Source organism: Suncus etruscus, chromosome 1 (genome assembly GCF_024139225.1).
Source record: "Suncus etruscus isolate mSunEtr1 chromosome 1, mSunEtr1.pri.cur, whole genome shotgun sequence".
NCBI classification, from domain to species: Eukaryota; Metazoa; Chordata; class Mammalia; order Eulipotyphla; family Soricidae; genus Suncus; species Suncus etruscus.
Genome location: NC_064848.1, coordinates 82,356,812 through 82,601,062, shown reverse-complemented (window position 1 = coordinate 82,601,062; position 244,251 = coordinate 82,356,812). Strand labels below are relative to the sequence as shown.

The 244,251-nt window shown below is 42.6% G+C and overlaps 4 protein-coding genes, 1 non-coding gene and 1 pseudogene across 7 annotated transcripts; 2 read left to right on the top strand and 4 right to left on the bottom strand.

Moving 5' to 3' along the window:
- The first annotated feature begins 3,265 nt into the window (after positions 1–3,265).
- Positions 3,266–19,520, top strand: TXN (thioredoxin). The gene is made up of 5 exons (XM_049785074.1): positions 3,266–3,353; positions 10,424–10,528; positions 10,978–11,037; positions 18,157–18,222; positions 19,322–19,520. The coding sequence occupies exons 1-5, from the start codon at positions 3,330–3,332 to the stop codon at positions 19,382–19,384; spliced, it is 318 nt and encodes a 105-aa protein (XP_049641031.1). The 5' UTR covers positions 3,266–3,329; the 3' UTR covers positions 19,385–19,520.
- Positions 19,521–48,463: 28,943 nt separating this feature from the next.
- Positions 48,464–52,160, top strand: C1H9orf152 (chromosome 1 C9orf152 homolog). Its single transcript, XM_049784939.1, has 2 exons — positions 48,464–48,656; positions 51,664–52,160. Exons 1-2 carry the CDS (start codon positions 48,464–48,466, stop codon positions 52,158–52,160), a joined length of 690 nt encoding a protein of 229 aa, XP_049640896.1.
- Positions 52,161–55,219: 3,059 nt separating this feature from the next.
- On the bottom strand, positions 55,220–55,344 carry LOC125995433 (uncharacterized; annotated as a pseudogene).
- Positions 55,345–67,464: 12,120 nt separating this feature from the next.
- Positions 67,465–221,638, bottom strand: LOC126024027 (A-kinase anchor protein 2-like). Of its 3 annotated transcripts, XM_049784471.1 has the most exons (5): positions 221,549–221,638; positions 96,689–99,098; positions 81,615–81,793; positions 76,776–76,814; positions 67,465–69,757 (listed from the first exon to the last, which is right to left on the bottom strand). In XM_049784471.1, the coding sequence occupies exons 1-5, from the start codon at positions 221,558–221,560 to the stop codon at positions 69,656–69,658; spliced, it is 2,742 nt and encodes a 913-aa protein (XP_049640428.1). In that variant the 5' UTR covers positions 221,561–221,638; the 3' UTR covers positions 67,465–69,655. The 3 variants fall into 3 exon arrangements, with proteins under 3 accessions (XP_049640428.1, XP_049640437.1, XP_049640444.1); XM_049784480.1 differs by lacking the exon at positions 76,776–76,814; XM_049784487.1 differs by lacking the exons at positions 76,776–76,814; positions 81,615–81,793.
- LOC126024713 (metallothionein-1A-like) lies at positions 120,001–120,186 on the bottom strand. Its single transcript, XM_049785159.1, has one exon. The coding sequence runs from the start codon at positions 120,184–120,186 to the stop codon at positions 120,001–120,003; it is 186 nt and encodes a 61-aa protein (XP_049641116.1).
- Positions 221,639–230,788: 9,150 nt separating the features above from the next.
- LOC126025798 (U6 spliceosomal RNA) lies at positions 230,789–230,895 on the bottom strand. Its single transcript, XR_007501525.1, has one exon. It is a non-coding gene; the product is annotated as a U6 spliceosomal RNA (small nuclear RNA).
- Between the last annotated feature and the right edge of the window lie 13,356 nt (positions 230,896–244,251).

Below are 244,251 nucleotides of genomic sequence, written 5' to 3'. Positions count from 1 at the left end.
TACAATCCTTTGTCAGTGTACCCAGTGGAAGTTGGGCTGAAGACTCAGGCAGCACAAAAGCAGTATATGTTCTGTTCCCAGCAGCTCCAAAGAATTCCTCTCTGTTCCAGTAACCATTACGCCTGATTGTATGGGAAATGAGCTGCATTTACAAGTATCTACCCTCTGTTCTTCAATATGTCCACTTGTCCCTGTGTTGTTGGGTTAAGTGCCAGAGTATCATAGATCAGTCTTACCTCCCAGCCGATAATCACACCAAAATATAACTAACTATACATTCCTCCAGAGCTGTGCTGCTCTGAGAATTCATTCATGCTTACGGTTCCCCTCACCCTCTTTACTCCCTCATTGTCCCCATTCTTTCCTTCTGACTCTCATCTAGTTTGAAGCTCGAAGCTTCTCTACTTCCAATGCCAGCTTGGTGCCGGGCTCTTCCATTTCACAGTGCCACCGAACATGCTTTCTTCGTGCCCCTGGCCTGCTGGAACTGACCTGCAACAAATGCATCCTTGTACACTTGAAATGTTCTGCATATCTGTTCTTTTATTATTATTACTAATTATTATTATTATATATTTAAGCACCATAATTACAAACATGTTTGTAGTTAGGTTTCAGTCTTAAAAAAGTACACCCCCCTTCACCAGTGCAACCTTCCCATGTCCCTCCTCCCCTACCCCCTGCCTATCTTGAGACAGGCATTCTATTTCTCTCACTCATTACCATTATCTTGATAGTTGTTGGTGTAGTTATTCTCTAACTGTGCTCACCAATCTTTGTAGTAAGCCTTCATATTGTGGGCTAGTCCTTCCAGTCTTCATCTCTATTGTCTTCGGATATTATTAACAGACTTTTATTTTTCTTAAATCCCACAGATGAGTGAGACTATTCTGTGTCTATCTCTCTCCCTTTGACTTATTTCACTCAGCATAATAGTTTCCATGTCCATTCATGTATAGGAAAATTTCATGACTTCATTTTTCCTGACAACTGCATAGTATTCCATTGTGTATATGTACCACAGTTTCTTTAGCCACTCATCTGTTATTGGGCATCTGGGTTGTTTCCAGATTTCGGCTATTGTAAATAGCACTGCAATGAATACACGTGTTCAGAAGGCATTTTTGTATTGTGTTTTTGTGTTCCTGGGTATATTTCTATGAGTGGTGTAGCTGGATCATATGGGAGCTTAATGTTCAGGGGTATTTGGGGGGGGTCACACCCGGTGGTGCTCCAGGGTTACTCCTGGCTTTGAGCTCAGAAGTCACTTCTGGCAGACTCAGGGGATCATATGGGATGGGGACCATATGGGGTCCATCCTGTATTGGCTGCTTGCAAGGCAAATGCCCTACCGCTGTGCTATCTCTCCAGCCCTCTCAGTTTTTTTGAGGAATCTTCTATTGTTTTCCATAAAGGCTGGACTAGATAGCATTTTCACCAGAAGTGGCACACATCACATGTCAGTTTGTGACTGGTGGAAAAGCAAGTAGATGTGTGTATCAATGTCATTATAAATATTAGGTGGACATGCTCAGCATGGGCAACGCCCCCAATGACACCAAGCCAGTCTAATAAGTACTCCCAACAACTATCATTAGAATTATTTATTGAGTGCTTACTACATGCCAAGCACAGCTCTTACCACCGAACTTGTACTCCTTTCATCGTGAGCCACCCCACCCACCCCTCAACCACCTTGAGAGATCATCATGACCCCCATTTTACTGTAAGGAAAATTGAGGCAGAAACAGCTCAGGACCTGCTACCATCAGTTCAGGGTCACAACCGTGTCGCTGGGTTGCAAAGCTGTGCAGTTCACGGTTGCTTCAAGACACACAGCTTCAGAGTCCAGTAACAGAGGCCCTGTTCCCTGGCTACCATCTGAGGAACTTAAAACTGCTGTGTCACAGGGCAGGGAGCCCAGGGTGAGGGAAGCAGGAAGGGAAATACCTGGGAAAACAAAGGAAAGAAGAACTATTTGCAGGGACCTGAATGATAGCACAGCGGGAGAGCCCGACCAGGGTTCAATCCTCAGCATCCCATATGGTTCCCAAAGCCTGCCAGGACTGATTTCTGAGTGCAGAGGCAGGAGTTACCCCTGAGCACCACTGGGTGTGGCCAAATAAAACAAAATAATACAAAAAAACAACAACAAAAAGAAGTCCTTGTCCTGGCTTCCATCACCCTGAGCATCATCACCAGAGTAATTCCTAAATATAGAGCCAGGAGTAACCCCTGTGCGCCACCAGATGTGGCCAAAACAAAACAAAACAAAACAAAATTTAAAAACATCTGCCCAGATATTCTTTCATTTTTTGTTTGTTTGGGTTTTTTTAATTAAAGACTTATTTTTTAATTAATATCTTTAAGCACCATGATTACAAGCATGTTTGTAGTTGGGTTTAACTATGAAAAAGAACAACCCCCCTTCACAAAACACAAAACAAAAATACCTTCTACACACCTATATTCACTGCAGCGCTATTTACAATAGCCATAATCTGGAAACAACCCAGATCTTCTTTCTACAAGGCCAACATTCGGGGGGAGGGGGCCTGGAGCGATAGCACAGTAGATAGGGCGTTTGCCTTGCACGCAGTCGACCAGGGTTTCATCCCCGACATCCCATAGGGTCCTCCAAGCCTGGCAGGAGCGATTTCCGAGCGCAGAGCCAGGAGGAATTCCAAACCAAACATTGGCAACCCTCAACTGCAAAGGAAAGGGAGGCAGCGGCGCGTGTGCGCGAAGACTTCCTGGTCACCGTTACTCAGCACTTCGTGGGTGAACCCAGGACCGGGGGGGGTGGGGGGGGCCTGGGTGTGGCCGGGCCTCTTCGAGGAATCCAGCCCCCGGCCCGTTCACACGCCCGGATCTCGGGCGCGCTGGATGGAAAAAGTGTGGCTGCCCCGTGCCCACTGGCAGGCGGCGGCGACAGACGCCCGAGGCTCTGGAGGGGACCTTTCCACGCCACCGAGCCCCCGATCCGGGCGCCCTTTCCGGAGCTCTCATGCACCTAGCGCGGCGCCCCCTTTTCCAGCCGGGTTTGCAGGAGACGGGGCGGGGCGCGAGGTGCGGGCCCGCCGCGCCCCCTAGCAGCGGTCCAGTTCGGCTAGGCCAGGCGAGGCGGAGCCAACCCCGGGGTTTGGCGGGCGCGGGAGGCCCGGCGCGGGCGCGTCCCCACTTTACGCAGCCGCGCGCGCCCGTGCGCCCCGCCCCGAGCTCGCAGCGTATAAAAAGCGACCGGTGCTCAGCTTGCGTCTGCAAAGCACCGGCCTCCTCCTGCTTTTGCGTCTCTCGGCAGTGCCTGTCACTCTCCAGCCAGCGCCAAAATGGTGAAGCAGATCGAAAACAAGGTACGCGCGCCCAGGCGCCCTCCGACCCGGGGAAGGGCGCATCCAGCTTGCGCGCGGGAGGAACCGATGTGGCTGCGGGGTGGAAAATGGGCCTTAGCGCTCCGCAGCGCCAACAAGCTTGGGCCTGGACGCGTACGATGGGCGCGCACGAGGAGCTCCCCGCCCTTGCAGGGCGCGATCGGGGTGTCCGGGCTTTCCCCTACGCGCGCGGTGCGCCTGCCTGGAGTTGCACCGCACCGTGCGCCACCGTCACTCTCGCCCGGGGATCCGGGAAGCCCCGATGGGATGCAGGGAGGTGGACGGGGAAGGTCTTCCCTTGCCCCCCTTGCCCTGTCCACATTTGCATTCGAGTCTGGCGAGCCTGGAGAGGGAAGGCCCCGAGCGGGACGCAGCGCGGGATCGCTGGCGGCATGGGGCTCTCCAAGGAGAGAAAAACCCGCGCGGGCGGCTGCTGCTGCCATTTGCCACCACCTCCGACTCCCCCGGGGAGACTAGACGGGACGACGTGCGCTGGATGGGCGCTGAGAGGGGCGGGGTGGAATGGGGTGGCACCCAGGGACTTCCCTTTGGGCTGTGCGTCCGGGACACCGGGTGCCCGGCGGCGCCCCAGGGCCCAGGTGGCCGTGAGGAAGTGAGGTCTGGGCCGCGCCTTCGGGACTGCCCTGCGTCCTGGGTGTTTCCGGCAGCGCCGGCTTTGATATGACTCAGCCCCAAGACAGACCTAAGACGGGAGGAGCTGCCTTGCTTGCCCTGTGCTCGGTGCCCTTGGGGTTAAAAAAAAAAAACCCCATAAGGGCCCGGAGAGATAGCACAGCAGCGTTTGCCTTGCAAGCAGCCGATCCAGGAGCAAAGGTGGTTGGTTCGAATCCCGGTGTCCCATATGGTCCCCCGTGCCTGCCAGGAGCTATTTCTGAGCAGACAGCCAGGAGCAACCCCTGAGCAACGCCGGGTGTGGCCCAAAAACAAAACCCATAAACCGCAGGCAGGACTTCTCTCTACCCTGGTAGGAAATGCCCAAACAAGCCAAGAATTGCACTGCTGGGTCGAGAGTGGGTGTTGCGTCCAGTCGCTCTCCTCCATGGGAAACTTGGTGCCACCCAGAAAATGTTTCATGTTTAAGGCCATCGCCAAAGGGGCACGCAGGGGAGAGAGATCAGGTTTAAGGTGAAGGAGCCAAAGCATCCATTCTGCCAGTCCTGCTCCCCACCCATCCTTCTACCCCATTCAAGTAGGACAAAGGCATTTCTGTCCTAGTGAACCCTCGTCCTCGGGTTCCTCTCCTCATCAGAAGACAGACATGCCCCTGGTTAGACATTTGCGAGTTGGGAATCTTATCAGCAACCACAAGTAACAATTAGAGGCGTTGTATCCTTGATTTTCTTCCTTAGGAGTTTATTTGGGGAAAGGGAGCAGAGTCTAATTTAGTCCAAGCACTGTTAGAACCTGTTTGGACTCATGGACTCATTTAGTATCTGACCCTAGTGCCCTACACATGAAGACGCTTTTCCTAGCTTTGGTGAATGTTTTTATTTATAACCAAGCGTTTAGTACCAAGCGTTCGTTCAGCTGATCCTGCAGGTCAGAGGGCAGTGACTGGAGTAAAGAATTTGGAAAAGGCCTGGGAGTGATCTATTTAGACACTGTCCACCCGGGCCTGCCCTTCCCTGTTCCTCACCACCTCTCCCCACCCCACATTTGAGCTAAATCATTTAGCAAAGAAAACTTGTCCCATTCTGATTGGAATAGTCTTTCATCATTTGTGATTCTGGGATTCTCCCTGCCCTCAGCCTGCGCACACATGTTGTTTGTCTAACCAATATCTGTTTCTACTTATTTTTAATCAGTTTTGTCCTACCTGGACTCATTTTTATTTGTCTGTTTTCCAACCTCATTTACATAAAATTAGCAACTCCCATTTGTTGCCAAGATAGGCTTTTTTGTTCATTTTGTTTTTGTTTTTGGGCCACACCCAGTGACACTCAGGGGTTACTCCTGGCTATGCACTCAGAAATTGCTCCTGGCTTGGGGGACCAAATGGCACAGACCCCGTCTGTCCTAGGTTAGCATGTACAAGGCAGACGTCCTACCTAGCCTGTGCCACTACTCGGTCCTCAAGATAGGTTTCTTAATACTGAGTTTTGTTTCACTTGCCACCCACTGCCTGCTGGTCGATCACTGTCTGTCAGTCAGGGAAATGAATTGTCCAGGATCTTAACTTCAACTTCATCCTTTTAATCCAACTGGTAAGACCCACTTCATCCCTTTAATCCAACTGGTGAGACCCGTTAGGCAAAGTCTTGTGTTCCAGGCCAGGATATTGATGATTCCCTGACTCACACCTCACCCATTTGCAACTTTAGTTCTGAGTCATGGCACCTCCATCACTCCTGCAGGAGGTGTGGGAAGAGGCATAGGAAATTGATAGGTAGTCAATAAAGGTCCAGCTTGGGCATCAAGGCAGCATCATGTTCTTGGCACACTTCCGAGGCCCTGAGTATGAGCTCAGCAACACCACCGGTGCTTGGTACCTTAAGCCTTACAATATGGCCCTATTCACCCTGCCAGAGTAACTGCAACCTGGCTTGTATTCTGGTAACACTTTGAACACAGTTTAGGGGACTCATATGTGGTTTGTCAAAGTTAACCATGCTACTTGTAAATGGTGGGTTCAGGGACCAGAGCAATAGCACAGTGGTAGGTCATTTGCCTTGCATGCAGCAGCCAACCCAGGACAGACCTGGGTTCAATCCCCAGCATCCCATATAGTCCCCCGAGCCTGCCAGGAGTGAATTTTGAGCGCAGAGCCAGGAGTAACCCCTGAGCACTGCCAGGTGTGGCCCCAAAAAAACAAACAAAAAAATGAAAGAAAAAAATGGTGGGTTCTACTTGAGTTTAAGCACCAGAGAGCTGAAGTTGGTGCCATTGGCTAAAGCAGTAAACTTATTCCTACTCATCACTCTTTCTACATCAGATGTAGATTCAAACTTCTGTCCTTCTGCATGCAAGGCAAACGCCTTACCCCACATCAGACACTTTTTACCGGAGCTCCCAGGTGTATAGGTAGATAAAAGAAAGATGTGTGACCCCCAGTTTAGGAAGCTATAGGGTTCAGTCTGGTTTTTTGACTGCTTGTGTGTGGTCTACAGGAATGTTCTGTGTGGCCCTGAAAGTTACTTCTGGGCCTGTCACACATTTGGTGTGCTTGGTCGTAAATGGTACCATTATATATACTGATACTGATACTGATATTTTTGTTAGAAGTAGCAGCTTTTTTATTCCTGCCATAGATACTATTTAGCAGTATAAAGAATGGCAATTACTTTTAATAAAAAAATTTTTTTTTTTTTTTTTGGTTTTTGGGCCACACCCGGCGATGCTCAGGGGTTACTCCTGGCTGTCTGCTCAGAAATAGCTCCTGGCAGGCATGGGGGACCATATGGGACACCGGGATTCGAACCAACCACCTTTGGTCCTGGATCAGCTGCTTGCAAGGCAAACACCGCTGTGCTATCCCTCCGGGCCCTTTTAATAAATTCTTGTTGGGGCCAGAGCAATAGCACAGCGGTAAGGTGCTTGTCTTGCACACAACCAACACAGGATGGACCCTGGTTCGAATCCTCGCATCCCATATTGTGCCCCAACCCTACCAGGAGCAACTTCTGAGTACAAGAGTAACATCTGAACACTGTCGGGTGTGACCCAAAAACAAAAAACAAAAAAATATTATTGTCTTTCACACTCTGGCACTTTGCTAACTGCTTTCTGGCCACTCATCTTTCTAGGAAAAAAGACTTAAGTTCTTGTCTTATTTACTTGAATGCATTTTTGTGGTTGTGGTTTTTTTGTTTTTGTTTTTGTTTTTTCAGAACACTTACGTTCATGATAAAAACCTTATTAATCTGTTGTTAGTTTCTGGGCACCAGAAATTGTGGATTGCTTCTTAGTAAGATAATCTTGACTTAATTCAAGCCCTGTATCTTTTAAGCAAACGAGCAGGAAGGAGAAAATAATTTGTCATGGTGTCTTCATATCTCTGTTGCTCATGTTTATAGTTAAGGCTTAAGGCCTGTTGCTTCCCCCCTTTTTATTAATAATTTTAAGTGGTGAGGTCAGAATGATAGTATAGTAGGTATGGCTCTTGCCGCGCATCTAACCTGGGTTTGATCCGTGGCATCCCATATGGTCCCTCGAGCACTACTGGGAGTAATTTCTGAGCATGGCCGGGGTAGTTCAAAACCAAATAAGCAAAAAGAAATTTTCAGGTAGTTTTTGCTTGATTGTCATTCTGGGTTGTTTCTGAGAACCCTTTTAAGTGTTTGAAACACATTCCATGTTGAAAGGAATTGAACCTATTTGAAAAGCATACCTGTCATTCCTTTTCTCCTTCTCCTGAGCTTTATCTGGATTATGCTTTGGTTAAAAAAAAAAAAAAAAAAAAAAAAAGCACTGGTCTAACCAAAAAGACCACCTTAGGGGGCCTAAGCCAATACCAGATTCTGCCTTTGGTCTCCCAAGCACCACCAAAAGTTAAGCCCTGAACACTATTGGGTGTGGTCCCAAACCCTAAAACAAAATAAGCAATCACGTTAGGGAAGGATTTGAGTGCAATTACTGAGGGAAATGAGTGATGATTTGGAAAAATGTATACTTTTTACACTTTGTTCTTCCTCTGATTCTCTATATGCACACACAGCTCACCAAATCTAAATGGAGGAAGACAGTTTATCTGCACCCCTGAAAGACTATGGCATGGGGGGTACTGTTCTCATATTGGTGTGTCCCCCCCCAAAAAAAAGCAATTTTTTTCTCTATATGGTAACTTCTAGACAAGTTACTATAGTCATAGGAACTCACTTTGGATTTTCCTCAACCCCCAAGTGTTATGTGGAACAGATCTGTTAGGAGACTTCACTTTCAAGGGAAGTTAGGGTTTGGGGTTTTTTGTTTGTTTGTTTTTGTTTTTATTAAACCAGTATGACTGACCTTTTTAACCTGAAGAAAATGTAGACTTCAAATAGAAATGTTTGTGTTTTGCTGCTAGAAAAAAAATGAGGTCATGAAATCTGTCTATACATGGATGGATATGGAGGCTATTGTGTTGAGGGAGAGAGATAGACATAGAATAGTCTTACTCATCTGTGGGATTTAAGAAAAATAAAAGACAGTATTATAATAATACCCATTATATACCAATGAGGGCTAGGACTAGCCCATGATATGAAGCTTACTACAAAGAATGGTGAGTACAGTTATAGAAATAACTACACTAATACCTACCATGACAATGATAGAGAAATACAGTGCCTGTGTTGAAGATAGGCAGGGGATGGGGGACATTGGTGGAGGGAAAGTTGCACTGGGAAAGGGCGTGTGAACAATTTATGGCTGAAACCCAATTATGAACATGTTTGTAGCCATGGTGCTTAAATAAAAAACTTATAAAAACAGTAATGACTTAAAAGTAACTCAGGGAATACCTTGATTGGAAATGTTGAATACCTGCAAATGAGCAGTTAGATGAGAAGCACATGATGGGAAGAAGGGATTCAGTAACATACAAAAAGATATATTTATAATCATTTCTTCCAAAAATTGAAGATAATAAAAATGTCCTATTATTATGGGAAATGTTCTCTTGAAAATTGTCCTACAGGGGCTGGAGAGATAGCACAGCGGTAAGGCCGTTTCCGTGCGGTTCAAATCCGGCATCCCATATGGTCGCCTGAGCCCGCCAGAGGCGATTTCTGAGCATAGAGCCAAGAGAAACCCCTGAGCACTGCCAGATGTGACCCAAAAACCAGAGAGAGAGAGAGAGAGAGAGAGAGAGAGAGAGAGAGAGAGAGAGAGAGAGAGAGAGAGAGAGAGAGAGAGAGAGAGAAAAGGAAATCGTCCTACAGATAATTGAATATCAAACCAGAAAGGAAGGAAGGAAGGAAGGAAGGAAGGAAGGAAGGAAGGAAGGAAGGAAGGAAGGAAGGAAGGAAATCGTCCTACAGATAATTGAATATCAAATCTGAAGATATTATCAATTAAAAAAAGAAAAAGAGGGCCCGGAGAGATAGCACAGCGGCGTTTGCCTTGCAAGCAGCCGATCCAGGACCTAAGGTGGTTGGTTCGAATCCCGGTGTCCCACATGGTCCCCCGTGCCTGCCAGGAGCTATTTCTGAGCAGACAGCCAGGAGTCATCCCTGAGCATCGCCGGGTGTGGCCCAAAATCAAAAAAAAAAGTAAAATAAAATAAAAGAAAGAAAAAGAAAAGAACTATGTTTTGATTTCTCTTGTTGCCCTGGTTTTGGTCATTACTGACTAATATAGTGCTTCAAAAGTTCTTTGGTAACTGGAAGGTTAGTTCCTAGGGTTTCAGTATCAAGGGCATTGGTGAATTATTCAGGCTTCAGAGTTTGGTGGCAGCGAATTTCTTGACCGTATTTGCTAATGGAATGTCTTAAATGTATATTCCTTATGCAAATAATATCTAAGGAAAATTAGCTTCTTGCTGAGAATGGTGTATTGAGACAAAGGGCAGAAATCAAAAAATAAACTGTGTATGCTTGTGGCTCTGGAAAATTCAAAGAAATAATACTGATGAGAGTAACGGTTTGGGGTGGTTGTTTCACATATTTTACCATATTTTAAAAGTTGGCTTTTTTTGTACATAAAGTAACCCTGTGATGTTTCAAATTGCTGAAGTCAGTGTCCCCTTTTGTCAATTCATAATCATTTAGTGACTATTTAGATAGTATCTGGATTTGAGGAGAAGACCATTAAAATGTCCCTTTCATTTGCTTCATTTGAATTTCAATAGATCACATAACAGAATACTTGCAGAAGATGTGAAGTGACAACACTATTCATTATACAGGTTTTATTTTATCAAGCAACACATTTATAAAAATCAGATTTCTTCAAAAACCTAGTTGCCTTGTTTTGGTTTTTCACTTTATAAAAAGGAATAAGAGGGTCCTAAAAGCAGGCATCTCTGTTATACTGTCACATTTCATCGAGAGTTAATGGGACTTTGAGAAATGCAGCCACTGACTGTGCTTTTCTGTTTTTTTTTTTTTTTCTAGAATGCTTTTCAGGATGCCTTGAACAGTGCAGGAGATAAACTTGTAGTAGTTGATTTCTCAGCCACGTGGTGTGGACCTTGCAAAATGATCAAGCCTTTCTTTCATGTAAGTGTTCAACAACTTTTACCTTGTAAGAGATTTTTATTTGGGGGCCATGGTCACAAAACTAGAAAAGAACCATTAAAGGGCTTAGGGAATCCCCTTCCTAGAGGAATCATTTGCTTAAAAGTAATATTACTACATGGAATTATTTATATTTATTTGACATTAAATTATTTATATATATTTTTAAAAATGTGGATGTCTTGATGGTTTTCTCCTTCCAGTTGAAATATGAATTCTGAAATTCAGACCTCAAAATTGACATGCCAGATTATTATATACTAAGAAGAATTTGACTCCCCCAGCAAATATATGTTCTTTATGTTTACCTGGACCCCTACCTGAATTTCTGGAACTGTAATTCAGCCTTGGATTTATTAAGAACCATGTATATGTTGTCTGCCATGACCCAGTTCTAAATATGTGTGGATTCTTCCTTTGACATTTTCCAGGCCCTCTCTGAAAAGTATACTAATGTGGTGTTCCTTGAAGTCGATGTGGATGATTGCCAGGTATGTGGCCAGAGCTGTGAGCATTGGCTTCTTTGAATTGCACCTGTTTTTATAAACATGTCAAGTAACACTAGAGCTATAGCATACCTCACTCAAAGTTCTGTTTCAGAAGAATGGGTACTTGTGCCAACTGTGAGTGTAATCTTAGGTGGCGGGAGTTAAGCATTTAAGTCTGAAAACCAACTGAGTGAGGTGTCTGCACCTTACAAATCATTGCTCTTTGCAGAAGCCTACCAATTTTTACTAACATTCTGAGGTGCTTAACAAATTCAGTTTGACTGTGACAACTCAATGCATAGACTTGATGGTATCACCAAATTGGAGGGGGTCAATTTTTTGGGGGTTGAGAGATGTTCCTAAACAGTCTTCATAGCATCTGGGGCCCATATCTCGGTTAGCTATGAGAGCCTGGTGGGGTTTCCTCTGGCCCTGAGGTGATGAAGCCCATCAGACCACACCCAGAAGACTAAGTGAATGCAAGACAAGTACTCAGTCCTTTTTTAAATTACATCTTCAGCCCCAATGGCTCTTTTGTTGTTGTGGTGGTGGTGGTGGTAGTGGTGGTTTTGGTTTGGTTTGGGGGCCACGCAGCACTTCGGGATTAATCCTGGCTCTGCTCAGAAATTATTCCTGGCAGGCTTAACGGACCATAGGGGATGCTGGGGATTGAACCCAGGTCGGCCACATGCAAGGCAAACAAATGTCCTACCCACTGTGCTATCACTCTGGCCCCCCAGTGGATCATTTTAAAAGTTCTTCATAAACAAAGATGGGTCTAGAGCATTTACAAGCCTATTCTAATCTTGGTTGATTGTATTACTGAGGTGACATCTGTTTAACAAAACTAAATGTGTTGTAAGGGTTTGACTTCATACTTTTTCTAAATGTGTATTTCTGAACTATGCCCAGACAATACCCCACACACACACACTTTTTCTTTTTTACTTTAAATACCATGGTTACATGGTTGGATTTGTTTCTCCCTACAGTTACAAATTTGTTCCCTGATTGAGTCTCAGTCATGCTAGATATAATCCCGTTCCCCAGTGCACATTACTCAAATATTGTATAGAATAAAACCAAGGTGCCTGACTAGTTCTGAGTAATTTGGGGGAAAGTCCCAAATGGCTTATTGTCCAATGAGTGAATGTTGGGCACCATTATGTGTGCACTAGATACTCATTGCTTTAATCCTTGGTACTACTGTCTGTTTTATCATTATTATTTTGGGCCCATCCCAATCATGCTCAGGGCTGACCTTCAGGAATCACTGGGGGTTAAGGAGCCCTCAGGAGATCCTAAGGGGTGATGGGAATCAAACCTGGGTCAGCTGCATGCAGGGCAAGCCTCCTACCCATCATACTATCTCTCCAGCCCACCATCCCCATCTTAAAGGTGAGGAAACACAGGAGGGTCAGTTGGGTTAGTTAAGTGGCTGGGCCTGGATTTAATTGGAGGTGGTGACTCCTTGGCCCTGGCTCTAAACTTTACAGCATGCACTCTTGCACAAGGAGAACCTGTTCTTGAAACAGTCTAAGGAAGATGCTTTCTGTGTGAAGGCACCTTCCCTTAACCTCACAGGCTGGGCATGGGCAGAGATGTAGCAATCAGGGCGTCCCTGCTTTCACTGCTGGCTTGGTGGCTTTGAGTTCAGGCTGGCACAAATCCTTTGAGCTTGAGTACACCTCTTTTTCCATGGACACCTCTGCTTATTTTCTGAGCAAATGCAGGTGCCTGTCCTCTGAACCCTGGAGGATTGGTTAGGTATTTGCAACTTTGTAAACCTCTGAGGATCTTCCAAAGCCAAATTGTTTGATGTTTTTGGTTGGTTTGGTTGGTTTTTAGCCCATACCCAGTGTTTAATTCCTGACTCTGCTTTTGGGGCAGGGTGTTGTGGGATCACTCTTGGAGATGCTCAGAAGACCCAGCGTCATTCTCATGATCAAACTAGGATGGGTTACTATTCAAGGCACAGAGCTTAGCTCCTTTCTGTCTTTGGCCCCTTTTCTCATATCCAGAGTTATGCCTTTGCTGTGACTTGTACTATCTTCTTTTGGGCAAGCCTCAAGCTTTCTGCACACACTTGTCTCCTAATCGCAAATAAGCCTTGCAATACCTCCTCCAATGACTAACTATAAACCCCATTTCCTGTCTTCTGTCTTCCCAGTTCTTTTTGCCCTACGCATTTTTAGCAGGGATTGGGTATAGATACTGTACTATATATTATTGCCTTGGTTTGTTTCCCATCTGTGTTTCTTAGATGCTAGGCATGTTAGGTTCATCAAACCATGCCTCAGTTTGATTCTCTGTTGAATGCACGTTAATGCAGCATTAGGGAGTTGTCAGAATTGGGTGAAATAATACCTATAAAATATCCAACATACCATGTCCATGTCCGGTACTCATTGAATCTTTCTTAGTTCTAATAACCCTGATATGATTTGGAGGTTGGGGGACGCTCCCTATCTTATCCGTGTTCTCTTGATCTAGCACTGCTATATAGTAGGTGTAGAAAGAATAAATGAATGTGGAAAGGTTGTTGGGCAAGGTTATTTTGGGTATTGAGTCCCAGAGTTGGGTTGTTTTGTTGGTTATTTGTGGGGATGGGGGGAGAGATGCAGTGGTGATCAGGGAACCATATGGATGCTGGGGATTAAACCCTGGTCAGCCATATATATGGCAAACACCCTCCCCACTGTACTATTCCTCCAGACCCTTGTTTGTTTGTTTAAGATAGAAACTGTTAGTGAAAAAATAATTGTAGTGGGTATATTTGGTAGGGGTGGGGAACTATATCCAGAAATGTCCAGTGGCTTATTCCTTGCAGTGCTCAGGAAACCATGTGGAGTGCTGGGCATTCATTGAACTGGGGTTGGTTACATGAAAAACAAGTTTATCCCTATGTTAACTTTCCAGCCCCCTTCCCACCCACACCTGCCTCCCATTTTAGTCTTGTTTTTTTTCTTTTCTCTCTGGGCATAGTAGCCAGAAAAGTGCCCTGGAAGGACAAGAGGGCCCAATGACTAAACTTTTATTGGAAAGTACTAATGTGTACTGAAACTGCAGTAAACTCCATGCATTATGTCATGTCATCCTCACTGTAACGATGAGAGCAGTTTTTACTAGTGTTTTCTGTCCCAACAGATCATGGGGTTGGGGATAGGGAGGAACCTGTGGGCTTGCCCCTGCTCTGCCCTGCCTCAAGAGAGTTCTTATCACTGAAACCTCCGGGAAATAGAAAATAAAGCTGCCAGGACTTCTGCATGATGGCGTCTAAGTCCACACACCCTGACCCAGTTACGAAACAGTACAGCAAGAGCCAGAGAGCTGGTACAGCAGTCAGGGCTTCTTGCCTTGCACACACTTAACTCAGGTTCAGTCCTGGCCAGTTATCCCAAATGGCCCCTTGCAAGGAATGTTCCTGAATGAAAAGCCAAGAGTAAGTCATGAGCACCTGGTTTTGGCCCCAGACAGCAAATAACAAAAGAGTCCAGCAGAGCCCATGGAAGAATCTGTCAGCTTTATTAAGTGATCCATAAGTGGAGCAGCATCATGTCCAGCAGAGGTGGTGAGATCAAGAGAACTATTGCAGGATAAATCACTTGCCTAAAGGACAGATGCTCCAGTGATCTTCTCTTAATGCTGATGCCAAAGTAAAAAAGTCACATTTCCAGAAGGGGCTAAAATTTCAGTTAGCTTGTAATTAGGACTTGACTTGTGGGGGCAAGCTATAGTGGTGAGTGGACTCTGGTGATGGAATTGGTGTTTGGACATTTAATGCCAAAAATGACTGTTATGAACAATTTAGTGTTATAATAAAAATTTAAGTAACAAAATATAGAGATTTTAAAAAAGACTTGGGGGCCAGAGTGGTAATATAGCAGGTAGGCTGTTTGCCTTGCATGTAGCCAACCTGGGATCGATCCCCAGCATCCCAGATGATCCCTTGAGCCTGCCAAGGAGTGATTTCTGAACTCAGAGCCAAGAGTAACCCCTGAGCACAAAAAAAAAAAAAAAAAAAAAAAAAAGACTGGCTTGTAGGACTGGAGAGATAATATGGGCCTTAAAGCTCAGCTCTACCAGGAATGATCTCTGAAGCACAGAGCCAGGAATAAATTCTGAGCACAGCCAAGTATAGGCCAAAAATATAAACCATTTGGCTTGGTTTGGTCATATTTGGACTTAGCAGAAATGATTTCATTTGGGGACCCATTTTGTTTTTTAACACCGTGGAGGTTCTAGTGACCTCACAAATTAGGAACGTTTGTCTTGCCTCTGTTCTGAAGATTTGGTGAACTACAATATTAAAGACTTTTTCTTTTTGTGTACATACCATTAGTAACTTTGTGCCGTGAAAGCATACATTAATTTAGCAACCTATTGCAGAGTTTCAAAACTGGACTAATTCCAGGCTACCTGGTCCCCCCAGAAAAATAGCAGCAATCTGTCCTGTTTTAGTCACCTGCCTATTCTGCAGATAGAGTAAGCCACAGGTAATTTCAAACAAAAAGCAGCTCGCTTATAACCGAGTGTTGTTCCTCAGGAAAGTTCCCAGTATATGCATGTGTTGGCTACTGGTTGCTTTGAAAGCATACAAGGTCAAATGTCCTTTCATTTGCTTTCTAAAAGAAGACAGGCGGGACAAAGATGATTATCAGTCATGCTTCTGAATATTAGCTCATATCATTAGACTTTCTGAGTAATGGCTAAAGCTCAGCCTACACTTATCCCCAAGTAGCATAGTTCCAGGGAAAGGGTCACTTGACATTTGATCAGGAAGAAATTTATTTTTTTAGGTGTAACAGGTATAGTATGGACAGAAAATACAGAACAAAGGTAAAGTGTTATACTCAGGACAGAGAATAAATAGACTAACCTTTTGATGACAGATTCTGCTTCCACAACTACCTACCCCTGTCAGTTTTTTTTTTTTTTTAAGGAAATGAATTAGGACACTAATTAAAATCTGTTGTCTCTGTAGCTTTTTAGAGTGCCACAGTTACTGTTTTGATGAGAACTGAATTGCCAGTGTCATTATTAACTCATGTTTGTTTCAAAGCTATTTTGGTATGTGGGGTGCTAAGCTTAGAAATAGATGAAACTGAATTGAACTAAGGTTAAGTGCATTGTTATAATGGGAAAATGGACGAAACAACAGTCCTGTGGTTGCCAGGGTGTAGAGGAGAGGAACCTTAGAGGATAAGACACAGTTGGTTCATGCACTGGAACTCACGGAACTGGGCCATCACCTGCCAACAGTGCATTTTACTCTGTAAATATTTAACTTCATCTGTTTACAGATTAATAGGGAGTAGACTAACTTTGTTTATTAAGTAAAGAAAGTAAAAAAAAAAAAATACTAAACAGGATCAATAGTACTCATGTTTTGATTTTGGTGGGGACAGGCCAGTGGCAAGGATCAAACCCAGGGCCTTGCACATGCCAGTTAGATATGTCCTGCCACTTAAGCCATATTCCCAGAATTAAGAATGGTTGGGATGGGGTGGGGAGTCAGAATGTGGCTCAAAAACTGGTTTGAGTTTTGGGCCACACCCAGCAATGCTCAGGAATTACTCCTGACTCTGCAGTCAGGAATCAGCTCCTGGCAGTGCTTGGGGACCCTATGGGATGCAGGTTAGAAGTGTGCAGAGAAGAGAAAATAATGTAAATGCCAAAGGCCTAGTATGATAGGTCATTATGGAATGCTGTGCCGCTGTTAAAAACTTTCACACCCGGTGAAAGGTAATTCATCCTTAATGCTTTCACTTAAAACTTGCAAGATTCTACCATTAACTCTAAGCCTAAGGACTTCTCTGACAGCATTATCTAGTTTCAGGGTATTCTAAATTCAAGATTATTAGAGGCATGCAAGAATGCTGGTCACTAGTGAGGAATGAAGCCTTCCAGACCCTGCCTGACTATGGCTAAATTATCACTTCTCTTGATTAAGGCCCTGGTTTTCTTCCTTTTTTTTTTTTTTTTTTTTTTTTTTTTTGGCAGGGGGTGGTAGTCCACACACAGCAGTGCTCAGGGGACCCAATGGGATGTCAGGGTTCAAAGCTGGGTCAGCCCAGTGCAAGGACAAGTGGCCCTTCCCACTATCCTATCACTCGGCCCAGTCCCCATTTTTTTCTGCTGGAAAAGCTTTTTCTTAGGTTCTGTTTGAAACCCTGGAAAAAATGGGGAAATTTTTTTCTTTATATTTTTTCTTATATTACATTTTTGGGGAGGAGTGTCATACTTGGCAGCGCTCAGGGGTTACTCCTGGCTTTGCACTCAGAAATCGCTCCTGGCAGCCTCCGGGGTCCATATGGGATGCTGGGATTTGAACTGTCAGTTCTGGATCGGCTGTGTGCAAGGCAAATGCCCTACCGCTTTGCTTTCTCTCCAGCCCCTCCTTATATTACTTGACTTGGGGTTTGGGGTTGACTTAAGTGGTGTCAAAAGGCCCAAGGGTGGGGTTGGGACCCTCCTGTTAATTCTTACCTATGTTGGCTGCAGGCAGTTTAATGATTGAGTCCAGCAGTGATTGGGGGACCATGTAGTTCTGGCATATGTCTTACGTATGATACTTAATATTGTCAAGATATAAGCATTTTATTTGATACCTTCAAAAAGAGTGTGTTTTAAAAGACCTTCATTGGGTTTTAATAAAATTTAATTATAAGATTTTAGCAGATTTGAGTGAGAAAGAGAATACAGGAGATAAGGCACTTTGCATGCAGCTAACCCTGATTTGATCTCTAGAACCCCATACTGTCATCCCCTGAGCATGGTCAGGAGTCACCCTGAGCAGCACCTGATATTGTTCCCAACCCCTCCACTAAATAATATAGCATGGAGCTAGGGTGCTTGCCTTGTGGGTGAGATTGGTTTGATACCTCCTACATCCTTTCTGTTCCCCTGAGCTCTATCAAGAGTAATCCCAGAGTGCAGAGTGAGGTGTTAAGCCCTGAGTCACCCACTGGGTGTCCCCCTCAATCCCCCCAAAGAAAAAATATATAAAAAATTTGAGTTTTATGCTAGCTACTTCAAAAATATCAGGGAAGTAATCTCATTTGGGATCACATCTGTTACAGCACTCAGTGCCCATACTCTTTTGTTTTTATCCCATCTCAGGACGTTGCTTCAGAGTGTGAAGTCAAATGCATGCCAACATTCCAGTTTTTCAAAAAGGGACAAAAGGTACGTACCTATATGACCTTGGGGAAAAGAACTGATGAGGGCAGGAGATTAGTACAGCAGATACGATGCTTGACTTGCACACTGCCAACCCAGGATTTGTTCCCCATTGTCCTGAGCCACCATGAGTGATCCCTGAGCATAGTAATGAGCACCAAAGAATGTGGCTCCAAAAAAAAAAATTTACCAGGAAAAATGTGTCTCTGTTTTCTCCCAGAAAGAATATTTCAGTGTCATTCTTCATTGATTCAGTTACATGATATAATAGTTAATGGAAAACTGCTTTTTTCTTTTTAGACTTGCTCACCCTGTAATTTGTTGTTTCATCTTTCAAGTAGAAAACGCATGTCTTTAATACTTTTATGCCAGTGCTGTTTAAGCAATATGCAGTTGTGAGTCACTGGTGGTACACACTGCCGTCGAGGTATCAGTGACAAATTTATTAAGGCCAGATCATGCAGTGAATAAGGCACTTGAATTGCATCTTGATGAACTGGTTCAGTTCTAGCATTATGTTTGGTTTCCTGCACACAGCCAGGAACAAGTCCACAGTTAGACATGCACCAAGCTATACATATATTCTTATTGTGGTTCCTGATAAGAATCTAAAAGAAAAAAAAAGATGTATTTGTCCCCCCCAAGAAAGTTATATGTCGGGCCAGAGCAATAGTATAGCAAGTAGTTGTAAGTATTTGCCTTGTATATGGACAGGCAAGGTTCAGTCACCAGCATTCTCTATGCCTCTCTTGAGTCAGCCAGGACTAACTCCTAAGCACCATTAGGTGTGGCCCCAATTTAAAAAAAAAAAAGAAAAAGACTTATGTGTAAGTCTTGACTTTTTGAAAGTCAAAAACATTCAGTGGTATTTTTGGTTTGGGGACCACACTGATGGTGTGCTGAGCACCATGTATGGCATCATGGATAGAAAAAGGTTGGGCAGCATTGCATGGTAATTTAACCCCTGTACTCTCTCTAATCCCTAAGGATGTTAATTTTAAAATCCTTCCTTCTTTCCTTCTCATTCTTACCCCGTCCTGCTACCATATGCTCAAAATAGGAATGACTCCTCTTATCTAATATCAATTCAATATTCTCTTAACAGGTGGGTGAATTTTCTGGAGCAAATAAGGAAAAACTTGAAGCCACCATTAATGAATACGTCTAATCACATTTTCGAGAACATTATTCATCAGTTGTAATTTTTTTTTTTTTTTACAAAAAATGAGATCACATATGAAGACTATATGACCAACTACCATTGATTGTAACAATAAATATTAATTGTACCCTTTTTAAAACTGTCTAGTGTCTAACTGGCTATTGTTTATTGGGATGGCGGGACCCTCCCATGCAGTGCAAGGAACCCATGCAGAACAGTGGGACTTGAACTTTCCAATCAGATGCTTGATAGCAGGTGCTTTAAACCCAGAGCTATTCCTCTGGGGCCCTGAATATTGTATTCTGATCTACAAAGCAAGGACCATGATTCTGCCTGAAGGATCAGCATGACCCATAGCAACATTGTGAAAAGATTGTTTATCTCCAATAGAGGTTTCTGTGCCAAGGAGTGCAGGGAGCTAGGGATGTAGCTCAGTCTGATCTGGGTTTGATCCCAGCACTGCAAAAAATACATAAGCTAGAAAGAACTGGCTAACGTGCTTTGATTCTTGGCACTGCGTATAGTCCCCCAAACACTTCGGGGATGATCCTTGAGCACCACAAGGTGTGGTGCAAAAATCATTTTTAAAAAATGCTTTTTGATTTCTCACAAATTCCCTCAAACAAATTGATTTTCTAGGTCCAAGAGTATTCTCAGTCTAGCTTTCTCCAGAAATAATATTAGTGTTAAACACACAACAGAGCACAATGATGGAAATTGGAGTTAACATTATGCCATGCACTACCATGACCTTGAGAATTAGGATACCAGGCACCCCCTATGAAGTCAAAAGCCCTTGTAAGATTTTATATTACCCCAAGTTTTCCAATATTTGCTGTTGGCATGAAGCCTTAACCAAAAGTCAGTTTAACATATGTAGTATTTCTAGTCTTTAGGAGGTAAGTAAGGGTTCGGCCTTATCTGTTTGTTCTCATGGCTTTTTCAAGGACTACAGATAACAGTGAATGGGAGAGGGGCCGGAGAGATAGCATGGAGGTAAGCTGTTTGCCTTTCATGCAGAAGGTCACTGGTTCGAATCCCAGCATCCCATATGGTCCCCCAAGCCTGCCAGGAGTGATTTCTGAGCGTAGACCTGGAGTAACCCCTGAGCGCTGCCAGGTGTCATTCAAAAACCAAAAACAAAACAAAACAAGAAAACAACTGAAAAACAAGTGAATGGGAGAATATATGCAATGCAGGGGGTTGACCGGCTTTGTGCTTAACTTAGCCCCTGTTCTATCACTTTGGCCCTATATTCTTATAATAAAGATAAAGCAGAAAAGCCTGCTGTGTTCCTATGTTCATCACAGTACTATTTACAACAGCCAGAATCTGGAAACAATCCTACTGCCCAAGAACAGATGAGTGGCTAAAGGAACTGATATGTCTACACAATGGAATACTACACAGCAGTTAGGAAAAATGGAGTCATGAAATTTGCTTATACATGGATGGAGATGGATATGGAGAGGGAAATGAAAAGAATGATCTTACTCATTTGAGAGATATAAGGGGAAAAGATATATGGCAATAATATTAGCAGTAAGGCGTCTGCCTTGCAAATGCTAACCCAGGATGGATCCCCCAGCGTCCCCTATGGTCACTCAAGCCAGGAGCGATTTCTGAGCACATAGCCAAGAGTAACCCCTGAGCGTCACTGGGTGTGGCTCGAAAACAAAAAAAATAAAAATACATAAGGTAAAAAGTCTACATGTTGGGTGAAGCCTCCCCAGGCATCTATCTGTCTTCCTTGCTGCTTCTCCGCTAAGCTTTCTTGCAGAGCAGCTTCTAGTTGCTTTGCTTATGGCCCTCTGACTTTTGCTGCTCCTCCCACACCTCCTAGGCAGACTCTCTTATTCATTCAAAATAGCCAGCCCAACCCAGGTGTGGGTGGGTTTCTTTATATATATTTTTATATATATTTTATATATATATATATATATATATTTTTTTATTTAAACACCTTGATTACATACATGATTGTGTTTGGGTTTCAGTCATGTAAAGAACACCACCCATCACCAGGCAACATTCCCATTACCAATGTCCCAAATCTACCTCCTCCCCACCCAACCCCCGCCTGTACTCTAGACAAGCTTTCCATTTCCCTTATACATTCTCATTTTTAGGACAATTCAAAATGTAGTTATTTCTCTAATTAAACTCATCACTCTTTGTGGTGAGCTTCCTGAGGTGAGCTGGAACTTCCAGCTCTTTTCTCTTTTGTGTCTGAAAATTATTATTTCAAGAATGTCTTTCATTTTTCTTAAAACCCATAGATGAGTGAGACCATTCTGCGATTTTCTCTCTCTGACTTATTTCACTCAGCATAATAGGTTCCGTGTACATCCATGTATAGGAAAATTTCATGACTTCATCTCTCCTGACAGCTGCATAATATTCCATTGTGTATATGTACCACAGTTTCTTTAGCCATTCGTCTGTTGAAGGGCATCTTGGTTGTTTCCACACCTCCTAGGCAGACTCTCTTATTCATTCAAAATAGCCAGCCCAACCCAGGTGTGGGTGGGTTTCATCATCTAGGTGGGATTAACAACTCAAAAGAAGAGATTAGGGAAACAGGAAGTTGGAGAAATGGATACCTTACAGGGAGGATCAGTCATTGGTAGGAAGCTTGCCACAAATAGTGAAGCAGTGCAGTTAGGGTAGAGAAAGGGCGACTGTGACAATGATAGTGATAGTTGGAATTTGTCACTCTGGATAAGAACTGGGTAATGAAAGGAGATAAAGTGATATGCATGGCACCCCTTCATTAAACAGTACTGCAAACTAGTGTCTAAAAGGGAAAAAAGTGAAATGACCCAAAGACAGGCAGGGGGAAAAGCAGGAGAGAAACTGGGGACATAGGTGGTAGGAAATAGGCACTGGTGAAGGGGGTGTACATGACTAAAAATCATATATAACTTTGTAACTTTATAATATTTTTAATAAATAGAAACCAAATAAATAGAAAGTACCATAATAAAGGAAATTCTGGAAAAAATAAAAATGCTTGATTTCCACATTCTTTTAAGTAAAATGTTTAAAAATAAAGCTGAGGTGCCGAAGTGATAACACAATGGTAGGGTGTTTGCCTCACACATGGCCAATCTGGGAACAACCTGGATTTGATCCTTGACATCTCTATGGCTCCGCAAGCATGCCAGGAATGATTTCTGAGTGCAGAGCCAGGAGTAACCCCTGAGCACCTTCGGGTATGGCCCCAAAAGCAAAAAAATAAAAATAAGGCTGGGACAGGGAAGTTGTATTTAATGGTATTTAAATAGGTGCTCTAAGTCACCATTGTTTACTTACCAGGAATAAGTGGACCCAGGCATTTTATTATTATTATTATTATTATTATTATTATTGCCAAAGTGTAATTTTATTTGCAAATTAGTTTATTCACATGAGTTCAGTTGGAAGATAGCAAAATCTTTTTCAAAGTTTTTTTCCTTGACCTTCATAGTTTTTTTTAATTAAATAATTTCTTTACTTAAACACCATGACTACAAACATAATTGTAGTTGGCCAGGCACTTTCAAACCCAGATTGTTCAAAAGGCAAATGCAGTCTTTGCCACTGTCCTATAATATAGGTAGATTCCGATTTGCCAGCACCTCAGGCTGGCAACCAAAGGTGGTGATTTCCCCCAGCAACACACTAGTTAATAGAGAAGCTGACATTTGATCCAGGAGTAGAACCTGATCTTGAGCATATGCTCTAGGTACTCCACTGCCTCCTTGGTGTAACAGCATTAATGCTTGTTCAAACAAATGCTTGTCCTTCGTTTTTCTCTCCTTTCCTTTTTAAAATGTTTACTATAACATTGTGGTTTACCAAGTCATTCATAATACAGTCATTTCAGGCATATTTAAACACCAGTCCTAGATCCAGTTGATCTTCCTTCCAGTGTTCCCATGTCCCACCCACCACTCTAGCCCATATCTTGGCAGGATATTGTCTATCCTTATCTAAAAGTACTGAACCAGAGCTGGAGAGAGCCTGATGAACTGAACAGATGCTTTATATGCAAAAGGCCCAGATTTGATCCCTACTCTAGACCAGAGTAGCTCCTGAGCACAGATAAGAGTGCCTCCCTAACATAAGGGAATAACCCCAACAAACAAACAAACAAGTAAAAGTCCTAAACTACAAACTCAAAATTAGCAAGCGGAAGTCTATTATTTGCCAGGCACTGTGCCAGACTAGGGATAAAGTTATGAATAAGAAGTCTTTCTCAAAGAGCTTGACCTGATAGGAATGTAAGCCAGTTTATGAGTAATCATAGCATGTCCTGTGAGGCCAAGACGAACGGCACAGACTTGGAATTGGGCTTCTGCTTTCAGTGGAGGAAGGGTTCCATGTAGAGGCAACACAGATTTCATGGGGAAAACAATTGCGTATAATTTTTTGCATATAATTTCTACGTCAAGAAAGACCTTACTCCAAGATAGAAGCATCAGGGAAACTAGGAGTCAAGTTGGGCAGAGGCAAGGCCTAGTCCTCAGGATTTCCTTGTAATTGGAGCAAAGGGGAACCGCTAGAAGTTGAGCTAGAAGACAACTCCTAGAAATTTAGAAATATAACCAGAAATTTAACCAGAAATATAACTAGCAATTTTAGAAATATAACCAAAACAAAACAACAACAACAAAAAGAATTTCTCATAGTCCAGCAGAGGAAAAATATCAAAACAACTGGACATATAACTTGACTGCATTGTTAAAGAAAGGTTAGCTAGAAGCCCTAATAAGACTTCTTGGGCAGCTATATGGAAAATGGGTTCAAGAAGAAAGCCTGAGAAACCAATTAGGCATTTTACATTAATCCGAAAGCCAGAGATGATGATAGCAATAACTGGGGGGAAGGGGGTAACAAAATGTATCACGTCAAAAATATTTAGTAAAGTACCCATCAACTTAAGTAGAGAATTTTTTTTTTGTTTTTTTGTTTTTTGTTTTTTGGGTCACACCCGGCGGTGCTCAGGGTTTACTCCTGGCTGTCTGCTCAGAAATAGCTCCTGGCAGGCACGGGGGACCATATGGGACACCGGGATTCGAACCAACCACCTTAGGTCCTGGATCGGCTGCTTGCAAGGCAAACACCGCTGTGCAATCTCTCCAGGCCCTTGAGTATAGAATTTTAAAATCAATCCCAGATTTGGGCTGGAGCATAGTGCAGTGTCAGGGCATGAGTAAAATGATCTGAGGAAATGGCTTGGGTGTTCTGGGTGTGTCAGGAGAGGGGCTTTGCAGCAGTACATTCAACTGTCTCATGCTTCCTTCTCCCAAGATTGTTTTAGCTTTTATGCATGGCTGCTTGGCAACCAAATGGTCTGATGTTCACCCAAGGTTAAAAACAGCAGTTTATGGAGCAAACAATGTGACAGGGGATAAGGAAAGATGAGTTAAAGTTTGGCCACAGACAGTGAGTATGGGTATGATGAAAATGTGAGTCATGCTAGAATTCGTTCTCATCATCTCAAGAGGGGTAAAAGTTCATGTCATTATAGAAGACAGGAAAGGGACTGGAGCAATAGCATAGCAGATAGGGCACTTGTCTTGCACTCAGCCAATCTGGGTTTGATTCTTGGCATCCCATATAGTCCCCTGAACTTGCCAGGTGTGATATCTGAGTGCATAGGAAGCAGTAACCCTGAGCACGACCACCTGTGACCCAAAATCAATCAATAAAAAAAAGACAGGAAAAAAATGCATGGTTTTCTACTTTGGGAGCATTTTAGGAGAGGAATATTAATACTATGAGGTTTTTCCCCATTCTGACAATTTTTTTTTCCAGAATCAAGACTTTTTTTATTTTAACATGTACATTTACTTTGTTCCTCGAGCCCCCAGATTGTAGTACATTATAATATTTCTTACACAAAGCAATTCAAAGCCACAAAATTTATGCAACTCATTTAACATTAAAAGCTGTAGTATTGTTGACACAATTGATCATAATACAATAATTAATTAAGAATGAGTCAAAGGAGCACAGCAAAGACTGTGTTAGTGTGGAAATTGTTTGCATAGGCCCAGCAAAATATAGGGGACATGGAAAGAAAAAGCCTTGGCCTAAATACAAGGATACCTTACCCCTGAAGTTTTCTGGCATAAGACCAACTCTAGGCTTCAGGCATATTAGGTTGTCCAATCCAAGTCATTGTCTGTAGTGCCAATACACTTATTTTTCACACAGTCACTGTTGTTGGTGTCAGGTTTCTGTAGCGAAGGATCTCAGAATATGTTCATATCCTATATAAGAGTTAGGATGATGCGGAGCACCCTTAGTTTCACTCACAATTAGAGGATGATGCAGAGAGCTCAGTCTTTAAAGCAGGTTGTTATTGTTAAATTCCCTGGATGTTAAAGGGAAGTCTCTGTTGAATAGGTCTATGCCAGAGCAGTGGTAGGGTCTTCCCTGGTAGAAGATTGCTTTCAGGTAAAGTAGTACACAACCATGGTTGTTTTGTAGATGGCATCCCTGATTCAGGAGTAAATGGACAATGCCCATTCTTTCAAGACAATTTTATATATTCTTTCCTACTGATCTATATCAAATAAATTTCCAACTGGTTATGTTTTGGGAACAGATGCTAAAAACTAGAGGAATGTATTATTTATATTAAAAACATTTAAGTTGCCATTTCATCATAGATTTAATATTGATATATTGAACAGTAAGTATAATTGAAAACATTCAATATGACAATAAGGGATTTTTCTCCAAAATGGATTACTATTATAGAAATAATAAGTCTTTTTTATTTCTTACTAAATTCATACAATGACAAAGATGAACAGAATTTATAACTCCACAATATATAAAATAACTGGGGCCATGCCATAAAAATAAGAAGAATATTTTATTATCTGATTATGGTGGATTGACCACATATGATCAAATAATATAATACAATCATAAATGCTTAACATATTTATAAGCTAACACATTGCTCAAGAATTGCTCAGAGGGGGCCAAAGTGATGGCTCAATGGTAGGGCGTTTGCCTTGCATTCAGCTGACCTAGGACGGACAAGGTTCCATCTCCCTGTGTTCCATATGGTCCCCCAAGCCAAGAGCAATTTCTGAGCACACAGCCAGGAGTAACCCCTGAGCGATACCAGGTGTGGCCACAAAACCAAAACCAAAACAAAACAGCAACAACAACAAAAAAAAGAATTTCACATAGTCCAGAAGAGGAAAAATATCAAAACAACTGGAAATATAGCTTGACTGGATTTTTAAGCGCTCTGTAAAGGAAAGAGCTTTCTAATTGTTTAGGAATTCAAGAAACCCTTTATAAAGGTGTTTCTGTTGAGAGTATCTAAGATCAAAAGGGTTGGAAAATACAAATGTAAAGGATAAGATGAGAAGAAACCCTAGTAGTATACTACTGATATACTAACAGTATGCCAAGTCTGAAGAGCATTTAAATAAATAAATAAGTAGAAATATTATATGGTCCCTAGGTAATTATCTGGAAGACTATTAAAAACAATAAAGCTCATGCTCCCATGTGTTTTCAGCAGTATGATTCATAATAGCTAAAACACAGGATCAATTTGATGCTCATCAAAAGATGCCTGGATAAAGCAGCTATGACATATATACCAAATGCAGTACTACTCTGCATAAAAGAGAATTATGTGGAGAAAATGGCACAGTGGCTGAAAATGCCTAGTAAGCAAGCATCAGTCCTAAATCCAAACCGCAGTATCACTATGGGGCCCAGAAGATGGCTTAGGGATTTGAGCTTCAAGGGCAAGTGAGAGGCTACAAACTCAACCCTTACATATACTCATGTAATTTTAATCCTGGCCACCTTGGCTTCTGGGATCCTCAGAAGAAATAGTACTGCAATTGGGATATCTGGGGCCGCAAGAAATTGTATGACAGTCTTTAGCACACTGTTCCTCAGAGTGGACAACTTCTGACCATTGCAACAACAATATCAGCAACTAAAGGGGAGGGAAAATGTTTTAAAAGATAAAATAAGGCAATTTGGATACAAACTTCAGGTGGTTATGATAAGTCAGGAGGTCAAACCAGAGAGTTTAAGTCTGAGGTGGAAAATAATGACTAAAGCAAACTGGCAAAGATAATTTCTGGACATTGAAATTCAGTGATCACTGAGAAAAGGAGTTAGAAGGCAAGGGTAGAAAGATGTTTGGAGGTTGATTTTGATGGTGAAGCCAGTGAGTCCTATACACATATAAGTTTGTGACATTTTAAAGTTTGATTTTTGATACTCAGATTTTATCAATTTTATAGTGTAAATATATTCTTAGCTAAAGCCTTTTCTTTATATCTACTTTGTAGGGTTGTGAGTAAACAGATATTCTTTTCATTTTTTAAACAGATATTCTTTTCTTTTTTAAAAACAGATATTCTTATCTTTAATGTAATTGAAACCTTGAAGGTAGAGTGGCTGTGATGATGTTGGGAATTTATTTCTAATAGCATATGGTACCTGCAACAAATCCTAACCAGTTGTGACATGTTTTCTTTTCATATAACTAACAACCATCAACAAAACCCAAAACTTTAATCACATAAACAGATGGATTCACTAGTGAATTCTTCCAAACCTTTTGGAGAAGACCTACTGCCAATTCTTTTCAGACTCTTCCAGGAAATTGAAGAAACAGAAACAATGACCCAAATAGTTTCTATGAAGCTAAATCACCATGATACTAAAAGCAGACAGAGATATTACAAAAAAAGAGAACTACAGGCAAGTATCCTTGATAAAAAACAGATACAAAGATTTTCAGCAATATATTAGCAAATAGAATCCAATGGCTCATCAAGGAGGTCATACACCATGACCAAGTAGGATTCATTCCAGAGATGCAAGGATGGTTTAACATACTCATGTCAATCAACATAATATGCCATATCAACAAAAGGAATAAACATCATATTATCACACAAATAGAGGCAGAAAAGCATTTGATAAGGTCCAACACCCATTCATGATAAAAATTCTCAACAAGATGGAAACGGAAAGAACTTTTCTCAATATACTCAAGGCCATTTCCCACAAGTCCTTGGAAAATATTATACTCAATGGGGGGGAAAACCTGAAAGCATTTCCTCTAAGATCTGTCATAGGACAAGTTTTTCCCCTCTTGCCACTTCTATTCAACATAGTACTGTAAGTACTTGCCAGTGCAATCAGTCAAGAAAAAGATATTGGGACCGGGCGGTAGCGCTAGAGGTAAGGTGTCTGTCTTGCCAGCGCTAGCCTAGGATGGACATTGGTTCAATTCCCCGGTGTCCCATATGGTCCCCCAAGCCAGGAGCTATTTCTGAGCAGACAGCCAGGAGTAATCCCTGAGCGTCACCGGGTGTGGCCCAAAAACCAAAAAAAGAAAAAAGAAAAAGAAAAAGATATTAAGGGCATCTAGATAGAAAAGGAAGAAGTCAGGATCTCACTATTTGCAAATGACATGATACTATATTTAGAAAAACCTATAGGCTCTACCAAAAAGCTTCTAGAAACAATAGATTTGTATAGTAAAGTGACAGGCTACAAAATTAACATCCGTAAATTCATGACTTTTTTATATACAAATAATGAAAGAGAAGAAAGGGACATTTTTAAAAAATCCCATTTGCAATTGTGCCTTAGAAAATCAAGTTCTTAGGCCGACCAGGAATAAGTTCACCAAGAAACAAGGACCTGGAATGAAAGAGAAGAAAGAGACACTTAAAAAAAATTCCATTTACAATTGTGCCTCAGAAAATCAAGTTCCTAGGCCAACCAGGAATAAATTCACCAAGGAACAGGGACCTGGAATGTGGCTTAAGCAAATGACTTTTTTATAAGAGATCTTGTATCAGCATTCCCTCCTTTCTTCAGCACCACAGTCATGGCCCTAGGACCCTGAGCATAAATGCTAGTTGTATTTCTCCTTAAAGCCCCAAGAAAATGTACTTGACTTTAATAAAAATAGTCAAACTTTAGATTCTTTAGCATTTCCTAATTTTATGTATTCGACTGTTGGTGGCATTTCAAAGGACAAAGAGATTTAAATTCCTAAACTAAACAAAGACTTGGATTGCTCCTAGACTGAGATGGTAATAGCAGCAACTCTGTAGGATGTGAACTGAAGTCAAATTAACGAATTTAAATCAAATAACAAACTCCAGTGCCTTCAAAGCTTTATGTAAAAATAAAAAAATAGCCTTGCCTGCGCTAGCCTTGGACGGACCGCGGTTCGATCCCCCGGTGTCCCATATGGTCCCCCAAGCCAGGAGCAACTTCTGAGCACATAGCCAGGAGTAACCCCTGAGCATTACTGGGTGTGGCCCAAAAACCAAAAAAAAAATAAATAAATAACAATAAAATAAAATAAAACTTCTTATAGTCAAATTAACTGTCAAATCACCCCACATGCTGTATCTCCAACCCCAGATGAAGGAATCTGATTCACGGTCACACATGAAATAATCCAAACCAGGCTGAGGATGAAAACATGTAGTCTGGCAATTTTCTACCTTATATGGAGAGCCAGCTGCCTGTCAGAACTGCTGTTTTTATTGAGCACAAAGACCACCCCTGCGTGGAGCAGGAAGGGCAGATATCTCAGGCTATCCTGAGCCAGTCCCACCCAGGTTTACAAGTAAGATGATCTTTGTTTTGGGATAAATCCAAGTTGCAAACTAACATACAAAGGAACCAGGAATGATCTTTGTTTTGGTAAAATAAGGTATAACCTAACACTTAACTAAAGAGGTGAAAGACATACAAAGAAAACTACAAAACACTGCTTCAAGAAATAGAAGAGGACTCAAGGATATGGAAACATTTATCCTGCTCATGAACTTAAAGGATTAACATCATTAAAATGGCAATATTTCCCAAAGCATTGTACAGATTTGATGCAATCCCTCTATGGATACCCATGACATATTTCAAAAAAGTGGATCAAACACTCCTAAAATGCAGCTAAATGTCTATGAATAGCTAAAATAATCCTTGGGGAAAAGAAGATGGAAGACATCACTTTCCCCAACTTTAAATTGTACTATAAATCAATAGTCATTAAATAGCATGGTGTTAAAACAGAGAGACCTTCAGATCAATGGAATAGACTTGATTTTTTTTTTTTTGAGACTGATCCCCAGGTATACAATCAATTAATCTTTGATAAAGGGACAAAAAATGCAAAATGGAGCAAGGAAAACCTCTTCAACAAGTGTTGGGAAAACTGGTCAACTACATGCAAAAAAGAGAACTCAGACCTCTTTTTAATGCCATGTACAAAACTCAAATCAAAATGAATTGAAGATCCCAATCAGACCTGAAATTATAACGTATATTGAAAAACATAAGCAAAACACTCCATTGAGATGAAAGACATTTTCAAGGAGGAAACACCACTGTCCAAACAAGTGGAAGTAGAAATAAACAAATGGGACTAAATTAAACTGAGAAGCTTCTGCACTTCAAAGGAAATAGAGACTAGGATATAAAGGGCACCCACAGAATGAGAGAAACTATTCACCTAATACCCATCTGATAAGGGACTAGTATCTAAGATATACAAAACACTCACAGAAGTTAACAGAAAAAAACCCACCTAACCCCATCAAAAAATGGGGAAAAGAAATAATCAGACATTTTCTCAAAGAAGAGACACAGATGACCAAAAGGCACATGGAAAAATGCTCCACATCACTAGCCATCAGGGAGAAGCAAATCAAAAAGCAAATCAAAACCATGAGTTATCATCTCAGAAAATGGAAAACATCAAAAAGAACAACCAGTGCTGGTGTGGATGTAGGGAGAAAGGGACTTTCATTTATTGCTGATGGGAATGCCACCTAGTCCAGCCTTTTTTGGAAAACAATATGGAGATATCCCCCCCCCAAAAAAAAGAAAGAAAAAGAAAATTGAGCTTTCTTATATTCCAGCAATACCAGTCCTAGGGATATACCCTAGGAACACAAAAACACAATACAAAAATGCCCTCTGTATGCCTATGTTCATCACAGCACTATTTACAATAGCCAGAATCTGGAAGCCACCCAGGTGCTTGATAACAGATGAGTGGCTAAAGAAACTGTGGTACATGTACACGATGGAATACTATATAGCCATTAGGAAAAATGAAGGCATGGAATTTGCTTATATATGGATGGATTTAGAGATTATTTTGATGAGTGAAATGAGTCAGAGGGAGAAGGATAAATGTATAATAATCTCACTCATCAGTGAGATATAAGGAAAATAAAAGGCAGTGTGGGGATAATATCCAGAGACAACAGAGATGAGGAATAAGAGGACCAGTCCATGGTAGGAGGCTTACCACAAAGAGTGGAGAGTACAGTTCGAGTAGAGAAGAGTCTACCATGAAAGTGACATGCATGGCAACCCTTGGTTAACAGGAGTGCAAACTACAGTGTCAAAATAAAAAAGAGCAAGAAAGAGAGAGAAAACAAAGAGAGAGAAAAATAAAGAAAGCGAGAATGAAGTAAAATGCTTGCCTCAGAAGCAGGTTGGGGAGGGTAGATGGGAGAAAAGAGCATCAGGGAAGGTGAGAGGAAAACTGTTGACAATTGGTGGCAGGAAATGTGCAGTGGTGAAGGCTGCTGTACATCGTGTGACTGTAATTCAGTCATGAACAACTTTATCTGTGAGGGGAAAAATCCTGTAGTATGAACAACCCTGTGGCCATGGTGTTTAAATTAAAATAAATAAATAAGCAAATAAATAAATAACACATGAGCTAAAGGGATAGTACAGCAGGTAGAGCATTTGCCGTGCCTATGGCTGACCCAGATTCTTGGTATCCCATATGGTTCCCTCAGCACCGCCAGGAGTATTTCCTGAATGCAGAGCCAGGAATAACTCAAGAGCATCACAGGATGTGCCTCCCCTAAAGAAAACAAAACAACAAAACAAAACGGGGTTCATCTGGGAGGAGTACAGAGAGCTCTCCGGATTCTGACTGAAGGTAGGGTGGATCAATCCACCGCTCTTTGATCCCTACCGGCTTTGGCTACAGCAGACTGTTTTTGAGGGCCACACCTGAAGCTGCTTTGTGATCCCTGGGTCCAAACAAAAAGAACACAGGGGAAAAAATAAAAAATAAAATCCGTGGCCGCATACTTTTTATGTAGTAAGAACCCCATAGCAATACACAGAATTACAGTTAAAGGGTGACAATGAGGAAACAATGAAGGACAACTGCATGCATGGAGTATGAGGATGGCAGCTCTGATGAGCCAAAAAGTGCCAACTACGTGGTTGACCTCTCAGAAAGGGAGTTTAGAGTGGAGATATGGAAGATGTTCATGGAACTCAAGGGGAGCATAGATCGATCTGAACAGACCACAAATATGGAAATTTGAAAACTCCTAACTGAAATAATGGGACTGAAAAATGCAGTAGAGTTAATGCAAAACCCTATGGAAAGTCTTTCTAGTAGAGTCACAGCAGCTGAAGACAGAATTAGTCAGCTAGAAGATGAGAGGCATAATAACTCTATACAACAAAAGAGATTTGAAAAGAATCTCAAAGCAAATGAACTAACAATGGGAAAAATACTCAAAGATTTTGAACAGATGAAAATAGAAATGTTCGATAAATTCAACAGAAACAACATAAGAATCATTGGAGTCCCGGAAACACAGGAGGAGAATCCCCAGGAAGAATCAACAATCAAAGACATCATTACAAAGAATCTCCCAGAGATAATGACTGTATGCAACCAAATCCTGCATGCCCAAAGAGTACCAGCTAAAAGAGATCCAAAGAAAAGCACCCGAAGACACATCCTAGTCACAATGACAAATCCCACAGGGTAGGATACTGAAAGCAGCAAGATCCAAAAGGGAAATTACATTCAAAGGAACATCCTTAAGATTTACAACAGACATGTCATAAGGAACTCTCAAGGCCAGAAGACAGTGGTGGGATATTGTGACAAGTCTGAATGAAATGGAGGCTTCACCTAGAATAATGTACCCAGCTTGACTCACGTTCAGGTTTGAAGGAAGGATCCATTGCTTCACAGATAAACAACAGCTCAGAAATTTTACAGATACAAAACCAGCCTTAAAGGAGAAACTGAAAGGCCAACTTTAAGACAAGATAGACCAACAGACACATCAATCTTATAAATAAATATGGCATTAACTCACATGACAATCATCTCTCTCAATGTTAATGGATTAAATGGAACAATTAAGAGGCAAGAATTGGCGAAATAGATCAAAAAGATGAACCCAACCTTCTGCTGCCTACAAAAAACACACCTGAATAGTCAGAACAAACATAGACTCAAAATCAAAGCTGGAGGAAAATCATCCAAGCAAACAACAAACACCCTTAAAAAAAGCTGGGGTGGCAATATTAATATCTGACATGCAAACTTTAGACTCAGAAAAGTTGTAAGGGATAAAGATAGACACTATGTACTAATCAAGGGATATGTACAGCAGGAAGAAATCACAATATTAAATCTATATGCACCTAATGAGAGACCAGCAAGATATCTAAAAAAACAAAACAAAACAAACAAACAAATAAAAAAACCGAGATAACACACCACTGTTTTCAGAAGCCTGACTTTGCACTTGTTGTGTGGAAGAGTCTGTAGCACACAGCTATTATGTATTTGGTTCACAGATGATGGAAGAGACCTTGCTACTTTAGAGTAAAGGGAAGATTGAGTGGAAGAAGCACTATAAAAGAATTATTAAGGGCCAGAGAGATGGTGTGGGGGTAGGGCATTCGCCTTGCATGCAGAAGGACAGTGGATCAAATTCCAGCATCCCAGATGGTCCCCTGAGTCTACCAGGAGCGATTTCTGAGTGTAGAGCCAGGAGTAACCCCTGAGCACTGCCGGGTGTAACCCCCCCCCAAAAAAAAACCAACAACAACAAAAAAAGACTTATTAACTAGTCAACAGTTCTCAGCCTGCTGGTGGTTTATTTTCGCATCTGCCAAGTATCATTTACATGTAATGCTAGTAAAGTTAGACTCTTTCTAGCTTCTTTTTGCTTCAATTCCAGTCCTTGAGTTACATATACACAGAACAGAATAGTGATCAGGGCAGCTGAAGAATATTTGCAATATTACAGAATGCAATATACAATTGCAATATACAGAACATGCATTCTGTATGTATGTATATACATATATGTGTGTATATGAATATACAGGCTTGGATGTAACATGTGTAATATGCTACATTGGCAAGTGGGTGAATAATAAAACTTCAATTGAGGTGATTTGTTCATTTTTTAAAAAATAAAAATACTTAGTAAGGGGCTAGAGAGAGAATGCAGGGGGTTAGGTTCTCACTTTGCATGCAGCTGACCTCAACTCAACCTCCAGTTTCACATATACCTTCTCACATACAGTTCTCAACACCACAGAGGCAAAGAGCACAGAGCCAGGAATAAAGTCTAAATATTACCAGGTGTGACCCCAAATGCTAGCAAAAAAAGTTAGTAAGATTTCGTTATTTTTTAAAAAGTCTTATTTAATATTTTATTCATTTGAATACATTAAGTAAAAAGTTCCGATTAATTAAAAATTCACTTTTGGGGCATTGTCCCAAGTGGTACTTAGGAAGCTCTGGGACCCTTCCAGGCTGCAGAACTACCAATTGGTAGTTACATGCAAGGATGTGAGGCCTCAGTACTGCTCAAGCCTGTGGTACCCAGATTATATGGGCCATCCAGCAATGCTTCAGGTACCATATGGTTTCAGGGATTGAACCAGAATCGCCACATGCAAGGTTTTCTTCTGAGCCCCTGTACTGTCTCTCCTCTTTAGCACTTGAATAATCACCTCCATTTTGTATTTTATCCTTTAATTTAAAGTAATTTAAAATACTTATTTTTGATTGTTTGGGGGCCATACTTTACAGTACTCAGGGCCTACTCCTGGTTATTTGTTTAGATATTTTAATCTATCCAAATTTGTGGAGAGGGCAGGGGGGCAGGGTTTGGAACCTGACTAGGTTTCTGGGTTGACAAAAATATATGATTTTGATATTTCGTGTAAGCATGGACAAAAAGATAATAAAGAGAGAGTGAGATAGTGAGAATTACCTAGCACAGAGAGTTCAACTAGTATAGAGGATTCAAATAGATCTTTTAGGGGCTGGAGTAATAGCAGAGGGTAGGGTGTTTGTCTTCCACAAAATTGACCTGGGTTTGATTCAAGCATCCCATATGATATCCTGAGCCTGACAGGAGTGGTTTCTGAGTGCAGAGCCAGTAGTGCCTGAGTGCTGCTGAGTGTGGCCAAAAATCAAATAGAGCTTGTAGACAGAAAACTTACTTTCAAATAAGTAATGATATTTTTGGTTCTGTTACATTATGACTGGATCAAATGTCATTTCAACATATGGCTGCATTTGTGTTGTGGAACTACCGAAAGAAAACAATACTGATGCCATTCATTTAATTTCATACCTACTGTGGAAAGAAAGTGCAGTTTTTGTGACATGGAAGTTGAGCATTATTCTAAGTGCTATTGGTCTTTCTTCCTGGAGTGGCTTTTTAAGACTTTTGTGTTGGGTCTGGAGAGATAGCACAGCAGCGTTTGCCTTGCAAGCAGTTGATCCAGGACCAAAGGTGGTTGGTTCGAATCCCGGTGTCCCATATGCTCCTCCGTGCCTGCCAGTAGCTATTTCTGAGCAAACAGCCAGGAGTAACCCCTGAGCAACGCTGGGTGTGGCCCAAACCCCCCCCCCAAAAAGAGTTTTGTGTTAATGTCGACCCTATTACAACTGATTTGTAAAAGCCCTTCCTATATTCTATACATGAACCTAGTTTATAACTCCATGCTTTGCATTTTCACCTTTTTGTTTGTTTGTTTGTTTGTTTTGCAACCACATCTGGTGATTTTTAAAAACAGCAACCTGTGTGCATTCTCAAGGATCATTCCCAATAGCACTGGGGACATCATGCAATGCCAAGGAGCAATTCCAGGACTTCCTCATGCAATGTCAGTCCTTGGAGTCATCCCCCAGCCCATATTTCTACTCTTAATAACTTCTTTAATAACAAATTGAACATTTTAATTTTTTTCAAGGGATGTAATCTAGTGGGAGAGAGCATACTTCATCTGTATGAAGCCCTGGGTATTTTTTAACCTGTTATAAAAACAAGAAACAAAAAGAATCTCTTAAAAAAAATTTAGGGGATGATGCTCAGGGCTTACTCTCGTCTACTCAAGGTTCTCTCCTGGTCATAACAGGAAATTGGGAATTGGACCATCAAGGGTTGGCTGCATGCAAGTCAAATGCCTTAATTGCTATACTATGGCTGGTCAATAGTACATTAAGAAACCCCAAAGTTTCTTAATTTATTATAGTCCATTTTAGCAATAATAGCCTTTCATTGGTAACAGCTTTTCTCTACTGTTTTTCTCTAGTTTTTCTTCCCACAAGTAAACTATCTTATTCTATTGATTCTTCTCAAAGAATTTTTTTTTTTCATCTAAACCAATGACTCACTTAGAATTGAGTTTGGTGTATGATGTGATGCAGGTGTCAGACCTGAATTTTCATATATGGGATATCCATTTGAATAAATACAGGTGTTTTGGAGGGATTATCTCTCCATCCTACTGGCCTGCATGGCCTTGTATATCAAAAATATATCATGCTGTTTTGTTTTCCAGGAGTTTCTAGTTTAAAATTTCTTTAATTTAGAGAGGCCAGAGAAATTAAGGCACAGAAATTAGGCACTTACTTGCCTTGCATGTGGCTAACCCTGGTTCAGTTTTTGGGCCATTTATGGTCACTGAGGCACTACCAGGAATGATCCCTAAGCACAGAATTTAGAGTAAGCCCTGAGAACACACAGGTGTAGTCCAATGCTCTTCTTTTCTCCTCCCCCCATACATAATTAGAACTGGAATCATCTAGCTGTACTAAAAAGAAAAAAAAATCACCAAAAATGTTTGCCCAGACTACAGGAGGGACACCTTTCAAACAAAAAACAAATTAGAATGAGTTGATTGGAAGAAAATTGACTATGCAGATACTCCAACAGTCTCTATTGTTCTCATTTTTAAAGATCAAACAAAACATTACTGAACAACTTAGTAAAAGTGGTTTAACCTAGTCTTTTTTGTTTTAACCAATCAAGAAATTTTTGTTTGTTTTTGGTTTCTGAGCCAGCCAGCTGCACTCAAAGGTTACTCCTGGCTCTGAAGTCAGAAATTGCTTCTGGCAGGCTTGGGGGACCATATGGGATGCCAGGAACTGAACCCATCTTGCCTTGGCTGCGTGCAAAGCAAACACCCTACTGCTGTGCTATCACTCCTGCCCAAGACAAGAAATTTTGATCAAATGAAATTTAGTTAGAAAGACATGAGGGAAGAGGAAGAGAGAAAAATATATGTTCAAGAGGGAAAATGGGCTTCTCCAGAGAGGAAAAAGTGAAAGCAAAGGTTTAGAAACAGGCAAGCCAGATCTGTGTGGAAGAAAGAACACAGAACTGAGAGCTTGTCAGCAAACAAGCAACAAAGGGATATAGAAAGATATGCGTACAAGACAGAACACAGGTTAGGAGTGAGACCTAACCTAGTCAGTCACTTTTAAAAGCAAGTTTTGAAATAGCCAAGCTGAACACCTAATCTCCTATTTCTGTTCAACTCAGGTTTCAGTGTCAGCATAATGGCTTATGAGGAAGTGAAGCAAATCTGAGAGTAGATAGCAGAAAGAACTGAGTATAAGTTCTGAGTGCAGGCTGTGAGTGACTGGGAGCTGGGGAGAGTTACTCAACCCCTCTGAGCTCCTAAGCTGGGGATAAAAATATGGTTTTTGTGTTTTTCTTCTTTATTTTTTTCTTTTCCTATATCTCCAACAGAGCCACATTGCTTAAATCATCTTGTTCAGCCTCATAAATTGAGGGGGGAAAGTGGATGGTACCAGGTTCAGACACTCGCATGAATATTTAGTGGAAATAAAAAATGATCTGACCTGAACATCAAACCCAAAGTCAATGACAACAGAATCTATACCTAAACCACAGCAAGCCGTACAAATGGGGACCAGTTACACAAGTATTCTGGGGGCGGGGGTAAAGTAGGGAGATATAGGATGCATGCAGGGAACAGGGGTTGAGGGAAGACATCACTGGTGGTGGGAATGCCCCTGATTCATCGTCACTATGTACCTTAAATATAACTGTGAAAGATTTGTAATTTACTTCGGCCACAATAAAAATTTGAAAAAAAAAACATTCAGGAGGCTTTAAAGTCTGTGATATATTTAAATCTTCTTTATGGTGTTAGCTCTTGACACTGGTATACCTGGGGTAACTAGGGGTTAAGGCAAAGAGGCTTGGGAGGTGGAGAGACAGTACAGTGGGTAGGGCATTGCCTTACACACAGCCAGTTCAGATTTCATTTCCCTCTAGAACCACCAAGAGGAATTCTTGAGTGCAGAACCACTATGAGAATAGCCCACAAATCAAAAGCAAGGAAAGATGGTCAGGCAAGTAAGATAAAAGGCAGCTTGGAGTCTCAGCTGGACTTCCCTGGGGCCTCAGAAATTTCTCTAGATTAGGAGGAAGCCCTGGCTGGTGGGCAAAAAATTCACTTTGATCTTCTGCCATTATTAATGTTGTTGTTATTGTTTTAGGTTTTGGATACACACCCCGGTGATGCTCAGGGGTTACTTCTTGCTCTGTACTCAGGAATTACTGCTAGTGGGCAGTGGGGGGGGGGACCATATGGGATGTCAGGGATCGAACTCCAGTTGGCTGTGTGCCAGGCAAGCACTCTAACCACTGCATTATCAGTGGTTAGACCTATCTGCCTTTATTTTTAGTTCACCTATTTCCCATCTCTTTTTTATCATCAATAGATTTAATGGAATGTGTTTTTCTCTATTCTGAAGACAGACTCACTGGATCTCTCACCCTCCTCTTTGGGGAAGGAAACTTACTAGTTAGGAACAAGTCAGCTCAGCCCACTTCTCACTGACCATAGGTAGCTGGCTTCCCATGGCAGGCTGTCAGTTCACATGGCACCATGCATGCTCAAGGAACCCCTCTAAAGGAATGTAAGAATGTGTGGGGTACGAGGAAAGGTTAATGTCTGCGTGGCCTAGCCAGTACCCAACTTTCAGTTGTTACAGAACAACTGAAGCAACAAAAATATTTCCACCTCTTTCTGTGTAGCTATGCCTCCAAATTCCCACCAGGGGGCAGTAATACTTCATTTCAAACGGTTTATTTTTTTAGAGGTGAGTAAACTGAATAGTTTATAATTACTGGAATCATAATTAGAGATAACATTTATCTACATTGCATAATTTCCAAGGGCCATGAACTTCTCTAAACACTCTTGATATTTATTCATTTGCTGTATTCTCATCACCTAGTTTTTATCCTAAGTTGTAATTATGTAATTGGTAGTTGACTTCTTTAAAAATTTCTGGCCCTATACTAAACTGTAAGCCCATTGAGGATAACCTCCGTCTAACTTACTATTTTATATTGATTAGTGAGTCTGGTACATTGTAGTGGCTAAGTATTTGTTGAATGTGTGAATGTTGAATGAGTGGAAATGACTTCAAAAATGAAAGGTATGTCTGCTATTCTTAGAACACTGCATTTTGTTGCCAGTAAAATAGTTTTATATATGTAGCATTTTAAAGTACTTTAAATTAGGGGCCAGACTGATAGGACAGTTGGTAGGGTGTTTACCTTGCATGCAGCTGATCTGGGTACAATCCCAGGCACACCATATAGTCCTAGAACCTGCCAAGAGTAAGTCCTAAGCATCATTAGATGTACAAAAAAAAAAAAAAAAAAAAAAAACCACTAAATTTTTTAAAATCAATTATTGAACAGCTACTCTGTAGTACATAATGTTTTGTTGGGAGTGGGCAGAGATATTGCTAAAAGGGCTGAAGAACATGCTTTACATGTGGGCGCCCCAGGACCCACAAATTTCAACAGTACTGCTAAGCATAATCCCTCAAAAAAATAGAAAGGGGGGGGCCGAAGAGATAGCATGGAGATAGGGCATTTGCCTTGCATGCAGAAGGATGGTGGTTCAAATCCTAGCATCCCAGGAGCGATTTCTGAGCAGAGTCTGAGCGCTGCCGGTGTAACCCAAAAACCAAAATAAATAAATAAATAAATAAATAAATAAATAAATAAATAAATAAATAAATAAATAAATAAATAAATAGAAAGGAAGTTTTATCTATCCTTGGCACTACCTAGCCTCCCAAGCAAGGAGATGGCACTATTGTCTCCAGACCTTCTCCCCCTCCAAAAACCTGTTTTGTTCGTTTTGTGCAGAGCAAATTGAACTGTCAATATTCAAATCAAGGGCTTAGAGATGTAACTCAGCAGACAAACACTTACCCTACATGTGTGATAACCTGGGTTTAAACAACCTCCAATACCAGAGAACACACAATAAGAAAATAAAATCATTAAAATCCCCTTTTAGAAGAATTTAGGTTACAAACCTATTATCTTAATTAAAGTATTGCACTATCTAGAACCATATTGTCACGTGGAAGCTCACTTATACTGGGTTAAAGAGTCAATGGGTTAAAGCATTATAGTGAAAGGCCCAGGAAGAGAGAGTATGAAGGGCAGGGCAGTTCAGCAGGTGAAGCATGGCATTTGCTTCTTGTTCCTGACCCAGATTCCACTCCCAACACAGTATATGGTCCCTAAAACACTGCCATGAGAGATCTCTGAGAAGTCAGGAATAAACCTGGGATACCAAAGGGTTTGTGGTCCAAGAAAAAGGGAGGTAGTAGAATTCAATGTTTAGGGCCAAGGCTGATTTTGATCTTGCTGTTGCGAGATCCTGAAGTCAGGACTTGCACAAGAGATAAATAAGGCTTTAATATGCCTGAACTTTCCATCCCCACCCTTTCCAATTTAATGTTTGAAATAGTCCCCCTATGTTACTAGTTTTCAGCAACAATACTCTGTCTTGCTTACCCTGAACAACTGCTTCTTTGTATTGCAAAACTCTAATCAATGAAAGCTAGGTGCAAGAGGAAGTTTAGGCTGCAATGCTCCTTAAGCAAGACCTGCCTTTACACAGACTTTCTGTGTCTAGAGTAATCTTTTCATTCTGGGTTTTGGTGAACTTGGTTTGGGCTGGGATCCTTCCCTGGTAGTGCTCTTCAGGACTTATTCCTGGCTCTGTGCTCGAGGATTACTCCTGGTAGGGTTCAGGGGACTGGGAATTGAACCCAAGGAGGCCACGTACAAGGCAAATACTGTTGTACTCTCTGTCCAGCACCATCTCAAGCTTTTTTCAGAACTGCGCCCTTTTATGATCTTGTTCACATCCTCTGCCATTCCTCCCAGTCCTACTGGTTGACCTCAAGGTCTCCTGCCAAGGTCAGTTTCCCCCTCCCTCATTTATGCTGTTTTCATCTGTGGTCTTTTTAGAATACCTTGGGGTTCCACGAGAGGCCATACAACCCCCAGTTGAGAAACACAGGGAACTCAGAAGTAGGCAGCTTTATTCTGTCTTCCTGTCACTTACCCTGAAAACTCTATCTTATTCTGAGAATTTTATTTCTTTACTAAGGTGCTATTATTAGTCCCATCTCACAGGTAGGGAAACAAGTATTGAGAGATTAAGAAAAATAATCTCACAATTAATAAATATCGAAACAAGATTCAAACCAGGTACTTTGCCTGTAGATACTATATACAAAACTCACTAGACTGCCTCTAAAATTGACTTGAGGAATTCATAGGTAATAATAATGCTAATAGACCATAGCAAATCAAATTTAGAACTTCTGTGCATTTTTCACAATGAATTTTGAATATATTCCATATAGTTGTGCTAAGAAAAAGACAAAGAAGTCAAAGGGTTCTAAAAATCTTGTTTTTCACTTTGTCAGAAAAAAAAAGATTAACTATATCTTCCCTCAAATACCAAACCACATGAAAGAACTAACATGCACAAGGGATCCAGTGGTAAGCTAGATTCTTAGCATTACCAAAAAAAAAGTTTAAACACATAACACAACATACTTTCAGCCAGAGAAGTTTGAAAAAGAAAGCAATATACAATAGCCATATGACTCAGCAATTCTATTCCTAGGTTGAGTACACAAAAGATTGAAAACAAGAACTCACACAAAAATCTGGATGTGGATAGTACCAGAAGCAAATTTCACAACAGTGCTATTCATCGTAGCCAAAACATCTATCAGCAGATGATTTGACAAACATAAGGTGATCGATTTATTTATTTATGTCAGGTTTGGGATGATATCCAGCATGTTCAAGACTTACTTCTGACTCTGTGCTCAGAGACTCAAGGGACCTGCCGCATGCAAAGCAAGTGCCCTACCCACAGTCCTATGATTCTGGCCACAGAAGTGATTGATTTAGATGGTGGGATATTCCCCAGTTAAGAAGGAAGGAAGCTCCAGTAGAGGTGAACCTTAGAGGGTGTGAAAGCTCAGATATAAAAAGTTACCTCTTGGGGCCGGCAAGATGGCGCTAGCCAAGGAAGAACCACCGTTCGATCCCCCGGCGTCCCCCCAAGCCAGGGGCAATTTCTGAGCGCTTAGCCAGGAGTAACCCCTGAGCATCAAACGGGTGTGAAAAAAAAAAAGTTACCTCTTGAAGGCCCAAACTATAACAATCTAAACTTAAAATGGGCCTGTTCCACTGGCACTTGGCAGGCCAGGGGGCTAAGGGTGGAGGTGTGGGATACACACTGGGAACTTTGGTGGAGAAAGGTCAACACTGGTGGTGGGAATGGCTCTAATTCACTGTCACTATGCTTGAAATCCAACTATAAAGGACTTTGTTATTTACAATGGTTTCAAAAATAATTTTTTTTAAAAAAAGTTACCTCTTGAATAGTTCCATTACCTCTTGAATAGTTCCATTTATATGAAATCACCAGAAGAGTCAGGGGTATATTTACTCTCCTAATAATGAGGAAACAGTCTATTTGGGGTGAAATGTTTTGAAATAAGATAGCAATGAAGCCTAACGCATTGTGAATACAAAATGCCTCTGAAGTGTTCTTTTTTTGTTTGTTTGTTTTTGTTTTGGGGTCATACCTGGCAGCACTTCTGGGTTCCTCCTGGCTCTATGCTCAGAAATCACTCCTGGCAGGCTTGGGGGACCTTATGGGATGCTGGGATTTGAACCACCAACATTCTGCATGCAAGGCAAACGCCTTACATCCATGCTATCTCTCTGGCCCCTGAAGTGTTCATTTTTAAACGATGAAAACGATAAATGATATTGGGGCCAGGAATGAAAGTACAGTGGGTAGAATGCTTGTTTTGCATGTCTCTGACCTGGGTTTGATCCTGGCAACAAATTTGGTACCCTGAGCCCCACCAGAAGTAATTCCTGAGTGCAGAGCCAAGAGCCCTGAATACCACTTGGTATGGTCCTAAAACCAAAAAAGAAAAAGAAAAAAAGATAGATTATATGTAAATCTTATCTCGATTTGAAAAAAAAAATGCAGTTAAAAATCTTTTTTAGGGGCCGGGCGGTGGTGCTGGAGGTAAGGTGCCTGCCTTGCCTGCGCTAGCCTAGGACGGATCGCGGTTCGATCCCCCGGCGTCCCATATGGTCCCCCAAGAAGCCAGGAGCAACTTCTGAGCGCATAGCCAGGAGTAACCCCTGAGTGTCACAGGGTGTGGCCCAAAAACCAAAAAAAAAAAAAAAAAACTTTTTTAACCTATATTTCAAAAAGGTTTCATGATATTTTTGTGCCAAAAGTTTAATCTTCAGAGATTTCTACATTCTTTGATTAAAAGGTGACTTACTACATGTCAATGTTCAATCACTTGTCTCATGTATTCTTTGTATTTGTTTTTAAAAAGAAAAGGTAAAGGTAAATAAATACTGCCAGGGACTGGAGAGATAAAACAGTGGGTAGGGCATCTCTATTTGATCCCTGGCATCCAATATGGTCCCATGAGCCTACCAGGAATGATCTCTGAGTGCAGAGCCAGGAGTAAGTCCTGAGCTGAGGGTAGCCCAAGAAAAACAACAACAACAAACCCACAAAAACTCTCAGATCATATATGCTATTCAATACAGATTAGATTTTGTTATAGCAGTTAAAAGCAGTTAAGCTACTTGAGTGTGACAAACTGTGGTAAATGTATTATAAAATACATTTGGGTTGAGACTGAATTAGGCAGCATCAATTTAAAACCCATTCTCTGTGCTTTCTTGAGTCTTGCAATGACTAAATTATTTAGCAATTAGGACATGTGACAATTTCACTCACATCTGCTTCAATCCTCTGTTCCTTAGGACATGCATAGGTCACTTAACTGGAGATATCAGGCTCTGTTACTGATTTGACCACCCTTTATCGTTCATGATATTTCTTTCTTTATAAAGAAGGAAAAAATACAAAGGTTGTTCCTCTTTATATTTTTCTGATTCTGATTTCCCTCTGCCCAGGTCTGTTAATCTTGAATTTGCCTCTAAAAGTAAAAATTTTGGGGGGGATTACACCTGGCAGCACTCAGGGGTTATTCCTGGCTCTATGCTCAGAAATCACTCCTGGCAGGGTCAGGGGACCATATAAAATACCAGGATTTGAACCACTGACCTTCTGCATGCAAGGCAAACACCTTACCTCCATACTATCTCTCCGACCCCCTAAAAGTAAAATTTATGGGGCCGGAGAGATAGCACAGCGGTGTTTGCCTTGCAAACAGCAGACCCAGGACCTAAGATGGTTGGTTCGAATCCCGGCCTCCCATATGGTCCCCTGTGCCTGCCAGGAGCTAATTCTGAACAGATAGTCAGGAATAAACCCTGAGCACCGCCGGGTGTGGCCCAAAAACAAACCAAAAAAAAAAAATGTAAAATTTATGTCCAATCCTAAAACTTCAGGTATCATGTGTTGGCTGGAGATTTTCATTCTTTTTTATTTTTAAGTTCTTGGGCTACATCTGAGCTATGATGCTCAGGTTATTCCTGGCTCTACACTGGAATATCATTCCTGGCAGTATTTAGGGAACTTTATGGGTTGCTGAGGCTCAAATTCAGGTTGATCGCAGGTAAAGCAAATGCCTTATTCACTATACTATTTATACTCTATATTCTCTATACTCATTGTACTATCTCTCTGGCCCCAAGACTTCCATTTTTAGAAGTTAGGGTGAGCATTTTCTCTTTCACACCTATCTTTCAGAAGAATGCACAGTCGGGCCCGGAGAGATAGCACAGCGGTGTTTGCCTTGCAAGCAGCAGATCCAGGACCAAAGGTGGTTGGTTCGAATCCTGGTGTCCCATATGGTTCCCCGTGCCTGCCAGGAGCTATTTCTGAGCAGACAACCAGTAGTAACCCCTGAGCACCGCTGGGTGTGGCCCAAAAACCAAAAAAAAAAAAAAAAAAAAAAAAGAATGCACAGTCTACCCAACTCAAGCCAAGAGAACTGAGGAAGCTTTAATGAAATGAGAGAAAACGACCTAAAAAATGTCCCCCAAATAGCAGAGTAGTTAACAAAGTCTTGGTGAAGCTCTATCACCCAGACCATTCAACCCTTATTATAACAGGTAGATTCTAGAAAATGATGATCAACTAGAACTTAGATCCTGAGGCAGAATAGGGTAGTGGGGGTGGGGAGTGAGGGTATAGAAAGTAGAAATACTGAGGCTGAAGAGATAGCATGGAAGTAAGGCGTTTGTCTTTCATGCAGAAGGTCATTGGTTTGAATCCCGGCATCCCATATGGTCCCCTGAGCCTACCAGGAGTGATTTCTGAGCATAGAGCCAGGAGTAACCCCTGAGCGTTGCCGAGTGTGACCCAAAACCCAACACCCCCCCCCAAAAAAAAAGAAAGTAGAAATACAGATGGGGTCAGAGAGATAGCACAGTGGTAAGGCATTTGCCTTGCAAGCAGCCGACCCAGGACAGACGGTGGTTTGAATCCAAGCATCCCATACAATCCCCCAAGCCTGCCAGGAACAATTTCTGAGAGCGGAGTCAGGAGTAACCCCTGAGCACTACTGAGTGTGACCAAACAAACAAACAAAAAGTAGAAAATGTTCTTTTTTTTTTTTTTTTTTTTTTCAAAACTCTCGAGCTCCAACAAACTAGTGGGAAAGCTAAAAAGTTACCAACTGGATTTGCCTGATTGTTGTAATGGCCATAAAAAAAAAACTAGCCTAAAAATGAGCTTGTACATGAATGACAAGTATGTTCCAACTTCGATCATGTGATGCTTTTACAAGCCAAGTATTGCCCAAGATTACCAGTCAGCGACATACTAGAAGCTAGGTCAGAGGCATGGAATGATTCTCTCATGGGTTCCAGAACACAGAAAACCTTGATGACACTTTGATCTTCGACTTAAAACTTCCACCAATCTAGGATGCAACACAAATTTGTTATATAAGACAGTCTATTTGTGATTCTCTGTGATAGCTTTAGCAACACATTGCTAAATGAAGATGTGCACATGCTCCTCCTGGCTCTCCTTTTCAGGACAAGATCCATTCAGTGAGCTTGAAAAATATCTCCTAAATCTAATCTTTCTATATCCAAAACCTTTGTAAGCACTTTGGGGAATTGGATAATTTATGGGCTCCAATATAGACAGAAAAAATAGATTATAGACAGATGAGAGCCAGGAGAAGCCACAGTTTCTGTGTGTGATGGGTGGACTATATAAGATTTCCAGAGGAACAGGGATGGTAAGGTGCTCCCTGAGGGTCTTTGAGCTGTAGGCAAGATGAAATCACACCATTGTGTATCAACTATCACAGAGAAATAAACTAGAGGCAAGAGATGATAGTACAGTAGAAAAGGTGCTTGCCTTGCACCATACAGCCTATCTGAGTTCAATTCCTGCTTCAGATGGTCGCCCCCAATACCTCCAAGAGGGATGATCCTCAAGCACAGGGCCAGGAGTAAGCTATAATTACTACCAAGAATGGCCCCAAACAAAATGGGCCAGTTATAAACAAACTAGGGCACTTGTCTCATTCAATTCCCACCACCTCATATTGACCCCCAAGTCCACCAGAAGTAATGCCTGAGTGAAGAGCCAATAGCCCTGAGCACAATTAGGTGTGGCCCTCAAAACAAAAACAAAACAGGTTTGCTAGAGCTCGTGGCTCCTTTGGCTTCTGACCCCAAGACTCACTTTAGAGGTGGGCTTCCTTCAAGGATGTTGGAGAGAGGTACCAAGCGGATGGCGATCTTGCTTTAAGGTCATAGCTGCAGCATTATATGGGGGCCCACACTGGGCTTTGTGCTCAAAGGTCACTTCTGGTGGTCCTTAGAGAACCACATGATACAGAGGTTCCAACCTGGGCCTCTGCAAACAAAGCCTGTGTCTGTTGCTCCCCTACCTACCCCCACCTTTACTAGGTTCCAGCTTCATGAGGCTGCACAAGGTGTTCCTGTGGGCAACTGCCAACCAAACAAAACAGGCAGGTTTGTGACAAGTGTCCTGGTCCCAGTCCCAGTGGTGTGTGCTGGGCAGGCATTCCAGGTTGGGCAGGCATTCCAGGCTGGGCAGGCAGCAGAAAGTTGGAGGTTCCGATGTTGCAGCCCTGGAAACTGGATTCTAAAAGCAGGTCCAGAAAACAGAGCTGGAGGGAGAAGACTTACCTGTGACTACCAGAAGGCCAGGCAGCCCTTCTGATTTTCTCTGCATCTCCCAAGCCTTTTTACTCTGTTCCTTCTACTTCTTCATCCCTTCACCCCTTTATCCCCTTTGTTGCTATTGTTTTCTCCCTCTTCATATCTTTCCTTCTGCCTAGCTTCCCTTCTGGGTTTTCCCAATTTTCTATCTCAGATCTTTCCTTTTCCTCCTCCCTTTCCTCCCTCTTCATTCTTTTTTCTCTACACCTCCTGCTCCAACACTGTTCCTTCCCAGTTTTGCACTGTACCTCTTTTCTACTTTCCCCTTAAAGGAGAAAGGTGCAGGGTGGCCACCCACTTTTGAAAGATCTGACACCCCCCCCCACTGTACCCCCCCACCCTCATCTTTGCCAGTGTCTGCTTTTTCTCTTTCTTTTCTCCCTTTCTTCTTCCCCTCCTCCCCTCCCTACTACCCCACCCTTGCATGTTTGCTTTGCTCCTGGATCCGGAACAGATGAAGGGCTTGCCTTGTCCTTGCCTTGCCCTGCCCCACTTCTGGCAGATGGGGCCTCATTTCATGGCAGAGGCTCCCGGAACCCCGACTCTGGGGAAAAGACCCCAGCTCAGCATCTCACTCCTGCAAGCCCAGTACGAAGGGCAGAGGAGGCAGCAGCAGACCCAGACACATCTGGTGGTTTACCCAACAGGTAGGGCTGGGCCTGGCAGGGAGGGATGAATGGTGTGCCTGTGGGGGGTGGGGTATGTACCTGATTGTGGGTGGAAGAGGAGCCTACATATGGGGCATGGTTTGAGCTCTGTGGACCCCGAGGGCTGAGCGTGGACCAGAAGGTGGGGAGTGGGTGCCCCTGCCAAAGAAGCCCAGAGTCACATTTTCCCAGCAGGTTCAGATCTCGCAGGGTGAATGTAACCCCCATCCGGAGCCATGGCCAGCTCAGCCCTCTGGCTGGTCACTCCTGCAAACCAGAGAAACTGGCTCTACAGTAGGGAGACGTGGCATTTCCCCATCGCCTGCTCAGCTGACCAGACTGCCCAATGCTAAGGGATAGGAACCCACGACCCTAGCCAGCCTGCAGTGCCTATCCCATGGAGCCCCACGGCTCCTAGGGGAACTTGGACATAGATGCCACTTGCACAGTCTCTTCCCGACCCTTCATTCTCTTGTCCCTACTTTTTGTGTTCTTGTTTAGGATTTGCTCAGAGATCACTTCTGGTGGTTCCACGGGAGATCACATATGTGGTGCCAGAGACTAAACCCAGATCAGGTGCTTGCCAGGCAAAATGCCTTGCCACCCTAATTTTTATCTTAAACTGTGGGTCAGCGTTTAAGACCTAGTATGCTCCCCTCCAGAATTCCATACAAGTACTTATTTCTCTGAGACTGAAGGAGGACAGGACTGAAAGGAGAGCCTGGGAACTGGCATGGGGTCCCAGCATGCCTCCAGGACAGGGCTCCTGGTAGGCAGCAAAGAGGAGCTTGTTGATCAGCCTAAAGATTTACATTTGGGCTTCAGCTACTGGGGATGATAGCAGGATGCCCCACTCAGGAGTATCTGAAGACCCTTGATGTATCAGGGCAGTCAGGATGTTACTCAGAACTGCGTTTTTAAAATCTAGATCCTCACGTTAAGACATGAAGTAAGCCAACTCCAGGTCTCTTCTTTGAGGAATCCCTGCCCCTCTTCCATGCCCTGCCAATAAATCTGCTCTTCCAAATGTAGCCCAGAGTCTTTTATTGATGCTTGGCTCTGTGCTGTGCACCGGGATCTCTTCCCTTCACTATACTCAATGGATGAACACTGGACTTTTGAGCTATCTCCCTTCCTGCACACAAAGCATGTCCCCCGACACACAGCCCAGTGTCTTGAGATACAGTGGCCTGTCTGGGAGCCATTTCTCAGAAGCCTTCCATCTCTTGGGGGTCTCTGCTGTACTGGATACTGAGGGTCACTATATCCTAATTGCCCTTCACTTCATGACATTAATATCTACTGGTTTTCTCCTACTGTGTTTACTTGTGGTCAAACACACGTAACACAAACTTACTATCTTCTAAAGCAGTTCAGTGCTATGACTCATGCAGTGGTGAAAGTATGTAAAACATGTATGGTGCATACCTTGCATGTGATCGTCCTGAGTTCAATTCCTGTGCCCCTCCAAAAGTGATCCTTGAGCACAGAGCCAGGAGTGAGCCCTGAGTATTGCCAAAAGTGTGCCCTCAAAAATGAACTATATATATATATATATATATATATATATATATATATATTGGTTTTTGGGCCACACCCGGCATTGCTCAGGGGTTACTCCTGGCTGTGTGCTCAGAAATAGCTCCTGGCAGGCTCAGGGGACCATATGGGACACCGGGATTCGAACCAACCACCTTTGGTCCTGGATTGGCTGCTTGCAAGGCAAACGCCACTGTGCTATCTCTCCGAGCCCAAAAATGAACAATATTTATTTATTTATTTATTTATTTATTTTGGTGGTTTTTGGGTCACACCCGGTGGTGCTCAGGGGTTATTCCTGGCTCCATGCTCAGAAATTGCTCCTGGCAGGCAAGGGGGACCATATGGGACGCCGGGATTCGAACCGATGACCTCCTGCATGAAAGGCAAACGCCTTACCTCCATACTATCTCTCCGGCCCCAACAATATTTATTTTTAAAAATAACAATATTATTGAGGAAGAAGAGAGATGCCAGTTTACATATCTCATGTCTGATGCCAATGGATCCCCAGAGCAGTGTTTGCAGAATCTGAGCAGTCTGAGTGGGTTCTCCAAAACAGCTCAGAAAATCTCTAACCTTCACCTGGGGGACACCCCTGATTGTAATCCTGGAATCCAGAACATGCCCCCCCTCCAATTATCCTCCAGATGAGGAAGCACAGCCTGTGTAGGTGGATGTGAGTCCTTAGTCCCTACCATTCTCTCAGCTAAAATACTGCCTCGCTGCATTCACCTTGGGCTGGTACTTACTATTTTCTTTTTTTTTTTTTTTTTTTTTTTTTTTTTGGGCCACACCCGGCGGTGCTCAGGGGTTACTCCTGGCTGTCTGCTCAGAAATAGCTCCTGGCAGGCACGGGGGACCATATGGGACACCAGGATTCGAACCAACCACCTTTGGTCCTGGATCGGCTGCTTGCAAGGCAAACACGCTGTGCTATCTCTCCGGGCCCTGGTACTTACTATTTTCAATTCTCACACATGGCACTGATCTCTTGTAGGCATTTATAAAATAGAGCCATAAATTTGCATTATTAAAATAGATTCATTTGCAGGTTATTTTTCTACCCCACCAGAAAACTTCTGTGGTGTGATTTTCACATTCGCTCCTTCCCAGGACTCTTATGATACATAATACCTGGCATGTATTGTATGTGCTTAAGAAGTATTTGTTAAATGAATGTGTGTGTGTTTGTGTGTATTAGAGAGAAACAGACAGAGACACAGAGAGAGGGGGAAGGAAAGAGGTGTTGGCAAGCAGGCAGGCAGCTATGCAGATTTGTGTCCATGGTCATGTTTCTGTAGCTGGGACTTTGCCTGTCCAGAAATATATACCTGCAGCATACTGAGGACCTGGCCTCTTGAGCTCAAGAGGCATAGCCCTCCTGCAGCTTGGAAGCTGTGGGACATCTCAATGATTGTGGCCAGTGGCCTTTCCATTAGTGACTTGCTGTGTCTTGTGTTCTCAGCAGGGAGGATGCCTGCTCCTGATGAATCCATGGTCAGTGCTATCTGGATCAACAAGGAGAGACAGCTCTCTCTGTCCCTAGAAAGGGATGCCAATGAAGACTGCCACCAGATACCTGGATCTCCCTGGCACACACACCTGGAGATGCATCGCTTTGTTCAAACCTTCCTCCAGGAACCCAGCCATGAAGCAAGACACCAGGATCTGCTCCTAGGGTCTGAGCCAAGGCTGCCATGGGACAGAGCCCTGGGCTTGTGTGAACACCCTCAGGTGACACTGGAGGGAACAAAGACCCAAGAGGCAGCCCAGCAGTCCTGTCAGGTGGACGGGACCCAGACTCAAGCTGAAGGAACCGGCCTCTATGCAGCCCTCTGGGGTTTGCCTTCTCTAAGGAGCACATCCCGTTCTGGCAAACCTGCTCACTACCCCTTTCCCCAGCGAAAAGCTCCCAGGATCTCCCAGGCTGCACGGAACCTGGGTTTATATGGCCCTGTGTGAGGCTTTTGAGCCACCAGCCAGCTATCCTGAGGTCTTCCAAGCCTCATCAAATATGGAGACTGAGTCCATTGGGATTCCAACTTGATCCAGAACTGGACCAGCCATGTGGTTGGAAATAAACTACACGATAGGCACAGGGGACTTGCCTCTCATATAGAGTGAGCTTGCCCAGGCCAGGCCCAGCATGTTCCCTAACCTTCTTATAAAAGAAGTGTGTCTCCCCTGAACCCCATTCCTTGGCTTAACCCAAGGAACATCTAGAGAACTGAGAGTATAAAGTAGGAGTCCTTGCCAATGGAAGGCATCTGTTCTGCTCTGTGGTTTCAGGTGGGGTAAGCCTACTGGCCACATTTTCCATGAGTTCTCTCACACACTCTAATTTTGGGGCCACATCCAGCAGCAGTACTCAGAGGTTACTCTAGACTTTGTGTTCAGAAATCACTCCTGGCAGGCTCAGGGACCAAAAGAGATGCCAGAAATCGAACCCAGATCAGCCATGTATGAGGCAAAAGCCCTACCCACTGTGCTATCAATCTGACCCCGAATTTTCTCTCACTTTGAGAGACAAATGGGAGAATGATCTTTTTTCTGTTCTCTGTGTTCACCTGAGCCAACACAACATTTCAGCCTAAGCCTCTGGAAGTAGAGTGTCCATGGCAAAGAGGCCCCATGCCATCTCCTGCCCTATTTGTGTCTTTAAAAGGGGAGGTCCATGGGGCCAGAGAGATAGTATGGAGGTAAGGCATTTGCCTTGCATGTAGAAGGATGATGGTTCAAATTCTGGCATCCCATATTGCCGGGTGTGACCCAAAAACCAAAAAAAAAAAAAAATGGGGAGGTCCAGCGCCAGAGCAGTGGTGCAAGAGGTAAGGCGTCTGCCTTGCTCACGCTAACCTAGGAAGGACCATGGTTCTAATCCTCCCACGTCCCATAAGGGCCCCAACCCAGGAGCAATTTCTGAGTGCATAGCCAGGAGTAAACCCTGAGTGTCACCGGGCCAAAAAACCAAAATAAATAAATAAATAAATAAATAAATAAATAAATAAATAAATAAATAAATAAATAAAAGGGGAAATCCCCTATCTCTGTTTAGTGGTCTTTTCTGTTCCAGCCTCCCCAAAGATTTTTCTCCATCTTCCCCCTCTCCTCTCAGATAAGATCCTGCTTGGGCGAAAATGTGCTTTTCCTCACAAACTGTTCTTTCGGCTAAATTTCTGCCACTCCCATCCTTCCCAAGAGCAAACATAAAGGCATTATCAGAGTTGAACAAAGTGGTTCCTGGGGGGTGGGAAAGAAAACAAGTCTTTCCTGGTTAACATTTAACTTTGGTAAGATCTTCGAGCACACCCAAGGCACCTGCTTCTCACCCCTTTCAACAGCTTCCCCCTCTCCCCCACCCCCTACATCCAGAGTCACTAAGCAGGTGTGTCATTACTACCTATCAGAGTCCCACATACACTTGTTCCTTAGACAACCCAGAGATTCACTCCAATCTGGAGGTTCATTGGAATACATTCTGTGTCTAATGAGCCAATTAATTTTTATAGCCTAATAAAAAGCAGACGTCAAAAAAGATATTGTCCTTTGCTGTTGTTTCAAATATCAATCCTGTAAATAACTCTTTTGACATCTTTTTTCATCTTCCCTATTTGGGGGGCCATTGGGCTACATCCTGTGGTGGTCACAGCTTATTCCTGGCTCTCTGTACAAGGGATCACTCCTGGTAGTACTTGGGGGAACCATAGACAGTGCTGAGAATTCAAACCAGTCGGTGCTTTGCTCCCTGTTCTGTCTCCCCAGCGCCAGGAAGTGTGTTTTGTGGTTTAATGCCAGTTTGCTTTAGAAATTCATTTCTGCCTATCAATGATGTCTCTACTTCTTACCTCACTTAGCATAATCACTTAAACTTTTGTTCTAAAGGGCACAATTTTATCTTTCTTTCTTTGAGGAAAGGAACACCTGACAGAGGTTACTCCCAACTCTGCACTGAGGAGTCACACTTGGTGCTCAGAGGACCTTACCGGTTGCCAGGTATCAAACCCAGATTGGCTACATGCAAGTGCTTACCCACTAGGCTATCTCTAAGGCACCACAATTTTATCTTTCTTAATGATTGAGTTGTGCTCCATTGAGTATACGGACCGCAACTACTATGTGCAGTTAGCTGTTGGGGGATTTAGGTTCAATGTTTTGGCTATTGTCAGTGACAGGTTTGGGTCTCAGCCAACCACTCTAGATGCCTTGATTGGGCAAATTACTTAGCTTTGGTTTCATCACATGTAAAATGAGGAACATAATCTTCAGTTTTGAAAGAACTTGAAATAATGCGTGTAAAAGTTCCTGGCACTCTTGGTTAAAGATAGCTGGGACTATTTTTGTTTGTTTGGGAGGGGGGGCCAGACCTGGCAATGCTCAGGATTTATTTCTGGCTCAGTGATCAGGAATCACTTTGGCAGTGCTCTAAAAGACTGTATATGATGTTGGAGATTCAAACCAGGGTAGGCCTCATGGAAGGCCTTAGCAACTGTACTATCTCTCAGGCCCATTTATGATTATTTTTAGAATTATCGAAAATGTTTTGATTTGAAGCCGAAGAGATAGCACAGCAGTAAGGCATTTGTCTTGCATGCAGCTGATTCAGAATGAACAGTGGTTCGAATCCCGGCACCCCATATGGTCCCCATTGCCTGCCAGAAGCAATTTCTGAGCTTAGAGCATGGAGTAACCCCTGAGCATCACTGGGTGTGGCCCAAAAGCCAAAAAAAAAAATTATATGCCTAAAACTCAACTATCAATAACTTTGTAAAATATAGTTCTTTAAATAATTTTATTTAAAAAAGATGTGAGTGGCAGGGGTGAGGAAGAGGCAACTGTGAAGACACAGACTTCAACAGTAGATGGGTGACAAAAAAATCTCACTCTTCTAACTTCCACTCTGCAGTATATTCTTAAAAATAAAGAAAAATAATTTTAATTAAATCATCATGATACACAGTTATAAAGTTATTCATGATTGAATTTTAGTCAATATTCCAGCATCCATCCCTTCACCGGTGCACATTAAAAAAAATAATAAATTCTATTTTTTTTTTGTCACGGCGGGGTATTGGGAAAAGTTTTCGATTAGCAATAATCGCGCCTCGGATAAACCTCATTGGCTACGATACTGCCACTGCGCAAAGCTAAAAAAAAATAAATTCTTTAGGACCAGAGAGATAGCATGGAGATAGTGCTCTTGCCTTACATATAGAAGGACAGTGGTTCGAATCCCGGTATCCCATATGGTCCCCAGAGCCTGCAAGGACCGATTTCTGGGTATGACCCAAAAACCAAAACCAAAAAAAATTTAAAAATAAAAATAATTAATTCTTTAATTGAATCACCATGAGAGACACAGCAGTACCTTTTTTTTAAGTCTGCAGTTGCTTTGCCTTGTGCAAGGGCTTAAGAGAGAGCCAGAGACCAAAGGAATAGCACAGCAGTAGAACGTTTGCTTCCTTACACACGGCTGACCCAGGGCGGACCTTGGTTCAATTCCCGGCGTCCCATATGGTCCCCCAAGCCAGGACCGACTTCTGAATACATAGGCAGGAGTGACCCCTAAACGAGAAAGAGAGAGAGAGAGAGAGAGAGAGAGAGAGAGAGAGGAGAGAGAGAGAGGCAGAGAGACAGAGACGAGAGAGAGGACAGAGAGACAGAGAGAGAGGACAGAGAGACAGAGACAGAGAGAGACAGAGAGAGACAGAGAAAGAGAGACAGACAGACAGAGAGAGACAGAGAGAGAGAGAGAGAGAGGAGAGAGAGAGGCAGAGAGACAGAGACGAGAGAGAGGACAGAGAGACAGAGAGAGAGGACAGAGAGACAGAGACAGAGACAGAGAGAGACAGAGAGAGACAGAGAAAGAGAGACAGACAGACAGACAGAGAGAGACAGAGAGAGAGAGAGAGAGAGAGAGAGAGAGAGAGAGAGAGAGAGAGAGAGAGAGAGAGAGAGAGAGCCTTGCTCCTGCCTGGAACTAGAGATGGGTCCCATCAATTTCCCAGGGCTGGCACCCAATAGGGCAAAGGGCTCACAGTCTCCTGAACAGCCACGCTGCGGGCTCGCATGTCCTCTGTGGACTGGTACTAACTGTTCTCTGCACGGCAGAGCCCGCATTCAGCCTGCCGGTGGCCAGCAGGGAAAACCCCACCCCTGCAGGGCTGCCTTGTGATCTGCTTGAAGCTTTCGGGTCTAGAGTCTAGTGCCTGGGGAAGCAGCCGTGACCTCCACTGAGCTCTCAAAATCACAGAGTTTCCTGCTGGAAAAGAAGAAACTTCTGCAAACTGCTATGAGAGTGGGGTAGGGTGGGGCTCAGTGTTCTTTTCTCGAGCGGTCAATACTCTCAGTCCCCACTAGGGGGCAGGCTCCGCTCGGGCCAGGACCATCCTATTTGGAGCCCCCAGCGTCGTCTTAGCAGAGCAGCGACTGCTTTCCGCTCGGGATACCTAAAACTGTTCAGATCCGCAAGGTGATAGATCTCACATCAACTCAATTCTCACCAGTCTCCCCTGACACCCCAGCACCTCTGGATTGATACCTTAAGGCCAGAGGGAGGGGGGAGGAGGACGAGATGTAGAAGTCGTGGAGTCCTCCTCTCCCTCCTCTTTCTCCTCTTCCTCCCACCTCTCATCATCCCTTCCTCCTATCCCCTCCAGCTCCGTTTTTGTTTGTTTTGTCATTTTTTTTTTTTAAGGAGTAGCACAGATGTTCTGGTTACACTGAGGTTTTGCTCTTTTCTCCCTGGCTTTTATATCAAATTAGGACAACGTCTGAGGCTTTGGTGGGGACAGGTGGTGCTCCCCACTTCCAAACCCCCAAACAATCCCCAGACTCCTGTAGAAGTCAGGGGCTCAACTTTGGCTGTGTCTATGCAAAAACAAACAAACAAACACAAAAAAATACAAATGTCATACACTTTTTCCCCTCTTTTACATTTTTTACATTTTTCTTTTTTATCTTTTTGTTTGTTTGTTTGTTTGTTTTTGTTTTGGGGTCACACCCGGCAGCCCTCAGGGGTTACTCCTGGCTCTATGCTCAGAAATCGCCCCCAGCAGGCTGGGGGGGCATATGGGATGCCGGGATTCTAACCGTTGTCCTTCTGCATGCAAGGCAAACATCTTGCCGCTGGTGCTATCTCTCTGGCCCCCCTTCTTTATCTTTTGAATAGGACCTCTTGCCTTTTTTATAGAACCTTGGAACAAGGATTACTTTGTTTTACCTTATATTTTTGCATTTTTTTCACATTGCATAAAATTAAGAGGAAAGGAAAAATGAAAGGATGGGGTGTGTATCTTGAATAAAGAATACTAGAGTTTAGGGCCGGGCGGTGGCGCTGGAGGTAAGGTGCCTGCCTTACCTGCGCTAGCCTAGGAGACGGACCGCGGTTCGATCCCCCGGCGTCCCATATGGTCCCCCAAGCCAGGAGCGACTTCTGAGCGCATAGCCAGGAGTAACCCCTGAGCGTTACCGGGTGTGGCCCAAAAACCAAAAAAAAAAAAAAAAAAAAAAGAGTCCTTCTTATGGGCCGGGCGGTGGCGCTGGAGGTAAGGTGCCTGCCTTGCCTGCGCTAGCCTAGGACGGACCGCGGTTCGATCCCCCGGTGTCCCATATGGTCCCCTAAGAAGCCAGGAGCAACTTCTGAGCGCATAGCCAGGAGTAACCCCTGAGCGTCACAGGGTGTGGCCCAAAAACCAAAAAAAAAAAAAAAAAAAAAAAAAAAAAAGAATACTAGAGTTTGGCTAGGGTAAGGGAGGGGAGACAGAGGCAGAATGAGAGGAGGAGCAGGACAGAGGAAGCTGCTAAGCATAAAAGCTATGTGAGAAAATGCACATGGCAGTTAGGGCCAAGAAATAAATCTGGCTGACTTCTGAAACTTTAACTGACTGCATATGATTATTTCTATGTCTTCAGACCCTCCAGCTGAAGGGGGCTACAGGTGCTATGCTGGACCAAACCAGGCCAGAGAGTCCTCACCCCACCACTCATATTCTTTAGACTTTATATTTTATATTAAAACAACAGCCCAGCAGCAGACTACCCACCATGCATGCATGAGGCCCTGGATTTGAACCTGTCCCTGAAAATGTTATAAATAGGCCTGTAAAGATAGTACAGCAAATAGTTTTTGCCTTGCATGTAGCCAACCCAGCTTTGATCCCTGATACCCCACATGGTGTCCTGAGCACTGCCAGGAGTGATCCCTGAGCATAAAGCCAGGAGCAAGCCCTGAGCACCCCCCAGGTGTGATCCCCAAACAAAACCAGCAAACAAAGTTATTATTAAAGTTTAATAATGAATATACCTGGGATAGAGACAAGGTGGTAAGACAGAGCAGTACTCTGTAACCTTTTATACCTTTGGGTCAGCCCCAACTTATTTGCAGGCAAATAAGTTTACAGACTGGCACTTAGAACCACAGTGGCTGATAAGTAACTATTGGTCAACCTATGTTCAACTATTGCCCCACCTATGGCAAAAGAGCTGGTCTAGGCTGGTTCTTTCCCAAGCCTCACATGCTCCTGCCCTTCTCAGCACTGCCAGGTGTGGCCCAGGTGATCCTTGGCCCACATCTTCAAACTCTCAGGCCCCTTGACAGACCCACCAGCCTACTTGACTGAGAATTGCTGGGAGTTAGAGATCAGGAGCCCTCTAAATCTCTTGGGAGCTTCCCTCCATCCTCCTCTTTAATAATTACTCTGGGACCCAGCAATACCACTGTTATGTTCATGTCCCCCAAATCCTGAAAGCGAGGACTCAACCAAGGACACATGTACAAGACTTTACAGCTGTACTCACAACACTCACCAAGGGGGTTAGGCTTGGGGCAAAACTCGCTGGGTATTGGAGCCCATTTGCAAAGTGAACCACATAACCTCTGAGTTCTGAGTGGCAACTGAAAAGAATCAGAATTTTAGGGTGTGTTGACTCTTAGTCACAGGGGATGGGATGACTTTTAGCAGAGACTGTCAGTGCCCCTCAGAGTCCAAGTTGCTTCATTGCACACACCCAACTTTCAGCTGTCTGAGGTTGGGGGACCACCTTCCTCTCCGCGTAGTCTGGGAGAAGGCAGAGCAGGTATCTTTATTTAAGCACCATGATTACAAACTTGTTTGTAGTTGCGTTTCAGTTATAGAAAAGAACACTTCCCCTTCACCAATGTAACATTCCTACCACCAATGCCACCAATCTCCCTACTCCCCATCCCTCCCTGTCTTCGAGACAGGCTTTCTGTTTCTCTTTCTCACTACCATTGTCATAGTAGCTGTTAGTGTAGTTATTTCTCTAACTACACTCACCACTCTTTCTGGTGAGCTTCATATCATGGTCCAGTTCTTCCAGCCCTCATCTCTATTGACTCTGGGTATTATTAGCATACTGTCTTCTATTTTTCTTAAATCCCACAGATGAGTGAGACTATTCTGTGTCTATCTCTCTCTCCCCCTGACTCATTTTACTCAGCATAATAGTTTCCATGTCCATTCATGTATCGGAAAATTTTGTAATTTCATTTTTCCCGAAAACTGCATAATATTCCATTGTGTATATGTATCAGTTTCTTTAGCCACTCATCTGTTGAGAGGCACTTGGCTTGTTTCCAGATTCTGGCTATGGTAAGCCTGGATACTCTGTTTTGGATCAATTCGTTTGGATCAAGTTCCCGAAGAGGAGAGTTGGGAAGAGCACATCCTTCCAGCACTGAAGACGTTGTTCTGAGAAGCATGCTGCTCCTTACTGTCTCCTACTGGTGGTACCTTCCCATTGACGTTGAGGTGCTCAGTTGACTCATTCCAGTGGAAAAAGTCCTCCAGACCCTCTGGGAAAACTATGGAAGGGGCCTTTGCTTTAAGGATTGTTGCCACCTAGTGACCATATTGTGTCATGCAGGTAAATGATAAACCTCTAAATCAAGGGAAACATTGAATAAGCACAAGACACTCTCCACTTTCCCTTACCTGTGGATGCCTCAGGTGCACCTTGGGAAATACCCCCTTGCATTTCTCCTTACAATCGAGAAATCCTTACCATAGAGACAGTTCAACAGACTTTCTACATGTTTTTCATGCATGACCCCCGGTTTTGATATAGGACTTACAGGTCCACCACCATCAGGAGTAACCCTGAAACCACTGGATGTAGATTCCCCCAAACAAAATATTTTTCCCTGTAAGTGGCTAGATCCTCTTGACTGACCCTCCACTGATGAGTTCTGGGATCTGGCAGTTACTAAATTTAAATTTCTTTCATTAGACTCATTTAAAAAGATACAGATTGGTGCACTTAAAATTTACGTCATTACCAGATATGTAAAATCAGTATCATACACCACAATAGAAGCTGTTCTTTTCACCCAGAACCATTACTAGGAATCACAACTCTATGTTACTATTTTTTTACATTTATTATTATTATTATTATTATTATTATTATTATTATTATTATTAAGCTTCATACAGCAGTGCTCAAGAACTCTTCCTCCTCTGTGCCCAGGAGTGAACTCTGGTAATACCCTGGGGCCATATATATGGTGCTGGGGATCAAATGGAAGTTGAGTATGTGCAAGGGAAGTGCCTCATTTCCCTGTAGTCTCCCTGACCCTTGAAAGCTATTTGTTTTAAGTTGTGATTTATACCTATTTTAGGATTGGTTTCCCTTTAAAAACACTTAGTGTGATAGCATAGTAGGTAGGACATTTGTCATGCATGTAGCAATCTGGATTTGATCCTTGGCATCTCATATGGTCCCAAAAGCCTGCCAGGAGTGATTTCTGAGTGCAGAGCTAGAAGTAACCCCTGAGCGCCACTGGGTGTGGCCCAACTCTTCCCTAAACAAACAAACAAAAAAACAGTGCACCAAATTGTACAAAACCTATCAAATTGTATCATCAAATAGTGTTTTGAATCACTTACATCTTAGATCACATAATCCTCATCTGACAGCTTGATCCCTGAGTTGAGGATACAAATATAAACATAATCACGTGGCAGAGGGCAGCACCTGCCACATGCTTTCATTAACTTCTCACTGAATACTTGCGCCTTTTTTGGTTAAATCCTGTGAGAACACACATTAATTTCCATCTTTCTTAAAAACTGTACTATACTTCATTTTTTAAAAAAATTTAAACAATTTGGGGCTGGAGAGATAGCATGAAGGTAGGGCTTTTGCTTTGCATGCAGAAGGACGATGGTTTGAATCCCGGCATCCCATATGGTTCCCTGACCCTTCCAGAAGGGATTTCTGAGCATAGAGCCAGGAGTAAACCCTGAGTGCTGGTGGGTATGACCCAAAAACCAACAAAAAAATATTTAAACAATTTTTTTCGGGGCCAGAGCGATAGCACAGCAGGTATGGTGTTTGCCTTGCATGTGGCCAACCTGGGTTCGACCATGGTATCTCATATGTTCCTCCAAGGCTGTCAGGAGTGATTTCTTAGTGTAAAGCCAAGATTAATGCATGCCGGGTGTGGTTCAAAAACCAAAATAAATAAATGAAATTTAAACAATTTTTAATATTTTTTTAAGTTTAGTAGCTATGAAATGACAAGTTTATTCATGATTAGGTTACAGGCATACAATAATGTTTCAATACCATATCTTCATTTGTTGGCTAAATCCTAACATTCCACATGGAACTATAACATGTAACTGTAACGTGTAACAGTCCACATGTAACTGTGCTGGGTTTTGAGGATGCTCAGGAAATATTTTTGAGGGGCCTCAGGAACCAATCCTCAGCCAGGTTGTAGGAACCTGAAGATTTAGGGTTCATCTTGGTAATAACCCCAAGGAGCTGGGGGCCCCAGTATACACACCAAGACAGTGCCCAGGACCACCAGAGCTACTATACCTGACAGTGTTGGGGCTGTGGTGTGGCCAAGCAGTGCTGAGGACCAAACTGCCATTAAAGCTCTCCAGCCCTTTCCACTCTCTCCCCTGAACTAAATGATTCAAAATATTATTCATTCGAACCCTTTATTTCCATAGGAAATAATCCTCACAGTGAAAATGCTCATTTTTTTAAAAATATGTTTTATTTAAACCACTGTGAAATTCAAAATTATTCATAGTTGCTTTTAGACATATAATGTTTCAATACCAATCTTACCGTTAGTGTTCAACCTTCCTCCCCTAATATTCCCAGAGTCTGTCCCATGCCGCCACCACCTGCCACAGCCTGCCAGCATAACAGATCCATTTTAAATTTGTTGTTAAAAGTTTGGGTCTCGGGCCCGGAGAGATAGCACAGCGGTGTTTGCCTTGCAAGCAGCTGATCCAGGACCTAAGTTGGTTGGTTCGAATCCCGGTGTCCCATATGGTCCCCCCCCGTGCCTGCCAGGAGCTATTTCTGAATAGACAGCCAGGAGTAACCCCTGAGCACCGCCGGGTGTGGCCCCCCCCCCCAAAAAAAAAGCTTGGGTCTCATGATTTCACTGTTGTTGATTGAGGCTTAGATATTTAGTTCTGTCATTTCGTAACACCATCAATGCACTTGAGAACCCTTAGACCCTGTCTCCTGTCACTTCATATGTATCTCTCCTCTCCCACTCAATTTCTTTCCTTCTCCTCACTATATTCTGGATCCTAAGATGTTCTCCACAAATGTTTAAACCATTGCATGTCTCATGCAGTTATTCTAAATACCACATATAGGTGATGTCATTTTGTATTTATCCCCTGGCTTACTTCATTTAACAAAAATACTTTCCAGTTCTATCCATGTTGCAATATTGCATGACTGCATCATTCCTTATAGCTATGTAGCAGCCCATTGTATATATGTACCACATGCTCATGATCCACTTGTCTGTTGTTGGACATCTAGGTTGATTCCAACTCTTAGGAAATGCTTATCTTTTTTGTTTGTTTGTTTTGTTTTATGAGGGGCCACACCCGGTGACTCACGGGTTACTCCTGGCTATGCACTCAGAAAACCGCACCTGGTTTGGGGGACTATATGGGATGCCCAGGGATCAAACTGCAGCCCATCCTAGGTTAGCACGTGCAAGACAGACGCCCTACCACTTGCACCACCACTCCAGCCCCAGGAAATGCTTATCTTGATCAATCATCTGCCAAAAGGGCTCTTGCTTCATGCCTGTTATTCCCAGCATCGTTTCCTCCCTGTTCACTGCCACACACCCTGCTGGCAGTGCAGGTACAGGTTCAAGGCTGGTTTGTTTGCAAACTAATGACACAGAAATGGTCGACTTCCTTGATCCCTGATTACCTTCAGTTAAGAATGGTTCCTAAGCACTGTCCCTGGCAAAAATTTTGTGATGGGCTTGAATGTCCCCCCACTACATCCCAAGTGCCTTCTAACCACACTCCCTTCCTCCTGTTATCCCTAATTAGCTCCAAAAGGGGGCCTGTCAACACCCCCTTAAACTGTGGAACTCTGTCTAGCACACAACCCACCTCATTTGATTTCCAGAACCACATTTGGTTCCCCAAATGCTGCCAGTAGTGATTCCTGAGCACAGCTGAGTTCGACCCACCCCACTCCACCTTCCAATTTAGAACTAAGGAGTCTGGGGATGTGGCTCAGTGGTAGAGGTGGTCTTGCAGGTGTGAGGTCATAGCAAGCACAATCCCACAGCCTGCCATTAGGGCTCTGCTATATGAGACACATGGACCACAACGAAGGGAAAGGGGACAGGAAGATTTTGAGAGGGAGATTTGAGACATTGGTGGTGGAAATGTTGCACTGATGAAGGGGGGTGCTCTTTACATGACTGAAACCTAATCACAATCATATTTGTAATCAAGATGCTTAAATAAAGATATTATAAATAAAAAAATAAGAGTATTGGGGCTAGCGCCATAGTATGGCATTTGCCTTGCATGTGACCACCCCGGGCTTAATCCCTTCATCCAAATGGTCCCCTGAACACCACCAGGAGAAATTCCTGAGTGCAAAGCCAGAAGTAATCTCTGAGCGATGTTAGATGTGGGCCAAAAACAAAACAAAAAATTTGGGGTCTAAGGGCTGAAGAGGTAGAACATCAGTTGGGTTAAGATGTCTACTTTGGGGGCCAGAGAGATAGCATGGAGGTAAAGCGTTTGCCTTGTTTGTTTTTTGGGTTTTGGATCACACCCGGCAACACTCAGGGGTTACTCCTGGCTCTATGCTCAGAAATTGCTCCTGGCAGGCTCAGGGAATGATATGGAATGCCAAGATTCAAACCACCGTCCTTCTGCATGCAAGGCAAATGCCCTTCGTCCATGCTATCTCTCTGGCCCCATAGCGTTTGCCTTGCATACAGAAGAATGATGGTTTGAATCCTGGCATCCCTTATGGTCCCCCGAGCCTGCCAAGAGAGATTTTTGAGCATAGAGCCAGGAGTAACCCGAGTGCTGCCGGGTGTGACCCCAAAACAAAACAAAACAAAAAAAGATATTTACTTTGCATGTGGCCAACTCAGGTACAATTCCCAGCACCTCATATTGTCCCCCCAAGCCTCATCAATAGTGATCCCTGAGTGCAGAGCCAGAAATGTGTCCTAAACACCATCAGGTGAGGTCCAGAAACAGAAACAAACAGGAGAGAAAAAAAAAGAATTTAGAATTTCTCCCCATGTAGGATGACATCCATGTTAGAGTTCATAGGCTCCAGATACTGACTAGAAAGCAGGGGTTGGAAATGTGTGTTTGTGTCTGTGTGAATCTGTGTGTATCTACCGTATTTTCCGGCGTATAAGACGACCCCCTAATTTTACAGTTAAAATATAGGTTTAGGCCTATATTTGCTGTATAAAACAGAATGTTCCTGTGCTGCTACTGTATCTTCCACAGTGAGCCAATCACAAGCAAAGGTTATACTGTAATAGACGTCCTCTCTGACTCTGGCCAATCTGAGCAGACTTTTTACAGTGTAGATTCGGGTCCAGAACATTGTCTAATTTGCATGAATAAAAAGCCTGCTTGGATTGGCTGAGTTAGAGAGGCGGTCCAAGCAGCCTGGCAGTGATTGGTGCAGGATTGAATTGAAAAATTTGTTTTATGGCAATATTCAGACAATTTTTGTTTAGCGGCATATTGAAACATTTTCCGGGATATACTCGGCGTATAAGACGACCCCTGATTTTTGATTGACTTTATTTCAAAAGTCATCTTATACGCCGGAAAATACGGTATGTCTGAGGCTGTGTGAGAGGAAATGGGAGAAGTTACTGAAGTGGCAAGACATGGAGGAGGAAGAGATCAAGGGAGAGGTTAAGTGTGAGGTGATCAGTGACATGCACAGGCCACATAGGGGCACTATTTCCCTTACCCACTTTTCACCCCACCATCCCTTGGACTTTGAAGGCTGTGTCCTTACTTCTTCCCGAGGCACTGGAATCATTTCAGTCAGTCCCATTGATTGTTGGGCAGCTAGAGTGCAGAGCCTGCCAGAGAGGAGTTCCTGGATCATGGTGGCTTTCCTGGTGGCCAATATACAAGCCCATTGCGACCACGGAGACCTCTCCTAATTCAGCTGTTCAGTTTTGACCACCCCTAAAGACACTCCCCTCCCAAGAAGTAAACATCCAAAAAGAAAAACACCACACACAGAATTTTAATGAGAAAATAACTGTATACTTGCATTGACTGCCTCACAACAACTAGAAAACAGAAGCAGAATAACATTGAAGTGGTTAACATACACAGGAGAGTCAGATACAGCGTATAATTGTCAAACACAGTTTTGCTGCTTTTCACCTCCCTCTTTGTCCTCCCTCCCACCCCCCCCCCAAAAAAGAAACATTTGGGTAATGAGCAACAATAAAATAAAAATTGGCAGCTCAGTCACTGAAGGCTTAAAATTCAAGGAAATGGTTGTCACTAAAACTGGATATAGTCACCATCTCTAAACACTGAGGCTATTTTTTTTAAATACATAGTTTAATTACATCCATATTCTTTAGTTAAAAAAAGATTATCTGTCTTCAGACACAAGCATCAACACAGCTCAAGTGTTGATCTGTATGTATGAGTGTGTGAGTGAGTGTATCTATGTGGACACGGATCAATATACGGCTTGAATCTCATTGTCGAGGGCAGGCGGCATGCACGGGTGTGAAGAGACATGGAGACTGCATGGCTCATCGGAGTCGGCTACAGCCCTGTCTCCTGCCACTGACAGACCCTGTTTCCATAATTTCTGGATGAGAAACCCAAGGCATGTCAGTTGTGAGACAGCTATGGAGGAAAGGGAACAGCTATTGACACTGCGGAATGAACTAAGCTCAGGAAAGCTTTTCAACCAATCGCAGAGGAACCCGCGTGGGTGCTCTTTAGGGGTGTGGTGGAGCCTCTTCCTCAGCTTGGATCTGGATTAGGAGGGGCCAGTGGCTTGCCTGCAGTGTCTGCTGTCTCTTCAGGAAGCGAAGGAGCTTTTTGTGGGATCCCAGAGCCTTCCACGGCACTATGTACAGAAACAGTGGCCCCAAGTTTCTCAGTGAATAAAAAACTCAAAATGTTCAGAGAAAACCTGATTCTTCCAAGGGAACCAAAAATGTACAACAGATGATGATGAGCTAAGTACGGCAATAGTCTTCTCCCGGAGAAGTCAGGAGAGAGGAGCCAGGCAGTGAGAGATGGAGGGGCCACAGCTGGGCCACACTCTGACTGTGGGAAGGTCCCAGAGTAGGCCCTGTGGTCTCAGCTACACATGGAGTCCCAGTGGGTGAAGGTTAGGGTGCTGCTGAGCTGCAGATTCTCTTCTCAAAGGCAGACTTAATACGGATCACCTGGTCTCTACCAAAACAGAAACCCAAACTTTTGGGGGGCAGTCCTGAAGACTGTTCTGCTGATGAAAGAGGGGATTGTCTTTGCCAGATCACAGTCAGGCTAGAAAAAAGTTTCCTTTCCTGTGCATTTTAATGCACAAAAATGCTGGGCATGCCACTATGCTCGGGACAACATGGAACCGTGCCCTCCCCATCTGTGCTAGATAACACAGACTCCTTCACTGGTGCTCCCTTTTCACCTGTCAAGGCAATTCACCTGAGACTATCTCATTTTCCATCTATTTCTAAGTTGGCAAATGTTTTCCTCCCTGGAAATGAATCCTGGGTACTGAGTCATCCTTGTCATGTGGCCCTGCTTCTAGCTCATTTTGTTGACTATTGGATTAAAGACAAAGAAAACAAAAAAAACAAAATAACAACAACAGCAACAACAACAAAAAACCCAAAAACCACCTGAATCACATATAGGTGGGCCCAACTGCCCATCTGTGGAATTTGGCTTCCAAAGCAGGTTCCCTTGATGGTTTGAAAGGATCGTTGTTTTTTTGTTTGTTTGTTTTTGGACCACACCCAGTGACATTCAGGGGTTACTCCTGGCTATGCACTCAGAAATCGCTCCTGGCTTGGGGGACCATATGGGATGCCAGGGGATCAAGCTGTGGTCCATCCTGGGTCAGCCGTGTGCAAGGCAAATGCCCTCCCACTTCACTACCAGTTGTCAGACTTCTGTGCTACTCTGTACCCACCACGTGCCTGAGAATCAACATTCCCTTCAAGTCCAAACTAGTCTAAAAACAAAGAAGCAAAGGTGATGTGCAGAAAACATCTACATATAAATCTTGTGCAATCGCTATTTGTCAATAACATAGTAAAGCTTATGATGTAACAAAATAAAAACAAAAATGAGTGTTAGTGAGGTTTGACTTAATTATTGCTTTTTCTTCATAAACAATTATAGTTTGAGAGAGATTTAAAAAAAAGGCTGATCAATTTATTATTATTATTATTTAATGGCCAGAATTGAAAATATTTTTCTCATCCAGAAATTGAGGGCATCCGATTATTGAATACCCTGATCCTGTTATATTGCTTTAAGGACAGTAAAAGTACAGCTGGCATATGCTATAGTATTCTAGGCATGAATATAAAGCGCGAGAATAAATATGATACTTTCTCAAATTACAAAACCGCTCAAAACTTTGCCAATGTGACTCATGCTAACACCATGTCAGGTCAGTTTCATATTCTAAATACTGCATCAGCTCCACATCTCTATCTCCCTTTTCATAAAAAGAAGTTCTCACTTACTCCCAATACTGGCAGGCAGCTCTGGAGGCAATAACTGTATTGTATTGTCCCATATGATCATTCTGGAATTGTCATCTTCACACACGTGTCCTGACACACTTTACACAAACATACAAAGCATATACACTTTACACACAAAGTTCTATACACACATGTGCGCACACACACACATCCCATCTTTAGGATTTGTAGCTGATTTCAAGCCTAAGCCTACATTTCTATTCTATACTTCTCTATGGCATCCTGAAAAATACTGCTTGTTCAGCAAAAATAGTCTTTCTCTTCCTCCTTTATTTCCCCACTCACTCTTTCTCCTTCCTTTCTTCTCTACCTTCACAACCCTTCCTAATGTTTCATTTCTGATTGACCTAAAATAATCTCTCATTCTTCCTGCTATCCCTAAGGTCCACTTGGTAATACAAAATATAGTTATAAACACCTCCCTTATTTCTTGTCATCTACCTCTCAAAGGCAGAGTTCGCCCTTTTTATTTTTTCAATTATTGCCACTCTAAAAATACCCCTACCATCTTAAACCAAGCTGTTCATTGTGTATAGATTTAAAACATGTAATAGGTTCCCCATCCCATCATAAAAATAGTTGTTGCACACTAAATATAGTTTTCTTATGAAGTTATAACATACATTGTGAAAATGTGTCCTCATAAACTGCAGATCAGTCAATATGGTAAGCAGCAGAGATACTAAAGCTAACATGATCCATTTGGTTTGGCTTTCTTCCCCTCCCAACCTCCTCATGTAGAATTGATTGTGTCTGCAACGTGAAGAAACATGGTCTAAAAATATGGATTCTGTGTAATGCAATCCTTAACAGCCCCCCATTAAAAACAATTTAATGTAAGAGAAATGGAATCATGATAGCCTTTTCTGGGCAAATACAGAGAGAAACACTGTTCATTTTATGGCTGCTAGAGTGCATGGAGTCAGCCCAACCTTTTTGCTGGGAGTTTTGGGTGGGAACTAGTGTAGGGAGGGGCCCAGTGCTGTGAAGTTCCCACCAGTTGTGGCTCTAATATTCTCTAAATGGCCCCATCACCACTGCTTTTCTTCTACTCCCAGTGAGGCTGGTCTCCAGTCTCTCCAATAGCAAGGATGCTGGTTTGCTTGTAACCATTTGTCCTATTTTGGATCGGTTGTGGCTTAATCCAAATCCAAGTGATTCTTTTAGGTTCCCAAAATTCCTTTCTCTTTTGACTCTTGGGAGCTGGAGTTTGATGGATGAACTTCTTTTTCAGTTTAAAATTATTTTTATCTTTGTATATTGCAGCTTCTGGTCTACATAAGGATTGCTGAGTTTGTTTGCACTTTAATAAATATTCCATTAAAATGCTTTGATGTGTTGATTTCTTGGTTTCTTGGTAACCCAAGCACCAAAGAAGCTTCCTTGGTAGAAGGAAGTTTTATTGTTCATCTTCCTCTTCCTCCTGGTTGGCATAGATTCCGGCTTCCCAGCGCAAAGCCAATGCGCTCTTTCTTCGATTAACTCGTGTGGCCTCAAGGACCTGGGGAGAGAGAGAAGAAAAATTACACAGGGCTCATGGATGTTCATCTCTCGTCCTTTCCTTCTCTCAATAGCTTCCAGATATTAGAGGGGAGAGTAGTCAAATGTCTGGTAAGGCTAGGAGAAAAGAGATATAAGGACATAAAGTGAGAGTGGAAATCCTGGGTTTGCATTGATCTCAGAGCCCCAAGTTTGTTCTCTGACCCACAGTTTTTAATACAGAGATTTGTTTCCTAAAATTCTGCAAATTCCTATAGGCCAGACTTGACTCTGATCAAGTTTTTAAATAACAAGGCAGAGCAGATCTCATATTCCTCCTTTAAATTAGCAGTATCTGATAAAAGAAAATTCAGTGTATCTATACTATCCAAAAATGTAGCCATGGGCCATATGTAGTTATGAAAACTGCATGATTCCAGCATGACTGCTAGATACTAAATATTTCATTTTAATTTAACATCCTTGTGGAATTTTAATTTTAATGGACTATTTTAATTTTATCTTAATGTCCTTGACTCAGGCTAAACAGCATGGCTAGATATTAAACTAATAGCTTTTTGGGCCCATAAAAAGGCAGAGTGTTCAAATGTCACATTTGGGAACATGTACAAATAAATAAAACATAAGGAAATAATAACTTTAGCATGGAGGTGCCTGTTTTCTTGGATAGGTCTCCCTACTTCAGCTCACACAACAATCAATCTGTGGAATCTTGAGATAAAAACCTCAGCCAATCTGCTCCATTTTTACTCAGATATGGATGAAACCCACATGAATAACGTTTAGTTTACCAACTTAGGAGAAATGGCTCAGTTCATGACATGGCACCAAAACCAACCAATCAGTGATTGTGGCATGCACTTACGAGGTGCAGCTTCTGATTTTTAAAGAAACTTCCAGTCAAGTCCATATTGGTTAATTGTCCAAACCGAACCGGAGGCTTTGATGATTGTAATAACAATCCTCTGGGCAAGGCACAAAGATTATGGTAAACCCAGAGTCATGAAAAGATATGAGCTAGAGGCAATGGTAGTGTTTAATTTGTATACCAGATACAGCAGATTTTGTATCGGTTAGGGGTTTCTCTTAACCTGCTTCTCTGTACCTGTGACTGTAGAACTTTCCAGACCTTTCTTGTACTCTCCTTTCTCTGGGAACCTTTCATTGTCTTCCCTGTAGGCAGAGCAAGGCCTGACATGCTGAATGCCATGATGTCAGCTTGATACATGGTTAATCTTAAGTTCACCCACCAGTCATAATGCATCCTGGGTGTAGGCACTATAGATACTCAGAGTCTAGAACAAGATATCAGTTTCAGGAAGTCGACTCCCATGCCTGGCTAGGTTTAATGGAGGTTTTTTGATTCTCTGTGTGATACTATGGTATGAGAAACTGTAATGGGTTGAATGCACCCTGGCAGCTCAGAGTTCCATTTCCTATTCTGGCATTGGAGCAGGTCATGTACTTGTTCATAGGTACCTGAGCCTCTATTGCAGCTGGTTAAAGCAACATCACTAGCTTTTTTATTGAGTACAACCTAAGCGATGCTCAAGGGTCATCCCTGATTCTGCACTCAGGAATTACTCCTGATGGTGCTTGGGGGACCATCTGGAATGCCAAGGATCAGACCCTGATCAGCCACATGTAGGGCAAATGCCCTACCTGCTGTACTATTGCTTGGGTCCAATGTCACTAGTGTAGACAGGAAGCAGTGGAAACTCTCAAATTCAGGCAAAAGAGAATCGAAATCTGTATGACCCTGGGACTCTGGGGGCTCTGGGGAAGTCACTGACCCTTGTGCCTTAGCACTTTGCTATGTAAAAGAGAAATAAACCTGGCAGTACAAAGTTGGGTAGAGGAAGAAATAAAGTGATACACCTAAAATTTAACACAGTTCCCACTACATAGTGAGTTTCCAAACAATAATTATTTCCATTATCATCATAGAAAGGACTTTGGGAAATGTGCAGAGAATGTTAAATATAAGAAATTTTAGATTAATTTTAGTTTAGATTGAGAACCACATCTGACTATCCTCAGGGATCACTCCTGGTGAAGTTTGTTCCAGGGAGTGAACCCAGGTTTAGTCAAGTTCAAGACAAGTGCCTCACCTGTACAGCCCCCAACACAATGCATTTTTTATAAGGAGCTCTTCAATGTGTAAAACGTCCATCTGTCTGCTTCGCAAATTGAAAGGTTTATATAAATCAAGGACTCTGGGGGGGGGAGGGGGTCCCCATCCTTTACAGATGTTCTTAACTCCTATGTCCAAGTCTTGTATTCATTCTCAATCATCTTGAGCAGAGGTATTTTTACCTTGTTACAACTTATCTTTCTGTCCATCTGACATGTTTATCATGTTTATTTGATGCTACATGCTGAGAAAGAAGAGTCTCTTTCCACATGGAACTTGTCACAAAAAGTGGAGTGGGAGAAAAACAATGTAGGTAACTATGGAAACATTTAGCACAGCTTAATGTGTGTTTGGATATCTATTTGCTCAGGCTCAAACCAGTCTGTCCTCTATGAGAAGAATGAGCCTTTTTCCTGTCATCTATAGGGTCACTTAACAGGACTCTGAAGTTGTATTGAAATATAAGGCCTCCAGTAATGGCATAAACAAAAAGAAGAAGAAAAAAAAAAGAATCAGTCATCAAATCAGCTCAGCTACCTTGAGAAGAAGTCATCATTGGGATCTAGGAGTGACTCAGGGATGAAAATATATAACTAACTATTCTTTCGAAGATTCTAAAGCCAAACCCCGAGGAAGAAGCTTTATTGACCACCTGTCTAAAAATTAATTTGGTGTGTGCGTATGTGTACACACAATCTCTAGAAAATTCAAAGCTCTCATCACTTTATTACTACACATTGGTTTTATTTTCTGAAATAAAAAATGAAAATAAAGTTCCATTATCTGGGGGCCAGAGTGATAGCACAGAAGTAGGATGTTTGCCTTGCACAAAGCCGACTAGGGACTGACCCAGGTTCTATCCCAGGCATCCCATATGATCCCCAAGCCTGCCAGGAGTGATTTCTGTGTGCAACCCTCAGGAGTAACCCCTGAGGGTTTCCAGGTTTGGACACCCCACAAAAAAAAAATTCCATTATCTGAGTCAGAAAAGTAATTGCCTTTGGGCCAAAGGGCCAGAGAGACTGTATAAGGGTAAAACACTTGCCTTGCACATGGCTGGCCCCAATTCAGTCTCTAGCACCACTCATGGCATGGCCAGGAGTGATCACTGCATGCAGTCAGGAGTAAGCCCTGACAATGGAGAATGTGGCCAAAAAGGAAAAACTAAAACAAATAATAGTTAGCCCATCATACATTCTGTTTTAGTCCTCACTGCTATTATGATTCCAACACATATGAAGGAACTAAAGGAGGAAGAGTTTTCTATAACCTCACAAATGCTGCCTAGAAGAGAAGGCCAAGTTTTACTCTAGACTTCTGGGTGCAGAAGTTTGGCTCTAGGCTGCCCTGCTACTGCATGGTTGGAAGGACAGAGGAGAGAGAATTGTCAGCAAGAGCAATACACTGTCTCTCTAGAAACAGAGAAAAGCATCCTTGTACACAGAATGGTAGGCCTGGTTTAATGTTTGAGTCTTTTCACAAATTCATTTTATGAGTAGTAGGGAGACATCAATTCTCTTGACTATCCTTATTATTTCTCTCTACTAAAGAAATTCAAGCAAATGGCTTAGCTCTGAGTAGACATTGACATATACAATTTTATTTGGAGGAGATACACATTAAATATATGTTAATATTTTATACCCATTTACTTTTCTATTTCCTATTTATATTAATTTTTTGTTTCATTTTTGGGCCATACTGGGTATTCCTGGCTTTATGCTCAAGGATCCTCAGGGAACATATGTGGTACTACGGACTGAGCCAATATCAGACATGTGTAAGGCAAATGCCCCACTTACTGAACTACTACTCCAGCCCTATATGAATGTTTTAATTACTATTTCTTCTTCAGCTGAAAATAGACTAGGCCCAGTTCTATCTTCTTTAGATATATTTAAAAAGATTTCTATTATTCTTAACTATGCTCACTTAAAAGCAATATGGATTTAGGACATAATACTCAAATTGCCACCCCCTAGATGAGAACCACAGTTAGATACTAAAAAGCAGCATGCAATGAATGACATTATCAATATTCATTTTAAGCTTTATGGGAAAAAATTACTATCTGCAGTATATATCATATAAATCATTAATTATAATTCTTTGGCAAAAGAATTTAAAATACTTTGGGCTACAGTAGTGCCACAGGAAATCTGATGGGAAAATTACATAGTCAACTAAGCCCAGTTAACCTAAAAAGTAACACAGAAGGCTCAACTAGTACCATCTACAGTCCAGTGAATCCTTAGACACCAACTTTAATAATATCATGGAACAATATAACAATGATTTCAAATTGACTCTTGTTGACCTAAGTTTCGAAAATTCCATTTGCATTTGTGTTGTAACAAACAATATGTGTCTGCAAAGAAACAGTCTATGGTGGTGGATAGAAAATTGGAGGCACTGGTGAAGGGAAAGTCACACTGGAGGTGGGATTTGTGTCTGAACATTTAATGCCTTAAATGACAGTATTATGAACAACTTGGCAAATCACTGTGTTATAATAAAAAATTAAATCCCAAATTCTATAGATAAATACCTGCACAACCCATTTGAGCAATAATTTGCATATATATTGTGCATTAAAGATATAGAAACTCTATAACCAATATAACATTCATTGAGGCACCATGCAAAGTGGAAACTACTGGGGAACTAGAGAGAGAGAGAGAGAGAGAGAGAGAGAGAGAGAGAGAGAGAGAGAGAGAGAGAGAGAGAGAGAGAGAGAGAGAGAGAGAGAGAGAGAGACAGCTTAAGGACAGGAGTGCATGTTTTGTAGATAGGTGGCCCAGGTTTGATTTCCAGCACTGTCTGGTCCCTTAAGCACTGCTGAGTGTGTTCCTCCACCCAAAAAAGTAAACTAAATTCTATCACTAGAAGGTTGGATACATGAAGAGATAATAATTCAGTAGAGTATTTATTATACAGCAGTCGAAATAAATACATTGGAGTCATAACTGTCAACATCACATACCGAAAAACAATTCAGCCAAACGCAGTACAAATATGACAGGGGTGGGGAAGGTTTTTTTCTGATAAGGACCATTTGGATATTTATAACAGTGTTCATAGTTACATACTATGGGCAGATGGGATATAGGCAGTCAATGAGAGGCACATGTATTTCATCATGCACCAGGCCAGACCACATATTCTGGTTCTGCATGTTCCCCACCCCTGGAGTAGAAAACACATCTCTGTGATACCATTCTAAAGCATGCAAAGCAAAAACATTATTTACATATACAGACATGAATCTCAGAAACATGCATGGAAATGATGAATACCAAACTCAAGACTTGCCTCAGGAAAGAGAAATATGGGAAGTAGGAGAGTGACTGAGTTACAAATATAACTTAAGAGAGCTTGCATTGCATTTATAATAGCAATTTCCTTTGTTGCTTTTTAAAGTTTTTTATTTTGTTTTGTTTTGAAGTTACATCTGGTGGTACTCAGTGCTGACTCCTGTCTCTGCACTCAGGAATCAGTCCAGGTGGGCCTGGGGAACCATCTCAGGTCCTAGAAATTGGTTGGCTACATGCAGAGCAAATGCCCTACCCACTATACTATGATTCTGGCCCCTAGAAAGGCTGTCTAGGAAGAGAGATGATCTTTATTGTGTATTATGCCACACTTTAGGACATTTAAATGTCAAGTTAACGGCACCAAGGATTTTGGTATTGTTGATGGCTTTTGGGTTTTATGAACCTAGAGAAATGCCAGACTTGAGGAAGGTTCTCAATTAGCCCCTGAAAAAAAAAATGAATGGATGATTCTGGCCACAATTTTGTATGTTTAAAATAAATCTTTAAAAATAAAAAATAATGCTATCACAATAAAAAATAAATGACATGTGCTTTCTCATAGCAAAAGAGAAAAATATGGGGAGAAATAAAGAAATCTGTTGCCTTTTTCATCAAAGGAAGTGGTTAGGGAGGAGACTGGTGTATTCCTTGCTTAAAGACACTCCCCAAACAAAAAAGATGGGGACTAGAGAGATAGCACTTGGCTTGCCTACAACCAACCTGGGTTTGATCTCTGCCTCCCTATGTAGTCCCTGGAGCCCTCCAAAAATGATCCCTGAGAGCAAAACCAGGAGTAAGCCCTGAGCACTGGGCCTGAATCAAAAACAAACAAAAAAGAGCTGAGCCAATAGATCTGGGACTGCTTATTTTGGGAACAGCTTTGTTTGAAGTGAGGAAAGGAAATGCTCTTGTGTTGTGTTGAGGTACACAAAGAACAGGTTCTGAGGCCAGAGTACAGCAAATAGGGACATTTTTATCCTGCACAAGGCCAACCTAGGTTTGATTCCTGGCATCTCATATAGTCTTCTGAGCACCACTAGGAGTAATTCTTGAGTGCATAGCCAGAAGCAACCTCTGAGCAACTCTGGGTGTGCCCCTCCAAACAAAACAAAATAAAACAAAAAAAAACAACATCAAAAATAAAACAAAACCCCTCAAAACTCCCCAAAGAACTGGTTTAATCATATAGCTCAATCCTCTTGAGTCCTGGGCCAGTCCAGAGTGTATTTGCTATTAGAGATATTAGAAAATAAAAAATCCACATTGCCAATACCTTGTGCCCTCTGCTCCAAATGGCTTTCAGTTCTGAGCTGGTAACCCCATCCCCCCGACACAGCCAAGCTGAATTATGTGCCCCATGAATGCCAACATTCCCAGGCCGTCTCCCAGTTCAGTCAAAAGGTAGGAAGAAGAGAATGGGGGAAGCGAATTGCTTTCCTGTCTTATTCAGGAATACCCTCCCCTCCCAACACACACACACACACACACCCAATGTCCGCAGGGACAAAGCACACCAGCATGCACCTGGGCCTCTCATGCAGGAAGACCAAGACAAATAAGCTGAAAAGTACCTCGGAAGTCACCTTGCAAGACAGTAACTTAGAGGTGTACTGGCAGAGAGAAAAGACCAGGGTTAGTACAAGGCAGAGACACGCTCACACCCCACTGTAAACACACACCTTGTGGTGGGCACAAGGGTAGTGAGGGAGTACCCAGACACCAGAGCATACCCATCCCAAGACTTGTAACCTCTGATGTTCACTTATTTAAAAGTCTGTATCTCTGGGAACATGAAGTCCTTGTGTTGGTTAATAAAAAACAGCAGACAGGTCACATTTGATTCAGTCAAGATTTGTAGTTTCCATTTTCTGAACTTGGATTTAACAAGACTTTGCTCTTTGTGGAAACTGGCTGCACCCTCTACTCTATATTCCCCCAACTCAGGTTCTTGAGTACCATTTGCATTTACTAGAATCTATTCCATCTGAGTTGGGCGATGGTTATTTTCATATAGAGAGGGATTACCGCCCCCCCCCCCCAAAGCAGCCTCAAGGCCCAGTATGATGTGCAGAGGATCCAGGCCATAGACTAGAGTTGGTTTGAATGGCAGGGATGTGAGGCAGGGTTAGGGGAAGCTGACCGAGGAGGGACACTGCCCAGGGAGACCCAACAAGCCTCCTTCATCACAATCTAGAAGGCCTGAGTAGATGGAGTTCCTGAGAAGGGATGATTGTGTAGAAACTGAAAATGACCCACCCTTTGAGAATCCTTCCTAGGAGAACCCTCCCACCATCTGGGAGCTTTCCTGCCTTCCTTTCCTTTTCCTTTACTAAGTTCTTTTCTAAATACAAATAAAAGAAAATGACCCTTCAGTTCCTGCAGGAGACTCAACATCTCTGCAAGAAAATCTTGGAAAGACAAAGGCCTATCTACGGGCTCTACAATGAAAGGTTAGTAACGACCTCACATTTACAGTGCAAAGAAGACGGGGGGGGGGGGGGGGGCATTTGTGAGATGGAGGTAACTGGTAACCACAAACTGGTTAGGTTTGGTGGAATCAAAGATCTGTCTGTGATCAGCGACTGTTGCTTCTGTGTAGCCCTCAAGTCTCCCCTTTCTAGCTTCCATGGGTATCAGTGAGAACCCAAGAGCATCCCTGATGCTGAGATTCAGGGGACTGATATTCTTAGTATGGCTTCATGCACTCAGAGAAATAACTGCCAAAAGGTGTCCTGGTTGGCGGGAGAAATGTGGGCTGTGACCTCTTAAGAGATGCAGTACCTGGAGCATTGAGCTTGACCTTGTCAGTCAAGAACTGATGAAACTCTCTCAGTCCTACACAGGCAGCTCTAAAGGCTGCTCAGACATTGTTTTGCTGTTAATTTTATTTTATTTAAACTTTGGGAGGGAGAAAAGAAGAGAAAGAGGAAGAGAGAGAAGGACATATAGAAAGAGAAGTTTTCATTTGGACACAGATTAAGAACTTCCACCAGAGAAAGGAAAGGCGATCTAACAAGTTCAAGAACATCACAAAATAAGAATCCATCTTCTTCTGAGGCCCTGGTCAGGTTGAGGGATACAAGTGATAAGAACCTCCCCCATTCCTAAATATCCCTCCCATAAGGACACCAAGAAACCCATTTAGGAACTAGGATTCCCAAAAAGAGTAGCAGCACACCCGGCCTGAGATGGCACCAGCTCAGCTATAGGGTCATTTCTATGCCAAACAACATTCCAAGTAAGAGAAACACAAAATCTGCTCTGGAGGTGCAGATTGTACACAAATACCCCCGTCTCCAAGTCAAGGGGTTTGATGCGGCTGCAGCTCAGTGTCCCCCATGGCACTCATGCCACTCACAGTCATGCTCCTGGAGGAACAAAATGCCTTTTCTGATCCTCACTAAGACCCTGTGTGTACTGGTAAACAGATGGGAGAAAGAACAACACTCCTGGGCCAGAAAGGATCTGAGATGCTGAGATGCCCAAGAGTAATAAATGGGGCCTGGCTGAAGCTTTGTGCTGGTGACATTAGAGGGAGACCAGGTCAGAGCACAAAGCAGCTAGCCCAGAAGGCAAAGGACCAGAGACACTGGGGATAACTTAAAGAGACTCCTCCCTACCCCAGGTTCTTAGGTCTTGGACTTTTTAAACTACAAAAGGAGCAGAAGAGCTATAGGGGATTTCAGATCAACAACAGAGAGTCTCTGGGTGGGCATGCCAAGATTTCAGGATGAGGGAGTTATCTCAGGAACGTGCTACAATGTCCCAATCGCCCCCAAAAGGGATTATTCCATGAGTCAGAGGCCTTCCTTCCTGATACAAATGAGATTTTCTACCCAGTGGGAACCTCGATGCAGAGGTGGGTTGGAGGGACCAGTGCTGCTCAGGGGCTGAGATCTAGAGCACTGTTTTGAGGGAAGGATCAGTTTTTCTTGCAGGAAAGTTACTCAAGAAAAAAAAATCAGTTTTCTGTGACTTCTCTCACTCCTTGGTCAGTCATTGTTAACACTGCATCTAATACAATTGTAGAGACACCTCCAGTTACCCACTTTTAAATTTGCACTTTCCTTGGGAAGCATAACTCATGGAATTCTGGCCAATTCAGAAAGAGATGGGTATTCCCACGGCAAACACAAGAGTTGGCCCCCATAAATTTGAAGGCTGCTAAGAGACTGAAGGAAGGAGTATTGACAGCTGGAAGAGCTGAGGTAGGAGGCCACATGAGGCTGTCTGAGACAGCATATTTGCCCTAAGAATGGAGGTGAGAAGGAAGCCAGAAGTTTAGCCCCTTCTCAGCACTCAGGTTTCAAGCAAATCAATCTGCTTTCCATAATTATCCTTCTGGTCAAAGAGACAATGAAAGAAAAATAATGAAGATGCCAGGTAACAGATTGGAGGAAAGAAGTGAAGGCCTGTTCATTCTAAGAAAACTTGATCTTCTCCATGCTGAAACGTAAATACAATCAAGAGAAAAAGAAATCCTGAATCAAAAGGAGTAAGTGGTAGGGTAACCAGTGATCAGAGAGTAGAGTTACTTTATCAGGGATATGTTTGTCTTTTCCAGCTTGGATCTCTGAAAAGATACTGTTGGTAAGATTGCTCTGAGTGTTCCTAAAAATTTGCTGCGACAACCAACTTGTTTCTCTTGAAACAGCACTAACAATGTGAAACCCTTGGCTTGGAATCCAAGATCTAGAGCTAGTGACAGTCCGAACATTTCTTCTTGATCTGAAATGTTGAGTTATTTGAGAAAAAACTGGAAATGCAGTCAACAATTGCTTAAGTGAAGGCCAGTCAGGAGATAAAAGTGCTAATTTTCCAAGGTGTCGGGGACGAGGTAATCAAAGCTGGTGAGTATTTGTGGGGAGGGGAGGCTCCTAAGTGCTGATGCTGACATGAAATTTCCAGCCTCTCCCTATGAAGTGGATCAAACAAGACTCTGTGCTTCTAAACTCTTGTCTTGTCTTTTGATATCTGCACTATAGTTCAAAAGGCCTGCACGTAAGCCATGGACAGTCCACTGAGAAACACTCCTGTGGATGAGTACAGAGTATTTCTAGTCACCAGAAGGCAAGGGGTCTGTCCAGCTAACTTCCACTGGAACTGTTGCTGTGTGCCACCATTGAAGAAAAGAAACAAGCTCAAGTTTCTCTCAATCACAGGCACCAGCAAGTACCTGAAGGCAAATTCTCTATTTGAGGTGGGACAGCCAAGAATGGCTGGTGAAGCAACTTTCATGGACAGAAAATGTCCTCTGGGCTCAGGAAAGGCTGCTGCAGCAAAAGCACAAGCAGCACCAGGATGATCCAATCCCTGTACTGATTTGGGGAAAAGCTCAAATATAACATCCTCCTAAAGGGTATCGGGCAATAATCCTCACAGTTCAGGTATGATTCGCCCCCCCCCCCACAAGGAAATGCCGAGAGAGTCTTCATGGAAAAGTTGGAAAAGTCATATTCAGTATATGCTTTCACTTCCAGAGTCCTTTAACTGAGTCAAGGGTTTAGGTGATACAAAATGAATGAAATTTCTATGGCCAACACAGTAACATTCAATTTTAAGGTTCAAATGATTGACCATCCAAACTGGGACATATCTCAAAGGGTCATGGGATGCCATTCACAATGACACCCCGATAGAACAGTCACAAACCAAGACTGTCCTTTGGTAATAACTGGGGAGCACCCTAGCCCTACTTAAGTTAGTGGTGATTTCAGAAGTCCTGAAAGAGCAGAGGTCACTTTAATGCGTGCTAAAAGTCTAAGGCTAGCAGTTGCCATGGAGGCTTGGGAATGCACCACAGCTCTGAAGTCTATTCCTGGAAAAAGCAGAGCAGAGTGTCCTGTCTGGGTCACATGAAGGTTGTGTGCAAAGTCCTTGTCATGGAAGAGAGCAAGGTCCTCAAAAGTCATTCCACATGGCTCTACATGACCCGAGGCCACACACACAGGCTTGGCAATAACTCATATTTAAGTCTTTTTAACACATACTTAACACATATTTAAATCTTTTGAGCACCATGCAACACTGATGATGAAGATAGCCAAGGAGGTATAGCCTGTATCTTCATCATTCTTTAGAAAAAAAATAAAATCTTTGCAGAGCAGGTGGAGGACATTTGACTTTCTCTATTTCTCATCCAGGAAGGAGGACTTCAGGATGTGTGCATATGATCTTCCCCACTATGTAGTCTGATGTCTTCACATTGGAAAGCTCCACAATTTGCTCCTAGTCTGATGAACGTTTTTAGAGAAGCAAGGCCAAGACCCTACCCAATTCCATACAGGTTACAGCCACACATTTGCAATCTGGATTTGGAAACCCCCACAGTAGACGCACAACCACAGACACATCCGGAGCACCAGACGCTCCCCTTACAGAGGAGAAAGAGGAAAGGAGGAAAAACTTACACTACTATCATCCATTCTCTCGCGCCTTTTAGATTTGTGTGTCTCATAGTCTTCCATGAGGGTCTGCATCAGATTCTTGGGCCGCTGGGATCCGGCAGCCTCTTCAGGCCCTAAGTCAGGCTGCAAGCTGGGGCCTTCAGGTGTGGGGGATGGAGGAGGTTTGACTTTCTCTATTTTCCCTGAAACAACACGAAGAGAACACCCTTTCTAAGCTGGTCTGCTTGTGGCTGCTTTCAGAAAGAAGAGAAAATTGGCAAAAGAAAAATATAAAATAAAATAAAAATGAAATGAAATAATAAATAAATAAACAATAAAATAAAATAATAAAAATAAATAAAGGAATATCTGGCAGAGCAGGTGGTACCAAAACAAATTACTCTCGGAGTTCAAGCATTTAAAGATACGTAGAGATGATGTCACAGAGTAGTCCAACAAAGAGCTCAGGGAAACCAGTACTAAAACACCAACTCAGAGAGGCCTCTCAGGCACACTGTGAATTATATAAGACAGACAGACACAAAGACAGACTGACAGAAATTGGTTTCAGAGGTTTGGGGGAAGTATTTTCTATCACAGAGTATAGACTTGTCAGTAGGGGGGATAGCTTGGTACCTCAGAGACTCATTGCCCAGCCCAGAGGGGAGCAGTGCAGAAGCTGAGGCACTTGGCCTGTTGATCTCATTAGGCAAAGCCACCAATTGTGCACTATCCTGCCTGGGCTCTTGGCCTGGACAGGAGATGAGGTCAAACTCCCAGTGAGAATCGAGCCCTCCCGGCTGCCATCGATCCTGCATTGTTCAGTTTGCCAAAGTCTTGGAAGTTTTTTGGGTTTGAGGCCTTCTAGTGCTTAAGAATTGAACATTCACAGAGACAACTTGAATGGTATAGGAATGTGGGCACCAAACAGACACCAGGAGGATGAAATACTGGATTTGAAAACGTTCTCTAGGAGATTTCCGGAAAAAGCTCAGGATACCTGTAATGTGACTTCAGGCCCTTTCATGAAGACCATCTGCATCCTTTCCTCTGGGGAAACATCTGGCCCCAATTCCTGGCCCATGCAAAAAATACAAACAACAAAATATACCCCTAGGATAACATTTTTGGTGCCCTGGTTATGAGTTCTCCAGTTGTGCCTTTTGTGAGAGATACATGATCTCTCACATGAGACATGAGAGAGTCTATGATCAAGAAATGTGAAGAAAATATGCAAAATAAAGGAAATCACAGACCCATGTGACCCCCTTTCAGATCTAAGCTAAAGGCAGTTACTCCCCATCTTATAACTTGGCAGTGACTTAATGCAGTAGGAGTAGAAAACCCCCAGAGAAAACTCTGGTTTCAATTCCAGTGTTTTCTATTAACTAGTTATGTGGTGATTACAGAGCATCATATAATGCTCCCACTATAATCATCAATTATTCAGTTAAGTTCTCCAGGCTTCAATTTCCTTAGCAATAAGGCAAGAATTTCGGAATAAGCTGTCTTGGAGATAGCTCCCTTCCAACTCAAACACTTTGCTAACCTACTTAAAACATTTGGCAAGAAGATCAGTTCTTACTGATAACCAAAAAAATCCTATGGCCTTCACATCCTATGACTGAAGACATTGTAATACACAAAGGATGCTCTGTTTATAAACCCATTACCTAAGAAACATGGTGAAACCCACTGCTTTGACTAAAATTACTCAGACCATGAAAAGGATGTATTCTGACATGAACTATAAGTAATGAACTATAGGCCCTTTGGAATCTCCATGTTCACTGGAAATGTTTTTTTATGGATATTTCTTTATGAATAGTAGACAGTGCTCTGAAGATGCCTATAGATTTATTAGCTATATAAAAATTTGTCAAGATTTTCCCACACTTGCTTCATCTGTTTTACCTTCCTTCCACACTGAAATATTTCAAAGCAATTTCAAATCTCAGGTAATATTCACTTAGTATATGCCTAAAGATTCTGATTGACTTTTAAACAAATCCTCAGGAAATAATATAGCACAATGATGAGACTAAAGCTCTAGGACCAGCTTACTTGGGCTTTAATCCACTATTTGGTTGCTTTTTTTTTTTTTGGGAGGGATGGTCACACCTGGCAGCGCTCAGTAGTTACACCTGGGTCTACACTCAGAAATCATTCCTGGCAGGCTCGGGGGACCACATGGGATGCTGAGACTCAAACCATCGTCCTTCTGAAAGCAAGGCAAACGCCCTACCTCCATGCTATCTCTCTGGCCCCTAATCTACTATTTGTAAGTCAGCTACCCCTGGGCAAATTATTTACTGGTATTCTATAGTGGTTTATGTTAAACAGATAAAATTAAAGAGATACCTTCCTTTTCAGGTAGTATAAAGACTGAGTTAATGTTTATAAAGTTAATGCCTGGAACAGCATGCATCCATTGAATCTAGCTACTATCTATTTGAACTCTCTAAAACTATATCTATGGAATGGAAACCAGCAGCTTCATAGTATTGATACTGGCATAAAACATTTACAACTATTCTAAAATTAGGTACTAGATTGCCAGGTTGACTATTTTTCCAACCAGCCTCCTAAGTATCTAAATCATTTCCTATCAGTTACACATCCAGTTTAAACATTTAAAAAGAAAATCCTATCATCACCGTTTTTACCTTTGTCCTCTCCTACACAACAATGCTGAATCCTTGTTTCAGAATCCTTTGACTATACTTCAGTAAAGCTTTTCCCTACTCATTGGTTATATTTATTTAAGTTTACCTCCTCAGTTAAGCTTTCAAGCCACCCAAGACCATCACAACTATTTATCAATATAATAAATACAATATTTATCAATATCAAATATCAACTATTTATCAATATCAATTATTTATCAATAATCATATGAGTATCAACTCCATTCTAGCAAGACCATCTCAGTCTGGTTACTGCTGTGTCCTAGCACCAACTGTAGTAACTAGTAGGAAAAAGTTCTTGGTTGTTGAGCAAACCAGTGAATAATCTCTGAACTACACACAGAAAATACTTTTAAAATGTGTGAAGACAGTGGCCAGATCACTGATGTAGAATCTGTGGAGAGTTTAAATGTCTTCATCAAAGCATGGAAGATGAACTATCCTGATGAAGAGAACCATATACTCAGTGACTCAATGGTAGAACTGAGCAATTTAATATGACATTTTATTGACAGGAATCGTGTCAACTGATTCTCACAACCACAGTAGGGTGCGGTCGGGGTGGGGACCATGGTGTCAAGGTATAGTTTAGATCACACAGGTTCAGGTGCTAGAGACAGTCTGAATGACATAAGCTGGTGACAATTACTGAAATCCAAAGCCAGTGTTGAATACAGCTAAATGACATGATAGGACATGTCCTGAGAAGAAAATTTAAAATAGGCAAAAAGTGATTACTGAATATTAAAGTCAGAATAGCCAAGCCTGAACTTGACTAAGAGCACATTTACCAGTTATAGCCACTTGAGGTCGCTTCAGTATTAGAAAAGAAAGTCTGGCTTAGTCACTGGGCACTTGCTTTCAGAAAAAGATGTCCAAGAGAAAAGTCTGAGAAAGAAATGGCACACTGAAGAGTCAGCACAAACTGGCAGTCCCCAGAGCAAGTGTAAATCCATCTCTGGACTTCTGTACATGAGTCTACTTGTTAACAGGGGAGGCCAGCTTGGTCAGTTTCTGTTAGATCCTGTAACCCACCTAAACATCCTGTTCCCCATAGAATGGTCCAAACTAACCTTGTGAATTCTGTAAGTCTTATTAGGAATCTCTTAGGAATAAAAAAAAAAAAGATCTACTCCATACCAAAAACCTTCCTTAGAAGGACCCAGCTCACAGCCAACAGCACTTTCAATTAGATGGCTAAAAAGAATAAATAAAAATTCTTTTTTTTCCCAATTCTTCCAATTAGCCTCACCAGTGGACACTGCAGACCTACTATTGCTTGGGTTCATTATGTGACCTTGATGCACATTGGTTCATGGTACTCTCCTGGGGGTGTTTTTCCCTCTCTTTGGTGGTCCACTGTGACTTCCCAGACAAGTGATGGTTTGTCTCTGGGATTCTTCATGTATCTCATCCAGGATCCCCAATTTTCAGTCCCACTTGCTCTATCAGTATTTGTTTTCATCTACACTGAGTCACCTGGAGAAGGACTGAAATAGTGAATAGATGTTGGCTGAGAAAGGCATTTCTTTTCAATACTGATAAAATCCAAAACAGCCCTCTCAGAGGATTTCAATTTCTGGGGCTCAGAATAACATGGAATTGTTGTGAAAACCTGTTCTGGCCTGGACCTAAGGCAGGTTTTTGATAGCTACAGAGCCAGGATGAGCTCAGCCAAGACAGTAAACTATGAATAATATTATGAGTGAAGGGTGGAAAACGTTTTTTGAGTTTACTTTATATACTAATTTTACAGGCAGTCCACAGCTAATGAGCTGGCTCTACCTGACTGAACACAAAACTGTGTTTCCAAGATTGTAGTCTAATACCTCAAACTTTGTAAGTGAGTTCTCAATGTTACAGACTGTCAAAAAAAATCTGTATTCAAAAACATTTGATAGGACTGGAACCATAACAATACTGGAGGAGGGGGCAGAGCGCTGGTACAGTGGGTAGGGAGATTGCCTTGGATGCAGTCGACCTGGGTTCATTCCTTGGTATCTTATATGGACCCAAGTACTGCCAGGAATGACCTCTGAGCACAGAGAGCCAGGAGTAACTCCTGAACACAGCCAGGTGGGGGCAGAGGGAGAGAAACAGAGACAGAGTCAGAGAAAAACAGTGAGTTAAAGAAGCTTTAAAAAACAGATAAATCTCTAGGGCTGATGAGATAGTACAGTGCCCTGTGACCCAAGGATCCCAGTGAGGTACCGGTGGGCTCCAGGGCCACATCTGACAGGCCCAGGGTTGAGGCCATGAGCCAAGGAACTTGGGCAGCTTCCAGAACTGGAGGACATTGGAAAGAGACTCTCCTCTACAGCACTTCCTACGAGTGCAGCCCTGCATGACTTGATTTTAACCAGAAAACTCTTCAACAATCTGTTTGAGATGCCAGAATATCATGGACTGAAAGCTAGAGAGATAGTACAGTGGCTAGGAAGCTTGCCTGGTTATGGCCAACTGGAGTTAAATCCCTGGTACCTCACATGGTCCCACAAACAATGTTAGGAGAGATCCCTGAACACTGAGCCAGGATTACGCCTGGGCACAAGCATCTCTAGCTGTGGCTGGCACCAAAGCTGAAACTAATCAAAACAAACACTGGAATAAACATTTCTCACAGTTCTGGAGATTGGAGGTCTGAGAAGAGGGTATAATCTTGGTGGGGGATCTGGTAAAGGGCCTCCTTTTTTACAGACCACCATTTGGCTGAGTCTACTTAGAGTAGAAAAGGAGCTTTCTCTGTCTGTCTCTGTCTCTCTCTCTCTGGGCCTCTTCTTATGAGGGCACTGATCCGTGAGGCCTCTTGATAACTTCATCTAATTTTAATCACCTTCCAAAGAACTCCCACTTTCACATATCACCACCCTGGAGGCACAGGAATTTCCTGGGTACGTACTTCAACCCATAGTTGCCATTCAATAGACTTGCAACCCGGAACTATAAAATATTAAGTTTGTATGTCTGAGGTCATGATGCTTGTAAGAATTTATCCTAATAGCAATAGGAAACCAGTATAGATATAAACCAAGCAGATCGTCTATATTTATGCGTATGAGACAGGTCATGATTGAGGATTATGAATCACTACTATTAAAATGTAATTATTTTTATATGGTTCTGGGGATCAAACCCAGGGCCTCCCTGCACATGCACGGCAGGCACTCAATTGCTGAGCATTGTTTTCACTTCTGTCTTTACTGCTCATTTGTTTACACAATAAAAATAATTAAAATTCCAGATGTGTTTTATTGTTTTGGCTTTTTTTTTAACACCTGGAGGTGCTTATTTCCTGGCTCTGTGCTCAGAGGGATCACTCTCGGGGATGTGGCTGCAGGGTGGAACTGGGTCAGTCTCATGCAAGGCAAAATGAATGTCTAAACCCTTGAATTACCTCTCCAGCCCCCCTAAAACCTTTATGATATACTAACTAGCCCTGGCAAGAAGAGCAGATAGGGAGTGAAGTGATAGTATAGCGAGTAGAGTGCTTACCTTACATGTACCCAGACTCAATACTGGGTATCCCATATGGTCCCCTAATCACTGCCAGGAGTAATCCTTAAGGGTCGAACCAGGAGTAAACCCTGAGTAGCACTGGGTGTGACCCCCCAAACAAACAAAAACAAAACAAAAAAGCAGGTCAGTCTGCTTGCTTTTGCTCCCAGGAACCAAGCAGAGAATAGGCCTTTTGATTTCATAGACACCTGCCCAGGCAGAGCAGTGACACTTCCCCCAGGTCTCAGAGAAACTTTGCTGTATCTCTACGTCTCTATGTCCTGTGTCTGTCACAGGAACACTTGGTCCCAAGCTATGGCACTACGAACAGTGTCAAGAACACAGACTGGCTGAGGTGGCAGAATTTTGCTCTGTCACATATCACAAAGGGAAGAGAAACTAAGGAAATTTGTTTCCTGTGTATTTCTTTAAAATAGTTAAAAATCTCCTTCTGAGCCAGAAAAAGAAAAAGTGATGCCTAAACTACACTTCCGGAGTTTCCAAGCCAGCCGGATTTCCCTGGGGCATCTGGCAGGTGGGAGGGGTAGGCAGTGGGAGGGGGAAAAGACCTGCCATTCCCTCACCCAGAGAGCCAGAAAGAAGCCAAAGACCTTTCTCTACCCAAACAAGAGCCCAGACTCTCTTCCTGCAGGCACTTGGTTGACTCTGATAAAACCCAAAATGTGGGTTCTAAAGTTTATTAAAGTATTTTGGTCAGGCTTAGTGATTTGAGATGCTTATTTTATCCCAAAGATAGAGGTCTTGAATTAAAGAACCTTTTCTCAAAAGAGAAGAAAAAGGCACTGCCCACTTGAGTGAAATCCCAGAGCCAAGCGCAGAAAAACACCCACTGGATGGCATGCCTGGGCGTGGGCTCCTTCAATGGCCTCCTTTCTTCCTGCAGTGGCATGGGCAGGGGGGTGAAGTTGCAATCAATGAAAGGGACTCCCTGGTTTCCAAGGAGAAATGAATTTAGATGTGCATCGTAAGCTTCATTTCTGCTCAGTCAAGAGCCTCCCCCGTAGGGCCTGGTGGGCATATGTAGATTCCTCCATGAGCCACATCCCCAGAGCTCATCCCTATCCCTTTATGTCCTCCTTTGAAGGCCCCAAGAGCAGGAGATGATGAAAAAATTTTCAGGGGCTGGAGAGGTAGTACAGTGGATAGGGTGCTTGCCTTGCATGTGGCCAACCCAGGTTCAACTCCCATCCCATATGGCCCCTCAGCATCCCATATGGCCCCTGAGCCTGCCAGGAGTGATTCCTGAGTGTAGATTCCCTGAGCACTGCTGGGTGTAGCCCCAAAACAAAACAGAAATACCAAACAAATTTTCAGATGATCAGTCAAGCCTAGAAATTAAGAACTACCCCTGCCTGGTAAAACAAGTGAAGAATCCTCCAAGTATTAATACTCTGTAAGGCAAAGTGTGAGATGACTTGCTGAATGGAAATGCAGATGAACTGCAAAAGGAAAGAGCTCTGCTTATCCTAAAAAATATTGTCTAAGACCACCTCCTAACCTTTCCAGCCTCCACCACCCAAATAAAAGAAAAACAATGAACAACCAATAAGAATGAAAATGAGGTGAACGTTTTTTAAAGGGAAACATTTTTATATAATAGTTGTACTATCAACCAATAACCCAAAACACCTTATATTCTGAATTCATAGCTCACTATTAAATGTTTTTTGGATTTTGGGTCACATCTGGTGGCACTCAGGGGTTACCCCTGGCTATGCACTCAGAAATCGCTCCTGGCAGGCTCGGGAGACCACACGGGATGCCGGAATTTGAACCACCATCTGTCCTGATCGGCTGTGTGCAAAGCAAATGCTATCTCTCTGGCTCCCTGAATTTGACCTCAGATATTGTAAACAGAACTTTCATTCTATTGGAACAAGTATGAAAAGAGCCCCAAATGAGAACAGAAAGCAATTTATCATGTCTGTTCTACCATTTCTTTCAGGATTACTATAAATTCTGAAAAGCAACTCAAATTTTCTGCTAGGGTTTTATAGGCCTTTTCTTAAACAGAGAGCCAGGGATATGAAATACAATGGTAGAATACATGAATTGAATGTGTGAGGGTCTGGGTTAGATCTTGGGCACTGTAAAAACAGCAACAACAAACCTAAAATTAATTGCAATTATAACAACAACCACTATATTATTGGGAATCTTTTCAAGGCACTATCCTGACTTGCTGATGGAGTTACTACTTAATATTTTATTCCCACTTTACTAGGAAGAAAAGTGAGGTGTGTAAAGAATTAAATTGGTCATACCGGTAGCAGGCTGCAGAGTAAGGATTTGAATTTTAGGTAGAAAACCAGCAAACATGTAAGCACAGAATTTCCCTTCACTGCCTTTTTTTTTTTAATGCCAGATATGAATTTATATTTGAGCAATGAGAAATAAAGGAGACTGGTTCTATCTGTGATGTCAAATGCATACAAATACTTCGGGCAAAGCTTTCAGATTTGCCTTCATAAGGTCATGAGGTCATAAGCAATAAAATATCTTTATATCCGGGCTGAGAGATAGTATGGGGGTAAGACACTGGCCTTATAGGTGGGCAAATACTGGTTTGAATCTGTGGCACCACAATCCAAAATTTCTTGAGCGCCACCAGGAGTGATTCCTGAGCCAGGAGTAAGTCCTGAGCATCACTCAGTGTGGCCCCTACCCAATACAAGAGGAAACAAAATACACAAAAATCTAACCCTCCCCCACAAAAAACAAACCTTTGCATGAAGATGTACTCAGTGGTGTTCTTTTTTTTTTTTTTTTTACACAGAAGAACTTTTATATAATCTTTTTTTTTTTTTTTTTTCCTCAGTGGTGTTCTAAAGGTCTTTCTTATATGGACATTCACTCCATTTGCTGCCCTAGTCTTCCACCTTGTAAGTAAAAGCTTATTCACAAAGATCAAATAGATCTGAAATGCCAATCTCTTGAGGGAAGTACAGCAAATCACTACAGCAAGTGAAAGATACAGTCATTTCCTGCCCTCAACGCCAGCAGTCAACGCAGACTTCCTGTTCCTAAGTCTGGCTTTGATTAACTTACATTTCTTCAGAGCTGGGAGGGTTCTTAAGAGAATTGGGTCCTTTGATCCATCTTTTCTTCTATAGCTCCATACAGCCTTTTTCTCTGCATGTGTTTTTTTGAAAACCATACTCCTAACTAGGGAGCATGGAGCAGCTGTGCAGTGGTCAAGGGTAAGATCCAGGTCACCCTAGGTATGTCCCTACAAGGCACGAGTAGCACAAGGAGCTGACTAAAACGCCTTACCTCCATGCTATCTCTCTGGCACAAATATATATGTGTATATATATGTCCTTCCTTAAATCAGGAAATTTCTGAATATATCCAGCTTCAAGATTTGGAAGGCTGTTGTGAAGACTGAATGAGGCCAAATGTGTAGGACTAGCAGAATAGTACTACATACTTTAAGGTTGTTACGTTGTGGCTGCCATGATTAGATTTGTGTCATAGGGAGATATCTGAAAAAAGTGGCAGGAGAAATAGTTGACATAGTATCATCAGACAGTCATCTGGGCTCCTGAAAAGTACATAGTTATGCATATCTTATAGAAAAGGAGTGAGGGGCATTGCATGGTCCAGGAGAAGCTCTCTTTTACCTGAGCTGGAACAAAATCCTTCCATCAGCTGATAGTTCAATGTCTCCAACTATGAGCATGTTGAGAGCTGGCTTCCTTTAGCTCTAATTTAGCTAGAATAAGCTACACTAAGCTCTGCTACTGAAACATTATGCTAACATAAATATTCTCCATCTAGAACTTTTCTTTGTGATATTTCCAAATAATGTTGGAGATTAAAAAATAAAGATCCAGTCAATAAGCATTAGAGTAATGTAATGACCATCTCCTTGTATCATCATAATCAAAACGAATAACAGAAGTCAAACAAATTTGTTTAAGACATATAACTATCAAACCTTTTCCTGTGTGTGTGGGGTGGGGGGGCTATACCTGGTGATACTCAGGGGTTACTACTCCCGGCTCTGCACTCAGAGCACTCTGCACTACTGGAGGTGCTCAGGAACCATTTGGGCTGCTGAAGATAGAACCCAGGTTGGCTGTGTGCAAGGCAATTGTCTTACCTGCTGTACTATCTTTCTGGCCCCCAAACTATCACACCTTTGTGCATATTCAAAGACATACACAGACAACTTCAAGTTAAGAGACTAAGTAGTTTCTTCTCCTTTACCACGGCCTATAAGGAACCATCTTTTTAGACAAATTATCTGACACAGAAGATTAAATCAATACCTGGCATTAATAAAAAAAAAAAAGAGCATTACTTTTTAAGAAAACTAAAGTCATCATCTAACTAGCTAGCTTCCTCTGTCACGCTCAGAAGTGATGTCTAACAATAGACACAGGCACTAAAATGAGAACTATCCATGGACGCTCGTGATAGGAAGACATTTGAAACGGTCTAAATTACAACATCAGTAAAATGTTTGAGCCTCCCTCCCACACATTTTATGACACTGTGTGGGTTACACCATCAGGTCAGGCTGGTGCATCTGCTGAAGTACTTTCTCTTTTTTTTTCTCAGGACAGTCAACAATATATGTCTGAGCTTGAGGGCTGGACCTAGAGCTCATGCAGAAAGCCATCAAGGTGGCAGCCTGCTTACACATGTGCTTCTACACTGGAAGAACAGACTCATCACAGCAGGAAAACTTCTAGTTCATCGATTCACGGGTGAAAGCAGAATAGTAAGCCCGGAAATGTGTGGAAACAATTAGCCCCTTGGAAAATTCTTACAGGCTTCCCATTGACCCGAGGATGTCAGTCCAAATTCCACGACCTTTAACATGATTTAGGGATCTCCATGCTGCCTGGCTCTAAATCAACTTGGTTTGGTTTGAAATCACTTTATTTAAATGGCCCTGGCTTTATTTAAACCCCAAGTGTGCCAACATCTTCTCCTGCTGGACCTCCAGAGGTACTCTCACTTCTCCCTAGGACAATCTCCTCCCACTCTGAGCAGAACTTCTATTCCTGGCTTTCTCAGTTCTCAGCTGAGATCATCGGTTCAACAGCAAAGACTTTCTTTATTCCCCTAGTGAGGAGGTTTTCCTTGTTGTGTGCTCCCACGGGCCTCCCAGCATCTGTAAGAAAATCATCCTCTTTGATATTTCTCTTCCAAGCTGTACAGTGAGTGGATTCTCCAGCCTTGCTCCCCTCGGTCTGAACAAATAACAAGGAAACCTTACTGATGTGGACCTCCATCTTAAAAAAAAAAAAAAAGGACCACCAAGAGGGCTGAAAGACAGTACAGTGGGTAAGGTACTTATCTTCGATCCCTGGCACCCCACACGGTCCCCTTAACACTGCCAGGAGTGATCCCTGAATGCAGAGCCATGAGTAAACCCTAAGCACCAGAAAATATAATCCACCCAAAAACAAGAAAAAGAATTTAAAAACTTTTTCTAATAATTGGTTTTTGAAAATGACTTAATTCCTTTCTAACAGAAACCCTCTCATCCTCCTCCATTTTCAAAAGGCAGTAAAACAAAGCAAAAACATGGACCTTTCCAATATCAAAGGGAGGACTGGGTCTGATTAACTTTCATAGGAAGAATGAATAGATTTCTCTTCTCTTATCACACTCTGACTCTGAGTGAATTTTATCTGCCTGAAAGTTTTAGGATTCCTACATGTCAACAGCATGACTTCCACCGGAGAAGAATCTGGATCATATATTTCATCACCTAATACCACATCACCCATGTGAGTCATGGAGTGAAGCAGCTGAGTCACCTGTCCTGAAATTATGAAATAGGAAGGGGCAGGAGGACTGCCATAACATCTCCATTCTCAAAACCACAGCTGACCCAGGCTGCTCTGACCCTGGCCATGAATTGTCCTGTCTGGCTGCCCAAAATGATGTGTCAGCCTTCTCCTCCCCACACTGGGAAGCTGATTTACTGAACAATATGCTGAACATTTCCAGGCTGGGAGATTAAAAAAAAAATTGCAGTTTGTATTCAGTTTCATTTCATTCATGTTGTAATTCTCGGAAACCCTGTCACCTACTTTGGAATGTGCAAGATATAAATGGGAAGGAATGAGGTGCCTGTATGTCATCACGAGTGTGTGCAGCATGACAACCAAAGACATCAATAGTGAAGTCTTAAAAGGGATGGAACTTGTTCCTGTGTGGATGGATGAGTTATGGGGGAGAGAATTGGTCTTCCTGCACAGGAAGTTCAAGGGAGATTAGAACTGGGCTATCAAGCTGCCTGGGAGTGGGGGGAAAAACATCAGAACCCTCACTTGTTTTCAGCCTTAATAAGACACCTAGTGAGTCACACAGCAGGACAGGGACTAGATGAAGGTTTAATAGAGAACAACTCATATGTGAGAAATGATGGTGGGGATAGAATATGGTTCAAATAAGAAGTGGTGCAAATTAAGGAAACCAAAAAATATCCATTGGGCTATATGCACCCCATGAGAACCAATTCTCTATGTCCTCATTAAATTGGGCTTCCACATCATTTTCTGAGTAGCCACTTTCACCAACACACTCCCTTGACTAATTTAGCCTTCTATGTCCTGTGCTAGAAAAATGAATCCCCCCCTTTCTCCCTTTCGCCCTTCTCTCAGGTCTAATAGACTCCTTGAAAGCTCCTCCAAGCTCATATCCTCTCCCACAGACATCATGGTGTTTAACCCTACCTACTGCTTTTGGAATCAATATGCTCAGGAGTCTGCCATCCCAATACTAATTGGGTGTCCTGGGGAAGATAGCTCAAAGGGTTGGAGTGCATGCTTTGCATGCAGGAAATCCAAGTACCAATGGGCACTGTCGCCTCCCCTGTGCATCAAGCTAGGAGGAAGCAGTCCCTGAACACTGCTAAGCAGGACCCAAAATCGAAAAAGCAAAAGCAAAACCTAACAGAAGTGGATTCTGACCCGTAAGACATCTATGAGACTATATTGATGGATGAGACCATAAATGATGGATGGACTTGAAGTTTTATAAGTACATAACATCAAAGTTCTTCCTCATAAAGTATTTGTTAACTACAAAAGACAAAGTGATGTTTCTGTGCAGAAGCCTGTCAGAAATCCCTTCAATGAAGTATGAAAATTTAGTATCATATGACATAAACATCTGTTCTTCTAATTGGACAAACTGACACCAACAGCTACGGTGAGAAAAGCACAGCATCTCTTCTGTGGTCCTAGACAACACATGTGCTAGTTGGGATCACATGGGCACTACAAATTGAGGGATATTCTATAGTACTGAGAAGAAGGAGATTAGGCATGGTGCAATAACTTTCCAATGGAGCAGGATTAAAATAAGATATTTGTACGTACTGAGGAACTTTTCTTTAGATTTGACATCATTTCCAAGTTGACAAAACTAGGGCCAGAGAAATAGAAAAGAGGTAAAGCATTTCCTTTCATGCAGTGGGCCCCTGGTTTAATCCCTGGCACTGTATGTGGCCACTGGAACACTGTCAGGTGTATTATCTGAGTGCATTGATAGGAGTAAGCCCTGAACATGGTCAGGTGTGTTGCCTTCCCACAACAAAAACAAAATGAAATTTAAAATTTCTAGTAAAATGAATTACTGTGCTTCACTGCTTTGATGGAAGCCAAAATTTAAGGAAAGGTTATAGGTCAAAGAAGAATTAAGACCTCCAGAGACCAAGTTAAATGCCAACAGTTATATGCTGGGTCAATAACTAAATGATCTGGGCCAGAGCAGCAATGTACAGTGGGTCCAGCACCTGCCTTGCATGTAGCTGACCTGGGTTGGGTCCTCAGCATGCCATATGGTCCACACAGCCTGCCAGGAGTAATCCCTGAGCACCACTGGGCGTAATCCAAGACAAAAGAAAATGATAACAACAACAAAACACACACATACACACACACACACACACACATACACACACACACACAAACTTGAAAACATTAATGATCTCTGATAAAGAACAGTTTTTCACAATGATCCACAACAGAACAATACTTCCATAATATACAAAATCTCAAACTTGGGATTTTAAAACACACTTTCAACTTGCTACCAGTATTTTTAATGGTTACTCTCAGTATCTGTACTTGTCTTAGCCAAAATAGTCGCAAATGGTCATAGGCAAAGTTGGACCACACTTTGAGCTGTCCTTCTCTAGGGTAGGATGTATAGTCTTCCAATGGCTCTTAAAGTCAAAAGGAAAATAAAAAAGAGTTGTCACCTAATGGCAGTCACAGTACTACTACAATCAGCATCAGCCATTTAGACAACAATGTATAAGAAAGGGACTGTCCAGGCAATGGGAGGGGTTAGAGACCTTTTATACAGGATACCTTTATACAAGGACACTTAATCACCACAGGGTGATAGGACAAGAATAGAAGAGAACACACCTAATTCCTAGGTAATTGTTCTTTGGTGACTTTCAAGGAAGACAATTCCAGTTACATACAAGATGAGCAAAAACATATTCTCTCCACCAATCTAACACCGAAGAAGGGATTCAGCACTCAGAACAGATTAGTGGAGCACAATTCCCTAGTTTGATTAGGTTGATTTGACAACAAACATATAGGGCCAAGTGACTGACTTTCACACAACCTACACATGGAACCCACAGGGAGCACCCTCTGAGTGCAAAAGGGATTCAAATAACAGATAACCATTATCTCTACTATGTCAAAACAAGCAGAGAAGGCAAGGAAAGAACTCTGGGCAAGGACAAACACCTCACAGGCTCAGATTCTTCCAGAAGACATGCTGATGGACGGTCCCCAAACATTGCAATCCTTGTGCCGATGCCCTCCAGCTCCAGAGAGAGCAGGACACATAGACACGTGTTCACTGGAACCAATTCACAGTCACAGCATCTCTCTCCTCACTTACCTGGGGCTGTTTTGTAGCACGAGGTCCGGGAAGGCAGAGAGAGGGCATTCTTGGCCCTGGTGCTACTCTGGGCAATTTGCAAGACTTGTCTCTGCTTCTTTAGCTCCTCTTCCCTTTCCTGTGCAGCTCGGATCTCTTCTTCGATCATGGACAAAGTCCGCTGCTTCCTTGATCTCAGCTTGAAGGGCCCAACCATCACATCGGACTCCTGAGTGGCCAGGAGTGAGGCTGTGCTTCTGAGCTCGGCGGCTTCTGAGTACTTGCTGAAATAGCTCCCCTCAGGCCTGGTCTCTTCCATATTGATGGGGCCACTGGGCTGGGTGGCCGGCAGTGGCTGGGAGAGCCGCCTTTCCCTGAGCACCCTGTCTTCAGCAGGCTTGATCTTTGGTAGAACATCCCTTTTCTCCTGAACAGGAGAGGACACCTGAGGGGGCTCAAACATGCTCTGAGGCTTCCCTGAGCTGACAGCCTCAGTTTCCACTTCCTCCTGGGCAGCTTCCTGTTGCTCGGCCCCAGCCCTGTTGGCCTGGGTACCAGCTCTGTCTGCTTGGGCAGCTATTGCCTGTTGAATGGCATTCTGCACCAGGAGCCCGGCCTGATATTCCAATGGGTCATCCATGGATGGAGAGTCTCCCAGCCTGGAAGAGGGGGAATAAAAGCCATGATCACTGAATGACTTAGAGACACCTTCCCCGCGACCCTCGGAAGGATTGTCGGTCTGGGGAGTTTGGGGCAGAGAAAAATCGGCCAGGGAGTTCTCCTGCAGGGCATTGGTGGTCTCATTGGAGGCTCCACTGTCACTGATGTTGTCCATGCTGAAATCATTGGATAGGGTCTCCAGGACTGTAGTATCTTGGGACCTCACTGACAACTCCTCCAAACCTGAGTCCAGCTCCTCTTGGGTCAAAGAGGCATTGACTGACTTAGAGTACTGATCCAGAATCCCTGGGTCCTCATCCTTGACCACGGTGAGAACCGCTCGGGCACTCGTAAACTCTCCATCCTCTGTCCAGAGTTTGGATAAGGGCCCTCGTTTGGAGGGCTCGGTGTAGGATGCCTCCTTTCCCAGAGGAGTAGGGCTGACCTGACCCCCTCCTGCAGGCTGGCTCTCTGGGGCACAACTAATTTTCTGCCCCTTGGCAGCTGATGTGCCACTGTCTTCTGGAGACGCCCCAAGAGAAGCTGGTCTTGAAATGGTCAGCGATTTGTCAGAGTTGATGGAGCCCAGAGGCCTGTAGAAGGGCTTGATGGAGAAGAGCCTGGGTGTACTCTGGCCTTTAGCCAAGGCTGGCCGAGAACTCTCCATCTGCTGAAACTGCTTGCGGGCAGCAGAGAAATCAATCTGCTCTGTGACAATGTCCTTCGCATTTTCAGTCATGCTTGGACGTGGCGGAGAGGATGCAGGGGCTATGGAGAGTTGGGGTGTGGGCTGCTGCTGCTGCTGCAACTGCTGTTGTAGCAGCATCTGTTCCTGCTGTGCCCTCTTCTCCTTGCGTTCCTTGTACTTCTTGTGAGACTCCAGGTGCTCCTCATCTAGCTGCTCCTCCAGGGTTTTTTCCTGGGGTGGGTTCCACCACTTAGCAGCGATGCCAGGGTTCTTCTTCATGGCCTGACTCCGGATAAGTTCCCGCCTCTCCTTCTCCAGCTCCATCATCTCTTCAGATGGCCTCACCTTCCGCACGCAATACTGGTCCCGGCTGTTCTCGTCATCCTCGAAGAGCTTCGAGGGTTTGGGTTTCTTGTCTTCGTGGAAGGCCCGCAGCTCAAACTTGGCCTCCTTCTTCAGCGTGGTGAGCGTGAACTCCCCATCTCGGGAGGAACATCTGGAGCTGGTGGAGGAGCTAGGACTGACAGGGGGCTGCAGGTTGTCTCCCAGCATATCTCGGGAGTGCATGGGCATGTGCCCATTTTCTTTTCCCCCCTCTGCCATGGTATCAAAGTTGCTTTGACAGAGCTCAATGTGAGGTGGGTTGGGACAACCGGTGGTTCTCTTAGCAAGGTCTTGGGGAGTGGTTGTGGGAGAGAGTGAACTAAAGCTGTCCCCCAGAATGGTTGCTCCAGGCTCAGGGGATGATGTGCCGTTGTAAGTTCCTTCCAAGGCAGAATCACAGCAGTTGGCCTCTAGTACCTCGTCTAAATAGCGAATCTCTCTGGCCACATCATTATCCAGAGATTCATGGTGATCAGCAAAGAGGCCATTGTGTGGGGATGAGTAGTAGGGGGTGGTGTGGTCCAAGTGTGGGTTAGAGGCGATTCCAGAAACACTCTTACATTCTGCCACAGAAACCTCAATTTCCATGTTTTTGTGATCTGGGGGAAGAGAGCTGGCAGCAGGCTCCAGGAAGTGAGTACTACACTTTTCTCTCTCGTTCTTTAGCCAGAGATCATCCTCGGAAAGTTGGGGAGGCTTCTAGAATAAAAAGAAGACAAAGTCAGGGCTAGATATCATACCTTTCATGCATACTAAAGTTGAGAAAGGGGGTCAGAGCAATAGCTTAGTAGTAGGGCTTTTTTGCTTTGCAAGCAGCTGGCCCAGGACAGACCCTGGATTGATCCTCAGCATCTTATATGGTCCCCTGAGCCTGCCAGGAGCGATTTCTGAGCATAGAGCCAGGAGTAACCCCTGAGTGCTGCCGGGTGTGACCCAAAAACAAAAGCAAAACAAAAAAATCATGGCACTGCTAGAGAGAGAGTTCAAAGACTATGGTGTTCGCCGTATACACTGCCTTGTACACTGTCAACCCAGGTTCAACTCCTGGAGCATCACAATTCAGTATTTCCAAGAGTGATCCCTAAGGGCAGAATCAGGGGTAAGCCCAAGTAAGTTTGTGATCTCCAAAATAAAAACAAATGTGCAAACAAAACAAGAAAACCGAAAAGGATCATGGCACTACTAAAATTCAAAACACTTTAGAATCATTGGCCTGAAAGCAAAGAGGGCAATGCAACATAAAAAGATGCTTAAAAGCAGATAATTAATTTTACAGTTCATTTAGTGACTAAATTTTAGTCATTAATCCACTCATTAGGCACATAGGAAGCTTATTCTCTAAAACCATAATAAGATTAGTAGCAGCAATAAGTTTTAGGAGATATCTTCTTTCTTGAACAAAAGTTGAATTACCCACACACGCTTTCTTTTTTTTGGGGGGGGGGCCCACACCCGTTTGATGCTCAGGGATTACTCCTGGCTAAGCGCTCAGAAATTGCCCCTGGCTTGGGGGGACCATATAGGACTCCGGGGGATCAAACCCAGATCCTTCCTTGGCTAGCGCTTGCAAGGCAGACCTTACCTCTAGCGCCACTTCACCAGCCCCAGAATTACCCACACTTTCTAAGAAGTCAGCCATAATCTTTTGAATTTCACTAAGTCAGGTAAGGCAATGTGAAAAACTTATCCTTGTTTATCTCCTGTTGCTAACCTGAGAGGGAGGACTGAGTACCTCCACAGTATGACCCTAGCATAACACACCTGTGCCTCCACATATTAGCATTGTATCTTTCTCCCGAATGGGATTCAGGATTTGAATTTGGATGAGCAGATGGATGCCTTACAGTTTGAAGTGTTTTTTTATTTTTTTGAACTTAAAAATTTTATAAATTATTTCCAAGTCATACTTTCTGTACTAGCAGCATGTACTCTCACTAAATTTTCTTTTTAAAAAAAAATCTGAAAATAGCATTTCATAACATTTGCAGCACCAAACTTTCCACAAAACAACAACAACAAAAACCCACCAAATACCAAACCAAATCAAATCAAAGCAAAAAACACCAATTACCTTAGCTTTTATTCAGAGATGGTGAGTTTTGGTTATGGCTTCTGTGTGGGTCAAACAGATTAAAATACTAATTACTGACTTTAAAAAATCAAAACTTTGGCTTCTGGTTACTATTGGAGATGATTCCTTTCCAACACTTTAAAAAAATCTAGACACTAGGATATAAACAGGAAAGAGACATTCTTTCCTGTTATTACATGAGGCCTCTCTATTCTGCTTTCCATAAATTTAACAACTTCTCCCTGACACTCAAGTCTATTTACTTCAGAAAGTAGCAGCTCTAAATCCTTAGTAGTACTTAGAGAGACAAGCAACTCTGCATCACTGATTTACAACCACGGATCGCAGATGCTGAGTTTCTGCAAAGGAAGGCAATGATGATCATACCAGGGCACATATCGAAACTCCAATCTCAGCAGGAAGAATTCACCTTCATGCAGAAGGGCCTGGCAGGATCAAAGTGCTCAGTGACTGTGCCAGGTACATGGAAATGGGCTGGATATCTCCCAGTCCCCGATTTGTCAGGAGTCTGTGTTTACTATCATTAAACAATGTCTTGTTTTGCTTAAACTCACAAATGTTTATTGCTCTTTGAAGATAAAACCAGTTTTCTCCAAGCTGCTGATAAAAGGAACTTGATTTCAGATTCAGATAAAATACACTTTTGTTAAATAGACTGGAAAGTTCTTTCTGTAATAAACTATATTCCACTGCATGAAAAAAAAATGACCCTAAACCAGGAAGAAGAAAGAACCACTAAGGTCAGAGAAAAACAACAATGCTGCCCCTTCCCCTCAGGAGTCTGGATTGTCCCAGCTAACCCTCCAGGTGGAGCTCTAATATCATGGCATACAATATGGATAGGCAAGCTGATCTACCAGAAGAGTTAACAGCTGGGTAGTCACAGTAATATACTTCAGTTGGGGGCTGGAGAGATAGATAGTACATTGGATAGGGTACTTGTCTTACATGTGGCCAACTAGATTTGATCCCTGACACTACCAATAGTCCCCTGAGCACTGCCAGTGGTGATTCCTGAGTGCAAAGCCAGGAGTAAGCCCTGAGCATGGCCAAGTATGAACCCCAAACCAATCTCAAATATACATATATATATATATATAATTTTAAGGGCCAGAGAGATACTACTGCAGTAAGGCTTTTGCCTAACACACATTTCAGTACTAAGGCACCACATATGGTACCCTTAGCACTGTCATGAATAACCCCAGAGCACTCCAAAAACCAAAATAAAATTAAAGTATTTCTTTTTTTTCTTTATTTAAACACCGTGATTACAAATATGATTGCAGTTGTATGATTTCAGTCATGTAAATAACACCCCCCTTCACCAGTGCAACATCCCCACAAATAAAATTATTTCAACAGAGACAATACAATACAGTTCTATGTGTCTAGAATCAGTTCAAATTGCATTCCAAGGAACAGGCAGTTGTCTAGATCTACAAACTCTTGACTGATCAACTAGGATCTAATTAGAAATCCCACAGTTCTGCAGGAACTCCCTCCCTCCCTCTCTCACTCTCCATCCCCCCTCTCTCTTTTTATTTTATTTTATTTTATTTTATTTTGGGTTTTGGGTTTTGGGTTACACCTGGGGCAGTACTCAGGGGTTACTCCTAGCTATGAGCTCAGAAATAGCTCCTGGCAGGTTCAGGGGACCATCTGGGATGCCAGGATTCGAACCATCATCCTTCTGCATGCAAGCCAAATGTCTTACCTCCATGCTATCTCTCTGGCCCCTTAGCTCTCTTTTAATTCCCACAACCGCCCTGAGATTTTGCTAATGGCTTCATTAAGGTAAGAAATGAGTTTTCATCAGTGAAATTCCTGGCTTGTCAAGTAGAATAATGAATGTGAGAAATCAGTGAAATTAGGGGTGTTCACATTTGTAGTGGAGAGCTTTTCTCCACTCATTCACCAGCAGGATGAAAAGGGTGGTCTACCTTTTTGGCTGGCCCACTCTTAGAGATGGTATGTGGAGAATGAGAATAAAGTAAGCTTGCTTTTGTCTTTGGTTCAGAGGACTCTGATGGCTAAATATCCACTGTAGGAAAATAGGATTTTGTTATTGCAAAACCTCTGCCTCAGTCCTCACCCAGGTTGGTGAGAGCTGAGACTACTTTTGAGTTTAGAAATAATGATTTACACCTAGTTTGACAAATCTTTAGTTAATCAATACCCATATGAATATCAGAATGTGGTCTTAGACTTGCTTTGTTTATAATCTGGTATAGCCAGGTTGCATTTTAAAGCAGACATTACTTATCTTAAGGTTCATAAAAGACCAGAGTTGTAAAGTAAATTCATTGGGCCTTTTTTTTGGGGGGGGGGGGCAGGACACACCTGGCAGTGCTCAGGGGTTACTCCTGGTTCTGCACTCAGAAATTGCTCCTGACAGGCTCTGGGGACTATATGAGATGCTGGGAATCGAACCCTGGTCCTTCCTGGGTCAGCTGTGTGCAAGGCAAATGTCCAACTGATGTGCTATGACTCTGGCCCTCACAGAGGGGCTAAATTTCCAACCGAGGGGCTCATGTTTCCTGAGGACGTCTACTACACCCTATTCAGGACAGTAATTAGAACTGTTATAGAACTGAGAGAAATAAAACAATTCCTGTGGCTGAAGTAATAGTACAACAGATAGAGAACTTGCCTTTCACATAGACCAGTGCTTCTCAATTATTTACTGTCATGCCCCCCTAGGAAGAAGAAAACATTTTTTGCGCCCCCCCATGCGACAGTAAATAGTATCTTTATTAAAAAGTAACTTTAACCTGAAAAAATATATATATAATAATTTGAGCTGATTTTTTAATCAGAGGTGATGTCTGGATTAATGGCTCCAACGAGCACGTTCTGCAATGCATAGCTTTTCGAAGCGGGGTTTGAAGCAGGATACAGCAATTCTCAGCTTCAGAGACATACAGAGACATAAACACAGGACTTAGCTTACTATGACAGTGTTTGCCAAGGTCAAACACACCCCCCCTTTATGGAGCTTTGAGCCCCCCTGGGGGGCATACCCCACTATTTGAGAAGCACTGACATAGACCAAGGTTTGATCTCTGGCATCCCATATGATCTCCCAGTACCACTAGGAGTAACTCCTCAGAGCAGGGATAGGGTAACCCCTTAGTATCGTTGGGTGTGGCTCTAAACCAAACCAAAATAAAACGAAAAGAAAAAGACACAAAGATCTGAAGGCTAGTTCTTCCTCTTTCCACCACAAGACTTTAGAATGTGATTACAATCACAGGAAAACCCACCCCAATGATGAAGAAAAAAAAATTTTTTTTAAAGAAAAGAATGCATTTATCTGGCTTTCTGATGGAGGGTTTGCACATTAGGTGGGATTCACACCTGGTGAAACTCAGGGGGGCCATATGAGGTATCAGGGATCAAACTGGGGTCACTGGCATGTAAAGCAAGTACCTTAATGTCTGCACTATCTCTCCTGCCCTAGTATGTACATTTGAATCTATTAAGTTGGATTAACACTTGTGATTTGGCCTCTAAAGCCAATGACCCCTGCCCTCCTCTCTGTTGAGAGTGGCTAGAGGTAGACTCCCTAGAAACTCATCTCAGCTTCTCACCTTCTGTTCTGCAGCACCCTCCAGCTCAAACCGGGTCTGATTTCCACTCAGTCTCAAGACTGAATGTTCTGTTCAGAGGCAAATACTGGTAATTCCACCTCCCAGTCACTGCCATAGACACTGTGGGAAAGGCTGTAACTCCCCTCAGTTTCCCCAGGCAAGAGCCTAAAGAAGGTTTACACTGGACCACACACAAGAGGACCCTGAAAACCTTCAGGTGGAAGGTGTCCTGAGTGTTTGTGGAGCCCTCTGAGCACGAAGCAGGGTTCTCCCCACACACAGAGAACCACTTTCTCCAGCTGTTCTGGCAGGCCCTAGAGGGAACCCAGAGAAATGCCCTCCACTCTAAGGACAAACAGGAAACCTAAGCTTCCACTCACTCTCCCTGCCCATGCAGCTCCCTCATTTCCTACCACTCTCACCCACGCTCTGACTTCTCAGCCACAACTGTCACCACCGCATTCACCATGTGACCCTCATTGCACCCACATCCAATACACAGCACTCTATCAGCCAACATACTTCCTACTAAAGCTGAGATATTTAAATTAGAAACCCTTTCCCCCTGGTAATAGGTGACCTGATCCTTTAATCCAGTTTTGTTGTTGTTTGGTTTTTGGGTCACACCCGGCAGCGCTCAGGGGTTACTCCTGGCTCTATGCTCAGAAATCGTTCCTGGCAGGCTCGGGGGACCATATAGGATGCCAGTTTTGAACCACTATCCTTCTGCATACAAGGCAAATGTCCTACCTCCATGCTATCTTTCCAGCCCCTACTCCAGTTATTTTTAAGTTCCACCTGGAGTACAAACTCCGGGGTTGAAGTATGATAGTTTTGCCTTACATCAAAGTGCCCAACCCAGGTTCAGTCCCCAGCATCCCATAAGAGGGTCCATGAGTATTTCCTGAAAACAGAACCAGAACCAACCACTGTATACCTCTAGGTGTAGCACCACCCCTCCCCCAACCAAAAGAAAACAAAAACAAAGTACAAACTCACTTTTGGTCAATGAGCAGGTGCCTGGCAGTGAACTTAAACTTCCTCATAGCTGGGAGAGCTGAAAGCGGCTCAATTTCCACCCTCACCTCCCTCTCTTTCCTGTGGTGCTGGGCAGGAGTAGGAATAGAGACAGCACCGTGACCCCTTTCCTGGCTAAGAATTGGCACCTCGAAGCTGCCCCAGGATAGATGAAGAGGTTCTGCCTCTGTACATCTGGGGTTGGATGGCGAACAGAACAGACGTTTGAGTTTAAATTAGGGAAACTCAGTGGGACCCGCCCTTTGGTCACACTTCTTCTGCCTGGGAAAGCTGGGAGGGAGCTGTGGTCAGGAGGTTTGGTGGAGTCAGAAAACCCAAGCTGAGGGAACCCGAGGAGTGTGAGGGAAACACAGTTGCTCAAGAGGTCACCATGTATTCCAGGAGGATAAATTGTCCCTGAGCTTCAAGGAGTCACCAGCCCTGCTCTCCAAGGCCATGAGAGGTAGAGAACCATGATAAAGGGAGCAAAAGAGGAGGGAGCCCTGATAACCTGTGCAAAGGCAAACCGGGCCCATGCATGTGGGCAGGAGCACAATGGGATAAAGACTGAGGGAGCCCCAGTTCCTGGGCAGCTAGCCTTTCCCTCTGCCCCCTTCTCGGTGATGGCAGGCCAGAGGGCAATCCCTAATGGGAGTGTCTTTCTACTCAGCCCTTGGAAGATAGAACAAGCAGGAGCAAATAAGGCTGGGCAAGGCTTGCTTCCTCGGGTCCTCATTCAGACTTCTGGACCAGGAAATGACAGGGAGGTGCCCCACCTGATAACCCAAGTTACTTTCCAGCCCTGGCAGCTTTTCTCTCCCACCTCTCCTCCCCTCTTACAGAACTGCTTCAGGCTGGCAGAGCCAGAGGGTTATGGTGTTCATGGTGTGAGCCATTCCCAGGAGACTCCTGGCTGATGGAGAACAAGAAGATCCTATAGACCAGGGTGTAGCCACAAGAAAGACTTAGACCAGAAGCCTGGGTAGAGACCCTCAGCTTGGAAGCAGATGCTAACAATCGCCAGTTTCTCTCCAAACCCTCCTGCCAGGAGGTTATTCCAGCCAACCGGTCTAAAAAGGTTTGGGAGAGACAACATAGTAGGTAGGGCATTTGCTTTGCTTGCAGTCCGATCCCAGATATTCCATATCCCCTGATATCCTCCAAGCACAGCCAAAAGTAATTCCTGAGTGCAGAATTAGGCATAAGCCCTGATCGTCACTAGGTGTGCCTCCCCCTACAGATACAGGGCCAGCCTTTCTTACTGAGCTGAGCCCTGCTGGTCCAGACCATTACAGCTAGAGCCTCAGGTACCGGCACAAAGACAGATGCCCCTTCCAGGGGAAACAAGGCTTGTCTATGTCTCAGCCCTTGCACCTGGGGAAGCAAAGTGGCCCTTCTGTAATGAAACAGAGTCTCTTCACACTCGAGCCTTGTGAACAGTGTCCCCTAGGCCCTGCTGAAAAGCTACTGGCTCACACGAAAGGCTGTACATCTGGAAAAGGACAAGGTGTTATTTGATGAATATGTCTGCAACTTGGGCTTTCTCAGGAAGTTCCAGAAGCCCAAGAGAGGGTAGCAGGGCAGCTGGCAAGGGTAAGGAGGAAGGCCGCACTGGTCTTTTCTGTGGTGCCTGGTGAAAGGCTGGTTTCTTTCTGCAGGCAGGACTGAGAATCAGAGGGGGGTGAGGTTTCAAGCAAATCCTCTAAATGCTGAGAGATGTTTCGTTCTTTCTCCAGCAAATGGAGTCTCATGTGTTCCCCAGAAGCTCCTAGAATGCCCACCTGCCTACACAGTGCCCATTCCCACCAGCTAAAGATCAGGCCACAGAGGGTGCTGGGATGCCTGTGGCACGAACCATTTCTAAGGCAACTGCTTCTGCTGAAAGAAAAGTGCAAGCTCGGCTTTCTGTCATTCTACCCTTGCTGTGTGTGTCCCTCTTGGCTTTCAAATAGTTCAGGATATTGGCTCATGCCTGGCCAACCAGAAGTGGCAGGGCTCTAGCAAAACCAGAGCACCACCATGGACCTGAAGGAAATCCACTGTTTGGGGCCGAGAGCCAGGGGAAGAGGAAATGGTGCCAGATGCTTTGGTGATTAACCCTCCGTGAACACACACAGAGCACTGAAGTTCTCCTTCCCTCTCCTGGGCCCTAGTTCCTCTAAGAATCACAACAATCACAATTGCTAATAAGCCCCCAAGTCACTCTGTAAAAACAGAGAGTTCTGTAGTCAAGTCCAGCAGTAGACTGTATCCCCCTTTTGCCCCCAAGGTGAGGTGGAAGAAACCATCATCGAACTGCTGTGTCACTGGGTACTCCTCTAATGAAGGACACCCTCTCTGTCTAAGACAAGCTCGCACACCAGTTCTCTCTGCCTGAGTAACTTGTATGACTGTGCACGCACTGCGTGTGAATTCCTCTCTGCCCTTTCCTGTGAAAGCTGCGAGTTTGGCAAGATCTCCCAGAAGCAAGGCAGGGCTCCAGTGGGAGTTCAGCTGCCCATGTTGGCCGCAGCACTGCACCCCCCCTCCCTCAGGCCTCCCAAAGGAACCCCTCGGCTCACAGAGCAAGTAAAGGGCAGCGAGGGAGGTCAGCAGACCGGCTTACCCTGCCCAGCGTGTGCGTCTCACCAAGGCCCATCAGAAGTGAGTGCCTGGGTCCAGACAGATTCCTGTGCAGTGGCTCAGGCGGGATAAATTCCTGCTGGGCCTCCTGACTGAAGGGTGTGATGTCACAGCCGGCCCTCCCTCTGCTCCCTAAAAGGCCATTCACACAAAGAAGGACTTTAACCCCCTTCAAAGAGGCCTGGCCCCTCCCTGGGTGGCTTGAGCTGGAGGGGCCCACAGGAAGGGGCGGCTCCAGAGGATCTCAGCACCCCACCCCACCCCCGTCCTGCTAAGAGAAGAAGGGAGAACTGAGGGTCCCATAGGAACTGGAAGACAGAGATGGGCCTTGGACAAGCCTGGAATGATTCCCTGGGGATGCTGGGGGCGTGAAAAAGCTCTGAAAGAGCCTTAAGTCTGCTCCAGTTAAAACTCTATAAGTGTGAGTGTGGGGTGTAGTGTGTGTGTGTGTGTGTGTGTACGTGTGTGTGTGTACGTGTGTGTGTGTACGTGCGCGTGTGCATGCATGTTTGTGCATGCCCAACATAAATAAAAGTAGTCAATGCTCAATGCAGGAAATCTGAAAAGTTTTGTAGAAAACTTGAAAAAGCAGAAGTTACTCATCCTCCACTCAGAGGAAGTGAATATTTATTGCATTCCCTTTTAAGTCTTTTCAAAATATGCATTTATTAATTCTTGCTGGGAGCAGATACTAGATGTGATTTTGTGGCTACATTTTTTTTATACCTTCCTAAAGTACTGAGGGGCTACTCCTGCCTCATTACTTGGAAATCACTGGAGTAGTGTCCCAGGTGCTGGAAGTAAACCATCTTTTTTTTTATATATATATTTAAATGACAGACATTTATTAGAATATATAATGGCAAATCTTACACAGTGATATTTAAAGTACACAATGGCAAATCTTACACAGTGATATTTAAGGTACACGGTGACAATAAATGAGGGCCTTTCCACCAGCAATGTTGTCCTCCCTTCATTCCTGTTCCCAAGCATATATTCCTTATCTCCTTCCTTTATGCCCCAGAATGCTAGTGCATCTAAAAGCATATATGTTAACACTAATATAAACTTTTTTTTTCAGTTCCAGATATTTTTACTAGTGGTTTCTTAAAGGTTTGGAGTCAAAGGAGCACTGTAAAAACAATGTTAGTGTGGCAATTATCGTTTGCATGGGCCCACCAAAGTATGGGGGTCATGGAAAGGAAAAACTTTGGCCTAAGTACAAGGAGACCCTACCCCTGAAGTTTCCTGACATAAGACATAAGACATAAGACATAAGACATAAGACATAAGACCATTTCTAGGCTCCAGGCAAATGTCCTGTCATTGTCTGTAGTACCCATACAGTTATATTTTTCACAGTCTCTGTTGTTGATCTCACGTTTCTGGACTGATGGTCCTGGAACCTGTATTTCCTACACTGAAGTCAGGATGGTGTGGAGCGGCGTCTAATTTCAACTCACAATTAACGGGCAATGCAGAAAGCCCTGTCCAGTATGCAGGTCGTTGTTGTTTAAATCTTCTCAGTGTTAAGGGAAGACACTTTTGAGTAAATCGATGTCAGAGCAGCAGTAGGGTATTCCTGGTAGAGGATTGCTTCCACGTGATGTCATAAACAATGTTGGATGTTTCATAGATGGCTTCCCTGGTTCAAGGGAGACTGGAAAATGCCCAAACTTCTGAGGCCTGTGCCAGGTCATCATGTCAATGTTCAGGGTTTCTAAGGTTCCATTGCACCACAAGATTTGTGTGTTCCTATCTCTATTAGATAAGAACTTATTTGTATGTATAGTATTTTCCCCTTTAATGTGCCCATGCAAACCAGGAATAATGCCACCTGGTGTTATCAGTGCATAAGGGGGATGCAAGAACAAGTCCAACAATCCCCGTGAGTTAGTTCAAACATAAGAATTAAACTGAGGGGCCGGCGAGGTGGTACTAGAGGTAAGGTGTCTGCCTTGCAAGCGCTAACCAAGGAAGGGCCAAGGTTTGATCCCCCGGCGTCCCATATGGTCCCCCCAAGCCAGGGGCAATTTCTGAGCGCATAGCCAAGAGTAACCCCTGAGCATCAAACGGGTGTGGCCCGTAAAAAAAAATTAAACTGAGGGACTCTATCACCAAAATTCATTATTGAACAGTTCACAGCAAGATTGGTGCCTATGGGGATGCTAGAACAAATCGAACAATCCAATTGACTTGGTTCTTATATAAACGTTAAATGGAGAGACACTTCTACAAACTCCCTTATTGAACAAATAACAAAGGGAAGGAAAGATAGAGTGGGACTCTTTCACCAAAATACCTTATTGAACAGTTCACAAAGAGGATAAAAATAATAAGTGGGGAAAATAAACAATCTAACTTAAGATAGTGGACTCAACTGTCATCGTTCATGGGAACTAATCAGAAACCTAGTATGGTAGCAACCACAGTTACACAATGAAAGAAGGAAGAGGCCAAGAGGCCGCTGAGAGTAAACAAGTAGGTAAAGAGTACTGGCCTGAGAGTCCATCCTCTCATTTTTATTTTGAAAATATATGGTACCCCCACCCAAACTGGTCTCTTCCTAAACTGACAGTCAGTCCTCTCATTTTTATTTTAAATAGCGCCCTCGCACGGTTTTTTAAATGGAGACCAATGAGAAAAAAAAATACCAGTGAATGTCACGACGTAATGTCCTGACATACACCAGTGCTGCATCGGCCCCCCATCCACCCCATATGTCCCTCCCTTAGTGTCAGGAGAGAAAGGGGGAAAGCCTGAAGACCACGATAGAGTCCACCTGGGCCAAGCCATCTTTTGCATCTGCACCAGCCTCTTCAACTACTCACACTCTAGTTCATTTCTTTTTAATTTGTATTATCCCACTATCACTTTTGTTTGGTCTTGTTTTGTTTGGGGGCCTACCTGGCTATGTTCAGGGCTTATTCCAGGAGGACAGCTGTTGGATTACTGGTTATTATCAATATTCTACTAACCAATATTAATACTCTACCCTAGGGTATGGTCTGTTGATGGGATTATTGAATTATTCCCTACTTGGTATTCCTTTCCCACCCTAGGGTGTGGCCTGTTTCTTGTCAATCAAAGAAGGTCAGAGAAAGGCAGGTGCTTGTCCTTTGGTCTTCCTACACTAAGCTGCTTTCCTTCTTAGAAGCAGAAGGCTTGTGTGGAGGGATTCCTGGCTTGAGTGCTGGATTTCCTGACCCGTTCTTGTACCTTTTCTCTGCATGGATTATTTCCTGCATCAATTTTGCTTCCAGACCTGCAACTCACCAGATCCTCATTTTTGGAACCTGGGCTCCACTAGCATACATCAATCAGGGATCCCTCCAGATATAGTTCAGTAGACCATTGGGTGCCAGGGATTGAGCCTGGGTTGACTAAGCTTTCAAGCAAGTGCCCTACCTGCTATACTATTTCTCCAGCCCCTCACTAACACCTTTTAAGTCCTCTACTGATCTCTCCAAGATGTATTTTACTTGGTTATATTCCATTATATCATACCCTCAAGTGGAACAAAAGGAGTTAGGGATGAGAGTTCTAATTTTAAGCAATTTGGGGGTTAAGGCTTCACCTTCTCAAAACTTACTCAAAATCTTCCAGCACACAGAACACAGCTAGTTCCATAGGAGCCTTGAGTGGACAAAGAATCACCTACAAGTCCCTTACCTTTTTGTCTTACCACTTACCTTACCACTTCTCTGGTACCACAAACAAAGCTAGTGGAAATCACTGATATAAGATCACACATGGCAGCTCCAACAGATCCAACATGGCAGCTACTATACTGCACCTAGCTCCACCCTCCTCATCCCCAGCTTTTGGTTGACTGAGAAAATGGGGAGGTGTAAGGGTTCAGGCAGGGCCATAATAATTTAATAGTGTAGCTGACCAGAAAGTCCATTCAGGACTTATTTTCTTCACAGAGAAAGATTCTGGGACAGAAGAAAAAAATGAAAGAGGAAGAGGAGAATAAATACCACAGAGGGTTCCCAGAGGATCTGCTGTTTGAGTCAGTGTGTGAAAAGTATGCCCCTGTGACTGAAGGAGCATTTTGCATGCCTAGGGCCTCAGAGTTGACCAGTGATGAAGACCTCTGAGAGGCCAGAGCAATAGAACAGTGGGTAGGGCGCTTGGATTCAGTCCCCTACATCCCATATGATCCCCCGTGTTGCCATGAGTGATGTATGAGTGCTGAGCCAGGGTAGCCCCTGAGCATGTCCAGGTGTGGCCTACAACTAAAACCAAACAAACAAAACTTATGGAGCCTCCCCAAACACAATTTGGAGAGAGATAACCAGAGTTATGGAACCCACATAGGCTCTTTTCAGAAGCTAAAATATTTTTGCAACTGTTTAAAACATCCAAAGAACTCTCTCTCTCTCTCTCTCTCTCTCTCTCTCTCTCTCTCTCTCTCTCTCTCTCTCTCTCTCTCTCTCTCTCTCGCTCTCTCTCTCTCTCTCTCTCTCTCTCTCTCTCTCTCTCTCTCACCACATCCCTGCCCTAAGTGTCAGCATAGTTAATAAGCAGAAATTTCCCTTAAAATAATCTGGGACTTTCTCAGCAACTGACTCCATGATACCAAGTCCCCAGGGAGCATTCTGGAAATTTTGCATTCATGCTGCCCTTTGGAATAATTGGAATGTTCTGTTGTACAGTCAGAGGCATCTCAAGATGCTACTTCAGGGTCTAAAGTAAAACGAGGTAAGGAAAAGCATGCCACATGGGTAGCAATACTTTGCTGAAGCATGACAAGCCAGGGCAGGGCTTCTGAGAAGAAACTCCTTCAAAGAGGCGAGGGTGGGAGCTGGGCCAGCTACCTCATCACACCGTCTGCTTGGTGCCCTTGAGGAGGTTGGCAAAACAACTACTTTATGTTCAGGGATGTAGCTCATCTCAAGTGGGAAAGCTTAGTCTTTCCAAGTCCAGGTGCCTGGATTCAATTCCTGGTACCACAGGGTTCCCTGAACACTGTGAGAACACCGAGAGGGCATTGCCCCTCAAAAAAAAAATGGAAACAAAAACCTATTCACTCTTTCCTGTTCATAAAAGAGAAAACTGTAAGTGTTCTTCAAATCCTATTGTCTGGGCCAAGGAGAGGACTCAAGAGGCTAGGATATAGGTTTTACATAGTGGAATCCCATAAAATCACACTGTAAACACCTGTTTATTCACACACTGTGTGCATATGTATAAGCACATGCAGTCATATCAAAGCCTGGACATGGCAGGCACTCCACTTCCTTCCCACCTAAATACAACATTTGGGGGGAGGGTGTTAAAACCTCTCTACAATGAAAACTTCCAGAAAAGTGGTTTTGACTAAGCCGTAGGGGTGAATCTCAGAATAGAAATATCACCCAACTTTGTGGTCTCTGGAGAGGAAATAGCAAAGTAGCATCGGTGGCATAGGACCCTCCCTCTTGGCACCATCTCAGCACTAGAACTTGGTCCTGGTTGGCTGGGAAGCAGAATGCAACTGGTGAGGGCTCAGCAGCTGGGGAATCTTCAAGTAATTAATTGGGGCTCCTGCTGCGATTAGAGCATCATCCAGAATTATCTGTAGTGTCCCCTGGAGGCAGGGCCTGTTTTAAACACACACACACACACACACACACACACACACACACACACACACACACCACGTGCGGCACTCATTCCTTCCTTGCTTCTTTCTGCCCTGGGAAGATGGGAATCTCCCACATTCAAGGCAAGCCACCTGTGCCCAGATCACCTAGTAGGTGTGAAGTGAGTTCTGGCAGCCAACCACGATCCCTCCCTCACCTAGGCAATGTGCTGTCTGCTCCCCAGCAGTGAGGGAGGGAAGCAGATTTAGCTGTGCTCATCCCAATAGGAAAAGTGGAAAAGTAAATGCAAGAGGGACACTGTCATTGAAACTATGAGCTTAAGACAGCTACAGGCTTCTCTTCTCAATCTGGCTTCCAGTAAGAATGAATGAACAGGGCTGGAGCTATAGTACAAGGATAGGGCATTTGCCTCACACATGATTCCATTCGGGGCCGGCGAGGTGGCGCTAGAGTTAAGGTGTCTGCCTTGCAAGCGCTAGCCAAGGAAAGATCGCAACCGAGGTTCGATACCCGGCGTCCCATATGGTCCCCCCAAGCCAGGGGCAATTTCTAAGCACTTAGCCAGGAGTAACCCCTGAGCATCAAACAGGTGTGGCCCGAAAAACCAAAAACAACAACAACAACAACAAAAAACACATAGTTCCATTCCCAGCATCCCATATGATCTCCTGAACACATCTAGGAGTAATCCCTGAGCATCACCACCAAGAGTGGTTAAAAAAAAACAACAACAAAAATTGAATGAAAAAAAAAAAAAAACAGGCACACCCCACACCTCCACTGTACTGATCTGCTCCTGATCTCAGCTATGCAGTTTTGTCATTTTGACCTGAATCTGAAGCAAAGATGAAGCACTCCAGAGAGCTCCAAGTCTGGTGATACAGTCAGAGCTGAGAAATCAAGACAACAAACACAGGTGGGACAGTGCACACCTCTACCAGGTGTGATGCCAGGCGTGATGCCAAGGGTCATGGGAAGAACCCAGCTCTATCTAAAATGGGCCCTTTGATGGAGCTCTTGCTCTTTAGAGCTCTTTATACCAGATGGCATCAGGGAAATCAGAACAACCTGAGAGCTAGTAGGCAATATACTGAAGCCAGATTCAAAATGGCGGGTACAAGGCTAGAGAGATAGTACAGGAAGCAAGATACCTGCCTTGTACAAGTCTGTAGTGGCTACAACCCTGGTTCAAATCATGGTACACCTACAATCCTCTTCCTATCCCTATTTCTCCTTGTACTGTCAGGAGTGACAACAGAGCCAGGACTTGCCCCTGAGAACTGCTGGGTATAGAAGTGCTTTCCCCAAATCCTCCCCTCAAGGGAAGTGGAGGTGGGGAACCTCTTTCCTGACATTGAAAACATAGTGCAGGGTTAAGATACCTGTTTTAAAGGCAACTGATTCAGCTTCTAGAACTGGGAGTAACACCCCTCCCTCCTCAGCACACATCAAGAGTTAGACACACACCCCAAACCACACACACACCCCCACACAAACCCTAAAACACTAAAATGATAAGACATGATTTGCAAAGTGGGGAGTCAGAGGTTGGGGATGGGGGAATAAATGCCTCTCTCTAATCTACCTGGAACACAGGGAAACTAGAAGCCTGACTAGAAGCCTAAACTGTTCCAAGGTCCCAACTCAAGTGAAGAAAGTTTGGGCCTTGTGCTGTGCAGAAGTTCTTTCTAAATGCTTGTGACCACCCTCTCTCCACCCAATCATCCTTCTTGCCTTCACAGCAAGATCCCTCCTCCAAGCCCTAGAGCCTGCCTTTCAGCATGGAGCTCCAGGTTGGTAAAGAAATTTACCCCTCAGAGGTGACCTACATGGGAATATTTACAATTTAAAGAACAAGTTTATTTACTCAAAGAAATTCCTATACTGAAGGGAAGTGTGGGAAACATGGTAGACCCAACCTTAATTTAGTGAGAGAAAAATAGCTGGGATGGGAACAACAAACTCTCCCAGCAGTACCTTCCTGCTCCTCAGGATTCCACTTCCCTAGCTACAGAGCAGCAGAATTAAGGATACTCACACATGCATGAACCTCCCCAACTGTGGCCAAGCCATGTTCTCATGGATTTCTGGTGGGGGAGGAGAAAAATAGAGGTACTGATGATGGGAATGTTGCTCTGATGAAGGGAGCTGTTCTTTATATGACTGAAACCCAACTACAATCATCTCTGTAATCAAGGTGCTTAAATAAAAATATTTAAAACAAAAACAATAAAAAATAAAATAAAAATAAAAGAGAAAAAAAAGAAACATTGGCTTCAACAACAAATCAACTTTCAAGTCTTTACTAGTGGTAATCTTGTAAGAAAGGGAACTGAAAATTATGAGACATAACAACTTTCACAAATTTTGTTTTACTTAAGTTTTTTTTTTGATAATTCCATTACTGTTTACTTGGAACAAGCAATATAAAGTGAATTATTTTGTGCTTGTGAAGGGAACAGACTTGGTGGAGTGGTGGGAAAGTTGGACACAATGGTGGAGGGAATGTTACACTGGTGATGGGATTGGTGTTGGAACATGAGATGCCAGAAACAACTAACTGTTTTATATGAGAAACTTTGTCAACCACAGTGTTTAAATAAAGTAATAAGATTTAAAAAATAAGAAAGAATAAAAGGGAAGGTGAAAAGTCTATCAGGCCAATGCAATACCTCCTGGAGGGCCTGACAAGCACCCCATTTCTGTACTGAGTTGGCTGTGCGTGCCCTCCCTCAGGATCTGAGATCTCTCTCTAATCCCCTACAGCTTCCTGTTGTTCATGGTGTACCATGAACACAGAGGCACATAGAGGTGTTGACATGAAGGGTCAAGGTCTGCAGACCATGAAAACATGCAGCAGTAAGCACACAGCATCTGGGACGTAAGTGAGAATTCAGTGGGCAAAGCGCTGTTTTTTCATACCAGTTTTGTGTTTGAGCCCTCACACGCTGGAACACTGCCAAGAAAATCCTGAGCACTGCTTAGGAAGGCCCCTCTCCCCAAATAACAACAACCAAGAAGAATCAGAATTGGAGATAAAGTGGTAGTACAGTGGGTAGGGAGTTACCTCGTACTCTGTCAACAGGGGTTTGGTCCTCGGCATTCATATTGTCCCCTAATCCTGCCAGGAATGATTCTTGAGTGCAGAGCCAGGAGTAAACCTTGAGCTTTGATGGTTGTGGCCCAAATTACAAAAAAAAGTAACAAAAACAACAACAAAAACAACCAAATAACGGTAGGGACTGGAGAAGTAGCAAAGCTGTAGGGCATTTGCCTTGCATGCAGCTGACACGGGAGGGACCTGGGTTCAATTTCTGGCATTCCATATGGTCCCCTGAGCCTGCCAGGAGCAATTTCTGAGCTCAGAGCCAGAGTAACCCTATGTGCCACTGGGTGTGCCCCCCCCCCAAATATCAGCATTGGGGCCAGAGATGTGGCTCAAGGGTTGAGCTCATGTCTTACAGATATAACCTTGAGGTCTCATTCCTAACACAGGGAAGAAAAAAAATTGCATCTGAAAAATAATTTGCTTAACTGATAATATTAAGCAACCTATAGAAGGGATGTTTAAAGCTGCTATTATGTCTGCTAATATGTGTACCCAACCCAGATTCCAAATACCAATACCAAATGGTACACCAAGCATCACCAGGTACTCCTAAGCACTGCTGGATGTGGCCTGTGTGATCTTGGTACTCTTCAGCCCTACAAAGTCCAAGTAGAACCAACTTCCCAACTTCAGTGGAATCACTGGCCTAATTGGCACAAATTGCCAGAGGGTCCTGGGATCTTCTGAGCACCATTTGGAGGCAAAACAAAAACAAACCAAACAAAAAAATAGAAAGGATGTTGATTGTAACTACATGAAAATTTGGAATGATGCCATATTAATAGAGATGTGCACAGAGAAATATAGAATTCTGAAGAACAATGGGCTTTGCTATTTAACACAACTGAGCTCCTCTATGAGATAAGAACAAGATGTTATGACCTTAGGGAGCTGAGAGGAAACACAGAGTTCAGGATGGAGCTTGTCTTGCGAAAGAAACTCAATAAAAAGTGGCTAAAATAGAAATAAACAATATATTTGCAACACCTAGGTTAACCAAAAATGAATGTGATGACATCATCTTACATATCTCTAATTTTTTGTGTATATACAAAGATTACACTAGGAAGATACATGAGCAACTTTATATACAAAGATTTCCCCCTAGGAAGTTACATGAGAAATTACTATAAGGTTTTCTCTGGAATAGGGAGGTGAGCTTAGACAACTAAGCTAGTTATCTTCACTATCCTTTTCCACATTTTTTAAATTAACTTTGGGGGATTTTATTTTTAATTTTGGGGCACACCTACTAATGTCCAGGGGTTACTCCTGGCTTTTTACTCAGGAAACATCACTCCTGACAGTGCTCCAGGAACCATAAGGAATGCTTAGGCCAAACCCAAATCTGCTGCATACAAGGTAAGTTCCCTACCTACTGTACTCTTGTTTCAGCAACAAACTTTTTAAATTTTTCAACCATGTGAATGTATTAATTTATGAAATAATAAAATACATAAAAATATTGATAGAGCTGACAAGAAACATGAATCCTGTCCTGGGAAGTTAGGTATCTAATTTAACTTATCTGAACACCAAGGATATCATTTGTATATACTGTTTGGAAGAATGGCATCAATATCTTAGCTGTGGTTAATTCTAAAGAATACAGAAAACTCAATATTAAAGGCAGGATGAAAAGATGAAATGGAACCTCTAATTTTTATCCCACAAAGATCTCTATTACAAGCAACTATTATTTTTGTAATTAGAAAGGTAATATTAAAAAAAAAGAAAGGTAATATTTAACGCTTCTCAGCCTTTTGGCTAAGATCAAGTGTAGAAAGGTAATATTTGAAAGTAATTGTACATCAATAAAGAAGTTGTAGAATCTTTTTTTTTTAAGTCATGGCTTGTAAACTATGTAAGTAAATCAAATGCCACTTAATTCCATTTTTTTGTCTATACAATAAGAAGTGGGGCCTTCAACTATGATGACCAAGTGTAGGGTGAAACTTTCTGGGTCCTAAGAAATAGTACAATAAGTAAGATATTTGCCTTGCAGGGCCAGAGAGATAGCATGGAGTTAAGGCATTTGCCTTGGATGCAAAAGGAAAGTGGTTCAAATACCGGCATCCCATATGGTCCCCCGAGCCTGTTGGGGGCGATTTCTGAGCATAGAGCCAGGAATAACCACCCCTTAGCACTGCTGGGTGTGACCCAAAAACCAAAAAAAAAAAAAAAGATATTTGCCTTGTATACAGTTGATCCCAATTTAATCTCTGATAGATAATTGTTGCTGTTGGGTCACTCCTGATTACATAGCCAGGATTCATCCCTGAACAATACTTGGGTCTGGCCCCAAAAAACAGTAAAGAAAAACAAAAGGCATAGCCTTCTCCTGAGGAATCTGTTTGCTTGCTGTAATAGATAAACATTTTAGGCTCAGATCATCACTCTACACATGACAGCATAATCTTCCTTTTCCGTCACTGTTTAGTAACTCATCAGCTGTTGTACAGGAAGATTTTCCTTCCATTAGGCTTCCTAGTCTTAGCAAAGTTGTGAAATATTCTGTGAGTAACCAAATTCCTCCTTGGGAGTTAAATGTCATAGAATTTCACCAACTATGTCACAAATTGGATATGCCATAGGAAAATTCCACTGAGAAGTGTCCTCAGGCTTGGTTAGATGAGAACAAAATTGGATGCTGTCTTCTTTCATCAGTAGTATTTTTCCCTCCTGACTCTTCACAACTTACATGTACAGATAAGTCTAACAACCTTCTCATCCGCCTAATAAAAGGCAGAAAGATGAACACAGAAATACAAACAAGGACTTCTGTAAATTTAAAATCACTTTTAGGGGGCTTGTTCTAGCAAAACATTCCCAAGTTTTGGGTAAAGCTTTATAAAACTATTTTGGCTTTGCTAATGTAATCTTGTTTATGTTAAGGCACTGCCTATCTTACTGATGTACAAAGTGAATGCTAAGGAGCTTGAAGATGAACAATAATTGCACTGCAGTAATATGATATTTCCACCGAGGACCCATCTCACAAGAGAATCCCTGCCCTTCCCTTCTGTTATCCCATTCCCAGACATCATGCCAGGCCTTGCTGACTTCAGGGGAATAAACCTGCACCTTTTCATCATCTCACCCACTGAGTTTTTTTTGTTTTGTTTTGTTTTGGTTTGGTTTGGTTTTTGGTTTTTGGGCCACCCCAGATGACACTCAGGGGTTACTCCTGGCTATGTGCTCAGAAATCACTCCTGGCTTGGGGGACCATATGGGACGCCGGGGATCGAATCAAGGTCCATCCTGGGTCAGCCATATGCAAGGCAAATGCCCTACCGCTAAGCCACTTTGGTCCCATCCACTGAGTTCTTTGCAGCTCAAGGCTGGAAGACACAGTAGCTTCTCCAAGACCTATTGACAATTCTGGAGAAAAAAACTTAACACTCATGAGGTGCATTTTCTTTTTTTTTTTTTTAAAGCCAACGACTTTTATTTCCATTGCCCAGAACAGAGATGAGAGCTAGCAGGTTATGCCCACAGAGTAGTCCTTGGTCTATCTACATTGCTCTATGTACACCTGGGGGGGGAGGGGATGCTGGACTCTGCCTCGCCAGGTTCATGCACAGCAGCTACACTTGTTCGATGCCCCTTTGAAGGTGCAGCCCTGGGCACACTTGGCACAGTCTGAAGAGCAGCAGGAGCAGCACCTTTTCTTGGAGGAGCTGCATTTGCAGTCTTTGCACTTGCAGGGGCCCACGCAGGAGCAGGATCCGCCAGTAGTGCAAGAACACGTGGGGTACATTTGGAAGGGCTGGAATCAGGGCACTCAGAAACTGAAAAGCTGAGAGCCTGAATCAAGAGGCTGGAAGCTGGAGGCTCCAAGGATACACTTGGCTTTGGAAGACTTAGCATGAGGTGCATTTTCAAATGAAAACCAATGGGCTGGAGATAAAGCTCAAAGAGCAGGCATGTATGAATTACATCAGGAGGCCTAGGCAACACAGGGTGTCCCAAGCATGGTCAGATATGACCCCAAGAATAACCATGATGAAATACATAAACCACACAATGAACTCGGACAACTCAACAAAAAGATCTATCTCATACAAAAAGGGAAAAGATTGGATCATCTTGGAAGTTAGTTAGCCTTCCACTCACACAATAGGCCTCATCCTCACGAATATCAGTGCTATTATACTCTGTAAATGGACCCATACCCTATTCCCTAGTAGAAGCTCGACTGGAAAGCAAATAGACCTCTGATCTAACTCTCTCTGACACATACTGTCAGGGAGAGAGAAACCCCAAGAAAGTCCCAAAGGTCAATTCCCATCAGGACCACAGGGCAATGGTGGATCAGGAAATGCCCTGGTCTGTTGTAGGGAGATGGGGAGGGTGGGCAATAGCAGAGAAGTAGTAGAGAAGACAGATTCTCTTATTGCCAAGTCGTGAAGTAAATGGATGCCATAGGCAATGCAGGACTCTAGTACCAGAGCATATTTGTGGTCAAAACCAAGAGTGGCTTGACACTGAGCCTGCTCCAGTTTGAGATTCTGCCCCGATGCCAGGCATGGCATTAGCCAGTCCCAGAAGGAGCGCACAGAACCACCCTTTCCTGCCTCCAGTTTTGCTGCTCCCAATCGTGCGTGGCCCAGGTCAGCAATGCTAGCGCACATTCTGGGAAAAGTTTGGGCAGTTCAGGCTCTGGGGCAGCTGAGGGCCAGTCACCTGCTTCCGTTCAATGCTTTTGTAGCTATGAATGCCAGGAAGGAACCTCTGCAGGAGGAGGAAAGCGTGGAATCTACCAAGGGGATACGTGATAAGCATAAGCCAGCTGTAAGATGGGGTACAGGAGGAATTGTGGGGGGTGCAAAGAAACGTGCTCCTTCCCGTTGCTAATGCCGAACGGAGCTGAACTCTACCTCAGGTCTCATGTTGAGGAATCTCTCTGCTGGCCCTGAGACTCCCAGGGCGGGGCACTTAGGCTAATCATGGAAACAGGATAAAGACTGAGAATCAGCAACAAAGATGGGGGATCGCCTTCACTGACAGAGCCTCTGCTCCATCCTGTTTATCCTCCAGAGGCCCCCTTTGATCTAGTGGTTGGCCATTTTGCTGCTCTGGGTTTTTAAACCTGTATTTTATTCTGTTTATTTATGTGTAGTGCAGTAGTGGGGGGGGGGGAACATGAGCCTTAAGAAAAGGTCAAGTGAGAATCCTCTGATGTCTACACAGGAGATATTCAACATGACTGAAACTCAGGGGCCTCATTCTTTGAAAAAGGTATGAGAACTATTTAATTTAATTCTCTTGGAAATATCCATCTGGGATTGTATTTGGATACTGTGTGTGTGGTGTGTGTGTGTGTGTGTGTGTGTGTGTGTGTGTAGACACTACAGGTAACAGCTGGTGTCCAGACACTACAGCTGGTGTCCAGATTGAAAAAAAACAACAAAGATGAGGACATTGGGGTATAACAAGTTAGGGTGCTTGCCTTGCACACAGCCAACTTGAGTTTTATTGCTGTATACCATCCTGAGTACTGCCAGGAATGATTCCTAAGTGCAGAACCAGGATTCCACCCTGATCATTGCCAGGAGTGAACACAATTTTAAAAGGACAAAAGAGATGAGGTCACTCAAACAGACACGAAGAAGGAGCCCTCAGTGCAAGGGCAGAGGGGAGCACAATAAGTGTTATTGCTCGAAGCCACTAATGTTGCAGTAATTTTTACAGCCACCACAGGAAACAAACACTTTCTGCCACCCACCATCTAAGCTCTGAGGAAGCTACCTGAGAGAGTACAACCTTCTTTACCTGATTCTGATGGCAGGGACAGTGATAGGTTTTTTTTTCCTAGCCAGCCTGGTCTTAGAAGCGGGTACCAAGTGGGTGGTTCATGGCAACTAGTGTTTTGTAAAACTTATGGACACCCTACTTCAGATGCCTAGAGTTCCCTCTAATGGCTCTAGGTGAGTGACCTTCTCCTTAACTGAGTAACTGGAATTCTCTAGATAATGCCTGACCACTCCCAAGAATGTCACTTTGTCTTGAGCTATTAGGCCCACAATAGCAAGGATCCACACAGCCAGTCTTTACCGGACATAGACCCCACCCCATCTCAAATAAGCAGGGCAGAGGTGGGAGATTCAATAATAGGAAATAACAAGAGTTGAAGGTGGGGGGGGGGGATGCTACAGAGCAACAGAAACCCACATGTGAGATGCCAGGAGGTGGCTAGAAGCAAAAGGTTGGCTCAAGCAGAGATATGTCAATGTTAAGTTCTAAAAGGCTTTCTCCCTAGTTTTCCCTTCATTCTTTCTAAGCACATACAATGCAAAATGAAAACATAAAACCTCAAGTCATGTTCTTCAAGATTGCTGAGTTCTTGAACCTAGAACTGGTTAAACCTCCATCTCAGAAGCCAGGTAGTATACTTGTCTTGCATGTGGCCAAGTTAGATGCAGCATCCCATATGGTCCCCTGAGCATTGTAATTCTCGAATGCAGAGCCAGAAGTAACCCCAGAGCATTGTGGGTATGCTCCCCTGCCCCCCTAAAAAAAAAAAAAACACAAAGAAAACAAAACTGAAAATATTCCAGTATCTCAGCACAGCAAGGTATCTATCTGGTCCTGAGGTAGTTGGAGAAGAAGGGGCAAGGTAAAGAGACCAAGCTCAACTCTCCAAAGTCACTGCAGTTCTGAAATGCCTAAGTTGGCTTATATTTTCCTTCTGGTAAGCTGGTCCAACTTCCTTGTGAAAAACACTCTTTAAAATCACTTCTTCACTTTCCAATTCATGTTTAACAAATTATGTACTCAGCCAATTAATTTTAGTGATAACAACAAAAAGTCAAGAGAATGGGAGATGTTTTTTCCGTTTTGTTTTGGGATTACATCCTGCGACACTCAAGGGCTACTCCCAGTTCTTGTGGTTAGGGGTCACTTCCAACAGTACTTGGGGGACCATGTAGTACCATGAGTCACATGAGTTCCAGTCTTTAGAGGTACATCCCTGGTCTGAGATTGTGAGATGTTTAAAACAAGCCCACGGTAAGCCCTATTTCTGGTCACTATGTTCATGGTACTTACAATTCAGGAAACTAAAAGTACAATAACCACTTCTGGGACCAAAGAAAAAAGTAAAACAGCAGCGAGATCCAAAACGTGATCTGAACCCCAGCACATGCTTAAGATTGATTGGTTTGCTTCCGGTCTTCTTTCTCCATACTTTCCCCCAGGGCATAACCAGAACTCCAAGAATCATAATTGTTTCTCCCTACATACATCCTTAATGAGCATTACTCTATTGATCATTGGAGGACCACATCCTGTACTACTCCTGGCTTGTGTTTGGAGATCTCCTGGTTGTGTCATGGGTCCAATTGTGGTGCCAGAGAACAAATCTGGGTCCCTTACATGCAAAGCATGTGCCTCTAACCCACTGGGCTGTGAGTGTGTGTGTGTGTGTGTGTGTGTGTGTGTGTGTGTGTGTACATGTGTCTCCACTAAAGAAATTTCAGTCTCTCCTCTCTTTTTCTCTCTGTCTCTGTCTCTGTCTTTCTCTGTCTCTGTCTCTCTCTGTCTCTGTCTCTCTCTCTGTCTCTGTCTCTCTCTCTCTCTCTGTCTCTCTCTCTCTCAACTATTTTAAAAATTAAAATATCTAGACCTACCATCCTTTTCAATCTTCTTCTGGGTTCCTAAGCCTATCCCCTGTCCTTCCACCATGGTACACCTTTTGTTCTCACCTGCATTCCATCAAAAGCTAGGTGAAACCTGCTCTCCTAGGAAGGTTCTGGACTTACAGAATCGAAGCTGGTTAACTGCTGAAAGTTACTGAAGTATCTCCCACACCTTCATCAGTTTGTGGAACAGGAGGTGGCTGGGAAGTATTTACTCCTCAATCCAGGCCCCAGGCTGGCTCTCCTCTGGGCCTTCCTCAGGCTTCTCTGAGCTTGGCTTCTGTGTTCCCAGAGGGTTTCATTACCTCAGCCTGAAATATGACCTCTCACCTCCAAAGTTTCTCAAGTTTTAACAACAGGCCACCCCACTGCTGAAATATTGACTGGCATAAGGCAAACCCTGAAGAATACTGAGAAACTTCCAGGTTTGAATTAAGGGAAAAGTATATGCTAGCTCAAATTTTCTCTGAGCATGACAAAGTCTGCCAATGCTAGAAAAGAAAAGAAAAGAAAAGAAAAGAAAAGAAAAGAAAAGAAAAGAAAGGAAAGGAAAGGAAAGGAAAGGAAAGGAAAAGAAAGAAAGAAATAAAGAAAGCAAGAAAGAAAGAAAGAAAGAAAGAAAGAAAGAAAGAAAGAAAGAAAGAGAGAAAGAAAGAAAGAAAGAAAGAGAGAGAAGAAAGAAAGAGAGAAAGAGAGAAAGAGAGAAAGAAAGAAAGAAAGAAAGAAAGAAAGAAAGAAAGAAAGAAAGAAAGAAAGAAAGAAAGAAAGAAAGAGAAAGAGAGAAAGAGAAAGAGAGAAAGAGAGAAAGAGAAAGAAAGAGAAAGAAAGAGAGAAAGAAAGAGAAAGAAAGAAAGAAAGAAAGAAAGAAAGAAAGAAAGAAAGAAAGAAAGAAAGAAAGAAAGAAAGAAAGAAAGAAAGAAAGAAAGAAAGAGAAAGACAAAACAGGTTGGGGGCCGGAGAGATAGCATGGAGGTAAGGCATGCAGAAGGTCATCGGTTCGAATCCCAGCGGCGTCCCATATGTTCCCCCGAGCCTGAGCCTGCCAGGAGCAATTTCTGAGTGTGAAGCCAGGAGTAACCCCTGAGCACTGCCGGGTGTGACCCAAAAACCACACACACACACACAAAAAAAAAAGCAGGTTGGTGGCATAAATTAGTCACCTTGTATAACGATCACCATCTCCAAAATATTTTCATCACTTCAAACTGTACCCACTAGCAATAAGGAATAAATATTTCAAAAGATTCTATGAGAAGAATTAAATAAGAAATACCTCATAGGGGGCCGGAGAGATAGCATGGAGGTAAGGCGTTTGCCTTTCATGCAGGAGGTCATCGGTTCGAATCCCGGCGCCCCATATGGTCCCCTGTGCCTGCCAGGAGCAATTTCTGAGCCTGGAGCCAGGAATAACCCCTGAGCACTGCCAGGTGTGACCCAAAAACCAAAAAAAAAAAAAAAAAAAAAAAAAAAAAAAAAAAAAAAAAGAAATACCTCATAGGTAGCTGAATAATATCTTTGTAGTAAATAAACACGGCTAAACAGGCTAGAAGAAATAAAATGAGTATCACTGTATTAGGGTTGCGGCATAATTGTCCTGCTTTACCCTCCACATTTTGGCAATTAGTTTTAGTAATTCCCCTTTGATCTCATTAACATACTAGAAAATTTAAGGCCACTAAAAAGTCAACAGTGAAATGATATTTTCCTGAAGTTGTATACACCTGTCAGTATGAGGGTACCCGAAAATTAAAGCGAAGTCCAAAATCCTTTAGTTATGAGTTACTTATTTCAAGCACACAATTACAGAGTTGCCTTATCTGCATTCTGCCAAAATTCACAATACTACTAACATTTAATAGTAAGTGATCATAAAAAAACAGAGCATTCTAGTATTGGAGAGATAGTAGAGTGGATGTATATTTACATGCGGCAAAGATTTGATCTTTGTCATCCCTATGGTCCCTTGAGCATTTCCAGGATTAACTCCTGAATATAGAGCCAGGAGTAACCCCTGAGCATCACAGGGTACAGCCTCCAAAGGAGCAAAAATAAAGCGTTCTGCCTCTTGGGGGGGGTGGGGGAGGGAGGTTGAGAGGACGTTTAACACACTCAAAGGGTTTACTCATGACTCTTCGTACAAGAATCACTCCTGGGGGCCGGAGAGATAGCACAGCGGTGTTTGTCTTGCATGCAAGCAGCCAACCCAGGACCTAAGGTGGTTGGTTCGAACCCTGGCATCCCATATGGTCCCCAGTGCCTGCTAAGAGCTATTTCTGAGCAGATAGCCAGGAGTAACCCCTGAGCACCGCCAGGTGTGGGCAAAATAAATAAATAAATAAATAAATAAATAAATAAATAAATAAATAATCACTCCTGGTAGGGCTGAGGAGATCATATGTGGTACTGAGCTTTAAACCCAGATTCCCTGTCGTACAAGCAAGAGCCTTACCTGCTGTAACTATTGCTCTGGCCTCACCTTCTGCTTCTTGTTTATTTTCTATTGGGGAAAGGCACTCCAGTGATGTTCGGGCACTACTTCCAGCTCAGTGCTCAGACACCATATGGTTCAAGGGATGGAACCTGGACATCCTGTATACAAAGCATGATCTCAACCCTTTGAGCCATCTCTCTGACTCCAGTTCTGCTTTTCTGTAAACACCACCAAAAAGGAAATTTAATAATATTTGAAACCAATTCCGAAGGAATTAAAATGGTTACTTGTTTGGAAAGGAAATAGTAACTCCACCCCACCCCTTCTCAAGTGAGCTAAGATTTCTATAGTGACTTCAAAAACAAACCAAATAATTAGAATACTTTTGCACCTTTGTCACCCACAGCCTAGGAAGAGATTAGGCCTTTGCATAAGAGTACAGTGCAAAGACAAAGTCAATCAGTGGTTAAGAACCCAGAGATAATCCCCTTCTTCCAGTCTCCTCTCACCTTCCGGTAGGGTTAACAGATGACTCCTCTTCCATTAAGAGTTCAAATAGCACTTCAATCAGTGTTTGGGAATAGGGCTAAGGAGACCGGAAGAGGGGAAGCACTTTAACCCTCAGAGCTAATTACTGAAATTGAGCATTTTTTTTAAATGGAGATAGCAGCTTTCAGTTTAATCAACAAGCCATTTGTTTGGAGAACTTGAATGGCAAGCCAATTTCTGGACTGCTGATAGATGTTTATGCGAGCACGTGTGTGCTAACACACACACACACACACACACACACACACACACACAGAGCAACACAAGCCTTTGATCTCACAGTCTCTTGAATCCACTCCTGACTGGCTTCTCCCCAGTTCCTACCCCTACCCTGCAACACCTGGGAACCTAGGCACCTGGAAATCAGAACAAGATCACATGTCACTTATCACTCCTCAGACACACTAGACATCAGTGCCTTTCCCTACCTAAAGCAAATTTGCCGCACTGACATGAACCCCTTCCTTCCCAGCAAGAATGCCCCAGAGAGCTTGAAATGGTGTTAGCACCTCACCTCATGCTTCAAAAGTTTCTTTCTCTTCTAGAATTAGTAAAGATCCATCCTATAGCAACATCATGACCCAGTTCTCTGGATTTTTGGTCTTCTCTGCAGTTAACTCTCTCAGATATTAATCATAAATTTGGATTATTTGGAGACTAAAGATATGATCCTACTGACATCCAGCATGGATCCAGCAAGTCTCTGTCACAGGAAAAAAAAAAAAAAAGAACTCTCTAGACCCAAGGTCTTGGACTTGAAAAAACAAAATAAAACAAACACCCTACTTGCCAAATAAGAGCTTTCAGCAATGTAAGAATGTGCAAATGTGACCACTTGATTGTTTCTAAAAACACTAAAGTTGTTGGTGAGAAATAATAATTTGTGTATTCATATTATGCAAAACAAAAAACCAGGAGTTTGACACTGAGAGAAAGAATGTGAAGAGGGGAGCAGGAGAGAGCTCAAAGGGCTGAGGGCAAGCTTTGCATGAGAGAGGCCCAGGTTCTATTCCTGGCATTATTTGGTCCCCTGAGCACCACCAAGCATCCCCTGAGCAGAGAGCCAGGAGTAGCTACCATCTTTCATCATGATACAAAAACCAAAAAAAAATTAATTAAGATATCAATTTGTAGTCAGCAATAGGATATGAGAAATTAATGCAATTCCTTTTTTTATGGCATAGCTAGAGTCACTAAAATAACATCACCAATATCCCAAAACTCTAGAAAAAGAAGCATCTTTCATCAGGTATACTCAAGTTTAATTTAATTCCCAAGAAGGATCTACCACACAACCAAACTTTTAAGCATCAAGGACCATAGTGATAGTATAGTGAATAGGTAACTTGCCTTGCATGTGGCCTACCCAGATTAGTACCCCAGCATCCCTATGTGGTCGCCAGCCAGGAGTGATTCCTGAGTGCAGAGCCAGGAGTAACCTCTGAGCACTCCCAAGAGTGGCCAAACAAAACAAAAAAAAACCAACCAACAAATGAAAATTCGGGCTATTGACTATTCCAGCTGCAAATGAGCTACCAGACAGATTTATCCTGTGTTTTTTTTTTCCTACTATAAATAATCCCTTAACCCAAGGGACTACAGCAAGCTAATCTCAAGAGAAACCACAGGAAACATGCATTTGGTTCCTTTTGTTTGTAAGTTTTGTAGCTACACCCAGTTGTGCTCAGGGCCTGCTTCAGGTCATTCTTGGTGTGATGGCAGATCAAGTAATGGCAAAAACCCAGACGGTACATTCCAACCCTTTGAGTTATCTCCCTGCTCCAAGAATACATGCATTTTAAACTTCTGACATAGTCATCTGTTTTTCTTTTTTCTTTTTTTTGGGGGGGAGTGCATCACCCGGCAGCACTAATGGGTTATTCCTGGCTCTGCACTCAGAAATCGTTCCTGGCAGGCTCGGGGACCATATGAGATGCCAGGAATTGAACTGGTGTCGTCCTGTGTTGGCCTCGTGCAAAGCAAACGCCTTACCTCTGTGCTGTCAGTCTAGCCCCTGACAGTGATCTTGAAGGTAAAACTCTTCAAGAAAAAAATCTACAGACCAGGTCTAAATTCACAGTCCAAGACAAAGTTCTAGCTCTGCTACTTCCGCTACCTTCATTATTCCACCTATAACATGGGGCTGTTGTGTAGGTTTATAATCTAAAAGATAACAGCATGAACCTGACCAGGTCTATCTGACAGCTTGCATCTCAATTTGGGGAGCTTAATTCTATAAAGGGGCAAACATATACCAGCTACCATCTTGTATTTTTTTGTAGCACTAGGAAGAAACAATACATAATTTCAATAATAACCTTATAAAATAAATTAGACCTATCATTATTATGCTTCCCAACTAAACCAAGAAGCATAATTGCATCCCATATGGTCCTCAGAGCCTGCCAGGAATAATTTCTGAGCACAGAGCCAGGATTAACCCCTGAGCACAGTAGGCTGTGGCCCCACCCCAAAAAAAAAGAATCAGCAGTAGAAACTGGATTTCATTCCACACCTGTGAGCTTTGGCAGCTCTTTATCTGATTCTGCAGTTTTTGGAATTCCTGAACCAGGTTCATTCTGCTCATCCCAGATATTCAGGCCTAAGGAGTTTCCAGGTCATTGGAGCCAATATTCTAAGGTCTTACAAGCTATAAAAACTATCCTTCAGAACTTGATAAGCAGAGGCCCCCCAAGGTACTGATGCTTATTTAGCAAGTCACTGGAACACAAGTAGATTACTCATTAACTGTTTTTACCCTGAGTGTTTACTAGAGAGACAGAGGTTCAAGATTTTTTTTCTTTTTTTGGGGGGGGGTCACACCTGGCAACACTCAGGGGTTACTCCTAGCTCTATGCTTAGAAATCGCTCCTGGCAGGCTGAGGGAACTATATGGGATGCCAGGATTCGAACCACTGACCTTCTACATGCAAGGCAAACGCATTACCGCCATGCTATCACTACAGCCCCGGTTCAAGATTTTATAAAGAAGCTTTAAAGCTATAAAGTAGCTTTAAGTAAGGGGGATTGTACAGATAGTACAGTGAGTAAAGCACTTGCCTTGCACACAGCTGACAGGTTCTATCCCTGGCAGCCCATAGGTACCTTCGAGCTCTATCAGGAGTTCTTCCTGAGCCTGAGTAAAAAGCCAGGAGTAATGCCTGAGCATTAACAGGTGTGATCCAGACAAACAAACAAACAAAGATACAAAAGTAAGGGATAATATGTGCTCTGGGAAAAATTTTTAAAACGTGATCAAAACTAAAATTTCAATTTGTTTAGGGCTAAATACATGAAACATAAACAAAAATCTGAACAGAATCCAATCTGAGACCAAATTAAATGAAGAGTAGGATACCTTGGGCTTTTTTATTAAAAAAAAAAAAAAAACTTAATTTAGGGGCCAGAAAGATAGCATGGAGGTAGGGTGTTTGTCTTGCATGCAGAAGGAAGGTGGTTCGAATCCCAGTATCCCATATGGTCCCCTGTGCCTGCCAGGGGCGATTTCTGAGCGAAGAACCAGGAGTGACCCCTGAGCACTGCTGGGTGTGACCCCAAAACAAAATAAAACAAAAAGTTAATTTATTTGTATTTATTTATTCTTAAATTAAATTAAATTTCCAAAGTCTTCTTCAAGGGAAAGGGAGAAGAGCAAACTTGTGTGTGTTCAAGTTACAAGTAGTCATCATAGAAGATGGTGAGAAGTGGTCAGTAGGTTCCACTGTCTCCAGATGCAGACTCTTGAGAAGGCAAACAAGGGACCCTTTTGATGACCAGGGATCATGACACAGGTCAGAAAGAAGGGGGGAGCAGAGAGATAGCATGGAGGTAAAGCGTTTGCCTTGCATGCAGAAGGACAGCGGTTTGAATCCCAGCATCCTACATGGTCCCCTGAGCCTGCCAGGAGCGATTTCTGAGTCTAGAGCCAGAAGTAACCCCTGAGCGCTGCCAGATGTGACCCAAAAGCCAAAAACCAAAAAAAAAAAAAAAAAAAGAGGGGCAAAAAGGAAAACAGAGCAAAGAAGTCATAAAAACAAAACTAAATCTGTCATAAAGGCTTACAGTTTCTCTCTAGCAAAGGGGTACAGAGCCGACGAAGCCATGGGTTCAATCCCTAGTATCTCTTATGGTCTCCTAAGCACTGTCAAGAGTAATTCCTGTGTGTAGACCAGGAACATGGGTCGGAGCATCAATGAGTGTGGTTCAAAATTAGAACAAAACAATAAAGTGGGGTGCAGGGCAAAAGAGGTCTAGAAACAGGGGTCCAAGACTCTGGAACCCCAGAAATCTTGGTTTTAGTGCCCAATAAAGAATCAAGTTCAGATACCAATAAACCTGTTCAGGCAACTTATGCATGCCACAAAGTTTCATAAAGACACTTTCCCCTGGGGATAAAAATGTAAGAAAATTCAGGAGGCAGAGCAATAGCATAGTGGGTAGGGCATTTGCCTTGCACGTGGCCCACCCAAGTTCGATTCCTGGCATCCTCCTCCCACCCTAGAACCACCAGTAATGACCCTGAGTGTGGAGCCAGGTGTGACCCCTGAGCACCACAGAATGTGCCCCCTGCCAAAAAAAAGAAAGAAAATGCAGAGGCTAGAGAAATAGTACAGCAGTTAGGGCTCTTATACACAGTTAACCTGAGTTTGGTTCCTGGCATCCCCTATGGTCCCCAGAGCACCTCCAGATGTGATTGCAAAGCCTGAGTGCAAAGCCAGGAATCAGCATTCCTGAGCACCTCCAAGTATACCTCCTCAGGGAAATAAAAAAAAGTAAGAAAATTCAGCCAGAGGAGAAGAAAACAAAAGATTCCAGCATCAGGAACACCCTGGGCTCTTTATTCCTAGTAGCATTGCTGAGAAGTGAAGGATTCAAGGCTAATCAAAAGCTGAACTTTTGGAATTCCTTTCCTTCTCTCCCTCTGTCCGTCCCGCCTACAAAACCTTTCTTCAACTATTTACACTAGAAGTGGTCTAAAAGCCTGGAATCTTGAAAGACATGTGAGCCGTTCTCTTTTAAATGTATCATCATCTCAAAGAAATGTGAGCTGATCACCTGCTTCGTGTTCCTTGTGGCAACTTATGCAGGAGGATGTAGTGTCTGAGAACCCAGATCTGTGCAAGACCCTTACCCTTTGCTCATTCATTCCCTTAGCCAACTGTCTTATAGGCAGAACAGGGGAAAGCCAGACCACTGGAAATTTATTGTAAAGGAAAAACAAGATAAATAAATGCTAAGTGGCATCAGACATTAAATACTCAGAAAGAACCAATTATTTGACAACCTCTCACAGGGGAATCCGATCTAGATGGAAGGTCAGCAGAGGCTTCGGTGAGGAAGTGACAACTGAGCTGTCTACTGAAAGATGAGGAGTTAACTAAGCCATACAGGGGCCAGCAGCCAGTCCAGGTTGGGGTGAAGGTCATTTTCAGGTGGGAGCCAGAAAAGCTTGCTCTTACAGTGGCTGGAGAAATACTACAGGTGTTAGTTAAGCTTGCCTTGCATGCAGTCAACTCCAGTTTGATCGTAGCTACTACATATGGTACCCAGAGGTGATCCTAAGGCATGAGTATGGCAACAGGAGTACCCCCACACTCATTTTCCCCCTAACCTCTTCAGACATGCAAAGAAATGCTCTTTCTTTGCATTTGCACTTGGCATTTTCTTTTCAATGCAGGTGCTTGCCTTGCATGTGGCCAGCCTGTCCAGGTTCAATCCCTGACACCCTATTTGATCCCCTATCCCCTGCTAGGAGTAATCTCTAAGCCAGGATAAACCCTGATTACTTCCCTAAAAAATACTTCAAAAAAAAAAAAAAAGTACTTACTGGAAATAAAGGTTAGCTTTGGTGACCTATTAAAGGTAATAGAATATGGGCCAGAGAGATAGCTCAATGGGCTGAGCATATGCTTTGTATGCAGGAATCTTTGCACAGCAGCATCCTCAGAGGACCACTGAGAGCAACCCTGAACACACAGCCAAGAGTAAATCCAAGCACTGCAGCTGTGGCTCTTAAACCCAACAACAACAACAACAAACAAACAAACAAACAAAAAGATCCTCCCATAGCTGCCCTTTGGCAGAAGGATTATTTTGAGCTGAAGGCATTGGAGGGGCAGACAGAAGTAACACTCTCTGCTATTCCCAATTTTCCTAAAAGTGATTTGTAGATACTCCCCACTCTCCCCTTCAACCAAAATGGAGGGAAATTAAACACTAGAGATAATGCTACATCTTCAGCATTCCAGAAAAGGTAGGTGGAAAAATCTATGTCACAGTTTTTAAGACTAGTTTAGGCAGTTATTTGCCTTTCCACAATTAGCCCTCCTGCATTAAAACTTTTCTGTCTTGTCCTGTCTCCCCAAATCCTTGTTCTGGTCAAGTTCTCCCCACTCAACACATCTTCTGTTTGCTTTTTTCTTATTACACTGCCCTGGTTCTCTGATTTGCAAGACCCCAGCCTAAGATAGAAGCTAAGATAGAGAAAGAGGGGAAAGGTCCTATTTGGAGGGGAGGGAGAAAGAGTCTCCCCTTTTATTGGGATGAAAAGAGAGCAAAACCTGACACCTTCTAAGTCTTTTTTTTGTTTTGTTTTGTTTTGTTTGTTTGTTTTTGGGGTCACACCCGGCAGTGCTCAGGGGTTACTCCTGGCTGTCTGCTCAGAAATAGCTTCTGGCAGGCACGGGGCACCATATGGGACACCGGGATTCGAACCAACCACCTTTGGTCCTGGATCGGCTGCTTGCAAGGCAAACGCCGCTGTGCTATCTCTCCGGGCCCCCTTCTAAGTCTTAGAATCTAACTCTAATCTAATTCTAACTCTTAGAATCTAAGAGTTGTTTTAGGCAGAAGGTTAATTTCTTGGGTGGGGCTGAAGGCAATACAAAGATCACCTTTAAATGGGGGTTGTTTACAGGTAAATATCTTCTATAAAGGCTTCGATCTCCCTGGGAAGAACTAATCAATGGAAAAGGCTGCATGCCTTTGTTTTACAGTACCTTTCTTTTCTTTTCTCTCTTTTTTTTTTTTTTTTTTGGTTTTTGGGCCACCTGTTTGACGTTCAGGGGTTACACCTGGCTATGTGCTCAGAAATTGCTCCTGGTTTGAGGGGACCATATGGGATGCCGGGGATCGAACCGCTATTCGTCCTATGCTAGCACTTGCAAGGCAGACACCTTACCTCTAGCGCCACCTTCCTGGCCCCTCTTTTCTCTTTTTTTTAAACCTAATTAACTGACCTTCCCTTTCTTCTTCCCAAAGCCCTGGAATTAGCTAAATTACTTACTACAGGTGTTGAAGCCCATAAAGTGAGTTTCTCAGCTTTGCTGGCCCTGCCATGTTAGAGGTGTTATGCACATTATTAACAATTTTTCCCTTTTTTTTTTTTTTTAGCAGTCTACTTTATCTGTCCAACCTCTGAAGAACCCAGAGGAATTGAGGATTTCTTCCATAATGGTGGTGGTGGTGGTGGTGGTGGTGGTGGTAGACTGATGTCTTTAGACTCATTTAAAGAGGTGGATAAGGACAGGATGTGATTCCGATGTGTGCCTCGATGTCTGGGGCCAATGAAAGGACTAATGCAGGGGATCTAACATCTGTGACCCTCTATTTGTCTTCCTACTAGATCCATAAATAACTATAAGAGACTAGATATCAACAAATGTAGATACAATGAAAAAGACTATTTCTGGATACATATCAGTCTTGATATGTCTTTTTCTGTCCTAATGGGGGATGGATGGTTCACTCAACCCCAACAAGGCCAGAAGACAGGTCAGAGAGAGGAGTCAGCATAGGCTTATGCAGCCTAGATTCCTAGGGTGGATATTGGGGATTTTAACCCTGTTCTCCCAATGCCCAAATGGTTCCATTGAGATCAGGCATGAAATAAATTTATTTATTTCTGAATGTCTGTTCTTTCTCTTACTAAACCCAGCTTTGGAGATAAAAACAAAAATACCATTCTAAGAATTCTGAATATCAAATTTATTCTGCTTTATAAAGATTATTCTCTAAGGTTTGGGTTTTTTGTTTTGTTTTTGAGCCATACCCAGTAGTGCTCAGGAGTTACTCCTGGTTCTGTGCTCAGAAGTCGCCCCTGGCAGGCTCGGGGAACCATATGGGATGCTGGGATTCTAACCAGGGTCTGCCCTATGTTGGTAGCAGGCAAGGCAAATGCCTTATTGCTGTGCTATAGCTCTGGCCCCCTCTAAGGTTTATTATTATTAATAATATTAATATTTTGTTTGGGAAAAATAAGGCCTAGCAATACTCAGATTTTACTGCAGGTCCTGGAATCCCATATGATCCCCAAGCCTGCCAGGACTAACTTGAGTGCAAAGCCAGGAGTAACCCCTGAATGCCACAGATATGGACCCCCCCAAACCAAAGACAAACAAAATATTTAAAATAATAAAATTTATTTTTGTGTATTATTTCTCCTGACCTCTGTAAGGCTTAACACATAATAATGTATCCGTATATTACTTCCAAACGTGCTTCATCTTTCCAAGAACTCAGTAAAAGTGTTCAAGACTAGAAGTAAGCCCTTTAGGACCAATGCTGCTACAAGGAAGTGTGGAACTTCAGAGTTGGATCAGTTATGAAGACAGGAAGAGTGTGGGAGTCAGTCTCAAAACTGGTCTGGATCCAGGATCTACCACATACTCTCTAGAGGACAAACTGCTAGTTCTTCAGCCTCCGTTTATTTACCTGAAGTGAGATAGAAGTATGATCCTTGGAGATACCCTATGTACCACCCTGAGGGGCCCACAGAGTACAAGGGGGATGTGGTGATCAGAGAAGTCTGACAAAACACCACAAATCGTATGGAATCACAGGCTGTCTAGTGAATAGGTCGAACATGGCATTCCTAAAGAAGGGTAACTGTGAAAGAAAATGTTCCATACAGGGGATCCATCTTCTGGATTAACTGCAACTTTTCTGTCCTCATTCAGAAGTATAGGAGCACCTGTGATCTCCCTCTGATGGGCCAGGGCAAGGGGGACACAAGAACTACCCTAGGGTTTCCTTTGGAAAGAGCCATGCCTGTAAGCCTAGTGTGGTCTGTCCCCAGAGAGGCACTGACACCATTGCCTATCCTGGATTCTTTCAGTAGAGTCAGACAATGACAAGGAGAGCAGAGGAACTCTCACCAGATGATGTGGATACAGGGAGAGTAGAAGACTCTTCATATGGATCTGTTTTTTTTTCTCCTCTTACCCTTGGAGCACTGGAAGATAGGAGTACAAGAGCCTAAACATGCAGGCAAAAATGCCCATGGGCAAGCCAGCCTCCATCCTTCCTTGATCTTTAATTTTTCTGTCTTAGGGCTGATTCCCGAATATGACCGAAAATGCTCATGAGCAGGGAAATCATTTAGAATGCCCAGAGTCCCATCAGCAGCCTATGAGAGGCCCCCAGTCTTCAAAAGCTTTATTTCCTTTGAGACATTTTACATTTTCATTTTTCTAGTCAGATGTGCTCTGTTCTAGATTTTGGAGAAAGTGTGATGAAACATTATGCTGTCATCAGGAGTGACTTGGCTTCTGGGAACAGCTGAGAGGTTTATGGGTATTATAATCTCCCCCTCAAACTTTCCTTGACTGAAGCACTCCAGGGTTGGAGCCTCAGGGTAAATCCTCCCACTATGCTCTGCAAGATGCTGGAAACAACTATTCCTTTCCTCAAGGAAGGACTGGGCCAGACTCACATGTCCTTGTCACATGAGGACACTGCACAGATCCTTAGACTTACTCAGAAGGTTCCTTGGCATAAATTCTAAAAGTCGACTCTCTTTTACCAGAAAGAGGCCAAGTAACTATCAAGAATCCAGAAATTTTTGGGAGTGTCTTCCCTATGACATGTTGACATTGTCTTCTGCCTTTCCTTGGCATAAGGGTATATTTGGGACAGAATGAAAGTAAAATTAAGCCATTCACTTCCAACAATCTTTCTTGGTTCTCTCTGCCCAGCCAGTACAAACTAAAGTCTTTTGAGGGAATAACCCGTTATCTGAACTAAAACCAGAGCCCAGATTTGGGGTTGTTAGACCATATCCAGTGGTGTTCAAGGCTTACTTCTGGCTCTGTGTTCAGGGATCACCCCTGGCAGGCTAGCTAAAGGGATTATACGTGGTGCCAGGGATTGAACTGTAGTTGGTAGCCTGCAAGGCAAAGTAAGACTATGCAGTGTACAATCTCTCTAGCCCTTGAGTCCATTTTTTTTTTTATTAAATGAGTCTACAGAATCATATAATTGATCATTTATCTCAGTTTCTGTGACTGATAACAGGTTCAGGGAGAAACACTGAAACAGACAGACAGTTTATCAGTTTCCTATGCATAGAGGAGAGGGAAAGAGATGGTGGAGAGGAAGTTAGTGGAGATGGTTAAGAGGGAAGGAGAGGGGAGAAGGTGGAAATGGGGAAACGGGAGTGTGACCACAACAAAGCCAGCTCCTCTCTGGGCTGTAAGTTCCAACTTCCATCCTTCCACAGAGGCTGAAGTGAAGGTTAAATGCGGGACCTTGGGTAAACAAGATATATGGAGGCCCGAGAGTGAAAGTGTGTGCTGACAAAGCTCTAGTATCTTGTTCTTAGTACTTTTCTTGATAAAGTGATGACAATAAGTAGAAAATAATCAGTGTGTGTGCTTGCATGCTTGTGTGTGTGAGAGTGGTGTGTGTGGTTTTGTGTACATGTGTGGTGGGGGAGGTACGGTAAGAGGGTTGGTGTGTGAGTGAGGTGGTAGTAAGGGGTGTGTGTGTGTGTGTGTGTGTGTGTGTACACATACTGAATGATTCTTTTATCATCCCCTTTCCCTACTGTTTCCCTCCAGTTCTCAACTCTCAGCTTTCAGGGCTAAATTATAAGCCCCAGATGCTACAGTCCTGTAAAAAAGGAAGGGGAGGTAAAAGGAGTGAACAACAGCCTTTGTTCCTACTCACAATCAAAGGAATTAAAAGGCATCTCCATCAGAAAGGGGCCAAATCACCGTGATTATTACCTGCCAAATTAGACTAATTTCGGGCAAATTTGACTTAACTGGGTAACTAACTGTACATTACAAGTTCTACTCTACCAGTTTTTCTTTCTCTTTCTTTTTTTTTTTTTTATTTTTGTTTTCTCAGGGCTCCTGAACTGATTTCAAGTAAAACAAACAGGATTTTATAAAAGGCTCGGCTAAAATTTCACCCCCTAGGGGAAAGCCTATTCATTAAAAGTCAATGAGGTAATGGCGCCCATCTGCTTGGAAAAGCAGAGACTGTCTGGACCAAGGAAAGGAAGAAGAGATTCAGATTCATCCTAGAGAAATGTTTGAACCCCACCATAGTAATGTTTCATAAGATTCCTTCCAAAAGATTCTTATGCTACTCAGGAAAAAATTCCCCCTACAGAGATTCCTGGAAACTCGTGCCATTTTTTTTTTTTCTAATAGTAATTTCACAAGTTCAGGGGAAGCCCTTTCCTCTACCCTGAACACCAGATGTCAGGAGATATAAGAAATCCCAGAACAAAGCATATGGCAGAAAAGGCAGGAGGCCAATGGGAGCCACAGGCTGCAGGCAATTCTGGGTCTAAAATGGTTTCTATCAATGTGGACACAGATTCAGAGGAGTAAAATGCCATCTTATTTCTAAAGCTTTGTTCTTTCACATCTTCTGTGAGATCTAAAGATCTTTAGACTTAGCTAAGCAATCTCAAAAATGACTAAAGTTTTTGCTACGGTGTCAACACTTTCAATCAGTTTTTAATAGTGACATTTTATGTGAATGGCTTTAAATATGGTCCCGGTCTTGCAAGAGAAAGATAATTATTATTTCTCTCTTCTTTCATTTTAAAAAATTATAATACTTAAATATCAAAAACTTAAATATTCTAAAGTAAAGGTCAACTGAAAAATCCAACCTACAAGCCACACCCCCAAACAATTATCCATTCTATATCCACAGTTGAGATGGAGAGAATGTTAATTTATATTTTTGTTTGTTAATTTGGGGGGGTTCACATCCAGAGATGCTCCTGGCTATGCATTAAGAAATTACTCCCGGGGCCGGGTAGGTGGCGCTGGAGGTAAGGTGTCTGCCTTGCAAGCGCTAGCCAAGGAAGGACCGCGGTTCGATCCCCCGGCGTCCCATATGGTCCCCCCCAAGCCAGGGGCGATTTCTGAGCACATAGCCAGGAGTAACCCCTGAGCGTCTAACGGGTGTGGCCCAAAAACCAAAAAAAAAAAAAAAAAAAAAAAAAAAAGAAATTACTCCCAATGGTGCTCAGGGAACCATAAGGATGCCTAGATGGAACTCAGGTCCTCATGCAAGGCAGCTGCTCCACAAGCTGTACTATTTCATTAGTCCCTTTAGATCTGTTGTTCATGTTAGATTTGTATAGATAGTTATAATGTGTTTATCTCAAGTGTGTTGTCAAGTGAGAAAAATTACTGGAAGTAGCTGGTGCAGATCATAAATAATATCACATTTCTTCCTTAACTTACTGTCTAGTTCTACAAAGAGCAGAAACTGACCTTAACTTCCAATTTTTAAAAAAAAAATTGATTTTTGGACTACACCTGGCTCTACTCAGGGCTTTATTCCTGGCTCTGTGCTTAAGGACCACTCCTGGAAATGCTTGGAGAACCAAGGTGCTGAGGATGGATCCTAAGTCAGTCACATGTAAGGCAAGTGTCCTAGCCACTGTACCATTGCTCTGACCCCTTAGCTTCCATTCTGAATGGAAACCTTCATCTTTCCCTGACAATTTCCATTCCATCATACCTCCCACCTCTGGTGAGGAGAGGGAGATTTTTTTTTCTTTGGTTTTTGGGTCACACTGGGTGATGCTCAGGGGTTACTCCTGGCTATGTGCTCAGAAATTGCTCCTGGCTTGGGGGACCATAGAGGACAACAAAAATCGAACAGAGGTCCGTCCTGGGTCAGCCACATGTAAAGCAAACCCTACTGCTGTGCTATCACTCTGGCCCAAGAGGGGAGATTTTTGGAGCCAAGATTGCATACATGTAAAGGCTCTATTGAAAAGGTACATCCCCTTGGGGCCGGGCGGTGGCACTGGAGGTAAGGTGCCTGCCTTGCCTGCGCTAGCCTAGGACGGACCGCGGTTCGATCCCCCCGGCGTCCCATATGGTCCCCCAAGAAGCCAGGAGCAACTTCTGAGCGCATAGCCAGGAGTAACCCCTGAGCCTCACAGGGTGTGGCCCAAAAACCAAAAAAAAAAAAAAAAAAAAAAAAAGAAAAGGTACATCCCTGGCCCTTTCCCTGACAATTTTGACAATGATCTCGTTTTGTGTGCTGGGGACTTGAGCTCTAGAACCTCTACAATCTACAATCTCTACAATCCACTCGTCTTCAGCAAGTCACTTACCTGCTGAATTTAAAAAGACAAACCCTGGGCTCAGGGAATAGCTGGACTTGGGACTTGGGACTTTATCCTGTGAGCACCATAGCTAAGAGCAACTCCACAGCACTGATGGGAGAGGCCTTCACCTCCTGCACAGCTGTGTGTAGTCACAAAACCAAAATAAAATTAAACTAAAGGGTGGCTTTAGTTGAGCACCTAATAGGTAATTAACTTTCTTTTCATAACAGCATTATCAAGATCTAATTCAGAGCAAGAGAGAGAGTTCACCAAGCCGAAACTAATTCTTTGCATGCTGGAGATTAGGGCTCAATCCCCAAATATGTAACTGTTACCACCAATTAACTCGTTTAGAGTGCACAACAACATGATTTATAGTATTTTCACTTCTGTAATATAGCCTTGTGCAACTATTGCCATTATTCAATTTTATTTATTTATTTTTTTTTTTTGGTTTTTGGGCCATACCCGGCGGTGCTCAGGGGTTTCTCCTGGCTGTCTGCTCAGAAATAGCTCCTGGCAGGCACGGGGGACCATATGGGACACCGGGATTCGAACCAACCACCTTTGGTCCTGGATTGGCTGCTTGCAAGGCAAACACTGCTGTGCTATCTCTCCGGGTCCCATTATTCTATTTTCAATAATGAACAATCAAAAGTTGAAAGGCAACATGACTTAAAGTGTCAGTTTAGATTCCAAGCACCTTCTGTTTCCATTCATATAAAATTACCACACACATCTACAAGATGGGCAATATTGTTATAGCCATTTTTTTGATTGTTTGTTTTTGGGCCACACCCAGTAGCGCTCAGGGTATGAGCTCTCTCCTCAGAAATCGCTCCTAGCAGGCACAGGGGAACATATGGGATGCTGGGATTTGAACCACCATTGGTCCTAGGTCGGCCACTTGCAAGGCAAATGCCTTACCGCTGTGCTATCTCTCCGGCCTATTATAGTCATTTAATAGAAAATTGAGCTAAGATTTGAATTCAAGTAGTTCATTTGCAGAACTAAGATTCTTAATCAGTTAGAAAATCTAGTGACTCTATTAAGAGATTCTGAACTAGAAAGTCTTCCATTTTACCTTCAATGTTTATAAATTTGCTATCTGGGACCAAAATGATGTCTCTTCTTTGGTAAGGAATAGGAAGGTTGCTACATTATATATTCCTCAATAAACTATTTTGCTTTTGACTTATTTGACAAGTATGCTTTTGACTTATTTTGGGCTCCAGACACCTGACTCAGAGCAGTGTCTCAATAAATGACTGGAGGTAGGTAAAAGACAAAGCCATCACAGTTCACATGACACCTAAAAGTCCCCATTGACGCTAAGCAGAAAAGAAACCCAGAGGCTTGCAGGGGCTTATTAACCAGATCCAAATCACATCAGCCTCAACCATGGTATCAGAGACCCTCAAGCCTGATGCTGGTAATTGTTTTCAGCATGCTACAAACCAACCAATGCAGACAAGTCAGGAGCCCAGCCCACTAGACTTAGAAATCAGGTAGCAGAAGGTATTTGCAGATGTTCCAGGCTCTGTGGTTTGAAGGCGTGACTGAAAATGCAGAGGTACTTCCACTGTGCCCTGGCTCTAGCAAAGGAACTAGAGACCTCTCTGCCCAGGGTCCTACAGGACAGCCAACTCAATTCTCCTCTCAAGACTCACTTTTCAAAAGCCCTCACGTTTCCATTGTGATAGCCAAAGGGGATTCCACAAAGAATAAAAGCAAAAGTCTGGATGCCAGGAAAGAGGACAGAATGGACAGGAGGTGAGAGAAGGGAAGAGTTACAATATTGCATTTTCATGCTAAAAAAGACCTTATTTCCCCTCTCACAATTGCTTTGTGCATCTCCCCAGGAACAAAAAGGCCATTCTCATGCTGGACAGCAAGCCACAAGTGATCTGCTTTCAGAGCTTCAGGGTCCTTGAGAAACCCCAGATTTAAAGGAAGCTCAGTAGGAAGCCTGGGCTGGCTCTCAGTTTCTAAGGCATTCCATCAACCCAAACACAAGCTGCTCAAGTTAAAAGCAGGCCACGCCCTCCGCCCCCCCTCCCCGCCCCCAAGTCGCCTCGGAAATCCTGGCTAGAAAGACACTGGCAGAGGCAGCCTACTGGTGTCCTACTGGCCTGCAGCTTTTTAATAATTAAATCGTTTTCCATTCTGTATCAGGGGTTTGGGATAACCCACTAAGGCAGTGTCCCCCACCCTCTTCATATGATATTCAGGGAGGTCTCCATGAGGATTTTCTGGCATTGCCTGTTAGCCCTTTGCTCCTGGGCAAAAGTCCCAGGGCAAAAACAAGCCACTAACTCCCTAATGGTTGGAATTAAAGGAAAAATTCAGCAGCCCCATAATAATTACGCTTCTAGTTCAGTAGTTCTAGAAAAGTTTCATATGGATGTCACTTCTCTTGCTTCAGAGACATTAACACTAACATCCAAATGGCATCCTAGATAAAGATGGTTCTTTATGAGTCTTCAAAGTCACTATTATTTTTATAGAAAATACACATAATTTGAAGAGGTATTCAGGATTATTCGTGTCTAAAGTTTCAACTATCGCATTAGAACTCATTATTAGATTTTTGCGGGGACCAACCTGGCTGTGCTCATGGCTTAGGTCCCGGCTCTATCTGCACTCAGAAACGTCCCCTCTGAAAAGGGGTTAAGTGGAAAAAAATGAAGAAAACGTCAGCTACCTGAATAACCACGTGAACTAAATCCAGTCAAACAGACACTCCACCTACCCCCAAATCTCTCACCCTGGAGTCATAAAGAGTCTTCATTCTGAGACTGCACGGAAATGTAATACATGGGGGGAAAAAGATGAATGTTTGGAATTGCAGTATTACTATCACAAGCAGAAGTGACCACGCATAAAGAAAACCACAGTTGGATGAGGAAAGAAGGTCCATGATGAGAACTCTGAAGGGCTGGATTCTCCAGTCTGACCAAAGGCCTCCATGTACCTTTCAATACACTGAGGCATCACCTGGGCTCTCTTAAGCTAGTCTATGTTATGTGCTCTTTGCTTTCAGCAGCATTTGGCTAAAAGGAACGGCCCAAGATATGAAGCTTACCACAAAGAGTGGTGAGTGCAGTTAGAGAAATAACTTCACTGACAACTATCAGAACAATGGTAGTGAGTAAGAAATAGAATGCCTGTCTCGAATACAGGCAGGGGTTGGGTGAGGAGAGAGAAGGAGGGCACTGGTGGTGGGAAGATTGCACTAATGAAGGGGGTGATATTTTTTTATGACTGAAACTCAACTACAAATATGTTTGAAATCATGGTGCTTAAATAAAGTTATTATAAAAATATTGCAAAGCAGCAATAATAAAATATAATTCATTACAGAAAAAAATGTTGTGAAGGGAAGAAAAAAATAAATCCACAAAAAGCTAAACTCGCATAACAAACCCAAACAGCAAAAATGCAAAGTTCACTTGTTCTAGTACTAATAAAAGAAGTTTATTAAGTTTATTGATTATGACATTTATTATACATCTGTTATTTTTCAATATTGTGCAATATATTATGCCATTCTAATCTAATTATGCCATGGAGAAGCAATGAATTGGTGCAACTTACCCATTGTAAAACTTTCCAAAAAACAGTTTAGCCAAACTGCCATACTAACATCTGACTCACCTCTCTGCAAAGGAAGTGTCAGACACTTCTTTGTTATTTGTTAGAAAACAGCCTGACACCCTCTTCATAAGAAACTCTAAGCATAGTACTCAAAAACGCCAATAAAAATTCCAGGGACCGGGAGAGATAGCATGGAGGTAAGGCATTTGCCTTTCATGTAGAAGAACGGTGGTTCAAATCCCGGCATCCCATATGGTTCTAGAGCCTGCCAGGAGCGATTTCTGAGCGTAGAGCCAGGAGTAACCTCTGAGCGCTGCCGGGTGTGACCCAAAAACCAAAAAAAATAAAAAATAAAAAATAAAAAAAAATTCCAGACAAAATGTATTTTTGGTATAGCTGAACTATTTTGTCTCTTGACTGTGGTAATGCCATCTCAACTGTCTGCATTTAACCAACTAGAACTATGTAGCAAGATCTTAAACACTGATTTTATATAAAAACCACACAAAACCTTCTGGGCTTAGAAAAGCAAAGCAATAAGGACCAACACATCACTTTATAAATAAGAACAGGCAAATCTCAAAGAGTTCTGAAAAATGCAATAACCTATCTTGAGTTAAAAGGGTATTTTTGAGCAGTCTGTAGTGATAGTGGACAATGCCAGATTTCTGTGAACTTGGGAAAGCTCAAGAGACTGAAGAAATAGTACAGCTGGTGAACCACTTGCTGCACACACATTCAGTGAGATCCTTGGAACCCCATATGGTTCCCTGAGTTGTGTTAGTAGTGATCCCTGCTTGAGTGCAGAGCCAGGAGTAAGCCCTGAACACAGTCGTGTATGGCCCATAAACCAAAAGATTAATAAAAAAAATAAATAAATAAAAAAAAAAGGAAGGGGTCAGAGCAATAGCATAGCAGATTGGGCATTTGCCTTGCATGTACCCGACCCCGGTTTGATCCCCAACATCCCATATGGACCCCCGAACTTGCCAGGAATAATTTCTGAGCATGGAGCCAGGAATAATCCCTAAGTGCCATGGAGTGTGCCTCCACCCCCACCCCCCAAAAAAAAAGAAAAAAAAAAACGCTCAGGTGTGCAATTCCATGTTTCTTTTCTCTATTTCCTCATCACATCAGGATACAGGCTCTGTATTTCCCTCTCCTAACTCTCCTCTTACTGAGAGGTACACAAAGACGAAACACAAACTTCCCCAAAGCCCAGACTGGCTGGCCAGAAGTGAATCTGCAAAGGAGGTCATCTAAGAGCTGAGAAACCCCTAAGAAGGCTTTTGTAGAGTGATAGCACAGTGGTAAGGCATTTGCCTTGCACGTGGCCACCAGTGTGACCCCAAAACAAAACAACAACAAAAAGAAGGCAGTTGTAGTTTACCCATGCCTACCTACCTTGCCAACACATTCAAGATCTGTGGCAAGAAATGACCAATTTTAAATGCCATGTATTTTGCATTTGTCTTTCACAGCTTGTAAACACTATGCCTAGTTTCCCAGCAATTCATTTGAAATCATTACTAACTGTTTTAGAAATATTTACAGCATTCAGTTGTCTGGTGAAAGTCCCATGGAACACTTCTACTTAGATTTTGCCTTTCTGAGAATGGCACTGTATAAACAGAAAGGTTTCTGGTGCTTGGTAATTACTAGGTAAAGAGGGAGAGTTTACAACAAAACTGAAACTCTAAGCAGAATAGCTTTTTGGCAGCCTGAGACCTATTATGCCTCTAGCTTTCTTAAAGCAAAGTTGGCCCCTCAAGCATGCCGGAGCTATTTAGAACAGCCAGAACGAAAAACATCAGGGATGTGCTTTTTTTTCTTTCTTTCTTTCTTTCTGGGCAATTCTAATGTTCAGCAAATTCATAAAGTTAATTTCCCAAAAGAATGATGGGAAAGGGGTCTTAAGGAGTTCGAAGTCCTGATGGTCGACCCTCCCTGAGTGCAATGAAGATAAGTAACCCTAGAGACGTACCGTGAAGAGAGAGAACAGCATCCAGGTGGCAATCATGACCTAAAGTTCTCTGTTTCCCCGTAATCTTGAGAACCAGATGCTCCAAATGCTCGCAGGTGTCCCCTTCCTCGGTTGGACATCCGAAGGAAGGACACAGCCACTGCCAGGTCACAGCATTGCAGGTAAAGTGGGGCTAAACCGGCATCCCGCGCGTACCTGGTGGCTGCTGTCCCGGGAAGCACACAGGCTGCAATGTGAACCGGCCCAACTTCTCCGATTCAAAGGTACAGTTTGGAACCATGTTAGAGCCTTCAAGGGCAAATGAAACAGGAGTCGAGTGTATTTATTTTTGTACAGCTACTAATGATCAGATTACAGTTTATCAGATCAATTATGATTCAACAAATGTAAGCTGGTAGTTGAATTTAATTGGAATGGGCACAACAAGTCCCAAGGGGGGCAGGGAGTGGTACATGGTGGGTCGTTGGTCATTTTTTCTAAAAAGTCACGATGACTTATTTCATAATCCAAACACCGGAAAGTGACCTTCAGAGACATTTTTGCTCTAGAGGCGCTGGCACTCACAATAAGGAGAGTCATTGGACACTGTGTTTACAGTACAGACAAGTAACTCTATTGGCTCAAACAAAGGCGCCTTTACAAAGAGAGGAAGAAAACCTGTTTAGCAAAGAGGCAGGCGCAAAAAAGGGAATGGCATTTCATAAAAAGTGAGGCGAAAAGAAATCAAGGTGCAGATGGTCCTGTTAGTAGAACAAGAATATAATTCTCATCTCCTAATTCTCCAAAATCCTAAAAATCCTACTTTCACTGAGAAAGGTATTAAGGAGTCCCCACCCCCAACCCATATTATCGTGATTGGGAGCCAGAGCAACAGTACAGTGGGAAGGATGATTGCCTTGCTTACAGCAGACCTGTGTTCAGTCCCCAGCATCCCATATGGTTCCCTGAGCATCACCGGATATGGCCCCCAAATAAAATAAAATAAAATAAAATTTAATTTTAAAAAATATTCTGATTGAAGAGATTTATGGGAAAGTGATGGGAAATTCTGTTCTTGGTGTCAGTAAGGCTGGCCTCCTCTAAAGTAGAGGGAGAGAGATGTGACCTCACAGTCATTAACAGTATTTTGCTCCATGCCAGGCTTTGTGGTATCTATGTCTAATTTTTTTGTTTTTGAGCCACCTTGTTGATGCTGGGGATAGGGAGGGGATTGGAGAGTGTTGCTCCTTTCAGTGCTTGGAGAACCATCAGGTAGTCAGAGATTGAATTTTGGTTCCTGCCTATAAAGCATGCACTCCAGTCTTTGGATCCTTCTCCCTAAACTGCTATTCTTTTTGTTTGTTTTTGTTTTAGGGGAGAGAAGCACACTCAGCAGTGGTTGGGGCTTACTCCTTACTGGCACATGGGACACTGTGGGGTGTTGATAGATAGGTCATGTGCAAAGAAAGCACCATAGCTGCTGTACTACTGTTCTGGGGTCCCAGTGATCTATTCTCATTAGATATCTTATATCAGATATAGCTGATTTGGATTTTATTCCCAATCATGACAAGTGAAGTGAAAGGAAACTGTTTTCTAAGACAATTTTGTGCTTTTGTGCAAGAAAACCACTTTCTCTTCCTCTCACCTCCTAACATTAGCTAAAACTTTCTTACTCCCAGAGACTCTCTATACTCTAGTGTAACTAACTTTGGAGTCCTCCAGCGCCCACTGCCTCAAGACTTTGACCTTGTGGCTCTTTTCCCATGATCCTAGCTCAATGCTATCCAACAAAACTTTCTGCAATGCTAGAAACGTTCTCTATGCTATTCAATATGTTAGACATTAGTCAACATTGGCTTCACATTGACATAGTCCCAGTCTTAGTGGAAATGCGCTGTGTCAGGTGTTGGGTTTAGGGAAGTGATCATACAGACAGGACCTTTCCCCATCACAACTTTAAGCATTAACCTCTTCCTGGAAGAAACAGACACACTAGAGACAATTTAGAGGACACATTAATTTTTTTCTTTTTTTTTTTTTTGGTTTTTGGGCCACACCCGGTGGTGCTCAGGGGTTACTCCTGGCTGTCTGCTCAGAAATAGTTCCTGGCAGACACGGGGGACCATACGGGACACCAGGATTCAAACCAACCACCTTTGGTCCTGGATCGGCTGCTTGCAAGGCAAACGCCAGTGTGCTCTCTCCAGGCCCCGACACATTACTTTTGAGATTCTCCAACAGAGACACTGAGAATAAAGAGAAGATACACCATTCACTTGAGACTATGTGGGAATCTTTTTAAAGGGAGGGCTGATGTCACAGAGCCTTGAAGGCTGAGTAGAGTTAGGATTGCCTTGATGATGAGGTAAAGGAGTGACAAAGAGCTAGGAAATGGTTATTCCAGGTGAAAAGAGCAAAGACAGATATAAATAGGAAATTGCCTATTCAGAAAGGATATCTGAGTGCAAAGCCAGGAGTACACCTTGATTGCATGCAAAAGCTCAAGTGTGCAGATCCACACTTCCTTTCTCTATTTCCCCATCACAAGGATACAGGGTCTGTACTCACCCCTACTTACTGTGTATCTGATAAAAGTACATAAAGATTGGGCCCGGAGAGATAGCACAGCGGCGTTTGCCTTGCAAGCAGCCGATCCAGGACCAAAGGTGGTTGGTTCAAATCCCGTTGTCCCATATGGTCCCCCATGCCTGCCAGGAGCTATTTCTGAGCAGACAGCCAAGAGTAATTCCTGAGCACCGCTGGGTGTGACCCAAAAAACAAAAAAAAAAAAAAAAAAAAAAAGTACATAAAGATTAAAAACAAAAACTGCCCAAATGCTGAAAAATCCTTTAGTCTAATTATAGTAAGGCTATTAGTCTAGAGAAATGAGTGCAGGCTAAAATCATGATGACAAAGGTTTTCAAGGCCAATGATTTAGGACTTTATTTAGGGCTTTATTTCAAGTAGTAAGGACCACATGGTGTATGCCACATGCTAGGTATACTCAAGTCTATTTTCATTAACACCACCTTAAGCTACATGGCCATACCAAGTAGCCTATCGGGAAAGCATACAAGGGAGCAGTAGAAAAGTACCCCAGACAACAGCCAATCATTTTAAAGATCATCAAAAAGCTAGAACCTCCTATATTCCTTCCCTATATAATCCTATTCATGATCTTGGGCAGGGTACATCTCCTTCTAGAGACAACCCTAGATGGTAGATGGATTAAAGTCTTGTTCAGCTTTACTCCAGTTGTGTTGTCTCATCCTTCAACTCCCGACCCTAACATTTATTTTAACATCTTTTTTCCCATCACAACAATCTCCCTTCATGAGATTTTCATGGTGGAGGCAAAAGAAGGTGCAAGTGTGTATAATCTACTATCCTTGATTTTTTTTTTTCCCCTTTAAATCTGTAGTAGTATAGCAAGTAGAGTGTTTGCCTTGCGAGTGATTGACACCCCCATATTCCCCCAAAAAGGAAGTTGTAACACACCAGAAGATGGTGCTGAGAAGCTATTCTTGGCTCTGTGCTCAGGGATCAAACTGATTGTAAGGAAAGCACCCTACCAGTTGTACTTTATCTCCAGTCCTTAAATCTATTCTTTGGACCAGACAGTGGATTATAAATTTAACAACAGAAAAGCATTATTGTAAAAGGTCACAAACTCAAAATCATGTGTTGTTTCTGTGTTGATCTTTACAGGGGATCTCAAGGGTACTTTTCACAACACCAATTTTTGCCACATCAATGGCAGTAGAGCCAGACCCTGATAGGAAGAATGTCACAAGCCTGGGCTACGTTGACAAAGGTGCAACAAAACACCTGTGCCTCTCTGGCTCCACAGAGAGGAGGCTGAAATTAGTAGTGAAGGACTATAAACATTAAATAATTTACAGATAAAGAAATGAGGCTATGTGTAGTCTTAACCTGGTAGAAAAGTAGTAGCTAGGCTGGAGACTATGCTGTGAGCATGCAGACATGACTTTGGACCTGTGAAATCAAAGAGCTGTCCTGGAAAGATGTCTGAACTTCTAGGGAAAGTACTCAAGGAAGGAAAGAAGCCCAAGGAAGATACTAGTTCAGTGCAAAGGCGAATTTTCTATTCCTTGGCACTCCCCAGACACAGAGGGGCTGTCCCACTAGAATAAAAACTGCTTGGGCAAAAGAAGTTGGGGTGTGGACTAGCTGGCCTTGACCAGCCCTTTAAATCCTGGAATTATCTGTGTAAAGTCTCATGTTCAAAGAACACCAGACCAAACAGTAGACAAAGCGTAATGGTCTGTCAAACCACAGAGTAAATGTGGGTTGCTCTATTTTTAGACTGTGATCCACTGAGAAAAAAATAGTTCTTTAAATAAGTAAGGCATAATAAAAGGCAACACAGCAGCCACAATTCCAGTCCCACCCTGATTTTCCAAAATGTCTCTTTTTAACAATATGAATTTCACAACTTACACAACAGTAACTGTCAATAAAATGTTCTAGTGTGTTGTGAATTTTTTCTAAGAAAATAATGGGGATGGGGATGAAGAAAAAAAAATAATCTTGGAATTTACCCTTTCAAGTCAGGGGAAAAAAAACTATTAAACTGACTCAATTTTCTAAAAAGTGCCAAGAATCATCTTCTTTTATTTACTAAAGTGTCCATTTTCTTTTCTATTTCAGGGGTATTTGGGGGGGCACACCCAGTGGTGCTCAGGAGTTAATCTTAGTTCTGTGCTCAGAAATCACTCTTGGCATTCTCAGAGGACCACATGGGATATCAGAAATCGAACCCAGGTCAGACATGTGCAAGGCAAATGTCCTACCGGTCATGCTATTGCTCCAGCCCTGCATTTTCTTTTCTTTTCTTTCTTTCTTTCTTTCTTTCTTTTTTTTTTTTTGTGATTGCATAATTGTATGTGTGTATTTTGCTGAAAATGTGCATTTTCTTTCTTTATATTACCAGACTGCAGTAGCACTTCTTTTTATTTACTTTCATTCCAGCAGATTAAATTAAGTGTTGTTGGGAGACTGTTTCTGTATCCAGAACCACCTCAGACAGACTAGCGGCTAAATATATGTTCACAAATCTGAATGATCAGAGAACATCTCCTTTTTTGTTTTGTTTTGACTTGGGACCACATCTGGCGTTGTTCAGGGCTTACTCCTGGCTCTGCACTCAGGGATAGAATCACTCCTAGCAGTGCTCAAGACCATATGGTGTACCAGGTTTGGCTATATGCAGGCAAAGACTCTACTCACTAAACTACCTCTGTGCCCACAGCTCCTTCTTTATTATTTAAACTTGAGACACCCATCCACATCTCCACACCCCCCTCTGATCAAACAAGATTGGAGAGCCAAGCGGGCAGAGAGTTCAGTAGGGGAAATAAAACCAACACGGCAATGCTGTGTTGCCTCAGGGAGGATAGTGCCACTCCTGATGGAGCCACAATCATTTTCCTCTTACCAAGTCTTTTCTATGCTATTCCCAGTGAAAAACTCATGGAGACTGAAGATTTCCTCCTATCACAGCTACAAGACAAAAATAACCCACATGTCCTCGCTCCTTCCTCTACTTCCAAAAAGGATACTGGCTTCCTCTCAGGAAATGTACACAGCCATGAGATTCCAAGGTACTGCATCATATAACAGTTGAGTAATAGTATTACTTCACTGATTAATACCAAGTGGGCATTAAAGACCATGAAGTACCAGCTTTAGAAAAAAATGATCTGTATTCACAAGATTGTGCTGCCCAAGGCCACTTTTCAAATTAACTATACAAGTTTCCTGAACCAATCTTGTTCTGGGCTAGTACTGGATATTCCCCTGGACAACTGACTTCATGTTGGAGATAGATTCTTGGAGCAAACTCCCAAGTTATCCATACACTTGGTTTTTCCCCTAAATTACAAAGGGCAGATGTTTACTTTTAGAAGAATAAATGTATCCTTGGTTACTAATTTTGAGTCAACAGTAATAAGAACGGGAGGTGAGATGTCATTTTCATTCAAATCAAAGTTGTCTCAATCCCTACAAAGGTTGTTTTTTGTTTTTTGTTTTTTACTGGAAATGACCCTAATGTAAGCAAATGAAAATAAAATAACAAACTGATATATAACAAACACAAAAAAATCTGAAAAAAAAATTAAAAATTTGTATTTGGGATAAAAGTTCTTTATCCCTGTCTGCTTTTAGAATCATTTCAGAATTGTGCAGAACTGGAAAAAAGAAAAATTTATAGGTATTAAAAGAAACAATCCATGGAAAAAATAGAGAGATGCCTTCTTTACCTTTTAGAAAACTTCACCATTGTGTGTGTATATATATACACACATTATGTATTATATAATATATACATAGGTAAGCAATGAACCTACTTTGTGCCAGGCCCACATTTCTAAAAACTTCTTCACTATAGCTCATAGTGGAAGGAAAAGAAATTACAAAAAAGCCCAATTTAATAGTATACAGTGGCCCCTCCTATGCCCAGGTCAGATTAGGGGATAGCAAAGAGACTATAAACCTGATCTAACTGCCACCAATTTAGTAAAATCAATTATTTTATTCAGTCACATCTATTTGTTTTCATATTGTCGTATAGTGTTCTTGGGTTCCAACTATAGAACTTGACTTGCATACTTTTGACCCAGTTTTGATGCCCAGCATCCATATGGCCCTCTGTGTGCTGCTGGAGGTGCCCCCATCCCAAAAATAAAAATAAAACAGCCACCTCTCTGCTTTTGACCTAATGTGCTTGTTAGTACCTGATTAGTATCAAGTCAAACCTGTAGGATCTGGAGGCAAACTAATGTTTGCCTGAGTAGTTTAAGATGTGTGGTGCAGTTATAAACAGGTAGTGGATCTCAGGGAACCAGCCCTCTGAAGCAGAGGACAAAGATGAAGGTTCCAGGTCCTGCCTCAGAACTTTCTGCCTTGGCAGTTCCAAGAACCTCTTAGAGTCTGGGGTCTGCCATTAGACAAATGAAGAACAAACCATCTGTTTTGCCTACATGACAATACAGGAAATCTGTAAATCACTTCTACAAAGTGAAAGGACTCTCCACACTACAAAAGCTGCCACTGCTTTGTGCTTGCCCAGTGCCAGGTTCCAAGGCCTTTCTTTGTGCTGTTGCCTAGTCCTCACAACCACACTCTAGACGGGTTCTGTTATGATCTCCCTTAATAGCAGGTGCCAAGGCTTAGAGATGTTTCAGGGAAAGACCCACATCACACAGGAAGTGGCGAAGCCAAAACTCAAATCCAAGAGTGCCAAATTCCAAAAACAGATGCCCCCAACTACTGAAATCAGTAATTCCGAAAAAATGCTCATCTTTTGAGCAATATTAGCCAAATGTATGCCCTTTGTTGAACAAAACCAACTTGAATCCTTTGTTTTGTTTTTTGGCCACATCTGGTAATGCTAAGGGATTATTTCTAGCCCTGCTCTAAGAAAGTACTCCTGGAGGTGTTCAAGGACCATATGGGAGGGCAGAAAGGGAACCACTGACAGGCTTCAGGTGCAAGGCAAGCACCTTACCTTCTGTATTATTACTCTAGCTCCCCGGAATCCTTTCTGAGTTGAACTTGGGCCTGGCACTGAGCTGGTACAATCTAAGTGATAATCTCTCACGTGTGCTAGAGTTATGAATTGCCCTTAATATAAACACTAAAGCTTTATCTGCTACAAAGGTAGAGAAGGGAGATGCATGCAAGGATAGATACAGCAGTCTTTCTATAAAGAGTGCCAGAATCATTTTAAATTAATAAGTGACTCATAAATATAGTTTCCCTACATACCTGAGAGGCAGTAGTAGCTATCTTGTCTTCTCTGAGTTTATAAACTTTATGCCCTTGGTAGATGAAAACTTATTTTTGATTTAATAAGGCATATTAACAATAGTATTAGAACATATCCCATGGGACCTAATTTTTAATCCTGGATTTCTTAAAATGGAACTTAATTTATCAACTTAAGGTTGTTCTCAGAAGTATGTTTCAGAAGCCCATGCCAATTCCTTATTATATTCATTTTCAAAATTTTTATTAGATACAAATAATCAGGGATACTCATCTGAAAATTTAAGTACAAGATGATCACTGCATTATTACTAATAGAGGTAAGCAGACATCTAGAGGCATTCAAACCACCCAACCACTATCTGGGTAAGATTTAATAGGTTGTTTTGTACACAATAAAAATCCTGTTCAGTGAGTAGGACGTAGGCCTTGCACACAGAAGATCCAGGTTTTATCCCCAACATTCCATAGGTCCCGAAAGCCTGCCAAGAGTAATTTCTGAGCACAGAGTCAGGAGTAACACCTGAGTGCTGCCAGATGTACCCCCACCCCACCCCCCCCAAAAAAAAAAAAACCCAAACCCCAAACCCTGTATAGAGAAACAGGCTACATAGAACACTACAAAAAAACACTTGCTTAACTTCACATGTGTCTATATGAAAAAAATTTAAAAAGGATGGAGGAATTTTTCTAGAGTAAAAGAGGTACAACTGTGTAGTGAGAAGGCTGAGAATGTGGCTTAGCAGAAAAGCATTTGCCTTGCATGTGTGAGGTACTGGGTTCAATTTACAACACCACAATTTGAAGGGCAGAGAGAAAAAAAAGGCGGGGGGGGGGGGTAGGAAAGAAAAGTGAACTGTATTCCTTGACAGAGTTCTGGTTTGAGGTAAGAAAATTGGGAAATGTTGGTTTTCTGCAGTAGCCAAAGAAGACGCCAGCAAACATAAGGTCTCCAGGGCTCTACACCAAGGTAGGCTGACTCCGCCCACAAGTACTAGGGTCGGACTCATGCTTGTGTTTGGGCACAAAGTGAACACGATACAGGCCACATCACAAAAGTAGGCTGTCTCCTCCCACAAAGGGTGGAGCCAGAAGAGCAAGGCCATCTAGCCCATGAACCCATCATGACACATAGTAAAAACCACACTACATGGGGCTGGAGCGCTGGTGCAAGCGGAAGGGCATTTGCCTTGCACGCGCTAACCTAGGCTGAACCAGGGTTCGATCCCCGGGCATCCCATATGGCCCCCCAAGCCAGCAGCGATTTCTGAGTGCATAGCCAGGAGTAAAGCCTGAGTATCACTGGGTGTGACCCAAAGAGCAAAAACAAAAACAAAAACAAAAACAAAAAACCACACTACAAGTGTGTCAATATAGAAACAATGCAGAACAACAGCCCACATAGAGAAGGAAGATGGCAGCTCTGATGACCCAAAAAGTACCAACCACCTAGTTAGCCCCTCAGATAAGGAGTTTAGAGTAGAAATATGAAGGATGCTCATAGAACTCAAAGAAAATTGGGAAATGTTGATAAACCCCAAACCCCACCAAGAGTGATCTCTGAGTGCAAAGTCAAGAGTAAGCCCTGAGCAGGTGTGTAACCAAAAAAAAAAAAAAAAAAAAAAAAAAAACACAATAAATTTACGTCTATACTAACCCCTGTTTGCAGCAATAATACCACATCAGTATAGTTCAAGACATAGTGAGTTACTTGTGGCTAAAACCTCAACAGAGTTTAGCAACCTCAAGACTGAAGCACAAAAGAGCTGGCATTCCAAATCTCACGTTCTCAAGACTGTCAAACTGACAGTATCATTAACTGTGTCCACCTTTTTGTTGTTTTTTGGGAGGGGCCACAGTGCTCCGAGGTTACTCCTGGCTCTGCACTCAGAAATCGCTCCTGGCAGCCTCAGGGGACCATATGGGATGCCGACAATTGAACCTGTGTCTGTCCCGGGACGGCCGCATGCAAGGTAGACTCCCTACCACTATGCTATTGCTCTGGCCCCTAACTGTGTCCACTTTAAAGAACTAATTCATCTCTAATAATATTTTTTTACCTTTTGCCAGTCCTAAAAACTAGAATGCAAAATCTTTTTACTAAACCACTGCAGTCAGTTGCAGAAAAAAATACTCCATTATTACTAATACTTAGGTTTGTATTTATCAAAAAGAGGATCATTCTTCTGCTTACCTCAGATTAAATTAATGCAATTTAATTCGGATACCTACCAGCAAATTCTACAATTTAAACCCTAGTTTCCTAAACCATCTATCACAACCCCATGTGGAAACTAAAACTATTTTTAAAAATGTATTATGATTCATCAATACATGTTTTATTTCTATACTTTTTATATCTAAATATAAAGTCCCAGGGTTGCATAGAAATTTTTAGATATAAAGTGGCTGGAGCAATAGCACAGCAGGTAGGATGTTTGCCTTGCAGGCAGCTGACCCGGGTTCGATCCCCGGCATCCCATATGGTCCCAGACCCTGCCAGGAGTAATTACTGAGCATGGAGCCAGAAGCAACCCTTGAGCTTTGCCAGGTGTGGCTCAAAAACAAACAAACAAACAAAAAGTGTTCAAGAAGTTAAGAAGCCCTAATCTAAATAATAGAATCCATTACAATTTCAACAGCTGGCTGTGGATTGAACTGGGTGATGGAGCAGCTCTAGCAGCACAAAATCAACAAAACCCACAAATTCATCAGCTGTGTCAATGATGTTCAACCCACAAAACGGTGACTGTGAAAATCAATTCTCATGCTTTGTGGTCTCCATCAATCTGGGGTACTTTTTTTTCTTTTATGATCTTGACACTTTGAAAGATTTCAAACCAAATAGTTGATTATATGTTTGTTCCTTAATTTGAGATCATTATACATTTCCTCATGCTGAAATCTGATGTGCATTTAATAAGCCTAACTCACAACCTGTTTTTCAACTGGTTCTCAACATCCAGCTATGAAATTGCAGAAATGTTAATTCTGATGTTTGATTTAATGTTGAAGATTTCTACCAGGTTCCTCCACTGTACAATTACTACGTCCCCTTTACAATTAATCTTTATTTTGTAGAGAGATACATAAAGCTATACTGGACAATACAACAATTAAAAAATTATAGTAAGCACAATGGGCCTAGCATCTGTTTTCTTTTTTTATATTTTTTTCCTTTTTTTTTTTTTTTTTTTGGTTTTTAGACCACACCTGGTGGCGCTCAGGGGTTACTCCTGGCTCTGCGCTCAGAAATCACTCCTGGCAGGCTTAGGGAACCATATGGGATGCTGGGGATTGAACCTCGGTCGACTGTGTGCAAGGAAAATGCCCTACCTGTTGCTTAGCACCTATTTTCAAGTGGGAGGCCCATGTTTGATGCCTGGCACCACTGACAATGTACTAAGTAGCTATCAATTCAGCTTCCAGAAGAAAATACAACATATCTTCAGAATATATTGCTAATGACAAAAAAAAAATTACATTTTTTTGTTTTTGTTTTGTTTTGCTTTTGTTTTTGTTATTTTGGGTCACACTCGGCAGCGCTCAGGGGTTACTCCTAGCTCTGCACTCAGAAGTCGCTCCTGGCAGGCACATGGACCATATGGGATGCCGGGATTCGAATCACCTTCGAACCACTGTCTGTTCAAATCAGTTGCTTGCAAGATAAATGCCCTATGGCTGTGCTATCTCTCAGGCCCAAAAAATTACACTTTTTTTTAGAATCTGCACAGAAAAAATTTAAGGGTTTTCCACAGTATAAACACCAACCTGTCAAAATTAAAACTACTCTTTTTGTTTTTTTGTTTTTTGTTTTTTTTGGTTTTTGGGTCACACCCAGCAGTGCTCAGGGGTTACTCCTGGCTCTAGGCTCAGAAATCACTCCCAGCAAGCACAGGGACCATATGGGATTCTGGGATTCAAACCATCGTCTGTCCTGAATCAGCTGCATGCAAGGCAAACTCCCTTCCACTGTGCTATCATTCCAGCCCCCTAAAACTACTCTTAACTATACAAATAACAGAAATTATAACATTTGGATATACTACCTATAATCCTAAAAAAACATAAATGTTATATACCCTCTAGTTAAATGCTTGGAGCTGACATCTAGAATACAATTTTAAGCTTGTTTGAACTTCCTTGTTTGTTCTTTTAATGAAAATCCTTCAATTGATCAAACAAGTTAGTTCATCATGGTGCTAATCTTCTAATTACATACAAAGAAGATCCACAGGCAGTTCTCAGACCAAGGTCATGGACTTTCTTCAAGTGTTCCAGCTGGGAGAGCTTCCAGGAAATTCCCCTGGGAGAACTACCTGTAGTCTTTTGTAAGAATTTTCTATCCTGAATGTTTTGAGTTTGTCTGAAAACACAAGACTAGCAGTGATGCACACATCTTGATCAGAAGGGACAATATCATTAAAAAGGACCTACTGCTGGTGGAGGCTCCACGCTGATGCATGCTTTAGAATATATGATGACTTACTACAAGAGCAAGGCAGAGTAAACAGCAATTTTCCTTTCTTGTATCTGGCTATTTCCTGTAACTTTTCTAAGGCAATTAGTTAGAGGTTGCTGCTATGTGAATTCCTAGGCATGGGTTGCAAAGTGAAATAAAGGCTGCAAAATGCAACATTTTTTTTTTTTTTTTTTTTTTTTGGTTTTTGGGTCACACCCGGCAGTGCTCAGGGGCTACTCCTGGCTGTCTGCTCAGAAATAGCTCCTGGCAGGCACGGGGGACCATATGGGACACCGGGATTCGAACCAACCACCTTTGGTCCTGGATTGGCTGCTTGCAAGGCAAACGCCGCTGTGCTATCTCTCCCGGCCCAAAATGCAACATTTTTAACTCATTCTTAAACTCTCTGATTTCTATTTTCAAATAACAAATTCTCTTTAGAGACTCAAAATGGAGCTGATATACATGGTGAGCCAAGGAAAAAGTGAGAAACACCAACTACATGAGTCAGAGAAGAATTATTTTTGAGGTTTCAAATCAAGGGAGATCTAGGGTAAACCTCAGGAGAAAAACAATTTGAATAGTCCAGAAGGTGAGAGCAAGAAACAGTTAGCGAAGTCAAATAATCACAGTGTAAGCAGTCTAAGAATGAGCTATTACACAAGATTGGTTATCTGTGAAAGCATTTGAAGAATGTAAGGAAAGAGTTTTCCCCACTATCCTATCTCTCTGGCCCTGTATTTTTATTGCTCTTCAGCCCTTTCAATCAAAATGATGACCAAGACAAAAACTTTTTTCAGGAGCTAATATATTCAGATTGCTTTTTCACTTTTTCTTGAATTAGCTTACTCTCTCCATTTTTTGTCAGTTAAAAAAAAGAGGGACAGGCCGGGCAGTGGCGCAAGAGGTAAGGTGCCTGCCTTGCCTGCGCTAGCCTTGGACGGACCACAGTTCGATCCCCCGGCGTCCCATATGGTCCCCCAAGCCAGGAGCAACTTCTGAGCACATAGCCAGGAGTAACCCCTGAGCTAACCAGGTGTGGCCCAAAAACCAAAAAAAAAAAAAGAGGGACAGGAGAGATAGCACAGCGGCAGGGCATTTGCCTTGCATGAGGTTGACCGAGGACAGACCCAGGCTCAATCTCCAGCATCCCATATGGTCCCCGAGCCTTCCAGGAGCAATTTCTGTGTATAGAGAGCTAGGTATAACCTCTGAGCGCCACTGGATGTGGCCCAAAAACCAAAATAAATAAATAAATAATCAAATCACTAGATTATGTTTCTTGGAGATTCAAGTCTCTATTTATGAACATTGCTAGCCAAAACAAAGGTGACAGTCTTCTAATTCTTAAATCTCTCTGAACTTCCTGATCACTACCTCTTGCTTCAAAACTTATCTATTTTCAGCACTGGTGACATAGTACAAGTCATTTCCTTAGCCTACCACCTTCAGTTCTCTTTATCCTTTGTCCCCAAAAGACATCAGAAGCAAATTCTGCCATTTTCAAAATTCTGGAAGATATCCTAGTTTAGCAGTAGGTAAATCTCTGGTGGACAGGGACCCCCTGCTTCTGTTCTTTCTGCTTGTCCACTTGCCAGAGTTGCTGACTATACTAAGCCATGGTGGGTAGCTTGTCTTTTGTGGGAAGCTAATTTGACTTTTCTGGTCTAAGGTAGGCGTGCCACCATTTTTCACCTGAAGTGAGGAACAAACACTGTGTTGCAATAAGCTCTTGCATCATTGCCCACAACCTGATCCATGGCTTGGGAACCCTGTCCTGTGTCCCTTATATACCACCCTGGCTAAAGAGTTATGGACTACACTTGATAACTTCCTTGAGTGAAAGGTAAAACAAGCAGATCTTAATAGTTCACAGAGCCCTGTGTTCCATGGAAAGAAGAAAGCAAGGAAGAAGGATGGGAAGAGAGTGAGTTAGGAGGGGTTAAAAAAGGCCATGGAAGAATAAACCAGCTTTCCTCATCCCACTGCTACCATCCTCTGGAGCTCACTAAACTTGGGGTAGTTCCAAATTTCTCCTCTAGATGAGCGACCTAACTAAACTATAAAATCCAGAAAAAATGTAACAATAAAACTTAAGACAATTTTTAGTTCTTTCTGTCTTAGATACAGCCTCATTTTTTTCTTACTTTTGTTTTTAGGGTCATATCCAGTGGTATTTAGGACTTACTTCTAGCTCTGTGCTCAAGGAATCAAAGGGCAGAACTTGGGGAACCAAGTGTAGTGCCAGGGATAGAGTCAGGGTTGGCCATGTACAAGGCAAGCACCTTAACTCCTATGCTATCTCTCTGACTCTAGTATCTTTCCTTTTCTTTTTACATTTTATTTATTTACCTATTTGCTTATTTTTTGGCTTTTGGTTCACACCCAGCAATGAGCAGGGGTTACTCCTGGTTCTGCACTTAGGAATCATTCCTGGCGATTCTCAGTGGCCAAACCTGGGTCAGCCACTTGCAAGACAGGAGCCTACTGTGCTATCTCCCCAGCTTCAAGATAGTAGTTTCTTAATAGGACATCCAAAAATCATAATACTTGCCCCTATCTATGACAGTATATTCAATGACAAGCTGCATGGGAGGGGGGAATAGAATTTGTCCTTGTTTCTCTACTTGTTCTACTACTTGTCTTTAGCTAAATTACAAGAATAATAAAATGTTAGGGCCAGAGAGATCGCATAGCACTATGCATTGCATGCTACACACAGGGGTCAATCCTAGGCACCCATAAGATCCCCTGACCAGGAGTGATTACTGAGTACAGAGCCAGGAGTAACTACCTTCCACCACCACCACCCCAGCATCTTTGGGTGTAGCCAAAACAAAAACATATGCCTAGTAATAAAACTATGTAGACAGACAAAACAGATGATACACATCTGCATCTTTAATGAAGCAAGATGAATCTGGAAAATGTATGCAGAGAAATGTATATTACTACCAGGCATAAGAAGTTGCTGAGTGAGTTTTACATAAATGTCAGCTTCCTTTTTCTTAATCATTCAAAAGACAACAAGCAAAATGCTGAGCTTTTCACTTTGAGGAATACAGTGGATTGAGTACTCTGGAAGATAGTTAAGATTTGCTCATTTTTTCCTCTTTCACTTTCTCCCTACTCCTACCTCAGGTCATGAGCACGGATGGTGCTTCTTAATAAAACATGGTTAAGATTATACTTTGAGGGGCTGGGAAGATAGTACAGTGGGATAGTACACTTGCCTTGCACAAGGCTGACCTGAGCTCAAGCCCTAGCATCCAATATGAGCCCTGAGACAGCCAGGATTGATTTCTGAGGGCAGAGCCAGGAGTAAGCCCTGAGCACCTCTGCGTGTGGCACAAAACCAGCTGTGGCCCCAAAACTAAACAAACATATAGGTTTTGTTTTTCTTTTTGAGCCACACCCAGTGGAGCTCAGAGCTTACTCCTGAATCTATACTCAAGAATCACTCCTGGTGGACTTGGTGGACCATATGTGTTGCAGGGGGTCAAACCTGGGTCAGCCACATGCAAGGCAGGTGCCTTACCTACTGTACTATGACTCTGTGCCACCCTCCCCCCACATTATACTTTCAACAACAGATTTAAACAAAGTATTTCCTTGGATGCAGTATTGTATTTTTTCTTTTTTCTTTTTTTTTTTTTTTTTTTTGTGGTTTTTGGGTCACACCCGGCAGTGCTCAGGGGTTACTCCTGGCTTCATGCTCAGAAATTGCTCCTGGCAGGCACCGGGGGGACCATATGGGATGCCGGGATTTGAACCGATGACCTTCTGCATGAAAGGCAAACGCCTTACCTCCATGCTATCTCTCCGGCCCCAGTATTGTATTTTTTCATAAAAAATATTTTTAGGGGGCCAGAATAGTGGCGCTAGCGCTAAGGTGTCTGCCTTGCACGCTCTAGCCTAGGCCGAACCACAGTTAGATCCCCCGGCATCACATATGGTCCCCCAAGCCAGGAGCGATTTCTGAGCACAAAGCCAGGAGTAACCCCTGCACGTCACCGGTGTGGCCAAAGAACCAAAAAAAATTTTTTTCTTTCAGGAAGAAAAATTATAAAACGTAATAAAATTAATGACATGACCTAATGATGGTTCACCTTTCACAGGCTCCCTAAAGTAAATTTTCTGCATTCCCATTAGTTTATAAAGCAATAAAATCACAAGTAACCACATTCTTTACTTAGAGTGATCTTATAAATCTTATATATTTATTCAAGGTGCCTCCAAAGTTCTATAAACATGTAAGATCCAAACTTTAATTTAGAACACAGTGATGGCCAAAATAAAAGTAAAAGGTCAAAAAAAGCCAGAGGGGCCGGAGAGATAGCACAGAGATAGGGCATTTGCCTTTCATGCAGTAGGTCATTGGTTTGAATCCGTGAATCCCATATGGTCCCCAGAGCCTGCCAGGAGTGATTTCTAAGTGTAGAGCCAGGAGTAACCCCTGAGTGCTGTCAGGTGTGACCCAAAAACCAAAACCAAAAAAAAAAAAAAAAAAAAAAAAAAGAGCCAGAGCAAAAGCACAGTGAGTAGGGCATTTATCTTGCATGTGGCCGACTCAGGTTTGATCCCCAGTATCCCCTGAAGTCCCAAAGCCTGACAGGAGTGATTTCTGAGCACAGAGCCAGGAGTAACCCCTGAGCTCTGCCAGGTGTGGCCCAAACAACAACAAAGAACAAAGTGACAATGAGGCAGGAGTGATAATACAGTAGGTAGCACGTGCCTTAGTCACAGCAGACCAGGACTAGATCCCCAACACCCCATATGGTGGCCTGAGTCTGCCAGGATTGATCCCCAAGTACAGAGCCAGGAAGAGCCCTGATCACCAAATGGTATGGCCCAAAACCCAGACAAAGAAATAAATAAAATTGGTGAAAGTGTTTCCACATGGGTTTTACAAGCTCCTCTGCTAGGAGTCACAATCACATGCTTCCCTCTCTAACTTTTCCAGGAAACATGCAAGGAGGGGAGGCTTCCTGCCCTCTCCCTCTCAAGAGTGCCCACTCTTTACTAGCACACAGCCTCCCGTCATGAGTAAGGGCAGTGAAGGTTGGGCATCACTGAGCAAATCAAATGACACTGGAAAGAATGAAGAGAGCCAACGAAGGATGAGTCAACCAGAATTTAGATTCTTCTGGGCTTATCTCCGAGTCATGTTCATTTAGTCCTGAAAAGTCAGACTAGCAGAACCTGCTGAGCCAAGTGACCATGGCAGTGGCCCCACTATTTCACTGGTCATTTCACAAAGTCATAGGCTTTGAGTCACTTGGCCATCTGGATGTAGTCATTTTCCTCAGCACCTCCTGCTCCTCCCAAGGTTTGAGAGTCAGTGAGAGAGCGCACAGAATATTTAATTTTTTAATTAAATTAAATTTAATTAATTAAAACAGACAGGAGCCTACGAGATCATCCAGGGACTTATGTCCAAGGCCACCATTGATGGAGACAGTCAAATGTTCTGCACCTTCAAGAATATTGAAAGTGGGGCCAGAGAAATAGCATAGTAGTAGGGCATTTGCCTTGCATGAGGCCGACCTGGGATGGATCCAGGTTTGATTCCCAGCATTCCATATGGTCTCCTAAGTCTGCCAGGAGCAATTTCTGAGCACAGAGTAAGAGTAACCCCTCAGCGCTGCCAGGTGTGGCCCCACTACCCGCAAAATGAATATGGAAAGTGAGTCCAAAGAATATTTTAGAAGATTTAGGGTATATACTTGCATGTTCCACTCTGGTTTGATCTCTGGCACCACCTGTTTGATCCTCCAAGCACCAACAGATACAATGTTGGAGACTGTAAGTCTACAGAATCTAAAAGCTAAATCAACCTAGGTAATCTAAGACAGTCTAAGAGCTGGCAGTCACCTCGGTTATCCCTGGCACTACATCCTTGGGCTTCACATTGAACTGTTGCCTGGCAGATGAGAATTATCAGAAGGAGACGCAGACCTTCTGAGCACTACTAGAGAGGGGTCCTCACAAAAGTATATGAAAGGGTTTTAATTGATCACATTAATAAGCCACAAGAACTCGGGAGGGCAGTGTGATAGCACAGAGGTAGGGAGTTTGCCTTGCATGCGGCTGACCCAGGATTGTCAATCCCTGGTATCCCATATGGTTCCTGAGCCTGCCAAGAGCAATTTCTGAGTGCAGAGCCAGGAGTAACCCCTGAGCACCGCTGGGTGTGGCCCCAAAACAAAATAAAACAAAACAAAAAAGAATTCTAAGTGGTGGAGTTAAAATACTAAAATTGGGGCAGAGAGATAAAGTGCAAATTTAGGCACTTGTCTCGTACAATAGGGCTGAGTCTGTTTCATTTCCTGCTACCTCATGGTCCCCTGAGCATGATAGGAATGACCCAGGAGCACAGAGAGAGTAGTAGACTCCAAGCACTGCCCAGATATGGCCCCAATCTCCTTCTCACTAGAAACATACTAAAATGCATCTACTACATAATCAGAGGCTATTTCTTTTCTGTTCCTAGGACAAACAAATGTTTTAAATTAGTTTAAGATGTGTGCTCAACTAAGAATTCATATCACACTGTTATATATCAAGTCATTTGATATTAAATGGTCATAAGGGAATTTACTTTTATTAAAAACTTCCCATGTGGCAGCCATTTGGGATTTGTTGCTACACTCAACCTTTAAAAACAATAGCAAGTCTGGCCATAATTAGTTTCATTCCACAGTTCCCAAAACCACAACTTTGGGAATACAGTCTACTGATTGGATCATTCTGGACACTCAGAGGCCTTTCTCCCCTGCAACCGAGTTCCTTTAAAAACTGCAAACTTTTCTTTATTCGTTTTTGGGTCACATCTGGCAGTATTCAAGAGCTACTCCTGGCTCACTGTTCAGGGGTCAATCCTGACAGTGCTTGGAAGTGGGGGGTCATGCAATGCTAGGGATCAAACTTGGGCCTCTTGAATGCCAAGCCTATGGTTCAGTCTACTGAACTCTCACTCTCCAGCTCCAGAAGACGGATCCATTTGTGGATTAGTCTATAACTTCAAAAAGTAAAACATTTTGCAAATTAAGTCAAACTAACAATTGAAAAATGTCAACTTTGTTCTTACCCTATGTTCAACCTCCCCAATGTAAGATGCCTTCCTGGGCATGCATCTCTACATTCTAACAATGAGAAGGTAATTGTTTCCAGAAATGTAGTTATGCGGAAGTAAAACCACCAAGGGAGGAGCTGCCCTCTCTGAAGAGAACATTCTAGGGGCCAGAGAGGTAGTTCAGTGGACTGAGCACATATTTTGCAGTGGGGGAGACTCAGTTCAATGCCACAACCACATATGATGCCCAAATACAATACCAGGTATAGCTCTCTGCACCAGTGGGGTATGGTCCAGAACAAAATGAAAGTGATAATACCTCAGACCTACTACTGGCACAACTCATTATTAAGGTGAATCTAAACCCACTACTAGACCCTTCTATTTCTGTCTAGCTGCCCATCCCTCTTCTTTTCATGCTAGCAGCTATGGCCCTTAAAAGGGGAACATAGGGGCCGGGCAGTGGCGCTAGAGGTAAGGTGCCTGCCTTGCCTGTGCTAGCCTTGGACGGACCTCGGTTCGATCCCCCGGCGACCCGTATGGTCCCCCAAGCCAGGAGCGACTTCTGAGCACATAGCCAGGAGTAACCCCTGAGCGTCACCGGGTGTGAACAAAAAAACAAAACAAAACAAACAAAAAAAAAACACACATACAAAAAAAAAAAGGGGGGGGACATAGAAGCCTAATCAGGGGGGAAAAAAAAGAACCATCAAATTAACCAAGTGAAATCTGCTGAAGTTTTTGTTCTACTCTCCAGTCATTAAGGAAGTAGAAATGAAATTACAAACTATGAACGCAGACAGGGGGTAAGTCACTTACCTTGCACACGGCTGACCTGAGTTTGATCCCTGGCACTGTATATGGTCCCCAGAGCCCCACCGCAAATGATCCCTGAGCACAGAGCCAGGAGTAAATCCCAAAGCATTATAAATGAAATTTTATCTGCTCCAAGTTCTACTGGTGTTCAAAATTGTGGCCTTAAAAAACAAACATTGAAATAAATATGAATAAATAAATCCAATATGAAAAAAAAGAAAAATAGAAAATTCTGACTTATCTAGAGGTCACAATAGGCTTTCTTTGGAATTTTATCAAAAAAGAAAAGCATCCAGGGGCCAGAGAAATAGCACAGCAGTAGGGCATTTGCTTTGCATGTGGCTGATTTAGGATGGACCTGGATTTGATCCCTGTTGTCCCATATGGTCCCTGAGCCAGGAGCAATTTCTGAGAGCAGAGCCAGGAGTAACCCCTGAGCATTACTGGGTTTGGCCCCAAACAAAACAAAACAAAGCAAAAATAAAAAAGGCATCAAAACTCAGAAGTTCAGAGAGCTGCCTCAAAGGGCAGAACACATGCCATGCCTAGCATGAATGAAGCCTAACGTTTCATTCCTAGTTTTATATGGTCCTCCCTTAGCATAGTGGTCCTCACACACTTCCCAAACTGAACACCTCAGAAGTACCACACTGTAGGGCTCTAAGCAACCCCTGACTCCAACCTTTCCACCTCACACTTCTCATCCTACCTTGCCACAGCACCTAAGTGTGACTCCTATTAAAAAGAAAAAATGGCTGGCTGGACCCAGAGCCATAGCACAGAGGGTAGGGCATTTGTCTTGCATGTGGCTGACCTGGATTGTATCCCTGGCATCCCTATGGTCCCCTGATGCTACCAGGAGTAATTTCTGAGTGCAGAGCCAGGAGTAACCTCTGAGTTCTGCTGATTATGGCTCAAAAACAAAACAAACAAAAAAGAAAGAAAGAAAAAGACAAATAGGTTTGAACAGAGAGTGAGCAGGTAAGGCTTGCATGCATACCATTGGGGCTTGACCCCCAGAACCATATGGTCCCTGAATCCTGTGCCAAGCAAGGAGTGGTCCTTGAGCATAGAGCCAAGAGTAAGCTCTATGAATCTCTGAGTGTCTTCTCCTCCCCCCAAAATCAAAAGAAAACAAAATAGCTTCTTACCAGGGGCTGGAGAATAATATAGCAGGTAGAGAGTGCACCTGACCTAGGACTGATCCCCAGCACTACATATGATTCTCTGAGAATCTCTAGGAGTGACCCCTGAGCTCAGAGTCAGGAGTAAACCCTGAGCACCACAGGGTGTGGCCTTAAAATTAAACAACAACAAAAAAGGCAGGGACTGGGGAGAGAGCATGCTTTGCATGCAGTAGGCCTGGGGTTCAATCTCCAGCATGGCATGGTCCCACAAGCAATGAAGCCCCTAAACACCAGAGTAAATCCCCCCTCCTCTCAAAAGAGACAAATTTCAAATAAAAAAGAATAAATCCACAAATTTAGTTTTCATTTTTAATGACAAATAGAAAAATAAATAATAAATGCAAGGGCAATTACAACATGACTTCCCGGGGCCGGCGAGGTAGCGCTAGAGGTAAGGTGTCTGCCTTGCAAGTGCTAGCCAAGGAAGGACTACGGTGTGATCCCCCGGAGTCCCATATGGTCCCCCCAAGCCAGGGGCAATTTCTGAGTGCTTAGCCAGAAGTAACCCCTGAGCATCAAACGGGTGTGGCCCAAAAAACCAAAAAAATAAAAATAAAAATAAAAATAAACAACATGCCTTCCCACACCCTAGCAAATTAAACAACAGTCAACATTAAAGAAATTGTAGGGCCCGAAGAGATAGCACAGCGGCGTTTGCCTTGCAAGCAGCCGATCCAGGACCAAAGGTGGTTGGTTCGAATCCCGGTGTCCCATATGGTCCCCCGTGCCTGCCAGGAGCTATTTCTGAGCAGACAGCCAGGAGTAACCCCTGAGCAATGCCGGATGTGGCCCAAAAACCAAAAAAAAAAAAAAAAAAAAAAAGAAAGAAATTGTATTTCTGTGAGTGTCAGAGTTGCCAGGGAGTGAACCCAGAAACACCCCCCTCACACACACACACACACACACACACACACACACACACACACACACACACACACACACACACACACACAGAGCTACATATCTGACCCTCAACAAAAATTCCAGGTCAAGATTAGAAGAGCGGGGCTGGAGAGATAGCATGGAGGTAAGGTGTTTGCCTTTCATGCAGGAGGTCATCGGTTCGAATTTTGGTGACCCATATGGTCCCCCGTGCCTGCCAGGAGCAATTTCTGAGCCTGGAGCCAGGAATAACCCCTGAGCACTGCCAGGTGTGACCCAAAAACCACACACACAAAAAAAAAAAAATTAGAAGAGCAAGACCAGAATAGCATAGAAAGTGTAAAATGAAGTATCAGAGGCTAATCCCAGCAAAGACAAAAGCTTTAAAGGCCTGTGGGAGGAAGGTTTCATGAATACTAGTAAACGCAAATACAACACGATACACAGGCCTAGGAAAGCGGAGACCTTGATATTTTCTCTCACAATATTAGTTTACAGCTTAGAAGCAGCCAGGGTGGAGGAGGAAATTCCTCTGTTCACACCCACCTCCCTCAAATGCCCTTTTATTTTTTTTTAAAGGACTGTATACAATGCACAAAAAAATAATCTATTGTTGGAGTGAAAGAGACGCAGATGCTTTTTTTTTTTTCCTCCTGGCTAATAATGGCTCCGATTGCCTTGAAGTCAATGAACTCCTGTGTAGGAAATACCAATCAGACAAACAGGAATAGAGTCAATAATATACCAAGCAGATGGTGTGTCTTAGACCTTTAGCACTCATTGGTAGGAAAACTTTTCATTCAGTAAAACAATTCATTTTGCTTTAAACAAAGTACCAATATTGTTATTTTATATTTGCAGAGGTGCTGAGCACACACACTCCAGAGTGTCAGTGCCCTTCTCCAAACTTCATCCCAGAGGTCCTTCTCTCCCTTCCAGTTTCACTCTATTAACTTAAAAAACCATTCTTAATTACTAGAAAATTGAAAGCTCACAGCCAAGCCTTACAATCCATCACAATGCAAGGGGGTGAAGAAAAAGAGAAAAAGAAAAAGAACACAGAATAGTCTCACTCATCTGCGGGATTTAAGAAAAATAGAAGACAGTATGGTAATAATACCCAGAGACAACAGAGATGAGGACTGAAAGGACTTGCTGTAACTACAATATGAAGCTTACCACAAAGAGTGGTGAATGCAGTTAGAGAAATAACTACACTGACAACTATCATGACAATGGTAATAAATGAGAGAAATACAATAGTAGTGAATGACAGGCAAGGGTGGGGGAGGAGGGAGATGGGAGGCATTGGTGGTGGGAAGGTTGCACTGGTGAAAGGGGGGGTGTTCTTTTTTTTGTTTTGTTTTGGGTTTTTTTTTGGGGGGGTCACACCCAGCAGCGCTCAGGGGTTACTCCTAGCTATGAGCTCAGAAATCACTCCTGGTAAGTTCGTGGGACCATATGGGATGCTGGGATTCAAACCACTGTCCTTATGCATGCAAGGCAAATGCCTTACCTCCATGCTATCTCTCCAGTCCCGGAGTGTTCTTTTATTATGACTGAAACTCAACTATTAACAAGTTTGTAAGCATGGTGCTTAAATAAAGCTATTACCAAAAAAAAAAAAAAAAAAAAAACAAAATAAAAATTAAAACTAAAAATATAAGAAAAAGAAAAAGTATTTCCATACTCAAGATTAATAAAAGGTCAAAGCTCTGCTGTGGCAACTGAAATCCAGGTTTGATCCCCTGCACCCCATATAGTTCCCTAAGTACTGCCAGAATGATCCCTGAGTACTGAACCAGAAGTAAGCACTGCCAGGTGTGGCCCCCAAACAATACAAAAATCATCTAAACATGAAAACTTAATAGAGAGAACAGCCGTGATAGCTTTTTTCATGCAGCAAGGTGGCAAAATCATTAGCTCTTAAGAGTCTGGAATCCACTATCTAAACTGCCCTGTGCTAGAGAAAGCAAATTCCCTGAGTTCAGTGAAGCTCATCAACTAACCCTTACACTTCCCTTCCTCAATCTAGAATTGATAAGAAAACCAGCTCATCTTATATTTAATGCTATCTTCACTTTCATTATTAATAATTTGATTTTTTAAGGGTTAAAAAAAAGAGTTTTCTTGTTAGTATGTTTCTAAATGTGATTCTAGCTTTGCTTTGGTACTTTGCTGGAAATGGAACAACTCAAGGACCAGGGAATTCTTTTGACCTCCTAACTATCTCAAAGATGCATCAAACCTCTCAAAACAAGAGTGAGACTAAAGGTGGAAGCAACTTTCATCTTGGAAAGATGGTAGATCAACAAAACATGTTCAGTCGAAACAATTCAGAATCTAGCAGGGACCTAACTACGAATTGATGAGGCTAGTGGCATGATGCTAAGTGACAGAACCATTATAAACAGACAAGTATGTGATTCTCTGAGGCAGGGGAGGAAGTTAAACTAAGCCAGACAGAAAACAGAATGTGGTTAACAGGGCCTGCGGGGGCTGAGGGAGGAAGAAATAGGAAGTGTCAGGGCGGTTTCAGTGCTGTGATACAGGAAAGTTCTATGCTGGTAGTGATGCCATCACAGCCATGAATATACCAAATGTCACTGACATTTGTTGTGTGTATGGTGTCAAACCCAGGTCCTCACAATGCAAGACAAGCTCTCTACCATTGTTACATCTTTGATTGTATCTAGACATTCCAAAACCATTATGATGGTAGTAACATTAGCAATTAAAACAAAACACAAGGGTATGAATTGAGGATGTCCGGCTAGGAAACGCCTAGACTCACCTGGTTAGGGCTGGCAGGTGGCAAGTCACAGTTCTGTGGTGTCAGCAACATCCACTGAAGGGAAGCACCTTCCCCAGACACCTCAGCTATTTACATGGCCTTGGAGTTCATGGGTCACCCTCAGAATATGCCCTTTCTGACAGCAGTATCAACAGGAGGAAATAGCAGACCCTGAGAGGCACCTTTTCCTGTTTCTGAGACTGGCCCATGGAGGACTCCCCACACAGGTGTTCTTAAGGCCAGGAGGAAATTCTAGGCATCCATGAGCTTTCCTTATCACAGGGCCCAGCTGGAACCCAAGTCCATTTTTGTAAAAATAAAGGCAAGAGAGAGATCCTTTCCATCATGGAAAGATGACAAGCCAGAGTCTATTTGCAAAGGAAACTATAGTAAAATATGTGACAACTTTTCCTTTGATGACAGAGAAGAGGTAGTAATTAAGAAGTTGCCCTAAAGCCAGAGAGATGCCTAGACAGGAGAGTAAACAGCACAGTCCAGTGACTTCCCATGAAGGCACCATTACCCCGATGGCCTTTTCTACTGGAATGGGCCCTCTTAGAAGTAAATTCACTAAAGCAAATACACTCTGTGGATTGAGGGCTGCTGTGCTGAGGACCAAGGGCCAGCTCAGAGGTCACACAGTTCTCCCGTAGGGAAATGAATAGTCCTAAGTTTAAGATTCTCTTCCGGGGCCGGGCGGTGGCGCTGGAGGTAAGGTGCCTGCCTTGCCTGCGCTAGCCTAGGATGGACCTCGGTTCGATCCCCCGGCGTCCCATATGGTCCCCCAAGAAGCCAGGAGCAACTTCTGAGCGCATAGCCAGGAGTAACCCCTGAGCGTCACAGGGTGTGGCCCAAAAACCAAAAAAAAAAAAAAAAAAAAAAAAAAAAAAAAAAAAAAAAAAAAAGAAAAAGATTCTCTTCCAATAGAGATGAGGGCTGGAAGGACCAGCTCATGATATGAAGCTTACCACAAAAAGCAGTGAACGCAATTAGAGAAATAACGACACTGACAATTATCAGACAAAGGTAGTAAGAAAAATAGAATATCTGTCTCGAAGACAGACAGGGTGGGGGAGGAGGGAGACGGGAGTCACTGGTGGCGGGAATGTTGCACTGGTGAAGTGGGGTGTTCTTTTTATGACTGAACCCCAACTACGAAATTGTAAGTAACCATGGTGCTTAAATGAAGATATATTAAAAAGAAAAAGACTGTTAGGCCGGAGTGGTGGCACAAGTGGTAAGGTGTCTGTCTGCCTTGCCTGCGCTAGCCTAGGACGGACCGTGTTCGATCCTCCAGCATCACATATGGTCCCCTCAAGCCAGGAACTATTTTTGAGTGCATAGCCAGGAGTAACCCCTGAGCGTTACTGGGTGTGGCCCAGAAACCAAATAAATAAATAAGTAAATAAATAAATAAATAAAGACTGTCTTTTTCCTTTGGGCTTTCATAACCTTTTAGGGTTGGGGCTAGAATGTCAATACAGTAGACAGGATGGTTATCTTGCACATGACAGTACCATCCCCAGCACCCCACATGGTCTCCTGAGCCTGCCAGGGTATAGAGCCAGGAGTAAGTCCTGAGCACACTGTATATGTGTGCACCTCCCCCACTCATCCATCCCCCCTCCCTCAAACTAAATAAAAATGAAACCTTTAGGATTTTAGATAATGCTCAGGTGACTATTTGATGCTGGAGATTAAACTTCAGCTTTCTTGATGGAAATATGAACTCAGGTCCCCTAAAACTATCTTTCAAGTCCTATTACATACATATATCCACATATAAATATATATTTTTTTAGTCGTTGCAACAATTTTGTTATTTCTGTCATAAATATATACACATATTAAATCTTTTTTTTTTTTTTTTTTTTTTGGTTTTTGGGTCACACCCGGCAGTGCTCAGGGATTATTCCTGGCTCCAGGCTCAGAAATTGCTCCTGGCAGGCACGGGGGACCATATGGGGCGCCGGGATTTGAACCAATGACCTCCTGCATGAAAGGCAAACGCCTTACCTCCATGCTATCTCTCCGGCCCCACACATATTAAATCTTCTTTTATTCATTTTAATAAAAGTCAAAGTTTGTGTAAAGAAAAATTACATTTCTGCATCGATGATTTTTTTCTTTTCTTTTTTTGGTTTCTGGGCCACACCTGGCATTGCTCAGGTGATACTCCTGGCTCTCTGATCAGAAATCACACCTGGCAGGCACCGGGGATGCCGGGATTCGAACCACCTTTGGTCCTGGGTCAGCTGCTTGCAAGGCAAATGCCTTACAGCTGTGCTCTCTCCGGCCCCCATTGATGATTTTTTCACTGTGTGCCAAAATAGACATAACATAAGAGAGAATATTGAACCAGTTAAGAAAGTTCCCTTTGGGTGAGTGGCATTAAATCCAATCACATGACTGTACTATCCTCCCAACCCCATGTCCACAGAAAACTTTTGTCTAGCAAAACTAAAACTGTTATCCATAAAATCACAGACCAACTCCCCATTTCTTCTCTGCCCAGCCCTAGCAAACACCCTTCTCATTCCATGAACGTTTTTGAAATGTTAACAAATGTGCCTTCACTTTGTTTTCTCTTCTCCTTAGGTAGGAGGTCAGGCTTGCAAATGCTTAGTATTATCCAGAGCTGTTATCAAAGAGTTCTTTCAGACATTTGTAAAATTCAGTCAGGCAAGTTTATGCAAGGAACTCTAAAAACGAAGGGACTTCTCTCCCGTCGCGTCTAGTTATGCTCTGGCTTCTACAAGCTCCTAGTGGAACTGCAAGATTTGACAGAAGTGAAACGTGGGCTCTAAGTTCCCAACTTGTCAAAAATTCCTACTTCCCCCTCCCCACACCTTGACTACAGGGACTAGCTGGGAGCCTCTAATGTGACCAGGTGACCAGACACAGCTCAAAGCAACAAAAATCTATGTCTAGAAGTCACAGCTCTGTTCCCACAACCAAGAATCTAAACCTTTATGCCACGATGCAGGTATAAGGGATGTGTTCCAAAAGAAACTGAGGTTAAACAAGTAGCCAGACCAAGGTGAAGATTTGCAGACAAAATTAATTTATGTAAGGCATTTTTGTTTTTCTTGCTACACCCAACAGTGCTCAGGGTTGTCTTGGCTCTATGTTCAGGGATCACTCCTGACCACTGAGGCACAGGAGAACCATAAACGATGCCAGAAATCAAACCTGGGTCTGGGATTGTCCTGAAGCAAAAGCAAGTACCTTGTACTCCTTCTCTCTCTCTCTCTCTCTCCTCTCTCTCCTCTCTCTCTCTCTCTCCTCTCTCCCCCTCTCTCTCCCCCCCTCCCCCTCCTCCCTCTCTCTGCCTCTCTCTCCTCTCTCTCATCTCTCTCTCTCTCTCCTCTCTCTCTCTCTCTCTCCCCTCTCTCCTCCTCTGCCTCCTCCTCTGCCTCCTCTCTCTCTTCTGCCTCCTTTCTCTCCTCTCCTGTCTCCTCTCTCTCTTTCTCTCTCCTCTCTCTGCCTCCTCCTCTTCTGCCTCTCTCTCTCTCTTCTGCCTCCTTTCTCTCTCCTTCTGTCTCCTCTCTCTCCTCTCTCTCTCTCCTCTCTCTCTCTCTCTCTCTCTCTCTCTCTCTCTCTCTCATTTTGGGACACACCTGGCAGCACTCAGGGGTTACTCCTGGCTTTGTTCTCAAAAAATCGCTCCTGCAGGCTCAGGCAACCGTATGGGATGCCGGGAATTGAACCCAGGTCCGTCCTGGTTGGCCATGTACAAGGCAAAACCCTACCGCTGTGCTATCACTCCTCTTCCCTCTCCTTTATGCAAGTTTTAAAATACTGGTTCTTTTTTAATGTTTACTTATGGTTTCAGTAAACCCAACAATGCTCAGGGTTTATTCCTGGATCTGTATTCAAGGATCACTCCCTGTGGTGCTCACGAGATCATACGAGGTACTGAAGATGGAGATGGCAAACACCCTATCCTCTGTACTATCACTCTGGCTCCTAAAATACTATATTTTTTTGTAAGCTTTCGTTTACAAACTGAGATTCATACAACAGCTACAGTTAAAAAGTAAGCTTAGGAGTGGGGAAGAAAAAAAAAAGTAAGCTTAGTGTATATTATCCACTGAGATGGAATAAAGAGGGTAATGATTAAGAGGCTCTATAAAAAGCCAGACCAGATCATTTAAATTCTGACTTTGCCACGAGCTATGTGTTCTTTTCCTAAACCCTCAGTTTCTTGACTGATAACAAAAAAGAATACACTATGCTATCATCCCCCGGAGGGTACTTTGAAGGTCAAAGACTACAACACACAGGCTGAAGCAATGAAACAGCAAGGTGCTTGCATGTGGTTGACCTGCGTTTGATCCATTACATCCCATTTGGTCCCCAAACCCGCCAGAGGTGATCCCTGAATGCAGCCAGGAAAGCCCTGAGCGCCACTGGGTGTGGCCCCAAAACAGAGAGGTGACAAATCATATAACCTATGATAAGACCAATTTTCAAAATTCATTGTCAGGAAATAGCTAATCCCACTTTAATCTCTGATGAAAACTTTCTCTTAACAAAGACAGAATTCACTAAAGAAATAAAAAAAAATGTTTGAACATCTGTGGACTCCAGAGATATGACTTAGCAATACAGCACATGCCTTGGACCTTAGAAATTCTGGGTTTGCTCCCCAGCACAGGAAAAAAGAAAATGGATCTTCTCAGTATTCATGTCTCCTGCAAAAAGCCTGATGACAACTGGTAGATGAAAATGAGTCCAGTTTGGGCTGGAATGATAATACAGTAGGTAGGGCTTTTTTTTTTTTGCACAGAATAGGTTCAATACCCTGCATCTTTGAGCCTGCTAAGAGCGATTTCTAAGTGCAAAGCAACACACCTGAGCACAGCTGGATATGGCCCCAAAGACACATAAACAAAGAAGAAAAGAAAATGGGCCCAGCTCAAGGCTCAAAGATTTATTCATCTGAACACTTCTGACTTCCTGTGTTTGTAGAAAATGTCCTTTCGCTTAAGTTCTAACTTCACAGTTACTTTGCTTAAGTTCTAACTTCACAGATTACTTTGCATCTGTCCAAGATATTGCAACAAGCAACTGTGCAAGAGCTCAGAGCATATTACAGGCCAACTGCACAGATATGGCTGGGTAACTTATGACAGAAAGAGGTTAGTGGTTCTTACAAGGACATTATTTGGCTCCAGAAGACCCTTGCAGAGATCCTAAGATATAACAGTACATCTATGAGGTGTGGGCTGAGAGAGGAGTGGATACTTCAGGGGACAAAGGTCTTGCAGGCAGGAGACACACAGGCAGAAATTGCCAAATGAATGGACTAAACATCCAGGCAACCAAGTCCACATTTAAACAAGAAACTAAGCCCTATTTAAAGTCCAGACTCTTAGACAAAGTCTCCCTCTCTTCTCACAAAAGGGGACAGAGATAGTGGTCTCAGTAAGTATGGAAAACAGGAAGGGGGAGAGATTCACACCAGGGATGGGTAAACATTAATCTTACCTCACCCACCTGCAGTGCCTGAGCTTAACAATGGCTTTCAGAAGCCAATGCAGGAGCAAGAGAACTAGCATTTCTAGAGTATGCATGCAAGAGGCTTGAGTTCTGTCCCTGACACTGCATGGTCCTCCAAGCACCATTTAGAGCCATTCCTAAGCACCCAGTGGGGAGGAGTCCCTAAGCACTAGTGGGTGTGGCCCAGAAACCAAAAATACGCACCCCAATGTGGAGCAAAACAATGAAAAGTATAGGTGTCAGCTTTCTGCCCAGATCTCCAGTTTCTTTCCTTTCTGTCTTTTTTGACATCAAGATATTACAGGCTTGGGGTTTATTCTATGAGCCTGTGTTCTCCCTTGAACACATATCTGGCTTGCTCGCTTATTTCCACTTAGGAGAAACCTGTGTTCTCTGTTGGACACCGATTTTCCCTCTTTCTCTCCTCTCACATCTTACTAAGCAAGTTTTGTTTGATAAAAACTGTGTTACATCTCTTAAGAAAAAATTACAGGCTTGGGCAAGAGCAATAGTACTACATATAGGGAATTTTCCTAGCATCCAGCAGTCCCAGATTTAATCTCTAGCGTCCTATAATGCCTCCCACCCCAGGCCACCAGAGGTAATTTCTGAGTGTAGAGCCAGAAGTCACCAAGTATGGTTCAACACCTCAACCCCCAAGAGGATATTACAGACAAAATTGTTATAAACATGGATAGTCCTTGACTTAATGATTTTTCTACTTTTAGATTCGACTCATAATTTTTCTACTTTTAGGATGTTGCAAAGTGATATGCCTTCTGTAGTAAATAACTAAGAATTTTAATATGTAAATTTTAATACATAATATTAAAATCAAATATTTTATTAAAATGAATTAAATTATTTAATTAAGTAATAATAAATTAAAATTTCATAAGTAAATATTAATAAGTAAATAACTTAGGATTTCAATCTTGACCCTGGCTAGTGAGTGAGCAGCACTAAGTGGTCAGTGACCACAAGATGCAGAGACCACTAACCACACAATCACAGGACAACCAATCACAGTCTACCAGGTACCATGTTGCCAGGGTTCACTGGATGTTATTGTCCGGTATTCTCACATTCCATCATATCTACAAAAAAAGGCCCATCTTGTGTCTACTTGCTTCTGGTGAAGAGGAGGAAAGCAATTATTCTTCTGATGAAATCTAAGTTCCTGCTTAAATGTGGTCTGACTGTAAGTGTTCTGGTCCAGCACATGCATTTTTGACTCATGGCATTTTCTACTTACAATGGTTTTTATCAGGACATATACCATTGTCAAGGAGCATCTGTACTTATTTTGCAATGATTTTCTCAGAAATGACAATACCAGGAATCAATTACAAATTGTCAAATCTCCATAGCACCTGCTCTCATGCCTATTCCTCCACTATACCCCACAAATGTCCCTCTTCCATTTTTAAGACTCTCAAGGTAGATCAGTTGGTCTGCTGGAAAAAGAAGCTTTGGGCTTTTTCAGTTAGTTCAGCAGTACAGTACTTGCATGTGTGAGACTCTGGACTAGATCCTTGGCACCACAGATAGAAATAAAAAGTCAGGGTGCTGGAGCAATAGCATAGCAGGTAGGGCATTTACCTTGCACATGCCTGACCTGGGCACCCAGGTTCAATTCCCAGCACCTTATATAGTCAGCCAAGCCCCACCAAATCCTGAACATGACTTGGAAGGACCCAAAACCAAACCAACCAAAAAAAGAAAACCAAAGATTAACTAAGACTGGAGTTAACTAAAGCCAGCAGTTTGGTATCTGGCATTCAGAAAATGTGAATTCCTTTCCCCTTCCCTTTTAGCTCCTACTAGTAGCATAAGTACACCTCCTCTGCTCTCTCACTTCCCAAATCAAGGCACCCCTGGGACATATAGGGAATTCCCTATAAAACTCCCTTTTATTCTAAACTGTGGTTGCAGTGGGTGAGATTTCTTCCTCTTTCGTTCTTCTGGTCTTGTACCTTCATTGGCAATTACACCACAACATCTGGCACCCTTTGGAGGGTGTGAGTAGTTTATAACGGAAGCCTGTGATAGAAAGAATACTTAAAAAACAATGTAGACATTGTGATTTCATGCAAAAGCAATGCTTCCTATTCTACAGGCCAGTGTCAGGGTTGCATTTACACCAATTTGAAGTTTTTTCTAAAGTAAAATTGATCCCAAATAGTTATAATCACCAATAATGTTTGGAATAAAACCAAAACTTTTTTTTGGGGGGGGGGGGGGTTGTGGCTTTTATTTTTCTCTTTTGGATTCTTTATTTTTCTTTTTTGCTGTTTTTATTTTTTATAATAATTTTTATTTTGACTGAAGTGGATTACATATCTTTCACAGTAATATTTTAGGTACATATTAACATTGGATCAAGGGAATTCCCATCACCAAAGTTGTCCTCCCTCCACCCCCATTCCCAGCTTGCATCCCATATCCCCCTCAAAACCTAAATTTTTTATACAATTTGTTCTTTGTCTTCCCAAATCAATGGATTCTGTTCCTCTGTAATAGTGTCAGAGGAAAATTTGTACTATTCTTTTATAAGATAAAATGTTTTATTATATTTTATTTTTCATAATATCTTTATATAAGCACCATGATTACAAAGATGTTTGTACTTGGGTTTCAGTTATAAAAAAGAACACGAGGCCAGAGAGATAGCATGGAGGTAGGGCATTTGCCTTGCAATGCAGAAGGGCGGTGGTTCAAATCCCAGCATCTCATATGGTCCCCCGAGCCTGCCAGGAGTGATTTCTGACCGTAGAGCCAGGAATAACCCCTGAGCTGCCAGGTGTGACCCAAAAATCAAAAAACAATAAAAAAAGAACACCCTCCCTCTTCACCAGTACAACCTTCCCATCACCAGTGCCACCCAATCCCCTCCTCCCCCATCCCCTTCCTGTATTTCAGACAGGCATTCTACTTTTCTCACTCACTACCATTGTCCTTATAGTTGTTAGCGTAGTTACATCTCTACACCCACCACTCTTTATGGTAAGCTTAAGAATAAAATATTGGGGCTGGAGCAATAGCGCAGCAGTAGCGCGTTTGCCTTGTTCGATTCAGGCATCCCATATGGCCCCACAAGCCAGGAGCGATTTATGCGTGCATAGCCAGGAGTAACCTCTGAGCATCCCTGGGTGTGCCCCCCATCCCACCCACCCACCCCCCAAAAAAGACAAAAACAAAAAGGAATAAAATGTTTTAAAATGTCCTAAACTATTTATTCTTCAGGCTAAATACCTGGAAATAGCCTACGAATCATACAGTCCTTGGTTCAGGGAACTTGACTATTTTTAATATGTATATAGAGATATGTTGCTCTTAGAATTATGACATACTTATTTTTTAATATTAACTAAGATGTATTCCTGATAAAAATCATTCTCCTAGTCTTCACTCCAATATTGTGAAACAGGGGCCAGGAAGGCGGCTCAGTGGTTTCTAAAATAAAACACACACACACACACACACACACACACACACACACATTTTCTCTGTTTCTTTTGACCAAATGACAAAATTTAGGTGAGGCTCTGCTCTAATAAATCTGTTTCTACGATGTCTGCTTTATTCTTACATGTTGCTCATCAAGAAGCCCTACATAAACTATATAGGGGAACAGCCGAAAGCAGGAAATAGTGGTTTGGATTCCCTCAGCTTCCATACAAACCTCACTCAAGAGTAGGGCTATGACTAGCTCTGCATTAGAGGTCTAAAGCCAGGCTCTGAGAAGGGAAGAACAGAGTGCAAGTGGCCCTCCCTACTCCTCCATCTCTCCTGCCTCAAGTTTGTGGTGCTGGTTGCTGCTCAGCTCAGTCCTCAACTTCGCTACAGACACATGGGAAAAATCAAAGGGTGCATCTGGGCAAACCAGCTACCTAAGGGGCCTCACCCCTAATTCAAAGAACCTGGTGCAGGGGGGGGTCCTGTTCTATTCATAGGTTCTTCTGGTAACAAAACCAGAAAACATTGTAAATCCTGCCAACATTCTTCTTTTTTGTGGAGGGAGGCACAACCAGTGGTACTCAGGATTTCCCCAACTCTGCACTCAGGAATTACTTATGGCAAGGCTCAGGGGACCCTAGATAGTGCCATGGATGGAACCAGGTTTGGCCACAGGCAAGATGAGCACCTTACCTGCTGTACTATTGCTCCAACCCTAAAAATTATTCTCTACCACTCTTTTACCATCCCAGAAAACTCTTAAGACCTGTCCAGATGAAAGTAGAGAACTATAGTACAGAAAACAAGAATTCCCAGAGCAGACTTGGGAATAGCTCCTGACTATGGCCTAGGTATAGTCTCACCCCCACTCCCCCCAAAATAAAAGACTATATTGAAACTTTCCCTCACAATGAGATAAAGACCCAGTTTATTCTCAGTCTGCACAGGAATGAGCCTATGCTCATTAGAGAAGTTCCCTTCTCTAAAACATATGTAAGACCACAAAAGACTTCCTTATGCAGCTCACAGAAAGATAAGAATTCTGGGTCTGCATTTTCTATCTTTATACACTGATTTCATTTCTTATCATCTGCATAGCAGAATAGGAGTTTTGGGCTCCACAGGGCAAGCTCCAGAAGAATCCAGAAGAATGTAACAGTAAAATCACACAAACCGGGGCCGGAGAGATAGCATGGAGGTAAGGCATTTGCCTTTCATGCAGGAGGTCATCGGTTCGAATCTCGGCGCCCCATATGGTCCCCCGTGCCTGCCAGGAGCAATTTCTGAGCCTGGAGCCAGGAATAACCCCTGAGCACTGCCGGTGTGACCCAAAAACCACACACACACACAAAAAAAAAAAATAAATAAAATAAAATCACACAAACCTAAATCAGGTGTTGGGGATCAAACCAGAGCTGGCTGCATACAAAATGCCTTAACCCTTTCACTATTGTTCTGGTCCAAAGTACTGCAGCACTGTTTATAATAGCCAAGACCTGGAAATGCTAACACAAGATGAGTGGAATAAAGAAGTAGAGTGGGTACAATATTTATTTGCCTTGCATGAAGCTGACCTGGTTTGATTCTTCTCTCCCCTTATGGTCCCTTGAGACTGCCAGAAGTAATTCCCAAGTACAGAGCCGGGAATAATCCCTGAACACTGCCAAGTGTAGCCCAGAAACGTCCTCCATCCACAATTGTGTTTTATATACGTGATGGAGTACTGCTCAGCCATCAGAAAAGATGAAATTCAGGGCTGGATCGATAGTACAGGGGGTAGGGCATTTGCTTTGCATGCAGCTACCCCAGGTTCGATCCCCAGCATCCCTATGGTCCTCTGAACACAGCCAGGAATGACCCCTGAGTGCACGACCAGGAGTAACACCTGAGCATGGCCAGGTGTAGAAAACAAAATAAAACAAAACAAAGTAACAACAAATAAAAGATGAAATCCTAACTTTTGCTACAACTTGGGTGGAACTAGGGGAAGGGGTGTCATGTTAAGTGAAATAAGAGGAGGCCTGATAGTACATCGGGTACTTTGCATTCAGTCAACTGGGGTTTGATTCCTGGCACCACTTATGGTCCCTTGTGCTCCACCAAGGAGGAGCCCTAAACACAGAATCAAGAATATGCACTGAACACAGCTGGTTGTGGCAGGAACAGAAGAAAGAGTAAGATAAAGGAAGAAAAGAAAAAGGAAAAAGGAAAAAAAGAAAGAAGGAAAAATTAAGTCAGAGGGAGAAGGACAAACGTCCGACACTCTTACTCATAGGTGGCATTTAAAAAACAAAGCATAGGAATGGACAATGGTGAAAGAAAACAGACTCTGGACTCACAAGGAGTAAGGAGGGAAATGGGTGTTGGGTGGGGTAGGCAGAGACGGGTAGGGGGAACAACATAATATTACTATAAAAATACATACATTATATGTAAAATCATTTTTCTGAGTTAAATTGGAGATTGTACCCAAGGGATGGCTATCCCAAGTTTTACTCGACATCTCCAGGAGAAACCATTCAAACACATTCCTGACAAACATGTTTGATATTCAACTTTGAGATAGTCATCTTAGTATTCTTAGCAGGGGTTTCCTAACAAATAAGAGATGTGATATCATCCCCATTATAGCTTCTAGAGGTACTGCTTCCCGTGAAGGGCATCGAGTGCCTTCAGTTGGTGCCCTAAGGGTCTCTGTCTTGATGTTATGTTCAGACAGTGAACAAAGAGAATTGTGTGTGTGTGTGTGTGTGTGTGTGTGTGTGTGTGTGTGTGTGTGTGTGATAGCAAAGCTTACTAAAATGACTGAACTCAATAAGTATTAGTTGACCACTTTAAATTTCCAAAAGTTGACCTGGGAGTGATTTCTGATCAATAAGCTAACCCAGAAAGATGCTATTTCTTTTTAGGGATGGGGGCACACCTGGCAGTGCTCAGAGCTTACTCCTAGCTCTGCACTCAGGAATCATTCCTGGGGATGCTCTGGGGGGCATATAGGATGCTGGGGATCAAAACTGGGTTGGCTGCGTGCAAGACAAGCACCCTCCCTGCTGAGCTATTGATCCAGCCCCAGATGCTGATGTCAAAATCAAAAGATCGCCTTTCCAGATGCCAATTCAAGACAATCACCAATTCTACCAGTTGGGAAGTAAATGAAATTAAATAATAAAATGAGATAGTCTGTTGCAAGTCAGCCCCTGAAGAGGTTGACTGATGGAGGGATGGAGGATGAGGTCTTTCCCCTCCAGCTCGGAGCACGCGTCTGCCACCCCGTCCAGCCGATGGTTCTGAGGTGAAATAGCTGGTAAACAGCTCGCAGACAGTCAGGCTTGTTGAAATATTAGCTTTATTCGGTGGATAAGACTGAAGTCCAAAGACTCAGCATAAGTTCCAGCCAAAAGCCTCTCGCCTTCCACAGACCCTTGTTTTTATCCCCCAGAACCAGGTACCTCCCAATGGTGGGATCAGATACCACCCAATGGTGGAAGAATCAGGTACCATCCTAGGGTGAGGGCAGAATGCCAGGTCACACCCTAGGGTAGGGCACAATCACAGATCAGAGTAGAGTCAGTAACATAATAATCCCCTAAAATATTTACATACACAACAATTCCCCCATTTGTTTTTAGTAAACAAACAATATTGTCTACAATTATTAAAGGAAAAACTAGTCAATAATAAAAGAGTGGCTGTTTGCATAAGCGCATCACAGGAAAATGTAAAGAAAAACTTCTAACCTAAACACAGGGTGTCTAAAACCAGAAACATGTATCAAGGAATCAACTACAAGCTCCTGAGAAGATAAATCTAGGATGTACATAGATCCTTCGAAGAGATGTCAGAAAGGTTGTGTAGCAGACAAGAATAGTCTTCAAAAGTTTGTCTTTGTTTTTGAGCCACACTTAGCAGTGCTCAAAGTTCAGAAGATCCTTCGAGATGTCAGGGTCATAGTCTGATTTTAATAATTTAAAATATTTCTTTTTTTTGTTTTTTGTTTTTTTGGGTCACACCCGACGGTGCTCAGGGGTTACTCCTGGCTGTCTGCTCAGAAATAGCTCCTGGCAGGCACGGGGGACCATATGGGATACCGGGATTCGAACCAACCACCTTAGATCTTAGATCGGCTGCTTGCAAGGCAAACGCCGCTGTGCTATCTCTCCGGGCCCGTGATTTAAAATATTTCTACATAATCTCCATCTAAATTCATCATTTTTCCCTTTTTCCTACCAAAGCCTGAGACAATTTCATCTTTATTTGAAGCATTTCTCATTGCCCTAAAAAATATAGAGACTTGTAATGCTAGCTGGGATAGAAATCTGGGACATGGGAGTTTTAAGAATCTGCCGAATATGTAAGGTTGGTAGCTAGATAATAATTAATAAAAATAAATAGAAATTCAAGGTTGTTAATATTTTTAAAAAGTAACATTTAAAGGTCTCAGAGTTACTGCAGAGACTGAGACATTTCCTTGTGTGCAACTGAACCTAGTTCAAATCCCTCACACTAAGTATGGTTAGAATAGGAGCCACTCCTTGGTACAAAGCTAGAAATAGCCAACACCTCCCTGATTATAGTTAATATATAAACCCCATACAAAGGTACTGAAAGCCTTAGAAATAATAAATAGATGTTTCCCGTCGCATGATAACTCAGCCTGGCAACCGGCTTCACCTTAGCCAGAGATGCTGAGACGATAGGGTCAGAATGAAGCACTTATGAAAGTGAAACAAATTCTGACAACACTACCCTGAGCTCTGCAGGCAGGAGACCATGCCAACCATCATGCCAGAACTATGAGATAATGGGTATTTCAAAATGCTGGGCCCATCGCAAAGCCAGCAACCATCCCTCTCACATTCAACATCCAGATAAGAAAGAAGTTGAAATGAATTCAGCGTCCAGAGAAACCGCTTGACTCTAAGCTGCACAGTCTGCCAGGACAGACCCGAAAGACTTCAAGCAGTATTCCTTTCCTTCCTCCCAGGTTATGGCTCATTTTATCGTTGTTCTCAAAAGCCAGAGCTCTTGATAAGCCCACTCTAAGGAGAAGATACCTTTAAGAAATAAGCCTGTGCCAAATTTAGGTAGGAAATGCTGACTGGTTTAGTATAGGGTATCTTCAACCTTGTCAAAGCACAGCCCCTTTTCTTCCCAGAGATTTTAAGTTTTTACATGACCTTGGATATATAGGCATATAAAATTGGTATACACATCAAACCTTTATTGGTTTGATGGTAAATCATAATAAAATTTACTTTATAACTTTTTTTTTTTGGTTGTTGGAACATGCCTGATGATGCTTAGGGCATATTCCTGGCTGTGCTTAGGGATCACCTTTATACCTCATGGTGCTCAGGAGTTGCTCCTGGCTCTGCACTCATGTATCAATCTTGGTGGTACTCAGGGGGACCATATAGGATGCCAGGGATCAAGCCCAGGTTGGCTGCCAAAGCAAATGCTCTGCCCATAGTACTTTCACCCCAACCCCTGGGATCACTCTTGATGGGACTCCAAGGACCATTTGTGGTGGTTCTATGGATGAAGTTGGCTGCATGCAAGGCCAGCACCCTACCTGCTGTACAATCTCTTTCAGTCGTATCACATTTTTCAAAAGTTACTCTCCCTATGTGAGTTAGTCACACACAGGAACTAGGGTTGAGAATGACTGTTCTGGGGGTGGCTTCCTACAGTGGGGCATGGAATCTTGCATTGCCAAGGATAAAGAACCAATTAACCACAAACAAGGCAAGCACCTGCACTCCTATATTCCTCTCCCACCCCCATTTTTAATCCTTAAAGGGCTTTATTGTTTAAAGACAGAGCAGACTCTATGCTAGGTACACCTACTTCAACCCTAGATATGGTATGAAGGCATTTTATTGATCAGTGCTGGAAAGACTGCCAAAGAGCGAGAAAGAGTGTTAACTTAAATCGGGTCCATTTCCAGGAAGAAAAATGTGAGGCATAGACAAAAGTCAAGAAATCAAGATTCCCTGAGAGCGCTTGCTGAGTGGTGGGCTTTTATAGGCAGACCCAATAACCACGCTTCGTACGTGAAATGGTCCAGACTCAAGGATGCACTCAAGAGACACCTAGGTTCTCTGTATTTCCCTGTAAATGTCTTTAAAGGAAAATACATTTGGGGGCGGGGCAAAGGAAGTTTGCCCAAATTAAGGCTCAGGCACTTAGAATAACTCCAGAGGAGGGGCTCAGATTCGCAGTGTCTACAGTCAAACCGGCTACCCCACGCGGAAACTGGCTTTACCGGGTGTGTCGAGATAACCCACGGTCTCTCTAAACAAGTTACCTCCCTGCCTGACGCCCACTTTTTGCAAATGGGGGGGATTCCCAAGGCTAGGAGGAGCACCTTGCATGGGGTACTAGGACGCAGTCAGCCCACCTTGTGCCTCAGAGCCTGGCCTCGAGGTCTCCCTAGCCCCGCTCCACTTCCTAGAGGCTAAATGAGCTCCCCACTCTCCCCGACTCGGATGCACCCCACCTGAATCCTTCATCACTGGGTTTCTATACAATTGCTGAGGGTCACCAGATATTCCTATCCCCAAGGATAGGCGGCGTACCCATTTCACTCGCGTTCAGTGGATTTGGCTCTTCTCTCTCCCAATAGTCCTGCTGCCCTTCAATTCCTCAGGATCCCCCACAAAAGGCTGGGTGGGATTTGGGTGCCGGATTTAAAAAAGAAAAACTGACCCAAAAGACTGGGGGCGGGGTTGAGGGGAATCCCAGCCTCTGGGCTAAAGTTGCAAGCTCATTTCGGGCTCAGATCCTGCTAAGGCTACTCCCTTCTTTCCTCTGCATCTCCAGAGTTCAACAGTCCCGACCACTGCGCAAAAAAAAAAAAAAGGTTTTGGCTGGTGGGAGAACCCGGCGCTCCCCTCCCGGGCCTAGGTCTCCCAGCAAAAGCGCACGACTTCAAAAACTCCACCCCGGGAGTCAACACCCGCGTCTTCTTCCAGGGGAGTTGGGAAGCCGGTGGCCCCATCCAGGGCCTCTCCAAAGTCCGGAGCGGTGGTGGCCACGCCGTTTGGTAACCGCTTTCCGCTGGCAACTCGGCGGTGCGCGCGCGCATATTGTGTGCAGAGAGGGGAATGAGCGCTAAGTGTTGATTTTGTTGTTGTTGTTTTGTTTTGTTTTATTTTGTTTTTTTTATAAAGTACATATAAGTTAAAAAAAAGTATTAATTAAAACAGCAAAACGCTTGACCCTCCCCGCACGGACCAAAGGATTCACAACCACATGGCCAAAACCTTTTCCTACCAATTCCCCACCTCCAAGGCAAAGAAAGATCTTCCTCCGTAAGATAAAGACCATTATATATATATATATATATATATATATATATATATATATATATATATATATATATAAGAGAAAAAAAGCTTTTTCAAGTTTTAGGGGTTTCCAAGGACCTCCCCAGATGTCCATTTCCTCCTGGACCACTTCCCCCCCCCCAGGCCACCACACAGGAGCGTGGTGACCAGGGTGGCCTTGGCACCCACCTCTGGGCGCCGTATCCCGTCCAGTGGCTCGGCTCCGGCGCTCACAGCCGCTTCTCCTTTTCCTCCACCTCCTCCTCCTCCTCTCGTCCTTCTCCGAGCGCCCCCAAAGACTCGGAAGAAAGGCACGTAGCTGGCCCTAGCTGGGGCGAGCGCATCTGCCCCGCGCCTTGGCCACTGGGCGCGCAGAAGGGGCGGGGAGCGCCGCCCGTCCGATCCCGGTTCCGCCCCTTCCCCGCCCTTCTCTCCCCTGGCCGGGCACCCCCCGGTTCGCCCCCCTCGGTTTCCCTGTCCCCTCCCTTTCCACCCACACCTCTCGGTGGCTTTCAGGAAACCGACGCACAGACCGAGAAACCGAGAAACCAATGAATAGATGGGTGGCCGGAGCCAGGAGCTTTGAGCACCCAAGTTGTGTCCTAGCAGGAGAACTCCGGAAGGGTTGTGCGTCTGTCTGAGTGTGCGCACGTGGGTGCGGGTCGGTGACTACAGGGGTGCAGAGGAGCACGCGTGGAATTTTGAGCGTGCATAAACTACAGAAATTCTGCAGCGGCGAGTTCCCCCTTCCTTTACACAGCCTCGCCACAAGTCCCGGAGAGAAGGTGACCGGCTGCAGGCAGTGTGGCTGGCAAGTGCATCTTTGTGATGGGGATGGGGAGGTGTGTGTTTGGGTTCTCTGCGGTGCCCCAAAGCTGAGATGGGATGTGGTGGAGGCTATGCTTCCGGCTCTCTGGCTCGCCTTCCCTCTCCAATCTGGCCCCTGGTGGCCAGGCGCGTGTGAACAAAGTCAGCGGAGTGCTAGGAGGCAGCTGAAGCACCTTGTGGGGCTCCAGCGCTGGGCACAAGGCCAGCTGCCCATCCCTCCCCCCATCCCCATCCGAGCGGTCTGAAATTTCAGCCTGCGTCCCCACCCCTAGCATGAATATTTAAACCATGTTAATGATCCTTGGAAAAGGGTCGGTGTAGAAAACCCAGAGGATACGAGCCTAGGGAAAACAGTGTTTAAAACAAGTGGAGCAATTCTTATCTAGAGAGCAGGGAATTAGAAAAAGTAGATTTCCAGAACGCAGCTTTCTTTTAGGCAGGATCAGGATGTTCATTTTCCCATTCTCTCACCGGCTCTGCAAGTCTAAGGCCCTGACTCTGCTGCGAGGGTTGTTTGTTTTGTTTTGTTTTGTTTCTCAACCGCTGGCCAAGGTCCTGGGGTCCTCCTGTGACTGACTCATCTGCCTGCCAAGGACAGCAGGGAAAGACAACCGTGGGGTGTGGTTCTTCTTTGTTAAACCCACGCAGGTTCCTGAACAATGATAGCTCAGGCACTTGCCCTTTTCTCCAAGCTGCCTTCCTAGCCCTGAGCTTTGATTCACATTGAAGGGTGGAGAAGATTCACACTGGAGGCACCAACTAGTCCTTTGAAGTTCCTACCTGTCTGTAGGCTTCTTTTTCTTGGAACTAAGGAACTGTGTCATCATTTACACTACTGAATTTCAGCAGGATGTACGGACCAAGGGCTAGCTAGAGAGAGCTCAATGGACTGGAAGCATGCAGGTTTTGCACATAGGAGTCCTACAGCATGGCTGTCTCACTCACTAATAATACCAGGAGTAGCCCTTGAGAACTGTTGGGTTCGCCTTCCACCCCCAAAAAACAACAATAGCAGAAATAGAACAAAACCCGAAACAAAATGTAGGATCAGTAGCCAGAGATAAAGAACTTCAGCCTTTATCAGTGTTTTAAATTTATGTATTTATTACATCATTCCTCTACCCCCTTCCTGCTTTTGATTTCTTATGCTACTAACTTAAGGAATTAAATATTTGGGTGCCCTATATCATGACCTAATTAATTTTTACATCTTACTATTGTATGAAAAACTCATGCTGAGATGCGCATGCTTGGAATCCTTTCCAAAGAAGGATTCTAGAATTATAGCCGCGATAAGGTGTTGGAAATGGTATTATGGCAGGTACTTCGTCATTTTCTTTATATGTTCCTGATTTAGTGTTAGTATGAGGTTTACCAATGAAATTTGTTTTGTTATGAGAACCCCAGATCTGAGTACCTCAGATCACATTATTCTGAATCACGTCTTTCCAAAAGCAGAACCAACACTGATCATTCTGTTAATTCTATTCTAATTTTTTGTTTGTTTATTTGGGGGGGAGCATTCCTGGCAGTGTCCAAGGGTTACTCCTAGCTCTAGACTCAGAAATACCTCCAGGCAGGTTCAGGGGACCATAAGGGATGCCGGGGATAGAATCCAGGTCCATCCCAGGTCAGCCACATGCAAGGTAAACACCCTACCACTGTGCTATCCCTCTGGCCTCATCTTAATTTAATTCTATTTTATTTATGTATTTAACTATGTTGGAGAAAGGTTGGGACCATATTGGTGGTTCTTAGAGGACATTCTGTCTTTGTGTTCAGGAGTGACTCTTGACAGGGCAACATAAGCAATGTGGATTAAACCAGGTCAGCTGCATGCAAGGCAAGTGAGTTGCCTTCTGTACTATCACTCCTGCCCCAATCTTAATTTTAATTATTTTCTGTTTTATCAAATTTAAAACTATAGGTAACATTAATTTAGGGGAAATGTGTGTCTGATAGGTAATATATATATATATGTATATGTGTGCATATATTGTTTTTCGGGTCATACCCGGCAGCTCTCAGGGGTTACTCCTGGCTCTAGGCTGAGAAATCACTCCTGGCAGGCTGGGGGGGGACCATATGGGATGCCAGGATTCGAACCACCATCCTTCTACATGCAAGGCAAACGCCGTACCTCCATGCTATATCTTCAGCCCCGGTAATATATATTTTCCTTCTATCTTCTTTAATATAATAAAAAAATAAAAAATAATAATAAAGAAAAGTGAGCATAATCAAACATGCCCAAGCTTCATTCCAGAGTTGTATGATACAGAGTTGTATACATTCAAGTACCACATTTCTCTTCTCTCTTTTTTCCCCCTTGGTATTTTGTTTTGTTTTGTTTTGGGGCCAAACTTGGTAATGTTCAGGGTTTATTTATTTATTTACTTATTTATTTATTTATTGTGGTTTTTGGGTCACACCCGGCAGTGCTCAGGGGTTATTCCTGGCTCCGCGCTCAGAAATTGCTCCTGGCAGGCACCGGGGACCATATGGGAAGCCAGAATTTGAACCAATGACCTCCTGCATGAAAGGCAAATGCCTTACCTCAATGCTATCTCTCCGGCCCCTCAGGGTTTATTTCTGACTCTATGGTCAGGAATTATTCCCAGCTGTGTTCAGGGAATCAAAACTTGGTCCCCTGTAAGGCAAATATCCTACCTGCTGTACTATTTTTCCATCTCCCAACTCTCTTAATCAGATTCTCTCATCTCATATTCCCTATTAAAACTATTTTACCTAAAAAAATTAATATGAAAGATTTGTATATATACCAGGTTCTTTAAAAATATTTGTTTTAGGGGCCGGAGAGATAGCATGGCGGTAAGGTGTTTGCTTTGCATGCAGAAGGATGGTGGTTAGAATCCCGGCATCCCATATGGTCTCCCGAGCCTGCTAGGAGTGATTTCTGAACTTAGAGCCAGGAGTAACCCCTGAACACTGTCGGCTGTGACCCAAAAACCAAAAAATATGTTTTTTTGGTTTTAATGTGTTTAATAAGTCAACACAAAGGTATATGTATGTGTGTGAAAATTAAAACTTTCAATGAACATGTTTTCATTTTTTTTAGTTATTTTCTGTTATTTATATAAGCACTTCTGGACTCCAGAGAACATTTTTTTGGGAAAATCAAAGGCTTGTCTGAGGCTTGGTGCAGCAGTGGATATCAAATAAAATTGAGATTTAAGTTAAACAACAAGAGGAATATCTCAATGGACTGGAACGCATGTAGAGGAGACCGGGGTTCAATTCCCAGCACCAATGACCCCCTCCCCAAACACCCCCAAAACTGGTCAAAGAGTAGCATCTGAACACTGATGGTGTGGCACCAAAAATAAATAAATAAATAAATAATTCAAACATAATGGGAAATCAGAACCAGAAGTAACCAAGACTAAACCCACCAAGTGAACCACTTAAATGAAACAACTATAGAAACAGTGTATAGTGGGATGGTCACCAGATAAGCTCAACCACTTTGCTATAGGAGTCTAAGGCATTTTTGTTTAATTATAAAGAGAAAGATTTCTCTCTGTAGACTATAGATTAGAACATGGGGAAACCAACCTTCTTTTCCTAGGAATCACAGAGACCATTTTATTTTTCTAGTTTAAATAAATAAATTTTGGGCCCGGAGAGATAGCACAGCGGCGTTTGCCTTGCAAGCAGCCGATCCAGGACCAAAGGTGGTTGGTTCGAATCCCGGTGTCCCATATGGTCCCCCGTGCCTGCCAGGAGCTCTTTCTGAGCAGACAGCCAGGAGTAACCCCTGAGCACCGCCCGGTATGGCCCAAAAACCAAATAAATAAATAAATAAATAAATAAAATAAATAAATTTTAATGTATTTCTTCTCTTTCTCTTTAATTAAATAAATTCTAATTTAATTTTCTGATTAGAAAATTTTTCTCTAATTTTTAATTTCTTTCTGATTAACCCTTCTCCATGGCTGTGTGTCTGTCTCTAGATTTTTCAAGTCAGACATTTCTACACTGGGTCCAATTGTTCTCCAATTATATGACCTCAGGTTCTTTATGGGCCAAAAGGATCACATCTAGATAATGTGGCTTTTTCACACATGCACCGACAGACTGCTTTTACCATCAACTTTCTTTTTTTGTTTTGTTTTCTTTTTGGGTCACACCGGCTGCGCTCAGGAGTTACTCCTGGCTCTGTGCTCAGAAGTCTTGGGGGACCATATGGGATGCTGGGATTCGAACCAGAGTCTGTCCTGGGTTGGCCACATGCAAGACAAACGCCTTACTGCTGTGCTATCGCTTCGGCCCCTCTCATCAACTTTCTGACTGTACACATGTAAGACGGCGGTTTCAGTCTATGGACTGCTCATGTTGACTCACACATTGTGTCTTAGTAAAGTATAAACACCCTCATAAAAACATTACTCCATCCCCTATCTAGGAGCTAGAGTGATAATATGGATGACAGGGCATTTGCCTTGAAAGCAGCCAAGCCAGGTTTGATCCCACAACCCCATATGCCACCTCTAACCCTAGTTCCACCAAGAGTGATCCTTGAGTACAAAGCCAGGTTAAATCCTGAGCTTCACCAGCTGTGGCCTCAAAACCAAAACATCTCTAAGAGTAGTCTGGCTGCTGAATGGTGGGTAGCTCTTGAGATTATGCAAATTAGTGATTCCCAAGTTGCTCACAGAGAGCAGTTGGAAACAGATAAAGAAAAGGCCAGAGAGATAGCATGGAGGTGGGGCATTTGCCTTGCAAGCAGAAGGATGGTGGTTCGAATCCCGGCATCCCATATGGTCCCCCGAGCCTGCCAGGAGTGATTTCTGAGCGTAGAGCCAGGAGGAACCCCTGAGCGCTGCTGGGTGTGGCCCAAAAACCAAAAAAGAAAAGAAAAGAAAATAGAGGCTGCAGAGATAATACAGTGGGTTAGGAACTTGCCTGGCATACAACCTGGGTTCCCTCCCTGGCAGTAATGATTCCTGAGTGCAAACCTAGAAGCATCACAGGGTGTAGCCTCAAAACAAACAAACAGCAACAAAAAGAAACAAAAAAATAATACATTCTGGACTCCAGGAGATCTGAGGTTCACGAGTCAGTATTCATTTCAATTTTCCACCTGGTTCTGGACAAAGCATTGGGAGTCAGAAAGCCCTGGCTTGGGGGCCCGGAGAGATAGCACAGCGGTGCTTGCCTTGCAAGCAGCCGATCCAGAACCTAAGGTGGTTGGTTCGAATCCCGGTGTCCCATATGGTCCCCCGTGCCTGCCAGGAGCGATTTCTGAGCAGACAGCCAGGAGGAACCCCTGAGCACCGCTGGGTGTGGCCCAAAAACCAAAAACCAAAAAAAAATCCCTGGCTTGGGAAGGAGTAAGCAGAGATGAAGGAGACAAGAACAGTGCCATGTGTCATCTGAGCACACTTGGCTCTTGGCTGTGCTGACGCCTGTTCTAGGCCTATTTCATGGTGCTTGCCTTTCTTTCTTCATTTTCTCTCTTTTTTTTTTTTTTGGGGTGGGCCGGGGAACATACCCCGCAGCACAAAGGGGTTACTCCTGGCTCTATGCTCAGAAATAGTTCCTGGCAGGCTCAGGAGACCATATGACATGCTGGGGATAGAAGTCAGGTCTGTCCTGGGTTAGCCGAATGCAAGGCAAATTGCCTACCGCTGAGCCCATTTTCTCTCCCAGCTTTTTCTAGCTTCCATGCCCTAATTAGTTCCTTTCCTGCCACTCCACATTTACTTCCTTTATCTGCATCTTCACACTTGCCTTGCCTTTGCCAGAGTCTCTAACATCTGATTGCATTCACCCATGTCACTTGAGACCCCTCTCACAGAATACCTTAAAAATGTTTCCACTCCATGCGTCAGTGAGATAGCATGGAGGTAGGGCATTTGCCTTGCATGCAGGACAATGGTTCAAATCCCAGCATCCCATATGGTCCTCTGTGCCTGCCAGGGGCGATTTCTGAGCACAGAGCCAGGAGTAACCCCTGAGCATTGCCGGTTGTGACCCAAAAGCCTCCCCCCAAAAATGTTTCCACTCCATAAAAACATTTGCCCATCCAATTGTTTTCATTTTGCCCACACTGTAGCTGGGCTTTGGATCTGATATATTTAACAAAACGAAATTGAGTTGTCCACACTGCCCATTGTAATATACATTTTATTTACATCTATCTTTTTGTTTGTTTTGTTTTGGGGCCATACCTGGTGGTGCTCAGAGGTTACTCCTGATACTGCACTCAGAAATCACTCCTAGCTACCTTGGGGAATCATAAGAATGCCAGATATAGAACCCAGGTCAGATGCATGCAAGGCAAATGCCCTACCCACTGTGCTATTTATTGTTCCAGCCCCAGTTTACATTCTTCTTTATCTAATTCATTTTGGGGCCATACCCAGTGTTGTTTTGGGCATGGCTATTAGCTCTATGCTTGATAGTTGTTCCTGACAGTATAGGTAGGGGGATGTATTGAGGAAAGGGCTGTATTTTATGTCTTCAATCAAATCCAAGGATTTCTTCCTGGAATGTATGAGATCAACCCATTAAGCTATCTCTGGTCCATGCAATCAATATACATTTTGTGGGGGGATATATCCAGCAGTGTTCACGGCCTACTCATGTCCCCTAATCAGGGATCACTCCTGGCAGTATTCAGATATGATGCTGGTAATTGAACCAGGGTCAGTCACATGCAAAGCAAGGAACTTAGCCCTTGTACTATCTCTTTGTTCCAATGGCACCATTTTTTCCCCTGTTTTTTTTGGGGGGGTCACACCCAGCGGTGCTCAAGGGTTACTCCTGGCCCTGAGCTTAGAAATTGCTCCTGGCAGGCATGGGGACCATATAGGATGCTGGGATTTGAAACACCATTCATCCTGGGTCTGCCGTGTGCAAGGCATATGCCCTACTGCTGTGCTATCTTTCTGGCCCCCTAAAGGCACCATTTTTAAGAGAAGCAGAAACCTTTGCAAGAGCCACCTGGGAGACACTATGTAGGAGGGGTGAGAAGAGAGAGGGAACAGAAAAGAGATCCCTGATGAGGAAAGCAGGGTGGCTGCCAAGACTAATTCTTAAGGGTCCCAGTCCTCAGTTTCATAGGCCTGTATAACAAGAGTGCACCCTGTAACAACAAAGTCCTCTGAGGTCCAAGGCCTTTGTTTCTGGGCTGAGAATTTTATCTCATTTAACAACTGAAGCATTTGAAAAATTTAGCAAACACTTCAGAGTTCACGCCCTAATGGAGACAGCTTAAAAGAAGGTACTCTGTGAGCAGGGCATTGAAAAGATAAAATATGCCAAATATACTTGGAATGTATCCAGCCTGTTCACAGATCAGCAGCTGGGAACCAAGCCATTGATGGGGAGGGACTGTTTTCCCCAAGGGGACCAGCAAATTCTCATCTCTTCAATGATTTGTGGCTTGGGTTTATTTTTTAACTTTTGTTTTTGTTTGAGGGGTGAACGGGTCACACTCAGTGATGACTGAGAGACCAAGTAGGACAAGGGATTAAACTGGGACAGGCAACATGCAATGGAAGCATTTTATTCTCCATACTATGTCTCCAACTCAACATCTGTGTTTTCCATCACAACAATCTTCCTCACGCATACAACCGGCTAAGTCCTTTTCAGATTAAAACTAGGTAGAGAATTTTTTTTAAATGTTTTTCTTTTGTAGAGGGGGCACACCCAGCAGCACTTAGTAAGTACTCCCTGTTCTTTTAAATTTTTTTTTTAAGGAACGGAGGAAAGGAGGGAGGGAAGGAGGGAGAGAGGAAAGAAGGAAGAAAAGAGGGAGGGAAGAAAGAAGGAAGGAGGGAGGGAAGGAAGGGGGAAGGAGGGAAGGAAGGAAGGAAGGAAGGAAGGAAGGAAGGAAGGAAGGAAGGAAGGAAGGAAGGAAGGAAGGAAGGAAGGAAGGAGGGAAGGAGGGAAGGAAGGAAAAAAGGAAGGAGGGAGGGAAGGAGGGAGGGAGGGAGGGAAGGAAGGAAGGGTACTCCCTGTTCTGTGTGTTTAGGTTCAACTCTTGGAAGACCATATGGGTCCAGGAATGGAACCCATTCTCCTGTATGCAAAGTTTGCACTCTAGCCCTTTGAATTATTTTTAAGTTTTTATTATGACTGGTTTTTTGTTTTTTGTATTTTTTTTGGTTTGGGTTTTGTTTGGAGGGCACATTCATTGGTGCTCGGGGCTTATTCCTGGCTCTTGTTCAGGGATCACTCTCTCAGTGGTGCTCATGGAAACATATTCAATGCCAGAGATTGAAAAGGGTGCAAAGCAACTTCTTTTGTTGCTGTGTTATCTTTCAACTTTTGAGAATAGAATTGAGCTAGGGAAATCACTCACATGGTAGGTAAACACATGCCTGGCAAGTGTGAGGCCCTGAGTTTGAACTCCGAATCAGCGAATCAGTATGTGGGTCTAGATCTGTCTGCCCTGCATTCTCAGGGAGTAGGCCCCATAAAAGTAAATTGTCTTAGGGAACTGGAAAGATAGTATGGTGGGTAGGGTCCTTGCCTTGCACTCAGTCAACCTAGATTCTGTCACTGGCAATCCATATGGTCCCCCAAGCTTGTTAGGAGTGATCCCTGAAGGCAGAGCTCAGAGCACCATTGGCTGTGCCCCCCTCTCCCAAACAAACAAAATAAATTGTTTTTAAAAGAGACTGTAACATTTTCTAGTAATTCCCAGGTGTTTTCTTCAGAACTTTTATTTTGGGGTCAGGCCCAGCAGTGCTCAGGGTCTACTTTCAGCTCGGCACTTAAGGATCACTCTTAACAGTGCTTGGGAACCATGAGGTACCCAGGCCTCTTGCAAACAAAGTATGCATTTCATCCCATTGAGAAGTCAGTAATAGTAGAGTATAGGGGGAAGGAGAAGGGCAGAAAAATGTAACATTTTGTGTTTTCATAATTCTGTTGACTGCCCCAAAAAAGCAGTTTTTATGGTTGTCATTAACACATTTATTAAACATTCTACTGTTGAGAACTAGTCAATGAGAAAGGGAGGCTTTTCCTTCCACAAAAGTAAGCATATTAAATTATTTATCCTAGCATTAATGTTAGCTTACTAAAGATAATGAGGTTTTACTATCCAGGCATTTTAAGTTGAGCTATACAGAATATGATAATTACAGATCTAAATAACCCCTCAGATTTTAAAGTGTTAAGATCATTTAAACATGGAGAACGTTAATCTCTGCCTCCACCGCCTCTGTTGAAATGGGACTGTGGCCAAGGTAAAATTACTTTGGAAACCACAACAGCCTATAATAAAGTCAACTAAAGCACACATACTCATATATCTTTGAAGACGCTCCAATAAATACCTTTTCTTATCTTTCTCCTCTCTTTTTCTCCTTAGTCCTTGCTACCTTTTCTTCCCCCCCCCCATTTTTCTTTTCTTCTTCCTTCCTTTGCTTTTTGTTTATAGACTACTGAACTACTGACTTGTTGATTTTTCAAACAGACATTGCATACACAAATACCTTACGAAGACCAGACAGATAGCATAAATGAGTAAAGCTATGAGTCAGGCATTGAGGAGACCCACTGCTAAGTAATTTATAGACGAGTGAGATAAGACAGGCCAGCAGAGACAGAACTGGGTGTTTATATAGATGACTACAGCTCCTGCTCCTGCTTCTTATCGAGCATTTTCTTTTGCTGTTTGGGATGGGTGGAGACACTGAAACCTGTTTGAGACCAGAATTAAAGCTAAGAGGAAAATTACATGTCACCCATGGTGCATGCCATATTTTTAAGTATGACAATGTATTGGTGGAAAACATGATCTCTGGAGACAAAGACCTGGGTTCAAATTTTAGCCTCCTACTTATTAGCTATGTGAACTTGGGAAATTGCTCAACCTCTCCATATTTTTGCATCCTTATCTAGTAAAGGCAGACTGCAGGAAAACCTATCATGTACAATTATTGTGAAAAGAATGAGATCCAGGCCAAGCTCAGGGCCAGGGCCAGGGCCAAGAACTCAAAGTTGGTTGTGATTAGTGAAGTGAGTGATGAGCCTCCAACAAGACTCTGAACCAAGATTCCAGCCCAAGGGTGCTAATTGCCAGTTTTTTTCATCAACAGGCTTTCTTAGGTATTTTTATTATTTCTAAAGAAAACAATGACTGGGGGCTGGAGGGAGAGTACAGCAGGCAGGGAGCTTGCTTTGCATGAGCCCATCAGGGTTTAACTCATCTCCCCAGCCCCATAACTATCAGGAGTGATCCCTGAACACAGAATCAGGAATAACCCCTGAACACTTGTGTATGACTCCAAAAATCATTTAAATTGAAGAAAGAAAAGAAGAAAGAAAGAAAGAAAGAAAGAAAGAAAGAAAGAAAGAAAGAAAGAAAGAAAGAAAGAAAGAAAGGAAGGAAGGAAGGAAGGAAGGAAGGAAGGAAGGAAGGAAGGAAGGAAGGAAGGAAGGAAGGAAGAAGAAGATAAAGGAAGGAGGAAAGGAAAGGAAGGAAGGAAGGAAGGAAGGAAGGAAGGAAGGAAGGAAGGAGGAAGGAAGGAAGGAGAAGGAAGGAAGGGAGAGAGGGAGGGAGGGAGAACCTGGCTAATTTGATTTTTTGTTTGTTTGTTTTTGTATTTTTGGGCCACACCCGTTTGATGCTCAGGGGTTACTCCTGGCTAAGCACTCAGAAGCCCCCCTGGCTTGGGGGGACCATATGGGACACCGGGGGATCGAACCTCGGTCCTTCCTTGGCTAGCGCTTGCAAGGCAGACACCTTACCTCTAGTGCCACCTCAACGGCCCTGGCTAATTTGATTTTTAAATCTGGGGTCAGACCTATAGCTTTGCTCCTCAGCTGACAGTGCCAGGAGAGGCAAAGTTATTGTCTTGAGTCTGTCCATATTGTCTGTCACAACATCCTGGAAACATTTTACTCTCTATTGCTTCAGCCCATTCTCAATATTCTGGAATATTCTGCAGATAGAGAAAAGTTGTGTGACATAAGTGTCGAGGTGGGGGTATTTGTTCTGGATACTGTACTGAGTACCTAGTACCTGGAACTGAATGCTGCCCTTATCTTAGGGACCATGTTATGAGAGAAGCAGACTTCTGGGTGTTACTCCCCTTCTTTGTAGCCTTAATACTACTCCTCCTTTCTGCTTTTGCTTGGTTAGGGTCACCCCCATTTGCCCTGAATCCTTGCCTTTAACACCTGCTCCCTTTTGTTCTGCTCTTTATATAGAAAGTCATTTGTTACAGGTATGTGTGGACAGTACAACAGGCAGGATGTTTTCCTTGTAAACAATGTGCCCAGTTTCAATTCTCTGTACTCGGTAGGTTCTCCTGAGCTACCCAAAATGATCTTTAAGATCCAGGAGAAAGCCCTGAACATCTCAGAATGTGACCCCCAAAATAAAAAAAATAACAAAATACATTGAGTAGAGGCTGGAGAGGTACTACAAGGCTTTAGGAACATGATGGACATAAGTTTGATTCCTGGTTCCCCTAGGTGTCCTTGGGTGTTAGTTGCCCTAGTTCTGGTTTCTGGGGTTTTCCAAAAACACTCTAGAGTCCCTCTTCCCACCAAGAAAAGAAGTACGCCTGAGTAAAGTTTTTTTTTTTGTTGTTTGTTTTTCATTTGGGGGCCACACCCATCAGCACTCAGGGGTTACTCCTGACTCTGTGCTCAGAAATCGCTCCTGGCAGGTTTGGGTGACCTTATGGGATGCTGGGAATCGAACCTGGGTCTGTCCCCAGTCAGCCACATGCAAAGCAAACACCCTACTGCTGTGCTCACTCTGGCCTTTTTTTTGTAACTCATATTTTGGTTTCTGGCCCCACCCTCACCCCCCAGCAGGCAGGTCTGAGGGTGTGGAGCATGCAGAACTGGGAAACGAATCCGCCCCACATATACACTCTAGCCCTTTACTACTCCCAAGTCCCAGAGTAAAGTATTTCTTGAAACTTTAATTTCAAATTTTTAAAAAAACTGATTTTATTTATTTTAGCTTTCTAAAGATTTATTAAAACCAAACAAAGTGGACAGATACTTTGTTCAACCACCCCCAAAAGTATTTTGAATGATATTCAAGAAAAACTGCAATTTGAAAGCACTAAACAAGCAAGATGTTTCTGTAATTGAAACACTAAACAAACGAAATTTTTCTGTAAGATGGATTTTGAGTTTAGAGTTTCACTGAAAGGATTGCATTGACCCTTTACTGCTAACGTTTCCATGGGTGAATTCAGTTGGCCTCTCCCCTCTTCTCTCCTATTGTCCAAAGCTTCCTTCTCTCTTCAGATCCTTAATTACAAATGGCTCTTTCCACACGTGTCACTGACACAAAGAATGAGAGTGTGAGAGTGACTGACCCTCCTTGGGGCAGGGATCCTCGCTGGCCCATCTTTGTTGAGTATTTGAATGCCCAGGAAAATGAATCTAAATGCCCAGGGAAGGACTACTGAAGAGGTTCATTGGCTCAGCATTTCCAATAAAATGTAAGTACATGTCCAGACCATAAGCAAACAGAGGACTGGCAAAATGGTTGGGAGGGCAGACTCTGGAGGTCCAGCTTTCAAATCTCCACCCATTCCAGACAGCAAATTCTGTTACAGGTGGGAGAAATGACTTCCCACAAAAGTGAATTCCCCTGGTGGTCCAAGAATTGTGTTGCATTGGGTGAAGTGGAGAGTGAGGAGGAAAAGTGTTTCCAACTCCCTATTTGATCCACCTCAGTCACTTGGGGAAATTCCTGGAAAGGTTAGGACTGGTAAAGTCTGCCATGATCACCTGCCTGGCATGGACAACAGCTTCCTGCCATCATCCCAAGGCTGCTGTCATGCTGCATCTTAACTCCACTTGATCTACATGGTGTAGGAACAGGTCCCTACCACCTGAGTTCTTGAGGAGCCATGAGCTCAGATTGGAGTGAGGAACTGCTCTTTGCAGAAAAAGAAAAGGCAGTCTCAACCTCTGTCCAGGCTTTCCTGGAACATTTCAGGAGGTTTCTACAGAAGAAAAAGTCAAGTACATATTTAATGTTGGGATGCAAGTGAATCTCCAAGATAGAGAATGTGCCAGAAAGTAAAAGAAGTTACACACCTCAGTTTGTGATGTGGAGTGAAATGTTTTTACATAGAAAATATCTTTACAAAGCTGGTGTTATGGTGGGAATTTCCTAAACTGCCCTCACCCTTGGCACCCTAAGTAACTTGGGGCATTCTTGATGGTATTTTTTATATTCTTATCATGACCTTTAGTTTCTCTGGAAACTTTCCCTTTTCTGAGAGGTCCACTTTCATTTGAGTTTTTGTATCAGTTTCTGTATCTGGATTCTATTTTATTTTCTCCATCTACAAGGGGCTCAGAATTTTTATCTCAGTGGGAAATAGTCTTCATGTCTTTGGGCTGCTTTAGGGAAGGCGACTAGGAAGCTTACAGAAAAGTTTGTTACTAGGCTCCCTCTATCTGCCTTGAACACTTACATGTCTTACTATGTCTTTCTGTTTCCTAGTCTTCAACATGGGGCAGTAATATGATACCAATATCAAGGATTCATAATAAACACTGGATGAATAATAATGATCATAGCAACTTTTTCTTTAGTTGTTGGTTATTCATAATTTGTATTAATCTACTACTTTGTCATTTCCCTGTAGCAGGTCATTAGTTCATGACTATTTCCTCCAAGAGGACCGTAGTGACGCAGGCAGGCTATTAGGAAATGAGTTTGTTGGGTAGCACTAAAGTTGTCTTATTGCAAGCCCACATGTATCTCTCAAAGGTACAAAGGCCACACCTTTTGCAGAAACTACTACATTCCACAAAAAATGGATCCCCTCAGAAAAGAAAAAAATCAGAGAAACAAAATATAAGCACATCAAAGGACCATAAAAATTTTAAAGATCTCCCTAATGACAATAGTCTTAGCTATAGACTTTATTTATTTGTATCTGTTTTGGGGCCACACCTGGAAATGCTCAGGGGTTTTTCTGACTCTGAACTCAGAAATAACTCCTGGCAGACTCAGAGGACCATATAGGATCCCAAGGATTGAATTCAGTCAGGTTGGCCATTTGCAAGGCAAATGTCCTCCCTGCTTTATTGTAGCTCAGCTCCAAGACTCTTTTCTGCATAGGAAGTCTCAAGTAGAGGCAATTTGGAAAAAGTCCTATTTTGTTGTTCCAGTATCTCAACCTGTGATGTGTTCTCTTGGTGATTTTTCCTCTCTGGAGTACCTTGTTTTCTTTTGCACTTGTTAACCCTCTCCTCGTATGCACTAAATAAACTATTTAATGGGGCCAGAGGGATAATACAGTGAGTAGCGTACTTACTTTGAACTTGGCTGACCTAGGTTCTATTCCCAGCACCACATATAGTGCCCTGGAAATGACCCGTGAGCACAAAGCTAGGAGTGAGTCATGGTGCCATTCCCCGTGCCCCCCAAATTACATCTACTTATTTTTTTGTTGTTGTTGTTTTGTTTTTTGGGCCACACCTGGCGGTGCTCAGAGGTAACTCCTGGCTGTCTGCTCAGAAATAGCTTCTGGCAGGCACAGGGGACCATATGGGACGCCGGGATTCGAACCAACCACCTTAGGTCCTGGATAGGCTGCTTGCAAGGCAAATGCCGCTGTGCTAGCTCTCCAGGCCCTACATCTACTTATTTACTTTACTTTTCATCTCTTCCTGATTTTTTTTTTTTCTGTGAGGGTAGCAATGAACCTAAACATGTTGGCAGAGGCAGGAAATAATCTTGCTTTTTCTCAAAAAGCAATGTCATGTGTTTCTTACAAATTGGCTCCTGGGGACCAATTCTCTTGTTGTAAATATTAAGTGAACCTCAGGTACAGTTTGATGCTGCCCTATGGAGCTGCTAGATTGCTAAGAATGTCTATACAATATAGTAATTGCCTACTTTATAGTATTTCCAACCTTCACAGGCACTTCTCCAGAGAAATAAAGGTAGATTGAATGGGAGGGTAGAAGTGAGCCCCCCCATCCTCACTACTTTGTTTGCTCTCCATCTCTCCCACCAACATCATTTGGAGATTCTAGGAGATCTACCTCATTTGGAGAGCAACCCAGTTGCAGCTGACCTATATCAATAGCTATTTTTCTATCATTTCACTCAATGTTAATGAAAAAAAGTGGGGACATCAATTTCTTTATGTGATGTACAGACAGAAGAAATGGGAATAACTATCTCATAGTGTGTTGTGAATGATAAATAAAACGATGCAGGAAAGAGCATAGGTCTTAGTGAATGCTAAGTCAAAAGAGTAAATAGATGAAAGAAGGAGGGAAGTGGTAGGATCTAAAGAATGTTAGGATCTAAAGTTTGATTTAGAATTAATTGTAACCTAGCTTTTCTGTGAACCTAAGTAGAGCCATGACAGTCTCAATTTTTTTTCTTTTCAGGCTGAAGTGTGTTTTTGTTTGTTTGTTTGTTTTGTTTTGTTTTAGTTTTTGGGTCACACCAGGCAGTGCTCAGGGGTTACTCCTGGCTCTGTGCTCAGAAATTGCCCCTGCAGACATGGGGGACCATATGGGATGCTGGGATTCGAACCACTGCCCTTCTGCATGCAAGGCAAATGCCCTACTTCTATGCTATCTCTCCAGTCCCATCAGACTGAAGTTTTAAGGAACAAAGACTAGGCCAGAAAAGCCAGTTTCAGGAACTTCAAAGGCTGTTCCAAAACAGATAAAATAGCAACACCCAGGGGCCTGTGGACAGACAAGGTCATGGGCACCCAGTGGGCATCCGAGGCCTTCCTCTACTACTTAAGCTTATGCAGACCCCAAAGCCCTATAAACTACGAGATTCCACTGTAGATATTTAGCCATAAAAGGAAACACTCTAGACAACAGTCAATGAACTTAAAGGTTAACTGTGATGGTTCGAAGCCTTTGTAACCCTATTAAGGAGTCAGAGAGCTCAGTAAGGGGTCATTGCCTTAAGGGTGACCCCAGCATGCTGGTAAATAAACTTTCATGTCTTATTACAGTGCTGTTCATCTCCTGTGGTCTTTGTAGGATAGCTCTCGAATCTGAGGTTAACTTTAGAAGTTAGGAAGGGAGGAAGGAAGGAAGGGAGGGAGGGAGGAGGAGGGAGGGAGGGAGGGGGAGAGAGGGAGGGGGAGGGAGGGAGGGAGGGAGGGAGGGAGGGAGAGAGGGGAGAAAGGTAAAAGATAAAACAGAATAGGTACGTCCTTGACTATTACTGGGTAAAGAAATTTGAAATAATCTACATGGAAAAAAAGATTTATTTTAGCAAATTATCAAATACTATAAAAAGCTTTAGAAGTATGATGCATATTTTTACTTGAAAGAGAAAAAACAAAGTCTTGTAAAGTCATTAATTTCTAAGAAGGGTTTTCCTTTGTCACTCATGATAAATTGAATATATAAACTTGGAAATATTTTTCATAGTCGAAATTTTTTCATATTTTCTTTGCAAGAACCAACCTATTTAAAACACATTAATAATAATAATAATAATAATAATAATAATAATATAATCTTTCTTAGTGGATGAATGTTTGTCTATTACTCAACACAAATAAGCTTCCATATCCAAATTTTCCAAAGACTTTATTGGTATTTATTTGAAAGTCACCCTCGTAATCCCTTCAAGGGATTTAAGCCTGTATAAACATGGTGTGCTGAGTCAGAGAGATATCTCTTAGTGGGCTGAACACATGCTTTAATGCCTGTACTGCATTGTTTCTCCAGCACCTTGAATATGGGATGCCCACAGTTTACCCAAACTCACCATCAAAAAAATAAATAAAAAATAATAATCAGGGCCCGGAGAGATAGTACAGCAGCGTTTGCCTTGCAAGCAGCCGATCCAGGACCTAAGGTGGTTGGTTCGAATCCCGGTGTCCCATATGGTCCCTCGTGCCTGCCAGGAGCTATTTCTGAGCAGACAGCCAGGAGTAACCCTTGAACACCGCCAGGTGTGGCCCAAAAACCAAAAAAAAAAAAAAAAAAAATCAAATCAAATCAAATCAATGAATCAATATAGTGTGCCTTCATAGAAATGCATGACAGTATCCAATAATTTACTTATCTTTCCCGGAAATTTAGCAAATGCTGTATAATATAAAAAAAATATTTTAGGAAAAACGAAAATAAAAACTAAAACTAAAAGAGGAAAATGCCCCCAAGATCAATCAGGTTTAGCAATACAGTAGTCTCTGAAAGAAAACCGGGTGTTAAATTTCTCAAGATTCAAGTAAAAGTCAATTTAGGGGAGTAGACGACCCAGTTTCTTTAATTTACTGGAGGAGTCAGTTCTGCTTTATCATATTCATGAATCACTGCAGTAGAATGATAATGAAAAAGATAATCAGCACGTTGATAGGATAAAGATGCAAGGGCAAGTCTAACAACCAATTCTCTGTGATGAAAATCTCATCTCAGCCCAGGAAGTAAATCTTAGGTTTTGCATTTGAAGAACAAATATAAACAGAATGAATTAAAACTCCCTTAAGGATCAGAATGCTGTACAGGCGCTGTCATTTTATTCTCCTTGGCAGAGTAATACAGCACAGACATCAAAGCAAGGGCTGGGGTCCATTAGATCCATGCCACAAAACTTCTTGGTTGTGTGGCCTTGGATAAGTTGCTTGGTCTTTCTGCACAAAAAAATGTTTTGAGGTGGGGGGTTGGTAGAGGACAGATGGGTTGGGCCCCCACCTGGAAGTGCTTTGGAGTTATTCCTGGCTCCAAACTAGGGGATTGTACCATATCAAAAGGACATTGGCGGGGACGGAGAGATAGCATGGAGGTAGGGCATTTATTTGCCTTACATGCAGAAGGACAGTGGTTCGAATCCCGGCATCCCATATGGTCCCCTGAGCCTGCTAGGAGCAATTTCTGAACATAGAGCCAAGAGGAACCCCAGAGTGGTGTCGGGTGTGACCCAAAAAAACAAAAAAACAAAACAAAACAAAACAAAAAGGACATTGGCAGTGTGCAAGGAATACGGTAACTCCCAGGGGTGTAGTAAGAATGAAAGAACATGCTATCCTAAGTAACAAGTATTTAGAACAATACTCGACATGCCAAAGTCCTCAATAAATGTTCTCATTTTTATTTTATTTTAAATTTTTTAATTTAAATTTAAAATTTCTAGAAAAAGTATGAAATTCAGTACAAAAGGTGCTATGTTAAGAATCAAAGCTCAGGCCCGGGGAGATAGCACAGCAACATTTGCCTTGCAAGCAGCCGATCCAGGACCTAAGGTGGTTGGTTCGAATCCTGGTGTTCCATATAGTCCCCTGTGCCTGCCAGGAGCTATTTCTGAGCAGACAGCCAGGAGTAACCCCTGAGCACCTCTGGGTGTGGCCCAAAAACCAAAAAAAAAAAAAAAAAAAAAGAATCGAAGCTCAACACTTGTGAGCCTCTAAAGAGAATGACGACCGATCCAATATTCCTCTTACCTTCTAGCTCAGATCACTTTCTGAGAGGAGTGGGATCTAAAGAGACCGGTATTGTGTGTGATTTTTTTTTTCAGATATAAAACTAGGAATGTGGAATACAGCCAGGCCAGTCATCTGAACAACAACATCAACAAGGAAGGGAAGGAGAGAAAGTGAGAAAGGAACTTTAAAATAAAAGTCATACTAAAATAAATCTAATATCTCCATGGAGCTTATTTCTGAGGAGGAAGCAATCATCTCACGTGACATCAGACGTTCCCAACCAATTGGCTGTGTCACTTATTAGTACTTGGTAGCCTGTTCTAAACATTGTGTCAATTCTCTGAATATATTTTCTCTTTTCACATATAATTTGCATGAATATCATGTTTTCCCTCCATGGTAACTATAAGTTTTTAGCATAACATAAAAATGGCAAGGGAGTGGATCTGTAAAGAGATAGAAACAACAATGACATATTTCTCACAAGAAACTAATATTGGCATAATATAGGAAATAGGACATTTGAAGACTGCTGATAAGAAGGTTAAGTGGTGTAATCAGCATAGAAAATAATGTGGAAAGTCATCAAAAAAATAAAAATAGGGGTCCAGAGAGATAGCATGAAGGTAAGACATTTACCTTGCATACAGAAGATCAGTGGTTCGAACCCCGGCATCCCATATGGTCTCCTGAGTCTGCCAGAAGCGATTTCTGAGCATAGAGCCAGGAGTAACCCTGAGTGCTGCCAGGTGTGACCCAAAATAAATAAACCAAATAAATAAATAAATAAATAAAATGAAAATAAAGGGGACAGAGCAATAGGATAGCTGGTAGGGTGTTCATCTTGCATACAGCTGACCCAGATTTGATCCCTCACATCCCAGAGGGCTCCCTAAGAACCACCAGGAATAATTTCTGAATGTAGAGTCAGGAGTAACCCCAGGGTATTGCCAGGTGTGGCCCAAAGTAAAGTAAACAAATAAAAAAGATTAGGGGTAGGGAGATAGGTCAGCAATCAGGTACTTTCAAGTGCTGGGACAAAAGGTCAAACCCCTATACCACCGGGTTGTCTGAGCATTACCAGGTGTGTCCTTGATGATCCCAGCATCACAGGATCAAAGCAGGTTTTCTTTTCTTTTTTTTTGGGGGGGGGGTTGGAGGGTCACACCCAGCAGTGCCCAGGGATTACTCCTGTCTCTACGCTCAGAAATCACTTGGCAGGCTCGGGGGACCATATGGGTGCCGGGATTTGAACCACCAATCTTCCACATGCAAGGCAAACACCTTACCTCCATGCTATCTCTCTGGCCCTTTAAAGCAGGTTTTCATATCAGGCACTAGCACTAACCCTTATATACTGGCTATGTATTGCCAGGGTGGGTCCCTTGAACATTGCTTGGGAATCTACTTCCCCACTCCCTAAAAAAAAAAAAAAAAAAAAAAAGAATGGAAACAGGAGCCTGAGCCATAGCACTGTGGGGAAGGTGCTTTCCTTGCATGTGGTTTTCATCCTTGGTATTCCATATGGCCCTCTGAGCACCACCAGAAGCAATTCCTGAGTGCAGAATTGGGAGTAACCCCCGAGCATCACCATGCCCCAAAACCAAAAGAAGAAGAAAAGAATGGAACCAAATGATTTCACTTACTGTATTTATTTGAGTATAATGCGCAGAATTTCCTACCAAAAAAAGAAATCAAAGTTTGGGTGCGCATTATAAACGAGGGCTGGGCGGCCAGTTCAATGAGGGCGCAGGCGAATTGTGAGTTCGCACTGCACCTTTTCTGGGCTTCAGCTGAGCACTGTACGCGAGGGCGAAGAAGAAAAAAACCTCAAGAAACTTGGCCTATCTCTCATGACATCCTGGATTAAAACATCATGGGAAGACATCCCAAAAGAAATGATCCTCAAGAGTTCTTGGAAGACAGGCATCAGCAATCAAATGGATGGCACAGAAGACGACCTGCTGTGGAATTCAGACTCAAGAAAGCGAAGAAACTGGAGAAACAGATGTTCCTGCCAACTGGGACTCTGATGAAAAATTAACTCGAGAAGAATGGGAACAACTCTTCAGTGTATCTGATGATGAATCTGACTTGGAAGCACTTTAAATAAATATTGTTACCAGTAATTTTATTTCGGTATTGTATTTATACCAGTTTACATTGTCAATAAATGATTTTTATCATGGATGCAGGTGTTCAACAATGATTTTGTCAATTACAATGCTTGGTGTGAAACAAAATTTTATACCGATTTTTAATCGAAAATTAGGAGTCCGCGTTATACACGGGTGTGCATTATACTCGAATAAATATGGTATACGTGAAATATAATATTAAAGTGAATGAATGAGCCCAACACAAAACTAGTTCCTAGACTTGGTGAAAACTATAGTGGTTACCTGAGGGAAGTGTAGGTGAGGGCAGGAATGGAAAAAGGAGAGATTTTTGACAATCGGACGATGGTGGCCAGTACAATACTGATAGAGAGGTATTAAGCTACACACCCAAAGTTCTATAATAATGGAAACTGAGAAGTCAATACAAAGGGAAATATTTTTAAATTAAATAAAAAATATAAAGACTAGAAATACCATATGATCATTCCAGCTACCCCACTTTTGGGTATCTAGGAAGACTATGAAAAAGTACTTTGAAGCCATATCTGCACTTCCTTGTTCATTGGAGCATTATTCACAATAGCCAACTTCAACCTGAGTATCTATTGGAATGGACAAAAAAGTTCCATTATATATGCAACAGAACTATTACTACAAGACAAAGAGATAATACAGCCAGTAAGGTACTTGCTTTGCATGTGGCCAACCTGGGTCCTGGTATTGCCACATGGTCACATGATCCACCAATCCTGCCAGGACTGATCCCTGACTGCAGAGCCAGGAGTAAGCCCTGAGTGCTTATATACTTATATGTAAAGTTATTAATATACATTAATCAATAAATGAATATATAATAAAGTACTATATTTATACATAATTTAACATATAAATGTATACATGTACATACACAAATATATATTTTACTATATATTGCACTTGAGATATATATACATTTTGCTGCCAGATGTGGCAATCTATAATAAAGTTGAAACCTACCATCTGTAATGGCATGGCTAGATCTAGAGGATATTATAAGTGAAACATTAGAAGAGGATGATAAAGATAAAAAACTATTATTTCACTCGTATGTGGCACATAAGTCATCTTTTTTGTTTGTTTGTTTTTGTTTTTTTGGGCCACACCTGGTAATGCTCAGGGGTTACTCCTGACCATGCACTCAGAAATCACTCCTGGCTTTGGGGTCCATATGGGACTCTGGGGATTGAACCGACGTCTGTCCTGGGTCAGCAACATGCAAGGCAAACGCCCTACCACTGCCCTATTGCTTTGGCCCCAAGTCATCTTTTTTTTTATTGTGTAAGTTTGACTTTGAAATCTTATAAATATTTTACAAATTACAAGCCAAAATTAAATTTTCAAAAGCAATCTCTAAAAATAAAAAGTAAAATAAAAACTAAAGGATCTCATGATGTACCTATTTTATTGGAGCCATTCCAAGTGAATTTAAATCACAATAATTTGTACATTCTTAGCGGCACTCAATACAAAAATACACCTAGCATAAGGTGTATTATTGTATTATATTATATATGTTATTATATTATACTATATTAATATTAGTAACATTAATATTTGCATGCTATATTACTATTACTAATATTAATATTAGCAATTTGTTATGGTAGCTTATTATTGTAAGACTCAACAGGGGCACATAAGTAATCTAAATGAATGGATGAATTAACTAAAACAAGCTTTCTTTTAGGGCTGGTGATGTGGCCTCACAAACCTACCAGGTGCACCACAGGAGCAGGAACAGGGTCAATCCATGGCACACACGGCATCTTCTTTCTCCAGCACCACTGAGTGTCACACCTCATAACAATAAACAAAACAAAAACCCAAACTGTAATAATAAAAGAGTGACTATGAGAAGAGGAAAGGAGAAAGTAATTGCATGAAGGGGTCATCTCTGTGGAGCCAGGAGAAAGTACTGCAGTTCCAGGACATACCTAGTATGCATTCAAAAAAGTCAATTCCTAACATGGTCCGTTAAGTACCTCCTAGTGCAGCCTTGGAGGGGCTTGGAGGCTCAGCGCAGCAGAGCCCAAGCAGCATCATATTATTTAGCTCCTACAATAAACTGTGTGGTTGGCTAGGGACAGTTGGTGGCAACCAGAGACTTCCTAAGACAGCTGTAGAGTCTCTACATAAGAAAAGGGGGGCCAATTATACACAGAAGGATGAAAAGTGGTTTTTAGTGGCAAACATAAGGTAGATGCTAATCTATAAGGTCACATAATTCTATAGACCTTTATTATAGAAAGTTGCTAGATATTGATTTATAAGGCCACATAATGCTCAGATTTAAAAGAAATGGAGGGGTCAGAAAGATAAGGGAGAAAGAGTAAGGTACTTGTATTGTATTTATATACAAGTAAGGAACTTGTATTACTTGCAGCCAACCTGGTTTCAATCTCTGGTACCCATATGGCCCCATGAAAGCAATCAGGAATAGTCCCTGGGCACAGAACCAGGAGTATGCCCTGAACATAGTAAAGTGTGACCTCAAAACCAATAAAATGGATGGAAAAGGAAGGCAAGTGATAAATTACTGATGTCCCCTTAAGTATGCTTGAGTGCTTATATAATGAAATCGACAAAGCCAACTATTTCTGACAATGACAGTTAAGATTAATGAGACAAGTGATACCTGGCTTATTTCAGAAGGCAGTGCCAGGTTTGGGAATGTTCTCAGGAGTTAGAGCACATGTCCTGGTCTTGCATGTGCAGGGTTTAGGTTTGACTCTGAGCCCTCCCCACCCCAAGATGTTAATAAGGACAAGGGGCTGAAGAGATAGCACAGTAGTAAGGAGTTTGCCTTGCATGCAGCTGACCCGGGATGGAGCCGAGTTTGATTCCTGGCATTCCATATGGTCCCCTGAGTCTGCCAGGAGTGATTCCTGAGCACAGAGCTGGGATAACTCTTGAGTGCTGTCAGGTGTGACCCAAAGAAAATTAAAAAAGAAAAAGAAAAAAAAATAAGGACAAGGGCTGTGTCTTTATTAATAGCAAGGACTATTAATAATAAAGACCACAAAGGGTCACGAGAGTAATCTGTTTTTCAAAAATAGATTGTGACCCTTCCAAACCCTCAGGGACATGAACAACAGCTTATTTCTAAATTAGCTGGAGAGTTAAACTCCTGCTCGAGTGGGAATCAAGATGAGGAAACCAAAGGGAGTAATTACCAAAGACCACTGGTTTCTGCCAGAGGGTTCTGAGTTTTGATGTGTTTGGCTTAGGTCTGGGTGAAGTCATAGTTTCTGGTGCTGACAACAGGACCCTGGGCAAAGTTGGTGGGTAGGAAGACAAGACTTATCAGTTCTGGGCTCTGACCTGCCGACATGGGGACAGAACAATATTTGTAGAGCATTTTCATTGTGAGTCGCTCCCATCACTGGAATGCAAATCAGAGGAAGCACAGGAAATGTTTGTGAATATGTCAGAACTTTAGCTGGAAATATTCAGGCCAGTGTTATCTATTTTAGAACACAACCATTGAAAGATAGGGGAATTTTTTTTTTACAAAGTAATAATCTTGGTAGATGTGCAAGAATATTTCATCAACATTTAAAAAAATATTTCAATGAGGAAGCTCCTGCAGAAAATGAAATCAGGTCAACACCAGATAGCCCAGCTAAATGAAAACCCTAAAAATAGCCTTCACAAAAAATCATAACCTGCCCAGATGAAGGAAAAGATATTTTTAAATTGAGATAACATTCACTTACATGACAAGTCTGTGTTTTAGGGGTACACTTTCATGCCTTTTCAAAATATATCTTATTGGGGTCAGAGCAATAGTATAATAGGTAGGGTGTATGCCTTGCATGTAGCTGACCCAGGTTTGATCTCCAGGATCACAAATGGTCTCCTGAGCCCACAGGAAGTGATCCCTGAGTTTAGAGCCAGGAGTAAGCCCTTAATACCTCTGAGTGTGACCCCAAAACAAAACAAAACAAAGCACACCACACTGATCACTATAATGCCAATGTACTTCCACCAGAATCCATTGAACCTGTTCCCCATTAGACACATCCTACTTCCACATCTGGAACCTTAGCTCTGCAGTGGACTTGTTGCTGTCAGTCTTAATATAGTTTCATGTTTTGCTTCTCTTGATCCTGAGAAGGGATTTTTCAATTCAAAACAACAAAAAGAAGAGAAGTTACCCATATTTGGACTCTGCAGAAAAGTCAGAGAAACAATATGAATCTTGACAGAAGACAGGCTAAGAAGTGTTTGTATGTAGGGGAGGAAAAAGGAATATAGGGTCCGGAGAGATAGCATGGAGGTAGGGCATTTGCCTTGCATGCAGAGGGCAGTGGTTCGAATCCCGGCATCCCAGATGGTCTCCCGAGCCTGCCGAGAGTGATTTCTGACCATAGAACCAGGAGTATTACTACCCCTGTGCTCTGCCAGGTGTGACCCAAAAACAAAAAAACAAACAAACAAAAACAAAAAAAAAAAACAAAAAAAGGAATATTAGGAAGCAGGTAACCAATATATTGTGATATTATTGTTAGGTTGTCAGTCTACTGTATATATTTAACAAAATATTTGTTTTAAAGTTTACTAGACTATATTGCTATCTCTGTATGGAATAAAACTGGGGAATGAAAAATCCAAACCACAGTAATTCCAAACTACAACGATCAAAAGCATTCAAGTAATTTCCTTTCCCATCTTTGTCATTCACCACTACTGCAAAGAGTTGCCCTCTGTAGATAATTACAATATAGAATACTCAGTTGAATTTGAATTTTAGGCAATCAGTAAACAATTGTATATAAGCTTTGTGCAATATTTGGGTCAGACTAATATTAAGGAGTTCTTCATTTTTAATTTAAAATTAAAATATAACTGGATACCCAATATTTATTATATCTGGCAAATCTATTTTTCTCCATCTGTGTAGCTCTTCTGTTTTAGCTAATAGTAAAATGAATGTATACTCATTAATAAGGAGCTTAAAAATAAATAGATTAAGCAGTACCTTTTTACCTGAGTTCTCTCAAAGCTGCTACAACTTTGTCCCTTCTTATTTACTCCTGAAAAATTAGAGAGGCTCTCTGGACTTAGGAGAAGCTAAAACAGACTGGTCTGAGGTTTGTAGTTTGGGTGATGAGGCAACTTCTCTTTGGAAGAAGCTTGCTTTGTACATGCTATGGACTCTGACTGTGTCGTGAGAGAACTGTAAGAATTCTGAACTAAGGAGCCCAACCCTCTGCCTGTTAATGGCAATGTTAGTTGAGTTTGTGTGATAAGGCTCACACTCGGCAGTGCTCAGAGGTTACTCCTGGCTCTGCACTCAAAAATCGCTCCTGGCAGACTTGGGGTATCATATGGGATGCCAGGGATTGAACCTGGGTCCATCCCAGGTCTGCCGTGTGTGAGACAAATGCCCTACTGCTATGCTATTACTCTAGCCCCAATCGCATCATTCTTAAAGAAGGCACAATATGAACATTTAGAAATAATTTTGATCTGGTTGCTACCTTTTCCCCTACTCCTAGCCCCTTCTGAGGTCAATGATTCTAAATAGTTGCAAGGGTTTAAACATTAAAAAAAAAATACCAACTACAATAAAATATTTCCTTTGGCAAGGAAGTAAATTTAGAGCAACTTTTTATGTCTGAACACAATATAGAAAGGACTTTTGGTCCCAAAGGTGTCTTTGTCCCTAGTGCCTGCTTAAAACCTCAGTGGTATCTCTTGATACAAAGGACAGTGGTTCAGCATAGCAGCCAACAAAAGGCCCTCACCAATGGTGTTTTCAAAGCAGCTTCCAAAGAAAGCTGTGACCTGTGACCCCAGTCACCACCCAAAGAGGCTCTGTACTCTTCCCTTTTGTCACATGGACCATCTGTCCTTGCTCACACACTCTCTCTCTCTCTCCCTCCTCCCTTTCTTTTCTTTTCTTTTCTTTTCTTTCTTTCTTTCTTTCTTTCTTTCTTTCTTTCTTTCTTTCTTTCTTTCTTTCTTTCTTTCTTTCTTTCTTTTCTTTCTTCTTTCTTTTTCTTTCTTTTCTTTTCTTTTTTCTTTTTTCTTTCTTTCTTTCTTTTTCTTTCTTTCTTCTTCTTCCTTTCTTCCTTCTTTCTTCTTCTTTTTTTCTTTCTTCTTTCTTTCTTTCTTTCTTTCTTTCTTTCTTTCTTCTTTTCTTTCTTTCTTTCTTCTTTCTTTCTTTCTTTCCTTTCTTCTTTCTTTCTTTCTTTCTTCTTTCTTTCTTTCTTTCTTCTTTCTTTTTCCTTCCTTTCTTTCTGTCTTTCTTTTTCTTTCTCTCTTTCTTCTCTCTCTTTCTTCTTTCTTTTCTTTCTTTTTTCTTTCTTTCTTCCTTCCTTTCTTTCCTTCCTTCCTTCCTTCCTTCCTTTCTTCCTTCCTTTCCTTCCTTCTTCCTTCCTTCCTTCTTCCTTCCTGCCTTCCTTCCTTTCCTTTCTTTCTTTCTTTCTTTCTTTCTTTCTTTCTTTCTTTCTTTCTTTCTTTCTTTCTTTCTTTCTTTCTCTTCCTTCCTTCCTTCCTTCTTTCTGTCTTTCTTTTTCTTTCTCTCTCTTTCTTCCTTTCTTTCTTTCTCTCTCTCTCTCTTTCTTTCCTTCCTTCCTTCCTTCCTTCCTTCCTTCCTTCCTTCCTTCCTTCCTTCCTTCCTTCCTTCCTTCCTGCATTCCTTCCTTCCTTCCTTCCTTCCTTCCTTCCTTCCTTCCTTCCTTCCTTCCTTCCTTCCTTCCTTTCCTTTCACTTTACCTCCCCACCATGGCCTTCACGTTCTCAGTTAGGAAATGTGACTTTTCTCAGATGATTTTAAAATCAGAATCTCCAACTTCCCCAAAACATACCCATTTGTTTTGTGCCCAAGCACAAGTGCAAACTATGGTGTATGTCATTGAATACATGGAACAGCAGGTGGTTAGACTGGTGGGGTGGCTCTAATGCCTAGGCAAACCCAGATCTAAGCCTATAAATGCTTCAGAGTGCAAAGTCAAACCACAAGAGACAATCAATCATGGCTAATTAGGCTTTAAACAACAGATCAGAGGTTTCCATACTTATTTGGTCTATGGCATCTTTTCAGAAAAAGAGACAAAAACAAACCATCCAACACCTTTAGCACTTTACCACACACCCCTCTAGATGGTTCCTCACCCACTTAGAGAAATACTGTGTGTAGACAATCAAACAATTTCTTTTCATTACTTGTTTTCTCTTTTGTTTGTAAAAGTGACTCCCCTCTGGATGGATTTTTGGTCAAACATACAGTTTTAACAGTGTCCATTTCTCTTGCTCCATTTTTTTTTACACAGTGTTCATAGAGTCTGCCCTCAGGGGTTGTTCTTGGCTTGCTCAGGGACCACAGGGCACTGTGGATCAAAACCTGGCTTCCTGCATTTGGAAAACAGGCCCTCCAGCCCTTTAAGGTAACCCTCAATCTTGCCTTCAACAATGTCCATAAATATAGTTTCTTTCTGCCAAAAATTCTTATGCACTAGAATTTTCCAAGCTCATTCTAATTTTAATAATTTTGGATTTGGGGGCCACATCCAGAGCACATGTGTTACTGGGGTTGAACCAGGCTCAGCCACATACAGAGCAAGAGCTTTAACCCCAGTCGAATCTCTCTGGTCCCATATATATCTATATATGTATATTTTTCTCCATATAGAATAAAAAAAGGGACAAAGATAGCATTTTGGATTTAGTTGGTTGATGCTATTTTTTACAGTATTTTATTATTTTTTACATTATTATAATAGAGTTCAACTTTATGGTACCATATAAAAAATTATTGTGCCCCCAACTCCATGAATGTGTCTATCAATACTTCATTCATGTCCATATGTCACATCCAGCATTATTTCTCTCTATCTCTCTTCCACTTCTCCCATTTTTTAAATAAAGTTTAAAGTATAAGGCTATGAACCTTTCGTTGGTCTATATTGTATATTCCCTTGTTTTCCCTTCCTATATTTTACAGATACAGAAAGGGGTTTAGTTGCAGTTGATTAAAATAGCATTTAAATTACATAATTTTTTTGGTTTGTTTTTGGGTCACACCCGGCTGTGCTCAGGGGTTACTCCTGGCTCTATGCTCAGAAATTGCTCCTGGCAGGCTCAGGGGACCATATGGGATGCAGGGATTCTAACCATCGTCCTTCTGCATGCAAGGCAAACACCTTACCTCCATGCTATCTCTCCGACCCTAAATTACATAATTTTTACCTGAGATATCTAACAGACTGATATGGGGCCAGAGAGTTAGTATTGTGGACAGGGTTCTTGCCTTGAATATGACTAGGTTTAATCCCAAATACATGTATGGTCCCACTGAGATAGCTCTGAGTGATCCCTGAGTGCAGAACAAAAATAAGCATCGAGCATAGCCAGGTGTGACTCGAAAACCTTAAAATACACAAATACACATTTAAATTTGGATTGCTGTGAGAGCTGTAAGTTGATAAGACAACAAGATATTGATTAGGTTATATAAGACATAACTCTGAACGGACTGCCAACAGCAAAGTAAGGAAGGAATGAAAGGTGAGGGAGAGAAAGAATCAGTGCTTAATGAAACTGAGTTTCAGTTTCTTTAGGCTAATAAAATTCTAGAGACAGATGATGGGGATCCTGCCAATACTTCTGTCTACCAGAGTCAAGGTATATTCTTGGAGTTTGAGATAATGTCAATTTTCAGCTCTTGGGGCCAGAGAAATTGTACAGCGGATAGTAGGCATGTGCTTTGCATGGGTCTGAACAGGGTTTAATCCCCAGTAATACCCATATGGTCCTCCTAGCCTGTCAGGAGTCATTCCTATGCACAGAGCCAGGTGACACCCTGAGTTTTTCTGGGTGTGGTTCAAAACCAAACAAACAAAAAAAATTTTTTTCTAGCTCTTTACCACTGCTTAACTTGGAAGTTAACATCAGGCTTTTATAGCAAATGTTGTCTGAGGCATTAGAAAGAAATATTACGGGCCCGGAGAGATAGCACAGCGGTGTTTGCCTTGCAAGCAGCCGATCCAGGACCAAAGGGGGTTGGTTCGAATCCCGGTGTCCCATATGGTCCCCCGTGCCTGCCAGGAGCTATTTCTGAGCAGACAGCCAGGAGTAACCCCTGAGCAACGCCGGGTGTGGTCCCCCCCAAAAAAAAACAAACAAAAAAAACCCCCAAAAAACAAACAAAAAAAAAAAAACAAAAAAAAAAAGAAAGAAATATTACTGGGGCTGGAGGAATAGCAGAGGAGTAGAGCATTTATTTGCCTTGCATGCGGCAGCCCCGGGATGGACCCAGGTTTGATTCCCAGCATCCCTTATCCTGCCAGGAGCAATTTTTGAGCACAGAGCCAGGTGTAACCCTCGAGTGCCGCCAGGTGTGATCCAAAAACAAATAAACAAACAAACAAAAGAAAAAAGAAAGAAACATTACTGATCAGTTTTTTTTTTTTTTTTTTTTTTTTTTTTTTTTTTTTTTTTTTTTTTTTTGGTTTTTGGGCCACACCCGGTGACGCTCAGGGGTTACTCCTGGTTATGCACTCAGAAGTCGCTCCTGGCTTGGGGGACCATATGGGACACCGGGGGATCGAACCGCGGTCCTTCTAGGCTAGCGCTGGCAAGGCAGGCACCTTCCCTCTAGCGCCACCGCCCGGCCCCTACTGATCAGTTTCTAAAGGAATATTTCCTTGTTGGAATAAAAGGTATTGATGAGAGACATAAGTATGATAATTTCTATCTTTAAGGATAGTCTTCATTTCCTCCTCTCCAAGGTGCACTTTCTTGGGCATCTTGGAAGAGAAGAGTTGTAAAGACTAAGGAGTAGGGTGGGCTTGGACAGTATCCAGCTCACGTGCCATAATAATGCTACATGGGGACCACTCAATGCTCCTACTTACATCAGTCTGTTTTAGAGTTTTTGTTTTAATTTTGGCTTTGGTTTTTGGGCTACTTCCAGTTTTGCTCTGGGCTTACTCCTGACTTGATGCTCAATGATCATTCCTGGTTGTGCTCAGGAGACCAAACAGAGTCCTGTGATCAAGCCTAGGTCAACAGTACATAAGGTAAAATTTTTAGCCACTATAATATCTCTTTAGCCCCAGAGTGATTATTTAAAAAATATATCTTCTTTTTTTTATTTATTTTTTATTTTTTTGGATTTTGGGCCACACCCTGCGGTGCTCAGGGGTTACTCCTGGCTGTATGCTCAGAAATAGCTCCTGGCAGGCACGGGGGACCACATGGGACCCCGGGATTCGAACCAACCACCTTAGGTCCTGGATCGGCTGCTTGCAAGGCAAACACCGCTGTGCTATCTCTCCGGGCCCAAAAAATATCTTCTTAATTTCATGTTCCTCAGAAGTTTGTTTATGAATGAATTCACTCTTCTGAGTCATAGCAGCATAATTGTCATTTCAAAATAAGAGATGGTGCTAGAATGTCTACGCGATGTAGTTATAGTAAGCAAAACCATACATAGACAATGACAACATTACAGAGTTGTGCCTTTTTCAGAAAGATCATTTCTAAACACTAACATAGAGACTTCTATCACAAAAAGAATAATATAGCAGATATTGTTGCAAATATTTCTGGTATTCCCCTTAGGAAGTGTCAGTAAATCGGGTTTTTATTTACTTGTTTTAGGAGTGTTAGGTTTATGTGGTTTACAAATTCTTCAGTGAGAATGAAAGCAATAAAGGAACATAGAGGCTAGAATGATAGTAAAGCAGGTAGGGCATTTGCTTTGCACATAACCCACCCAGGTTTGATCCTCAGCATCCCTTAGAGTCCCCCAAGCATGGCCAGGAGGAATTTCTGAGTGTGGAGCCAGGAGTAAGTCCTGAGTAAGTCCTGAGCATTGCCAGATGCGGCCCAAACAAATAACACTCTCCCAGAAGAAAAAAATTAATATTGGGATTGATTGATTGATATATTTAAATATTTCTCTGTTGTTTAATTTTTTTTTCTGGGCACTTGCCTCTTAAAAGACAGAACTAGATTTGATTCTTGGCATCCCATATGGTCCCTTGAGCTAGTGTGGACCTAAATCAAAACAAGTAGTGATCCCTGAGTCTACTCAATGTAGACTTTCATTGATGCTTTCTGAAAAAGGCACAAGTTTGTAATATTGTCTTTGTCTGAGTATGGTTTTGCTTGATTTAGTATGAGTAGCCAGAAACAAGCCCTGAGCATTGCTAGCGTGATCCCAAAAAATCAAAATAAAAAAAAAAAAGAAAGAAACAAACAAACTCTTCAATCTAGATTCTGGTACTAAGTATCAAGCTTATACAAATGAAACTTGGGCAAGACTTTTTGGTGAAATAGCAAGACTTAACCATTTGTTTGATTTTATAGAGCAAATTCCCATCCTTCTGACCATTTAAATGATTGTGTATATATCTGTAGCTATGCTAACAAAACTTCTCAGAACTTGATTCTTTTAATACAAATATAATATAATGTAATATAATACAATTCTTCAAAGTAGCAAATCTAAATCTTTCAAGTCATACTATCAATAAAAATCACTCATGAACGCCTCCTCCGGTCCCAGCATCTCTGAACCTGAGCCAACTATCGATCGCCAGTGTAATTCATTGCCAGAATAAACTTGGATGAGTTCCAAAAAAAAGTCTTATTATCAGTATTATACCACTCTGTCCAATGCAATAGTAATTCAAACTTTGCAATAGTTACAAGCAAAACACCAATACATCACTGTAATTGATAGCATTATCTTGCAAATTTGCTAGACATAGTTACATACCCATGAACATTAAACCCTAGATAGTTATTATTAGATTAGTTGACTTTGGGGTGTTGGTGGCTTGAGACACGTGGGCAGTGCTGGAGCCTACTCCTGACTGCTTGGAGATTAGTACTTGTAGTCCTGGAGGCTATCAGGGATGAAACCTGGTCTTTCAAATGCAATCATATCTTCAGCTTCTCTGGGTTACCTTTTTATTTGGGGATGGGGGGGGGGGATGACAAATCAGGCTACTGGTCCATCTGTCATTTAATTTTATACAGGTGATTTTTCTTTCTTTCTTTGAAACTTTAAACAGATAACTTAAATTTGATCTCCACATTACCAAGGAAAGGTTGGATAAATTCGTTGTGAATATTCTTTTGAACTCCCTTTACTAATAAATCCGGCCGAGAAATCCCTCTAGTTCTATCTCCGTAGAAAAGAACATTGCTTTTTGCTTTTCAAAGGAAAATTCGTAAGCGGCATATATTTAAATTCTAATCATTCAAACAAAAATGCTAAAAAGCCCTTCCACCCCCAGACTTTGTTAAATGAAATATAAACAATTCTAAGAAAGGAGGGTCATTTCTTTCTAACCCAGTAAAAGGTGAAGCTGTTGAATAGAGGAACGTTTGCTACAGATACCATACTCTAGGCAATGATTATAAATGCATGTAGTTAATTTGAACAGTGATAATTAGCTTAATTATCAAATGACTCATTTTGTTAAAAAACCTTTGGCTATTAGCATTCCAGCTGGAGTGGGCCATGTGTTCCCTTCCCACTGACATCAGTGGAAATCTTGAGTCAAGTTCAAAGCTCATTCTGCTTCTCTGACCTTTTTCCACAATGAACACTGGGGCTGAGTTTCTTCACTCAGAATCTTCAGATTTGCTTTACGGCCCTTGTAGGGTGACTTTGTAAGGACATACTTTAGAGAGATAGTCACTAGAAGTTCTACAGGACACTCATGGAAAATCATAGCGCTCCAAATTCTCATTTACACTTGGTTCCCTAATCCATACTCCACACTTTTTGAAATCTTCTCTGGTTGTTTTCTGAGGATCCAGTGACCTGTTTGAAGCTGGCAGAGTGGATAGAAATGCTCATGTGTCTCCTAGAAGCCTGTTGATCACTTTCTTCTAGTGGTGCAGTGAGAATTAAACAAGAAAGAATCCTTACCGTGATGGTCATGTCTGCGCCGTATGTCTCTATAGCATCCGAGGTGGTCTCACTATTCTTCAGTAGCACACTCTCCCACCCAACACCTAAAAAAAACAAAGGTACCATTTGAGACAAGTGCAATCAGTGTCATGGACAGACAAATGCATCTTGTAGCCGCTCCCCAATACATGTGACTTACAAAGAAAACAGATGAAACAATAGCTACTTACCTGGTTGGTAAGATACCAACAGCAAAGCCTTCTTTCCGGGCATGGCCGCATCCTTGTTTATTTTTAATTTCATATTTATTAATTTTAATTTTGTATTTATTTGTAATTTTATTTTATTGAAACCATTGTGATTTTAATAGTCCTTCATAGTTGGGTTTGAGAGATACAATAAATCAGGCCCAATTCCACCACCATGTTCCCAGAGTATATTCCAATATTCCAACCACCACCCCTTTTGTACCCCCCCCCCCCCAACTTGCCAATATAAAGACCCATTTACAGTTTAAATAGAGTTTGGATCTCTTGATTTCTTTTTTTTTTTTTTTTTTTGTTGTTGTTTTTTTGGCCACACCTGGCGATGCTCAGGGGTTACTCCTGGCTGTCTGCTCAGAAATAGCTCCTGGCAGGCAAGGGGGACCATATGGGACACCGGGATTCGAACCAACCACCTTAAGTCCTGGATCGGCTGCTTGCAAGGCAAACACTGCTGTGCTATCTCTCCGGGCCCGGATCTCTTGATTTCAATTGTTGACTTTGGCTTGGATATTTATTTCTGTCCTTTTTTATTTTATTTCCACCAATGGATGTGAAATTGGTTGGCCCCTGTCCTCATCTTTTCATTTTTTTACCTATCTTCCAACCTGTTTTGTTCTCCCTTGATTTTCAACTTTGGAATTTGCTGTCTAGGTTCTATGTCATCCAGTTCTATTCCCAACCAAGAGTAGAGGTTGGAATAATTCCTATAATCCAGGCCTCTTCTTGAGGTCTTGAGGTCTTAGAATTTGAAATGAGTCTTAGAACACAGAACCCTGTACATTTGAATCTAAAGAAATAGAAATGCGTTTCCATTATTCACGTTCCTAACTAAACTACTGACTATGAACTTACAATAACATTTATTTGCTTATTTATTTGTTAGTTTATTTGCCACACTTCACAGTGCTCAGAAACCATTCCTGGCTATGTGCTCAGGAGTAATCCCTGGTGTTGCTCAGGTAACCATACGTGATGCTGGGGATGAGTCATGTGCAAGGAAATTAACTTACCCTTTGTACTCTCTTCATTTCCACCACAACTATATTTTTATTATTTTTTTGTTTTTTTTTTGTTTTTTTTTGTTTTTTTTTTTTTGGTCATGCCCGGTGACACTCAGGGGTTTCTCCTGGCAATGCACTCAGAAATTGCTCCTGGCAAGCTTGGGGAACCATATGGGATGCTGGAGATTAAACCCAGATCTGTCCTGGTTTGGCCACATGCAAGGCAAATGCCTTACCACTGTATTATCACTCCAGCCCTAATTTTTATTTTTATGTTTTCTTTTGGGTTTTAGTCACGACCCGCAGTGCTCAGGAGTTCCTCCTGGCTCTACACTCAGAAACTGCCTCTGGCAGGTTCACGGAATATATGGGATGCCAGGATTTTAATCACCATCCATCCTAGATCAGCTGTGTGCAAGGGAAAAGCCCTATCTATGTGCTATCTCTCCAGTCCCTAATTTTATTTTTTTTTTTATTTTATTTATTTTTTTGTTTTGTTTTGGTTTTTGGTTTTTGGATCACACCGGCAGTGCTCAGAGGTTATTCCTGGCTCCAGGCTCAGAAATTGCTCCTGGCAGGCACGGGGGACCATATGGGGCGCCGGGATTCGAACCGGTGACCTTCTGCATGAAAGGCAAATGCTTTACCTCCATGCTATCTCTCCGGCCCCCTAATTTTTATTTTTTGAGGAAATTTTTTGAGCCACATTCAGATATACTCAGGGCTTACTCCTAGCTCTGTGCTCAGGAATTATTCTTAGTAGAAACATAGGTGGGCCACTTGCAAGGCAAATAAACATTTAAGCCTGTTTTATAGTTTTTGGGTCACACCCGGCAGTGCTCAGGGCTTACTCCTGGCTCTTTGCTCAGAAATTGCTCCTGGCAGGCTCAGGGGACCATATGGGGTGCCAGGATTTGAACCACCGTCCTTCTGCATGCAAGGCAAATGCCCTACCTCCATGCTATCTCTCCGGCTCCACAAGGCCTGATTTAAATAACAGGCTTATTTAAAATAAAGTCATCTACTTAAAACAGTAATAATAGGAGTCGGATAATAATAGTAATAATAGATGTTCCTGGGGTCTATCTGAACAAGCAGATACAAATGTTGTAATTGACATAACTGTTTGATATGATACTCATAGTTTAATTAAAACTTAAAAATTGTTTTCTTAAGTAGGCTTAATTTATATAGTATTTGTTAATATCATTTATTTCCTTAACTTAGTTGCCCTAAAAATAACTCAAGGACATTTTTTACCCAAGATCTAGTTAAAGTAACGTAAACTCCAACTATCTAGCATTATATTCAAGTAGGATTAACACACTTTTTCTGTTTGCCACATACTAAAGATTTTATTTTATTTTATTTTGGTTATAACTTCTCAAGCTGCCATTGTAGAATGAAAAAGCCACATGTCAACAAACTGGCATGGCTGGATTCCAATAAAAGTTTAGTTACACAACCAGGCAGCATGTCATATTTAGCTTATGAAGCATTATTTATGTTGTGCTAAATCAAGAAACCAGAGACATGGACAGGAAAGATTGCAATACTAAAGCATTTCTTTTAAGAATTAAATGAACAAAGCAGATGGTAAAACAATAACAACTGTTTGCAATTACAGACATTTAAAATAAGCTAAAATAAGATTAATTAAATTTTAATATATTAACATTGGCTGTATTGCCTCTTTTATAATTTGGGATTGTTAAGTGATTTATTTTACAGGATATAAACACAATGGCATGTGAAGATCTATACTACATTGCAAGGTGCAAATAGTCTCTTCTTTTGTTATAGGAATTGGGTGAGCTGGTGAATATTTGCCTTGCAACTTCCTTTCAAGAAATTGCTGTAAGAAGGTTGTCATCCTTGCCATATTTTGAGTGATGGTGAGGAGGGGAGCTTTGAAGCTGGCAGTGCTTAGGAGATAATCTGGATTCTGTGATCAGAGGTAACTCCTGAAGATATTCTGGGAACATCAAATGAGGTGCTGGGGAATTAACTGAGTTTGTGTGTGAGACAAGTGCTTTCTTTGGTTGTTGTTTTTGTTTTGCTTTGTCTTGTTTTGGTGCCAGAGCTAGAAGTGTTCTTGGTTCTGTACTTAAGGGTTCACTCTTAGCAAGCTCAGGAAACCATAGAGGCTGCTGGGAATGGAACCTAAGTTGGCCTCATATAAGGCAAACATTTACCCACTGTACTATCACTAAGGACTGGAAGCAAGTATCTTTTTTTTTTTTTTTTTTTTTTTTTAGTTTTTGGGTTACACACCAGCTGGGCTCAGGGATCTACACTCAGAAATCTCTCCTGGCAGGCACGGGGACCATATGGGATGCTGGAAATTGAACCACAGGTCGTCCTGGGTCTGCTGTGTGCAAGGCAAATGCCCTACCGCTGTGCTATCTCTCCAGCCCCTGGAAGCAAGTATCTTAACCCCTACCCCTTAGCTTCATCTTAAAAGCACATTTTGGGACTAGAGAAATAAATTATTACATATTAATGAGTTATTTCTCTGAAATAGCCTCCATTTCTTTTCCTGGCTTAAGCCACTCTATGTGCGTTTTGGATTTGGCTGGGAGAGAGACATCAATATTACACATGGTGGTCAATATATTTAATGTATGGAACTTTTCTTTGAAATATTTTTCCAGCAAACATTCGTTCACCACTCTCTTCTACTCTTATTCATTGACTACTTTATTTCTACCTTGTCCCTTTGATGTTTGTTTTAGCCAATGGGATATAAGTAGACATAGTATAATCAATGGTTTGAATGTGCAGTAATAGGTATTCAAATCTGCCTCATGATAACTTTGTCTTGCTTCATTCCCTATTGCCCCCCTCAGCCCACTGGCCTTCATTCAATCACAGAACTGAGGAAATCGAGAGCTTAACGAGAGAAGTAAAATTTAAGATGGTTTACTGTTGGAAATGTTGTTTTATTGGCTACCTATAAACAATTTTAGTAGGTTTTGCCGATGCTTTTCTAAAATGTGGTATACTCACTAGTCATAATGGAATTTTCATGTGCTCATTCTAGCCAGTACCTGATAATGTCAAGTCCTTTTTATTTTAAGTGTGTAATGGCTCCTATTGAATCACTGTTTGCTTCTTGGTAAACTTCCTTTAAATTAAAACACTTTTATGTAGAAATGTATGCAAATCATTTGTACCACTGTTTTTGTTACCCTAAACACAAACAGCAAGACCTGAGGAATTGAGAGATCACCAGCAATACAGAAGAATTATATCTCCACATCACTTTGCCATCAATATATCATACTTGTGAAGGCATCCAGTAATCTTTCTCTTTGGCTTTTAAAATTCAAATAAATGGAAGAATATTAAAAAAATAAAAAGAGCCGGGCGGTGGCGCAAGAGGTAAGGTGCCTGCCTTGCCTGCACTATCCTTGGACGGACCACAGTTCGATCCCCCGGCGTCCCATATGGTCCCCCAAGCCAGGAGCTACTTCTGAGCGCATAGCCAGGAGTAACCCCTGAGCGTTACCGGGTGTGGCCCAAAAAACCAAAAAACCAACATAAATAAATAAATAAATAAATAAATAAATAAATAAATAAATAAATAAATAAAAAGAATTTAAGATGGGAAAAAGAATCTACTGAAGTCTCAGAAAATAGCTGCTAAATTTAGGCTAAAAAAGGTATTCTTTTGGGCTGAGAGATGGTATAGCAGCTAAGATTTTTGCCTTGGACACAGCAGAACTGGAATTGATCCACGACACTACATATGGTCATCCGAGAACTTCTAGGGGTCACTCCTGAACACACAACCAGAACAGCCCCTGAGCACCATTGTGTATGTGTCTCCCTGTCCTCTCCCATGAAATATTATTATTGTTCCTGGGTCAGTTTCCTTCTTGACATACAAATGATATCATCCCCATTTTACAAAATAGATCCATCCTGGAGTCAACTTTGCTTGATCACAGTGAAAAGAATGGTATAAAGTTCCTTCAGCTTTCTTCTTTACCCAAGTCTCTGCCTAGAGACCTGGGGATGAAGACAAAGCCAGAGAATCCTCTTCCTTTTTTTTTTTTTTTTTTTTTTTTTTTTGGTTTTTGGGTTTTTGGGCCACACCTGTTTGATGCTCAGGGGTTACTCCTGGCTATGGGCTCAGAAGTCGATCCTGGCTTGGGGGGACTATATGGACGCTGGGGGATCGAACCGCGGTCTGTTCCTTGGCTAGCGCTTGTAAGGCTGACACCTTACCTCTAGTGCCACCTTCCCGGCCCCTACCCTCTTCCTTTTAATTGCCATTGGCATCTTGTCCCATTTACTCTTGGAGGAGTTCGCATCAGGGTAGTTATTAAATCTGAGCGGAACTTCAGAACAAAGATTCGCTTTCAAACATTAGCCTTTGGGAAACCCCGCCCAAGGATAAGCTAATGGGGCCTGTTTCCTCTGGACCAGAGGCCACTCCCAAAGGGTAGTGCAGGATGCAACCCCACCCCAGTCCACCCCACTCCAAGTGATGGCTCATCCTCACCCCCTTCCCCGGTCACATCCTTCTCTTCCCTGGGACTGAGTAAAGGGCTGAATCCTAGAGGCCATAGAAGCAATGGAAGCACATTTCCCCTCTCTTGCTCTCCCTAAGAAACTGATAGGAAAAAAGAAAGAGCAAGATGCTTTATAGATCAAGCTATTTTTCTCCAACTCAACTGGAAGTCGAGGGGCCTTACTACTACATCTATCCCTCTGAGAGGTGGAGATCCAGAGAAATCAAATATGCATAAAGAAAAGCCTCAATGTCTTGCTAAATGTACTTCCACATCTTCATGATGCCACTGTTCTCCTTGCCAACATGGCCTCACTGATGCCAGAAGAAGGGACACTGACTGAGGCTGCAGTGCAGGGATTGAAAGTCAGAGCAAGGGTTGAAAGTGTCTTTCTCATTCATCAGCTTCAATCCTCACACAATAGCAGAACAATAGCATTCTATTTTTACAGAAGAGAAACTAGGTTTCAAAATGCAATATAGGGGGCCCAAGAGAAGAGGGGCTAGAGAGATAGTATAGCAGGTAGGGCACTAGCCTTATAAGCAGCCAACCTGGGTTTAATTCCTAGCACTCCATATGATCCTGCTAGCACCACCAGGAGTGATTCCTAAGTACAGAGCCAGGAGTAATCCCTGAGCACTGCAAGGTATATCCCAAAAGCAAAAACAAAAAAGAGATTAAAAAAAAATAGCAGGTCAGTTCCTTGTCTTCCACATGGCTGACTTGGGTTTTTCTCTGAGCCCATGCCAGGAATGATCCTTGAGCACAAAGCCAGAAATAAACTATGAGCACTGACAAGAGTGGCCTCAAAGCAAAATAAAACAAACTTAACACAAGAGCAATATGGCCCAAGTGTAGATAGAGCACACACACCTAGCACATGTAAAGTCCTGAGTTTCATTCCATAGTTCATCACATCCCTATTCATGCTGGCAGCACTGCTGGATATGGGTTGGGGTACCCAGGCATCACTTGCCCTGCCAATAACTGCCTGAAATAGCTCATATAAAAAACTGTAAAGCACTTTTTTAAATTAACATGTGGAGATAGCTCCAAGGGCTGTAGCACATGATTTAATGGTATCTCCACTTGACCCTCTGAGCACTGTGCTGAGAACAAACCCTGAGCACCACTAGGTGTGGTCCAATTACCAAGTCCAATGAAAGACTCTTCTAAGGGTCAGAATGATAGCACAGTGGATAGAGTGTCTGCCATGCTCGTAGCCGACCTGGGTTTGATCCCGGGCATGTCCTCCCCACAAAAGACTCTCTTTTATGATTTTTATGTCATCCTAATGACCAGTATTTGCTTGTCAGGCACGGGCTGGGAGTAGCCCCTGGCAATGTTGGGGTGTAGTTCAAAAACCAAAATTAAATAAAGGAAAACAATTGAACTAGTAGCGTTAGTACCTATATTTAGCCCAAACACGCTGACCTCAAAGGATATTCACCTCATCCATAGACCAACCACCCACCCAGAAATGGGGAAACAGGAAGCCTGAGGACAAGTAAATAAAAGTAGATCTGAAGGGGGGGCCTCAGCTTAGTGGGGGAGCAATTTCTTCATGTGGGAGGCTCTGGCCTGACAGGACTTTTCAAGCACTTCCAGGTGTGCTTAAACAAACAAAATATTTCAAGGAGCTAGAGAGATAGTACAATAGGTAAGGGGCTTGCCTTACATGTATCCAACCTGGGTTCAATCTCCATACCCTATGTAGTTTCCCAAACCCTGCCAGGAGTGAGCCCTGAACACGAGAGCCAGGAGTGAGCTATGAGCACTGCTGGGTGTGGGTCTTCCCCTCAAAATTCAAGATAGAATATTGTTGTTGTTGTTGTTGTTGTTTGGGTGGGTGGACCATATCCAGTGGCATTCAGGATTTTTCCTGACTCTTTGGTAGGGAGTGATCCCTGGCAATACATGGGGAACCAAATGCAGTGCCAGGGATTTGAACTGGGATCAGCCACATGCAAGCAAATGCCTTATCTCTTATACTATTTCTTTGGTTCCAGGAAGTTCCTTTTCCATCTAAGAAGAGTTCCAAGGCATGGTCTTGGGGACTCTAGAACCATATAGTTCCATAGGAGTAATCAAACTTGCACAACTTTGAAAGATAAAAAGTGGATAAAGACTATGGAAGTACCAATGTCTCTGAACTCAAGTTTAGATACCCCCGTGAAAACCCAGACAAACAGTGAGCAGTCTGGGAGACAACTACACACAGAAGAGGGAGAAATTCACAGCACCCCTGGCCTGGAAAATTTCACAGCATCCTGGCCTGAAAACAGCTTTGCTGATTCCATTTAATTCTGCTTGTAAATAAGAGCTAAGAAAGAATAATCATAAACACACATCATTATCACAACCATCATGTTTTTTCACTTAATTTGTTACCAACATTATCTTAATAATAGCAAAAAACCTCATCCAAATAGTCATTGTTTTAAACGTCATTTTTCAGAGAGTGAAAGTGAAGTTTGAGACATATTGGACTACAAAGTACAAGTTAGAAGGCAATGTGGAATTTGAACAAGGCCTCTCTAAGTCAGTGCTCCCTGCTAGAGTATGCTGTGATCCATCACCTCTTGCTAATATGGTGTACATCATTAGAGGGCAAATTGGAACCTTCCTCTGGGATGTGAGAGATACATGTACAACTTGTACCACCTACCACAGGCAAACAGACATGGCTAGTAGTGTGCAAATGTAGATTTACACTTGCTAATGTATGCCTAGGCCCTCATCAAGGACACATCATCTGTATACCTAGGCATGAAGCTACAATAATGTTTACAGCTATCATTGTGTGCTTAGGGAACTGCAGGTTTTCAGATTTCCTTTCAAAGAGAAAAGAGGGCTGGAGAGGATGCCCAAAGAGCTGAGCACATGCTTTCCATGCCGGATATCCAGATTTCCATCATGGGAACCACTAGGGGCAACCCCAGTGCACCACTGGGTGTGGTCTACATCCTACACTTCCCTTGTAGCTCTCAACCACCTAAAAAAGGTAAAGAACCCTTCTCTGTCATGGTCTTTGAAAGTGTGTAAGAGAACTGGTTGTTTCATCTCAGTCTAGATTCTCCAAAGTGCATCTTAAGCATCATTCTGTCAATAAAGGGGAAGCTGGTGCCAATTACAGGAATATAAAAGCATAACAGGACCATAAAAGACTGTGTAAGATGAGTTCTACAAGACCTTTGAGACCCAAACCAATTTTGAAAATGGTTTGTATGAGTTGCTTTAAACCAGTCTTCAGAAATTAAAGCCTTTTTTTTTTTAAAGCAACCATATTATTTACAGCAATCTCATGGGACTGTTTACAAACAGGTTCTCTGTATTCAGAGGTTAGAAAAGTAACACCAAAATCTGGTTTACTTCTTATTCTGCAATTCTTCTTCTTCTTCAGGTATTCTTCCCAGATTCAATAAAGGATTCTGTGGTGTAGCCTTTAGAGTATTCTTTTTTTTTTTTTTTTTTAATATGGAACGCTTCACGAATTTGCGTGTCATCCTTGCGCAGGGGCCATGCTAATCTTCTCTGTAGCATTCCAATTTTAGTATATGTGCTGCTGAAGCGAGCACAACCTTTAAAGTATTCTAATGGCTACTATCACCAGCTTGATCTTAATAAACTAAATAGATGTTTTTATCTTTATAGATATCTTTATTTTCTCTTTATCTTAAACAATGTAGTATATGGGGCCCGGAGAGATAGCATAGCAGCATTTGCCTTGCAAGCAGCTGATCCAGGACCAAAGGTGGTTGGTTCGAATCCTGGTGTCCCATATGGTCCCCCGTGCCTGCCAGGAGCTATTTCTGAGCAGACAGCCAGGAGTAACCCCTGAGCACCGCCGGGTGTGGCCCAAAAACAAACAAACAAACAAACAAAAACAATGTAGTATATGATGAGAGAAAACTCCAAGCTTCCATCTTGGGTTTAGATTCCTTGCAAAGGAGAGGTACTGATTTAGAAGTAATGGAAGGGCAGGTGGTAACAGAAGCTGAGGCCGTTGGGTATTTTGGAGGGCCAACCATGCCAGAGTGTGTGTGTGTGTGTGTGTGTGTGTGTTACGACTTTGTTTGAAGTGGGTTCACTGGATTGAAATCACAGTGGAGAGCATGGTCCTGATTGACACTAATCTGGGCTCAATTTTTCCTTTTTCACTTGAACTCTACCCTTTATTCCCAATACTAATGTATCACAGCTTCCTAGGCAAGGTTCTCTACTCAGATCTGTCTTCTACATCATCCCTGTAATAATTTATTTATTTTTGGGGAGCATACTTAGAGGTGTTCAGTGTTTAATCCTAACTCTGCACTCAAGAATTATTCCAAGTGGGCTTGGGATGCCAGGGATCCAACCTGGGTTGGCAGGGTACAAGGCAAGAGCCCTACTCTTTACACTATCGTTCTGAGTTCCCACCATGATTGTTTTTGTTTTGTTTTGTTTTTGAACTACACCTGGCAGTGTTCAGGGATTACTCCTGGCTCTGTGATCACTCCTGGTGGGCTCAAACGACCATATATGGTGCTGGGGATGGAACCCTAGTCAGTTGTGTGCAAGATAAACACCTTATCCACTGTACTAATGTTCCAGTCCCAACTATTGGTATTGTTCAGAGATAAAACTGTGGTCACATTATTTTTCCACTTAACCCCATTGCCTCTTCTGGGTTGCCAGGTGTGCCAGCCACTGTCTGGGCAGGGAAGATGCACAATCAAAGACCTTGTCTGGCCTCAGAGGTCTGTTCTTTCTCTCTCTCCAGCCCATTTGATCTCTAGTCCCGCTTCTTTCCTCATGATGTGAGGCCCTTCCCTTGGTAACCTTCATCCTTAACCCAAGATGTTCAGTATCTGTTTTTGGATCTAGGCATATGGCCAGAACCTCTTCACCTTTCCTGAGAAGCCATAGGGGCAAACCAGGGGTGGAGGGCATGGAGGAGGTGGAATGATTGTGAAAATATAGAATGAGCCAAGGGAGCTTACCCACATAGTCAGAAAACACATTCGAATCAATCAGAAGCAAAAAGGAGATAATATTTAAGAAAAGTACAGAACAGAAAAAAAGAAAAGAAAAAAATAAGAAAAGGGGCTGAAATGATAGCACAGCAGTAATGTCTTGCATGCAGCCAACACAGAACAGACCTCAGTTCAAATCCTGGTATCTAACCCATATGATCCCCAGAGCTTGCCAGGAGCAACTGCTGAGTGCAGAGCCAGGAGTAACCCCCCGAGCACTGCCAGGTATGACCCAAAAACCAAAAAAGGAAGAAAAAGAAAAAAAAAACTAAACAAAATGAAAAGTATTGCTTGTGAGAGTCTTGAGCTCAATTCCAGGATTATCTGCCCCCCCTGAGCAAAGCTCTGAGCAACACATTGGGAGTAGCTTCTGAGCACCATTGGGTATGGCCCCAAACCAAAAGAACTTTCAATTCTTTAGGCCACAGGCTATATCTAAATGGGGACTCTTCTAGCTTCTAAACAGGTTTTGTTTAGTCTACAAAGGCACTGTTGTTTTTAAAGAACTTGGTTGCCAATATTTACAATTCAAGAGAATTTACATGAACAGCCAAGCATTTGCTTTATATGGGGGGGGGGGGAGTAGGTTTGGGTGCTAGAGAGATAGTGTAGTGGTTAAGATACTTGTCTTGCATCCTTCAATCACATCAGTTCAATTCACAATACCTCACAGGATCTCTCAAGCACTGTCAGTTGTCATTCCTGAGCACAGAGTCAGGATTATATTCTGAGTGAGACCCAATTCTTCTTCCCCGAAACACACACACACACACACACACACACACACACACACACACACACACACACACACACACACACACCACCACCACCACCACCACCACCACCACCACCACCACCACCACCACCACCACACAAACACACACACAGTTATGTTTGTACTCTCCACAGCTCTATTTGGCAATAATTGTGAGGAGCTTAGTAAATTTTAATTAGTAAAGTTTAATATTTTTTCATATGGTTTGAGAGAGAGAGAGAGAGGGAGAGAGAGAAAGAGAGACAAAGAAAAAGAAGTGGGTAGGGTACTTGCCAGGCATGCAGCTGACCCACAGCACCTCATGTGATCCCCAGAATCTTGCCAAGTGATCCCAGAGCACAGAGCCAGGAATAAGCCCTAAGCATAGCCAGGCGTAGCCCCAAAACAACAACAAAATATAATAAAATCGATGTCTGGAGAAAGAGTACAGTGAAAAGAGCACTTTCCTTATATATGGCTGACTCAGGTTGAGCCCTAGCATCTACTATAGTTCCCCAAAGCACCACTTGTAGTAGTTACTGAGTGTAGTACCAGGAGTAGCCCTTGGCATTACTGGGGTGGTCCCCAAACAAATGAATGGGAAGAGAAGCTAGGAAAGGAGGAGAAAAGAGGAAGGACAAACCAAAAGAAAGGTGCTAAGCAGGTGTGTGTGTGTGTGTGTGTGTGTGTGTGTGTGTGTATGAGGGAAGGAAGGAAGGAAGGAAGGAAGGAAGGAAGGAAGGAAGGAAGGAAGGAAGGAAGGAAGGAAGGAAGAGAGAGGAAGAAAGGAAAAAAGAAAGAGAGAAAGAAAGAGAGAGAAAGAAAGAAAGAAAGAAAGAAAGAAAGAAAGAAAAAGAAAGAAAGAAAGAAGAAAGAAAGAAAGAAAGAAAGAAGAATAAAGAAAGAAAGAGAAGGAAAAAAGAAAGAAGAAAGAAAAAGAAAGAAAGAGAGAGAAGAAAGAAAGAAAGAAAGAAAGAAAGAAAGAAAAGAAAAGAAAGAAAGAAAGAAAGAAAGAAAGAAAGAAGAAAGAAAGAAAGAAAGAAAGAAAGAAAGAAAGAAAGAAAGAAAGAAAGAAAGAAAGAAAGAAAGAAAGAGGGGCCAGGAGTAACCCCTGAGCATCAAACGGGTGTGACCCTAAAAACCAAAAAAAAGAGAAGGAAGGAAGGAAGAAAGGAAGGAAGGAAGGAAGGAATGAAGGAAGGAAGGAAGGAAGAGAATGAGAGAATGAAAGAGTGAAAGTGTGTGAGATATATATCTGTATATGGAGAGAGAGAGAGAGAGAGAGAGAGAGAGAGAGAGAGAGAGAGAGAGAGAGAGAGAGAGAGAGAGAGAGAGAGAGAACCAGTTGCTTGGGGGAAGCAATTAAGGAACCATAGCAATCAGCTATTGCTTTGTCTTTGTCCTTGATTCTCTTTTATGGTGTTATTAGCACACCAATGTCCCTAAGGGGACACTATCTGCAGGCATCTTTAACCCTGTCAATTCAGACAGAGCTATTTTACTCCTTCGAAGGAGGGGAAAAGAGGGGAATATGAAGACTTACTGCACTGAAAATGGGGACTTTTCTGCTTCCTGCTAAGATAGAAACCTGGGAGCACTGGTGACCTCCACATAGAACACAGTTTCAACAGAATGAAATCCACTGGGCAGGAAGTGAAGGCTGAGAAAAGGAGTTCAAGGCACAAAAATGACTTAAAGAGCTTGCAATTTTTGTGAGAAAAAAGAATCTTGTTTTGAAACACTACTTTGATTTAGATTTCTGTTCTGAGCACCCCGAGGAGCATTGACTAAAACAGATTCCAAGAAAAGTGTGTGCAAGGGGCAGAGAACACTATCTCCAAGGAGCTTTTCAATGCTGCAACACAGTGGTTAGAACTTCTTGAAAGGTTTTTTAAAACTGGCCTGGGCTGGGGACACATCATCAATACCAGTCATCACCATCTGTGGTCTCAGGACTTTGCAAAGTCTCACTATAGGCCATGGAAATAGAATGGATGAAGAGATACTACAGGAAGAAGAGGAACTAAAAGTCATCTACAAATGTTCTCTATTTAACTCCTAAATTCTTTAAGAATCTCAAAAAAGTAACTTACTCTGATTCTACTTGCACACTTCTGAGATAAAAATTTGCTTACTACCAGGCCTGGGGAGATGATTCAAATGAATGGAGCCCATTCTTTTTTGCATGTTAAATGCCTGGTTTCAATTTTTGGCACCACATAGTACCAGAGCACTCGGCAGAAATCCCCAAGCCCACAGTTAGAAATATCTCTTGAGTACTACTGGGAATGACCTCAAACCTAAATAAATTTAAAAAATAGAACTTGGGAGATAAGTTAGGTTGCATTAGGTGGTGCTCAGGGGTTATTCTTAGTTCTCTGATCAGGAGTGATATCTGGTGGTGCTCAGGACCATATGTGGTACTATCTAAACCAAGGTTACAATTAATACAGGCCCCAATAAAATACAACTTATATCCACAAAGAAACATCTTATCATGGGTTGGAAATGTATTCTCCTAAAATATGTTGAAATTCTAGCTCTGTGGCAGCTCTGCTATTATTTGTGAAACAGGGTCAGTACAGATGTCATTCAGTAAGGACAAAGGCATTAGGATGGCTAATATTAAGCAGATTGATGTCCTTACCAGAAAAGAGAGGCAGATGCCCCACAAAACTATGTAAAATGGAGTAGAGCCCCATTGTGATGCTATAAAGCCAGGAATACCTGGGGCCTCTAATGCTGGGAGCTGCAATTTATGTCTTAAGTTCAGGGTGAACACAGCCCGGATCCTACCTTGATGGAAGATTTCCCAGAAGTGCAAGAGAATGCATTTCTACTTAGAAAGCAACAGGGCCTCGGTGAACTGCCCACTGTGTGGTTCTCAATTATGGCACAACTAAAAAGTGATATACAGTCTGTTTCAGAGTCTCATGCCAGCAAGCGCTCTTTGGGGGGCGGGGGCGGTGGCACACGGAGTGGTGCTCAGGGGTTACTTTTGGCTCTGAGCTCAGAAATCACTCCTGGCAGGCTCAGAGGACTATATGGGATGCCAGGGATTGAACCCAGGTTAGCCAGCCACTTGCTAGGCAAATACCCTACTCACTGTGCTATCGCAAATGCTTCTTTTGGGGGGGGGGGCCGCACACCCGGCAGTGCTCAGGGGTTTCTCCTGGCTGTCTGCTCAGAAATAGCTCCTGGCAGGCACGGGGGACCATATGGGACACCGGGATTCGAACCAACCACCTTTGGATCAGCTGCTTGCAAGGCAAATGCCACTGTGCTATCTCTCCGGGCCCACAAACGCTTCTTAATAGTGAAGTACAATTAAACTCTATGTAGCTACTGGCCCTATGTCAACCTTGTGGAGTTAGATATAGAAGAACCTCAGGGCCCGGAGAAATAGCACAGCTGCATTTGCCTTGCAAGCAGCCGATCCAGGACCTAAGGTGGTTGGTTTGAATCCCGGTGTCCCATATGGTCCCCCTGTGCCTGCCAGGAGTAACCCCTGAGCACTGCCGGGTGTGGCCCAAAAACCAAAAAAAAAAAAAAAAAAAAAAAAGAAGAAGAAGAACCTCAAATAATGTTAAGTCAAAAGGTTGATAGAAAAAAAAATAACCAATTCTGGCCTTTACCACAAGGCCTTGCCATCCCTGACTATTTTTCTTTAATAATATCTTTACTTAAGCACAATGATTACAAACATGATTGTAGTTGGTTTCAGTCATAAAAAGAACACCCCCCTTCACTAGTGCAACATTCCCACCACCAATGCCCACCATCTCGCTCTTCCACCACCCCATGCCTGTATTTGAGACAGGCATTCTACTTCTCTGACTCATTAACATTGTCATGATAGTTGTTAGTGTAGCTATTTATATAAATGCACTCACCAGACTTTGTGGTGAGCTTCATATCATAGGCTGGTCCTTCTGGCCCTCATCTCTACTATTTCTTCCTCTCCAATACAGCCTTTGAGTATTCCAGACACTGGTTTATGTCCCAAGTGTGATACCTCCTTTACCATGCATCTGCCACTTGACAACCTGAGCCTCTCATAGCCTGGTCAAGGGAAGCTGTTTCATCAATGGTTACCAGAGCTACATTATTTAAGATCTCCTCTGTTTTCTTTCTTTTTCTTTTCTTTTTTTTGGGGGGTGGGGTGGGGTGGGTTGGGTCACACCTGGTGGCACTCAGGAGTTACTCCTGGTTCAGTGCTCAGAAGTCTCTCCTGGCAGGCTTGAGGGACCGTACAGGATGCCAGGATTCAAACAGGAGTCTGTTCTGTATTGGCCAAGTGCAAGGCAAAAGCCTTACTGCTGTGCTATCACTCCGACTCCTCCTCTGTTTTCTTGGTGGAAAAGCATGCTGAAGAGGCTTTGAGCTGATAGCAACAGGTATCAGCTTCTGCTCCCTCTGAAAATTTCCCCCGAAGTGGGGGGAAATTTGGCTAAACTTCTAAAATATGGGGATGGCTAAGACAAGGGTGAAATGTTGTAAGACATCAAAGAGAAGACAATAGAAGAGAAGGTTTTAAAGGATATTAGAAATATCCTGGCTCTTTCCCAAGGAAGCACACAGTGATTTTTCTTGTGAAGTTAGCCCCAACCCTACTGTCTTGCAGAGTCCCCAGCACCCTGTTCGTGAGAAACTGGGAGAAACAGATATTTGCCCTCAGGGAGCCCATATCCTTGGACCATAATTTAGAGGAAGTCCCTCCTACCCAGAAATAGAGTCTTGACATTAATGGAAAACAAAATTAATCAGCCCACAGAAGAAACTTGGAAAATAGAGAGAAAATTCAACATTGTCCTTATTTTTTTCTCTCCAAGTACAAATATGTGAGCAGGATGACAGGATTCTGGGCACATGCTGATCTCCCTCTGAAGGGAAAATAAGGCCATTTGACAGAAGTGCCCATTTCTGGCAGCGCCACATCAATGAATGACAGTCTCACCGGTGCCCAGATGACCTGTGGCTTTCTTCAGATGCCTTAGGGGGAAAGCAAGGCTGCTTCTGTTCTAGTTAATGCTCTTCACTTTTGCTTTGAATTGAGTTACTTTTGAATCCATTTATTTTATTTTATTTTATTTATTTTATTGTGATTTTGGGCCATATTCTGTGGTCATGGGGTTACTCCTGGCTATGCACTCAGAAATAGCTCCTGGAAGGATCTGAGGACCATATGGGATGCCAGGGATCGAAGTCAAGTTCTTTCTGGGTCGTCCCCATGCAAGGCAAAAGCCCCTAACACTGTGCTATCACTACAGCCCAGTGAATCCATTTAAAAGTAGCTATTGCAGCTTGGTCTCTTTCACCCTGGAGTCACTGTGCAATCAGTGGATGCATGTGAATGCACAGTGCCACCTGCTCTTGGGCCATGAAGGGCGGCGCTCTATACCCTAACCAAACTCTAAACAGCAGCAATGTGCGAAGCAGCCACGAACAGAAGTTGCTTGTTTACTCCTAAATTCTTTCTGTCCTGGTATACAAAAGAACGTAGGGAAAACCCCATATTTTTCTCCTTCGGTGAGATATTGGAGAAATAATTGGGACTCTAGCCATTTGTTTCAGCATTTAGATTCAGTTCAGCTTTGAGGGAATGCTTGGAGACAGAACTTGAGAGGACCTATATGTCCAAGGGCTCTTTGGTGCTGGAGGCAGCTGCCACCACTTACAATCTAGGGAGGGGTGATGGAACGAAACAAGAGGTATCGGAGGTCTTGACTAGCAGGGAGAGAGGCTTCTAAATAGCACTGAAGGCAACTAAAGGAAAAGAGCAAAGGACTTCCTCAGCTGGGAAAGATTTCCTAGTAGCTGTCAAATGCCTTTCTGTCAGTGAGTGATTTTGATGTTGGGATATAGGGAACTGATATTTGGAGCTGAAAACTTAGCCCTTAGTACATTGATGACATTTTAGCCTATCCCCCTTTCCCCTTTTTTAAAATTTTGGTATGTTATATCTATAAAGAAGACTAATCAATATGATCTTTGTCTCAAAAATCTTACAGAGACTTGGGTGAAAGTACAGAGGTTGAGGCCCTTGCTTTGCCTGTGGTTGGCCCAGGATTGAATTCCTGGCAGCATTTATGGCACATGAGTATCTCCAGGGCACAGAGCCAGAAACAGCCCTTGGGCACAGATTAGACAGGTGTGGCCCAAAAGACAAAACAAAACAAAAAGTCCAACCAAAAAATCTTTTAGGAATAATGAGTGCTTGACATCAACCATTGTAAATGGCTGCACATGCTGTAATCCCACAGGGAAAGGGGGAAGCAGGTCTAGCGTAGGGCTGTTGCAGGAAATAATCCAAAGTAGGCTGAAGTGAGATCAAATACGGATCCAGGGACCTTTCTGCCAAACAAGAGGAAGAGGCTGGCTTGATGAAGTATTTATTGGGAAGTTAGTACCACCTCCATAGGCACTGGGGAACAAAGGTAAAGGGCCTATCTAGAAGATCTTCCCACCTAAATAGGTCTTTGACATGTAAAATAGGAAGCCAACATTGTAGGTCAACATTGTCATCATAGTTTAGGGTGAGGCTGGTAAACCCTACAAATGATCATATGAAATCGGTTAGGTTTTTTTCTTTGTGTGTGTGTGTGGGGTGAGACTGGGCCACACCCAGTGGCACTCAGGTTACTCCTGGCTCTGCACTCAGAAATTACTTTTCACAGGCGGAAAACCATTTGGGATGCCAGGGATAAAATCCAGGTCAGTCATGTACAGGGTATTCATGTACAGGTACATGTATAGGGTAAATGCTCTATCTGCTATGTTATTGCTTCAGTTCCTAAAATCGGTTGGATTTTATATTTAAAACCCAATAGAACTTAAACACAATGAAAAAAGAATTGACTAGCTCATCCCAAAGAGACTATATATCTTGGTTATTATTAAAGAAATGCACATACAACAGTGGTTTCTAGATAATCATCTTTCAAATTTACAAGAACAAGTGCAAATGATAAAAACAGCTTGTCAAGGCACAGGCATATTTAAACTTCACAGGTTGCTACTATAAAGTAGTTTGACCTCTGGCATAGCAATCTAGGACACATGTAAGGGAAATGTGGCAGAAACTATCTTTCCTCTGTACAATAAAACCTACGGTATTTTGGGGCTGAGCCAGAGAGACAGTACAGTTGGAAGAGCACTTGCCTTATGGTCCAATGAGTCCCACCAGGACTGATCTCTGAGTAGAGATGTGTTTTTCCCCAAAACCCAAACAAAAATATAAACCAAACCCAAAACTTACTGGGTCCAGGTAAGCTGTTCTCTTTCATACAGTCCTCTATTTCACTAACTTTGTTACAGAAATCCTATGTACCTTGTCAGTTTATCAGTTACTAATATAGAAAAGACATCAGCTGCTTAAACACTTAATCAACAATAACACACAGCTTGGGGAGAATTTTTGAGAAAATGTTTTCTGATTCTTTAAAATAGAAATGGAGAAATATCCTTCTCTGCTTCTACTGAGTACTGTTATATCCATGAGGGTCTATAATAGCCACACTATGGAAGCCACTTTGTGACTATGAGAATAGCTGGTCAGTAATAGATCTGAACCTCTCAAAATGGCAGAACAGCACATGGAAGCAAGCTGGACCAGGTTGGGAACTTCAGCAAATACAGAGAAGCCCCATTCGAGGACCTTCCTAGTATTCGTGATTATAGCATTTCTGTATTATTAATGCTAACTGAGATAAAATTTCCATTGGCCTGTATGAGAAGTACTCCAGAAAAAATATAAAGTATATTCTTTGACCTAATAACTTTGATCTAATAATCTAGATTGGGGAATTTATATAAAAGTCATGTCTAGGAGAGATAGCATGAGGTAAAGCATTTGCCTTGCATACAGAAGGTCAGTGGTTCAAATCCTGGCATCCCATATGGTACCCTGAGCCTGCCAGGAGCTATTTCTGAGCATTGAGCTGGGAGTAACCCCTGAGCACTGCTGGGTTTGACCCAAAAACCAAAAAAAAAAAAAAAGTAATATCTAAAAGATTGCACACTTAAAATGTAGACATGTAAATATGAAAATCACATTATGAAAAATGAAAATTAGGATTCAAAAGGCAGCCCCAAAATGTCAATACTACTCCAGTTCCTACCAAAAACCATAAGAAAGTTCAACTTCATAGCAATAGCTTCTCACTGAATGCTCATTACACTGTTTCTGTAAGTTGAATTATTTATTTTAAAGTTTATATGAAAAGAAACTGAACAAGGTCCTAAACACAAAATTTTGCACAAAATAAATGGCAGAGAAATGCCAATTAAAGGGAAGTGATATATACATAGGAAATGCTTCAGAAGAAATCATTTCCTTGTCAGTGACTTGGAGTATTTTGCATTGAAATAATTATCCATTTTAATAACTCAAATGTGTGAGAAATCTTTCCAAACACTGTCAAAAAACATGAAGATGTCAAATAAAAGTTAGGGTAGGAGTCTGAGGAACAGAGGTACAAAGACTAAGGGAAAACAGCATAGATAAAAACGTCAACATCTCTTACACAACGAATTTCCGAAAATATGTCATAAGCACAGCCTGAGGCTTGCTTTAATTGGCACAAACACCAGGGAAATAGGAAATCTAAGTCAGAAAGGCTGTTGAACTGCAAAAGCTATCTGCATCGACCTGAACATCAGAGAAAATGTTGAGCAAGAAAACCGGACATAAAGGAAGCCACTCACATTCACATAGGATGGAAAGGTTGTGGGAATATTTTTATACCAAGCAGTTCAAGCCCTTATTTTTGGAATTCAGAAACTGAATTCTGTTGTTCATCATATGACCAGTCAAGAGGGATCAGAAACTGCAGGGCAAGAAAATGACTATTGGAAAGTTTGCTATGAATTTAGTATGATTCAAGGATAAAAGAAAATAATTCAAGATGATACATATATATATATATATATATATAATATGATTACATATAATCAAATGCACTTTTCCTCCCTTAGCCTTTTTCTTCCTTTCTTTCTTCACACAGCTTTCTGTCACTCAGTTGCTCAAATGTTAACTCAAAGAACACAATACTTTAAGCCTTTATTAAATATTGACTTTTTTTTTTAATTTGAACCAACAGCTTAAGTTTAATTGTTTTCAGCTACAGGTTTTTAAGGGAGGAGAAATTTCTTTGAATTTAAAGAAGTAGTATAGTTGAAGGCAGTTTAATGAGGTGAAAGAGATGTCAGGTTACATGAATAATGTGAGAAGGAACAAAAGCAAACAGAGTTATAAGACAATAAATCATATTCTGTGTGGGAAAAAAGAAACCTAAACACATTTGATCTTGTCATAGATTGTTGATATATGGCAGTTGGACTTAGACACACCCCTTCAATAACCCCACTGAATGACAGTTAAACTTGGACATGTCCATTGATATTGCCCCCCTTGTCATACCAGGTATAAAAGGTAAAACTTAGAATTTGGGGGGGGGTGGTGGGGGGAGTCCAGGATACTGAAGAGAGCAGCACCTGCTGGAGGTGGAGGGGGTGGAACTAAGAGACAAAGCATCAGAGTTGCTGCCTGCTTTTGTATTTTCTTCCTCTTTCATTCTTTAACCAGCCCCCCATTCCCACCTCTGGCCTGTACATTTCCATCTATCTCTTCTTCTGTTTCAGAAACCCCTAGGCAGAGGTGACAGGCCTAAGACTCCAGGAGGAATAAAAGTTTACTTGGGTTTCATTTTTCTCCTCTCTTTCTCAGTCCCAATGGACAGTCACCAAATGTTGGTGTCCCTGAGTGGGCACAAGGCCCCACAGATCCCTTTGAGCCTTGCAGCATCTGCAGCATGGTGCTCTGGCAGCCTTGGGCCTCTGAAGCACCCAGCCCTGCAGCCCTGGCAGCCTTGGGCCTTTCCAATAAATAGCACAAATTTAGTTCAGGAACTATCTACAAATGTACCTTAAAAATTAATATAAGGGGCCGGTGGCGCTAAAGGTAAGGTGCCTGCCTTGCCTGTGCTAGCCTTGGACGGACCGCGGTTCGATCCCCCGGTGTCCCATATGGTCCCCCAAGCCAGGAGCAACTTCTGAGCACATAGCCAGGAGTAACCCCTGAGCGTTACCGGGTGTGGCCCAAAAACAAAAACAAAAACAAAACAAAAAAACAAAACAAAAAAAAATTAATATAGGGAGGTGAGAGGGATAGTATTTGCCTTACACATAGCTGATTGAAGTTAAATCCCCAGTACCCCATACAGTTCCTGAGTCTGCAAGGAGTGATACCTGAGTGCAGAGCCAAGGTTGAATCCTGAGCACAACTGTGTGTGACCCAATTCCCACCAAGTAAAATTAATACAGAACTGGAGTGATAGGGGCCAGAGCGATAGCACAGTGGAAGGACTTTTGCCTTGTATGTGGCTGATCCAGGACAAATGGTGGTTCGAATCCTGACATCCCATATAATCCCCCAAGCCAGGAGTGATTTCTGAGTGCATAACCAGTACTAACCCCACACCACAGGGTGTGGCCCAAAAAGCAAAGAGAGAGAGAGAGAGAGTGAGAGAGAGAGAGAGAGAGAGAGAGAGAGAGAGAGAGAGAGAGAGAGAGAGAGAGAGAGAGAGAGAGAGAACTGGGTGATAGTACAACAGAAAGATCGCTTGTCTTATACAGGCCAACACAGTTTTAACCAAGAACCCCATATGGTTCCCTGAGCACAGAGACAGGAGTAAGCTCTGAGCATTGCATGATGTTTCTTCCCAAAATAAACTAAATATATGTTGTGTATATATGTGTTGTACATACATATATATGTATGTATATATACATATATTAACATAAAGGATCAGAAAGATAGTACAAGTGGTGCGCTTATCTTGTACACAGTGACCCAGGTATGGTTCATGGTACTCTGTATGGTCCCCTGACCCTGCCAGAAGTGATCTCTGAGCTGCAGTCAGAAGAAAGCCCTGAGTACAGAAGGATGTGATGCCCCAAATAAAACAAAGCTAAATAAATATGCTCATACTTACTAAAATGGAAAGCTCTCCAGATTATTGAAGTAAAAAAAAAATCAGTGAAGAATTTGGATGTAGCATCATGTCTTTTTGTATAATAAAAGGAAGGGCATTTGATTATATTTTCATAGAGGAAACTTGCATTGATAAAAATATCAACTGACAGTGGTTACCTTCTGGTCACTG

Coding starts and splice junctions, on each gene's coding strand:
- TXN (XM_049785074.1), top strand. CDS start 3,330: ATGGTGAAGCAGATCGAAAACAAG. Junction 11,038..18,156: donor TCGATGTGGATGATTGCCAG/GTATGTGGCCAG, acceptor ATCCCATCTCAG/GACGTTGCTTCAGAGTGTGA. Junction 18,223..19,321: donor TTTTCAAAAAGGGACAAAAG/GTACGTACCTAT, acceptor TTCTCTTAACAG/GTGGGTGAATTTTCTGGAGC.
- C1H9orf152 (XM_049784939.1), top strand. CDS start 48,464: ATGAAGGGCTTGCCTTGTCCTTGCCTTGCCCTGCCCCACTTCTGGCAG. Junction 48,657..51,663: donor TCTGGTGGTTTACCCAACAG/GTAGGGCTGGGC, acceptor TTGTGTTCTCAG/CAGGGAGGATGCCTGCTCCT.
- LOC126024713 (XM_049785159.1), bottom strand. CDS start 120,186: ATGTACCCCACGTGTTCTTGCACTACTGGCGGATCCTGCTCCTGCGTG.
- LOC126024027 (XM_049784471.1), bottom strand. Junction 76,815..81,614: donor AGAGAATGGATGATAGTAGT/GTAAGTTTTTCC, acceptor TCTCTCTGCCAG/TACACCTCTAAGTTACTGTC. Junction 69,758..76,775: donor CTTGCAAGGTGACTTCCGAG/GTACTTTTCAGC, acceptor CTCTCTCCCCAG/GTCCTTGAGGCCACACGAGT.